The sequence below is a fragment of the Mesoplodon bidens genome (genome assembly GCF_964165515.1).
Source record: "Mesoplodon bidens genome assembly, chromosome: 1".
NCBI classification, from domain to species: Eukaryota; Metazoa; Chordata; class Mammalia; order Artiodactyla; family Ziphiidae; genus Mesoplodon; species Mesoplodon bidens.
The window spans coordinates 51,303,445-51,591,802 of NC_138176.1; the positions used below are offsets into that span (position 1 = coordinate 51,303,445).

General features: G+C 44.2%; 5 protein-coding genes across 13 annotated transcripts; 1 reads left to right on the top strand and 4 right to left on the bottom strand.

Moving 5' to 3' along the window:
- The first annotated feature begins 267 nt into the window (after positions 1–267).
- MMRN2 (multimerin 2) lies at positions 268–20,600 on the top strand. The gene is made up of 7 exons (XM_081223645.1): positions 268–470; positions 9,281–9,409; positions 9,497–9,603; positions 9,703–9,783; positions 10,526–10,690; positions 10,856–12,637; positions 15,519–20,600. Exons 1-7 carry the CDS (start codon positions 313–315, stop codon positions 15,902–15,904), a joined length of 2,808 nt encoding a protein of 935 aa, XP_081079771.1. The 5' UTR covers positions 268–312; the 3' UTR covers positions 15,905–20,600.
- A 4,273-nt stretch (positions 20,601–24,873) lies between these two features.
- On the bottom strand, positions 24,874–57,402 carry BMPR1A (bone morphogenetic protein receptor type 1A). Its single transcript, XM_081253628.1, has 11 exons — positions 57,187–57,402; positions 52,285–52,447; positions 49,629–49,731; positions 43,641–43,737; positions 43,375–43,477; positions 38,978–39,122; positions 34,684–34,876; positions 32,006–32,303; positions 30,208–30,383; positions 29,054–29,184; positions 24,874–28,966 (listed from the first exon to the last, which is right to left on the bottom strand). The coding sequence occupies exons 1-11, from the start codon at positions 57,251–57,253 to the stop codon at positions 28,841–28,843; spliced, it is 1,602 nt and encodes a 533-aa protein (XP_081109754.1). The 5' UTR covers positions 57,254–57,402; the 3' UTR covers positions 24,874–28,840.
- Positions 57,281–165,815, bottom strand: LOC308627459 (uncharacterized protein). 2 transcript variants are annotated; one of them, XM_081253642.1, is made up of 3 exons: positions 164,562–165,815; positions 85,130–85,244; positions 57,281–57,405 (listed from the first exon to the last, which is right to left on the bottom strand). In XM_081253642.1, exons 1-2 carry the CDS (start codon positions 165,243–165,245, stop codon positions 85,143–85,145), a joined length of 786 nt encoding a protein of 261 aa, XP_081109768.1. In that variant the 5' UTR covers positions 165,246–165,815; the 3' UTR covers positions 57,281–57,405; positions 85,130–85,142. The 2 variants fall into 2 exon arrangements, 1 of the variants encoding a protein (XP_081109768.1); XR_014017407.1 differs by lacking the exon at positions 57,281–57,405 and adding an exon at positions 110,374–110,441 and having other exon boundaries at positions 85,160–85,244.
- A 15,870-nt stretch (positions 165,816–181,685) lies between these two features.
- LDB3 (LIM domain binding 3) lies at positions 181,686–241,793 on the bottom strand. Of its 8 annotated transcripts, XM_081245920.1 has the most exons (14): positions 241,680–241,793; positions 231,941–232,092; positions 231,383–231,458; positions 225,820–225,842; positions 224,529–224,732; positions 219,792–219,961; positions 219,260–219,296; positions 206,800–206,982; positions 203,524–203,666; positions 197,442–197,856; positions 196,072–196,252; positions 195,336–195,456; positions 190,045–190,160; positions 181,686–184,670 (listed from the first exon to the last, which is right to left on the bottom strand). In XM_081245920.1, the coding sequence occupies exons 1-14, from the start codon at positions 241,770–241,772 to the stop codon at positions 184,581–184,583; spliced, it is 2,004 nt and encodes a 667-aa protein (XP_081102046.1). In that variant the 5' UTR covers positions 241,773–241,793; the 3' UTR covers positions 181,686–184,580. The 8 variants fall into 8 exon arrangements, with proteins under 8 accessions (XP_081102046.1, XP_081102041.1, XP_081102045.1 ...); XM_081245915.1 differs by lacking the exon at positions 206,800–206,982; XM_081245919.1 differs by lacking the exons at positions 224,529–224,732; positions 225,820–225,842 and adding an exon at positions 229,657–230,024.
- Positions 241,794–244,595: 2,802 nt separating this feature from the next.
- On the bottom strand, positions 244,596–254,474 carry OPN4 (opsin 4; the record flags this gene model as incomplete). The annotated part of the gene is made up of 10 exons (XM_081249100.1): positions 244,596–244,634; positions 246,425–246,568; positions 247,716–247,896; positions 248,756–248,863; positions 249,811–249,975; positions 250,418–250,589; positions 251,246–251,449; positions 251,771–251,904; positions 252,971–253,116; positions 254,331–254,474. 10 exons carry the CDS (start codon positions 254,472–254,474, stop codon positions 244,596–244,598), a joined length of 1,437 nt encoding a protein of 478 aa, XP_081105226.1.
- Between the last annotated feature and the right edge of the window lie 33,884 nt (positions 254,475–288,358).

The following is a 288,358-nucleotide window of genomic DNA, read 5'->3' on the forward strand; positions in this document are numbered from 1 at the left end:
TTCTCCTGATTCCCATGGGGACATGCGTGGTGGGGCCACATCCCCCCGTGTCTCCCACACCCCCAGTGTCCCGGACCCGAGTCCTCCCGGGGCACACAGGAACCGGCCTGTGTTGTTGGCTGCCCCTGTGGGGACCAGGCTGAGGGTGAGGGGGGCCGGACGAGACTCACCGGGTGGGCCGGCCCAGGCCACTTCCTCTCTTTGTTGTCCCCGTGCTTTTTTTTTCCTTCTGAGACTTAACTTGAAGACAACGTCACCAGCGCTGGCAGTTTCTGGAGTCACCCACAGAGGCTGAGTCTGCCCCAAGCCAAGATGATCCTGACACTGCTGCTCGGCGTCGGGGGGCCCCTGGGCTGGGGGCTGCTGGGGGCCTGGGCCCAGGTCCCCAGTACCAGGTTCTCCGATCCGCACAGCCCCAGGCCGCCTGGGGTCTGGAGGGCAGAGGCTGAGGACAGGGACCCCGTCGGACGGTAAGGAGGGCCTGGACCTGGGGGAGGAAGTGGTACAGGATCTGAGTCCCAGCTCAGCCAAAGCAGGGACTCTCTGGACTTCAGTTACCCATACGTGAAATGGGCTCATACTATCTACCTGCTGGACCAGCCGTGAGGCTGAATGAGGTGCTAGGTGGCAGGCTCCCCTTTAGGAGGCCACCCCCAGCCAGCCTGAACTGGGTACCCCAGGGCCCAGCCTAAGGACCACAGGAAGTTCCCCGCCTACCCATGGCAGGGAATGGGCCTGGAGGTTGGACAGGGCGGGAGCACTCTATGCCATTGACCACCAGGGTGCTGAGGGGCTGGGGTTCTGGAAGTTTCTAGCTGACCTGGGAGTGGCTCCTATTCTTCGAAGTAAGTCAGTTCTGAAAGCTGAGCCCAGTTGAGGCTGGCCCGGCCTAAGCCATAGAAGACAGATGCTCCTGGGGACTGGATTTGGATCTGAGTGCCCAGGGGGACTGGCACGGGCCCTCATCCTGGCCCTAACAGCGCCCTAACAGTCGAGCAGTGAGCAGACAGGGTGCCCTGCTCTATTTCAAGGACAAAAAGGAGGCTGTGGCATCCAGCGAGCTCTGCTTCAGCAGCCCTCTGGAAATGGGCGGAACGGTGTTATGACTAGACCAGGACACACTTTTCCAGTCTTTTTATGTGTCCAGGGCCAGGGATCCTCCTGCTGATAAGGTGCTGAGAATGTGGGTCCCTCCTCAGGGTGCCCCTCAGTCAGAGCAGCAGGTGCCATTTATCGGACCCATCTCTGGGCTAGGCATCTTGCCAAGTGTTATCTCAATCCTCCTTACAGCCCCAGTTACAGAGGAGCCTGGGGCTCAGAGACGTTAAGCAGCTGGCTAAGGTCACACAGCTGAGGAGAGCTAGAACCAGGATCTGAGTCTGACTCTAGAGATCATACTCCGGTCCCAGTCCCATGGGTGCCTATTCCCCCCTCTCCCTCTCCCCCCCCGCCCCGCCCAAACCAGACTTGGTTGAGGGCATCTATAAGGATTTGGAGGGTGAGAGTGGCCAATTTACACTCACCCAGAGTCTCCCGTCTGGCTGGCCGAGATTCACCGTCACGTGGGCCTGGCCCACACCTTCCTGGGACAGTTCTCATACGGCTCTGACACTTCAAGGTGAATGTGTTTGTCAGACACTTGCCCGAAAGCAGATCTGACCAGGGAGAGGCAGGAGGGTGAGAGCAAGCGAGTGTGCACTGCCGCTAGGTGATGGAGGGGCGAGCCATGTGGGAGGAGAGGGGAGAAGTTGGGCCTGGAGAGACCCCCTTTCCTGCGCCATTCCCAGTTCTGCTCAGAGCTGGGAGGCGCACATGGCTCTTGGTGGGGGAACCCAGTCACCCAGCTCTGATTTCAGGACCAAGGATCCAGCCTTCCCTCCCCAAAGCCCCCAGCTCCAAGCCCCTGTCTCTGGGTGGCCAGCCTCCCTCTGATGAAAGGGAGTATGAGGGGCCCAAGCGGCTAGGCAGGAGGTAGGAGATGCTTCTCTTTCACCCCCACTCCCACCCCGGGGCTGTGGGGAGGGACTGCGTTCCATTAGCCCCAGGGAGGGTGGGTCTCCGGACTGCTCAAGGCCTGAGGGGGTCACTCAGCCATGGCCTGGTGGTCTCAGTGTGTGCAGGTGTGTGCGCAAGGGTACCCTGGCCCGGGAACGCCCGGGCAGGAGTCCCAAGCCCTGGTCCCAGGAACCTCCAGGGGGTCCCAGCAGGCCTGATGGTCTCCTGCCTACAACCCAGAAGCTGCAGGCCCCACAGGTCAAGCCCAGGTTGTCGAGGCCTCCGGAGGGGCTGGTGAGAAAGGAAGGAAGCACCGCGTGGCTTCCTTAGGCTGATTGCTTCCCGTGTTCCTGCGAGGGGAGAGGCGGAAACGCAGCCCCAGCCCTGCTCCTGCTATGGGGAAGGGGAGGCGAACAGGCTCTCCACAGTTAAGCAGGGGTGCCACACCACCCATGCCACCCGCCACGAGCCTGGCAGGCCCGCCCCCCTGGCTGCCAGAGCCAGGGCCCTGCCCTGCATTTGCCCCTCATATCTGTATCCAGGACCTAGGGGCCAGGGTAGGCCCTGGACACAGACCCAGATAAGATGCTTTGTGGACTTCCCTGGTGGCGCAGTGTCTAAGACTCTGCGCTCCCAACGTAGGGCGCCCGGGTTCGATCCCTGGTCAGGGAACTAGATCCCACATGCATGCCGCAGCTAAGAGTTCGTGTGCCGCAACTAAGGAGCCTAGGAGCCCCACCTAAGACCCGGCACAACCAAATAAATAAATTTAAAAGAAAAAAAAAGACGCTTTGAAAGGAGAAGCTCGAACAAAACAACGTGGTGCCGGATGCCAGGTCTCAGGATGGAAGAGGGACATGGTTGGTGCTTCCTAGGTCACCCAGGAGCCCATGGGGCTGGGCCCAGTGAGCCAGCAACGTGGGTATTTGGACTTTGTGGGGAAGAGGCTCTTTCTTTGATCCCAGGCTTTCGTGGGGGTGGGGAGAGCAGGAGGTTAGGACGTAGGTTCCTCAGACGCATGAGCGCTTCCCAGGCAGGGCTGAGCCTGCTGAGGGGACTGAGCCAAGACCCAGGCAAGGTGCCCCATCTCCACATTGTTGTGACAGTAGTGCAAGGTTGCCCCTGTTCTCTCCACTTTACATGCTGTGAGGCTCAGAGGTGTGGGGTCGCCACCAGGGGCCACACAGCTCCTAAGTGATGGGTCAGGCCCGCATTGGCTGGGCTGCAAATCCCAGGTGTCCTCAGTTCTGTCTCCCCTAAGAGGGGTGGGAGTGTAGGAGCCGCTCCTCCCAGCAGCCCAGCTGGCCCCGGTCACCAGCATCAGTGTCTCCACAAGGAGCATTTGCAACTTTTGCAGCTGGGAGCTTGTGGCCCAGAGGAGTCGCGCATGTCTCTGGAGGTCACACAGGAGCAGAGTGGAGCCCAGACCGCTGGTCTCCGGGCCACGGCTGTACCTCCTGCACCTGTATCTGTTCTCCAAGGCACAGGGCCCTGAGCACTAACAGGGAAGAGCCCCACTGGCCTGAGCTATGCTCAGGGATGGACACCAAGTGGGCCTTGGGCTCCTCTGTGGCTCAGAGACCAAGCCCGGCAAACTTCTCCCATGGAGTCATCACAGTCACAGCCGCATCCAGGACCTCAGAGAGCCAGCATGCTAAGAACACAACTTCCTTCCACAGAAAGACTTAAAGGGCAGTCGGAGGTACGTTTTACTGGCTGGTTAAGAGGCACTTAAGTGTCCCAGTGGGCCATAGCAGCAGCACATTTATAATTCAGGAGGCTCAGGCTAACAGCCCTTTCCCTGCCGGAGGCTTTCTCTGCCCTCCTTATAGCCTTCCCCCACGGAGGGGCTGGGAGTGGGAGTCTTCTCCACATTTCCAGGACTGGAGGAAGGGGCTTGCTCAAGGTCACCCTGAGTCCAGGGACAGGGAAGGGAGGAGAGCCCAGGCCTCCCAGCTCCTGTTAGAAGCTCCAAGGGGGGCAGCAGACTCTTTCCTGCCTGGGGCAGGAGGGCATCAGAGGCCATGTCGGAGGCCCAGGACAGGCCCAAAGCAGGCTGGAGACCCTCACACTCATTTCTAGGCTGGCACCTGCCTCTCAGTAGACCACTGGGAGATGAGAGTGCCAAGAGGGCCAGGGCCCAAGGCCAGGAGGCAGTGAGAACAATGGGGCACTTCAGCGAGCTGGGCCGGGGGCTCAGTGGACCAGCGAGAAACTGCCAAGAGCCGGAGGAAACCAAAGCAAAGGTCAGGAATGTTCCCAGGGCTTCTGGGCCAGCAGCCTGTACTGTGCCAAGGGAGGGGAGCGTGGGCAGGGAGAACAGCGGCTGCTGGAGCCTGAGGTTTGGGCAGGTCAGGAGAGAAAGTTCCCGGGCAGGAAGGGTGGGCGGCACCGCTTCCAGTTCTAGGAACCCGAGATGGAAAGTCCCGGTCACTCCCTGCAGGCTGGCCCAGATCTGGTGCTCCCAGGGTACAGGCCTCCTGGACCCTCTGCAGCCGTTCAGAGGGCACCCGAGGAGCAGAACTTTGTTTACAGTGGGTGTTTCTCAGCCTTGCACTATTAACATTGCCAAATACACCTGGGGCGAATCCCCTCTCCTCCCAACACACGCCCCGTTGAGAACAACTGGTTTACAGAAATACTTCTCTCTAGGTCTGAGCATGTTCCAGGAATTTCCATGGAGCCCAGGGCGAGGTGCGGGCTGCAGTCGCTGATCCTTGAAACAGCCTGTGCAGGTGGCCACCTTGCCCCCTGGCCCTAACCTCTGGGCCCAGCACTTTCACAGTCCCCTGTTTCTGTGTTGAGTGCACATCCTTTGCTTCCATCCTGATTTTCACATGTCCCTTTTACCATTTATTAGTCCCTCAGGGATGTACGGGTCTCTTCCGGGTCTCTGTTCCCACTGACTGGCTTGACAAATCTTGTGCCAACGTCCCACTGTTCTCTGGATTGATTTGTTTTTTTTGGCCGCACCCGCACAGCTTGTGGGATCTTAGATCCCGGACCAGGGATTGAACCCGCACCCTTGGCATCGAAAGAGCAGAGTCTTAACCACTGGACCACCGGGGAATTCACGTCCCACTGTTTTCATTCCTTGGCATTAGAGTCAGTCATAACAGTTAGATGAGGAACTCCTCACTCGTTGTCTTCCAAAATGTTCTTACCTGTTCATCTGCATTTTCTCTTCCAGATGGAAATTATTTTATTTTTAAGTTTCGTTTTTATTAGTTATACACACACATAAGCAGGGCTTAGAAAACTCTGGCATGGTGGGTCAAATCTGGCTCCCCACCTGTTTTGTAAATAAAGTTTTATTAGAACGCAGCCATGCCCATTATTTACATCCTGTCAGTATCGGCTTTCCTGCTACAATGGCCAAATTGAGTAGATGTAACAGAGTCTGTATTCCTGGAAAGCCTATGCATCCTTTTTCCTCCCTGCACATTTTTGGTTTTCCCTGAAATAAACAATTGTCTTCGTTTTTTGTTTTAGTTTTTTTCCTTTTGCTTAGTTTTCTGTGTCTTTGTCACCATTCAATTCCAAACTCTCAGCCAGTTGTCCACATCTGCTCTCCACCTTCATTCCTGTCAGGTGTTTGAGCACCTGTGTCTTCTTGGAGATGCCTCTCTCAGAGCCTCCAGCCATGCTCCAGGCTGGACCATTCCTCACTCGCCCCCTGCCTGTCATTGTTCTGGGGTCTCCCTTTACCTCGTTTCTGTGCTGGAACTCTGGTTTCCTGATGCCATGATTTCCTGTTTCTTGGTGTTCTCTCTTGTTTTGGTGGAGCATTTCTGGCACAGTGGTCCTCAATCCTGGGCTGTGCCTTAGAATGACCCAGAGAGCTTTAAAATGCAGAAGACCAGGCCTTATTCCCAGAGAATCTCCTTTAAGTGGCCTGGGGTGGGGCCTGTAGGCTCTTTTTTTTTTTTTTTTTTTGCGGTACGCGGGCCTCTCACTGTTGTGGCCTCTCCCGTTGCGGAGCACAGGCTCTGGACGCGCAGGCTCAGCGGCCATGGCTCACGGGCCCAGCCGCTCCACGGCACGTGGAATCTTCCCGGACCGGGGCACGAACCCGTGTCCCCTGCATCGGCAGGCGGACTCTCAACCACTGCGCCACCAGGGAAGCCCCAAGGCTCATATTTTTAAAGTGCGACAGGACGCTTCTGATGTGAAGGTTTGATGGCAAGGTTGCAAACCACTGCTCTAGTAGCTCCGTGATGAGGGTCCTGGGGAGGGGAATGCTTTGAAATCAATCTGGCTTGTTGAAAATGTCTTAATTTTTTGCTCCTTAAATTGATAGTTAGGCTGGGTATAGGATTCTAAATTGGAAATAATTTTCCTTCAGTATTTTGAAGGTGATTCTCCACTATGTTTTAGTGTCTGGTACTGCTGTTGAGAGGTTCAAGGCTATTCTATTTACTGGTGTGTGCGTGTGTGCGCGTGTGTGTGTGTGCGTGTGTGTGTGTGCGTGTGTGTGTGTGTGTGTGGTGGGGAGGGGCTTGATTTTTTTCTCTGGAAAGTGTAGAATCATTCTCATTCCCAGAGTTCCAAAATTTCACAACCACGTGCTTTGCTGTGCATTTATTTTCATTGTATTGTGGGTAACTGGTGGGCCCTTTGAATCTGAAATTCCACGTCCTTCTCTTCTGGACTATTCATTTGGTTGTTTTCATCAGTGATTCCCTCCCTCTGTTCTCTCTTTCTGGAACTCCTGTTGTTTGGATGTTGGATTCCCAACACTGATCCTCTATTTTTCTGATCTTTTCTGTCCTATTTTCCATCTCTGTTTGCTCCTTTTAGGGAGATTTCTTTAACTTTACCCTTTAACTTTTCTATTAAATGTCTTTCGCATTTCTACCATCATAGTTTTAATTTCCAAGGGTTCTGTTTTGTTCTCTCAGTGTCCTGCCCCCATTTTTAAAGTGGCTTCCTTTTCTTGTTTCTGGAATGCAGGAAGTTCTCTTATCAGTCTGGGAATATTAATGCAAATTTTGGGGGAAAGGGCTTCCCTGGTGGCGCAGTGGTTGAGAGTCCGCCTGCCGATGCAGGGGACACGGGTTCGTGCCCCAGTCCGGGAAGATCCCACATGCCGTGGAGTGGCTAGGCCCGTGAGCCATGGCCGCTGAGCCTGCGCGTCCGGAGCCTGTGCTCCGCAACGGGAGAGATCACAACAGTGAGAGGCCCGTGTACCGCAAAAAAACCCAAAAAACAAAAAACTGGGGGGAAAGTTCTTTTCTCCCTGCACAGTCTTGGTTTTCCTCAAGTTGATTTTCTTACATTTGCTCGTTGTGACCTCCCACTTTTGTAAGAGATTTTCCTCAGGGGTCATTCTTGGATGTCTGCCCGCTTAAGAGTAGAGAGGCTGGGAAGCTGATTGGAAGCTGGGTGGATGGGTGATCTGTTTTGTTATAGGATGTTCTGCTGGGCTAGTTCATTGGGGGGAACCCCTGGCGTCAGTGTCTTTAAGACTTTCCCCTCCAGTGGGGTCATTTTTCTGAGAAGCTTTTTCAGTCTGCTGCCAAGAGGGTAAAGGCCAGCTGCCAGGCTTCTGGGAGCCAAGTGGGAAGGCAGGCTGCGTGGTCTCAGCACTCAAAATAGATAGAGTCACTCAATCCCCCTCAACTCACCCCACTGCCGTCCCCAGCAGTATCCCTGTGTGATGGTACCTGGTGGGCCTGGGGCAGAGATCAGCTCCAGAGAATTAAATCGCAGCCTGAGAACCACTCAATCACCAAGGGCCCTGAACATCACCTCCCAACATCTCACAAATGTGGTCCTTTCTCCCGAAATCCACCACCATGGTCCAGTCAGTCCATACTGCCATTATCTCCCACCTAGACCCCTGACACCACCACCTACATCTTGCCCCCTCCCATCCTTTCTGTACCCAGGAACCAGGGTGGCTCTTTCATGTCACCTCCCTGCTTAAGCTCCTCCACGGCTCCCCATGCCTTCAGGATGGAACCCTGTCCTCAGGGGGCACTCAAGGCCTCCATGGTCTGGCTTCTCCTTACCCCCATCGCCTCTCCTTGGCAGCCCTTTCCATGCTCCCAGCCTCCGCAACTCAGTGGGGCCACATCCCTCTGTCACAGCTCCCGGTGCTTCACCTCATTCCCTCCACGTAAGACGCAGCCTAATCATCCCTTCCTCCCCAAAGTCTCCCCAGGTCCTAGCACCTATCACGCCATCTGAGATCACCCACTCTCCCTTGGGACCCTGAAGAGAAGGTGTGAGCCTCCACATGGGCACTGAGCCGGAGCCCAGCACCCGCTCTCACCAGGTGCTCCATCGAACTGAGCCATGGAGGTCATTACCACGTGCAAGGCTGGAGTGGGGAAGGGCCCTCTGACCTCTTGCTGAGTGCATCAGCTCTGCCACCAGATCGGTGAGCTGGGGCTCTGCCAGCAGTGAGCAGCCCTCCACCCTGGATGCAAGGCAGCACACGTTGGTGGAGGACACAGGAGGCAGGGTGACCTCCCGGGTGTTCAGGATGCCGAGTGTGACCCCCACACCACTCGTTACAACTTCAGTGTGGGTGGCCTTTTCCACAGAAGGAACTGCTCGGCCTGGCTGCCTTCCCCTACAACTGTTTGAAAGTCCATTTCCACAATGGCCATAATGGGGCACGACCAGAGCAGGCGCCCTCCCCGCAGCCTGGTCTCCGGTGAGGAAGGATGTGGGTGGTAATGGGAATGGGGCAGGCTGCCAGGGCCGCCAGAGCGGGCAGCACAGCAGTGTTCACTGGGCACTTGGGAAGAGCCAGGCACTTGATACTCCTTTGCCCACTTGGAGGAGAGTATTATGATCTCCATCGCGTAGATGGGAAACGAAAACTCCCTAAGTGCCTCACTCAAGGTCACACAACCAGAAAATGTGAAGGATTCGAACCCAGGACTCTCCAGCCCCGGCAGTGCCATGCTGCCTCCCTGGCACCAGGAGAAACAGAGAGATCCCTTCCTGACTCTGGTAGTAACTCTGTGATTGGTTGGGGGGGCTCCTGAGCCTCTCTGTGCTGACCCGGGAGTGAGGGGTGCTTCCTGGAAGGCCATGGAGCAGGTGCCCTTGCAGGCGGGGTCGGTGGAGCCTTTGCTCTGGAGCAGAGGAATGAATAACGCTGAGCACTCCCTTCTCAGGCTAATGGATTCCAGAATCCCCCAGACTGGGGAGGCAGAGAGGCGGGGGCGGGGAAGGGGGGGCACTCGGCACTGGCTCCCTGCTGACCTCTAGGAAGTGGGGGGCCTGGGTGTGGCTCAGCAGCCCTCTCTTCTGGCTTGTTTTTTTCCAGTAACTGGTGTCCCTACCAGAAGTCCAGGCTGGTCACCTTCGTAGCTGCTTGCAAAACAGAGAAATTCCTCGTCCACTCGCAGCAGCCATGTCCACAAGGGGTTCCGGACTGCCAGAAAGTGAAAGTCATGTGAGTCGGGGTACAGCAGGGTGGGCTATTCGTCCAGGCCCTGTGCCGGCTCACCCTAGAGTCGCTGAGCCAGCCGTCTTCCCGCAGGTACCGCGTGGCCCACAAGCCGGTGTACCAGGTCAAGCAGAAGGTGCTGGCCTCCGTGGCGTGGAGGTGCTGCCCGGGCTTTGTGGGACCCGACTGCCAGCACCACGGTAGGGTTCCCTGTGATCCCCCTTCCCCCTTGACCTCTGACCCCAGAGGTCATGTAGCCCCTCTGACCTCTGGAGTCAACATCTGATGCTTCTCTGCAGATCCCAGGGCGATCCCTGAGCCTGAAGATCCAGGTGATAGCCTCCAGGAGCCTTGGGATGGGCCAGTTGACTTTGAACCTGGTATGCTGCTTTCCTGGAAGGCACAGGAGGGACAGGCGGGAAAAAAGAACCCATGTGCCCAGGGCTCTTCTCCTCTGATTGGGCAGTGCCATTTCAGGGAAGCTATGTCCCCAGAATCAGCAGGGGTCCCTCTGTGGCCCTGTGCCACCCTGCCCCCACACCAAGGCAGCCAGGTTCCAGGGCCCTCAGTGACTTGCCTGCTGGCCAAGCACATGCACCCTTTCCCTTGACCCCATTTTCTGGGAAGGACAGCTTCATCCGGCACCCTCCTTGCCCCCTGAACTGCATAAGCTCCCATGTCCTGGGAGAAGCCTCCCCACAGCCCCCCTAACCAAGGCCAGGAAGTCATGCTGTCCCTGGTGATGATCAGCACAGCAGAACCACCAAGTGACACCATCTGTGAGGCTTTCAAGGCAGGGCCATAGTTGGGATGGGGAATAAGTTTCATCATGTGGTGAACTCCTATCTATTGACAAGGGCTGACTAGAATGATGTCGAGAAGCCGTGCCCCTGTGACTGAGGAGGAGTGTGCCACGGTGGATTAGTCATGTCTGCTGTGGGTTTAGCGGGCAGGGTGAGGGCTCACCTGCCGTGCATTTGCCCTTCTGGAGCTAAAGGCTTCTAAGCTCCTGCTCAGAGGACATCAGGACACAGCTCCCTGTTTCAATCCCCAAATTTCCTCTGCACCTCATGTTCTGCCCAGGCCTGGGAAGTTAGACACTTCTGTCTCATGTGTGTTCAGGCCACCGGGATGCAGAGATCATCAACATGGTGGAACAGCAGGAACGCCGGCTGGGAGATCTCCAGAATGACATTCACCAGGCGGCAGACAGCCTCCCAGGCCTATGGAAGGCCCTGGCAAGCAACCTCACAGTGGCAATAACTGAGGCAAATCAGACAGAGCTTGGTGAGTGACAGGTTCCATGGGCTGAGGAAGAGCCCAGTCACATCCTAGGGGATGAGTGGGAGGGGAAGCAGGAAGGCCCATACCTCAGAGCCCCTCCCCTCAGTCGCCCCCTGGGGAGGCTGTCTGCCCCTGAAGGGCTTGTGTAAACACGTGCATCTGTTGTAGAGTTTCCCGGCAGAGCCTTGGAGCAAGTGCTACTGCTCCACATCAACACCTTCCTGCAAGGACATCTCAGCCCCATGTGGAGAAGCTTCAACCAAAGCCTGCACAGCCTCTCCCAGGTCATAAGAAACTTATCTCTTGATGTGGAGGCCAACCGACAGGCCCTCAAGAGGGTCCAGGAGAGCTCTGTGGCCAGAGCTGACTTCCAGGATCTTGGTGCCAAATTTGAGACCAAGGTCCAGGAGAACACCCAGAGGGTGGGCCAGCTACGGCAGGATGTGGAGGGCCACCTGCATGCCCAGCACCTGTCCCTGCACCGGTCCCTCTTGGAGGTCCAGGCTGATGTGAACACCAAGTTGAAGAAGCTCCTTAAGGCCCAGGAGTCCCCGGGGGTCAATGGCAGCCTGGTCCTTGTGGCAGCAGGGGCAGCAGCGAGGCCGGAACCAGAGAGCCTGCAGGCCAGGCTGGGTCAGCTGCAGAGGAACCTCTCTGCACTGCATGTGACCACGGCCCACAGGGAAGAGGAGTTACAGAGCACCCTCGCAGACATGAAGGCCACCCTGGCCCAGCACGTGGATGAGATCAAGGAGCTGTATTTGGAATCCGATGACACCTACGAACAGATCAGCAAGGTAGAGCGGCAGGTGCAGGAGCTTCAGGTGAACCACACAGCGCTGCGCGAGCTGCGGGTGATCCTGATGGAGAAGTCACTGATCATGGAGGAGAACAAGGAGGACATGGAGCGGCAGCTCCTGGAGCTCAACCTCACCCTCCAGCACCTGCAGGGCGGCCACGCGGACCTCATCAAGTACGTCAAGGACTGCAACTGCCAGAAACTCTACTTTGACCTGGATGTCATCCGGGAGGGCCAGCGGGACACCACGCGTGCCCTGGAAGAGACCCAGGTGAGCCTGGACGAGCGGCGCCAACGGGACGGCTCCTCTCTGCAGGCCCTGAGCAGCACGGTGGCCACCCTGTCGCTGGCGGTGGAGGCGCACCAGGCGGCGGCCGAGCGGGCGCGGGCCGACGCGGCACGGCTCCGGAGTCAGCTGCGCACGCTGGGCAGCGAGGTGAGTGCGCTGCGGGCCGCTGAGGCCGAGATGCGACGCGAGATCCGCCGGCTGCACGGCTCCTTCGCGGCCCTGCTGGAGGACGCGCTGCGGCACGAGGCTGTGCTGGCCGCCCTCTTCGGGGAGGAGGTGATGGAAGACATGTCCGAGGAGGCGCCCGGCCCGCTGCCCCTGCGCTACGAGCAGATCCGCACCGCCCTGCTGGATGCGGCCAGCGGGCTGCAGGAGCAGGCCCTCGGTTGGGACGCGCTGGCCGCCCGGGTGACAGCCCTGGAACGGGCCTCGGGGACCAGCGGGCAGGCCGAGCGCCTGGAGCCCAATCGGGACGCGTCGCCAGAGGCGGCTGGCGGGCCGGATCTGGCTGGGCTAGCGAGGGAGCTCCAGCGCCTGAGGTCCCACATGGAGAGCGTGGGCCGGTGCTGCGAGGCTTCCTGGGCCTCCTCCTTCAACAGCTCCCTCGAGGGCCTTCGCGGGGAGCTCTCCACCACCGAGCGCGGCTTGCAGCAGCACCAGCGCCTCTTCCACAGTCTCTTTGGGAACTTTCAAGAACTCTTGGTAGCCAACGTCAGCCTGGACCTGGGGAAGCTGCAGGCCGTACTGAGCAGGAAAGGGAAGAAGCAGCAGAAAGGTCTGGAAGCTCTCAGGAGGAGGGAACAGAAGCAAGTGGAGTCTTTGGAGGATGCGCATGTCAAAGGGCCGGTGCTCTGGGACGCAGGTGAGTTGCCCAGCCTGGGAAGGAGGCTGGGGGAGTCTAAGACTGTGCTCTCTGCCAACAGCGCTTCTGCCTCAGAGGGGGCCGTGGTGAAAGAGAGCAGGATGACCGTCAGTCACCACTACTCAGGACTGGCTTTGCCCTTAACCCGCCTTCTATTTAGGACAAGGGAGGGGCCCCTTAAGCCACCTGGAGTATTAGGAGGTAGAAGTCACATGACTGAACTGTCAGTGAGCAGGCAGAGCCCCACCACGGAGATGCTTGAGGCTCATATATACACCAGTGGTTGCCTGCCACTCTTAACTGTAGAGCAGGGAGGGGGGATGCCTCTCTTTCCTCCATAACGACACCCTCAAATCCCTCCAGCTCAGCTCTTTGCCCGACCCCGCTTCACCCCCCATGTTTCTTTAAGCTTTCCCCTGTATCCAAGTGAGTGTGTGGATAGGGGCCGGTGTCCTCTGCCATGGGCAGCACCCCAAAAGAGGTGAATATAGGGGAAAGCCTCGGGCCCCCAAAGGAGCTCATTCTGCTAACATAGTGGACCCATGCTGCTGCTCTGAGCCAGGCCCCCCCACCCACAATGCCTTTCTTGGGCTTTGCCATGTTGAATTATCACAACAGCTCAATGATGCGTTATCACTGCTGCCATCTTACCTGAAACAGGGTTAGTCAGGCAACTGTCCTGCTCACACATCTAGTAAGCGGCATAGAGGAACCCAGTCTGCCTGTCTCTAGGGAGCTGGCTCTTCGCCTGTGAAAGGCCCTTGACTGGCCCCTGCAGGGCCCTGGGAAGCTGCCTCTGAGGCTGAAGGGATGAGCAGCTAGCCTTCCCAGCCCCTCCCTGAGTATGGCCCTGGAAAGTGGACCCCTACACTCTGTGCCTCAAGTGACTCTACCCTGCCAGAGAGGCTGGCCTTGGAGCTACAGCCGCCTCCTCACGCAGACCTGGGGCTAAGTACAAGGCCGCCATCTGGGCCGTCTATATCCTCGTGTAGCCTGGCATGTGGGCAGTCCGAGGCATTGCTGAGGATCCCACCGCAAGCCTGCCCTGCTCCCACTCACTCCTCACTATGGCCCTGCAGGCCAATGTCTCCCTGGGAGCAGTGGACATAGCACAGGCTCTAGCACCACTTATGTGTCTCAGTTTCTTCCTCTGTAAAATGGAGAACCACTACCTTTATCAAAGGGTTGTCAGGAAGACTAGCAGATACATTTACCAAAAACCTAGCACAAGCCTTAACATTTAGTAGATACCAGTCAATGTTTTCCCATTTCTCCAGCATTTTCAGGGCTGAGGCTGTATCTACCTACACTCTTACATCTTTTTCTCCCTTGTGAGTGGTGCAAGGCCTCAACTGCCTGATAGTTTAGGTATCTGGGTTTACCACTGCAATATTTTGTTGCTTAAAAAATTTTTTTTCCTTAAAAGTAAAAATCCCCCCTTATTTGTCTTATGGGAAGGCCAAAGGGCTCGACTCCGTGCCCTGCAGGGAAGACCACTCTCAGTCCGCCTGCTGGCAAATCAGTGAAGCACAACCCTTCCACCAAGGAGCACGTCGGGCCACTGGCTGACCGGGCGCTCCACAGAGGGCGCGCTAGGCCGGCCTTGCTTCGGTGGGGTGAGCGCGCCACCTCCTGGGTGCTGGGGTAACTGCAGAGCCAGTCTTTCTCACACAGATGGGAAAGCTATTCTGAACTAATTCTCAGAAAATCTTCCAGAACTAGAGAAAAGCAAAATTTTGTCATTTACGAGGATGCTGTTGGACCGGGAGCCAAAGAGTGGGGGCTCTAGTTCTGGGACCTAGGTCACTAACTGCTATGCAAATTGCTCCTCTTTTAGGCCTTGGTTTCATCCCCTGAGAAGTGGGGAGCTTGGTCTCAACAGAGAGGGGTGTGTGTGTGGGGGGCACAGAGAGCCCACAGCTTGAGGGAGCAACAAGGGAGCATGTGAGGAACATGGCCTCATCAGTGCCGAGGCCAGGGTCGTGGCCGGAGCCCAGCAGGACTCAGCCTTCCCATCCCATCTCCTGGCCAGGCAGCCCGGCTGGCTCCTTCCTCTACACTGAGCGGCTTCTCTCGCTCCAGGCCTGTGCATGGGCCTGGCGGGCCGCTCGCCTGTGTTCTCTGTTTCATCCTCCTTAGATTGGCTAAAGTGCTTCAAGTGGGAAGAGCACCAGAAGTCAGGAGATCCACAGCTCCCAGCTTGGTCATGTGTGTCGTCTGGGGCAAGCTTTCCCTTTCTGGGCCTGTTTCCCCCTCTGTAATCCCGGGGCTCTGAGCAACATTTTGAAAACATTAAAATGACCAGCTTGAAAAGACCTTTCTTCCCTGGTCCCACCTGCTTTTTCCTTCTCTCTCTAGGGTCCTGTGCTAAACATCCAGTAGCAGCTACCCTTCATTCCTTAATTATCTCACCAGGGTTAGCATTACTACTTTGCAGATAGGTAATATTTTCTCTCTTTCCCCTGGTATCTCAAGGTCCCTAGCAGGTGGCAGGAATCTGGGAGTCAGAGACCTGGGTTCCAGTCCCAGCCTGCCACTGATAAGCCATCTAGCCTTAGATGCCAGTTAACCATGCAAGACTCAAAGTCTCCTCAACCAGGGCACTTATCTCTCAAGGATGTTGGAAAGAAGGATCAAACAAGAAAGTGCTTTGTTAAAATGTACACCGGTAGAGACAACAGACTTGTATTTTCCTTTCTCTCAACTAATGAAATACTGAGAATTGGCCAGTTAGCTCCCAAGATACATTGCTATTAGGAATATCTGGGTTATCTAGAAATGGGACCTATTTCTAATGTTAAGAAGGCGAGGAAGGCAGGTATAATTCTCCACCCGAGGGAGTGAGGGGCTGAGTCACTAACACTTTCCTCCTGCATTCCAGGCTCCCCTGTGGCCTTCTACGCCAGCTTTTCAGCAGCGACAGATGCTCTGCAGACAGTGAAGTTCAACACTACTTACATCAACATCGGCAGCAGCTACTTCCCTGAGCACGGCTATTTTCGAGCCTCTGAGCGTGGGGTCTACCTTTTTGCAGTGAGCATTGAATTCGGCCCAGGGCCAGGCACCGGGCAGCTGGTGTTTGGAGGTCACCGTCGGACCCCTGTCTATACCACTGAGGAGCAGAGGGGTGGGAGCCCAGCAACGGCCTTTGCCATGGCTGAGCTGCAAAAGGGTGAGAGAGTATGGTTTGAGCTAACCCAGGGATCAATAATGAAGAGAAGCCCTCCAGGCACTGCATTCGGGGGCTTCCTGATATTCAAGACCTGAGTACCAGGCACAGCTCTGACCAGACATTGTGGACTTATCCAGCTCACTCTGGCCTGGGGATCAGGCCAGGGTTGGTCTGGAGACCATGCAGTTGGTCTAGCTCTTCCCTGGAAACCTTCTGCAAAGACAACGTGGTATTTGTGGCCTCCCTCTAGATGCACTGGGTCTGGCTGTTTCTTAATGATGAGAAGGACTGGAATGCTTCTCTCCGGGCAGGACTTGGTCCGGGTACATGTGAACCTTGGGTTGGCGTGCCTTCCGAGGCAGCATGGCTTGGATTCCAGCTGTTGGCCGTACCCTGTGTTCTATAGCTTCTTTGGTGTTTTGCTCCTCCTGTGGTTGGAAACTTCCATATAACACTTTAAACCTTTCTCCTGCTTTCTCTTCTCCTTCATCTTAAGCTAGAAAATCATTCTTTCCTAGAAAGAATATGTTTAAATGGAAGTGACATTTTGGACAATACTGGAAGCCAGTCTCCACCCACTGCGGGGCAGTAGGAGAAAACCAACCTGTTTTGGTATCTGTCAGTCAAAAATGGAGACAAAGACCTGGTTGAGCTAACCAAGGGAAACAAACTTAGTATCTTTTCCTTAGTTTCAGTCCTTCCTTGAATTTATCTGTAACTTTACTTCTTTTTCTCCTTGCCTCATGCAGGGTAAAGGCCAAGACATGCCAAACACGAACTAAAATGTGTATAGCCTTCACCTGTTTTGCTTCCTCCAATAGCTTATGACCACCGTAGTTCTTATTAGCATTTCTAACCAGGAAGGGAGCTGAGGGAAGAGAAGGAAGACTGTAAAAATCTCCCTCAACAATGATCAACTTTGGAATAAAGTGAAGTCCTTCAGATCTCTGCCTGGTTTGCAGAGCAAACCAGGATGCCGAGCAAAAGGATTTGGTAAAGTAGGTAGAAATTTGGGACAAAATAAAACTATTTGATATGTGATTTTCATTACTCCAGGCCACATGTGACTTCACAATTCCAGTTAATCCTACATAAAACACTCAGAGGCTTCCACAGTATCCACAAGAATACTGGATTAGACAGTACAGCTTAGAGTGTGGTTATTCCTACAATATCAATATGTGGTTTTCAAAAAATTACAGGTCCTGACACAAACAGGCTTGAGAAAGCAGTCATCTACTTGTCAGGAAACATTTTTATTTTGGTAGTAGGTATTCAGTATTTGTTGAATATACCTCTCTCCATAAGAAAATCAGATTGGTCTGGGTGACGAAAAAAGACAGAGTTGGTTGTCAGGGTTCCCAGCCCTTCTCATTGTTTCCCTGGGCTCATGGATTCAAAGAATTGTCCCTTAGAATTTATTTACCACTAAGCTTGGTGTGCTTGAGGTGCTAAAATATTCGTGTTAAAAGTAACAATGTGCCAGGCCACTCTGCCACTGACGGTTTGACCTTGGGGTAAATCATGACCTCTCTTGGACGTCTCCATCTGTAGTATGAGGTGGTTAGTCTAACAGCTCTAAGTATCCTGGTATTTTATTTCCTTGACCACAGGTTTGGCTCTTGCCTACCTGCCCTTCCCTCTGGCCAGGGCCTCCTGCCCAGTACAGCTCAGCTACAAGACCAATCCTGACCCAAGGCATGATGTATCTGGGCCACTCCTGACCAAAGGCTGGAAAGCCAGTACCAGGTCACCCTTGCTGCTAGAAAGACAATGCTGTGTCTTCTTTCTGCTCAGTCCTGCTATTACTGGTCAGGCTGTGCTGATGACTAAATGGAAACATGCGGGTAATACAGTCTTATCATTTAAGACTTTCATTTGGAATTTACTGCATATAATAAGCAGAGTAAATTGATCTCCTCTATAAGGGGCACATGTCTTGCAACCCTCATATGGCTGGTGCTATTCAATAGGGAGGTTATAAATGGAAGTGCTAACTGGTAAACTGTCCAGCAGCATGGATAAGTCACTCCAGAATTTTCTGGGGTGAGAACTAGAGAGACAACGGTTCTTTTAAATAGGGTGCTTTCAATGCAAATTTCACAAAAGCTTAATATCAAGTTTAAGTGTAAATTTTCTGTTTAAACACTTCAATAACTAGGACCCCAGATTAACAAGAATTCTGAAGTTCATTTGATAGATCTCTTATCTCCATTAATATCTCTGGGTGGAGAATCTGTTTGAGTGCCCCCCCGAGTAGACCCCCCCCCCGTTACCCAGGCATCCAGAACAAGACAATGTTCTTGTGGCATCCAGAACAAGACAATGACTGAACACAGAGTGGTATCAGACTTTCCCAAACCCAATGGAAAAAACTACACACAAAAATACTCCAAAATATCATTGAAAAACAAGAAAGAGTACCATAAGCAGGTCAGGAAATTTTAGTAATTCCTGGAAAATAGGAAGTAGAAGGGAGCAAGTAGAAAATGAAACAGCAATAGGAAATCGTAACTCAAAACATCTGAGAGATGGGAGTGATTTCAGGGGAGCCCCAAACTCAAACTCAGCCCCTAACACACCCAGAGGGGTCCGTGGAGGAGAGGCAGTCAAGGCAGTGGGCAGTCAGTCCCAGCTGCCCCTCGTCTGAGCTAAGCAGCCGGCAGCAGTGGCCTCTGTTTTGAGCTAGAGCAGTGCCCGTCAATCCCAAGCTCTCAGTTACAGGGCGGCTACTGACACTTGGAGGTAAGAACCTCCCACACCCAGAAGACACATGTAACCTTATCACAATCAAGACTCCAAGGAGTGCATCTAGAGCTGTGCCTCCACAAACTAGTACATGTCAAAATAACTCCTTATTTCAGAAACACCGTGAAGAGGATATATGGTCTATAAAAAATGCTTCTCAAAACTCCCCTTTCCCCTCATACTCTGAAGCTCCTCTGGTCTCCCATGATGTTTCTCTCGAAAACATCACAAACTCCTCTCCCAGCTCTAGCCTGAGCACCATTCCTCTATCCTCCTTCATCAAGAAAATTCCCCCAAACCTGGCCCACCAATGACAAAACTCTCTTCTGGGGAAGGGGAAAGGTAAACAAGCAGAGTGAGGAAAGCCTGAGTCCTCTTGAGTGGGTAAGAAGAGAGGAAAGGATGACTTAGTTGTGCTCTAGCAGCTAGTCCCATCACTCCTTGATAAAAACAGGAAGCTGAGGAACACAGAATTGGGGTGAGCAGGGGTTGACGAATACACAGATGAGCAACTACCCCAAACTGCTAAACATTTGTGGAAAACTAGTCTCATGGACAAGAGGTTCCAAACTGAACAAACTGAAAACTTTGGAATATGTAAATCTCTAGAAACAATACAGGAAACTGGAAATGTAAATTGATTTATTTGCCACCCAGATCCTGGTTTCCAAATATCACCCTTCCTAAAAGGAACCAAAGTGCCTTGGAGAAATGGCTGACTCAATGGCAGGGGCAAGGAAAGTACCAGATGAGCTTGGAACATCTTCACGTGCCCCAAAGTAAGAAGTGCTCAAAAATGATGGGCACGTGTCAAAAGGACTCAGGCGCCACCTTGATGAACTCCCAGTAGCCAAGTCTAGGTCAATTTGAGCATCAAAACAAAAAATGACCTGATAGACTATAACTTATTGAATAAGAGTCCATACTGATAATAAAAAATAAATGAGAACAGAAGACTTATTCCTTGTAGCAGAATGCCAATTAATAAATGTAAATGTAATAATGGAATCAGAAAATCACCACTTTGTAACCACTGATTCAGGTAGAAGTTATCAATGGATGCTAAAACACAGGCTCAAAGTATCTCTCGTAACATACTAATTAGAAAGGGAAAACAGTAACTTCACAGTAGGGAAACTAGGTGAGTATCACTGTAAACAAACAATCGACAATGACACCATCAGTAATGAGACACACTGATGCTGTGGCCTCCTGGTGGGATGCCCTGAGGACACAAACATCATGTCCACAAAATCACTGGCCTTTACTCTAGAAAATGTTGGTATCGAGAGACAAAGCTGGAGAACTGTTTCAGATTTAAGGAGAATAAGGAGACAGGACACCTAAATGCAATGCAAGATTCTAGGCAGACTCTGGACCAGGAAAATGTGCTCAAGGACTTTACTGGAACAACTAGCAAAACCTGAATAAGGTCTGCAGACTATGGATGGTATTGCTGATAATTGTTATGGTATGTTAACTTTCCTGATTTTGAAAATTGTACATAATTGGTCATGTTAATTACCTGAAGTATTCAGGGATAAAGAGGCATGAGCTCTGTAATTTACTCCAACTAGTTCAGAAAAAGTATGTGTATGTGTTTGTACACAGACATTCCAAGACGAGCCTTTGTAATTCTTGAATACTCACAGAATGACAAAGCAATTGTGACAAAATGTAAGTTTATGAATCTGGATGAAGGGTAAATGGCATTCTTTATACTATTTTTGCAACTTTTCTGGAAGTTTGAAATTTTTTCAAAATACAAATAAAGTTGAAATAAAACCTGGTTGTTGAAATAAAAACACTCAGTAGGTGGGCTGAAAAGCACAAGGCAGGACGGAACAAACATATGAAAGACATGTTAAGAAATATGGAAGCAACATCCACGGGACCTAATATTTGTCTAACAGCGGTTCTAGAAAGAGGAAAGTAAAAAGGGAAGGGAAGAGAGTAGAGAAGTGATGGAAGAAAAGTTCCCAGATTTAAGGAAAGATTAAAACGACCCAATTAGTACTAAGTAACAGAATGAATGTATCCAGACATGGCAAAACTTCAAAACATCAAAACCAAAATTTAAATTCTAGGTTTCTTGAATGAAAAAAATAAGTTAAACTAAAAAGGACTGAATTAGACACATATCAGACTTCTTACTGGCCACAGGGATGCTGGAAGATCACAGAGTAGAATCTTCAGTTAGATTCTCTCTTCAACCTAACTACTAGCCAAGTATGAAGACAGAATCAAATAATAAAAATTACAGTGCTCAATTGAAACGCTTTTCCCAACAGTGTTGGTCTTTTTTTTTTTTTTTTGCCAGAGCCTTTCCATTCTTTCTTTTAGTGTTTTTCAACACTTATTTGGACTTTAGTCATACAGGAGAGCAATAGAGAACAGAGCAGCAGCAGTGCTTCAACCTGATTCTAAAGTTGCTTTCAAAAGACTCCTCCCCTAAAAAAAAACGCCCAAGTTCTTTCTTTGTCTAGCTTAAAACTACTTTCAATATAAGAATTTCATATTGAATTCTAAACAATGGTAACATTTCAGGTTCCCTGGATAAAATCTAGGCCATGACGTTTTTCACAGAACTAGAACAACAAATTTCACAATTTGTATGGAAACACAAAAGACCCCGAATAGCCAAAGCAATCTTGAGAAAGAAAAACAGAGCTGGAGGAATCAGGCTCCCAGACTTCAGACTATACTACAAAACTACAGTAATCAAGACAGTATGGTACTGGCACAAAAACAGAAATATAGATCAATGGAACAGGATAGAAAGCCCAGAGATAAACCCACACACATATGTCACCTTATCTTTGATAAAGGAGGCAAGAATATACAATGGAGAAAAGACAGGCTCTTCAATAAGTGGTGCTGAGAAAACTGGACAGTTACATGTTAAAGAATGAAATTAGAACACTCCCTAACACCACACACAAAAATAAACTCAAAATGGATTAAAGATCTAAATGTAAGGCCAGACACTATCAAACTCTTAGAGGAAAACACAGGCAGAACACTCTATGACATAAATCACAGCAAGATCCTTTTTGACCCACTTCCTAGAGAAATGGAAATAAAAACAAAAATAAATGGGACCTAATGAAACTTAAAACCTTTTGCACAGCAAAGGAAACCATAACCAAGACACAAAGACAACCCTCAGAATGGGAGAAAATATTTGCAAACGAAGCAACTGACAAAGGATTAATCTCCAAAACATACAAGCAGCTCATGCAGCTCAACATCAAAAAAAAAAAAAAAAAAAAAACCCAATCCAAAAATGGGCAGAAGACCCAAATAGACATTTCTCCAGAGAAGATATACAGATTGCCAACAAACACATGAAAGGATGCTCAACATCACTAATCATCAGAGAAATGCAAATCAAAACTACAATGAGGTATCACTTCACACTGGTCAGAATGGTCATCATAAAAATCTACAAACAATTAATGCTGGAGAGGGTGTGGAGAAAAGGGAACCCTCTTGCACTGTTGGTGGGAATATAAATTGATACAGCCACTATGGAGAACAGTATGAAGGTTCCTTAAAAAACTAAAAATAGAACTACCATATGACCCAGCAATCCCACTACTGGGCATATACTCTGAGAAAACCATAATTCAAAATGAGTCATGTACCACAATGTTCATTGCAGCTCTATTTACAATAGCCAGGACATGGAAGCAACCTAAGTGTCCATCAACAGATGAATGGATAAAGAAGATGTGGCACATATATACAATGGAATATTATGCAGCCATAAAAAAGAACGAAATTGAGTTATTTGTAGTGAGGTGGATGGACCTAGAGTCTGTCATACAGACTGAAGTAAGTCAGAAAGAGAAAAACAAATACCATATGCTAACACATATATATGGAATCTAAAAAAAAAAAAAGGTTCTGAAAAACCTAGGGGCAGGACAGGAATAAAGATGCAGACGTAGAGAATGGACTTGAGGACACGGGGAGGGGGAAGGGTAAACTGGGACGAAGTGAGGGAGTGGCATGGACATATATACACTACCAAATGTAAAATAGATAGCTAGTGGGCAGCAGCAGCATAGCACAGGGAAATCAGCTCCGCGCTCTGTGACCACCTAGAGGGGTGGGATAGGGAGGGTGGAAGGGAGGGAGATGCAAGAGGGAGGGGATATGGGGATATTTGTATACGTATAGCTGATTCACTTTGTTATACAGCAGCAACTAACACAATAATGTAAAGCAATAATACTCCAATAAAGATGTTAAAAAAAAAAATCTAGGCCATGAGTAGTGAAGTGGGTGCAGGGAGCACTGGGGTATCTGGAATCACTCTGAATTTCATTCTGAGCAAGTAACTGGACAAAGACCAGAAAGATAAAGTTCAGAGGTGTAACAGGTAGACCACATATATTGCATCTAAAAAAGAGAACAATTCAGTAACAATTCAATAACCTTTCAGCCCTAGTCTCTGCTTTTATCTGAAATATTTTTTCATGTACCTCCTTTGCACTTGAACTAAGTTTCCTTTTACTGATTCCCAGCTTCAGGGTGACTTGCCCATTTGCTCTTACCCTGAGCTCACAGTGTTTAATTCCCCATGACTAGAACAGTGCCAGTGCCATTAGGTGGCCTCTGCCTACACTCCTGGCCAGCCACCTGCAGTGGACTGTGTCCACTTAGGCTGTACTGCTCTAGGGCCGAAGCCAGGCTTTCTTAGGAGTATGCATCCAACTGAAGTATGAAGTGCAAGAAATGGTCCATGCATTAGCAACAAGCAGATAAATATTTCTCCAAGAGAATGAAGACTGAATGACTGAATTAGCATCTGCTTAAAATTACCTACAAGGATTAGACTATTCTGGAAGAACAGTATCTCATTTCTTAATGTCTACTCTATTAATGCTACTAATAATGTTAAAGAAACCTTGGAAATAGTCACTCTTCCAACTAAACAGGGAGAGTAACATTATGCTGAGAAGGAAGAATTAATATATTTACCCAGTTTTTGAGTCAGCTTTTTATAGATGGAAAAAAAGCTAGGAATTATCTGATAGGCCCAAGAAATCCCTGAGTCTTCTTTATCAAGCTGCACAAGAGTACAGGCTATTGTTTCAAGAAACTGTCTTACAGTGACACTAAATGAGGATTCCAGTAAGGAATCTGTAATAGGCTATCTCCAAACTTTTTTTTTTGGGTGGGGGTGGGTGGGGAGACATCAACTAGTAACAAATCTTTTAAAAGGATTTAACATGTTCATATGCCTACAAAAAGGCATCACAAGGCACACTGAGTGAATTTACACACAACTGAAAACAGCTCTGACAGGTGGTGAGGACGATATTGCTACAGAACAGAAGGAAAGCTACCTTTACTTCCCTGAAGTTTAAGCTTTTAAAACAGCATTTGTTGCAGCAGGAACACCATAAGGCCAGATAAATGGATTACACTACTCTAATTAAAAGAAGCTAGTTACAGGCAAGAAATCAGGCACTCTATTAGCAGAAAAAGAAAAAACTTGGAAGAAATTACCTGGCCAGGTAGTGAGATGAGCACTCTCTTACACTGCTGTTAGGAGTGTAAATGAGAAACCCTTCTTGGCAGCAAGATTGCAATATTTATCAAGAATCTCAGGTTTTTTTTTTTCATCTTAAAGAATCTTTAAAAAGTTCATATCCACTGGTTCCATTTTTAGGAGTGTAATCTAAGAAAATAAATATATGAAGATTTATGTACAAGGATGTTTAATATATTGGTTATATTTTCCCAATGAAAATAACCCAAATATTCAACAGGGAATTATAAAAATAAATTGTTCCATCTACTTAGTGGAATGCTATGTAGTCAATTTTTTAAAAAATGTTTTCAATGGATATATAATGACATACTATATCTTAACATTGTAAAAAAAATATGTAGCAGCAAAAAAAGATCAAAAAGAAACATTCAACTGTAAATAGTTGTACTATCTGGCAACAGGATTTTGAATGATTTCATTTGCTTCTTTATTCTCTCCTATGTTTTCCAAAATTTCTGCAATGAGTACATATTTTTAGAATTAGAAAAAATGTTTTGTTCTTTTTTTTTAAAGGGAAATAACCCTTGGCTATAATAGGCTTATATAACTATTATAACTTCTCTATCTTCACAAAGGAAAGAGTGTGTGGCCACTTACCTGCCCTGTGTCCACACTGGGTTTCTGGTGGCTGAAATGCACATCTCAGGGACATCTGTATGTACACTTATTTGTTATAAAATTTCACTGGATAGGTGACTTCTGACACACAATATAGTCCAAGCAGAGTATCACAAAACACATCACTAAAGCATACTAAAATAAGGTTATTTACTTAAAAATGATACACTGGATGTAATCTATATATAGAACAAAGCAAATAATGGTAAACTTAATAAGGCACCTTTTAAACCAGATGCTGTACAAAATACATTTAGTGTGTTACATATCAAAGATGAATCTATATTTCTGGTGTTTTACAAATGCATAATAAAACTGCTTGTTTTTAACCTTCTTTCAGCGTATATGTACAACTTTCCTAATTAAGCTATAATGATACTTTCATTTTATACAATATATACTACATTTTAGTTTTTAAATGGGCAAGGACAAGAGTCACTAAAAGGGCTTAAATAATTCCATTGAAAGCATAGTACAGAGCACAAGCTAAAATTACAATATATTTAATCTTTTGCAAAAGCAGTATTCACATACCTTCTTTATAGGATGATTACACATAGCTTCATGTGATGCTGCCCTAGATTTAATCTGCTCTTTATGAATGTATCAGCTCTCTGCAGTTTTCACTGTGACCCTCATAATAGCACTGAGGCAAGAAGATGAACTGCTACACTGCTATTTTAACATCTGACCCAAGCAAATAATAAATATTACCACTTTTAAACAGTACAAGAGCTGCAACAGTCTTAAAAAAAATCAATTCGTATTTCTGCTGTTGAAATTATTTTAGATATTCAGAAACATTTCAAAACGTGTATGAAAAGAAAAATAAATAATTTAATTTATACAATCTTGCCTGGAATAAATTATTCAATATCAAATTTGATCTTGGGCCAACTTAGAGATGCATGATTCTTTAAACACTGTATTGCATTTTTGTTCTAAACAGAAGCAAAGCATCTGGGGAAAAAAGGTACTGAATATTTTTTAGAGTGAATAAATAAAAAATCTGGCACATTCTAGGAAAACATAATTTTCAAAAACTACAGGTCACTTTCTAAGCTCAAAAACACTCCTGGAATTGGAAAGGCAACACAAAATGTTGATTGAAATATCTTTTGTGAAAACATTTCCAGAGAAACCAGATTTGAATTTTATGCTTCAGAAACTTGTCCAATAAGAAAGCACAGGGAAAGCTTAGAATAGACACACTGAAGCCAATTCCTAGCATGCATGCCTTTAATTCTAAAGATATTGATATTTACCAGTATAAAGGGAATTCATAAGGAGAATTTTCTTTGAGGGAGGATTAACTTCTGTTATATTCAGGTAGTTTTGGTTTTTTGTTTGTTTTGATATTTCAGTTATTTAAAGGGATGACAGACAGAAGCTACACATTTTTAAGATGCTAAGTTGTAAGCAGGACCAAATAATGGCTTCCAGGGTTTTACAAATTATTATTTATGGTAGTATGTAATACTTCCTCTTTTACTCTTTAAATATGAACTTAGAAATTTAAGAGTAAGAATAAAAGGAGAGAAAAAATAGATTTCATGCAATTTTTTTTCGACTTTAGGATTTCAAAAATGGAATCGTTCATTTTGCTTTTTTTTTTTTTTTTTTTTTTTGCGGTATGCGGTCTTCTCACTGTTGTGGCCTCTCCCGTTGCGGAGCACAGGCTCCGAATGCGCAGGCTCAGCGGCCATGGCTCACGGGCCTAGCCGCTCCGCGGCATGTGGGATCTTCCCGGACCAGGGCACGAAACCGTGTCCCCTGCATCAGCAGGTGGACTCTCAACCACTGCGCCACCAGGGAAGCCCGAATCATTTGCTTTTAAAAGAACGTGTAATATTAGAAAATATTTTTATTGAACAAGTTTCTTGACATCACTTTTAATAGATCAATTTAATTAAAAAATCATAATGCTCTTGTACTTATATATTACCTGCAATTGTCTGCTTCCACATACTATTTTAACATTTCTAAGAATAGAATTTGCCTTTCCTTACATTTTTTTATTAAGATGACAAATTATTTTCAAGATTTATAGTTTATCAAATAAAAAATAAATCAAGGTTAACCTTACACTAAGTAGATTAGAGCCCATAAGTATTCTTAAATCACTTGGAAATTTAGATTAAAATACCTGTACTTCTCAGTACAGAGATGGGGAAAACATTCTCAAACAGGAAGTTATTGGGTACTATAAATATCAATATATAAATTTACTTATCTTGATGAACACTTCAAGCTTGAGTTATGTAAGATGAAAATTATTAAACTTGGTCAAAACTGTTAAAGCAAGTCTCAAATTTGTGATTGATGTATAGACAAATATGTAAGCATTTCATCCTTTAAATGTCAGTCACATTTATGGCAATGGATGGATACATCCTCTGATTCCTCCCCTTTAAAGATTTTTTTAACTATGTTGCGATATAATCACATTTATTTTATGCTATATTCAAGAAAACTGTCTCACTTCATGCACCCATGAGTTGTTTCTTCAGAATAAGACATTAATATTTAAAAGGCATTACAGAAGTATAGTAAGTTTAAGTAGATCAGAATTACTCCTTGGGGAAACAAGGCATCCATAAAATATGTAGCATTTTATTGAATAACAGCTATATGGTATAGATATAGGTACTGACTAGATATTGAACTTTTTGCCTGATTCTTCACTGTCTTCACAAACTTACGGAACAGAAATCATAAAACCAAAAATCTCAAATGATTTAAATGTCTAAAACAGTTGTTGACAAATGTATATTAACTCTGAGACAGAAATCTCTAATTGGAGGATCCTTTCATAAAGGAGAATTGAGATGATGGCATCTTAATGAAAGTCTATACCTATGGTTAGTTCTTGATATTTAAACAAAGTCCTAGACTTGATATACTACTTTGAATTAATTCTGAAAATTTACATGTAGTTCTACTTTACAACTTTTTTTTTCTGAAGATCTTTTAATTTTTCTCCCTTAAGGATGGTATATGAGGTACACATGAGCTGGTTTCTATAGTATGAATGTATGTACATACATAAAATATGGTTGTAAAGGAGCAGGTGTTTTGCAAGTAAAGCATATTACACACAAAATATAAATAACTTCCCTTTTAAAAGTTACTGAGAATAAAGAATACAGAACATGGTTATAGGCACTTAAATTGCTATCAAATGCAGTAATTAGTATTCACTTCAATAAGAAGTGTTTTCTTTAGAAGGTTCATGGCATTGGAAGTTCCAACTTTGGATAGGATGCTTTTCATGACAAAAATAATAATTACAAAAAAAAAAGTTTGTGGTGGGAGGAAAACAGTCCAAATTTACACACACTTTAAACTCCTTTTGGCCTTTATATCAACTTTAATGTTAAAAAATAAAGTTGGTGGAGAAGCTAGCTCACTTGCAAGGTAAATGGCTTTTATGTGATTGGCAAATCTTGGTCAGATAATGCATTTTTAAAGCACAAAACCAACAGCCACCAATATCTTCCTGTGCATTCATAAATTATTTTCTTCTAATTCAAATGGCAGCAGAGGAATTCTGGTATGCATGTACTTACACAGACACATACACACACACCATTATCAAGGCATGACAAACTATCATAAACTAAGCAGTATCCCAAACAGATCATGATCCATAGGCTGTTTACAAAGGTAGAATACAAATAGATTAAATTTTCTCAGGTAGAAGGTAAAAGTGTATATTTCTCCATCTCTGCTGAATTCATTTATCTTCTTAAGGCTTTCACAGAAAGCACCATTTTATGAACAGGTAATTCAGCACCCAGAGTTTGACTGGAGACATTAATCAGGATTGAAGTCTTGATGCAGTTCATAAAAACCCAATAAAAAAAAGGCATCAAAAACCACATTTATAATAAAGCTGTCCATATATAAAGAATGAAGTGTTTAGAAGTTCCCAGCTTGTATTCTACAGAGTACTGAAAGGTTTAATATTAGCAGCCTGTGAAGGTGTAGTGAGGAAAGAGTCTGAGAACCAAGTTAACATCCTTATTCTAATTCCACCCGTTCCTTGGGTGAAAACAGTTCTTGCAGTCTAGAATTTCTCCTCATGATTATTTGTCTGTCAAATCTTTACATCTTGAGATTCAACCATCTTGGCAAGTGTCTTCTTGATTCTCAGAGCTGTAAGTCTGGAGGCTGGATTGTGAGCCCAGCATTCTGACATTAGCTTCAAAACTGCTCGTAGACACTGAAAGGTAAAGAGAATGTAGTGAGTAGGTAAATATCGTTGGCAACACTCAGCAATTACTTCCTAAGGGGACTGAATTCCACTTACTTCATCACTGTTCCATCGATTAGACACAATTGGCCGCAAACGTTTGACACACACAACCTCACGCATATCTTCATATGATGGATCATTGGGTACCATGTTATAGTATGGCAATTGGTACTCTTCTACAATTCCTGTAGTGAGTTAGAAAGTATAGTTGGCACAAAAATGGTGGCTGGACAAAATACATCAATCCATTCAGTACCTCCTACTGAACTATGGAACTGAAACAAATCCCTCCATAAAGAAGAAAAGATTACAGAGTGGATGATTCACTTTTAATAGTAAATGTATGTTCTCTTTTTTTTTATGTCTAATTATTTTCTCTATCCCCACCATAGCTGTCCATATTGGACATACCAATATCCCTTAAAATAAGCAAGGTGAACCACTCACTTACCCTAAATTTTCAGTCTAATTATTTATGTACACAATTGTTTCTACTAATGAATGAGGCTTTAATTTTTTTTATTATTTTTTTTTCTGCAGTAGAAAGACAACATATATGCAGAAAAGAGTTAATAAAGCAGACCTGAAACTGCTATTCTTAAAAGGCCTGCTTGCAAGACTGGCGCTTGACTGGTGTCTGAGAACTTGCCTGGTAAACAGCTCCCTACACTCATAAAACTAATGAAAAGGTAAGTCACTGTGTCTAGACTGTTTGTGCCAACAATATGGTTTATGCTGGACACCTGGCTTTCTTTCTAGGAGTTTGGAATTTTGATACATACTAGGCAGAGGATGCCCACGTGACCAGCCTCCAAAAAAATCTTTGGGTACTAAATCTCTAATGAACTTCCTTGGATGACAATATTTTACACATTATCACAATTCATTGCTGGAGTAACTTAAGCAAACCCCAAGCGACTCCACTGGGAAAAGACTTTTGGAAGCTTGTACCTGATTTCCTCTAAACTTTCTGCCCCATGCACCTTTTCCCCTTTGCTAATTTTGATGTGCAGCCTTTCAGTGTAACCAATTTTAGCTGTGAAGACAACTGTATGTTGAGTCCTGGGAGTCCTAATGAAATCAGAGAACTGGGGAGGGGTCTTGGGGATCCCTGACACACACGACATCTAAATTATACAACTGGAGCTGTTATTTTTTGAATTATGAGTATACAAACATAACCAGAAACATGCTACCTAAACTCCTACCTCCTGTGATACAACGACGAGCCATTTCCCAAATAATCAGGCCAAAGCTATAGATGTCAGCCATTATGTAGGGCTGGAAATGGTTTTTATTCAGGCTTTCATCTAGCACTTCTGGAGCCATGTAGCGTTTGGTACCCACCCTAGTATTCAAAGGTACATCAACTTCATTTGTATCACTGAAACAGAAGACAGACAATGTCCAGGTTGAGGGCCAAGAACAAAATCGCTTCTCATCTATTTTTGTCGCATATTGTAAAAGTCAGGGTCTCTCTCTGTATATATATAACAAAATAAAATAAAGATCTATCTATCTATCTAATATGTCTACATTCCCTTATCAGAAATCCTTGGGGTCAGATGTACTTTGAAATTCAGCATCTTTCAGATTTAAAAAGGTAATATACCCTTTAAATATATGCTTTATATTATATAAATCTCCAGCAGGGTCTGCAGCAGTACTCAATCAAAATCATTAGTAAGTACACAGTGAAAGACTAAGTATGAATATTGATACTAAGCTGGATAAAGACAGTAAATACCTCACATCAGTTCAAGTTTTGTCACCAAACAAGTTTTGTGCCTTTCTAAGAAAGAGAACAATACTGAATATTAAAAAAGTGGTACATAATTATATCCCAGAACAAGTGAATGTGAAAATTAATTGAGAGGAATCATTTGCTTTTATCATTCTCATGTGAGCCTTTGTGATTTAGGATGACATTTTATTTCTTTATGGGTCCAACCAACTTAGCTCTATTGTGAGTAATGTTTACATAATCATATTGAAATGATGTTTATTGTTTTTTTCAATTTTTGGAGTAAATTTTAGAGTTAGAAGACATGAGTGATTTGTTTTTAGGTCCCCAGATCTATTAGATTCTGAAAACTACTCTGAGGCAGAGATTAATATAATGTATTTTATATTTTCTTAAATTAGCATCTGATGAATATTTGAGCCAATAAATACTCCACTGATAAAAACAACAGGTTAGAATACTGTAAAATGATGGAAGAAGATTAAAATTTTTTCATGTTTGCTTTATTATGGACTAGTACTTCTATTTTATGGCCTGAAATGAGTTCTGAAATGTGAAATGGCTGCTGTATTCCAGAATTATAACATTAAAACAATTTAAATGGTTTTCTAAAAATCTGATATTCTCATTGTTTAAAAATATTGACAATATCAAGTAGTGATGAAGAAATGGCATACTTATATCTTGTTTATGGGAGTGTAAACTGATGCACGCTTTCTAAAGGGATAACCTACAACATACTATTAATATAACTTAATATGTACATACTCTCTGTCTAGCCCCTTCTCTAGCAATCCATCATGAAGAAATACTTGCACAAGTATTCAAGGATATTATATATGGATAAAATACAATATTCATTAAAGCATTTTAAAAATAATAGAGATAAACTGGAGGCAACTTTAATGCTCATCACTTCGGTCACAGATGAAATAAATTATAGTACAGCTATAAAATGGAAAACTTTCCTTAACACTGTTAAAAAGAATGAAGTAGATCTATATATACTGAAACGAAGGATGTCTAAGACAATAAAAAGTAGGAAATCAAGAATTATGTAGAGTAGGATGTAATTTTTGTTAAAAACAGAAAACACAATGACAACAAAACACGAAGACAAAAACCCCCCAAAACCCAATTTATATAATTATATAAGCACAAATACATGTTTGGAGATCCACTGTCCTGAATACAAATACAAACAGGTAAGTATCTTTAGGAGATTGAAATAATTTCAAAACTATAGGTAAAGAACCACTCACCTGTTGAATTTAACAGCAAGGCCCAGGTCAGCAATACAGCAACTTCCATTTTTCTTGATGAGGATGTTTTTGCTCTTTAGGTCGCGATGAGCAATTGCAGGCTTTCCTTGAGTGCCATAAATTTCTGTGTGGAGATGGCACAGACCACAGGCAGCTGAATAAGCCAACTTAAGCAGGGCTCTGGTGTCTAGTGTAGCACATTTCAGGAAATCATAGAGAGATCCATTTTCATGGTAATCGGTAATCAAATAGAGCTGAGTCCAGGAACCTGTACCTTTAATATCTGCTGCTATAAAACCTGTTCAATTAATGAATTTAAAAGGTTAGTTATCAGATGTGGCTAGGAAGAATAATGAATGCTCATTTAGGGTACTGAGAATAACTTAGGTATAATTTACAGGTAATAAAAATTTAACTCGTCTGATAAAATCTCTTGAATATGTTACCAAAAATTTTTTTCTGTCATTTACATATAAAAGTCTATACTTTTGTAATTAATTTAAAGTAATCTTAATGATAATCATAAAAATGATAATAATATGACTAAGAAAAAGATCACATATATAATAACCTAGGGAAATGTTATTAATCTACATGATTCTGTAAGTATGAAGAACTATAAAGAAGGAATGTGGAAAAGGCTCTTCATTTCAAACTGAAAAGTGGACCCATTAAAATAATAAAGTTAGGGCTTCCCTGGTGGTGCACTGGTTAAGAATCTGCCTGCCAATTCAGGGGGCATGGGTTCAATCCCTGGTCCGGGAAGATCCCACATGCCTCGGAGCATCTAAGCCCGTGCACCGTAACTACTGAGCCCACGCTCTAGAGCCGGCGAGCCACAACTACTGAAGCCCACGCACCACACGTACTGAAGCCCGTGTGCCTAGAGCCCGTGCTCTGCAACAAGAGAAGCCACTGCAGTGAGAAGCCCGCACACTGCAATGAAGAGTAGCCCCCGCTCGCCGCAACTAGAGAAAGCCCGCGTGCAGCAACGAAGACCCAACACAGCCAAAAATAAATAAAATTAAAAAAAATAATAATAAAGTTAAATATGTTCAACTAAGAGTTCGCTCCTAACTAAGCCAACTCCCACTTGCCCATCAATGCCTAATCACATTTTCCTTTTCAGCCTGGCTCACTGACAAGCAAGTTCACAATACTGGCCTCCTTTCTTTCTCCTTTCTCTTCTCCTCTCTCTCTTCAGAAAAAGGTGAGTGCCGAGTTGAATAATGTCCCTCCCCCATTCATGTCCACCTGGTACCTATAAATATGACTTTATTTGGAAACAAGGTCTTTGTAGATATAATCAAGTTCAGATGAGGTGATACTAGGTTAGAGTGGGCCCTAAATCAATGACTGGTATCCTTATAGGAAGAGGGAAATATGGACACAGACACACAGGAGGAAGGCCATGTGCCAAAAAAGACAGAGATAGGAGTGTGGTCTCCCAAGCCAAGGAATGCCGAAGATAGCTGGCAATCACCAGAATCTGGAAGAGGCAAGGAAGGGTCCTCTCCTAAAGCCTTCAGAGAGCATGACCCTGTCAACACCTTGATTTTAAACTTCTGGCCTCCATAACTCTGAGAGAATTAAGTTTCTGTTGTTTTAAGCCACCTAGTTTGTGGTACTCTGTTACGAACAGTGCTAGGAAATGAATATAATTAGTATAGGAAACTATACTCTTAGCAACATGTTATGCACTCTCTAAATTAAAGGGCAAGGAAATAGTACCTGAATAGAAAGTCAGGGAAGGTAGATGAGTTTATGCACCCTACTGATCAGATCATACCTAGGTTATTTCACTACTGTGTAAATGGGGGTGAGGAGAGAGACCTACTAAGCATAGAACATAATAAATGAAGCTACATCTTATGAGGGAGGGGGGTGATTTAATTTGCAACAGGCAAAGGTACATATAGTTCAAGTTACCCTAGAAAATTGCTTAAATTACCTTAAAAGACTTGTTTTTTGTTACTATATGACTAAGTCCAATAAACTATATTACTTCCACTTCGAAACTCACTGCTATTTCTCCTCAGCTGGGTAGTAAATATAGACACACCTTGTTTAACTGAGCTTCACAGATACTGTGTTTTTAGCAAATTGAAAGTCTGTGGCAACTCCTGCCACAAGTCTATAGGAGCCGTTTTTCAAACAGCATTTGCTCACTTCATGTGCCACATTTTGGTAATTCTCACAAACCTTCAAACTTTTTCATTATTATTGTATTTGTTATGGTGATCTGTGATCAGTGGTCTTTGATGTTACTATTGTAATTGTTTGGCATTTTTTAGCAGTAAAGTATTTTTAAATTAAGGTATGTACATTGTTTACTAGACATAATGCTACTGCACACTTAATAGACTACAGTACAGCATAAACATAACTTTTATATGCACTTGGAAACCAAAATATTTGTGGGACTTGCTTTATTGTGATATTTGCTTTATTGCAGTGGTCTGGAACCCAACCCCAAAATATCTGAGCCATGTCTGGAAAGTGGTTGGTTGCCATCCAGGACTGGGTTGTATTTAAACTGTATATTCCACTAGATTTCCTTTAGCCAAATGCACACAACTGAACTCACAAATGTTTTCAAAGCCCATGTGCCAGGCTTCCACCGGCATCCCACTAACCTTGAAGAATATGGAACTGACTAAAATCAAACATGTACTCACCGAGTATGTTTTCATGGCGCATTAGCACAGTTTGATAGATTTCCGTTTCTCGAAACCAGCTAGCTTCTTCAGTGGTAAAAAACACTTTGACTGCCACTTTCTCACCACGCCATTTACCCATCCACACTTCTCCATATCGGCCTTTACCAACTTGCCGAACCATCTGAATCTGTTTGGCAATAGTTCGCTGAACCTTCATAGTAAAAAGTAAAATGAGAAGAACATATTAAGATTGAGAAAGTGGTTTAATAGGCCATCCCATCAAAAAGGATGGTACATACAACCAACAAACTCGAAGATTAACATATATACAGTCAGCCTCCATATCCATTCCGCATCCTTGGATGTGGAAGACCGACTGTATGGGACCTGAGCATCTGTACATTTTTGTATCTGCAAGGGGTCCTGCAACCAACCCCTGAGGTCGATCCTGAGGGAGGACTGTACTGTATTCAAAAGGAGATGAAACAATGTACAATATATTCTAAAATCACAAAATAACAAGTTAGTCAATGTGGCAGATTGTTTGCAAAAATGGACTATATAATTCCCCTCCCAGTACACACACCCTTGGGTAGTCTCCTCCAGACTCTGGGCTTGGCTTCATGTCTTGCTTTGGGCAAAAGAACAACAGCAATTGTAAAGCAAGTGAAAAGTCTTTGTGCACCGGGGCTTGCCCTTTCTTGCCATTCTAGGGCACCCTGTGACCAAAATGAGCAAAACCATACCAACTGTTGGTCATGTACATAAACTATACCATTTGGCTCTAGCTGAGCAAATTCAGAAAAAGAACTGCCCAGAAGACCCACAGAATCATGAAAAGTAACAAATGTTTGTTGTTTCAAGCCACTAAGCTTTGGGGTGGTTTATCATGTAGCAAAATCTAAATGACAGTTAAAAATACTCAACTCAGTCTGTAAGACCCTACATGATCTGGTCCCTGCCTAACTCTCCTGCCTGATCATTGACTTTAATCCCCTACCCTCACCCCTCTTATTTACCTTGTTTCAATTTTTAGAATTCACTCAAGCTCATTCCTGTCTCAATCTTTTTGCATGTGCAGTTCCCTTTACTTTTTCAGAAGCATTAGCAGCCATTCTAAATTAAAAAAACAACACTAAGGTCCCGGTTGGAAATGTAGTTAAAATGGGCTAGATTTTATGAGCATCTAAACTGACTTACTTTATGTATCACTTATTACAAATTCCTTTTGTGATTTCATTTTAGAAAGCCAGAATTATTGAGGTCTAATTTACATATACTAAAATGCACTCTTTTCGAGAACTGTGTTTTGACAAATGTATACAGTTATGTAACCACCAACATCACAGTTAAGATACAGAACATTTCTATAACCCAGAAAAGTTCCCTTTAGCGCTTGAAAGTCAATCACCTCCCCACCTACCTTGAGTCCCTGGCATGACTGATCTCTTTTCTTTCCCTACAGTTTTGAACATGACATAAATGGAAACATACAATAGGTAGCCTCTGTATCTAGCTTCTTTCATTCAGCATAAAATACTTTGAAATTTACCTGTGTTGCTATTGCATGGATCAGTAGTTTGTTCCATTTTACTGACAAGCAGTATTCTACTCAATGAATGTACCACAATCTGTTTATCCATTTACCAACTGATGGACTTTTGGGTTGTTTACAATTTGTTATGAATAAAGCTGCTATGAACATTCACAGTCAGTCTTTGTATGGACATGTTTGCATATTCCTTCCGTAAACAATTAGCAGGACTGCTTCACTGTATAAAAAGTATATGCTTAACGTTTTAGTCAACTATAAACCTGTTTCCCAAAGTAGCTGTATTCTGCATTTCAATCAGCAATATATGAGATTTCCAGTTAATTTTATTTATTTATTTATTTGTTTGTTTGTTTATGGCTGTGTTGGGTCTTTGTCGCTGCACGCGGGCTTTTCTCTAGTTGCGGTGAGTGCGGGTTACTCTTCGTTGTGGCTTGCGGGCTTCTCTTGCTGCGGATCACGGGCTCTAGGTGTGCGGCCTTCAGTAGTTGTGGCTTGCGGGCTCTACAGCGCAGGCTTAGTAGCTGCAGTGCACGGGCTTAGGTGCTCCGAAGCATGTGGGATCTTCCCGGACCAGGGCTCGAACCCGTGTCCTCTGCATCGGCAGGCGGATTCTTAACCACTGTGCCACCAGGGAAGCCCTGATTTATATTCTTTTCCACACTTAATATTCTCAGTTTTTGTCATACTAGTGAACATGTAGTATCTCACTGTGTTTAATCTGCATTTCCCTGATGATGCTGAGCATCTTTTCATGTGCTTATCTGCCATTCTTATATCTTCTCTGGGCAAGTGTCTGTTCAAATCGTTTGTCCATTTTTTAAAAATTGGGTTGTCTCATAACTGAGTTGTAAAAATTCTTCATATATTCTGCAACACAAATTCTTTATCAAAACTCCTTTGCCAGTCTGTGACTTGTTTTTTCACTTTCTTAACAGTGTCTTCTGAATAGGAAAAGTTTTAAATTTTAAGAAAGACCAATTTATCATTTTTTAAAGTGACTCTTGCCTTTTGTGTCCTAAGAAATCTTTACTCAAGGTCACAATAATTTTCTAAAACATTTTCTTTTAAAGGTTTTATACTTTAGTTTTTACATTTAGGTCTATGATCCATTTCAAGGTAATTTTGTATATGGAGTGAGATAAGGGTCAAGATTGACCTTTTGGCAAATGGATGCCCAATTTTTCCTGCACCATTTGTTGAATGGACTCTTTTCCCCACTGAATTACCCTGGCATCCTAATCAATTGATCACACATGTGTGCGTCCATTTCTAGACTGTATTCTGTTCCACTGATGTACATACCTATCCTTATGCCAGGATCACATAGTGTTGACTACTGTAGCTGTACAATAAGCCCAGAAATCAGGTAGTGAATCCTCTTTATTCTTCTTCTTCAAAATTGTTTTGGCTCTTCTAGGTCCTCTGCATTTCCAAATAACTGTTAGAATAAGCTCATCAATTTCTACAAAAGTTTGCTCTGATTTTGATTTGGATTGAATTGAAACTATAAATCAATTTTAGGATAATTGAAATCTTAATACTGAGTCTTCTGATTCAAAAACAGGTTAAAAACCTTAACGCTTATTAAGGGTTTTGTTCATTTCTTTTGGCAATGTTTTCTGATTTTTTTTTTTTTTGCGGTACGCAGGCTTCTCACTGCTGTGCCCTCTACCGCTGCGGAGCACAGCTCCAGACGTGCAGGCTCAACGGCCATGGCTTCACGGGCCTAGCTGCTCCGTGGCATGTGGGATCTTCCCGGCCCAGGGCACGAACCCGTGTCCCCTACATCGGCAGGCGGACTCTCAACCACTGCGCCACCAGGGAAGCCCCATGTTTTCTGATTTTAAGTGTACAGGTCTTACATAAATTTTAAGTTTATTCCAAAATATGTCATGTTTTTGATGCTATTTTAAATGATAGTGCTTTTAAAATTTTAATCCCTAATTGTTTATAGCCAGTGTACATAAATTCAATGATTTTTGTACAATGACCTTGATAAACTCACTTATTGGTTGTTGTAGCTTTATGTTATCATCTTTGAGATTTTCTATGTAGACAATCATGTTGTCCACACTGTCCTTTCCAATTCAATTACAGAATTACCTGATTCAATGAATTTTATAATTAGAGATCAATGTATTTACTTTAAACAAACCAACTAAACACAGAATTTAAAATCTATCTAGATATCTAGTATTTATTATAAGGGTCCCCTTGACCCCTAAGTCTGAATATTTCTCTATATATAATTCTCTTAGAATTATTTACAACTCACTTTAACATCATTTTTATGAATTGTGTTTCGGTAACATAGTATTATATTGAGGGAAGTATCCTCTCTATGAAGATGATCTGTGGGAGTAACTTCCTTTTGATTTCAGAATCTGAAATAGTTATACTTCTCCCAACCAAGCAGTTTAACCTTACAGATGCAAGGTATTTTACACCTGATTCCTCAAGTTGGCTGTTAAAAACCTGTGAGCTAATGTTAACACTTACATAGCACTTCATGACCACATTTTCTCTCTTAACCTTGCTTGTGACTCTACCTTACTTGTCTATTCAATTTTTCTTATTTCATATTTCTTATTTTAACTAATTTCATCTTGCATTACTGTAACCATCTTTCTAAATAAGAAGGGAAAAAAGTGTGTCTAGTAAAGTCCCATAATATGTAATTATTAAGCTGTCTACCATCATATGACAACACATTCTGTATTAATAAACCATTCATGTTTATATGACATTTCAGCTTACCAATAAGGGTAGTCCAGATCCACTACCAGAACTTTGTGACTGGTCAATAAGGTCTTTTAATGATTCCCCAACTGGAATAAATGCTTCATCCTGTTCCAAGTCACGATTGTAACGGCGTCTGCTTGAGATGCTCTTGCAATAATGTCTTTTAAAAAAGCAGAAAATAATCTACATTAACATTCTAAAACTATAAAATTCTAAGGTAAGAAAAATCTTGAGGTTGTTGACACTATCATCCTTCCTTCATCACATGGGTTCATATCCAAATTAGTCTTATCATAGAAAAATATATCCTCTGTTAAAATAATGTCCAGAAATGGAGTTTATGAGGTAGAGAGCTATATACTATCTTAAAACAGAAAGACGTCCATGGTACATTGGCAAGTGAAAAAAACAGATCAAAAAACAGCAATGTAAAGTATGATCCTAGCTATAAACGTTTTAAAATTCTATGTATCTATACTTGTCTAAAAGGATCAGAAATATATCAAGTTGTATATAATAGTTATTGCTGGGAACGTAGGAATATTTACTTTCTACTTTACATATGTATTTTCATCTGAATTTGTAAGCATGTAGCTTTGCATCAAAATGAACAATAAATATACTTCCATTTTAAAAAAGAGTTTATGGAAAAGGAATCAAACAAGTTCTCTTAATTCATTCTAATATTTTCAAAGGCTTTTTTAAAAATTTCAAATTATGAAATGTTTCAAACATGTAGGAAGGTAGAGATTAATTTATTTGGCACCCATGTGTAAACCATTTAAATTTAATAAATATTGACATTATGCTGTTTATTCTAGATATATTTTAAATAAATAAACATTAAAATATTTGCAGCTGCAGCCATTTCCCTCATAATTCCATTTCCCTCATTTACTCCTAAGAGACAAACACTATCCTGAAGGTGGTTATATCCTTCCTATCTATGTATTTATACCTTTACCATAAAAGTATATACTCATAAACAGCATCGTTCCTCTGGACACAAATGGCGTATGTTGTATTAATATTTTACATCATGCTTTAAAAAACTCCTTATGTATTACAAATTTACCCATGTTGATACATGTTAAAAAAACAATAGCTCATTTTTATTGATGTTGAGTGTGTGTCAGGCAGTGTTTTATGACTTACTTCATCTTTATTAAACTCCTAAGAGGTAAGTACTATTGTTTCCATTTTACAAAAGAGAAAACCATGTCCCAGAGGCTCATCATTTGTCCCAAGTCAGACAGCTGGCTAATTATTCTCCAATACTGAGGCAAGACCCTTCTGAGTACTATAACCAAAACCCCATGAATTATGAGGTTTTCAAGTCACATAGCTGGCGGGAACAGATACTATCCCCAGTCTTGTGTGAGCACTGAATACTGTTTGCTTCAATCTTTTGTGTGTGTGTGTGTGTGTGGTACGCGGGCCTCTCACTGTTGTAGCCTCTCCCATTGCGGAGCACAGGCTCCGGACGCGCAGGCTCAGCGGCCATGGCTCACGGGCCCAGCCGCTCCGCGGCATGTGGCATCTTCCCAGACCGGGGCACGAACCCGTGTCCCCTGCATCGGCAGGCGGACTCTCAACCACTGCGCCACCAGGGAAGCCCCCCTTCAATCTTTTCAGCCGCTCTTTCCCAGCCTTAGGTGGTTTCCTCACTTGAACACACTGATCAAGATTCAGCTGAATATTCTATGGGAACGTTCTGAAGATGTCTGGAGTTCTTTCTCTGTGAAACTCTCCTTTCCAGTACTCTGTACCTATGAACTATAGCTGCTGCTCTCTCCCCAGACTCTCAGCTGTATCTCCTCGATTCAGTGTCTGCTGAGCTACACCTGAGTTCTTCCTGTGTCCCGCAGCCAGAAACTCTCTTCAGGGAGTAAGCTGGGCAATCACAAGACTCACCTCGTTTGTTTCCTGTTTCTCAGGGATCAGTGCCCTTCCCTGGCTGATTGGCAGCTATTAGTATGTGATTGGGGCTTACTGATTACAGGTTTCACTGTAAGACAATCTGCTTGGGCCATTTCACTGGACTTACTAGAGACAGAATACTCAGGTCTTTTTTCTTGGGCTAGATGGATTTTCCCCAAGAACAATCTTCTTATATGTTATCTAGAGGGAACATGCTTGGTTAGCAGGGTTCTGGAGGGTGGGGGGGGCCCACAAATTAGTATGTAAATATTCACTTTACCTCCTTATTTTTATTATAATACCTCACCCTCAACAATGGGATACCACAGCTGAGAACATTTTTGTTCTTTTCAGAGACTACACTTCTAACCTTCTGTTAGAGAGATGGTGGAAAGTCACATCATTATTCAGAAAGAGTAGGGATCTCAACATCTGTGGTACTTGGCATCCAAAATGGCCCACAAAATTTCTCAACTCCTGGTATGCCTGTCCTTGTTTACCTCCCTTCCCTAAAGCAGGGCTGATCTCTGTGACCAACAGAATATGGCAGAAGTGATGGTGTCACTTCTGCGTCTAGATCATAAACAGCACTGCAGCTTCCACCTTGGTCTCCTGGATCACTCACTCTGGGGGGTGTGGGGGGAGCCAGGCTTCATGCTGTGAGGAAGCTCATGCAGGCAGCTCAGTAGAGAGGCTCACATCAGAGGAACTAAGGTCTCCTGCCAACTTGTGAGCCTCGGAAGCGAGCTATCTTGGAAGGGTATCTACCAGCTCCACTCAAGCCTCCAGGTAAGTGCAGCCTCTGCTGACATCTGAGCCACCCAGTCAAGTCACTCCTGAAGTCCTGACCCACAGAAACAATGAGAGATAATAACTGCTGTTTCAAGCCACTAAGTTTGGGAGTGATTTCTTAATGCAGTATTGCACAACTAATATAGCATCTGACTTTCTAAAAACAGACTTTCAAGCAATCCTCTTGGTTTTACTGACCTCCTCAACTTCACTACCATAGATAACTGCTACTGCCAATTGAGCTTCTTGGGGAATTTTACAGTATAAACTGGTTGCTGTTTGTCTATCTCATTTTCTAGCCTGGGATTCAGATTTCTTAGGTCTACAATGTCACTACTCATCCATGAGCTTCACAGGTTCCACAGCTTTTTGCTGTTATCTTGTCTCCTTGTCCTAGTTGGACAAGAAAGTTAAAAACTCTTTATTGCTGTTTTAGTGGGGCACAACAAAAGTAAGTATGCTCAATCTACTTCTCTATCTAAAAAGTCTATAATCAAACATTTGAATCTTTGCCAGTATAATGGGTAAAAAATCTCAGTATGATTCTAATTTATGTTTTTCATATTATGAGTATTCTTAAGTCATCTTTTTATTTTTCTTTTGAGAGCCATATGTATTTCTCTTTAGGTAAAACATATGCTCATTTTTGGGGGCCTAATTTCCCACTGAGTTGATTTTTTTCTTTTTGATTTATAGAAGCTCTTTATATTTGAGAAATCAGCTCTTTGTAATATAAGCTACGGATATTTTTCAATGTTGGTCTGTCTTCTGACCATTTATGGTGGTTTCTACCACATAGTAAAGTTTTATTTTTATGTAGTTGACACCATCAATCTTTTCTTTTTTAATTTTAAGGTTTTTGTTTTTTGGTTTTTTTGCTTGTAAGTTTTGTGTCAGACTCAGATTATTTAAAAAAATTCTTCCAAGGTTTGTTCTAGTATTTTAATCAATTCAGTTTATATATATATATATATATATATATATATATATATAGAGAGAGAGAGAGAGAGAGAGAGAGAGAGAGAGAGAGAGAGAGAGAGAGAAAGGGAGAGCGAGCACCCCAATCTGGCTAAAATTTATTTCAGTGTACGGAATTGATTCAACTTCATTTTCTTCCATATAGCTATTCACTCCCAAATCCATTTACTGAATAAGCCAACTTTTCCTCAGTGATCTGAAACGTTACCTTTATCATATACTAACTTTCTTTATATACTTGGGTCTACTTATGGGTCTAGTAACAAATTCCACTGATCTCTGTTTATTCATATGCCAGTAAGATAATATTTTATTATTGAAGTTTATGCCCTCCTCTTATTGCTCTTCTGAAATCATGACTAAATGCAAACAATTCTGAACTGCCAAATAACTAAAGAATGATAATACATACAGTTGATTTCTTGGGACAGGTTTTTAAATTTAGATATAAGAAAGTTCAATATTCTATAAATAAGAAAATCTTAGGTACTCATGAACGTAACAAGAAGTATAATGTTGTGTCCAATTAATTGATTAGTAGTAAGGTCCTCTGTTCCCTTAAGAAAACTATAATATAGTTAATTAAAGGAGATAACCAGAAAATACAAGTTAATGGTTCCTGAAATACATTCAGTGTCAATGGTTTCTGCCTACTGGCTTTAAGAACAACTGTTTATATCGAATATTCAACAAAATATTTTGCATCAAAGTAATTATCTTACTTGTAACAAAAGCAGCTGGAGAAGATGATCATAGCAATTATGCAGACAGCCATAGAAATGAGCAGAGCTAGCCATCGAATGTTGTTGCCATCGAAAAATGGACCTGATAATGGAAGTAAACAATGAAAAAGACATATTATCTTTTGATCACATCTTAAAAGGAAAAAATAACTTGTAGTGTTGAACTGTAGAAAGCTTGCTTATTGTTAAAACTAGCGAAAATATTTTACTGAGAATCATGATTGCACGTTTCTCTGCTAACCTACCTATAACAACAGGGGGCAGTGTAGGTTGTAAATACTGGTTACATAAGTTGGTCCGACAACATTCTATTGTCCGGCGTAGCTGGGCTTTTGGTGAATCCTAAAGGAAGAAAATTAGAAATAATTTGATACATGAAACTGATAATTAATTTTAAAAATATTCATAAAATACAGTTTCTAATTCAGTGAGTGAAAAGGACCTGCTAAGTTTGTGTGAAAGTGATTATTGAAAAATTTAAATCTATGGTGAAATAGTGTTGTAAAGGCTCTAAGATGTTTTTTCTTAAGGAGAATGTATGTATGTGGATGGTGTGTTAGAACACTAGACTATAACTTAATTACAGATAAACAAAAGTTTATATATATTTTTCACCCAAAATTTGGCATATCTTAAGATATGACTATTCATTTGTTTTTAGTAAAAAAGTATTTAAAATCATGAGATCTTTTCCTAAAAAACATGGGTAATACATTTTATTACAGTGATAAACTAGCAGGGTAAATATGATCTCGTAGTAGTATTGAGACTTAGTTGGATGAGACTTAAGATCTGACTAAAAAGTGGAGCGTGTCCTAGGCCAAAGAAATGACAGGTTAGAAAAGGCAGTCAAGTAGGCAGAAGATACAGTTGATTCTGCCTATAACAACTATGTCGAAACTAATGAACCTGATACGGAAGCAAGTTGAAGTGTATATGTGGTGAGGATAAGGGCAAAATATAGAAACAATATTTCTGAGAGTTTCTGGGAGACCACCAACCAGATATGTGTCCCTAATACATCAGAAAATGAGCACAGGGAAAGACTATAGTCATGGGAACAGATACCAAAAATTATATGTGAAGTTTTATTTGATTAAAAGTACAGTATTTGAGAAGTTCTTAACTTGAATGCTGACATTTCAGCACCACCTGGAAGAAGTGCCATGCTAGACCAAAACAGTAACAGAAAGGAATTGTCTGTCATCATAGAAGTAGCAAGAATATAAGCAGAAATCAACCTTCTTATTCTAAAATATCAGATGGGCAGAAAGGAGAAACCCTGATATAATCAGGTATTCCTTTAAAAATGTGAAAATGAGATTCCATAGGGAAATCTATATGGGATTCTATAAGGGACTTGAGATTATATAAGAGAAGATAAGACGGGTCAGGAGTACTTGGAAACCTCCAAAAGCACAAGTTTTACATTTTAACTGAATTTTTAACTTTCTAACAATTTTTTTTACTTTTAAATGATCATAAAAAGAAAGAGAAAAGAGAGACATGTCAGAAGTTACACAGGTGACTCTGAAAAAAATATCCCAGATCTAGAGAAAACTTACATGAAGGATGGAATGAACAGTATACAACTAAAGATGAATAAAAGAAGTGTGAAGCATCCAAGAATAGTCCCAGTATGGCTAAAGTTCAAAATGAGCTCAGCCTTGCAGGACAGGAAATGTAAAGAAAAATCAGGAAGGGGTTTTTGGCAGTGCTCGAAGAAAGACCACCAAGCAATGGATGTAGTATTGCTGACAAAATACTAGGTAATGGAGGACAAAGAAAATGAACACTTCCTTAACTCTCGTTTTGTTTCAGTCTTCTCTATCAAGGATGATTGCAGGAATGAAGAAGGCAGACCAAACGCTAGTAAGTGGGATTGGTATCCCAGAAGTATGCAGAGACCCTACAATGTTTTTGTGTTCTGTCTGAATTCCCATCTTCTCAGCTAGGTGAATTACATCACAGGAAGTTGAGAGCACTTGGGAGAAGGCTGAAAGTGGTATGATTTAAAGATTTTAGAAACAAGGAGTGCTGTAAACTAGATAGCTAAATGTAATATTAAGTTTAAAAGGGAAAGAAAGACTTTGCCAACAACAGATTGGGGGCAGCACAGTATTATGGAAACAACAAGGATTTTGGAATCAAATAGCTTAAATCATAGCTTTGCCATTTATTAACTTTGTGACCCTGAGCAATGAACTTACTTCTCTCTGGGCTTTAGTTTCCTCTGCTATAAGATGGAGGATAAAAAATACCTGCCTAATAGGGTAACTGGGAGAAAATGAGGTAAAATATACCAAGCACTTAGCATATTAAATGCAAATAGTAAATGTTCAATAAATTAATTCTTCTTCCTCTAGTGAATGTGACACAGATCCCAGTTGATATTCTAGAATAAGTCACAAATGCTTGTAATCTCCTGGAAGACTCAATGTGGCTTCACTGAGAACAAGCAACATGAAACTCACATCTTTCTTATGTAGGTTAACTATATATCTGGGTAGGCAAAAGTTACGTGTGTATAGATTATGAAGTTGGGTGACACAAGCTTTCCGGTTCCTGCACTCCCCACTCCCATGTTCCACCCAAGTCCATTTGTATCTCTGGATTTAGGTGGGCAATAAAAATCCTTGTGGGGAAAAAACTCACTTGGCATTCACAAAATAGGAGATTCTAACTTATTTAGTGAGCTTGAATGGGGGGCTGCAGATGAGGCGGAGTGGTATACAATAAAGGAACTGAAACCAAATTACAAGAAATGGCAGTGCGGTTTCTGAGAAATAATTCATCCCACTGGAAGAAACAGAATAAGCCAGATTTACCTACAGAGACTGGATTGTGTGAGGGAAAATCAAGGTCTGGGTGAAGCATGGTGATTATCACTTGAACTTGTTTTGATTCAAACCTGACAGTATATGAAAGCACTGGGAGGAAAAAGCTTAGGTGCCAGGTAAATTAAGAGTGAGATATAGCAAGATACACAGAAAGTGAGATAAGTGGTGGTCAACATGTTTTGTCTGTGTAACCCCTAAATGAATTCTGAAAAACAGTGTATCCCCTCATATATTTTTAGACTGACACCTAAAATTTTTCATCATAAATAGCTACAAAGAATGTATTGATAATTACTTGCATATTGCACATATTTTAAAATAAAATTAAAATAACTCAAATCTATTCAGTAGAATCTAAATAATGTAGCAATTCAATACCCGTTATCGTTATTTAAAAAAATAAATGGTCAAAATGCTTCTTTAACAATTGAAAATTTTATAGTGTTCCTTTTGCTCCTTGAGCTCCTATTCCGTTTCCACATTTTCCACAATAATTATGTCCTAATGTTCATGGAGAGGGGGAAGGGTAAGCTGGGATGAAGTGAGAGAGTGGCATGGACATATATACACTACCAAATGTAAAACAGATCGCTAGTGGGAAGCAGCCGCATAGCACAGGGAGATCAGCTCGGTGCTTTGTGACCACCTAGAGGGGTGGGATAGGGAGGGTAGGAGGGAGACACAAGAGGGAGGAGATATGGGGATATATGTATCTGTAGAAACGAACACAACATTGTAAAGTAATAATACTCCAATAAAGATGTTAAAAAAAATTGTCCTAATGTAATATGTATCTTGATAAATAATTCTCTACATGAAAAATAAACATATATAATCTATTTTATTTCCTGTGATAGTATGTCTTTAAGCCAAAAAATTATTTTGGTTTGATTTATCATCACAATTATTATTAGTATAAAATTAATCAAAACTGTATATATAATCTTTATTAAAATACTAATATAAAAAGAAAATTTTATTGGAGAGGTATGACATGAATGACACTTTTTAAAAAACTACTTCATAAATTCATGGATAATTACTTATTGCTAGAATGAGAAAGTTTGGCATTAACTTTAATCCTATTTTTATCTTTTCCTTTTTTGGGGTCAGTACTAAGATTCTTTGTTCACATAAACAAAAAGATGATAATGGAAGGAACTAGTTATGCCATTGTCCCCTAATTCTTTAGAGACCTTCCAATCGTATGCTAAAACTCTTATAATGATCCTATTAGGAAAAATTATTTTACATGATCTAGCAAATTGGTTGAAAGCAAAAAATGAAAAACTACCAGATACGCAAATATATCTGCTATCCCCAAGTTCCCCACACTGATACTTAGATTTCGAATTATAACACTGTTTGGAAACTTGAGTATTTACATTCCAGGCCACTAATCTGGAAACTGTGACAAGGATGATTGTGAAAAGGAAGGAAGGAAAAGAGAAATTGCTTAAGAAGCTCTGGTCTCAGGCAGATCAATATTAAGCAATAGGACCTGTGGAAGTTCATGATAGGTAAACCGATCCCCTTAAAACTATCCATGTGCTTATGCGATCCTTGTGTAATGTAGTCTGTGTGCACCCAGGTATATGCGTAACCCAGTTTAAAGCCTGCTTGGTTACATCATCAATATGGTAAAAGCTAACATTTACTAAGTCCTTACTATGTGCCAGTTGTGCTAAACTCTTTGCATATATGCTACCTCTCATTTGACCCTTACAAGAACTCCTTTGCTGATGAGAAAACAACTTAAGAGAGTAAAGCTCCCTGCTCAAAGTTCCACAGCTAGCAAGAGGCAGCATGTCCATCTGAACACAGACTGTCAAGCTTAACAACTAAATTACATTGATAAATTCATTTGGGACACATCTAGTTGAGGGGGCCTGCGAGACACTGGTTACTACTGTCAAGCTCAGTGCTTTAACCACAGAGAGGTCTTTCTTCAACATTTTAAAGTGATTAAACAGTGTACTGTTTGTGCGGTTGATAAATATGCAAATAGCATAAAACTGGAAGAGACAAACAAATCAGCATCCCCCAAATCCTGACAAATTAGAGCAAAGGATTAATTTTAATACAATGAAATTTAACTTAGACAAGTATGTGACAATTGTGTAACAAAACTCATTCCATTCCCACCTACTTGTTTGTGTCAAGAAACCAACAGCACCAATAAAGAATGGAAGAGATAAGGATGAGCAGTAGCATGAGTGAAAGACATGGGGATTTCAGCTGACAGAAAACTCCATATATTTCAAGAATATGGTATGACAATCAAACCTCTAACATGAGATTTGGCTGCATTTAGGAAAAGGGAAAGGAGTTACTAATTCTTGGGGGTTTTTTTTCTTCTTTTTTTCTGGCCAGACCACAGTCAATTCTGCATCTTACACTGAGAAACTGAAGAGTGAGTAACTCTAAAGCTGATGATTATAAGGAGCCGTTGAAGTCATTCTGAACTACTATTTTCATTGGGCAAAGACTATAGGGTATGGGGAGTAAAGCAGTACAAAAAGAAATTTCTTCACATAGTAAAGGGCTACCATATTAAAAAGGGATTCAATTTGTTCTCTATCGTCCAAGGAAGTACAAAGGAAGAGAGACTTGCAGTCATTCAGAGGAAAAGCTTTCTAAGGATAAGGTCAGGTCATTACTACAGATGAAAAAGGTGGGCTTGGGAGGTAATGAGCCCGTCACTAGATGTGTAGCAAACAGAAAACAGATGGGATGCAATATGTGCAAGCGTGTGTGTGTGTGTGTGTGTGTTCGCATGCGTGCATGTGTGGTTTCTATCAATCCTGAGAATTTCTCATTAATTGGAATAATTTTCTAAAATAGCTGAGGCTTAAATTTGTTAACAAACAGCTCTCTCTGGAGCTATTTTCAAAAACATTGGAAGGATCCCCTGGGGCAAAATTACTATACAGGATTTTGAAGAGATTAGGTTTATAACCCAAAGCCATCAGTATGTTCATAAACTATTACTGATCCTCTGATTCCTTTGCTGTGCTGTTAAAGTAACTCCACTGAGATCTCCTTACAAGGACTTAGGGTCTCTAAGTTGTCTCAGAGAGATATAAAGGTTATTTACCTGTCACCTTAAAGTCCTTCCAGTCAATTTTATAATCCAGAAATAAGTGCGACAGTATCATTTTTTACAGGCTTGACAATTTAAAAAAAGATGATTTAAAACTTTTTTCAAAGTAAAATAGTCTGTAATTTCATTTGGCACAATCATACAACCTGAAGCAAGGGCTAAGCTTCCTCCAATATATTTGCTTCCAGAACACACAGCAATGAGCAGACCAGGCACACTTCTCCTTGGGGAATCAGCTTTTCCTGTGGCCGCTCCCTTTTTTATTTCATAGGCCTCAAATTAGGTCTTACCTTGCACTGAAAATCAGATCCTTCATATTTCATACACCCTGAAGCCAGTGTGGTTTCTCCCTGGTCATCTTCTTCTATGATGGCAAAGCAATGCCCATTAGTTCTAAAAGAAAAAAAGCCAAAAAACCAAAAACCAACTTCACATTGGAAAGTACTAGTTAAATCTCAGTATGAATGTGACCAGTTACTGATGGCTTTTAGTTCTGAATTAGAATTACATTCACGTTTGACTTACTGGCAAAACAGTATGCGTTTTAAGGCAAATGAAAATTGTCACATCTGAACTAAAACCTAAAGGTCTAATAAAAATCCTGTGTCAGGTAGAAAGGATTTTCTATTAAACAAGTCCCACCAAATATGAAATACTATGTAACTTCTCTTTGCTAATCATAGTCATGTGATCACAGAAAGATGATTTATACAACTTTATAAAGTAAATAATCTTAACGTTTAAAAATATACTTAAAAATAACTTTGTCTCTTTTCATCCATAAGATTTTCAGTACTCCCATACTGTACATAATAATAAATAAAAACAAACTTTCCTGTGAAACATAAAAATAGATTCAATGACAAAGAAAAGTATATTTGGGAAGACCAGACTAACTAAGATCCTGAGAGGCACTTTTAATTTAACATGATAGGAAAAAAGGGAGAACTTTTGAATAGCTGAATTTTCAAGAAATTTATATAAATGGATTTGTATTTAATAAAATGTTATCGGGACCTCCCTGGTGGCGCAGTGGTTAAGAATCCGCCTGCCAGGGCAGGGGACATGGGTTCGAACCCTGGTCCGGGAAGATCCCACATGCTGCGGAGCAACTAAGCCTGTGCACCACAACTACTGAAGCCCGCGCGCCTAGAGCCCGCGTTCCGCAACAAGTGAAACCACCGTAATGAGAAACCTGTGCACCACAACAAAGAGTAGCCCCCGCTCGCCACAACTAGAGAGAGAAAGCCCGCACGTAGCAACGAAGACCCAATGCAACCAAAAATAAATAAATAAAAATAAAATAAAATAAAATAAAAAATTGGAAAACCCTAGAGGGGAGTATCTTTAAAAAAAAAAAAGTTATCATTTTAGTACTAGTATGCCAGAATTTTCTCCTAATATATTCATTAGGCTTTCATGGGTACGAAGAAACATCTAAAAGATTTTTTTGTGTCCCTCCTTACTGTTCATATCAGTTAAGTATACTGCTTACAGTTAAAAGAATATTGCAGAATTATTCATTTTCTGAAATGAGAAAAATGTTAAGTGTGAGGTGAAATTCTGTTAAAATTGATGATTCCCAGTTTTACTCTGGGTTACTAAGCCTCTAACAAATAGCCCACACAGATCAAGCAAGAACTACAGACAAGAAGTCTGGCAAGAAGTCTCTTGGTGACATAGGGAACACTCCCCTAACAACAGATCACCCAGTCTGCCACAGTAAAGTCAACCACCACCAGCACAAACAACAAATCTAAGACATGGTGAACGATCATATAATTTCAGTGTTTTATACGTATACGTTTTGGCTTTATATCTGGTCACATTCAAAGAGCATAAAATTATTAGGAAAGTGCAAAACAAATCAATAATTATTGATTATTACACCTTTATAACAGGGAGACAACTGACTGATAAGATTGAGTCGTTCAGGGAATTTTTTTGGCTAGTAAGTCAATTCTTCAATGTCCCCCAAGAATACGGAATATAATTACATGATCATATATAAATATTAATTAGTTAACATGAAATTAAGTAGAAAAATTAAAGTGGTTATATAAATCAGATTTGGATTTGGGAGTTCACATAAGAAAATAACACAAAATTAATTAAATATCATAATATCATTCTTATAGACCTGCAAAATATTTCAAAATATTTCAATTTTTAAATTTATTTATTTATTTAATAGGAAGGTTTTTTTAAAAAAATAACTATTTATTTATTTGTTCTTATTTATTTATTTATGGCTGCACTGGGTCTTTGTTGCTGTGCGCAGGCTATCTCTAGTTGCGGCGAGTGGGGGCTACTCTTTGTTGCATTGCGCGGGCTTCTCATTACGGTGGCTTCTCTTGTTGTGGAGCATGGGCTCTAAGCACGCGAGCTTCAGTAGTTGTGGCACGTGGGTTCAGTAGTTGTGGCTCGGGGGCTCTAGAGCACAGGCTCAGTAGTTGTGGCGCACGGGCTTAGTTGCTCCGTGGCATGTGGGATCTTCCCGGACCAGGGATCGAACCTGTGTCCCCTGCATTGGCAGGCGGATTCTCAACCACTGCACCACCAGGGAAGCCCCTATTTCAACCAATTTAGAATTACAAGGTTTTAGGTGAATTTTCAAGGTTTCTTTTTGGTAATCTCTAAGTTTTCTACAATGAATATCAATCACTTTATGATAAAAAGATCACTAAATAAACCCAAAATGCTAGACAAATACCAGATTCCTTTTAACTCTTTAAAACCTATATTACAATGTTACTCTAAGGAAATAACCATCAATCACTTAATAGTAATAAATGTTCCTATATAAAAAACAAGGAGCTTTTGGCCCTTTGGAAAAACCATATAAAGTTAAAGAAAAAAAATTCAGACAAAGTAAACAATTCTTAAAACAGTACTAAGTGCAACCCTATTCTCGTAACTTTAAGAAGAACTGCATAAAATACTTACATGCATGTGTTGTTAATAGCATCATCTGGGCAGTGTCCTGAGCAATAGCACTTTAAAAAAGGCAAGGTATCCTCTGGTGCTAAGGTTACTCCATTTTCTGACTTTTTCTGGTCGGAGTCTGATTTCATCCCGGTACCATGGAGCATACTGTCTAGATTCTGCCCTGCATTCAAACATGAAGTTGTAAATAAACCATTCGGAAAAGCTAATTATTTGATTCCAATTTTCAGTGAGAAGTTTCTAAGCTTTCTTATTGTATTAATTGCAGCTGTGTGTTTTAATTAAAAATAAATTTCATTTATATGATTAACATTTATTAACAGCCTAAAATGCACAGAAAAACTATCCCAGGTATTGTGGGATATATGGAGATTATGTCACAATTTTTGCACTAGTGAAAGACAAACAAGAGTGGCACAAGGTAGAATATGGTCATAACTTGTAAGAAAGGTACAAAATCTAAAGCAGTTTCAGAGAAGAGCAAGATTATTTCCAATCATTAAAAAATATGTACAGCTGATTCACTTTGTTATACAGCAGAAATAACACACCATTGTAAAGCAGTTATACTCCAATAAGGAGGTTTAAAAAAAAAAAGGCAAATTACAGTTCTTTTTTTAGACTTTCTGGTTCAAAACTTGTGACTAGTTTAAAAAAAGTAAAGTCCTTTATTTGTACCTCTATGTGGAAGTGAAATTACTAAGCATCTTGCTCTGGATTTTAATTGCTTAAGGGAATTATGAGAGCATGGGGACTAATCATATCATCTGGTGCCTTTTATCTCAAGGTCATTGGTTCAAATCCAGACTATGCTGCCAGAAAATGAAGGTCACTGGAGGGCAGTAGTTAGCGCACGGAAACAGAACTGTGTTCTTGCATTAGAGTCTCGTAGCCTCAAATGACAGATACTGTCATATTTGGTACTGATTCTTTCAGGCTGAAAGCAGAACAGAACTAAAACAACGTTTTAGTAATTCCTTTCTCCCTCTGAATCAGTTGAAATCAGCTAGGCTACTCCTTGTAGAGTTGATCTTCATGGAATGAAATGTAGAGCTAAAACAGGTATATAATATTAAGAGAACTGTGTATGTATTTCATTATAGATGTTAAATAAGTGGTTCACAGCATAATGTGAACTTGACTTAAAATTTAGCCGTACTAGTGAGATGAACTTGAAAAAAGAAAAAGTAACACATACACACACATTGATAACAGGAAAAGAATGTGCTGCTAAATAAATTTTAGTGATTCCATGCCATAAATTTCAATAATGTTCACTTAATCCTATAAATTGCTACAAAATGTAGACTTCATTTATGTTAAGAACATCAACAAAAAAAAGGGGGTGGGGAAGAGTTTCAGGAAGGGAAGAAATCCACTGGGCTAGAAATGAGGAAATCTAGATTCTGGTCTACTATGTTCCTCCACCGTTTATCTAGCTGGATGATCATGGACAAGCCATGTCATTTCAAGCCTCATTTACTCAATAAGACTATAGGACTAAAGCATATCTGAGGTCTCTTAACCAGTTTTAAAATGATATTACAACAACAGCAGGAAGCAACAATTTAACTACGGGGACCAAATGGCAAATAATATATTTATGCACGCAATTAGTTTTTTCAAAAATCTAATGATACATTGAAAAAGCAGTATAGTGTGGCAGAAATAACACTGAAATAACAGTGAGAAGTCAAGGGTTCAAGTCCTGAATACCTCCATTGATAAGTTAGTCTCTGAACCTCAGGTCTCTATCTATAAAAAATGATGATAATAATTTCTGCCCAGTTCAAGAGATTATATATAGATCAAATGAATGTACAATAAAGGGCTTAAATATAAAAGTGTATAAATGAAGATATTACTAATAACAAAGATCATACTAAAAGATCACCAATACCTGGAAAATTCAAAGTTACAGATGGTTAATACACATAACTTCCTAGAACACTGTTTGAATTTAAGAGATAGAAATATTTTAATTATGATAATTTGCATCTGAGGTTTATATTATCTCAAGTATTAATTAACAAAACACTGATTAGAGGCCAACTACGTGCAGGCAAGTTACGTCTGAACGTTGGAAACTGATGTGGTCCTTGAGAAACTTGGAAGGAGACAAAGGTGTATGTGTGTGGAGGGGATAAGCACATAAATAAACACAATTCAAAGAGTGATATAATACAAAGGTGCTATGTAAACAAAGGAAGGAGCCAATAACACAAACTCACCCTAGGGCGTCAAAAGCAAAGAAACCTGAGCTATACCTTAAAGTTGTAAAATTTCACTGAATAGAGGCATGGATACAAAGAAAAATAGCTAGCAACAGCCTCTCTGTACTCTCTCCCTAGATGACAGCACTTATTCCCATGGTTTAAATAAATCTCTTCATTGATGGTTCCTAGATTTATCCCTTCAGCCTTGACTTGCTTAAGTAACTCAAAACTAACTCGTCTAAAATGGAATGCTTGACTTTTTTCCTCAAACCTTGTCCTCCCCAGGTCTTTGGCTCACCTTCCAAGATATATCTCACTTTTTCTCATTTTGGTCTAGTTCCTGCTATTACCCGGGCCCATCATATCATGTCACTTCCAAGATAAGACACTGATCTCCCTACTTCTGTTTTTGCCCCCTCCAACCCATTTCCCACATAGCAGCCAGAGTTATCTTATAAACCTAAATCTGATCCTGTCATTCCCTGCTTAATACCAATTAATGGCTTCATATACACTCAGAATAAAATCCAACCTCCTTCACCAGGCCTACTGAAGCCCTGCAGGATTTGGACCCTGTGGACCTCTCTCTCCCATCATGTCCAAACATGCAGCCCTGTGTCAGTTCCTAGAACACGCCAATCTCTTTCTACACACAAGTCCTGTGTTTACAAAGCATAAAATTATGAGTCCTGGTGTGGGCTGGAGCTATAGGTTATATATATAACACCACTCTAGCAATCCATAGTAATCTCTAAGAAATAACTTTTTTTTTTGGCTGCTCTTCGCGGCATGTGGAATTTCCCGACCAAAGATTGAACCTGTGCCCCCTGCAGTGGAAGCAGGGAGTCTTAACCACTGGACCACTGGGCAAGTCTGAAATACCATTTTTTCTACATTGGTTTTAGTTCTTTTCCTTAAGAGCAAATATTTTTATCTTATTATTTGAAGGGAACTATCAAACTAATCTTCTTTGAAAGGAAATGTAACAAATTTTGCTTATATTTCAGAGAAATATAACGCTTACTAAGATTTTTCACTTATGCCTGGTAACTAATTACCAATTTATTTCATCTAACAAAGGTTTATTGGGACTTCCCAGGCGGTCAGCTGGTTAAGACTCTGCGCTTCCACTGCAGGGGGCACAGGTTCGATCCTTGGTTGGGGAACTAGGATCCCACATGCTGTGCAGTGTGGGGAAAAAAAAAAAGTTTATTATATAACAACTTAGGATGGGGAATGAGAATTTTGTATCATATTGTCTCTGTGTGATCTATATAGATTAAAAAAAATTTAATACTAAATACTGATTACCTGGGAGTAAGGTAGCAAATACAAATGTTACTATTAATTTAACTCATCTTCAAAACTGACAGCTTTGGTTGACACTGATCAACAAGGCATCTAACAAAAGACGTTAAAATAAAGATGTTTTATTAAATAATGTGGTGTTTCACACAAAAAAGTAGCTTTTGCAAGAGTGCTTTTATATTCTCAGCATGGGTACTAAATAAGGGTACTAAACCTAAGACAAAATACAAAGAAGCTACAGATTTCATTATTCTGTTCACTCAAATGAAAATGTCAAAAGATTTATGCTGTTAATCGTAATTCTTATTAGCAGATTTTAATCATCACTGTGAACAAAACATTATGAAGAACAATCTGTGAAGATATAAACTTAAGAGAACGGAGATGTTCAGTAAGTTCTATATAAAATCATTTTGCCAAATACCACTATCTCTTCAGTTTAAAACACTGTCCTAATTAAACCATACAGGGAAAAGCTCATATGCAAATATACAGTCCATCTGATCCTAAGAGTCATCAAAATAACTTCCTGTTTGGGAGTTCTAAGTTGTGAATGCACAATGTAAAATTACAATATTAGTCATAAATAAAACTTTGAGTACTCTGAAGAAATTTTAATATTTGGCACACAGAAATTCCATTTATGTTTCTCAACTCTTTTAACAACAATAAAATGTATTTTAAAAATTGACATTTATTCCTTACCGTATTTTAAAGGGGAGAGGAATTTTAAAACTAAGTCTTCAAGGCGAAAGAGAGGCATGGACGTGTATACACTACCAAACGTAAGGTAGATAGATAGTGGGAAGCAGCCGCAGAGCACAGGGAGATCAGCTCGGTGCTTTGTGACCGCCTGGAGGGGTGGGATGGGGAGGGTGGGAGGGAGGGAGATGCATGAGGGAAGGGATGTGGGAACAGATGTATATGTATGACTGATTCACTTTGTTATAAAGCAGAAACTAATTAAAAAAATAAATAAATAAACTTTAAAAAAAAAAAACAAAAAAAAAAAACTAAGTCTTGAGTACCTATTACCCTTAGGCACTAGGTCACCTACTTTATTTTATATTTTATCTCATTTAATCCTCATAAGACCTGGTGTTGTACATCATAATGCCTATGTTACAGATAATACACAAAGTTCAAAGAGACTGAGATTTTATACAGACTTGAAAATGTTTCTATCATAGTCAAGTTCAAAAATTGTTTGGCATGTGTTTGTTCTTTGCCTCTATACTTAAAAGCTATTGGCATACTGGGCCTAACTGTTCAAAACGGGACATGAGTTGAAAAAGCGGTCCTAAGAATGAGTGTTTTTTATATATAGAAATACATTACTAAAAAAGAGATAAGATTGTTTACATGAACACTGATTTACCTTGAACATGAGAAATGATGAACAGATAGGCTCCCAATAATCTGATGTAAATATACAGCTGAGTCATTGTTCAATTTTAACGTTCCCTGTACACTGTCACCTTTAATAACTAGTCTTGTTATGTCACTAATTTAAAAGACTTTCATTCAATGAGATTTCCTTGTAAAAGGTCTCAATCACTTGACAATGACTCCAACTTCCACTGCTTTCTCCTGACTCCTGAAAGATAAAAATATTAAGAAGGAAATGAATATAACTGAATTCTGGCAAGTTTTCAAAAACTAGGAGAGGAAAAACAAATGCCCAAACATACCTTTAAACAATGAAATACACTTTTAAAGATTAATGTTATCATTGATAAAAAAAAAGGCACTATAATTTAAAAGCTTAAGTAATTTATTAATAGGTTGCCACCTCTCCTGACCTTAGATTAACCATATGTAAAATAAGATAAGAACACTAATAATCTTAACAGTGTTTTCTGGCTGCTCTAAAGTAATTATTTTATTGCTATTAAGAAAATTTCTAAATTATTAAGAATAAAACAGGAAGAGCTGAATTTAGAACACTAAGCTAGGACTTCCCTGGTGGCGCAGTGGTTAAGCATCTGCCTGACAATGCAGGGGACACGGGTTCGAGCCCTGGTCCTGGAAGAGGCCACATGCCACAGAGCAACTAAGCCCGTGCGCCACAACTACTGAGCCTGCACTCTAGAGCCCGCGAGGCACAACTACTGAGTCCACATGCCACAACTACTGAAGCCCATGTGCCTAGAGCCTGTGCTCCTCAACGAGAGAAGCAACCACAATGAGAAGCCCCGCACCACAATGAAGAGTAGCCCCTGCTTGCTGCAACTAGAGGAAGCCCGAGCACAGCAACAGACCCAAAAAAAAACCAGCCAAAAATAATTTAAAAAGTAAATTAATTAATTAAAAAATAAAACACTAAGCTACTCATCAAAAATTTTCAATCCTAGTAGATGTGATAAATAAAAACACCTTGAATCTTTCTAATAAATAATGTATTCTATAGATAGAAGAGAAGGCCTACCTAGAAAAACATTTAAATATGCAGCATGTTTCCTCATTAAAGCAAAAACATTAGAAATGTATCTTAAATAAAATTATTTACCTAAAATACTACAAATCTGAATTCATTAGGATAAAACTGAGCTTTTCATATGGATGACATGAAACATAACCTCTCCAATTAAGGTTTGGCAATTATAAGACAGTTAAAGAGTTAACAGAAAAAAAGGTTAGTTTGTGTAAAGATGAATATGATTCTGTTTCTTCTCTCATCCTGTTGGTTCAGGCAACTGACTTTACTGACTTCAGCCTAAATTATTCCTCACTGAAAATGATATTATTTATTTGTAACACAATTATCCTGGCATGATTTCTACCATAAATAACTCAAGCTTTCTATGCTAACTAAGAATTTTTCACTTTAATTAGCTCTCCAAAGGCACTTAGAGTATTGAGGAAATAAGGTTTACAGTGAGATGTCATTTATATTGTACATTTTATATATGGCTTATTCTAAAATCTCTAATTTCTCTACTATGAAATTAATTTGCTTTCCATCTACATAATGTTGAGAGAGTAAGATGTAAAGTCTAAAATTATTACAGAATAACATCTGTAATATGATTTAACAGTATTTGAGAAAACTCACTTCTTGAAATTATGGGATTGTGACTCTAGGGATACTTGTTCCAGGTTTCAAATTCAAAAGAAGTTTCCAGTATATTTCCAACACTGAACTCTCTCCTTATTTCTATTTGCCTATTAAATATCTTTACTAGGATTACATCCCACCTGTCCAAATCAAACTCACTAACTTTCCTTCTCATTCCTCTAGACCTGCCTCCTCCTCCTCCATTTGCTATCAGAGGAGGGTGGTGCCATCTCTCCAGTCAGCCATGCCCAAAACCCTGGCATCATTTCTGCCTCTCTTCCTAGCTCTCACTCTCTCTCCATACCTTCATTCATTTATTCATTCACTCACTTATTCACCAACAGTGTTTTCTGAGTATGTATTACACATCAATGCAAGGGGCTAGAAATAAAAATATGAGTATGACAGATTCTACTTCAAGGGCCTCATATTCTTGGTCAGGAAACTGACTGCTATGACTGGTTCCATCTTTCAGTGTCACTGCTTCTTCATCAGTTTATTGAAGCTAGTATGTGGTCTTGTCTCATTACAGGTACAATGAAGGCATCCTGCAGTGCAGTCGATGAGACCCTAAGCACCCGCCACACTCACAGTCCCTTTCAGAGGAAAGGGATCATGTGTGGTTTCTTCTACACAAACACCTGCGACTCTACCACTCTCAGCACAAGTTTAAATCCTGGATCTGCCTTAAATAAGTAACTTCACCTCTCTGGATGAGTTTCCTCATCTGTAAAACTGGAATTATATTAACTCACAATTATTTTGAGAACTACATGAGGTAATAGCTAACATATATTCACCTGTATGTGGCAGACCATTACAATGCTTTGAATATATTAATATTAATTTACAGAATCATCACAACCACCTTGTAAGATAGGCACAATTTATTATTTTAATTTTACAGATGAGGAAACTAAGGCAAGTGGAGTTTAAGGAATTTATCAAAGATCACACAGCTGGTAAATGTCAGGGCCATAATTCTAATCAAGAAGATCTGAGGGGCTTCCCTGGTGGCGCAGTGGTTGAGAGTCCGCCTGCCGATGCAGGGGACACGGGTTCGTGCCCCGGTCCGGGAAGATCCCACATGCTGCGGAGCAGCTGGGCCCGTGAGCCATGGCCGCTGAGCCTGCGCGTCTGGAGCCTGTGCTCCGCAACGGGAGAGGCCACAACAGTGAGAGGCCCCCGTAACGCAAAAAAAAAAAAAAAAAAAAAAAAAAAGAAGATCTGATTCTCGAGCGCATGGGTTAACTGCTACCCTATGCTGCCTTGCTGGATATTTTACATACATTACATAATGTAAACTATACGTTATGAAGTATTTAGAAAAGCCTGGTACAGAGTAGGTACTTAATAAAAGTTTCCTCCTCTCACACATGTTTATAACATACTTGCCAACCTGGCACAGGAAGTAACAGGTGCTATCCACGACAATCCCATCTGCAAGACATTTTTATACACTAAAAACCCTGCAACAACTTGTATGGAGAACAGCTATCAGCCAAGAGAAGGCTAAAGGTAAAATGGCTTCAAGTGCCTCATTTGTAATCTAACAATGGAAGCCCCTAATCTTTAAAAGAAAAATGTTAGGTTTTAGCTGACTACAAGCTCAATAAGCATCAGTGCTTATGACAATTCTAAGACATGAAGGCAATCGAATCAAGCATTGATAGAAACACACTGCCATAATCAAAGAGGGTAACCATCTTACTTTATCCCACCTGGTCAGGCCTCAAATACTTTAGAGAAGAATGACAAGAATGCAAAGGATAGAGAAATGACTACACTTGAGATACAACTAAAAGGACCAGGGATCTTTGCTCACAGAGTATCAAAGGAATAAAGCGTGAATGTACCTCTGTCAAGGACACGACAGGCATGATGCAAACAAGACTAGACCAATTAAATGACTTATCAGATTCCTTCCAGCTCTGAATTCCTGAGTGAATAGTGCTCTCGCTATTGAATGTTAATTTATTTCCCAAATATTTATTAAGTGCCTATTATATACGTGATTCTGTATGAGACACTGAGAATATAGTGAGAGAGCAAAACAGACTGAGCCTTCATGGAGTTCACAGTCAAATAAGACAATTAAGATATTTAGACACCAAACAAGACAATACAAATGATACGTGATCACAACTTGAGGTGAGTGCAAGAGAGAAAAGTGCCAGGTCCTCGAGGGACATGGGGAGTGACCTAATCTAATCCAGATAGAGAGGTCAAGGGAAGCATTGTAGAAAAGTGACATTTAAGATGTAATCTGAAGAATAAAAGAGTTATTTAGTCAGGTAAAGAAATGAGGTTGGGGAGGGGGCTTGTTCTAGGCATAAGGAACAGCCTGCACAAAGATTTTGAGGCAGAGAAGAGCAAAGGAGAACACAGTGTTTCTGAAATGTTGAGAACAAGGGTTAATGTAGTGGAAGATGAGGTTGAAGAGACAGAAAAGTCAAGGATCAGGTCAGGCAAGTTCATATGAAGGATTTGGGATTTAAATGTAAGTGGGATGGGAAGGCAATTATCTGGTTTCTCTGTAATGAACTGGAGGGGACAAAAGCAGAAACAAACAGACCATTAAGAAGGATATTTGTAGCAGTTTAGGAGAGGGACAATGGTGGTTAAGCTTAGGGTGGTGGTGGTACAGTGGATGGAGTCAAGATATATTTCACAAACAGATTCCGTAGGCCTTGGTAATGGATTAAATGTGGGGGGTAAGGGAGAGTGAGGGGTCAAAAAAGATCCCTACATTTCTGGCATGAGCAATTACTGAAAATGGGGACAAATAGATTTTGAAAGAAGTGGGGAGAAGAGATCAATGGTTCAATTTTAGACATTTGAAATTACTCAAAGGGAATGTCTAATGAGCATTTGGTTCTGAAACTTAAAGGAAACTTTTGAGACTGAAGATATAAATCTGTTATGTCAACAGCATAGAGATATTTAAAGCTGCGGTTCTGTATGAGATGGCCTTCTAGAATGAAAAGAGAAGAAGGCACCAGAATACCAATGTTCATTTAGATTTAGATTAATAAAATTAATCTAAATTAATAAAATTCAGATTAATAAAAGCATTAACATCATATATATTTACTGATAAAAATAAGTTCATCATTTTTCACTGATTCACTGATTAAAATAAAGTTCATGGTCCAGGATCCATCACGTACAATATTAATATAGTGTACATTACCACAGCTGGAATATAAACTAATATTCATAAGTGACATTTTTCACAGTTAAAAAAACCCCACCAATCTACCAAAAGACCATTATGGTGATCTAAAATATGTCCACAAATGCTCTGACACTATCTTCAAAAGGTAAAGCCTAATTTCCTCCCTTGAATTCCCACTGGACTTAATGACTCACTTCTAACAAAATAAAATAAGGTGGAAACAACAGTTTGTCTTCTGAAACTAGATCATAAAAGGCACTTCAGATTCCTCCTTGCTCACTCTTAGGGAAGCTAGCTGCCATGTCAATAAGGACACCCAGGCAGCCTAATGGAGAGGCCCATGTGGCAAAGAACTGAGGCCTCCTGCCAACAGCCATGTGAGTGAGCCACCTTGGCCGTGGATCCATCGGTGTCAGGGAAGCTTTCCAGTAACTGTAGCTTCACAGACATCTTAACCACAATTTATGAGACTTTAAACTAGAACCATCCAACTATGCCTCTGGTGGACTCCTGATGGTCAGAATGAGATGATAAATGCTGGATGTTTTAAGCTGCTAAGTTTTTTGGTAATCTGTTGGGCAGCAGTAGATAACATTCATTGCTATAATACAGTCAATTCCAAGAAATTTGCTGAAATAATAAAGGCCTAATCACTATAAGTTATTGCACAGTCAACCAAAAGACAGAAGTCTGGAAGGCATAGTCAGGTCAGAGTATAACAATACAAGTATAACATAAATAGGGAATTCCCTGGCAGTCCAGTGGTTAGGACTCCACGCTTTCACTGCCGAGGGCCCGGGTTCAATCCCTAGTAGGGGAACTAAGATCCTGCAAGCTGCGTGGTGTGGCCAAAAAAAAAAAAAAAGTATAACATAAATAGTCACAATGCCCAAAGAACTAACTGGATAATACAACTAACATCTTTCTTTCAAAGGAGTAACCAGAGTATATTCTTTGTTTTTAAATTACCTCAATAAGTAAGGCTCATTTTTTTGTGGGGGAAAAACTGTCCCTAGTTCCACACTATACACTGTTACATTTGCCCTTTTAAACTATGGATTCCATAACGATGACATCACTTTTGTGTTCTAGGTAAAGGCACTTTTCATATAATATCCTGGCAAATTTAAGAAAGTAAATTGTGATGTCAGTCTATTGGTTTCAAAAATCAGCTCCAGTATTTATTTACTATGTAATTTTGGGGAAGTTATGTAAGCTATCTAGGTCTTGGTTTCCTTAGCCACAAAATGGGGACAGTATTACTAACCTAAATGAGTTAGTGCCTTGCATCTCGGTATTAAGCACTCAATAAATAATAGATGTTAGTTGTTATTGTTGTAACTGTTGTTATTCATAACAGAAATACTGATGATTTCCCCTTTATTTGTCCTAGCATATTAACTATTTCTAAAATCATGACATAGCAAAAATAGTAACCTTATTTTGCAATCATTCCTGAAACTGAGTATTTTATAATTCTAACATCTGAAAATAAAAAAATATTTTTAAATTCCTAGAATAATTCATTGGAATTTTTATATGAAAATTAAAAATATCTGATCATGCAATGTTAAGAATATAAGGAAATGCAGACATTTGAAATGCCACATGATCAAAAATTTTAAATGATTCTCATGTTTAAAAGCTATTATTAAATAGTCCAAAAAGGCATCTAAATACATTTACTTTCCTTTGCTATATACACAGGTTGGTGGCTTCTTTTTCAGGAAAATAAGACTACAACAACATTACTCAATAAAATATAAATTATTTTTAAATAAAAAAATTTAAAGCTTTGCAAACAGCAAGAACGCTAAACCAATAGTTCAATCGGGATTTTAAAAAAACAAAACAAAACAGGAAAAGGCTGAAGTCAGCTGAAAAAACAGACTAAAGTCATTCTTTCCTCTTCCCGTTAAGCCCCCCACCCTTAATTTTTACTTTCTAGTAGTGAGGTTTGGGAATTTTCAACAAGCTGGCTAACTGCCAACTCTATAAAGTAGTAAGGAGAAAACTCTCCCTTCCAGGGGTCCCTCCCCCTAGGCAGCTCCAGGCGCCTGGTCTGACAAGCTTTCTGAGGACTAGACTCACTGCAGACTTTCTGGCTCCACAGCCATTGTTTGCACGGCTGCTTTGCTCCTGATCCAGAGCTTGGATTAGCATAAGAATATTGTCTTTTCCCTTAACAAGCAACTCATCCATCCCCTCCCCATTTCTAACCTCCAACCCCATCAATTCCTAAACTAATATATACACATACAAATGGAGCAACACTAGTCAGGTTATTTTTATATCAGTGTAAAAAACAGTCACCCAAATCTAAACATAAACCCTTAAAAAATAACATGCTTAAATAAATAGTTATGAGTGTATCTGTGGTAATACACAGGAATCTCACCAAAAAGCCTGCCTTGGAGTCCATGCTGTGAGAACTTGTGATGGGTGAGACATTCATAATGAGAACTTTTGTAAAGTCTGAAAAAGGAGCTAAGAGAACCAACCATCTAGCTAAATTCTGACCTACAGTAGGGATGGGGAAGTTCCACTTTATAAAGACATTTCTAACTGTGATGTCTTCATCCACCCTGAGGTCACTAATTTCATCATCACACTTGAAATTACCTTCTGACTGGACCTTCCTTTCCCCAATGCTCAATTATTTATTCAAAGCAAATTTAACAACATTTAACCTTTGTATTTCTGCTCAATTGTCCTCTCTTCATTCAAAACCTTTCACTTTCCTTCTGTGCCAAGAAACTGTTCTCCCCAACACAAGTAAAATTCTTCGAGGAACAGAGAGGTAAGACAAACTAGCATGGCATTATTATAGTTGATGCACTTAGATGTTTTATATCCCTCAGTGGGGGTCTCAATATTAGATGCACAATAAATGCTTCTTGGTTTATGAACTATTTTAAAAAACATGAGATAATCTATTTTTAAAACACCATTCAACTTTGTACTACAAATTCACTAACCTAGTTTCTCCAAAGCTTTTTTGTTTGTTTGATCTTATTAAACAAAAAAACCTCACAAATAATTAGAACTAGATTATGCTATATACCAATCTTTGGTACATCAGCGCTCAGAAGAAATTCTTAATGCCAGCAGTTAATTGAGGGGGTCTGGGTGTTATTCTTCTGTCTCTCCTCTGGAATAGATAGCACAAATGACAAAAAAACAGGTCAAGTGAATCAGTAGTCGCAGAAATGCCTAGGAGGGAACAGAATTTGGTCATCCCTATAGGTTTATTATGAGTAATGGTAAACAATACTGTCTTTGTTTCTGCATAATATTTTTATAGAGATAAAATCAGGATAATGTGGTTAGTGAATAGTTCAGGGTCTAGCATAATACAGATCTAGGTCTTTTGTGCCAATTAAATGAGAGAAAATCATATATAGTGTTTAGTGGCAACTTTATGTGAGCACATCACCATCTTAATAATTTGCCAGTTAGTTTTACATGCCTTATACCATACGTATATGACCCTTACAGTAAGTAAAATTATTCCTACTTTTACAGAGAAGAGACAGGTTCAGGAAGCTAAAGTGACCTGCTGAACTCTATACACTAGTAACTTGAAGGAAAAACTAAAACCCAGGTCTTTTATTCCCAAGTGCAGTGTTTTATCCAGTAAGTACATGAGCAAGTACATCAAAAGGGAAATAGGAAGTTATTCTTCATTGAGCCACGTAAGATTTTATTTCATCCTCACAACTCTGCAAGGAAAAAGTGAAGCTCAGCAAAGTTAAGAAATTTGCTCAAGTTCACACAACCAATAAGTAGCAAGTCTGCTGCTGAGAAAGCTCAAATTCCATTCACTATTGCATAGTCAGGAGAGACAGGTAATGAGAAAAAAATGGAAACTACTGTGCCCCTTATTACACTATTGCTTTTCAGCAAAAACAAAGCAATAACAAGGCCCACCCCCCCGCCCCCAAATAAAACCTAACCATTCTGCTTTGTGATGCTGACCTGGGATACCACTAACAAGTCTTTTACCAGCTGTCCTTGATAGGTTCTGCCAAAAGGGGAACTAGAGAAGGCTGGAGGGAAGAAGGGACTTTCATCTTCCTGACTTTGTTTGTTGTTCCTGTCAGAGTTATCTGAACAACAGCCTTTGCCATAGCAGCAGCAGTAGATTCCATTTCCAGCTTCCTTCCACACTCCCAGAACCAGCCTCTTGGCCCCTGTTCAGACCCAACCATGCCTACACCTCAGGGTCTGAGTGCCAATGCCTCAAGACCCCAGAGCAGGTCCTCGGGAGCCGGCAGTAGCTGGGCTCTGAGCTCCCCCCACAGAGGACTGGGTCAGGGCTCCACAGGGGCACTCTTTCTCCGAGCTTCTAGGTTCTGAAACCTCAGCCTCTTACGGGTGGTATTTGCTTCCCACAATTAGTATTTCAGTTTAATCCGTGTTCCTTTAGCTTTTTCAATCCTCCAATACCTGTGTAGTCAACTCCCTACACCAAATTCTCTCTGTTAAAATAACCAGTGTGGTTTCAGCTTTCCTGACTGGGCCCTGATTGATACAAATACTTTCAGAAAACAGATCTCAGAGGGTAACTGACTGACTATATCCACACATACCACATACACATTTTTTAATATATTCACTTCACCAAAGAGGTCTAACATTTCCTAAGTGCTTACAAAGTGTGTTTTAGTATATATTCAAAGAGTATTCTAAGATATCCTGACTTTAGGAATGAATTCTTCTAGACTCAGTACCTATTTCACTTTTCTCACCACAAATAATTTTAACTTATCAAAGTTAGAAATTTGTTCAAGATTGGTTGGTCTTTCTGTTCTAACCTATGTGACCCAAGTCAAAATGCTTGAAAGAGTACCAAAATTTGGCTATCAAAACATTTCTCTTTTCCTTAGCAATACTACATTTAATCAAAAACTTTTGGAATTAACTCAGTAAATCCCTGTGGCCAAAAAATTAATTCAAATGCTAAATCAATTTTTAAGGAGAATATATCTAACTTCTAGAACTGGGGGGAAAAAGTCAAAGCAGAACTTCGAGAATAACAAAAAACAAACCCATTTTTCACTCAGGAAACCAAATCAAAGTATATTTGTATTTATGTCCTCAATATGAAACACCCTTTCAAAAAGAGTCACAAGTTTTTGCAAGTTTGTACCTCCCTAAGAAGATATGGAAATATACAGGTGATTTTTCGGTTGAAACAATGACTGGGGTAGGACAGGACACAGAGTGACCAAGGCCCAAAATGGAAAATGCAATGCAATGTGCAACGACAATCCCTCAAAACAAAGAACTGTCTCAACCAAATGCCAGTAGGGCTCTTCTTGTGGAGAAACAACTATTCTTGACTAGAACAACCTATCAGATTCCATTTTTTTTTGGCCACGCCACAAGGCTTGCGGGATCTTAGTTCCCTGACCAGGGATCGAACCTGGACCCTCGGCAGTGAAAGCGCAGAGCCTTAACTGCTGGACTGCCAGGGAATTTCCTCTTAGGTTCTAGATATTCAAAAAGCAATAGTTTTAGGCCTCTTAGAAGAAAAATTATCTTAATCAAACTAATGTTTGAATGCAACTTTACTTTTACTTTACTTTTTTTCCTTCTTATTTGACCACTTTACAAAAGGAATCATATTCATGCTGTGTTAACCACAGTGCTTGTACAATGCAGAAGTAATTTAAAAATCAACCATTTTTCTCCACTTTTTTTTCTCTATCTACAACTTTAAAAAATTCATTGTACACAGGTTTCCCTGAAGCACCAGAAGTAGAGGCTCTGTCCTAGGCCAAGCCAATCAGCATATTCTATCTCCTATGCCACAATGAAAAGTTCAGGGGTGAGCCGTACTAACATGGTCTAAGGACTTCAGCTGGCCCTGCAGAGATAAAGTCACTCTTTCCGATTGAACATGAATAAGAAAATAGCAGCTGCTGGCAGCTATGCTGGGACCAGAAGGGGAACCAGAGGCAGAGCTGGGAGAGTAAAAGAAGCCAGATCCTTGGAGCTATCAATGAGCTGCTCAAACAACCCTGCCTGACACCCGAATTACTTAAGGACTTTTCAGTTAACAGCCAATAAATTCTCTTTATTTTTTAGGTCAGAGAGAGACAATTTTTCTGATATAACCAAAGATTAAAGGAAAAGCTACACTTGAGTATTCTGGGTTAGATCAGCATAAAATTAGTACTTCTGAGTAATGTCAAATATCTCAGAAAAAGATACTCAATAACACATATGCAAAAAAAAAAAGACTGGTACAAGATAGAATTACTTTTAAGATAGCTCAAATAGTATAAAAATTTACTTAATAATGTAATCAGCGGCTATATATTTTATCATTCCTGGTCTTTCTCCTCTTACCCCTTAAATCTGCTAGACGCTCGGTCTTTCTCACCATAACTTACAGCCTCTCTACTTCTAGTTTCCCAGGCCAAAAGTCTTGGAGTCATTCTTGGCAACTCCCTTCTTCCCTCTCATACTCCACAGGCTATGGGTCAGCAAATCCTGTTGGTTCTACCTTCAAAATATATCCAGAACCTATGCACTTCTCACCACATCCATTACTATCTCTCTGGTCCAAGTCACTAACTAAACTTTTGCCTGGATTACTGAAAAAGCCTCCAAGAACTGGACTCTTTGCTTCTACCCTTATCCACATACAATATATTCTCAACACAGCAGCCAAAGTGGTGATGAAAAGCATATTAGATCACATCACTCTCCTTTTCAAAACCCTCCAGTGGTTCCCCAACTCACTCAGAGTAAAAGCTGAAGTCTACCATGGCCAACAAGACTCCAACTCCTCTACCTCAGCAGCATGGGCCTCCCGGTTCCTCAAACATTTCAGGGATGGCCCTGCTGCAGGACCTTTACATGTGCAAGTTCCTCTGCCTATAACATTCCTCCCCAAGACATCTATCTGCATGACTTGCTTACCGGACCTCTTCCAAGTGCTTACTCAGTATCCCTTTTTTATTTAGTGTTCCCGCTCATCCTATTTAAAACTGTAATCCCACCCACATCCCTGGCACTCCCATCTTCCATCCCTGATATTTTTTTTTTCTTTAGCACTTGTCACCTGTAATTTTATATATAATTTACTATTTGTTTTGTTTATTGCCTGCCACCTGCTCCAGAATGTATGCTCCGTAAGGGCAGGTGTATAAGTCTACTTTTTCACTCTGTATTTGTAGCACCTAGGATGGTGCTTGGCACATATTTGGAACTAAATAAATATGTGCTGAGGGAATGATTGAGTATAGAAGAAGGAATTAAAACGTTATGCCAATTCCTTTTACTTTCACATACAAATGAGACTTTCCCATAAGGGCTAGGCTATGGATAAACTATTCCATTTCCTTATCTCAACACAACTGAAATGATACAAAAGCCACATTACTTCCTTTTGCTCACTTTAAGCCCTGACTTGTGTCAAGATCCAGTAAAAAAAAACCTTTTTTCCACTGTTTTCACTGGATATACTCAAGTTTGAGTATATGTAAGTAAATTAAAAGGTCTTGAGTATGTCTTGAGACTCAATGTCTTGAGTATATTTGAGTAAATTAAAAGGTCTTTAAGAAAGACATGTATCAGTAAACATTATTTCCCAAGATCTAAAATATTGCTTAAGGCAAACAATGGCTTGGGTTATATTCTGACAGTACCACATAGTTACAGCAAGTTAAATAATTGTGGAAATAACCACAGACGAAAAGAAAATACAGCCCTTTGGTACAAACAATGTGGTCTGACAAAGGGAACTTCAAAGCACTATCTAAACTCAACTGCAATCTTTCAATTAAGTAAAGGTTCAAAGGTAATATTTATATGTAAATTGTAAGTAACCAAAGGCCCTGAATAAGACCAGAGGGTGTTAAAATCAGATTGTTAACAGTTCTGCCCTGACAAGCATGAACCACAAACTATAGGAAACTAAACCCTGCAAACCTGTAGGTCTGAGAAACAACACTCAAGGTTACAAATTCGGGCTTATTAATGTGAAGAGCTTGGAAATCCAGAAAGAATTTTCCCCGTTTTAGATGAAACATCTCCATTTTATTTTCTTTACTCTGTCAGAACATGTCTTAGGTTAAAATGTGCTGGTTTAGAGTGTTTTCATGAAGAAATTCTGTGACAGACTTGACATTAACTTGTCCCTTTTAGTATCTTTCTTTCAGCTCCTAGTTTAAATACTTATCAACTTATATTTTTATTAAAGAAAGGATTGCTAAGTAACACAGTCTTACAGTCAGGAGACCTAGGATTCAGTTGCAAATTCTGCCTAATTGGCTAACTGATCTTGGCCCACTCACTTCCTTCTCCAGGCCTTAGTTTCCTCATCTGTAAAATAAATAATACCATGAAGACTTCTACCTCTCATATCCTATGAGTCTATGAACTACACTCACTGAATATAGTGCCTCAAAGACTTCACCTAATTATATAGGTACTGAGTAAAGCAGGGCAAATACCACTGAAGCGCCACCCTTTCCCTGGTTCTGAGGGAACCACTATTCTGATTATGGTATTTAACACTCATGTCTTTACATGCTTTTATACTATATGGGGTATATATCCCAAATAATATTGCTTTGCATACTGTTAAATTTGCTATAGACGTATAAAAATTGTATCATTCTATATGGGTTTTTTTTTTCTTTTTTTTTTTTTGCGGTACGCACGCCTCTCACTGTTGTGGCCTCTCCCGCTGCGGAGCACAGGCTCCGGACGCGCAGGCTCAGTGGCCATGGCTCACGGGCCCAGCTGCTCCGCGGCATGTGGGATCTTCCCGGACCGGGGCACGAACCCGTGTCCCCTGCATCGGCAGGCAGACTCTCAACCACTGCGCCGCCAGGGAAGCCCTGTATATTTTTATAATTTGCTTATTTTTCACTCAACGTTGTGAGTGATTTCCATCATAGATACATATAGTTCCTTTTAATTCATTTTCATTGTTATGTAGTATTCCATTTTATGATTATTTTATAGCTGTATTTATCCATTCTTATGTTGACAGACATTTTAGGTTGTTCCTAGGTTTTGGTATTATAAGCAATGCTGCAATAAATAAACTTGAATAGATGCTTTTGTTATTGTTGTTTGGGTAAATAATTCTGAAGGATAGATTTCTAGAAGTGGGATTCTGGGTCTAATGGTACTTTTGGTAGATATTTTGGTAACCCCTCTGGGACTGTACCATTTTGTACTTCCAAGTGTACAACACTGATACAAGGACAATTTTAAAATACTGCTGAAGGATACAGAATAAACTTTAACACATGGAAAAACATACCACATTATGTACAGAAAACTTCAAGATCATGTATATCAATTGTTCCTAAATTAATTATAAATTTAATGATATTCTTTATCACATCACATTATAGTTCCCTTCTATTCTTCATTTGCTAATAAGTTTTCATTATAAATGGGGTTGAATTACATCACGTGCTTTTACTCTATTGATATAATCACAGTGGCTTCCTCCTTCAATGTGTTAATGTATAAATTAATTAGTAATAATCCATATTAAGAGCTCTCTTTGTTTTTAAGATTTTTTTTTATGTGGACCATTTTTAAAGTCTTTATTGAATTTGTTACAATATTGCTTCTGTTTTATGTTTTGGTTTTTTGGCTGCAAGGCATGTGGGATCTTAGCTCCCCAACCAGAGATCGAACCCGCATCCCCTGCATTGGAAGGCAAAATCTTACCCACTGGACCGCCAGGGAAGTCCTTGAGAGCTCTATCTGTGGTAGTTTTAAAATATGTCCACAAATTCTTTCATATTCCTCTTTTCAAGAGGTGGAACCTCATTACTTTGAGAGTGGGCCGGACTGAGAGATTCCCTCCTAACAAACAGAATAAAGTTAAAGTGACAAAGTATGACTTCTGAGACTACGTCTTGAAAGGTAATGCAGCTTTCTCCTTGCTCTCTTCCTTGGATATTTATTCTGGGGAAACCCAGCTGCCATGGTGTTAGGATATTCAAGGAATCTGTGGAGAGGCTCATACAGTGAGGAACAGAGGCCTCCTGCCAACGGCCATGAGAATGTGTCATCTTGGAAGCGGATTCTCCTCCAGTCAAGTTTTTAAATGAATGTAGCCCCTGTTGACAAAACTACAATCTCACAAAATATCCTGAATCAAAACCACCCAGTAAATTGCTCCTGAATTCCTGTAAGTTAAGCTTTCATTATTTCAAGTCCCTACGTTTTGGGATGAATTGTTATGCAGCAACAATAACTAACACATTAACATCCTTGGATTTCTGGGATAAATTCTGTTTTGTCATCGTTAAATAAATATTTTGTCTGGTCTCTGTGCCTGGTTCCTGGGTAACAGAAGTGTCTTTGTTATTCACAAGCCTCATGGATCACACCTGAGTTTATGCTAATGAATGACTCAGGATGGGGGATGGTCACCAAAATGACCAGTGATGTGATTAGAAGAGGGCTGGGGCTTGGAGCCAGCCCAGCCTCCAGGGAGTATGGATAGGGAGGGCAGAAGATTGAGTTCAGTCACAGTGGCCAATTATTCAATCATGCCTACATAATGAAACTCCAGTAAGAACTGCACACCATGTCTCAGATAAGCTTCCTAGGACAACACACCCCAATTCCAGGGGAAGAGGGAATGGAAGCTCCACATTTGGAAGCCTCCTTGACCTCACCCTGTGTGTCTCTTTCATTTGGCTGGTCCCAATCTGTATCCTTTATATTGATAAAACTATCATCATAAGTATACCACTTGGACTTCCCTGGTGGCACAGTGGTTAAGAATCCATCTGCCAATGCAGGGGACATGGGTTCAAGCCCTGGTCCAGGAAGATCCCACATGCCTTGGAGCAACTAAGCCCGTGCGCCACAACTACTGAGCCTGAGCTCTAGAGCCCACGAGCCACAACTACTGAGCCCGCGTGCCACAACTACTGAGCCCGCGCCTACAGCCCATGCTCCACAACAAGAGAAGCCATGGCAACGAGAAGCCCGCGCACTGCAAAAGAGAGTAGCTCCTGCTCACGACAGCTAGAGAAAGCCTGCACGCAGCTTTCTCTAGAAAGACCCAACGCAGCCAAAAATAAATAAAGAAAATAAATAAATTTATTTTAAAAAATAAGTCTACCACTTTCTTAAATTCTGTGAGTCATATAAATGAATTGTCAAATGTGGGGGGTGGTCACGGGAATCCTCCTGGATTTGTAGCCAGTTAGTCAGAAGTGTGAGTAGCCTGGGGACCTCCAAACTTGTAACTGGCATCTCAAGTGAGGGCAGTCTTGTTGGGGACTGTGCCCTTAAAACTGTGGAGTCTGACACTAACAGTGGGTAGGCAGTGTCAGAACTGTATTGCAGTACTGTAGACATGATCACGTTTAAATACACCACTGAATTTGTTTTGCTAACAATTTTGTTAGGTTTTACATCTATGTTCATAAGAAAGACTGACCTATAATTTTTTTCTCATATTATCCACGTCTGGTTTCAGTATCAAGGTTATACTACTCACACAGAATAAGCTGAGGAACTTTCCTTATTTTGCTAATCTCTCAAACAGTCTTTGTATATCTGGACATATCTACCACTTGAATAGTTTGACGGAACTCACCTTTAAAATCATCTGAGCCAAGGGCTTATCTGTGAGTATATGGGAGGAGGCAGATCTTTCACTACAAATTGAAGTTCTCTAATAATTACAGAAATATCTAGGTTTTTTATTTCACCTTAATCAATTTTATTATCACGTTTTAAAAATTGTTGTTTTATTTAAATTGTAAAATGTAGGAGTTCCCTGGTGGCACAGTGGTTAAGAATCCTCCTGCCAATGCAGGGGACACGGGTTCAAGCCCTGGTCTGGGGAGATGCCACATGCCACGGAGCAACTAAGCCCGTGCGCCACAACTACTGAGCCTGTGCTCTAGAGCTTGCGAGCCACAACTACTGAGCCCGCATGCTGCAACTACTGAAGCCCGCATGCCTAGAGCCCATGCTCTGCAAGAAGAGAAGCCACTGCAATGAGAAGCCCGTGCACCGCAACAAAGAGTAGCCCCCGCTCACCACAACTAGAGAAAGGCTGCGCTCAGCAACAAAGACCCAATGCAGCCATAAATAAATAAATTTTAAAAAAAAGTATAGGCATAAACTTATTCAAGGTCTCTTATTTTTTAAAAAATCTCTGCTATATCTGAAGTTATGTCCTCCTTTCCATTCCCAATACTACTTGTGCTTTCTGGGTTTTTCTTGATCAGTTATTCAAATGGTTTGTCTATTTTATCAGCCTTTGCAAGAAACCAACTTTTGGTTATGTTAACTCTCTCCATTGTATCTTAACAAAACAAAACAAAACAAAACAAAACAAACTTTTCCAATTAGTCCCAATTCCATCACTTATTAACTAGAAGTGTAGATAAGTTTTTCTCTGTGCCTCAGTTTTCTCATCTGTAAAGTGGGAATAATAAGAGCACCTACCTCACAGGGTTGTTGCAAAGATTAAATGAGATAATCCTTGTAAAGCACATGGAACAGTGCTTGGTACATATAAAAAGTGCTCTACAAGTGTCAGCTTTTATTTTTATCACCTATTTTACTTCACTTGAATTTATTCTGTTGTTCTTTTCCTAATTTAAATTAGGTGTTTATCTTATTAATATTTTTAATCTTTTAATATGAGTATGTAAGGCTTCAACATGTCACACAAATTTATTAAGTCTTAATTTTCTTTATTGTTTAGTTCTAGGTGTTTTCTGACTTGCATTATCATTTTATTTTTTTAATTATTATTATTTTTTTTGCGGTACGCGGGCCTCTCACTGCTGTGGCCTCTCCCGTTGCGGAGCACAGGCTCCGGACGCGCAGGCTCAGCAGCCATGGCTCACGGGCCCAGCTGCTCCACAGCATGTGGGATCTTCCCGGACCGGGGCACGAACCCGTGTCCCCTGCATCAGCAGGCAGACTCTCAACCACTGCGCCACCAGGGAAGCCCTATCATTTTATTTTTGACCTGTGGGATTTACGGAGGTAGGTTTTAAAATTTCCAAATGTGTGCCTGTATATACTGTTTGCTACTCAGTTTTAACTTAAGTGTATGTTGACAAAAAGTATGGCTGATAAGATCATTTGAACTGTATAAGAACTTGCTGTACAGCCTAGTACATGATCACTTTTAATAAAATGCTAACTTCTAAACCAAACCTAACTTCTAAAACTAAATGACCTTGTCATGCTCTCTGCTTAAAAAAATCTATAAATATTCTCATTTCATAGGATGGAATTACCAAGACATAAGAAGAATTGTTATGATCTGGCCTCCACCAGGCTTTCTAACACCATCTTCCCATTCACTCCTCATGATTCAACTACACTGAAATCACTGAAGCCTCTATATTTACAGGCATCTCTTTTTTTTTTTTTTTTTGGTAGTACGCAGGCCTCTCACTGTTGTGGCCTCTCCCGCTGCGGAGCACAGGCTCCGGACGCGCAGGCTCAGCGGCCATGGCTCATGGGCCCAGCCGCTCCGCGGCATGTGGGATCTTCCCGGACCGGGGCACGAACCCGTGTCCCCTGCATCGGCAGGCAGACTCTCAACCACTGCGCCACCAGGGAAGCCCCAGGCATCTCTTTTAGACTCCCATCCTTTGCACATCCTTTTTGTTCTTCCCTTTGTTTCTCACCAAGTTAACTACAGTTCACTCTTCAGACTCGATCTATGCATCATCTGTGTAAGCAATCCCTGACCCCTACATAGCAGGCTGAGTGAGCCGGCCCATCTCTGTACTTCTAGTGTACCCAGAACATGAACCATAGCTGCGCCTTAGCTCTTGACTAACACTCATTCATAAAGTATTTATTAATTACTTGATATGTGCATCACACTTACACAACAGTCAATGAAACAGACGTGATCCCTCCTCTCATAACGCTTATTTAGTCAGGTGATTTTTTTGACTTATCTTGCGGCACTTGTAATCTCTATTTTCTAGCATGTTACTAAGCAAAACAATAAATGTTCAATAGGTGAATGAAATGAATAAAAATAATATTAATATCTTAAGGGAAACATAACTGGGGAGTTAAATCAACTATAAAATCACATAATAAACTCTAATAGTTCTTTGTAAGTATACTAACATCTACAAATGTATCTCCAAACCTTACAGTTATAGCCAGCTACTACTAACCCAACAATCCAAGTACTAGCTCAATAACTTTGCTCCCCAAATCACCACCCCTCTGGTGATTTCTAGATGTTAGAGAAAAGAAATTTAGATCCAAGTCATGAAACAGGGAACCTAAGTATATGCAAAAGCCCTTTCCCCCCAGATATTTCTGCCTTATTTCATATTTTGAATTATCTTTGCTCTAAGTTTATTAGCTTTTTCTTATAATACTGTTTTTTATACTATGAAGTAAGAACTCTAACATGTTATACATACTTGACATGTACTAACTCATTTAATCCTCACACTAACTTTATGAGGCAAGTATTCTCATTATGCATAATTTTATAAAAATAAATCCCCCAAATCAATAACCTGTAAAGGTCGGTGAGGTGCAAATGGGGTGGAGGGGCGTGTGGTAAGGAGGGCAGTGGGGTAAGGGTAGTGAAGAGGGCTTTAGGCTTCGGTGCATACTGTCAAAATTGTATGCAAGAACTTATTCAGGCCTCATTTATGTAGTCCTTTTAAAATTAAAAAAAATTGTTCTGCAAAGAGACAATTAAGCCTCCTCTAGCCCTTAACCCACAAAAAAATGGACGGGAGGGAGGAAAGGAGGGAGGAAAGGAAGAAAGGACGAAAAGGTAGGAAGTAGATGAGCTCAGAAGTTAAACGAGAATTTCTATCTGAGACACCCAGAAAGAAACTCTTGAAAATATAAGATAGCAGAACAGGAGAGAAGTATTAGGATGGAGGATAAAGACAGGAATTGAAATGTCCATATATATTATGAAAAGGTGCTACTGGAAATCTTGTGGCATGCTCTTCCTACAGTACCATATGCAGTTGCAATAACACAAACCACCACCGGAATCTAAAAGCATCCAAATAAGTAAGCAAGGAGAATATCCACCAAACTTAAATTAAGAAAAGAATAAAGATATCTGAGTTATGAGGAGGCAGTCTGAATTGAAGAGAATGGGAATAGACTTTCTCTGTCTCCCTTTCAGGAGCAGCACAATAACCAAACAGCCTGAGGGCAAGGCCTGTAGGATGTTTCTGAGACCATGAGTTCTAGGTTTCTCTACAGAAGGCAGTAGGTGTGGGAATACATTTTCAATGGAGTCCAAGGAGAGACCAATAGGAAAGATGAAGCTCATCTTCAAGCCTGGTGCTATAACTGCGTTACTGCAATGCTGGACCCTCAAAAGGCTGCTCCATCTAACAGATCTCAGCAGACGTAGAAGCAACTCTCATCTGCCACACTGCTAACAGATCTTGCAGTCGGGAGTGCCTGGAAGCACTGAGGACTGCTCGCAGAGCTTCAAGAAATGGGCAACAATTTGTTGGCCCCTTTGTTATCAGTCCACAGGACAGAAACAACTCTGACTTTCGTGCCTATTGTTTGCCACTGAATAATAGATGCCTATAGCCAGAACTAAATGAGTGCTTAGGGAACCCAAGCCCCGGAATGGGCATAAAAAAATACAATTCATTTAAAGGGAATTCAGCAAACGGAGGGAAGGCTAAGCTGAAAATCAGAACAGCAGCTTCTAGTTAAACGGAACTATTAGAAAAGATTGGGTGACAGTGAATATCCAAGACACCAAGATGGTGTTAGTTGTACCAGTGGAGAAGAAACTCATGGATGTCAAAATAAAGGCTCTGCCAAACTGGATACGATTGCAAGATTTCACCCCCAAAGGCACCATCAGAGCGTTTCGAAGAGGTTACTACCAGTATGACAACAAGTATGTCAATATAAACAAAGGGAGCACCCTTGGGGTTTCTATGGTGCTGGAAGCTGATGTGCTTTTCAACTACTGCATTTCTTACAAGGAACTCAAACATGAACAGCTACGCAAGAACCGCTGATGAGGGCCCCGCGTGAAGGGTGCTCTCTGCAGTCCTTACCATGACCATCTTTGCCCTGCACCTCTCTCTGAAGAACTTGATCTTTGCTGAATCCTATTACACCCTAACTGAGAATTAATGCCCAATGAAAGATGACTGGTACATTTTAAAAAGTTTTTTTAATTAAAAAAAAGAAGAGGGCTTCCCTGGTGGCGCAGTGGTTGAGAGTCTGCCTGCCGATGCAGGAGACATGGGTTCGTGTCCCGGTCCGGGAAGATCCCACATGCCGCGAAGCGGCTGGGCCCGTGAGCCATGGCCGCTGGGCCTGCGCGTCCGGAGCCTGTGCTCGGCAATGGGAGAGGCCACAACAGTGAGAGGCCCACGTACCGAAAAAAAAAAAAAAAAAAAAAAAAGAAGAGACTAGGTGACTCAGAAGGCTGCCAGTTTTGATTAGGATCTAGAGGAGAAGAGGATCTCAGCAGATCAAGCTCTGGTGCAAGCTGCCCTGATGCTCAGATGCAAAGGTATTAGAGACATCTGTGGTAAACGGACGCCATGTCAATTCTCTGGCAAGTTCCAGTAGGAGAGTTGCAGCACAGCCCTCTAGATTTTCTGAAGCAAGCACATAACTTCTACAACACTGCATGAAAAGTGTAGCTCCTGGCATGATATTGGGCCCTAGCAGAGTTCCCAACCATGAAACATTAAGGTTTAGTGACCAGAGCTACCCATCATGATCCACCAAGTCACAAGGTTAGGCGCAGCAGCAATCCACTGTGTGATGTAATAGGGCCTAGGCAGGTCCAGAAGGCACTAGTAAACTACAAGAGGTGGCCTAGAACTTCATGTCACCTACCTCTACCATATTGGTATCTTTACTTCTGCTCACACCAATGACTTTATGGTAGGTTACTGGTGGCCAATGACAAAAAAAACAAAAAAACAAAAACACCTGGGGCCTGGTTAACAGAAACAAATAAAAAATGGATTACTACTGCTCTACAGCCCTATTTGGATGGCTCTGAAAGACAATGATGAGGTAGAAATTCTCTCAGTGGGTACGGTGCAGGGAGAAGTGACCAGACAAGGGAAAACATGGACTCCTGGGGAGTGGCAAATGGTATGGCTGACTGGTTAGGGGATAGAAGGGGCAAAACTGGAAAATAAGACAAAGAATTTGGAGAAGAGGCATGTCGATGGTTCTGTGGGAGTCAGCACAAAGTGCCAATCTTTTATGTCTTATGTTAATGCCCACCACAAAGCACCAAGAGGGAAGGTGCATTTAACTGCATCCCAACTACAGATGGAGTGACTTGTCAGTGGACATCAGCCAGCTTCTGCTCTCGACCACCTCAATGCTTAAGCAATAGGGCTGTGAATGGAGGAGCCCTAGTGACAGAAAGGAAGGCTTTACAAAGGCCCAGCAGCATGGTTTCCTTCTCGTGAAGGTGACTTAGTTACTGCTGCTGTGGAATGCCAACTAACACATGCAGGTGCAGAACTGACGCTGACTCCAGATGTGGGTTTGCCTTTCCCGCCCACAATATACCCCATGGACAGCACCACTATCCCACAGATTACAGGATCAATTACGGCCTCAGGACCAGCTGCAATAGAGGGACTACAGCATGTTCCCCTAACCCTCCTGTTTTAGAGACTGCTTTGAGCAATTACAACCAGCCACCACTCTGAAGGGTCAGTGACAGAGTGGACTTAACAGAACACGAGGTAATCTGCGTAATAAAAGGGATGGCAGACACTTGCAGTGCTCAGCCTACCTTTCCTCATTACAGCTGCAGTGGACAGATCTATGCACTGTCCAACAGCATCTGACATCAAGTGTGAGCCAAGGCACTGCTCTGTTTTGTTCCTCAGAGCTTCCTCCAAACCCAAAGACGACTGCTCAGCAGTATATAGGCACAACTACACAAGTGCTAGAGTTGGAGCTCCAGGAGCCACCCTCAATTAACAAAAGATGAAAGTCAGTGGATAAATGTCCCAAGTTCCTGTCCATCCTTTGGTGGAACAATGCTGAGGTGCATTCAGAAGGTACCCAAGGAAATTGAATCCCAGTTGCTCACAGTGATAACTAGCTCATGAACAAATTTTATGTAACTTTACTTTCTTCTCTCTCTCACTTTTCCCATTCTCTCATTTCTGCTTCTTTAGATCATCTCCCAAATAAACTACCCAAGCCATAAGTCCCTTTCTCAGGCTCTACTTTCAAAGAAACCCAAACTAAGATGTGGTGCAGTTAGAACTCAAACTGAAGCAACTTTGCTCCACTGCCTGTGCTTTTAAGAAGAGTGTGTTGCCTCTAAGTAGAAAAATGTAGTGCAGTACATTATGGGAAACTAAACATAAGTTAGAAGCAACAAGTAAGAATGTACACAGCAACATGAAGAGATATAACTTTCTGATGCTAAAGAAAATAGTGAGGAAAAAAAAGGGCAGAATATCTGTAGCAAAGCCTAATTAAGTCAATTAAACACATACACACCAACAACACTTTGTTTTATAAAGATACATTCATTCAAAGATATAGAGCAAACAAATTAGAATGGTTTCCTATGGCGGAAGGAAAAGAAAATGGGAGTGGAAGTCAAGAATAAAGAAGACAAAATAAAATATATCAACTCAAGGGCCTCATAGAGAACAAAGAGAGTAATTTTACTGCCATAAATTGAAGGTATGATTAACTCTAATTTCTGAACCAGAATTCAAAACAGAGAGAAAATAAAGGTGAACATAATTGTCACTATGTTAAATATTACTTGTCACGAATAGGTTATCAAAATAAATATATAACTGGAAAAGTTTACAGATTCATCTGTGTGCCACCTAAAATCATTCTGAATACTACCAGTGATACACACTCAACACTTTGGGAAACACTGTTGTGACTATTCTGAGATAAGAATGATAGAGGAGGGCTTCCCTGGTGGCGCAGTGGTTGAGAGTCAGCCTGCTGATGCAGGGGACAGAGGTTCATGCCCCGATCCAGGAAGATCCCACATGCCGCGGAGTGGCTGGGCCCGTGAGCCATGGCCGCTGAGCCTGCGCGTCCGGAGCCTGTGCTCCGCAGCGGGAGAGGCCACAACAGTGAGACGCCCGAGTACGGCAAAAAAAAAAAAAAAAAAAAGAATGATAGAGGAGATCTTAAAATATATATATATATATATATATATATATTTATACACACACGTACATACACAATATATATAGTACAAGTATTAATTAATTTGAGAGCTTAACCAAATTTATGTTAGAGAGGAAATAACTTGAAAATATAGTTTAATCGTAAAGCCTTTTCTTAATGTGATGTTTCCTTCCTCAATAATGTTTTCCAATTTTACACAATGCGTAATTACAAAACAAATAGTGACTACTTTATTTTCAACAGTGTTGAAATATTTCTGAATATGGCAAAGCCCTAAATCAATCATCAATTAAGAGTTGAAAAGAACTTTAATAAAAGCATTAAAAGTAGTTAGTTTTATATTATAAGGTAATATTACCTCACTATAAGGTATTTCTCTAAGGACATTATCATACTAATGTTTATTTGTTAAAGTGGAACCATCAAATTCTGCTTAATGAGCGTCTTCACAGGTCTCCATTCATTTAGCAAAAATTCTATTAAATGAGATACCATCTTTCAGTAAGTGTCAGAATTATACCTGTAGAAATACTTTAAACATTCTTAAATTTTACTACATCTTATATAGCATTTAAAATAATAACGAAAGAGATAAATATGAGAATAGTATTTATTTCTCTAAAAACTACGCTTCTAAAGAGACAGTACTTTGCTTTTTTCACAATACCTCCTTTTCAGTATGCTAAGGCTTGAAAAACAATGTGCAAAAATATCTGTTGTATGTAAACAAATGAGGAGACCAACAATACAGGAGAACATCAATTTTAGTGTTTCTTTAAACTTAGAAAACTCGGATTTAACTAGATTTGAAGAATTACTTATGTTTGCTATTAACAATGCCCAATATTATCCCTGCTCCCCAGATAAAAAATGTGGGCATCATCATTTCAACATCTAGTCACAAATCAGTGTCCCTTCTTCCTTCACAACATACCTTACTCCATTTAGTCCTTCTTTTCTATTTCCACTATCACCACTCTGACTGAATTCTGATTACCTCATGCCTAACTACTCCTACAGCCTTCCAAGCTCCCTGACTCCTCACTCCATTTCTCTAATGATGTTTGTTCATACATCACTGCTAGAATAATTCCCCTAAAATATAGTTTTCTCTATGTCATACTTCCTACCCTCTCCAAGACCTCTTCTACACTCCTATGGAAATATTCATTTTCTATCAATCAGCTTTTCCAGAAACATCTTTTAATTCTTTCTTTACCTACCAAATTCTACTCATCTTTCAAAGCCCAGATCAAATAACCTCTTCTATGTTCTATCTGTACTTCTCAGTGCTACAGAACTCTGACTGGAAGTAATAAATGACTCCTTTGACATTTATCACTTTCACCTGGCGATGCTGGTTATCATTACTTGTATTACTTATATACATACTTTACTGATATGACTATAAGCAGAGGTTGGGGACCATGTTCTTTATTTTCTGATTCCTCCTTTGTGACTTGTTGTTACATAATTTAAGAGGGACCCAAAAAAGTAATATTCTGAAGGACAAAAATAAGTGCTCTGGGGCCTTAAACTAGATAAAGAGGGAAAAACACACGCCTAGAGAAAAAATAATATGAGCAGAAGGGAGAAAAACACAGGACAATTTCAAATCATCGGCTGAAGAGTATCATACATGCAAGGGGTATAGAAGAAGAAAATTAAACATTTGCTAAATAATCAATGCTTAAAGTTTTTCATAATTTCAGGTAAGCTGATCCCTACCTTAATCAAGATTCTCATTATTTCTTGCTTGCAACAATTAAGAGTATCCTAATTGTCTCTCTGCTTTTGGTATCTCCCCCTTCCAAACTATCATTCACATCACTGTTATGTTAATTGTAACAAAACACGATTATGATCCAAAATACCTCTGTTAAAATTTTTCAAAGACTGCCATCTACTCACAAAATGAAGTCTAAACTCCTTATCATGGCATCCAGAGTTCTTCACAAACAAGCTCTCTTCCAGCCTTGTCCCTCAAACCCTCTCTCACGTCCTGAATTCAAACCATACAAAATGATTTCTTCTGTCTTTTGCACATTCTATACATTTCAAGTTTCCCCTGCTTACACTGGGCTCTATGCATGAAATTCTACTGCCTCCAAATTACACTCAGCAATCTTCTACTTATCCTTTAAGACTCTACTCAAATGCCATTCCCTATGTGAAGCCTCCCTGACAGTTCTCGCCTCTAACAATGTTGGTGGAGCCTTTCTAGATGATACCAATACACTTTTCCAATTTCATATAGCACTTTTCAAGTTGCACTCGCATTAACTCTTTGTATACTCATCTCTAAACGGATTATTCTTTGAGAGTAAAGTAAGGAACTCATTTTACCGAATGTTGCATATTCTCGGCACCTAACACAGTGCCTGCAGTAGAGTAGGTGTTTAATAAGTGCTTAAAGGGAGAAAGAAATGGATGGATGCAGGGAAAGCTGTCACTCACTTAATGCTACACTGTTGAGAGACTTTATTACTAGAGGAGTTTGTTCTTACTTTGGTAGGCTAACAAAGAGTTACTGACAGTACATGCAGAATTACCTTTGAGAAAATTTAAGCTGGTAGCAACACACAGATGGAAAAGAGAGTGAGGAGAGGCACAAAGTGGGAAAAGTCCTGCAATATTTCAGGTGAAATGTGATATAAGGACTTAAACTTGGATGATGACGAGGGGATTAGAAAAGAGATGATGAAAACATTCATGATATATTATAGAGGTAAAACTGATAGGACTGATCTCTTACTAAGAGTAGGAAGGAAAAGATGAAGAACCAGATTTGGCACTGAGACTTTGAGCGTGGGTGACAAAAAGGTCCAGTAATAGAAGTGGGAACACTGAGTGTGAAGCAAGCAGTTGAAAATATGTGTCAAAGCTTAGAAAAGTGTCACAGCAGAGATATGAGGTTGAGAGAGATCATTTTAGAGGTAATTGCTGAAATCAAGAGATTAGGAAAGACATAAAAAAGAAAAACAAGAATTTCAAATATAAAACCTTAGGGACGGTCATTATTTAATCACAGGAGGACAACTATTCTTTAATTAAAGAAATAATAGGAGGAGAAAAAAAATTTTGAAGGAGTAATTAAAGAAGTAGAACTAGAAGAGCACAGGGTCACAGAAGCTAACAGCATTTCATGAAAGGAAAAATGGCAACTACTACAGTGATTAAAGAGTATGAAACCTAAAAAAAGACAATTAGAAAGTCATGAATATTTCTCAAAAGAACAAATAGACCAGCTTGGAAGGGACAGAAGGATGATGAATGAATGCTCTAAGGAAGTAGAACCTACTGTTTAAAGAGGAAAAAGTAGAGACCACTTCACAAAGGTGTATGTTCCGGTTTTTATTTTTTAAAGTACAGATCCCTGAAGGATTAAACCTTTTACCTGATAATCTGTGTCTCCATGGATTTGAAAATAATGAACTTGATTTCTCTGTATGTATTGTCTTAGAATGGCTTCTTCTCCCCTGTCCCTGATGTTACTGCAGTTCCCACTTCTTTGAATAAATTCTACCTCCAAAGATATATTATTCAAAGTAACAATTTTATCCTAAATTCTAAATATGTGAAAGTTTCAGAATAATGTAAACATTCATTTTAATATAATCTTCCATTCTAACCTGTTTTGTCATCATCAGAGGTAAGAAATTATTACATACATCATTTAATGCTTATTTTCTACAATTAAAGTTGTATTAGTAATAAATACTTTTTACTCGTGAAGAGGTTCAACATTTATAAGGAGAGAAAAATATGTTATAACTATTGATACTTATGAACTCATAAGGAAGGTGATTAAAGAATAAAGAAGCTAACATAAAGCTGCAGTGGTAATACAGAAGGACTATTTTCAATTGTTAAGAAATGAGAATTTTCATATTATTCTAATTATTTTCTTAAAAGTCTTTTTCTTACCTCAGAGATGTGGCTAGATAAAACTGTACTTCCAATTTTCTCCAAACAGCTTTGACCTATGCTTCCATCTCATGAATTCCAAGACAGTATTAAACTGATGCATATTTTCATAAATCTGTTTAGAAAAAAGGAACATATTCAAGACTGAAAGAATGTTTATTTGTCAGAATAACACATATAGAAGAAATACCAAAATTTTATCATGTATAAAACTATACATTTTCAATGTAAAGTCAACGAAAACTTCTACAGTACTTTAGAAATCTATCACTTTATAAACTTCTCCCCAAAGAAGTTTCACATTTTGAGTATTTTCAACTTTACAACATAGTAGTTCTGCAGAAAACATTACTCACATGTAAAATTTCTGTATCGGCCTAAGCTTTTGAAAAAAAAAAATCACATCTCAAAGATAACAGCCAGAAGCAGCACTAAAATTTACAATTCTACAATATTCAGATTCCCACCTGAACAAAAATTGGACCACCCAGCCAGTATTTCACTTTCTATCACAAAGTCTCAGTAAGCAGTTTAAATTTCAAACTTCAGCCTAGAACAGTAGGAATTGTGAGGGTCAGGAATTAATTGCACTGCTTGGTCTAAGTCCATGGCATAGGTTTCAACTGTGTTACTACTGCCATTAGTACCCTACTGCTTTAAGAGACAACGTTCATAAATCTAAACGAGGAAAAACATTAAAAATTTTAATTTACTGAAAGGCAGGTGTGCTGTTTACTTAGAGATCATAAAAATAATTTCATTGAATGTATCTTTTAACTGAAATGTCAAATAGTACAGTATTCTGTTTCATATTTTAAAAAGAAAAATTTTAAGCTGTGTGAATATTATGTCCCACTGCAAGGTCAAAATGCCTTTGTCTTCAAGCCCATTTCGAAGTATCACTTGTGTCACACTGAGGTTTAGTAGTCTTGGCAATAATGACTAAATTCATGTAAACTAGGGCAACCTGAAACGGTCTAGCATATCAGATAGCCTTTCTTAAGGACAAGAGTCTCCACTCAGCAGACAGGCTGCCATAGGGCCATGCTAAATCTTTCATGGTCCAACTAAAGACAGACTGACCCTGAAAGCAATTAGTAATGCTTTGTCTGCATTTAGAAGCCTTTTAACAGTCTTCTCAATGCACTAGTTACCTACAACTTCACTAGACCCCTGACATTTTTCAGGGTATTCATATGACTATAAAACTCTTAGACCATCACTCAGAGAAATCAGGGAGAGCAGTAATGGAGACCTGGTATTTAGGTGTTTTTTTTTTCTCTGAGATGATCATAGTCTTAAAATTTTACCTTATACTAATCAAAAAATAAATGCGTTGTGTTTCCACTTTAGAAATGGCATAAAGATTTTCCTCCAAAGCCATTCTTTGCCAATAACTCCATTCTTCCCTAAGGGTGTATGGAAGAGAGGGGAGGCAATCACTACATTAAACAAAGCTCAGATTAACCTAGTCTCATAAAGTTTTAAATAGTCCATCAAAGTGACTATGTTTAAAAATATATGGCCCTCATTCATACTTACCTGGTGGCACAGTGGTTAAGAATCCGCCTGCCAATGCAGGGGACATGGGTTTGAGCCCTGGTCCGGGAAGATCCCCACATGCTGCGGAGCAACTATGCCCATGCGCCACAACTACTGAGCCTGCGCTCTAGAGCCCACGAGTCACAACTACTGAGTCCATGCTCCACAGCTACTGAAGCCCGCGTTCCTACAGCCCATGCTCTGCAAGAAGAGATGCCAACTGCAATGAGAAGTCCACGCACTGCAACGAAGAATAGCCTCCAATCGCCACAGCTAGAAAAAGCCCGTGCGCAGCAATGAAGACCCAACACAGCCAAAAATAAATAAATTTATTTTAAAAATATATATGGCCTGATTCTAATTCTACCAGATATTTACAATGGATCAAATAATAAATAAAATTAGCATGTAAACCACTTATCAACCATTGTTTATTATAGCACTATTTATTACAACACTACTTCCTTGGTGTGAAAAAAAAGTTACAAGCTTTAGGCTAAATCTAAAGTTAATTTTTTAAAAAAGGAAAAGACATAATCACAAAGAATCTTCAAATATACCATCTGCAAAGTCCAAGACCCTGAATTATCTATCCTCTCTCAATTCTGTCTTATGTACAAATACATGACAAATAATAAACTTCAGAAAACCTTTTCTAAGGATTGAATTTAAGACTGGCTAAGGAAAACCAAGTAAGATTTGACTTCATTACTAAGAGGAAAATAAAAGGCAATCAAAGGACAGGATGTGCTTCACGATACAGGTCTGCAAGTCACTTTTTACATACTAGAAATTGTGTGAGTCAAAGTAAACCATTTTCTAACCTCTGCAACTACAGTCCTTTAAGCAGAGATCTATAAATATATACAGGCACAGAAATAGGATTTACATAGGCAAAATGCCTGCAACAACTTTAATCACTCAATTTATAAGGTAATTTGCCACAGGCTTTTAGCACTATAAACTGTGTTTAACAGTGACAAGGGATCCAGTCAGAACCAAACACTAAACAATTGTAAGGATTAATATTTTCACCAAAGATTTTGTGCCTGAAATTTTCAAGCTTCTTAGTTCTAGAAAACATATTAAGGAAAGGTAATTCTTTTAAAAACACATTAGAGCTTCTTAATGACTCATAATAAATGAAAAGCGAATCTTTCTGGATATATTCTAGTACTTTGTAATTCAGAGCGAACATTGGAATTTCCTCAAAGTTAATAAGTATTTGCAAACATGGGAAAAGTTCATTTTAATCCCATATTGCCTTTACAAAAATCTTTTTTTGCCATAAAAATGTACACATCCCTCTCGGTTTTCAAAATTATTAAAGTGGTTAAATCTTAAAGCACTGGGATACTTTAAAGATCACTAACCATACAGAATCCATCAGTGACAAACATCAATTGTGGATATTTTAGTTATCTTTGAGGTGTTAGACATTACCTATTAACTCCTATATTAGTAAGATTTGCAAAAAGAACTAGTATAAATATGCTTTTGATAAATACTCAGTCTAAGACAAAATTTAAGATTGCTTTTCTATTTGTACCAGATGTCAAAAAGTAGATTTCTTAGTATTCACAAAATCAGCAATATTGATTGTACATTTTTCCTTCCACCACTCCAAATCCCCTCTTTCTTCATTTCTCCTCTCTTAGCATTCATAAAAAGCACCCCACATACTGTATAAGTACTGCTGTAAACATCATAGCTGCAATTATGGAACCATTTTTAAAAATAGCAAATTACAAAATAATCATTTTACAAAACATTTCAGTTGGGCTCTTAAACTAAAGGTATTACTATTAAAACTTTCAGTACATTAGCTAAAACCCTCAAACATTATGCTTCAGAAAAACATAATACAGTTTTAGCTGTAACTCAAATGAACAGTATAATTTAGATTAGTTTATCATGCATTTCTATAATAAAGGATGTAATCCACTTAATACAGAAAGGGGGGGTCAAACTTATAAACAAGTTATATTCTAAATGTTCCAAAAGTTCATTTATAAATTGAATATAAGCTTGATTTTGAAACTCAAGATGCCTTTTCTCATAAAACTGAAGATATAAACAGTGGCATTAAACCCAAAATACAAATGAACTTTAGTGTATAATATTCTATGATAGCACTCTTCCGCTTAAGCATATTTCCGTATCAAACTGTAACTTCCTTATTCATTGCTATATCCTAGAACTTAGCACAGCTAATGACACAGAGTAGGATTTCAACAAATACTAGCTGATCTGAAGTACTGAATAGCAAAAACTCAGTGATGTAAAACTTAGTTGTCTAGAGAACAGAGAAACAAAAGGCATGGGGAAAAAAGCTTCTTCCAAAAGAGATATGACAAAAGGATGCCTAACACCAGGGTTAGAAAGCTCTAGTCTAAGCCAATAGTGTCAATTTCCATCCCCCCTGCCAATGAGAGGGTTATCAATAAGCATCTGATGCAGTTCTGGCCTAGAAGACAAGACACTAAGTTTGCTGGGGAGCTTCTGGGAAAGGTTTTCCCAGGCTGATGAAAAAAAGACACCCAGGTGAAAACATGTACTTTTTGCAGGTAACTTTGGGTTTGAATTGTTAAGCAGAACAACGGCAGCCATCTTAGGACCATGAGGAAAGAAACTGCCTAAGAGGACAACCCAACAGAAAAAGAATGGCAGGCAGTGTTAAAAGATGGAAAAAACCTGGGTGGTCCTTGGTGATGCTGCTATGCTTGAATGAAGTAATCCTAGAATCATTTTACTAACTTGGATCTTTTTATTATAGTATATTCAACCCTTTTATTATTTATGTAATTTTCAATTACCAAAAGTAACCCAGTGGATACAGCCATTTAGGAATAGATACACTATTTCAATGAATTCAACTGTTATTTATACAGTGGTAACTCTCTTAAATTTATACCTTAATCCAGATCCTTTTTTTGAACTAGATACTATTTCCAAACTATATTATAATATATACTATATACTATACAAACTATATACTATAATACAGCTGTATTAAATATTTATTCCAGCGACACATCAAGAGAACAGAATATAACAGCCATCATCTACCAGCACAAAAACTGTTTATGCATATTCACTTTTCTGGCTAATAACAGCACCGGCTACCTGTCAAAGGTTAAAATCTTTGGGTCACTAGTCCCACATCCCACTGCTTTATTTACTATATTGGGTAGTTATTAATTGCTGCCTGTTCTAACTCTGATACGTCTTTGAAATCTGTCTCTCTCAACTCTATACACATCTAGTGCAGCCTCCCATCTCTTGTGGAACACACCTCCATTCTTGCCTCTGCACTGCACTCATGTTTCTAAAATACAACTGTGCATCATGAAAAGATTATAAACATCATAAATCATTAGGAAACACAAATTAAAAAACTATAATGAGAGGGCTTCCCTGGTGGTACAGTGGTTGAGAGTCCACCTGCTGATGCAGGGGACGCAGGTTCATGCCCCGGTCCAGGAAGATCCCACATGCCGCGGGGCGGCTGGGCCCGTGAGCCATGGCTGCTGAGCCTGCGCGTCCGGAGCCTGTGCTCCACAACGGAAGGGGCCACGGCAGTGAGAGGCCCGCGTACGGCAAAAAAAAAAAAAAAAAAAAAACCCTATAATGAGATACCACTACAGAATGGCCATCATCAAAAAGACAGACAACACCAAATGTTGGTAAGGATGTGGAGAAACTGGAATTCCCACACATTGCTGTAAAATGATGCAGCCACTTTGGACAACAGTTTGGCAATTTCTTTAGAAGTTAAATATAAACATAAACTCACCAAAATTCCAAAATTCCCTCCATAGGAACCTACCCAAGAGAGATGAAAATATGTGTCTATATAAAGACTTATATTCAGGGACTTCCCTGGCGGTCCAGTGGTTAAGACTCCACACTTCCAATGCAGGGGGCATGGGTTTGATCCCTGGTGGGGGAACTAAGATCCCACATGTTGCCCGGAGCGGCCACCCACCACCCACCAAAAAAAAAAAGATTTACATACAAATGTTCTCAGCAGCATTACTCAATGGCAAAGAACTGGAAACAATCCAAGCATCCATCAGGTGATGAATGGATAAACAAAGGGTAGTATCATCAAACAATGGAATATTATCAGATAATAAAAAGGAACAAAATACTGATACGTGTTATAACATGAATGCACCTCAACAATATGCTAAATAAAAGAAGCCAAATGCAAAATACTACATGTATGATTCCATGTATATGAAATACTCAGAAAAGGCAAATTGAAAGAGAGAGAAAGCAAAGCAGTGGTTGCCTAGAGCAAGGGGTAGAAGTGGGAAATTTGGGGCGGTGATGAAATGTTCTGAAATATTCATAGCACAACCCTAAAAATTTATTAGAAATAATAAAAATACAAGTGCATTTAAAAATTTTTCAGTGATTTCCAATTATGTACAAAATGAAGTCCAAATTCTTTAGGAAGACATTCACAGAATGCTATAATCTGCTTTCAATCTATTTAACCTGCTTTATCTTCTACTACAATCTCTGCCAAAAAGCCTCTTGCTGGCCATATTAAACTATTTGCTGTTCCTAAACATGCCAGGCTATTTAATGCTTCTACCTTTCTTCAAACTTGCTATTCTAATTCAAAAATCAAAATGTTCTTATCTTTATCTTTTGTCAAGTGAAGTTCCATTTGTCCTCACAAAGATCCATCTCAAATAACTCCTCCTCTGTTGAACCTTCCTCACTCCTTATGTAGCTACTTGTTCCACAGGAGTCTGGTAATAACACATTATAGCACTTTTCATACTGAATTACAGTTGTCTATTTATAGGTATATCTTCTTTATTAAGACAACCCCTGAGTACAGCTGTGTCCCCTATGCTTTAATAAGTACAGTCCAGTGACTAGCACGCAGGAGGTAATCTATATATTTTTGAATAAGTGACTGATGAAGAGTGACAGGGAAGAGAAAAGTCCAAAAGTAGGTAAAATGAGCTCTGTATCACAAAGATAGTTGTATAAGGATGGTTATTGTCAATGTTATTTAAGAAAGAAAAACAGAAGTCACCCAATGTCACCTAAATGTTTTTCAGTGTAGTATCAGTTAAATAGCCACACTGAACACTCTATGGTCATTAAAAAGAATGAAATACATCTTATCTGTCTGTACTGACTTGGAAAGATATCCCAAATACTCTTAAGTTTAAAGATGCAGATGTAGAGAATGGATTAGAGGACACGGGGCAGGGGGGAAGGGGAAGCTGGGACCAAGTGAGAGAGTAGCATTGACATATATACGCTACCAAATGTAAAATGGATGGCTAGTGGGAAGCTGCTGCATAGCACAGGGAGATCAGCTAGATGCTTTGTGATGACCCAGAGGGGTGGGATAGGGAGGGTGGGAGGGAGGCGATATGGAGATATATGTATACGTATAGCTGATTCACTTTGTTTGTTGTACAGCAGAAACTAATACAACATTGTAAAGCGATTATACTCCAATAAAGATATTTAAAAAAACATAAAATACTCACTTCTCCACTATTAAAAAGGAAACTACACACACATATATAGTAGTATGTGCATGCACACGTGCATGCAATAAATGTGAGGAAGGTAAGGGGCTGAAAGGGTACACACCAACTGTTCTGAGTACAGGCAAAAAAGTGGAAACAACCTAAATGTCTATCAGTTCATGGATAGAGAAACAAAAGGTGGAATATCCAGCCAATGGAGTATTATTCAGACATAAAAAGAACCAATTCAGATATAACAGGGATGAACCTTGAAAATATTTTAAGTGAAAGAAAGAAGCCAGACATAAAAGACCACATATTATATGACTCCATTTATATGAAATTCCAGAATATGCAAGTCCATAGAAACAGAAAATATATTAATGGCTGCCTGGGATTGGGGGTAGAGGGTGGGACTGGAGAAAAACACCAAAAGGATGATCCCTAAAAGAAAAAAAGTGGATAAATCGGACATCATCAAAATTTTAAATGTTTGCTCTGCAAAAAACCCTGTTAAGAAGATGAAGACACAGGTACAGACTGGGAAAATATATTTGCAATCCATATATACGACAAAGGACTCATCTAGAATACATAAAGAAATCTCAAAACTCAACATTAAAAAAATTCACCTAGAAAATGGGCAAAGAATATGAAGAAGTTTTTCACTGAATAAGATACTTGGATAGCACATGAAAAGATATGGCGAACAACACTAGCCATCGGGGAAATGCAAATTAAGAATATGCTGAGATATTACTACACACCTAATTGAACAGCTAAAATAAAAAACAGTGACAATACCAAGTGCTGACAAGAATGTGAAGAAAATGGATCTTTCATACATTGCTGTTGAGACTATAAAATGGCATAGCCACTTGGAAAATGGTTTGAAAGTTTCTTTACAAACTAAGTATACACTCACATGTAACCAACTGCACTCCTGGGCACCTGTCCCGAAGAAACAAACATGAATGTTCACAGCAGCCTTATTTTTAATAGCCCAAACCTGGAAAAAATAGAATGCCCTTCAAAAGATGAATGGTTAAACAAACTATGGTACATGCATACCATGGAATCCTACTCAGCAATAAAAAAGAATAACTGAGTCATACAACTTGGATGCATCTCAAAGGATTAGGCTGAGTGAAAAAAGGTCATGTACTGTATGATTCCATTTATAAAACATTCTCGAAATGACAAAATCAGAGATGAAAAAGATTAATGGTTGCCAAAGGGGGCAAGTGTGTGGGTAGCTTAAGGGAGATCTTTGTGGGGACAGAACCCATGTCTTGATGCTGCAGTGGTTACACACATCTACCACCACAGTGTTTAAATGGGTCAGAACTATATATACAAAATGTACCAGTGTGAACTTCTGGATTATATTGTACTACATGTATGAAGTAACCACTGGGGGAAGGTGAAGGATACAAGGGCTTCACCTTACTATTATTTTTTCAATTTCCTATGAATCTATAATTATTTCAAAATTTAAAATGTAAAAAACTCTACCTTCTAAAAATCTTTTTACCTCTGCTTTAGATTTGGAATAGCAAAATAACTGTTCAAAGATTATTTAAGATACATTATTTTTTTCAAATCAGCTAGACAACTTCAATTCTGCAGTGGTTTCCAGTACCCTGTGGGAATGAGGAATCCCCATAACAGAAGTCTAAAGAAACCAGCAATTCCTAGACCAAATTCTGGGTCTTCAGTCCCCTCTGTACCCCTCACCCTCTGGTTCTGGGAAAAAGCAGTTACTCCTAGGTGATGTCAGATCTGTTTTAGGGGTAGCAAATGTAGCAAGTTTTATATAACCACCTACAGCAGAACGAACCCCCAAATAATCATCTCCCCGTATGCTTTTTCAATTTATTCTTCTGACAATGGAGCATAAAAACCACTACTATATTTTCATTTTAATTTTCTCTATAATTTATTAAGGTAATATTCACAGTAAAAGACATTTAAATGATTTGATACATCTTCTTTTCCTTTCCAAATATATCTAGTTCAGTCAGTAGAGAAATATATATCACCCATTTTTTTCCTGTAGTTTTGAGAAATTATCCATAGATCATTTGTTTTATTAGCTGATAGGTAAACACACCATACTACATATAAATAATAAAATTTCTGCTATTAGGAATCATCAGGAATTTATTCTAGAGTGCTAAAGGTTCACCAGTTCTTCTAAAATGTGCATTGCTGCACCTTCTCAAATGAAGAATAAAGATTATTTAGAATTAACATTATGAATACCAATTACAGAGTTATGCTAAAACATAGTGAAATTATCAGGGACTATTAATACATAGTGCTGTTGGCCCCAGTTCTAAATGGTCCCAAGAGTGCTATGTTTATTTAGATTAAGTCCCCTACATACGAATGAGTTCCGTTCCGAGAGAGCGTTAAGTCCAATTTGTTCGTAAGTCCAACAAAGTTAGCCTAGGTACCCAACTAACACAATTGGCTATACAGTATACTGTAATAAGTTTATAATACTTTTCAGACAAATAATACATACAAAACAAGCACAAAAAAATAAAGAAAACATTTTTAATCTTTCAGTACCTTGAAAAGTACAGTAGTACAGTACAACAGCTGGCATACAAGGGCACGTTTGCATCCTTGAAAGTTTGCAACTTGAAAATTCGCATGTAGGGGACTTACTGTACTCATTTACTTGCTTGTCTGCTTATTTGTTTTAGTCTGCATCCCCATTTTTTCTTGTTAACTTTTCTTCCCCTTGCTAACAGCTACCTAGAATGCATGTTTGCTCATAATATCAGTACCCTCTCCCCACTTTTCATTTACATCATCCCTGTACTAGCTTAATATAGCTCTATGTTTTGACGTCTATAAAAATAAAAAGGCTGGGGCTTCCCTGGTGGCGCAGTGGTTGAATCTGCCTGCCAGTGCAGGGGACACGGGTTCGAGCCCTGGTCTGGGAAGATCCCACATGCCACGGAGCAACTAGGCCCATGAGCCACAACTACTGAGCCTGCGCGTCTGGAGCTTGTGCTCCGCAACAAGAGAGGCCGCAACAGTGAGAGGCCCGCGCACCATGATTAAGAGTGGCCCCCGCTCGCCGCAACCAGAGAAAGCCCACACACAGAAACAAAGACCTAACACAGCCAAAAATAAAAATAAACAAATACAATTTTATAAATAAATAAATAAAAAGGATGCACATGACAGCCTGAGACTGAGGGTATAAAAAGTGAACACATCGGGCTTCCCTGGTGGCGCAGTGGTTGAGAGTCCGCCTGCCGATGCAGGGGACACGGGTTCGTGCCCCGGTCTGGGAAGATCCCACATGCCGCAGAGCGGCTGGGCCCGTGAGCCATGGCTGCTGAGCCTGCGCATCCGGAGCCTGTGCTCTGCAAGGGGAGAGGCCACAACAGTGAGAGGCCCGCCTACCGAAAAAAAAAAAAAAAAGTGAACACATCTTCTATTATGATCAAATAATGTTTATGCTGTGATATTATAACAATTTTTATAAGACCACTTCAAGGAGAGCGGACAGATGAGACACCTGAATGAGACAACCAAGGAAAAAAACAAAGATGGGTGGAGCTGAGAATTATAAACACACCTCAAATCCCTACTCAACATTTCTAACAAGATGCTAAGTTCAAAATACATGAAACAGACCCATTATTTTGTTTTTCCATCTTCTCACAAACCTGTTTCTCTTTAATTCCTTATTTGGCTTAATGTACAACTGTTTACAAGAAGGTTTTTTTTGCTACTACCTAGTAAAGTTGACATTTTACATACCCAAAGACCCCAAAATTCTAGCTCAAGGTATATAATCTGGGGAACCTATTGCACATATCTACCAGAAAGCATGTACAAGAATATTTACAGCAGCATTTTCTTAACAGCAAACACTAGAGGAAACCCAAGTGTCCAACAACAGTAAATTGGATAAACTGTAGTATATTCATATAATGGAATTACCACATAGTAGTATAAATGAATGTATCTCAGATAAGTGTGTCAACATGAATGAAATCTCGAAACAATAATATTGAACAACAACAAGTCTAGGGCTTTCCTGGTGGCGCAGTGGTTAAGAATCTGCCTGCCAATGCAGGGGACACGGGTTCGAGCTCTGGTCCGGGAAGATCCCACATGCTGTGGAGCAACTAAGCCCGTGCACCACAACTACTGAGCCTGTGGCTCTAGAGCCTGCGAGCCACAACTCCTGAGAGCCCACGTGCCACAGCTACTGAAGCCTGCGTGCTCCGCAACAAGAGAAGCCACCACAATGAGAAGCCTGCACACCGCAATGAAGAGTAGCTCCTGCTCGCTGCAACTAGAGAAAAGCCCGAGCGCAGCAACAAAGACCCAACACAGCCAAAATAAATAAATAAATAAAATTAAATAATAAAATAAATAAATTAAAAAAAACAAAAAACGAAGGCTGGAGAGAGACAGAGCCGGGGGTGGGGGGGAAACCAAAAAAACCCAACAAGTCCAAGAAGAATACATATATACAGTATGACTCCATTCACACAAAACTCAAAAATAGTAAACACTAGGAAAATGTATGTTAAAGGAAAAAATACAGAAGTGGAAAAACTTAAGGAAAAGTAACAGAATAACATTTAATAATTTAGGATGATGGTTTCTTCTGGGAACGAAGAAGCCATTGTCCTAAGGCCTGGAAAGCTTCTAAGATGCCATTACATTTATTGAGATAGGAGGTTGGGACAGATATATTCATTTATTATTAAAACTTTGTAAAATGTACATCTACATCATATGTACCCTTGTATACAGGATAGATTTTAGAATAAAAATTTTAGTTTAATCTGAAGTAAGTATTGTTAAATGTTAGTATTTTTAAAGTCTGGGTATCAGGTACACAAATGTCTATTATATCACTTCCTATATTTTGGAATCTATCATAAGTTAATTAAAGAAATTAAGACATAAGCATTACAAAATTATATTTTGAAATTTAAGGGGCTTCCCTGGTGGCGCAGTGGTTGGGAGTCCGCCTGCCGATGCAGGGGTCGCGGGTTTGTGCCCCGTTCCGGGAGGATCCCACATGCCGTGGAGCGGCTGGGCCCGTGAGCCGTGGCCGCTGGGCCTGCGCGTCCGGAGCCTGTGCTCCTCAACGGGAGAGGCCACGGCAGTGAGAGGCCCACGTACCGCCAAAAAAAAACCCCCCCCCAAAAAAAACAAAAAAACAAAAAAAAGAAATTTAAGGACATGATTTGACAAACTTTAGAAGCAATAAAACAAATACTAAATACTAGATCCAAACAAATACTATTATAAAATGAAAAAGAAAAAGAAAAAAAATTACTTCATCTCCTGAGATAATGCAACAGAAAATATACAACACTACCTATATATTATTCATTCCAAAAATTTTTATCTTTAGTCATGAAATACAAAAATGCAAACAGTAAATGTACGGTATCCTATTAAAAAAAAACTAGATGAGATTTCATAAAAGATCATGAGGGTAAGGGTGAGGGGTGGTGGAAACAGTGGCTATTGCAGCTTACTTTCAAATGGCTCAGAAAAAAAAAGTGTGGGTATTTTTACAAAGAGAGGGAGAGCAGCTGAGGCAAAATGTTAGCAAGTGAACTGGTAAATATAGCTGAAATGGGTATTTACTATCTGTTCAAATATTATACCAATTTAAAAGTTTTTAAGTTGAAAAAGTTGGGGAAAAAGAGGTACTTTATCCGTTATGAGTTATAATTTTACACATAGCTTTTAGTAAACAATGTCAGTATGACAGAGATTATTAAAATCAAATATTGACAGATCTACAAGGAAGTCCCACAGATCTTTCCTCCATAAGCAAATTTTTAAATTTATTTCCTATAAATTATAAATTGTAAGTTGTTCAACAGGATGAAAAATACATTTATCTTAACAGGTTGAGAATTACAGCTGTGCTTCAGAAACAGAGTATCATAATCAATTTAAAGGCATATGGGCTTAAAAAAACTGTTTAGCAAGTCAACTGTACTATAACATAAAAGACTTTTAAAAAATTTTTTATAATTAATTTATTTTTATTATTAATTTATTTATTTTTGGCTACGTTGGGTCTTCCTTGCTGTGCGCGGGCTTTCTCTAGTTGCGGCAAGCAGGGGCTACTCTTTGTTGCGGTGCGTGGGCTTCTCATTGCGGTCGCTTCTCTTGTTGCACAACATGGGCTCTAAGTGCTTGAGCTTCAGTAGTTGTGGCACATGGGCTTAGTTGCTCCTCAGCATGTGGGATCTTCCTGGACCAGGGCTCGAACTTGTGTCCCCTGCATTGGCAGGCAGATTCTTAACCACTGTGCCGCCAGGGAAGTCCCTACAAAGATTTTATTTGATACTGCCTAAATACATATAGCAATACCAATATATTAGAACACAGTACTTTTAAAATGTCCTACTTAGCAAATAGAAGAATGTTTTAAAGTTTCTTTCTCAGAACAGATTTACTTCCTAATGATGCATACCCATATTTTTCAGGATTGCTAAGGCAAGGCAGTAAGGATGGAATGAATTTCTTTAAACATGGGTAGTTTCCATAAAAAAAAAATTATACATCATTAAAATGGATAACCATCCTATTACCTAAGGATGTACTGATGGTCAGAATTTAATCCAGTTAACCTGTGTTCAATGTTTGGCTTTCTTATTATTTATTAAAAACTAAAAACTACCTTCATTAAATATTCAATTGTCATTTATCCAAACATGCACATCAATGAAACGAAACAACATTCTAGAAATTATAAAAAATACAATTTTCAATTAAGAGCACCCATATAAAATTCATCACTTGTACAGGCACATGCAAACTAATCATTTCCGACATGAGTGGGAAATGGACTACAGATATTTCCTCCAAAAGGACAGTGTTGCTACGTGTTCACAGATAGGTAAACACATAGGGAAGAAAGTTTTAGGTGGGAAGGCTGCATTTAAGTTCTCATTTCTATGTGATGAGAGGCAGGTAGTTAATTACTGAACAACACTGTCTTTTAAATCAGTGAGTCACATGCCTAAGGGAGAGGCTTGTAAGCAGGATGAGCAACAACCAGGGCAATCAAGTAAGATTTCAAAGAGAAGCAACATCAGGTTTTGAAGAGTTGCAGACAGACAATGAGAAGCAACTACCCCAATATAATGCACATAATACAACAGCCTGACTATGGACTACCCACCTTCTTCAAAACACACCTGTACTTTAGGGACTAAGTTTGTGAAGCTAGATATGTTTGAATTTCAGAGAACAGCTCTATAGCAATAAGCAAGTGAGGTTGAAAGAGAGAGAAAAAAGATTACTGGGTAATACTCCTGAGGGCACTACAGTAAATTTTAAAACATTTTAGACATAGTTCCCTGCTGGCAAGCAACATTTAATCAACTTGAGGAGTCAAGCCATAATATATTAAAGCTTAAACAACAGCACCAGATGACAATACATATACTGTTGTACCACCACACACGACAATTAATTGAGAAGTAAAGACTTGCTTCACAGGTGGAGAGATCACTGTGGGCTGGCTTTAAAGTGGCCCTTCTAAAGACCGGCAGGGTTTGACAGTATGCAAGGAGGGAGGGGTACAGGTTCAGATGGGCATTTTACTGGGAGGGCTGGGGTGTTGGGGGCTGGGAGGGTGCACTGTGCCTGGCTACTGTCCCACCTGGGGCCCAGATTCTAGAGTGGTGGAACATAATAATCAATGCATGGTCTGAACCAGATGATAAATTCCCAGCCACCCTGAAGCCCATGTCCATAGCAGATATCAATACTTCTGTTAGTTCTCCTTACAATCAAGCATCAAAGATTTCACAGTCCTTCTTAATATAGAACTCCCAAAAGCCAAGATGACAAGATGTTTGAAATCCACCTACCATTCTTTTAAGGAGGAGAGAATAAAGAGAAGAACACAGGGTTAAGAGCATGGGCTTTGTAGCCAGATTGAGTACCAAGGTTAGAATCCTGGCTCCACCACTAACCTGTTGTAATACTTTGGACCAAGTTGCTTAACCTCCTTGGTACCCAATCTATAAAGCAGGGAGAATAACTGCATGTATCTGAAGGGTGAGGATCAAAGGAGTTAATGCAGGTATAGCACTTAGAACAGTGCCAGGCAAATATAAGTACCTTCTAAGTGTAAGCTACTATTACTGTTTTCTATCAACAGGAAATCAACTTTATTCTCAGAGAGTAATGAGAGTTTTATATGAGGGAAAATAATATAAAATGTATAAAAATGTTGCTTAGGTACAGAAAACATTCTGAATCATTGATAGAAACAACATTCAGTACTTAACAATGCCTAATAGCATCAAATACTTGCTAGTTGATTTAAGAACAAAAATGCAACATCAAACATATCATTCTCTATATTTACTGAACATTTACTATATGCCAGTTACTGTACTAAATTCTATACATTTATTATCTTGTTTAATCTTTAAAATAAACTTTTGAGGCAGGTACCTCTACTAATTCCATATTATAAGAAAACTGAGGCTCAGAGTGGTTGAGTAACCTGACCAAAGTCACACAGTTAATATATGAAGTAGGGCTGGGATTTAACCCAGGTCAGTCAGACTCCAGAAGCTGTACTTTTAATCTAAACTATGCTTTCTCTTTCCAAATCCTGAACCAACAGGCTTTGATATAACACGAGATAAATATAAAATACTATTTTAAAATAATAAAATTATGGGAGGGTGATAGCTAAAGGGTATGAAGGTTTCATTTTTTAATTTTTTAATTGAAGTATAGTTGTACAATATTATACAAGTTACAGTAGTGATTCACAATTTTTTTTTTTTGATTCGCAATTTTAAAATGAAGGTTTCATTCTGAGGTAATGAAACTGTTCTAAAATTGACTACGGTGATTCTGCACATATCTGTGAATATGTACATGAACTGTACACTTTAAATGGGTTAATTGTATGTTATGTGAATTGTAGCTCAATAAAGCTGTTTTAAAATATTCTTAATGGACTTCCCTGGTGGTGCAGTGATAAAGAATCCGCCTGCCAATGCAGAGGACACAGGTTCAAGCCCTGGTCCATGCCACGGAGCAACTAAGCCCGTGTGCCACAACTACTGAGCCTAAGCTCTAGAGTCCACGAGCCACAACTACTGAGCCCGCGTGCCACAACTACTAAAGCCCATGTGCCTAGAGCCCATGCTCTGCAAGAAGAGAAGCGACCATAATGAGAAGCATGCGCACCGCAATGAAGGGTAGCCCCTGCTCGCTGCCAAATAGAGAAAGCCTGCACACAGCAATGAAGACCCAATGCAGCCAAAAATAAATAAATAAAATAAATAAATTTATTAAAAAAAATATTCTTAGTAAAATTAGGGTAGATGGTAATTAGGGTTTTATCCACACACAAACTGATACAGATTAAGAGAGGTCTGAATTTATTTAGGACAGAAAAATAATTATTTTCAGAACTGAAAGATTTATAATCAATAAGAAAAAAATTAAATATATACCTATACTTAAATTAAATAATGAATGAAATACCTGTGGGTAACCATGATGTAACAGTGATCCCCTTCTAAACAAGCCCAACATTTTGACGAGAGGGAAAATAACACATTCTTCACATAGATACTCACTTTTAGCAAGGGGTGCAGTACAAAATGTAGGCAATAACATGAAGTTTTTGAAAAATGTAATGAAGCTAATGATCTCTTATACCACCCTCGAGTATAAATGAGGATAACCTCTATAGAGGGCAGTTTAGCAACATGCGTCATGTACCCACTAGCCCAGCAATTTTAGTTAACAGAGATTTTTATATTTCACTAATAAAAATCTACCAAAAAAATCATGACATTCCTTTAGCTATATGAATGGTCCTGCAACATTCTTAATGATAGCAAAAGAAATAAAACAGAAATAATCTAAACAAACTATAGTAAATTCACATACTGTTATCATGATAGTTAACATTTATTAAGTGCCAAGAATTATTTTTTATGTACTATCTCATTTATTACTTACAGCAACCCTAGGAATTAGATAAGAATTAGATAAGAATGCCATCTTCATTTTCCAGATGAGGAAACTAAAACCCAGAGTAGCAATTCGCTCAAAGTCACACAGCTAGTGAGTATTTGGAGCCAGGATTTCTACCTGGGCAGTTTCAACACTGCCAATTTGTGTGGCTACTATATTGTACTACAGAAGAATAAGGACTTGGAAATATACTCACAATATACTAAAACAGAAAAAAATCAGATATCAAAACAACAGGCATAGTATGGTCCTTCTTTTGTTTAATGCATTAAAAAAAAAAAAGATGAAACAGATACGGCCCCAAATTTAACAGTGGGTATCTCTGAGAGGTGACATTACAGTGGATTATGACCTTTCTTATATTTTTCTGTATTTTCCATATTTTGTAATGCAAGGTAAATTTTTTAAAGTGAGGTTCTTAAAAAAAAGTAAAAAGATAATGACAATTTCAAATACTGCAGAAAGCACAAGTAATTAAAAAACATGGAAGAAGCTGTTAAATTTGCTAAATGGGTTGCTGACGAATTCAAGGGAAGTGGTAGAGGCAAAATGGCAATGGCAAGGAAGAAGTATGTTTAAAAAGTGACAGAAGTGGGGCTTCCCGGGTGGCACAGTGGTTGAGAGTCTGCCTGCCAATGCAGGGGACACGGGTTCATGCCCCGGTCCGGGAAGATCCCACATGCTACGGAGTGGCTAGGCCCATGAGCCATGGCTGCTGAGCCTGCGCGTCCGGAGCCCGTGCTCCACAACGGGAGAGGCCACAACAGTGAGAGGCCTGCGTACCGCAAAAAAAAAAAAGTGACAGGAGCCGTTCAGGTATAGACTACCATTTTGAGAAGTTCAAAGATGAGAAGAAGAATGGTATATAGCCTCAAGGTAATAACAGTGTCAAACGAAGGTTTTGCTGGTTTATTTTCAATTTCAAGGAAATTTGATCAGGGTTGTAATCTAACTGGAAATAGCCTGTCAAGGATTCATGTCAAAATAGACAAAGAGCGGGAGGTCTCAACGAAGACAAGGATTTAGCCTTAGAAAAGGGAAAACTTCTTGCGAGACAGGAGAGAGAGAAGAGGAAAACACATAAAAAGAGATCTTTGAGATGAGGAGAAGAAATTTACAGAACTTTATATTTGGTACCTTCAAACTTCTCTAAGAAGGAGAATGAAGTCATCTTCAATAACTGAAAGGGTGGGGATTAGGCACAGGGAGAGATGTACGGAGTAGTGGGAAAAAATGTTGGAAAGGAATTGGATTTACCAATTAGCCAGAACTAACAGAAACCATCTACCTAATTATCACATGACCATAAAAGAAAGTACTGAAGGAAGGTAGGAAAATCATTTCTTTTTCACAGTTAGCATGCACGTTAAACTGCACCATTCAAAACCAGGAGAATCTGGGGTATACCTAGAGACAACACCCTATTATTAATCTCTAGGATAACAACCACTATAATTATCTATGAAGTTGATGTTATAAAGTGCCATCACTTTTAGGAGATGACATGTATTGTCAAAGGAAGCACCAGAGTTCAAGCATAAATTTCTAATTTGACAATAAGAAGGTAGCTTTCTAGGAAAAATCAAGTTGCAAAGATCTGAAACTTGGTATAACTGAAAAGTTTTCCCAAGACAAGTAAAGTGTACATATACACAGACCTTTCTGAAGCAGCTTAAAAAAAAAATAAGTAGCAATCAAGCTCTTCATTTTATGCGAGGATGGAATAAAAGAAAATCTATGAGGTAGGGACTCTTTTCATACAATGAATATTTAGTGAGTGCTAACTATGTGTCACATGAACGATTCTAGCCTAGGGATATAGCAATGAACAAAAAGAACTAAAAAGGTCCTGCCTTCTTGGAAATTACATTCTGTTTTACTGTCTGTGTCTTATGAGGTTAAGTAATTTCTCTTTGCAGCCACATCTAGTAGGTGGCAGAGACAGGATTCAAATTCAGATATGTTACATCACAAGAACATGTTCTTGCACTCAGGTATGATTCCAGCATATATAAACCACTGCTTAACATAGGAAAAAAAAATAACTTCTACATTTATCTATACTCTTCAATAATAACACTTATTTTAAGAAGAATTTCGAACACTGTACCATTTTGCTTGTACTACTTCTCTCACGATAGGCACACTTTTCCTTCCATCAACTTGTAAATTTTAAAATAAAGGAAAGCTGAGCTAGCTGAAAGTAATAAGAAGATCTTCTCACCTGCTCCCTTAAATTACTAACCGAAGAACTATTCATGCTTCAGCACACTTCTTAAAATATATTGGGGGAATGAGGGGTAGGGGAATATTAGAGATGAGCCTCATCACAAAGAGTATGTGCTAATCTTTTCCTTTTATTTGTATTATCATTATCTGCATTATCTTAATATGCAAACAACTCACTGCTACTATTATTCTCTTTCCCTTAAGGAGCTGCTTTCCTATTAGAAATTTCCAGCAAATACCTGGTGATCCTTGGGTACTGTTCATGTAACAGTGAAGCACAGGAACTCTGATTGGACAACGCTGTGGGTATAGGAGGGCTTGTAAACTAGTGGGCTTCACTGTAGGGTAACTGGGCAATCACCTGCCTGTGCAGATATGGAGACCCTCGAATGTCAGGCTCTGCTGCTCTTTTCCCTGCAGTCAGTTTCTTAGAACAGTCCTCCAGTCTCCTAGATGGAGTATACACTTCTGACTGCCACTGCTCTGCAAACAAGTGGGAAAAGTAATATGGGACAAAAAGTAAGGGTACATCTTCTGATCCAGTAAGTAGACTTTTGCTTAACTCTCATTTACAGTGTTTTCCTATTCTGTATTCTCTCCAAATCTAGGGTCTCACTGGTTTAGTTTCTCGAAACACTCAAACATCCAACTTCTGCCAGGACTACTGAATTTGTCCAGGTCGGGTTCAGCACTGTCCAAGATAAATATAATACTGCAAATGCGACTACATGTGTTAATTTAAAATTTTCTAGTGCCCCCATGAAAAAAACTAGAGAAAAAGCTGAAATTAATAGATTTTGTTTCACCCAATGGATCCAAAATGTTATTTAAATATAATAAATATAAAAATTATTAATAAGATATTTTCTTTTCTTTTTTCATAGTTAAATTTCCAAACCTGGTATGTACATTACAATTAAAGCACATCTCAGTTAGGGCTAGCCACATGTTAAGTGCTCAGTAGCCACTGAATAACTCCAAGATTTCAGTGGCTCAGCACAACAAAAGTCTACTTCTGTCTCATGTAAAATGTCCAACATAACAAGCAGGATCTGTTTCACAGTCATCCAAGGACCCAGGCTGACTATCTTGTTCTTGTATCAAATGAAACATATGGCTAGGTACTTCCAGATAAAGAAAAAGACCAGCAACTCTTCATGGACTTTTCACTATGTCAACACAGAAATAACACACACCTCCCTTCAAAGTCCACTGACCAGAATCAGTCACATGATACCACCTAACTTCAAGGAAACAAAGGAATTAAATGTTCCCATATGCCTGGAATGAAAGGAGAACTGAATGCGGAAGAACACTAAGAAGTCATTACCACAGGCAGGCACCTGGCTGTGAGGACAAGTGTTAGAAGATGATATAAGCCCTAGATCCCAGGGTATAACTGTTTCTTATAAAGATTTTTCAACCTGTTTTCAAAGTGCCTTTGATGAACTTCTTAGCAGACTACACATGGCTGAGGAAAGACCTTCTGAGCTTGAGGATATGTCAGGGAAAAATCTCCAAAATTGAAAAGCAAACCAAAACACCACCAAAAAAGAACAGAATATCAAAGATCTGTGGAACAACTAGAAAAGATGTAACATATGCATAACAAGAAGGAGAAGTAATACAAAAAGGAGAAGAAAAAGAAAAAGAGAAAGGAAAAGGAAACATACTTGAAACACTGACTGAAAATTTCTCCAAATTAATGTTAGACACCAAACCACAGATCCAGGAAGTTCAGAGAACACCAAGCAGGATAAATGACCAAAAAACTACACCTATATAGATCATTTTCAAACTACAGAAAGTAGAAGATTAAGAAAAAATCTTGAAAGAAAATAGAGGGAAAAAACACCTTACCTGTAGAGGGGCAAAGATAAGAATTACATCTGACTTCTCTTCAGAAACCATGCAAGCAAGAAGAGAGTGCAATGAAATATTTAAAGTGTCAAGAGAAAAAAAAAAAACCAACCTAGAATTCTGTACCCTTACACGGACTATTCATCAAGACAGACCACATTATGGTGGTATATAAAATATACCTTAACAAATTTAAAACAATAGAAATCATACAGTATCTCCTCTCAGACCATCACGGAATTAAATTAGAATCAAAAATAGAAAGATAGTTGAAAAATCTCAAAATACTTAGAGATTAAACAATGCACTTCTAAAGGAAATGGGCCAAAGAATAATTTTCAAGAGACATTTAAGAATAATTTGAACCAAATGAAAATGAAAGCATAAATTTTCAAAATCAATGGGATGCAGTGAAAGCAGTGCTTAGAGGGAAATTTACAGCATTGAATGCATGTATTAGAAAAGAAGAGAGATCTAAAATCAATAAGGTTAAGGTGCCATCTAAAGAAACTAGGAAAAGAAGGGCAAATTAAATCCAAGGTAAGCAGATGAAAAGTAATAAAAATGAGAGCAGAAAATAATAAAACTGAAAACAGGAAATCAATAGAGAAAAATCAATGACACCGAAAGTTCTTTGAAAAGGTTCTTTGCAAAGATTCTTTGAAAAGATAAATAAAATTGATAAAAAGAAAAATGACACAAATTACTAATATCAGAAATGAAAGAGGAGACACCACTACAGATCCCATGGTCATTAAAAGGTTAATCAAGGAATACCATGAGCTCTATGCCAACAAATTAGATAACTTAGATGAAATGGCCCTATTCCTTGAAAGACACAATTTGCCAAAACTCACACATGAATAAACAGACTATCCAAATAGGTCTACATTTTTAGAAAAATTGAATAATTAATAATCTTCCAAACCAGAAAGCACCAGGCCCAGATGGGTTCTCTAGTGAATTCTAGCAAACACTTAAGAAGATATTATAACAATTCTCTATAATCTTATTCAGAAGATAGAAACAAAGGGAATACTTCCTAACTCATTCTACGAGGCCAGCATTACCCTAATACCCAAACCAGATAAAGACATTACAAGAAAACTAGAGACCAATCTCTCATCAACATATATACAAAAATCCTGAACAGAATATTAGCACATCAGGAATTCCCTGGTGGTCCAGTGGTCAGGACTCAGTGCGCTCACTGCTGGGGCACAGGTTCAATCCCTGGCCGGGGAACTAAGATCCTGCAAGCTGTGCAGTGTGGCCAAAAAAAAAAAAAAAAAAAGAATATTAGCACATCAAATCCAACAATGTATAAAAAGAATTTATACCATGACCAACTGGCATTTAATCCAGGTACGCAAGGCTGGTTCAACATTCAAGAAATCAACTAACTCAATCCATCACATCAGAAGACTAAAGAAGAAAAACCACATGATACTATCATTAGATGCACAAAAAGCATTTGAGATTATTTTACACTCATTCACGATTAAAAGAAAAATCTCAGCAAACTAGGGATAGAGGGGAATTTCCTCAATTTGAAGAACACCTACCAAAAACCTATAGCTAACATCACATTTAATAGTGAGACACTCAAAGCTTTCCCACTAAGATCAGGAACAAGGCAACATATCCCTTCTTACCACTCCTTTTCAAATCACACTGGAAATCCAAGCTAATGGAATAAGACAAGAAAAATAAATAAACAGTATAAAGATGGAAAAGAAAGAACTGTCTTCGTTCACAGATGATGTGATCATCTATATAGAAAATCTACATGAATCAACGACAAAAAAATCTCCTAGAATTAATAATCAATTACAGCAAAGTTGCAAGATACAAGGTTAATATACAAAAGTCAATTGCTCTCCTATATGCCAGTAATACACTTGTGGAATTTGAAATTAAAAACATATCATTTGGGCTTCCCTGGTGGCGCAGTGGTTGAGAGTCCGCCTGCTGATGCAGGGGACGCGGGTTCGTGCCCCGGTCCGGGAAGATCCCACATGCTGCGGAGCTGCTAGGCCCGTGAGCCATGGCCACTGAGCCTGCGCGTCCGGAGCCTGTGCTCCGCTAAGGGAGAGGCCACAACAGTGAGAGGCCCGCGTACCGCAAAAAAAAACAAAAAAACAAAAAAACATATCATTTACATCAGCACCCCCAAAATGAAATACTTAGGTATAAATCTAATAAAATACATGTAAGATCTATATGAGGAAAACTACAAAACTAATGAAAAAAGTCAAAGAACTAATAAATGGAAAGACAGTCCATGTTAATGAATAGGAAGACTCAATACTGTCAAGGTATCAGTTCTTCTCTATTATCTATTAAGTCAATACAATCCCAGCCAACATCATGTCACTAAGGAATTATAAATTAAAACAACAATCAGGTAAATGTTACCACACATTTATTAAAATGGTCAAAATCTAAAGCACTGACAACATAAAATGCTGATAAGGATACAGAGCAAAGGGACCCTCATTCATTGCTGATGGGAATGCAAAATGACATAGCCACACTGGAAGAATTTGGCAGTTTCTTACAAAAACTAAACATACTATTAGCATACAATCCAGAAATCCTGCTACTTGGTATCCCAAATGAGGTGAAAACTTGTGTCCACACAAAAACCTGCACAAAGATGTTTAAAAGAACTTTATTCATAACTGTCAAAACTTGGAAGCAATCAAGATGTCCTTCAGTAGGTAAATGCATAAATAAGCTGTGGTATATCCAGACAGTGGACTATTATTCATTGATTAATATAATTCATCAACACATTTTAAACATTTTAACAACTGTGAAATCAGAATGTCTTAAAATTGATATAATATCATTGTTTAATAGGCATCATTTTTCTTTCTTAATGGATCTTTTCACATTTTAACAACTGTAAAATCAATATACGTCTTAAGATTAATATCACATCATTGTTTAATAGGTATCATTTATTTTCTTTCTTAATGGTACACAGAATAACAGTACATCAGTGCCTAGGAATTACACAGATATATATTTTAGGGTTGATGTAATACATTCCAGAATGTATACCTCAACTTCAGAAAGAACTGGACGAGTTTGCTAGTACTAACAACCAAATATTTCTCACATATATATATAAAACTTGTCAGGTTCATACTGTTATTAATACAATGTAAGTACTAGCAAAACCTGGCTTTTTATTAACTACTGTTCTTTCTACCATAATTACTAATTTTTTGCCAATTCTCTTTTTATCTTTTTGGTAACATCTCCAGTCCTGCAAAATCTTCCTGATCTGGCTTTACAGAGGCAACTGTAAAATTAACTCAAAGAACCGAACGAATTCTCCACTCTAGAAATATCCTTTTAAAATAAAACTCATCGGGACTTTCCTGGTGATGCAGTGCTTAAAATCCGCCTGTCAATGCAGGGGACACGGGTTTGAGCTCTGGTCTGGGAAGATCCCACATGCCATGGAGTAACTAAGCCCGTGCGCCACAACTACTGAGCCTGTGTTCCAGAGCCCGCGAGCCACAACTAGTGAAGTCCACGCACCTAGAGCCTGTGCTCCACAACAAGAGAAGCCACCACAATGAGAAGTCTGCGCACCGCAACAAAGAGTAGCCCCCGCTCACTGCAACAAGAGAGAGCCTGCATGCAGCAATGAAGACCCAATGCAGCCAAAAATAAATAAATAAAAATAAAACTCATCCAATTCTGTTCATTCCTATTCCACTAGTTAATAAAAGATTGCTGTTGCAAATTATAAATTTCTGTGGACAGTGCCACCAACTGACAGAAGGGTTCAAGAAAAATCTGGCAAAACTCCAGGAACTACAATGTACTTCACCCACTCATAAGGAAATACACACTTTGCTTTCTTTACCATCACAATTTGCAACTAGAAAAATGTAGTGATACAATCCTTGAAGGAACATCAACATTTTTTCAGCCCAATTCTAACAAAATAAAATGCAAATGACTAGTGAGAAATAATTATATCTGCATTAACCCACAGAATATAGAAGACCCTTTTTTTGTTTGTCTGTTTCATTGGTGAAATACCAGTAAACTTACTTTGGCTTATGGTTGTTCAACTGAAGTGCAAATGAATTTGTGAATGGGCACATTCAAGGATCAAGTATCTAAAAGTAAACAAATCAATATTATCCACAATGAGAAACAGTTTTTAAAAATTATAATCAGTATCTTGATAGGGGTATGGATTACAAAGGTGTATGCATTTTCCAAAACTGATTGAACTGTATACATAAGATCTGCACACTTCACTTTATATATATGTTTACATATATATATATATTATACTTCAATTTTTAAAACTTAATAAATTAAAACATGGAATGGGGAAAAGCAAAAAAAAAAAAATCCTGTGGGGTTGGATGAAAATTGACGGTGTTAGTATAAACTAAAATTATTTTTTTAAAATAATATAATAAAAAATATAGTTCCTAACTCTGTTCACTGGAAGGGACTGGAAGCAATGACACCAGTATTAATGAGAATACCTAATGCCCAGATCTTGGTTTCTATATATTATTTCTCCACTAAGAGAAACCTGGCCTCCTTAGAGACATGACTGATTCTGGCCCATACATAGGGCACAAAAGATCCAACATGAGCCTGGAACATCACTGTGTCAGAAAATGATAGGGCCACACCCAAAGGACATCAGAGCCAGGATGAAGGGACTCCAACTATCAGAACCTGGGACAATATGAACATCAAAAAACATAACGGTTGTAAATGAATGGATAAAGAGGATGTGGTATATATATATATATACCACACACACACACTGGAATACCACTCAGTCATAAAAAAGAACAAAATTTTGCCATGTGCAGCAACATGACTTGGAGGGCATTACGCTAAGTGAAATAAGTCAGACAGAGAAGGACAAATACTGTATGATACCACTTTTTTGTGGAATCTAAAAAAAGTACAACAAACTAGTGAATATGACAAAAAAGAAGCAGACTCACAGAGAGAGAACAAACCAGTGGTTACCAGTGGGCGGAGGGGAGGCAATATAGGAGTGGGAGAGTGGGAGGTACAAACTACTGGGTGTAAGATAAACTCAAGGATGTATTGTACAACACAGGAAATATAGTCAATATTTTGTTATAACTGTAAATGGAAAAGTAACCTTTTAAAATTGTGTAAAATTTTTTTAAAAATTAAATACAAATAACAACAACAAAAAATAAGGGTTGTAATGGATTATAACCCACTGGATAAAGTAGAAGTCCATCAGTCCATATTGATGATAGCTAGATAGATGAAGAGAATAAATAAAGACGTAAGACAGTAAGATATTCAAGTATCTCCCCACAGTTTGTTTATTAGTTGTAAAGGGGGAAACAGTGACTATACAATGAAGAAACTGGACAACACCCTAGCCAGGTGATCAAAACCAACATTACTAATGACAAGTAAGGTCAGACGTATCATGCTTCTGAATGTGATAGCCTGAGAAAGGACACATCATCATTTATGTAGAATTCTGGCCAGAGATGCATCACCTAAATCTAACAATGAGAAAATGTCAGATAACTCCAAATTGAGGAATACTGTATAAAATAACTGGCCTATATTCTTTTTTTTAAAATTTCTAGCACTATTTTATTTATTTATTTTTAATTTATTTATTTTATTCATGTTTGGCTGTGTTGGGTCTTCATTGCTGCGCGTGGGCTTTCTCTAGTTGCAGCAAGTGGGGGCTACCCTTCACTGCGGTGCGCAGGCTTCTCATTGCGGTGGCTTCTCTTGTTGTGGAGCACGGGCTCTAGGCGTGCAGGCTTCAGTAGTTGTGGCATGCAGGCTCAACAGCTGTGACTTGCGGGCTCTAGAGCGCAGGCTCAGCAGTTGTGGCATACAGGCCTAGCTGCTCCACAGCATGTGGGATCCTCCCAGACCAGGGATCGAACCCGTGTCCCCTGCACTGACAGGCGGATTCTCAATCACTGTGCCACCAGGGAAGCCCATGGCCTATATTCTTTTTTTTTTTTTTTTGCAGTACGCGGGCCTCTCACTGTTGCGGCCTCTCCCGTTGCGGAGCACAGGCTCCGGACGCACAGGCTCAGCGGCCATGGCTCATGGGCCCAGCCGCTCCGCGGCATGCGGGATCTTTCCGGACCGGGGCACGAACCCGTGTCCCCTGCATCGGCAGGCGGACTCTCAACCACTGCGCCACCAGGGAAGCCCCATGGCCTATATTCTTAAAACATGTTACTGTCATGAAAGACAAAGGACAGCTAAGGAACTTTTCCAGATTAAAGAGACATAACAACTAAAAACAGTATGTGATCCCAGACTAAATCCTCTGCTGGGGGGAGGCGGAGTCTAAAAAAGACTTGAGATAGTTGAGATAACAGACAAAAGTGTAATAGGTTAAAGTACTGTATCAATGTTAAATTTCCTGAATTTGATAACCTAAGTGTGATTACATATGAGAATACCCTTGTTTTTAGAAAACAGAACCTGAAATAGTAAGGGTAAAACACATACAACTTAATTCTCTCAAAGAGTTCATCAAAAATAAATTGTGTACGTGTAGATTAGGTAAAGGAAAGAAGTAGAGACCCAGAGAACGATGCAAATGTGGAAAAATGTTAAAAATAGATGAATCACAGATAAAGAGTATATGGGAGTTTTACTGTGCTATTTTTTTAAGGTTTTATTTTTTAAATACATCTTTATTGGAGTATAACTGCTTCACGATGCTTTTAGTTTCTGCTGTACAACAAAGTGAATCAGCCATATGCATACATATATCCCCTCCCTCTTGCATCTCCCTCCCACCCTCCCTATCCCACCCCTATAGGTGGTCACAAATCACGGAGCTGATCTCCCTGTGCTATGCTGCTGCTTCCCACTAGCTATCTGTTTTACATTTGGTAGTGTATATATGTCGATGCTACTCTCACTTTGCCCCAGCTTTGCCCTCCACCCCATGTCCTCAAGTCCATTCTCTATGTCTGTGTCTTTATTCCTGCCCTGCCGCTAGGTTCATCAGTATCATTTTTTTTTTTAGATTCTATATAGCCAGGACATGGAAGCAACCTAAATGTCCATCGACAGATGAATGGATACTATGCTATTCTTGCATCTTTTCTAAGTATGAAGTAATTTCAAAATAAAAAGTAAAAATAAAAACATAAATGAATTAAGTTCATGTGTTGTAGTCTTAACCTCCAGTACCTCAGAATGTGACCTTGATTTGAAGATATTGTCTTTACAGAGGTCATCATATTAAAATGAGATCATTAGAGTGGGCCCTAATCCAATATGGCTGGTGTCCTTATAAAAGGGGGAAATTTGTATAAAGACATGTGAAGAGAGACAGGGAGAAGATGGCCATCTACAGCCCAATGAATGCTTGAGGCTATGAGAAGTTAGGAAAGAAGACTGTAACAGATCCTTCCCTAGCACCCTTAGAGGGAGCATGGCTCAGGCAACAACCTGATTTTGGATGTTTAGCCTCCAGAGCTGGGAGAAAATAATTTTCTGCTATCCTAAGCAGAAACAAACAAAAGAATTAAAATAGTCAAACAAACAAAACACACCTACAGGACATTATGCTAAAATAAATCAAATAATTTTTACAGACATCTGAGATATACTTTCACCAAATAAAGATGTTTAAAAAGCACAGATATTTTTAATTACTACTATTCACCAAATAAAGAAGAAATCATCAAACACCAATCTTGCACTGTAAAGAAAATCATGTGATATAAAGAACCAAAAAAAAAAAAAAGAACTAACCAAACTCAATGCACTATCCTATTGATATAAGTGCTTTTAATGTAAACTAAATCCCATATGAGAATAAGTATACTAAAACTGATTTAACAGGTATCATTATTTAAAGACATATTTTTAAAAAATCTCCCATTAGAATCAACTAAAAAATTATTAAAACTAAAAGAAGAGTTAAACATGTGAAGTTTATTAAATATACACATTTTTCATATATTAACAAAAGTTTACAAAATATAATGAAAAAATAATCTCACTCACAACAGCACCTAAAAATAAACTAAAAATTTTACTGAAAATCAAAGAAGATTAATAAAAGAAGGCGTACCACTTTATGAGTTAGAAAACTGTATACTGTAAAGACATCAGTTCTATCCAAATCTATCAACAAATGTTAACAGGGTTTTGAATGGAATCAGACAAAAAGGACTCTAAAGACATTTGGTAAAATAAACTTTGGAGTATCCTAAACTTTTGGAAAAGTAACAAAGAAGTATCTGCCTTACCATGTATTAAACTATACTGGAAGCTACATCAATATAAACAATGTGTTCTACTGTCAAGAGACACATTATAAGAGGAGGCCCAAAGTAGATCCATATATATATAAGAATGTAATATAAGCAGCATCTCAAATAAATAAAGGGTGTTGAATGTGCTGACCATTTGAGGAAAAACTGAATTGGATCCTTACCTCATGCAACAAAATTAATTCCAGATAAATAAAAGGTTAAGATGTAAAATGTGAAACTATAAAAGAACTTGAAAATACTATTACAATGGGGAAGTAATTTCTAAATTTGACATTAAAAGCAGAAACCATGTGAAGAAAATGGCTGGTGTAAATTGTTATTAAAGACAACACCGAATATATTTTTTTGTTTTATGTAGCAACCTTAATAAACCTATAACATTATTACATTTATTATTATGCTTTTAGAGTTGTGGCTAGGGCAGTAACATCAGAGTATGTTATTCTACCCACCTGCTTTCATTTTAAAGAGAACAATTTTCTACTTTGATTTGACAATTGGCTTTTCCTGTAATGCTTAGGAGTTATTTGAGTAACAAAAAGTACTTAACTCCTATTTTTTCACACTTCTGTGTTTGTTATCTTTAGTTGGAATTTTTTAAAAATCTAAGATTTGGGTAACTTCCCATAATTTGACACCAAGTTATTAAAATGTTATAAGTTTTTTAAATTGACTGAAGTTAATATTCCAGGTGAAGAAATAACAAGTACCTACAAGGACTTTTTTTTCGGCTTCAGACCCACTGGATCTGAGTGCTACTTGCACCTCAACTTACGTTATAAGCAAATGTTTGCTCTGCAGGGGGAAAAAATGCTTATTTAAATGTGATATTTCATGTCAAATTCCTAGATTCTTCTCCCTTCCCTTTACATCACAGTCATTCAAACATGTGCATTTGCAATACAGAGGCAAGAAGTATTCATAATGGAGTTCAGATTCTTTAACGTGATTATTTTTACTTTCGAAATCCTCTTTTTTGTCCTTTCATAAATTAGCCTAAAGTGCAGGATAAAAGGTATAAAACCTGAGTTATGATACAGAATTTACACAGGACTTCAGGGCTTAGGTGTAAAGGCTTAAACCAGCAAGAGTCCATTCCTCAGCCCTGACTTAGCATGTTCCTCAGCCACCATTTGGACTTGGCTGAAGAAAGACGTGGAAGGCAACAGATTATTACAGCAGATAAGAGTTCCATTGTGTCAAATACCACTGAGCAGCTGACAATGAAGATAGAAAATGTGGCACATGGAAGCCATCAATGACACTGACAAGAATGGTTTTTGAGACATTACTCATGGCAAACAGGTAGATCGATGATAGGAGCAGGTTAAATAGTCAAGGGAAGGTGAGGGAGAGAAGGTACTGCAAGTAAACAACTCCCCGATGCATGTGGTTACTAAGCAAGAGGCTGGAAGATGACTGTTTTCTTACGAAGTCTATACTAGAGATTATTTGCTGATGGAAATAAACCAACGAAGAGGCAAAGACTAGAGAAAGAGAGGAGAAATAATCAAAATTCTCAGATATCAAAACCAAATAGAGCTAACGAGGTGATATTTATCTCTGTGCTTACATCAACCTCAGCAGAAATAATTTAGCATTTTTTGTAGAAGCTGCCCGGTAAATTTTGTGGTCATATTTTTTTAAGTTTTTTGGAAAAGATTTATTTACTATTTATTTTATTTTTATTTACTAAGACTATGTTGGGTCTTAGTTGCGGCATGCCGGATCTTTGTTGAGGCATGCAGGATCTTTCGTTGTGGCGTGCGGGCTTCTCTACAGTTGTGGCATGCGGGTTTTTCTCTCTCTAGTTGTGGCACACAGGCTCCAGGGCACGTGGGTTCTGCAGTTTGCAGCACGCAAGCTCTCTAGTTGAGGCATGTAAGATCAGTAGTTGTGGTGTGCTGGCTTAGTTGCCCTGCGGCATGTGGGACTTAGTTCCCTGACCAGCGATCGAACCCGAGTCCCCTGCATTGTAAGGCAGATTCTTTACCACTGGACCACCAGGGAAGTCCCTCTTGCTCATATTTTCAACACTTAAGCAATATTTCCATATAAACTCATGTCTCCAAATTATTGGTGCTAAAACATACTAATTTCTTTGCTCTCTAAACACTCTAAGTAACTCAACATATGTAAGAGATTTTATGCCCAGGAAATTTCTCTTAATAATATGAGTTTTTTCCTTCATAGCAGCTTCACTAATTTTATTTTATTCTAATTTTTTAAAAAATCCCTGTTGATGTTTGAGTTCATGTTCTAGTAAAAGTTTTTCATTACACATATTTTCCACACATCATATTAATCACAGTTCCTACTATGATTTTTTAAGTCCTAAACTGTGACCTTTGACAGATATATGTAAAAATGTTCTTTATTTTCACAAAGAATTAGAAGCTTTCCTATTTTTCTTAAAACACAAACGGCTCTATTTTAGGTTTCCCTTTTTTGATAGAGTCAAAAAAAGCACTGTCACTTTAGGATTGGGGAGACAACACAGAGTGCCAGATTATAGCATCCTCTACTTAGCTCCACTGATGGTTGCAATTGGGGAACGTAGGTCCTATGCTGCCATATTCCAGTTTTTCAAAATAAGCCAGAGAGCTGGATTTTCTTTTTGGGAAATCTCCCAACTTTTAATTGTTTGTAACTAATTAAAGAAATACAGTGTAAGCCAAATATAGCATGCCCGCAGGCCAAATCCAGCTGAGAAGCCACCAGTTCACAACTTCAAGGTTAAAGAATCATAGTAGGTCTGCTTATTTTTCTTTCACATTTTTCTTGTTTTTAGGTCATTCTTCCCTCCAAAAAGGGATATCACAAGTTTTTCTATAATATACCCATTCAGAGATTCAAAGCAAGGTTAAATAAGCTCCACCATCACCAAGTGTCATTTAACATCTTTTTAAAAGTAATATACCAAATTTGCATTTTGATACTAGTTTACAATGAGAAAGAAATTCATCTTTAAATTTTCAGTTGCTTTTGTGAAGGGCAGTTTTCTTACACCTACAAGATACTTAACATTTATAGCACACCTAATTAACATTTATAGCACACCTACAGTGTGCAAGGGACACTACTAAACACTCACATTTGGGTATTTCATTAAAGCCTAATTTACCTTGTGAAGTAGATTTTTTTTTTTTTTGGCGGTACGTGGGCCTCTCACTGTTGTGGCCTCTCCCATTGCAGAGCACAGGCTCCAGACGCGCAGGCTCAGCGGCCATGGCTCACGGGCCCAGCCGCTCCGCGGCATGTGGAATCTTCCCAGACCGGGCATGAACCCGTGTCCCCTGCATCGGCAGGCGGACTCTCAACCACTGCGCCACCAGGGAAGCCCGTGAAGTAGATTTTATTATCTCATTTTAGAGACAACTTGCAACAGTTCACAAACTTCTCAGTTTTTGTTTCTCAGCACTCAGAATCCAGCAGAAATAGTTGGTTAGGCTTGTTTTTTGACAGGTATCATCAATCAAGAATAATTACAACCATCTTAAATCACAGTAACAAAAATGCAAAGCAAAAGTATTGAAGGATGATATCCTTTGAAAATACAGCTAAACCTTAATTTCAACTCCTAATAAATTCTTCACTTTCATTGATCTTACAATCATTGAAATAGCCAGTTATTTTCAAGACAAGTAAAACTGAAGTCAGCTCTGCTTTTTGGTTAATATGTTTCTTTCCAGGGTCTCTAAAAAGACTAAAAGTTTTATAGAATCAAAGCTTTTTTCATTAATTAAAGAGGACTAAAAAAAAAAGAACACTGGCTGCTGCCACAAAGAAGTTACTGAACATGTGTGGTGGGCAAGGCACTGTGCTCAGCCCAGTAACACATGGAACCAAGTAAGGTTCCCTCCTCACATAGAGCCTTACAGTTTCTAAGAATGGAAACAGAACAGAACCTTTAAAAATGTTCATACAGGGCTTCCCTGGTGGCGCAGTGGTTGAGAGTCCGCCTGCCGATGCAGGGGATGCGGGTTCGTGCCCCGGTCCAGGAAGATCCCACATGTCGCGGAGCGGCTGGGCCCGTGAGCCCTGGCCGCTGAGCCTGCGCGTCCGGAGCCTGTGCTCCGCAGCGGGAGAGGCCACAGCAGTAAGAGGCCCGCGTGCCGCAAAAAAAAAAAAAAAAAAGTTCATACAAATTATAATTTAATTACAATGATGATAAGTGCCAAAAAAGAAATGTAAAACAAGGTATTATGATAGCTTTGACAAGTGTAAGTTTAAGTAAAAAGACATTACTGGGCAAAATCTCAATATAATAAGGGGGATAAAAAGACAACTGCTCTGTTACAGTGAAGTGGCTCCTTTAAAAATATTACAGTCTGGGCCCAGAAGGACCAGGGGCTCCCCTGGGTCCCCAGCTCCCCCAGGAGAGAGAAGGGTCATGCTGAGAGCACTCTGGGACCCAAGGCCACCTGCAGGTTTGGCTCAACTTCACAGCAGCCAGGCTCTGGACACCCTCAACCACAGCAGAACATCTGCCTGTGCTTTCTTCCCTAAAGTCATTTTGATTCCTCTTTTTAGTTTAGCTCCTGTTACTTAATTGATACTGCAAAAGTTCTTATTAAAGTTTGATATAGTATTATAATTGTAAAATAGTGTTTTTTTTTAATTAAAAAATTGTTTAATATAATTCATATGAATACATAGCTCCAGGTCATGAGACCCTCTAGAAATACATAGGTCTTTTATTAAATTTTAATAAAGAATTGCTATTTACTACAGCTATCAGTGAAATTTGACATGGTAGAAATGTTTAAACAATGAAACCAATTTGTATGCTAATAGCTGTTACTATAAATGTATATATAAATTTACCTGAATAAATTTCTTTTTGGCCATGGCAAAAAAAAAAAAATTACAGTCTGAAGGCTTACATTAAAATGCTATTAGCACATAATTCTATTTATATTTCATATATGCTAGTGTTAAGTTTCTATGTGTAAGTCTTCATTTTGATGTTTTTAAAGCCATTCTTTTCCCTACAAGACACACACACATAACCTCAATATTTAAAAAGTAAAACCCTTATCAGGATTTAATTCCAAAGCTCAATGAACAAAAAATAATTAATACATTATGTATTTATAAAAATTAAAAACAGACAAAACCAATAACATTTATCAAATAATATGGAGAAAATGGTTAAAATGCTTTTATTGATAATGTGTTAAACAATATTAAGTTTTGAAGTATGGATATTGTAATAAATATGTCAATTACTTGGTTTTTGCAAAGATATAAAAATAACATGGGGCTGGGCTTCCCTGGTGGTGCAGTGGTTGAGAATCTGCCTGCCAATGCAGGGGACACGGGTTCGAGCCCTGGTCTGGGAGGATCCCACATGCCGTGGAGCGACTGGGCCCGTGAGCCACAACTACTGAGCCTGCGTGTCTGGAGCCTGTGCTCCGCAACAGGAGAGGCCACGACGGTGAGAGGCCCGCGCAGCGCGATGAAGAGTGGCCCCCGCTCGCCACAACTAGAGAAAGCCCTCGCACAGAAACGAAGACCCAACGCAGCCAAATAAATAAATAAATTTAAAAAAAAAAAAAAACAAAACATGGGTTAGGAAGCTACAAAAGTAAAGCACTAAAATGGGGCACAGGGCTTCCCTGGTGGCACGGTGGTCTGCCTGCTAATGGAGGGGAAGTGGGTTCGAGCCCTGGTCTGGGAGGATCCCACATGGCGCTGAGCGACTAGGCCCGTGAGCCACAATTGCTGAGCCTGTGCGTCTGGAGCCTGTGCTCCGCAACAAGAGAGGCCGCGACAGTGAGAGGCCTGCGCACCGCGATGAAGAGTGGCCCCCGCTTGCCGCAGCTGGAGAAAGCCCTCGCGCAGAAGCGAAGACCCAACACAGCCAAAAATAAATATTAAAAAAAATAAAAAATTAAATGGGGCACAGTTTTCTAGTAAAAAATTGGCACCATAGGAATAAATACAAAAATTTTTTAAATATGCTTAAGAAAATGTGTCCAGGGACTTCCCTGGTGGTCCAGTGGTTAAGAATCTGCCTTTCAATGCAGGGGACATGGGTTTGATCCCTGGTCAGGGAACTAAGATTCCACATGCTGGAGGGCAACTAAGCCTGCATGCTGCAATGAAGAGTCCATGCGCTGCAATGAAAGATCCCGCAGGCGCAACAAAGATCCCGTGTGCCGCAACTAAGACTTGACGCAACCAAATTAATTAAATAATTTTTTAAAAAAAGAAAATGTGTCCAAAATGTCTCAACTCTCACTAGCAATTAATGATTTTTATGTCAAAATAACAAATAGCAAATGTACAAAGTGTTCAAATACAATAAAAGATTCAAAACTCAAAAATATGAGATTTATTTCCATTCTACATCCAGTTTTTTAAATATATAAATATATTCACTTAATGATTTAAATTACAAGATCCTACAGCAGCATACTCTATATTCTCACAGGTTACTTTCAAACATCTTCCCTGCTTCATGCAGTCATAGATTCTTAAGCAATGTAGGGAACCACATGTCAATTGTTTTGGAACATGTTCTATTCTTGAACACATGGAAGTTTAGAAGAAAAACCCATGATGGTGCTTGACATGCCATGCAGCTCAAAGAACGAAAAATTCACAAATCCTAATAGACTCAGCTTTTCTCGCCCTTTCCAAAAACCATCTTTAAAAGGAAGAGGGAACCAAAGTATCAGTCATCTAATCACCTCATATTTATTAAGAATCTAATATGTTGGGGCTTCCCTGGTGGCGCAGTGGTTGAGAGTCTGCCTGCCGATGCAGGGGACACGGGTTCGTGCCCCGGTCCGGGAGGATCCCACATGCCGCGGAGCGGCTGGGCCCGTGAGCCATGGCCGCTGAGCCTGCGCGTCTGGAGCCTGTGCTCCGCAACGGAGAGGCCACAACAGTGAGAAGCCCACGTACCGCAAAAAAAAAAAAAAAAAAAAAAAGAATCTAATATGTTTAAGGTTCCCAATATGCATGATAGGAGCCAAAGACAAAAGACGTGACTAAACTTCCAGCACAGCATAATTGTTCACTTTCCTCGTGTAAGTAGGTCAATACGTACCTTACCAGCTATTTTTAAGATTAACAATAATGGCACAGCATACCGTAGAAACACAAATGGTAGCTAGTATAATTATTTTAAATCAGAGACAGAGGACAAATACTTAGAAAGAAAAATAGTACAAACTGTCATTAAAAGCCCTACAGAAGCACAGAAAAGGAAGAAATGATCAAGAGCTCAGATGAAATTAAGGCTTCACAGAAAAGGTAAGATTTAGGTTGAGCCTACTGAGAAGGCTTGGATTTATTAGATAAGAAGAGAAGGAGGGGATTAACAGAGAAGCAAAGATAAGACTACAGAATTAGGGCTACAGAATATAAAGCCAATCTGACATCTTATTATTGAGCAAAAATATGTAAACAAATTATAACTTAATCATGAGCTAGAGAGAACAAAACCTGTATGATCAGTATACAATAAACATCAAGTCCCAATGCCCAGCCACAACTTTTTATCAGCTGTATCTTTCCTCTTTTGGAAAAAGTGTGAGGGGACAATAGTCTTGTTTAGAAAATATGACACCTACTCTCAAAATACTAAAAAGATTGGTATAAATGGGACTATTATTTCTATGGCATAATCTGATTACTAATAATAGTGACTTTTTTCTGAAGAGTATTAAGCAGATCGATGCACGTTATTAATACTTAAAATGACCGAGATATGGGGAAAAAATCAATACTTTTTAATGGACTGATAATGTTTAACAGAGGTATAATTAGTTTACAAATAATGCTTACGTTTCTTAAACCCTCAGAAATGGGACCAGTTACATATAAACATATACTTATGAAATATATTCAAATTTTAATAACCAAATTTTTTGAGTGATTCCTTAAAAGTTAAAAAAAAGTTTATATATATTCTAACTAAAACTTAGAACTCGAAAAATTATAACATAAAACAGTCAAATTAACATTCAGAATATGACACTGGGAATTTTATGACAGTTTTTATGTGAAAAATCTTTTTGAAGTCTTCATTTATCTAAGAGCAGCAAGGAAATAGAACAAAAGAAATATTGTAACTGCTTTCAGGACTTTTTCCCATCACATTTGTGAAATATAAGAACAGTCTAATTCATGCCACTTCATGCCAGGAAGGTTATTTTTTTTCTCAAAATAAAATGTAAAATACTTTTTAACTCAATATTAATTTGAGTTAAATTTGTGTTTAACTGCAATATTAAAATATAATTTGTAGGCCTCTCAAAAAATAACCATTTTTTAAATACCTTTGACTAGACAAAGAAATAATCTTCAGGCTCACCTGGAAGCTAAACTATATAAAAGTAAAGACTGTAAAAGAAAAAACTAAGTAGCAATTTTTACAAATATTTAAGTTAAAATAGTTCTCTTTTGGGGGCCCCGCCAGGGAAAATGTCTAAGTCTCTGGCTCCCTAAGTGGGGGCGGGATTGAAGATACTGTGGCAAATGCATATTCTAGCCTCACCACTGTGGCTCCAAACTTCAAGTGCAGTGGTAGGCTCTGGAACAAAGAATGTGTAACCTGATCTCTTTTCCTTCTCTCCTCCTTCACAGCAACATTTAGAAAGTAATTTAACCTCTCAAAATGGCATCTTTGTGCTGCTTAGGGGAAAAACATCCATTCACTATTACAGTGTAAGGGAAAAAATAAGAAATCAAATCACTTTTTAAAAATGTTTTTTGCTTAATATACAGTGATATTTTTGTATCAAATATCGAGTACAAAGATAACCCAATTATAAATGAAGACTTCATTTTTATTACTTGAATGTCTACTACCCAAGATTAACAAATGCAGCTCAGGTTTTAAGAACAATTAGTTTTATTAATACAAGGTGGAGTTAGTATTTATTTTGCTTCTATAACAAAGGCAGTAATTAGCTCCTAAGAAGATTTGAAGAGAAAATTATTTTAAATTAATACAAATAATCTAGATAAATTTGAGTTTTAAATCTTAGTGACTAAAAAAAAATGCAGGTTATGTACTTTTAATTCTCATATTATCTTTTCATTTATCATTATTTTAAAAAAGGAGACAAGTCTGAAAATATGGGAAAGAACAATAAAAAATTTGCTACCCAGGGATCAAAGAATATTAATATACTGGGAATGTTTAATAACATTCCCACCATTGAGAAAAAATTTTTTAAGGTATTCTAAAATTAATACCACAGAAATTTTATATAATTTTTACACATTTCAAAGCAATTCTATAGTCATGAGTTATTTGACCCTCGCAACAACCTTGTGAGTTAGGAGATCACAAATTTGCTTAGTTGAGACAGTCACAAAAAAATTGGTAGGTAGAAATCTCCTGACTCCAGGCTATAGCCCTAAACTGTTATTTGTATTTCAATATATACTAGTAATAAGCACTATTATGCACCTTTTACCAGAGAGGAAACAGGTTCAAAAGCGAATAACTTGCCTACGGTCACAACTCCAAAGTCTTACCACTTAACCACTACTGTAGTCCTCACGCTTATCAAAATAAATAGATAAAATTAAGTTTAATGTTATATAACTGACTAAAAACCAACTGTGGTAGCAGAACAGTGGTCCCCTCAAAGACATACACATCCTAATCCCTGGAACATATGAATGTTAGCTTGCATGACAAAAGGGATTTTGCAGATGTGATTAAGGGTACAAATCTTGAGATGGGGAGGTTATCCTGTTGGGCTCAACCTAATCACGAGTCCCTAAAAGCAGAGAACTCTTCCCAGCTGTGGTGAGAGAGAGAGAGAAGACAAAGGGTCAGAGGGATGAGACCTTGTTGGCTTTGAAGATGATGAGAAAGGAGGCTACAAGCCAAGGATACTGGTTGGCCTATAGAAGCTGAAAAAGACAAAGAATCAGATTCTCCCCTAGAGCCTCCAGAAAGGAACACAGTCCAGCAGACAGCTTGATTTTAGTCTGGTGACACCTGTGTTGGACTTCTGACCTACAAAAGTGTAAGATAATAACTTTTTCTGTTTAAAACAGTAAGTCTGTGGTAATTTATTACAGGAGCAATCGAAAACCAACTGTACTGTAAAATACCAATTGTACTGTATAATTGACATACAGACTGAATGTTCATGTCCCTCCAAAATTCATATGTTAAATCCTAATGCCCAATGTGATGATATTTGGAGGTAGAGCCTTTGGGAGGTAATTAGGTTATAAGGGTGGAGCCCTCATGAATGGAATTAGAGCCCTTATAAAAGGGAACCCAGAGACTTCCCTTGATCCTTCTGCCATGTGAGGATACAGAGAAAAGATGGCCTTCTATGAACCGGGAATTGGACTCTCATCAGACACTGAATCTGTCAGCAGCTTGATCTTGGACTTCTCAGCCTCTGGACTGTGAGAAATGTCTGTTGCTTATAAGCCACCCAGTTTTATGGTATTGTGTAATAGCAGCCCGAATGGACTAAGACAATTGACTATTTTGTATTTTAAATTAACTGAACACTATTTTACAATACCAAAAGACATTCTGTCAGTGAGTAAATATGTAATCAGAAATCCTGCCCACCCTGTGTAGATGAAATAAAAATACAGGTACCCATCACTATACAACTGAATGTGATTTGGTTGCCAATGACATTCTGGCCCAATGCTATCTATACCTTTTAATTTTCCTTCCTCCTTCCCTCACAAGTTAAATGTAAATACTAAACTCTGAAATCCCAAAACACAGATCCAACTAACTTTCCTTTGCTTTGTCCACTTCAGCATGCGTACACACGTACAGAAGTCAAGAAAATGATCAAAAGGCACAGAGTAATTGGGGAAAAGACTGTAGTGACAACCAAAAAAGAATGGGATCAATTTATTAAGCACAGGTGGCAGAAGAGTTTTCAGAAAGGAACAAGGCAGTGAGCTACTGAACAGAGTAGGGAGTTGAATACAGTTCAAAGAATATCTGACAATGAACAGTGCTAAATATAGTAATAAATAAGTTAGTCCTTGACTTAGGTGCTTTTATTATCCCATTGTACAGGTGGGAAAACAGAGCATAGAATATTATATATAGATTAGCAAAGTCACACTGCTAGTAAGTGGCAAAGACAGGATTCAAACGCAAATAAGTGGGGCTTCAGAGCTGGTGCATTTAACTAGTGAATTATGTTGCTCTCCAGAGCATAAGCTTCTCATCTAACCCCTTATGCAAAACAGGAATAACTTCTACCTCAAAGATTTGTGGAAGATTAAAGTGATAACATGTATAAAGCACTTTGAAAAATACTTGGTATGTAGTAACTGTCAAATAAATGTTAGTGACTAGTGCTAAGTGCCAGGTGCTGTGCTAAACATTTTCCTTACCTGATCTTTTTTTTTAAATAAATTCATTTATTTTTGGCTGCATGGGATCTTTGTCGCTGAGTGCGGGCTTTCTCTAGTTGCAGCGAGAGGGGGCTACTCTTTGTTGCCATGTGCAGGCTTCTCATTGCGGTGGCTTCTCTTGTTGCGGAGCACAGGCTCTAGGCACGTGGGCTTCAGTAGTTGTGGCTCGCGGAGCTCTAGAGCACAGGCTCAGTAGTCGTGGCACACAGGCTTAGTTGCTCCATGGCATGTGGGATCTTCCCGGACCAGGGCTCAAACCCGAGTCCCCTGAATTGGCAGGTGGATTCTTAACCACTACGCCACCAGGGAAGCCCTACCTGGTCTTATTTAATCTTCACAACAGCCCAGGAAGCTGCATCATTGTTTTTGGTTATGGGAAGACTGCTTAGAGAGATTAAGGTTACACAACCAGTAAGCGACAGGGACGTTTCGAACTTGGGACTTACCTAACATACAAAATCTAAGCATTTGAGCACTGGCCTTCAATTACTAGTTAATAGTTTTTTTGGCTTGTGTGTCCCCAAATATAACTCTAAAAACCTACAAAATCCCTCACACATTTTAAAGTTGACATCTAAAATCTTTCACAAGTCAGATAACTGCAAAGAATATGATTTCTGGCATATTGTAAATACCGACATTTTACATAAATCTGTGACATCACTCTTAAATCTGTTCAACAGAATCCAAACACCAGTGTGATCTGACACCCGGTATGATCTACTTGAAAATAAAATTTTCACATCATTTTTTTCCCCTCCTTGAACTCATATTATCTTATTACATTCACCCTGCATATAATAATTTTTATACTTGAAAGTCTATTATTAATCACTCATACGTATCTGCAGTTTGAATGGAAATTTCTTTAAAATTTCCTTTGATCATAAATAATCCTCTAAGAGTTTTACAAATTATTTGAGATTCAATTACCATTACTATTAGCATACATAATTGATTTAAATAAAAAACATTACAGATGTGATAGTAATTAACAGCATTAAAAGCAAAAATTTTACTGGAAATGTATCTGTTAATGGGCTGGATGGGGCTTTTTTTTCAATTAGTTCATCTGTTCGTATAATTATTGCTAAAATGAGATGATTGAGTGTATCCCTACTTCTCTGTTTTTGATTTTTTTTTTTTAAGAAGGTACTGAGAAATTTTGTTCATATTAATAGGTGACTGGAATGGAAGGAATTTTACCAGTAGAGTCACACAATTTTTTAGATTCGCACAAATTTACAAAATTCCTTCCTAGTGATTTACTGAAAAATGCTATTGTCATTTACCACCAAAAATATTTTTAATGACTTAGCAGCTAACAAATTGATTATTTTTGGATATTGAAATTGAAAAATCCTTCAAATTTGTTCAAAGCAAAAAACTGGAAACCATTAAAGAATTTGTTCCCCAAAGATTAAAGCTACTTGCTTTCACAATACTAACACCAACATCTGGAAACTGCCACTTTAGGAGTCCCTGAAGTTTTGCTTCGTTTTTGGAGATATAATTCACATATCATAAAATTTACTCTTTTAAAGCATACAATTCAGTAGTTATCAGCATATTCACAAAACTGTAAAAGCATCACCACTATCTAATTCCAGAACACTTCATCACCCTAAAAAAGAACCTTGTAACCATTAGCAATCACATGCAACTCCCCCCTGCCCCAACCTTGTCCACTTTCTCTATGTATTTGCCTATTCTGGATTTTCATATAAATGGAAGCATACAATATGTGGTCCTTTATGACTGCCTTCTTTCACGTAGCATCATGTTTTCAAGGTTAATCCATGTTGTATGCAGCATGAGTATTTCACTTCTTTTCAAGGGTGAATATTCCATTGTATAGGTAAACCACATTTTATCTATTTATCAGGTAATGGACATTTGGGTTATTTCCACTTCTTGGCTATTATGAATAATGCTGCAATGAACTTTCATATACAAGTTTCTGAGTTAACATATTTTTAATTCTTTTGGTATATACCTAGGAGTAGAATTACTGGATCATATAGTAACTCTATTTAACTTTTTGAGGAACTGTTAAACTATTTTTCAAAGCAGCTGAATCACTTTACATTCTCACAGCAGCCTATAAAGGTTCCCATTTCTCCATATGCTTACCAATACTTGTTTTTATCTGTCTTTTTGATTACAGCCATCCTAGTGGGTGTGAAGTGGTATCTCACTGTGGATTTGATTTGCCTTTCTCTGATGACTAATGCTATTGAGCATCTATTTATTTTCTCACCTATCTTATTGGCCACTTCTACATCTTCTTTGGAGAAATGTCTGTTCAAATCCTTTGCCCATTATTAAATTGAGTTTTTTGTTGTTGTTAGTTACAAATGTTCTTTATGTATCCTGGACACAAGTCAATTATCAGACATGATTTGCATATGAATCTCCCATCCTGTGGGTTGTTTTCTCAACTCTCTTGAAAGTGTCCTTTGAGGTACACCAGTTTTTTTAATTTTGATGAAGTCCAATTTCTCTGTTTTTTCCTTTGATGTCGTATCTAACAAATCACTGCCTAATCCAAAGCCACAAAATTTACACCTATGTTTTCTTCTAAGAGTTTCATACTTTTAGCTCTTACATTTAGGTCTTTACTTTGAGTTATTTTTGTATATGGTATGAGGTAGGGGTCCAACTTCATTCTTTTACAGTTGGATATCCAGTTGCCCCAGCACCACTGTTTTGGTGTCTTGGAATTGTCTTTTATTCCCTGAGGTATTTCCACCACAGAGCAAATGCATCATGGAAAAAGTAGCAACAGGAGAAGAGTTATGCCATTATTTTGTAAAATGGAAAAGGGGAATGGTAGAAAGGATGTGGGAAAGAAGAAACCACTTGAAAGACTGATTCACAGGAAGGTCAATTTTAGGAAAGAGCACATGTGGAAGTTTAGGGTCTATAAATTAATGCACTTGAAATTACCCATGTGCGTGGGTACTTCAAGGAGTTTGTGTCCCCATCCTATGCCCAAGACCAACATTTAAATACTGCTCTAGGGCTTCCCTGGTGGCACAGTGGTTGAGAGTCCGCCTGCTGATGCAGGGGACACGGGTTTGTGCCCCGGTCCGGGAAGATCCCACATGTCGCGGAGCGGCTAGGCCCGTGAGCCATGGCCGCTGAGCCTGCGCGTCCGGAGCCTGTGCTCCGCAACAGGAGAGGCCACAACAGTGAGAGGCCCGTGTACCGCAAAAAAATTAATTAATTAATTAATTAATTAATTAAATACTGCTCTATACTACTGTCTCCTAAACTCCAGGGGGAAAGGTATCACTTGTGAATAACTTTTTATATTTTCATGGTGTGAATAATAAAATGAGACAGGGCTTAGGATGAAGCTAGTGATACAAGGAGGCCTACAGGTTTTTCACCCTATACCACTCAGCCAAATAGAAAACTTCATTTCCATTCTCCATTTTACATGAAACATATCTGGTTCAATGTATGCATTAATGGGACAGAAATCATTTTTAAGTTTTATTTTATTAGCAACAGAGTAATAACGGGACTTCCCTGGCGGTCCAGTGGTTAAGACTCTGCCTTCCAATGCAGGAGGCGTGGGTTCAATCCCTGGTTGGGGAACTAAGGTCCCACATGCTGTGGGGTGCAGCCAAAAACTTTAAAAAAAGAAAGAAAAAAAAGAGTAATAACAACAAAACAGCACTAAGAAATTCTGCCTTGAGCCCACTAGTTTACTCACCTTATGCCTACGCTCCCTTGAAACAAACCCTAGCTAGACCAGGGATATAGGATGCCATCACTGAATAGAAATTTTAAGGTCAAACCCTTAGCCCCATGGTACACTACTATGTGTAGTAAAATTATTTTCCCCTGAGATTGATCTATTTTATGATACTGGCAAAACAGATGTGCTATCTATTTCCTCTTATCACATAACTGCCAATTTAATAGATGTGTAGTGTATGTAACCTTGGGGTTATTTCATTTCTCATGCCTTTAATTGGGATTAAATATAGACAGCGTTTTCAAGAGTATAAAATCTATAATGCAAATACTGGATGGCAATCTGTAATTTTTTTAATATAAATTTATTTATTTATTTATTTTTGGCTGCGTTGGTGCACACGGGCTTTCTCTAGTTGCAGCAAGAGGGGGCTACTCTTCGTTGTGGGGCGTGGACTTCTCATTGCGGTGGCTTCTCTTGTTGTGGAGCACGGGCTTCAGTAGTTGCAGCACATGGGCTCAGTAGTTGTGGCATGCGGGCTCAGTAGTTGTGGCTCGCGGGCCCTAGAGCACCGGCTCAGTAGTTGTGGCGCACAGGCTTAGTTGCTCCACGGCATATGGGATCTTCCCAGACCAGGGATCAAACCCATGTCCCTTGAACTGGCAGGCGGATTCTTAACCACTGCACCACCAGGGAAGTTCCGGCAATTTGTAATTTTTAAGCCTGATATTCACAGAGTGATAAAGATAACATTTCAATCATATAAAAACTGATTATTCAATAAAGAGTGTTGAGAAACTGACTAGCCATCTGGCTTTAAAAAGAGATTTGAGCCCTTCATCACTCCTTAGAAGAAAATAGTTTTGTTTTTGTTTTGTATTTTAATATTATTCTCAGATAAGGGGAGGCCATCTAAGCCTGACACATTAAACTACTAAGTAAAAGAATGATAAGTTCCTGTTAGGAAAACTTACATTTCTCATTGCCTGTTAGACATCCAAGAGAAGTATAAATTTGCATTTCTGATTAGGGGTTCACGCTGGAGATTAAAAGTTGAGCATCATCAACACACAGATGGTTTCAAAGCCTCGAGGACAGATAAGCTCAAAAAGGGAATGAGAATGGCTAAAAAAGAGGTGCAAGGACTGAGCCCTGGAGGCACTCCATGACAAAAAAGACTGAGATGGAAACTAAGAAGAGTATGCAGTCTTGAAAGCCAAGTGAAGAAAGTATTTCCAGGAGGAGAGAATAAATTACCACCTGTGTCAAATACTGTTAACAGGCCAGATAATTCAAGGATGACAAAGGAAAAGTCATGGTTAACCTTCACAAGAGCAGTTTAGGCAGGGTGCTGGGAAGGAAAGCCTAATTAGAGCAGGCGGACACCTATGATATTGGGATGAGAAAAACTGGAAGCAAAGTATAGACACTTCCTCTAAAAAAAGGGGGGGGGAGAATTGAGCAACAGTTAGAGGGGAAAGTAGAGTCAAGAGACTTTACACTGCTGTTGTTTAAGATGAGATAAGAAAGAGTAGAGTGGTGTGCTGATGAGAATGATCCTGCATCATGTAAGAGAGAAGGGATGGAATTAGAGCACAGTGGAGGTTGTGGTACTTCCTAGAAGGATGGTCAGTTATTAAATAATAATAGAGAGAAGTCAGAATACATGAGCACTGATGAAGACAGATGGATAGATGTAGTAGCAGGAGCTTTATGAATGTTTTCTTGTATGGCATCTATTTCTCAGTGAGATGAAAAGCAAAGTTGTATACTGAGAGTAAAGAATGTGGAAGGTAGTGTTAGAGGTTTGAGGAAGAGAAGTTTAAATGATCACCTAGATCAGACCAGGTCAGGGAGGTAAATGGATTAGGAACTACTGCTCAGCGACATTAAGGGCTCGGCTGACCTTACTGATCATTAACTGGAAGACCAACAGCAAAGTTAATTCTCCAGCCACTTCCAGCTGCAAAAGTGCAAGTGTACAATCAAAGCACCCAAATGAGAAGCAAACCTTGATAAAACTGAAGGGAGAAACAGACAGTAACACAACAGTAGTGGGAAATTTCACTATCCTGCTTTCAACAATGGGTAGAACAACCAGACAGAAGATCAATAAGAAAACAGAGAATTTTGAAAACACTATGGACCAACTGTATCTAACAGACATATACAGAACACTCAATGCAACAGGAGCAGAATGCACATACTTCTCAAGCACACATGGAACATTCTCCAGGACAGATCACATGTTAGGCCACAAAACGAGTCTTGACAAAGTTAAGAATACTGAAATCATACCAAGTATCTTTTCTAACCACAATGAAATGAAACTAGAAATCAATACTAGGAAAACTGGAAAAATCACAAATATGTGGAAATTAAACAATACACTCTTGAACAACCAATGGGTCAAAGAAGAACTCACAGGGGAAACTAGAAAGTATCTTGTGACAAATGTAAACAAAAACATACCATACCAAAACTTATATGATACAGCAAAAGCAGTTCTAAGAGGGAATTTTACAGCACTACATGCCTCTAATTAAAAAAAAAGAGAGATTTCAAATTAAAAATCTAAGTTTATACCTCAGAGAACTAGGAAAATAAGAAAATAAAGTTATAATAAAAAAACTAATAAAGATTACAGCAGAAATAAAATAGATAACAGAATAACAAATAAAAAATGAATGAAATGAAGCATTTGTTTTCTGAAAAGATCAACAAAATTTACAAACCCTTAGCTAGACTAACTAAAAAGAAGAGAGAATTCTCAAATAACTAAAATCAGAAATGAAAGAGGAGACATTACAACTGATGCCACAGCAATAGAAAGGATTTAAGAAACTACTATGAATAATTACACAACAACAATTTGGATAACCAGGAAGAAATGGATAAATTTCTAGAAACATACATGCTACCAAGACTGAACCATGAAGGAAAAGAAAACCCAAACAGACCTATAACTAGTAAGGAGATTGAATCAGTAATCAAAATCTCCCAACAAAACCAACAACCTGATTAAAAAATAAGGAGACCTGAATAGATGTTTTTCCAAAGAAGATATACAGATGGCCAACAGGCACATGAAAAGATGCTCAACATCACTAACCATCAGAGAAATGCAAATCAAAATCACAATGACATATCACCTCACACCTGTCTATATCAAAAAGTCTGCAAACAACAAATGTTGGCAAGGATGTGGAGAAAAGGGAACCCTTGTATAAACTGTTGGTGGGAATGTAAATTGGTGCAGCCACTATGAAAAACAGTATGCAGGTTCCTCAAAAAAGCTAAACACAGAACTACCATATGATCCAGCAATTCAACTCCTGCGTATATATCTGAAGAAAACAAAAACATAATTTTTGGTTTGTTTTGTTTTGTTTCTTTTTGGCTGCATTGGGTCTTCGTTGCTGTGTATGGGCTTTCTCTAGTTGTGGCAAGCAGGAGCTATTCTTCATTGCAGTGCACAGGCTTCTCATTGCGGTGGCTTCTCTTGTTGCGGAGCACAGGCTCTAGGTGCATGGGCTTCAGTAGTTGTGGCTCGCAGGCTCTAGAGTGCAGGCTCAGTAGTTGTGGTGCATGGGCTTAGCTGCTCTGCGGCATGTGGGATCTTCCCGGACCAGGGCTTGAACCTGTGTCCCCTGCATTGGCAGGCAGAGTCTTAACCACTGCCTTAGTAGGGAAGTCCCTAAAAACCTAACTAAAAAAGATACATGTACCTTAATCCTTATAGCAACATTATTTACAACAGCCAAGATACAGAAGCAACCTAAGTGTCTGTCAAAAGATGAATGGATAAAGAAGTGGTATATATATACATATATACAATGGAATATTACTAAGCAATAAAAAAGAATGAAATTCTGTCATTTGCAACAACATGGATGGACCTAGAGGGTATTATGCTTAGTGAAATAAGTCACACAGAAAAACACGAATACTGTATGATATCACTTATATGTGGAATCTAAAAAATAAAATGAATAGATAAAGCAAAACACAAATAGACTCACAGATATAGAAAACAGACTAGTGGTTACCAGTGGGGAGAAGATAGTGTAGAAGGGCAAGATAGGGGTAGGGGATTAAGAGGTACAAACTACTGTGTATAAAATAAATAAGCTACAAGGATATATTGTACAGCACAGGAAATATAGCCATTATTTTATACTAACTTTAAAGGGTGTCTAATCTATAAAAATAATGACTCACTATGTTGTACACCTGAAACAAATATAATATTGTAAATCAACTATACTTCAATTTTTAAAAATCTCCTAACAAAAGCCCAGGAGCAAATGGTCTCAGTGGAGAATTTTACCAAACATTTAAAGAACAATTAATGCCAATCCTTCTCAAAGTCTTCCAAAAAACTGAAGAGGAGGAACACTTCAAAACTCATCTTATGAGCCCAGCATTACCCTGATACCAAAGCCAGAAAAAGATACTACTGGAAAAGAAAACTACAGACCAATACCACTAATGAATACAGATGGAAAATCCTCAAAAAAAAACAGTAGGAAACCAAATTCAACACAGCACAGTTAAAGTGTAATACACCATGACCAAGTATAATTCAAGGATTATTCAACATGAGAAAATTAATAAATGAGACACATCACATTAACACAACTTAGAAAAAAACCCACATGATTATCTCAGCAGGTGCAGAAAAAGCATCTGACAGAATTCCACAAACTTTCATGATAAAAACACTTAAACTAGGAATAGAAGGAAATTATTTCAACATAATAAAGATCATATAGTTGACCCTTGAACAATGTGGGTTTGAACTGCACAGGTCCACTTATACTTTATTTTTGTTAATAAATATGTACTGCAGTACTACATAATCCTACATAATCCTCAGATGCAGAACCACTAACTTATTAACACTGTTGAAATATCCATACTGCCCAAAACGATCTACAGATTCAATGCAATCCTTATGAAAATCCTAATGGCACTTTTTGCATGTATAGGAAAGGCCTTTTTAAAATTCATACAGAATCTCAAGGACGCCTAATATTCAAAACAATCTTGAGAAAGAAGAACAAAGCTAGAGAACCACGCTTCCTGATTTCAAAACATATTACGTAGAGCTACAGTAATAAAAACCATGGTGCTGCCATACATTCAGATCAAATATAAAGACAAATGTACAGATCAATGGAGCAGAACTGATATCCTAGAAATAAACCCTTGCATATATGATCAAATGATCTTCAACAAGGTTGCCAACACTGCACAATGAGAAAGGACAGCCTCTTAAATACTGCTAGGAAAACTGGATATCCACATGCAATAGAATGAAGAAGGATCCTTATCTTACACAGTATACAAAAATTAACTCAAAATGGTTTAAGAAGTTAAACATAAGACCTGAAACAATAAAACTCTAGAAGAAAATATAGGGGAAAACCTTCATGACATTCTAATGAACAATGACTTCTTGAATATGACTTCAAAAGCACAAGCAACAAAAACTCAAACCTATAGCCAGGCTCACCAAGAAGAAAAGAGAAAACACCCAAAATATGCAATAAGAAATGAAAGAGGAGGGACTTTCCTGGTGGGGCAGTGGATAAGAATCCGCCTGCCAATGCAGGGGACACGGGTTCGATCCCTGGTCCGGAGAGATCCCACATACTGTGGAGCAACTAAGTCCGTGCACCACAACTACTGAGCCTGTGCTCTAGAGCCTGCAAGCCACAACTACTGAAGCCCGAGTGCCACAACTACTGAAACCCGTGCACCTAGAGTCTATGCTCTGCAAAAAAAGAAGCGACCGCAATGAGAAACCTGCACACCTCAACGAAGAGTAGCCCCTGCTAGCCACAACTAGAGAAAGCTCGCATGCAGCAACAAAGACCAAACTCAGCTAAAAAAATAAAAATTAAATTAAATCTTAAAAAAAAAGAGGAGAAGTAACAACCAATACCACAAAAAGACAAAAAATCATAATACTATGATTTAACTATGATATAACTATATGCCAACAAATTGGACAACCTAGAAGAAACAGATGCATTTCTAGAAACATACAGCCTGCCAATACTGAGTCAAGAAGAAACAGATTATTTGACCAATCACTAGAAGTGAATTAGAATCTGTAATTAAAAAAAACTCCCTGTAAACAAAAATTCAGAATCAGATGGCCTCAATGGGGAATTCTACCAAATACACAAAGAACTTATACCCATCCTTCTCAAACTATACCAAAAAATTGAAGAGGAGGGAACACTCCCAAGTTCATTCTATGAAGCCACCATCACCCTGATACCAAAACCAGACAAATACACTACAAAAAAAAAAAAAATTACAGGCCAGTATCTTTGATGAATGTAGATGCAGAACTCCTCAGCAAAATATTAGCAAACCAAATCCAACAGTACATAAAAAGGATCATACACCATGATCAAGCTGGATTCATTCCACGGTTGCCAAGGATAGTTCAACATACACAAATCAATTAATGTGATACAACAGATCAACAAGAGACAAAAACCACATGATCATCTCAATAGGCACAGAAAAAGAATCTGACAAAATTCAACATCCATTTATGATAAACATTCTCACCAAAGCAGGTACAGAGGGAACATATCTCAACATAATAAAAGCCATTTATGACAAACCCACAGCCAATATAATACTCAAAGGTGAAAAGCTGAAAGCCTTCATGCTAAATTCAGGAACAAGACAAGGATGTTCACTCTCACCACTTCTATTCAACATAGATTCGAAGTCCTAGCCACAGCAATCACACAAGAAAAAGAAATTAAAGTTATCCAAAATTGGAAGGGAAGAGGTAAAACTGTCACTATTTGCAGATGACATGATACTCTATATAGAGAACCTTATAGCCTCAACACAAAAACTACTACAACTAATAAATGAATTCAGCAAGGTAGCAGGATACAAGTCTCATATACAGAAATCTGTTGCATTTCTTTACACTAACCATGATATGTCAGAAAGATAAAGTAAAAAAAAAAAAATTCCATTTAAAATCGCATTAAATTTCCATTTAAAATCGCATTTAAGACCTATACAGGGGAAACTATAAAACACTGATTTAGGAAATTGAAGATGATTCAAAGAAATGGAAAGATATCCCATTCTCTTAGACTGGAAGAGTTAAAATGTCCATACTACCCAAAGCAATCTACAGATTTAATGCAATCCCTATGAAAATACCCATGACATTTTTCATGGAACTAGAACAAAAAATCCTAAAATGTATATGGAACCACAAAAGACTCAGAATTGCCAAAGCTATCCTGAACAAGAAGAACAAAGCTGGAGGCATAACCCTTCCAGACTTCAGACAATACCACAAAGCTACAATAATCAAAACAGCATGGTACTGGCACAAAAACAGACATATAGATCAATGGAACAGAACAGAAAGCCCAGAAATAAACCCACACACCTATGGTCAATCTACAACAATGGATGCAAGAATATAAAACGGAGAAAAGACCGTCTCTTCAACAAGTTGTGTTGGGTAAGCTGGACAGCTACATGTAAATCAATGAAATTAAAACACTCCCTCACAGCGTATACAAAAATAAACTCAAAATGGTTTCAAGACCTAAATATAAGAGAGGACACCATAAAACTCCTAGAAGAGAACATAGGGAAAACATTCCTGGCCATAAACTGTAGCAACATTTTCTTAGATCAGTCTCCCAAGGCAAAAGAAATAAAAGCAAAAATAAACAAGTAGGACCTAATCAAATTTAAAAGCTTTTGCACAGCAAAGGAAACCATCAACAAAATGAAAAAAACCTATGGAACGAGAGAAAATATTTGCAAACGACGTGACCGAGAAGGGATTATTCTCCAAAATATACAAACAGCTCATAAAACTCAATATCAAAAAAAAAACCCAATCAAAAAATGGGCAGAAGACCTAAACAGACATTTCTCCAAAGAAGACATACAGATGGCCAACAGGCACATGAAAAAAATGCTCAACATTGCTAATCATCAGAGAAATGCAAATCAAAACCACAATGAGGTATCACCTCACACCAGTCAGAATGGCTATCATCAAAAAGTCTACAAATAATAAATACTAGAGAGAGTGTGGAGAAAAGGGAACCTTCTTATACTATTAGTGGGAACGTAAATTGGTGCAGCCACTGTGGAAAACAGTACGGAAGCTCCTCAAAAAATTAAAAATAGAACTATTGTATGATCCAGCTATCCCACTTCTGGGTATATATTCAAAAGAATTGAAAAGAGGATCTTGAAGAGATACTTGCACAACCATGTTCATTACAGCATTATTCACAATAGCCAAGAAGTGGATGCAACCAGAATGTCTATCAACAGATGAGTGGATAAAGAAAATGTGGTATATAAACACAATGGAATATTATTCAACCTTTGAAAATAAGGAAATCCTGCCATATGTTACAAACATGAATGAACCATGAGGACATTATGTTAAGTTAAATAAGCCAATCACAAAAAGACAAATACTACATGATTTCAGTGACATGTGGTATCTAAAGTAATCAAATTCATAGAAGCAGAAAGCAGAATGATGGTTGCCAGGGCTGGGGTAAGGGGGAAACAGGACGTTGTTGTTCACTGGGTAAAGTTTCTGCAGGGCAAGATGAAAAAGTTCTAGTATAACAATGTACACATAATTAACAATACTGTACTGTACACTTAAAGATAGTTAAGGGGGTAAATATATGTTGTTTTTTTTTACAACAATAACAAACAATAACAACAAAAGTGAAGAGTAGGCACAACTGGATTTATCTAGCAGTGGAGTTTCTCAACTAAGCAATGTAGCAAGTGAGGGCAAGGGTGTTGAGAGTATTTGCAACTGAACAATTGTGACTGACCATAGAATTTAAAATGAATAAGGAGAAGGGATGGAACATAAGGGGGGCTGCAGTAAGAAACGATTAAAAGCTAAAAGGGTCAATGGTCCCGGTGAGGTAAAAGGATAGTTTAGGGCTTCCCTGGTGGCGCAGTGGTTGAGAGTCCGCCTGCCGATGCAGGGGATGTGGGTTCGTGCCCCGGTCCAGGAAGATCCCACGTGCCGCGGAGCGGCTGGGCCCGTGAGCCATGGCCGCTGAGCCTGCGCGTACGGGAGAGGCCACGACAGTGAGAGGCCCACATACGGCAAAAAAAAAAAAAAAAAAAAAGGATAGTTTATACTAGAAGGCATGAGCTGAAAAGGTGAGAAGTGAAAATCAGAGAGTACAATACTTGAAAATGAAACTATGGAGGGGAGTATAATTATAAGCACATTATTATTGAATAACAGATCTGAGCTATGACCACAGGTGGCTGAAGTAGAGTGGAAGACACTGGAAGAGGTCAAGAAACCAAGAGACCAGGAAGGTAGTGGAAGAATACCCACCTAGATGTTGAGATCCTCAAGAATTAGAATAAAGTAGTGCTGGAGACAGTGAGCTACATAAGATAAAAGCTTCACAGAATAAGGGGCAATAAGTGGGGAGTAAGCCAAGGTTCAATGGAAAACTGCAAGGAGCAGCAGTAGCTGGTATTTTCTGATGAGATGATTCAAAACCATCTCTTTTGTTTGACGTTAAGTAAGACTGGAGGGAGAGTGGTGTAGAAGTTGCAAAGAGGGGCAAGGAGGATAACCCATCTCCAGGCCCAAAGGAGAGGTGGTGTGGAAGAGAAACTTCCAACACTTTAGTGGGCTGCAAAAAAATCAGTGTCCTCCAGTGTGAATCAAGTTTCAGTTGCTAGCATTCTTAGTCAGAGGCCCATGACCTCAAAAAATTCAGGAGGTCCATGAACTTAGATGAGAAAAAATTACATCTTTAGTTTCACTAACCCCTAACTGAAATTTAAATGTAATTATTTAATTATGAGAGTAGGCAAAGCCCACAGTAGTGTTAGCAGTACCTGTAACTTTGTTACCAAAAGAATCATAGTCTCATCAAATTACACTGTCACAGATAACTCAGAGTATTATTTATGTTCATCGTTATTTAAAAATTAGAGCAGTTATTAAAACCCATCTCTGGGTTATTTAATGAGTTAATAAAAGAAAATACATATTATTACATCTTAAAATTTTTTAATTACTTTAATAGTGGTATTTCAATATAATTGGTTTCCTTTGTAATCCAATGTATTTTATTTTACACACATTTAAAAACATTAGTTTGTCCAAAAAACATAAGAATGCTTGACAGCAAGAAGATGAATAGAAAGGTCAGAAAAAGAGGCACCATGAAAAGGCTTCAGGGATTGGAGAGCAGCAGGAAAAAAGGGTCTGCCAAAGAGATTATGCAGAGCCTTAGAGAATAAAGGTCAATGTGAGGTTAAAAACAATGAGGGAGAAACAGAAAATGTTTCATGAAAAACGCAAGCTGCAACACAAAATGCATGATACCACCTGTACAAAACACAAGAAATGGAAATATATGTTTGTAAATGGAGAGGAAATTTTAGGATACATAAAGTAGCAACAGCGGTTACCAATGAAAAGTAAACTGAGAAAGGGGCAGAGCAGAAAGAGAGAAGTAAAGAGGAAACTTCACTTTTTTGTATTGTTTGAATTATTTACTATGAGCATGTATTACACTAAAAACAAAACTAGTTGCTTTTAGGGGAATCCCTTTTCTGCTTTCCTTACTAGTTTCTTTGGTATTCTTGCAGGACACTAGTAGGAGGCTAGGCCTCCAGGCTCTCCAGGGAACTCAGTGATACATTCTTCGAGGGAAAGTTGTCCAGAAACATTTTTTAAAGCAAGGTGAGACGGGCATCATAGGGAATAGTTTTAGCTATTTGGGGCTGTCATGAAACAATCAGACTTGTGTTAGCCCTTCAAACATTTGACTTCTGTGCTGAAGCAAGCAGGAAATTGGAAGCTTCATCTCCTGCAGCTCTCTCTTCATGATTCAAAGCATTCTGGGACAGGTAACTGCCAAGCAGCCTGGGACTAACAGGTACTTCTTATCAAACAAAGCAAACACTGACAGCACTTTCAAGTTGAACTGCTATTGCTGGTATATAAGGAGCCTGACTTTTTTGTTCATCATGTGTACAGGAACCTTACTGAACTCATTTATTCGTTTTCCAACTTTATCAATTGATTCTCTTGGTTTTTCTAGGTAGATTATATGCTCTGCAAAGGGCATATGAAGAATACAAGTTTTGACTTTCCCTTTCAAATATTTACAGGCATACCTTTGTTTCATTGCAGTGTGTTTTTTACAAATTAAAGGTTTGTGGCAGCCTTGTGTCAAGTAAGTCTATTGATGCCATTTTTCCAACAGTATTTTTGCTCACTTCATGGCTCTGTATCACATTTTGGTAACTCTCACAAAATGACAAACGTTTTCATTATTATTATATTTGTTATGGTGATCTGTGACCTCTGATGTTACCACCGTACGTGTTTGGGGGCACCATGGACCACGCCCACGTAAGACAGCAAATTTAATCGATAAATGTTGTGTGTGTTCTGACTGCTCCACCAACCAGCCATTCCCCCACATCTCTCTCTCTCTCTCTCCTTGGGCCTCCCTATTTCCTGAGACACAACAATACTGAAATTAGGCCAATTAAATACCCTACAGTGGCCTCTAAGTGTTCAAGTGAAAGAAAGGTCACACGTCTCTCACTTTAAATCAAAAGCTAGAAATGATTAAGCTTAGTGAGGGAGGCATGTCGAAAGCCAAGACAGGCCAAAAACTAGGCCTCTTGCACCAAACAGTTAGCCAAGTTGTGCATGCAAAGGAAACGTTCTTGAAGGAAATTAAAAGCGCTGCTCCAGTGAACACATAAATGGTAAGAAAGCAAAACAGCTTTATTGCTGATATGGAGAAACTTTTAGTGGTCTGAACCGAAGATCAAAGCAGTCACAACATCCCCTTAAGCCAAAGCCTAATCCAGAGCAAGGTCCTAACTCTCTTCAATTCTCGGAAGGCTGAGAGAGATGAGGAAGTTACAGAAAAAAGTTTGAAGCTAACAAAGGCTGGTTCATGAGGTTTAAGGAAAGAAGCCATCTCCATAACATAAAAGTACAAGGTGAAACAGCAAGTGCTGATGAAGAAGCTGCAGTAAATTAGCCAGGAGATCTAGCTAACATAATTAATAAAAGTGACTAAACAACAGATCTTCAATGTATGTAGATGAGACAGCTTTTTTTTTTTTTTTTTTTTTTTTTTGGCCACACCTCATGGCCTATGGGATCTTAGTTCCCCGACCAGGGATGGAACCCGTGCCCCTTGCACTGGAAGCACAGAGTCTTAACCACTGGACCACCAGCAAAGTCCCGAAACAGCCTTATCTTGGAAGAAGATGCCATCTAGGACTTTCATAACTAAAGAGGAGAAATCCATGCCTGACTTCAAAGCTTCAAAGCACAGACTGACTCTCTTATTAGAGGCTAATGCAGCTGGTGACTTTAAGTTGAAGCCAATGCTCATGTACCATCCCGAAAATCCTAGGGCCTTAAGAATTATGCTAAATCTACTCTGCCTGTGCTCTCTAAATGAAACAACAAAGCCGGGGTGACAGCACATCTGTTTACAACGTGGTCTACTGAATACTGTAAGCCCGATGTTGAGACCTACAGCTCAGAAAAAAAGACTCCTTTTAAATATTACTGCTCACTGAAAATATCTGCAGATGATGCAACAGACAGGGGCTTAATCTCCAAAATATACAAACAGCTCACAACTCAACAAAAAACCAAACAACCCAATTGAAAAATGGGCAGAAGACCTTAACAGACATTTCTCCAAAGAAGACATACAGATGGCCAGTAGGCACATGAAAAGATGCTCAACATCACTAATCATTAGAGAAATGCAAATCCAAACCACAGTGAGATACCACCTCACACCAGTCAGAATGGCCATCACTAAAAAGTCTACAAATAAATGCTGGAGAGGGTATGGAGAAAAGGGAACCCTCCTACACTGCTGGTGGGAATGTAAGAAGATCCATGCACCCCTATGTTCATAGCAGCACTATTCACAATAGCCAAAACATGGAAACAACCTAAATGTCCATCAACAGATGAATGGATAAAGAAGATGTGGTACATATAGACAATGAAATATTACACAGCCATTAAAAAAGAACAAAATAATGCTGTTTGCAGCAACAAAGATGCAACTAGAGATCATCGTCTAAGTGAAGTCAAGTCAGAAAGAGAAAGACAAATACCATATGATATCACTTATATGTGGTATCTAAAATATGGCACAAATGAACCTATCTACAAAACAGAAACAGACTCACAAAGAGAACAGACTTGTGGTTGCCAAGGGAGAAAGGGATGGGAGAGGGAAGGACTGAGAATTTAGGACTAGCAGATGTAAACTATTATATATAGAATGGATAAACAACAAGGTCCTACTGTATAGCACAGGGAACTATATTCAATATCCTGTGATAAACCATAATGGAAAAGAATATTAAAAAAACACCTCTATGTGTATAACTGGGTCACTTTGCTGTACAGTAGAGATTGGCACAACACTGTAAAGCAACTAGACTTCAATAAAAAAATAAAAGTAAAAAAATAAAAAGTAAAAAAACAAAATATTACTGCTCATTGACAGTGCACCTGGTTACCCAAGAGCTCTGATGGAGATGTACAATGAGATTAGTGTTGTTTTCATGCCTGCTAACACAACATCCATTATGCAGCCCATGGATCAAGGAGTCATTTCTTAAGCAGACTTGTTTTCTTAAGCAGACTTGCCCAGAGTCTGCCACCTTTTGATTTTACTCATTGAGTTGTTTTGGTTTTCATTAACTTATAATTTTATATTTATTAATTGCTTCATTCTAATTTATTTTATTGTTTTAAACCAGTGTGAATTGCATATCTTGTTCATTCAGGGTTTTTTTGAATTTTAACTTATTTTTTACACAGCAGGTTCTTATTAGTCATCCATTTTATACACATCAGTGTATACCTGTCAATCCCAATCTCCCAATTCATCACACCACCACCGCTTCCCCCGCCACTTTCGCCCCTTGGTGTCCATACATTTGTTCTCTACATCTGTGTTTCAATTTCTGTCCTGCAAACCAGTTCATCTGTACCATTTTTCTAGGTTCCACATATATGCGTTAATATACAATATTTGTTTTTCTTTCTGACTTACTTCACTCTGTATGACAGTCTATGGATCCATCCATGCCTCTACAAATGACTCAATTTCATTCCTTTTTATGGCTGAGTAATATTCCATTGTATATATGTACCACATCTTCTTTATCCATTCATCTGTCAATGGGCGTTTAGGTTGCTTCCATGTCCTGGCTATTGTAAATAGCGCTGCAAAGAACACTGGGGTACATCTGTCTTTCTGAATTATGGTTTTCTCTGGGTATACTGCCCAGTAGTGGGACTGCTGGGTCATATGGTAATTCTATTTTTAGTTTTTTAAGGAACCTCCATACTTTTCTCCATAGTGGCTGTATCAATTTACATTCCCACCAATATTGCAAGAGGGTTCCCTTTTCTCCACACCCTCTCCAGCATTTGTTGTCTGTAGATTTTCTGATGATGCCCATTCTAACTGGTGTGAGGTGATACCTCATTGTAGTTTTGATCTGCATGATGTTCAGCAGCTTTTCATGTGCTTCTTGGCCATCTGTATGTCTCCTTTGGAGAAATGTCTATTTAGCTCTTCTGCTCATTTTTGGATTGGGTTGTTATTTTAATACTGAGCTGCATGAGCTGTTTATATATTTTGAAGATTAATACTTTGTCCGTTGATTCATTTGCAAATAATTTCTCCCATTCTGAGAGTTTGTCTTCTCGTCTTGTTTGTAGTTTGCTTTGCAAAAGCTCTGATGGTTCATTAGGTCCCATTTGTTTATTTTTGTTTTTATTTCCATTACTCTAGGAGGTGGATCAAAAAAGATCTTGCTGTGATTTATGTCAAAGAGTGTTCTTCCTATGTTTTCCTCTAAGAGTTTTATAGTGTCTGGTCTTACATTTAGGTCTCTAATCCATTTTGAGTTTATTTTTGTGTATGGTGTTAGGGAGTGTTCTAATTTCATTCTTTTGCATGTAGCTGTCCAGTTTTCCCAGCACCACTTACTGAAGAGACTGTCTTTTCTCCATTGTATATCCTTGCCTCCTTTGTCATAGACTAGTTGACCATAGGTCCATGGGTTTATCACTGGGCTTTCTATTCTGTTCCATTGATCTATATTTCTGTTTTTGTGCCAGTACCATATTGTCTTGATTACTGCAGCTCTGTAGTATAGTCTGAAGTCAGGGAGTCTGTTTCCTCCAGATCTGTGTTTTTCCCTCAAGACCGCTTTGGCTATTTGGGGTCTTCTGTGTCTCCATACAAATTTTAAGATTTCTTGTTCTAGTTCCATAAAAACTGCCATTGGTAATTTGATAGGGATTGTATTGAACCTGTAGATTACTTTGGGTAGTATACTCATTTTCACCATATTGATTCTTCCAATCCAAGAACATGGTATATCTCTCCATCTGTTGGTATCATCTTTAATTTCTTGCATCAGTGTCTTATAGTTTTCTGCATACAGGTCTTTTGTCTCCCTAGGTAGGTTTATTCCTAGGTACTTTATTCATTTTGCTGCAGTGGTAAATGGGAGTGTTTCCGTAATTTCTCTTTCAGATTTTTCATCATTAGTGTATAGGAATGCAAGAGATTTCTGTGCATTAATTTTGTATTCTGCAACTTTACCAAATTCATTGATTGGCTCTCGTAGTTTTCTGGTGGCATCTTTAGGATTCTCTATGTATAGTATCATGTCATCTGCAAACAGTGACAGCTTTACTTCTTCTTTTCCAATTTGAATTTCTTTTATTTCTTTTTCTTCTCTGATTGCTGTGGCTAAAAATTCCAAAACCATGTTGAATAATAGTGGTGACAGTGGACATCCTTGTCTTGTTCCTCATCTTAGAGGAAATGCTTTCAGTTTTTCACCATTGAGAATGATGTTTGCCGTGGGTTTGTCATATATGGCCTTTATTATGTTGAGGTAGGTTCCCTCTATGCCCACCTTCTGGAGAGTTATCATAAATGGGTGTTGAATTTTGTCAAAAGCTTTTTATGCATCTATTGAGAAGATCATATGGTTTTTCTTCTTCAGTTTGTTAATATGGTGTATCACATTGACTGATTTGCGTATACTGAAGAAGCCTTGCATCCCTGGCATAAATCCCAATTGGTCATGGTGTATGATCCTTTTAATGTGTTGTTGGATTCTGTTTGCTAGTATTTTGTTGAGGATTTTTGCATCTATATTCATCAGTGATATTGGTCTGTAATTTTCTTTTTTTGTACCATCTTTGCCTGGTTTTGGTATCAGGGTGATGGTGGCCTCATAGAATGAGTTTGGGAGTGTTCCTTCCTCTGCAATTTTTTGGAAGAGTTTGAGAAGGACAGGTGTTAGCTCTTCTCTAAATGTTTGATAGAATTCACCTGTGAAGCCATCTGGTCCTGGACTTTTGTTTGTTGGAAGCTTTTTAATCACGGTTTCCATTTCATTACTTGTGATTAGTCTGTTCATATTTCTATTTCTTCCTGGTTCAGTCTTGGAAGGTTATACCTTTCTAAGAATTTGTCCATTTCTTCCAGGTTGTCCATTTTATTGGCATACAGTTGCATGTAGTAGTCTCTTAGGATGCTTTGTATTTCTGCAGTGCCTGTTGTAACATCTTTTTCATTTCTAATTTTATTGATTTTGAGTCCTCTCCCTCTTTTTCTTGATGAGTCTAGCTAATGGTTTGTCAATTTTGTGTATCTTCTCAAAGAACCAGCTTTTAGTTTTACTGATCTTTGCTACTGTCTTCTTTGTTTCTATTTCATTTATTTCTGCTCTGATTGTTATGATTTCTTTCCTTCTACTAACTTTGGGTTTTGTTTGTTCTTCTTTCTCTAGTACCTTTAGGTGTGAGGTTAGGTTGTTTATTTGAGATGTTTGTTGTCCCTTGAGGTAGGATTGTATTGCTATAAACTTCCCTCTTAGAACTGATTTTGCTGCATTCCATAGGTTTTGGATCATCGTGTTTTCACTGTCATTTGTCTCTAGGTATTTTTTGATTTCCTCTTTGACTTCTTCAGTGATCTCTTGGTTATTTAGTAACGTATTGTTTAGCCTCCATTTGTTTGTGCTTTTTACGTTTTTGTCCCTGTAATTCATTTCTAATCTCATGGCCTTGTGGTCAGAAAATGATATGATTTCAATTTTCTTAAATTTACTGAGGCTTGATTTCTGACCCAAGATGTGATCCTGGAGACTGTTCCATGTGCACTTGAGTAGAAAGTGTAATCTGCTGTTTTTGGATGGAATGTCCTATAAATATCAACTAAATCTATCTGGTCTAATGTGTCATTTAAAGCTTGTGTTTCCTTATCAATTTTCTGTCTGGATGATCTGTCCATTGGTTTAAGTGAGGTGTTAAAGTCCCCCACTGTTATTGTGTTACTGTTGATTTCCTCTTTTACAGCCGTTAGCAGCTGCCTTATGTATTGAGGTGCTCCTATGTTGGGTGCATATGTAATTGTTATATCTTCTTCTTGGATTGATCCCTTGATCATTATGTAGTGTCCTTCTTTGTCTCTTGTAACATTCTTTATTTTAAAGTCTATTTTATCTGATATGAGTATTGCTACTCCAGCTTTCTTTTGATCTCCATTTGCATGGAATATCTTTTTCCATCCCCTCACTTTCAGTCTGTATGTGTCCCTAGGTCTGAAGTGGGTCTCTTTTAGACAGCATATATATGGGTCTTGATTTTGTATCCATTCAGTGAGCCTGTGTCTTTTGGTTGGAGCACTTAATCCATTCACGTTTAAGGTAATTGTCAATATGTATGTTCCTATGACCGTTTTCTTAATTCTTTTGTGTTTGTTTTTGTAGGTCCTTTTCTTCTCTTGTGTTTCCCACTTAGAGAAGTTCCTTTAGCATTTGTTGTAGAGCTGGTTTAGTGGTGCTGAATTCTCTTAGCTTTTGCTTGTCTGTAAAGCTTTTGATTTCTCCATCGAATCTGAATGAGATCCTTGCCGGGTAGAGTAAGCTTGGTTGTAGGTTCTTCTTTTTCATCACTTTCAATATGTCATGCCACTCCCTTCTGGCTTGTAGAGTTTTTGCTGAGAAATCAGCTGTTAACTTTATGGGAGTTCCCTTGTATGTTATTTGTTGTTTCACCCTTGCTGCTTTCAATAACTTTTCTTTGTCTTTAATTTTTGCCAATTTGATTACTATGTGTCTTGGCATGTTTCTCTTTGGGTTTATCTTGTATGGGACTCTCTGCGCCTCCTGGACTTGGGTGGCTATTTCCTTTCCCATGTTAGGGAAGTTTTCGATTGTAATCTCTTCAAATATTTTCTCAGGCCCTTTCTCTCTTTTCTCCTCTGGGACCCCTATAATGCAAATGTTGTTGCGTTTAATGTTGTCCCAGAGGTCTCTTAGGCTGTCTTCTTTTCATTCTTTTTTCATTATTCTGTTCCACAGCAGTGAATTCCACCATTCTGTCTTCCAGGTCACTTATCCATTCTTCTGCCTCAGTTATTCTGCTATTGATTCCTTCTAGTTTATTTTTCATTTCAGTTATTGTATTCTTCATCTGTTTGTTTGTTCTTTAATTCTTCTAGGTCTTTGTTAAACATTTCTTGCACCTTCTCCATCTCTGTCTCCATTCTTTTTCCGAGGTCCTGGATCATCTTCACTATCATTATTTTAAATTCTTTTTCTGGAAGGTTGCCTATCTCCACTTCATTTAGTTGTTTTTCTGGGGTTTTATCTTGTTCCCTCATCTGGTACATAGCTCTCCACCTTTTCATCTTGTCTATCTTTCTGTGAATGTGGTTTTTGTTCCACAGGCTGCAGGATTGTGGTCCTTCTTGCTTCTGCTGTCTGCTCTCTGGTGGATGAGGCTATCTAAGAGGCTTGTGCAAGTTTCCTGATGGGAGGGACTGGTGATGGGTAGAGCTGGCTGTTGATCTGGTGGGCAGAGCTCAGTAAAACTTTAATCCACTTGTCTGCTGATAGGTGAGGCTGGGTTCCCTCCCTGTTGGTTGCTTGGCCTGAGGTGACCCAACACTGGAGCCTACCCAGCTTCTTTGGTGGGGCTAATGGCAGACTCTGGGAGGGCTCACACCAAGGAGTACTTCCCAGAACTTCTGCTGCCAGTGTCCTTGTCCTCATGGTGAGACACAGCCACCCCAAGCCTCTACAGGAGACCCTCCAACACTAGCAGGTAGGTCTGGTTCAGTCTCCTACAAGGTCACTTCTCCTTCCCCTGGGTCCCGACGCACACACTACTTTGTGTGTGCCCTGCAAGCGTAGAGTCTCTGCTTCCCCCATTCCTGTTGAAGTCCTGCAATCAAATCCCACTAGCCTTCAAAGTCTGGTTCTCTAGGAATTCCTCCTCCCGTTGCCGGACCCCCAGGTTGGGAAGCCTGACATGGGGCTCAGAACCTTCACTCCAGTGGGTGGACTTCTGTGGTATAAGTGTTCTCCAGTTTGAGTCACCCACCCAGTAGTTATGGGGTTTGATTTTATTGTGATTGCGCCCCTCCTACCGTCTCATTGTGGCTTCTCCTTTGTCTTTGGATGTGGGGTATCTTTTTTGGTGAGTTCCAGTGTCTTCCTGTCAATGACTGTTCAGCAGTTAGTTGTGATTCCAGTGTTCTCGCAAGAGGGAGTGAGAGCACGTCCTTCTACTCCACCATCTTGAACCAATACACCTTGTTCAATCCGTTTAAATCTTTCTTATTTACTAATTAATATTTAATTGCCATGAATTTCCCATAAAGTTTCACATTGGCTACACTGGTATTACAGTGTGGTCTCACTGTAATTTACTTCTAAATTGTGTACTTCAGTTATGATTGTCCCTTTACGCTATTTAAAAGTTATGTCTCTTCCCCTTGCCAAGAATGTAGGTGTTTTTGTTTTAGATTTATGTTTTTGTTTGTTCTGTATGTTTTTGTTTTGGGGGGGAGGTAAAGCATCCTCTTGCTATACATTTCTATAGGTACCGTGGTCAGAAAATATAACCTGTCTGTTTTTTCCTTTCTGAAAATCTACTGATTTTCTTTGTGGAACAAAAGATGCTCACTTTTGGGGACTATTCCATGCGTTGCAAAAGCATATATATTCTCAAGAAATCTATGTGTAGGGGGCTCCCCTGGTGGCGCAGTGGTTAAGAATCCACCTGCCAATGCAGGGGACATGGGTTCAAGCCCTGGTCCAGGAAGATCCCACATGCCTTGGAGCAACTAAGCCCCTGTGCCACAACTACTGAGCCCTCGTGCCACAACTACTGAAGGCTGCGTACCCTAGAGCCTGTGCTCCGCAACAAAGAGAAGCCTCTGCAATGAGAAGGCTGCGCACCACAACAAAGAGTAGTCCCCCCCTCACCGCAACTAGAGAAAGCCCACATGCAGCAACGAAGACCCAACACAGCCAAAAGTAAATTAATTAATTAATTATTTATTTATTTAAAAAATGAACCTATGTGTAGGAACTACAGCCAGTCTTCATTAAGGATCTAGAACTGAGAAACGGAAAGCCACTGAATACCAATAGTTATTTTTTTTTCCCACAAAGCCACTGAATACCAATAGTTATTTTTTCTCCCCAAATAAGGTACACAACACCTTATTTCTTCAATGCATTTGATTCATTCTTCTCTCTACAGATAAGTTTCTGATTGCTTAGGTATTTGAATCCCACCACCCTGACTAGGAGCAAACCCACTGTGTCTAATGGCCTGAACATTCCAGTCACCGGTGGCCCGAAAGCAAACTCCTAGGCAAAACAATCCAACTGGCCCCACTTGAATTAGAGGTCCATCTTCAGTCTACTCAACTATGGCCAGGAAAAGCAAGGTCGTTATTGTAAAGACTTTTTAAAGCTCACCCATAGCCAGGTCTCCTCTACTTCCAGGGACATGGAAGAACTACACTTCTTTACCCCCTTGCAGTTAGGTAAGGCCAAATGACTAGTTCCTACTACTAAAGTTACATACATAATTGCTGGTTACAAGATCTTCCAATGTTCTCCTTCCTTCCATAGCAACCGAGAAAGCCATGTGTTCCAGAGGAACAGCTACAAGATGGTAGAGCCTCTGACAGGCTTTCTCTCAACTGCTTACTTGACCCAAGCTGAATATGGAATGAGAAATGAACTTTTCACTCTGTCAAGCCACTGAAATTTGAGAATTTTTTTCCTTAATGTGGCATAATTTAGCCTATTCTGATTAATACTGTCCTATTAACCAATACCTCCGAAAGCTGCAAGGAGGTCAAATTCTCTTTATATTCTCTATTTATAATAAAATTGACATCACCAGTACAAATGAAATTTATGGGACAGAGTCTTTCTTTTCTATAGTCTCCAAATTTTTCTAAAAATAGCATATATATTTTTTCACAATCAGAGAAAAATACTTTAAAGAGCTAATAAAAGTTTCAATGGAATTAGCACTTTGGAACTAGAAACTTAGCCATTATCTCGTCTAGTCCTGATCACTTCCATTCTACAGAACAGAGAACTGAGACCTAAAGCATGTCCTGAATGAGACTATCCAATAGTCAATACTGGACTAAGGATAACCACTCAGGCCTCTGGATTGTTTAAGTCAGTTAAGATAACACATTTTAAGATTTATTCTCTTATCTTTTAAAAATGTACTTTCTACAATTTTCCATGGGTCTTTTCCCCCGCTTTATTCTAATTTTTACATATCTCACCACATTCGCAACCTAAATAAGGTTAGGTCCCCTACTAACCACTCTCCTAGTACTCTACACTTTTCTTTCCTAGCACCAATACTGCACTGTCATGACATAACTGGGTGGGTTTGTCGTTTTTTGTTGGTTTTTTTTTGCAGCACGCGGGCCTCTCACCGCTGTGGCCTCTCCCATTGCGGAGCACAGGCTCTGGACGCACAGGCCCAGCGGCCATGGCTCGTGGGTCCAGCCGCTCCGCAGCATGTGGGACCCTCCCAGACCGGGGCACTAACCCATGTCCCCTGCATCGGCAGGCAGACTCTCAACCACTGCGCCACCAGGGAAGCCCGGTTTGTGTTTTTTTAATCTGGTCTCCCCCACTAGAGCATAAGCTCTATGAGAGCAGAACTCAGGGCTATTTTTATTCACTATTGTATAATCAAGTCTGAACAGTCTCTAGTCTGTAACAGGTGCTCATTACATACTTATCAAGTTGAATTATACTTTCCAAGTCTTAAAGACTTAGAAATAATTACCAACACTAAACTGATCATCTCAGAATTCTTGTCTCTGCTTCCTCAAAAAGACTGTTTCTTTCTCCTTAGAAAAGTTAAGGGCTCTATGCAAGTGCCAAGAAAATAGGAGGTTTTCATAAAGGGTACTTAAGCCTCCTAGAAATCAAGTAAATTAGGAATCAAGCTTTGCAAGGGAGATGGAGTTCAAATGTACTAATAGGAAAACAAAGTACACCTATTTTGGTCAATCACACCTTTCCTCCTGTCTTATTAAAAAGGGAATTCGATGTAAAACATGAAACTAAAATTCCCCCACAATCCATCCAATCAAACTTGAGAAAGGGGCTTCCCTGGTGGCGCAGTGGTTGAGAATCTGCCTGCCAATGCAGGGGACACGGGTTCGAGCCCTGGTCTGGGAGGATCCCACATGCCGCGGAGCAGCTGGCCCCGTGAGCCACAATTACTGAGCCTGCGCGTCTGGAGCCTGTGCTCCGCAACGGGAGAGGCTGCGATGGTGAAAGGCCCGCGCGCCGCGATGAGGAGTGGCCCCCACTTGCCGCAGCTGGAGAGAGCCCTCGTACAGAAACGAAGACGCAACATAGCCATAAATAAATAAAAAAAAAAAAAAAAAAAAAACTTGAGAAAGAGGAAATCCCAATCATTTTAATTTCTTGGGACACTTAAATCATTTATTTTTAGGCTTTCTACTTTTCTAACATATATTTTTAAAGCTATAACATTTCCTCTAAGTATAGAATTAACTGTATCCCAAATTTTGATATGACATGTATTTTCATTATTCTTGAATCCCAAATAATTCCTAATTCTTTTGTAACTTATTTGATCCATGTGTGGTTATTTAGAAGTGCACTGTTTAATTTCAAAGATTTTCTCATTATCTTTTGTTATTGGTTTCTAACTTAATTCCATTATCGTCAGAGGACATTGTGAATGATTTCAATCCTTTGATATTTGTTGAGGCTTGCTTTAATGACCCAGCTAATGGGTCACACTCTATCCTTATTGGGTGGGATGTTCACTATATATTGTGTTTTTTGGTTGCATCACCTGACCTTCCGTATCTTTACTAATGTTCTGTCTGCCAGTTTGATCAGCAGTCAGTGTGGTCATGGTCCCTGACCTAAAATTTTAGGTAACGTACACAGTGCTTACAATGGGTCAGATAGAGTTCTAAGATATAAAATGTATTTATATTATATATATGTGTTATATATACATGACATATATATATATATCATGTATATATAAACTTACAACCACTCCATGAGGTAGGAGCCATTATTCCCATTTTACAGATGAGGAAACAGACACAGAGATGTTACTCAATTTACCAAAACTGCTGATGGCCCAGCTAGGAAGAAGCTGAGCTGGGATTTAAACCCAACCAGAGTCCATGCTCTTAACTACTATATATTTATAACACATGATCCTAGGATAAAATGTTTTCCCTCAAGTAGAAAAAATTTTTACTGAAACAGTACCCCCCCCAAATGGTTAAGAACTATTTTTTGATTATAAATGCTTAAGATGTGAATTTTAAAAGGATACAAATATTGCATCCTCAGTATCAGGGCAAACTACACAAAAAATATGAGTAGAAAAAGAAGACCGAAAATAATTATACTGAATGTCAACAATGGTTGTTACAAGACGCTGGGGATGTGTTTCCTTTTTGTTCTACTTTTCCATGTTTTCTGAGTCCTGAATATGTATCATCCCTATAGTAAGTAAAAACTAAAGAGCATTCTATAACCACTGACTTAACTGACAGTGTTCTGCCTTAATTTTCAAGAGGTAAAAAATGTTAGCAAGACAATGAATCACCAGAGATAATGGATACTAAAAAGTGCTTTGTAAACTATAAAGCTATTCAAATGTTAGTAATTTAAGCATCCTAAAACCAAATAAAAGCTTTTTTATGTCTTTCCCTTTTTAAATTTCAACTGTTTTATTCATTTTTTATTTTTTTAGTTTTTCTAGTTTTTGGCTGCACCACGCTGGTATGTAGGATCTTAGCTCCCTGACCAGGGATCGAACCCACACCTCCTGCACTGGAAGGCAGTCTTAACCACTGGACTACCAGGGAAGTCCCTCAACTGTTTTTAAATGCCTGATTATTTTAAAACTTAAATGTTTTGTCTAAACAAATTCATAAGAGCTGATTTTTGAAGGGCAGAACATTAAAGTACCACACATCCCTGAATACTAACAAAAATGAAAGCAACCAACAAATTTACAACAGATTACACTCTTTTACTATCACTGAAAATCCCCTGATCTGTAATCTAATAAAATGTTGATTCAGTGCTGAAGATTTAAATAGGAAACCCACATTTAACCCCCAAAGTGATCTGTTACTTTGGAAAAGAATTTTTATAACTCCTTAAGAAAAGGGAATAATTCGTTTAAAGATGACTTGAAACACACTGTAACATTAAAACTGTCCATATCATAAATAGTTGTAAGAATATCAGCTCAGTCTATTTAGGATATGCTTCTCTTTCAAAGTTTCTTCTGCTATTTCTGCGACAGAACCTATGAACAAAGAACGCACAGCTGCCTCGCAGATGTATAATTTCAGTGTTTAGATTCCATTCTTTCTAGCTTCATTCTGCAAGAGATTTTGGATTTTCTATTTCCATATGGTTTTTGACCTTCCTCAGTTTAGGTTCCACCTCCCCACATCTTACTCTATTTTAGTCCATTATCATAGAAAAACACTTCAAATTTGAAACATCTTAATTTTTTTAAAGCTTAAAATTTGCACAGCTGAAAAGAGGAGAATATACACGAAAAAAAGATGAACAGATAACTAGAACAAGACAGCCAAATTTCCAAAACTTTCTATTTCTATTTAGATAACCCCCCACCCCATCCCCTTAATTCTAAGTTTCTTATATTTCAGGTTCAGACATACAAGTTTTGTATGCACAGAATTTCAGCTTTACTCACCTAATTTCATCAAATTCTTAAGTTATGGCAGAAACATTAAGCAGTCAGATTTTTTTTCAACTGACACTGTGTATACCAAAATGTTTACAGATGTCACCTTTGAGTAGCACGAATATGACAGATTTTTACTTTCTTCTCGGGGCTTTTCTGTGTTTTAAATTTGTTCAGTGAGCACCACTTCTGTAATAAGGAGGCAAAAAAGGCTTTTGTTTTGTTTTAAAGAGAAACCTGCGAGGAAAAGGATTCTTTTTAAATGTCTACATGCCATAACCACTTATGTTTTAAAATTTTTTATGGAACAACATAAGCAATTTACTAATATTCCAGAGGACAGTCTCAGCATCATTAACAGGTAAAAATCAGGTTTCATTTCTCAACCTATTTTACTCCCAAAACTGCCCCCTAGATGAGCTTATTCACTTTCATTTTCAATTGATGTGGCAGTATTTTTAAATTTTTTTCTTCCTGTTCTCTCACAGGATAGATTTTAAATGTATTCTAAGAAACAATACAAATAACATAATTATGTTTTACAAATATCTACCCAATTTCAACTACTTTAAGAGTAAAAGCCATGGTAAAACTGTGAAAAAGGCTTGTCTGTGTGATCATCATCAACAATTAAACTTATATATGTCTCAGAAATGAGATATACAACACTAATTTTATTTATTTATTTATTGCTGCGTTGGGTCTTCCTTGCTGCGCACAGGCTTTCTCTAGTTGCGGCGAGTGGCAGCTACTCTTTGTTGCGGTGCTCAGTCTTCTCATCGCCGTGGCTTCTCTTGCTGTGGAGCACGGGCTCTAGGCGCACGGGCTTCAGCAGTTGCGGTGCGCAGGCTCAGTAGTTGTGGCTCGCAGGCTCTAGAGCGCAGGCTCAGTAGCTGTGGCACATGGGCTTAGTTGCTCTGCAGCATGTGGGATCTTCCTGGACCAGGGCTCGAACCCGTGTCCCCTGCATTGGCAGGCGGATCCTTAACCACTGCAACACCAGGGAAGTCCCAGAACACTCATTTTTAAAAATACTTATGAGAAGGGTTCTGGATGTTTAAAAACTGTATTCCACTGACCTTTTAATATCTTTTTTTCTACAATGCACAGGAAACATTAGGAAAGTCAAAGAATGCCAGTCAAAAAGTTACCCATGAAAAGTTTCTAACAAATCTTAAATATTAAAAAGAGGGGCTTCCCTGGTGGCACAGTGGTTAAGAATCCACCTGTCAATGCAGGGGACAAGGCATATTACTGAAATGTAGACAATAAAAGTTATCTGTTATCAAGTGACCATATTTTGTTGATTTGGTGTATATTTAAGATACTTCTGGATACTGCTGAAATATTTTTATTTCATGACATTTTTAAATGATTTTTTGAAAAATATGTAAGTTTAACAACCTCACCAAAATTTAACAGCCTTTACTTTAACATTTCCCATCAGGAGCTCCTTTCAGCTAGAAATCTAAAATATTCTTAGTTAAATAAAAATTTAAGACATTCAAGATCTTATATTCCTAAAATATATTACAAAATTTTTAATTTCGAATAAGAAAACTACCTAAAAATTTCAATATACACAAAACAGTATGACAACCACGCAAGTCTCCTCCAGATTTAACTTCAAAATTGAGAGCCTGTAACATTGCAGATAATTTACCTAAAGGCTATGCTCAAAAGAGGAGATAAGAAAGCTGAGCATGGAAGAATACCACTGGTCATACGCTATTCCCTTCATTACCTGAAATGACTGCCAGGACAGGAAGAGTGACTTTTCAGCCAAAAGTCAGAAATCCAGTGCTGTCATCAGGACCAAAAGCATTGTAAGACCTGCAATTTCAGTGACTAACTGCTCTACATTAAAGTCATGGAATTTTCTTTCTTTTTTTCTTTAAGCATAAAATAACCTTAAAGTTTATCAAGTCCTTTCACTTTTTAAGATAAGGAAACAGAGATCAGATAGAGTTAATGTAGTATCCAAGACTGCACAGTTAGCTTAGTGGTAGTACCAGTACTAGATGTTAGTTTATAAAAAATTAGAAGCCAATACTTAAGTGTTCTGCTGCTTCTTTAAAATTTTTCATATTTCCCAAATTATCCACAGTAGGTGTACTGCTTTTATAATTTTTTAAATTTATTTGTTTATTTATTTTTGGCTGTGTTGGGTCTTCGTTATTGTGCGCAGGCCTTCTCTAGTTGCGGCGAGTGGGGGCTACTCTTCGTTGTGGTGCGCAGGCTTCTCATTGTGGTGGCTTCTCTTGTTGTGGAGCACGGGCTCTAGGCACGCAGGCTTCAGTAGTTGTGGCGCACGGGCTCGGTAGTTGTGGCTCATGGGCTCTAGAGCACAGGCTCAGTAGTTGTGGTGCATGGGCTTAGTTGCTCCGCGGCATGTGGGATCTTCCTGGACCAGGGCTCAAACGTGTCTTCCCTGCATTGGCAGGCGGATTCTTAACCACAGTGCCACCAGCGAAGTCTTGCTTTTATAATTTTTTTTTTTTTTTTTTTGTGGTACGTGGGCCTCCCACTGCCACGGCCTCTCCCGTTGCGGAGCACAGGCTCCGGACGCGCAGGTTCAGCAGCCATGGCTCATGGGCCCAGCCGCTCCGCGGCATGCGGGATCTTCCCGGCCCGGGGCACGAACCTGTGTCCCCTGCATCGGCAGGCGGACTCTCAACCACTGCGCCACCAGGGAAGCCCTATAATTTTTAAAAGAGCAAACAATGTTTGCTTTAAAAACTACTGAATACTTCCGGGAGCCCTCTCCCCCTCCTTTCTGGTCCAAGGTCTCACTCTATAGGCCACTTTCTCAGGAAGGCTTTCCAAAGCACCTGCACCCTAAACAGACCAGGTTCCCTTATTACACACTATTATAAGCTCCCTGTACTTCCGTTTTGTATATCTTAATATAACTATAACTAGATAATTATTTGTGAAATTATTTAATGTCTATCTTCTCTACCTAGGTCTTAAATTGCTGTTTCTCAGGGCTGTTCTAGGCTCTCTGCTGTTATATACCAGGAGTTCCTGAAATGAGGTCCATAACATAACCATGAAATTATACGCTTGTTACATTTGTGTATTTTTCTTCAGATATTCAAAAAATGACCTTTAAAAGGGTTAAGAACCAAAAGTAGTAGATTTATGTTGTGTACCTACCCAGAGCCATCCTTTCTTTGGGGAAACAACCACTTGCCCATCGCACATGGTTCCAAGAAGGCTATTAGTCCCTGACTGCTCCAGTGGGCATATAAGCCAGTTCTGGCCAATGATGGTACCCCAGACTCCATGTAGACCCGAAAACAATCTCTCCATGAGACAGAATACATGCACCTGGAAAAGAAGTGCTTTTTCCCTCTCTTGAATCCATAGCAATAAGGCCCATTATAAGCCTAGAGTTACCAGTGGTCCTCTCTGCCAGATGAGGCCAAAAAAGAGGTAAGCAGAGAAGAGAGACCCCCGATTACATCATCTGAACACTTAGATCCAGCCATACCTACTTCCAGTCTTTTCAAAAACGTGAGGGGCGGGGTAGGAGGGGAGCCTTTTTCCCCTTTAAGCTGTGAGTTAGGTTTGTCACTTGCAAGCATAAGTCACCTGAGAGAGCCACCCAATTCCCACTGTTGAAATATACAACTTATATGGTAATCACTCCCAAATGTCTACCTCCAGCCCAAATCGCTGTCAAACTCCAGACCAATATATGCAAGCAACTGCCAAGTAGAACTCTCGACCTGGTGTTTCAGAGGATCAAAACTAAACTGTTTTCCTCCAGAAGCCAGCTCTCCCTCCACTTTTTTCATCTCAGCCAACAACACACATCTACCCTACCAGGTTTCCGATCTAGAAACCTGTGAGTCATTCTTGACAATCCCACTCCTCCTCTCTCCCCCAGCTAATTACCAAGTCCTGTCCATTCTACACCATAATTACCTGCCACTATCCTAGTCTGAGCCAGGATGGAACAGCTTTCCTACAAGTTTCAGTGTCTTCAGTCTTTTCTTCAAACTGATTCTCCGCTACGTAACTAATCTCACAAAACTGCAAATTTGACTATTTTATCCCCGCACTTGACATACCACTATCCTCCTTAAGTGAACACCCAATTATATACAGACAGAGCAACAACCAAGCTCCACAGTTTCAGATGTTATTAGTGGTATAAAAAATGTATACAGTAAGAAAAGGTTCATCAGAAACATAAAAGTATAGAAGAGTAACAATGTCCATAATATCAGGGTAGCTCAAATTCACCAGTTTTTAATAAAAGATACTCAAGAATATCTTTCCTTATCTAGTTCGTGCCTATTCATTAGTTCTATATTTAACTGCCCTTATGAACTTGGTTTAGGGACCCCCGCCGAGTCCACAAGATGGATTCCACTAATCATCTGATCTCCTTAAGACCCTACGCTAGTGCTTTCTTCAAAAAACATTACTGCGGATCTTTGAGCATGTCATTTTGTTTCTATCTATCTATCTATCTATCTATCTATTTATTTATTTATTTATGGCTGTGTTGGGTCTTCGTTTCTGTGCACGGGCTTTCTCTAGTTGCGGTGAGCAGGGGCCACTCTTCATCGTGGTGCGCAGGCCTCTCACTGTCGCGGCCTCTCTTGTTGCGGAGCACAGGCTCCAGACGCACAGGCTCAGTAGTTGTGGCTCACGGGCTTTGTTGCTCTGTGGCACGTGGGATCTTCCCAGACCAGGGCTCGAACCCATGTCCCCTGCATTGGCAGGCAGACTCTCAACCACTGTGCCACCAGGGAAGCCCCTATCAATATTTTTTTAGAACTGATAGCCTTTAAAATATTGGCTATACAGCACTATTTACAACAGCCAAGACATGGAAACAACCTAAATACCAATCTACAGATGAATGGATCAGAAGATGTGGTACATATATACAATGGAATGTTACTCAGCCATAAAATCGAACGAAATAATGCCACTTGCAGCAACATGGACAGACCTAGAAATTGTCATACTAAGTGAAGTAAATAAGACACAGAAAGATAAATATCAAAGATATTTGATATATCAAATATCATATCATTTATATGTGGAATCTAAAGTATGACACAAATGAACTTATCTACAAAACAGAAACAGACTCACAGATATAGAGAACAGACTTCTTGTTGCCAAGGGGAGGGCGATGAGGGAGGGAAGTACTGGGAGTTTGGGATTAGCAGATGCAAACTATTATATATAGGATGGATAAACAACAAGGTCCTAGTGTATAGCACAGGGAACTATATTCAATATCCTGAATCAACTTTGCTATCCAGCAGAAATTAATACAACATTGTAAATCAACTACACTTCAATAAAATTTATTAAAAGTTGGCTATAAGGACTTCCCTGGTGGCGCAGCAGTTAAGAATCTGCCTGCCAGCTGATTCACTTTGTTATAAAGCAGAAACTAACACACCATTGTAAAGCAATTATACTCCAATAAAGATGTTAAGAAAAAAAAAAAAAAGAATCCTGTCAATGCAGGGGACACAGGTTCAATCCCTGGTCCGGGAAGATCCCACGTGCTGCGGAGCAACTAAGCCCGTGTACCACAACTACTGAGCCTGCACTCTAGAGCCCGCGCACCACAACTACTGAAGCCTGCGTGCCTAGAGCCTGTGCTCCGCAACAAGAGAAGCCACCACAACGAGAAGCCCATGCGCAGCAATGAAGACCCGATGCAGCCAAAAATAAATAAATATATATATAAATTTATTTATTTATTTTAAAAAAGAGAAAATCCCTTTCTTCAGAAGGGGTTCCATCCAGAATTAGAAAATGGGGAAGACTTCAAAAAGAGATGGAATTTGAAATGGAGCTTGACGGAGGCAGGACTCATACATACGACAATTAACTATTTACGCAGTCCCAGTAGAGAGAGAGTTATAAGCAACAGCAGAAGAAGGGTGGAAAGAACTTGTGCAGGAAGCAAAAAGAGTGGAAGATAAGAATCTGGCAAATCTGAGGCAAATCCCAAGGAAACAATTTCATTTAATAGAAGACACTGGAAACTTCTGAGTGGGGAAGTGACAAGAATGGGATTCAAGATTAATTTATGCAGAAATGCGTAAGTTAACCTGGATAAAGGTGGAAGTAAAGGCAAGAAGATCATAACATTAGGCCAGGTGGGATGAGAACCTGATTCAGCTAGCAGGAAAAAAAAAAAAAAGATTGAAGAGGGAAAATTGTCAAATATACAAATATATACACAGGGCATAATACTGTATACAAGTATATCGAATCAAAGAAATTTAAAGAAAAAAGAATTATGTGAAAACCAAATAACATTAGATTTGAAAACTCAATAAATAAATTTCTGGAAAAAATACTAAACACTAAAATTCACACAAGAAATAGAAAATTTACACAGATCAGCAGCTATTAAATAAACTGAAATGGTACTCAAATTCCTCTCCAGGAAAAAATATATATATTATAAGCCTGAATGCTCTTACAGGTGAGTTCTGCCAAACTCTCAAGTAAAAGATAATCCCAGGGGCTTCCCTGGTGGCGCAGTGGTTGAGAGTCCACCTGCCGATGCAGGGGACACGTCCCGGTCCGGGAAGATCCTACATGCCGCAGAGCGGCTAGGCCCGCGAGCCATGGACGCTGAGCCTGCGCGTCCGGAGCCTGTGCTCTGCAACGGGAGAGGCCACAACAGTGAGAGGCCCGCGTAACGCCAGGAAAAAAAAAAAAAGATAATCCCAGTCTAAACTGTTCCTGAAAAGAGAAAAAAAAGAAGGAAAGTGGCCCAACTCATTTTGTAATCTATTATAACCTTGTTACCAACATGTATTAAGAACTGTACCAGAGTTGGCATGAACAGAGAGAAGAGTGACAATACCATGAAAGCAGAACCAATAGATGTTGGCTACAGACAACACGTGATGGGATGGGGAAAGGACTAGGTTTGGGATAACATCAACAAAAATAAGGAACACCAGGGAAACAAGTTTGGTAAGAAGGACGAGTTCACTTTGAACCTGAATAATCAGGTAGAGGTACGCATAAAACAATTTGAAAAACCAGAATTCAAGGGCAGAAGGGAAATAAAGAATAGAGATTTGAGAATTATTCAGACAGAAGGGTCTGAAACAATGTCAAAGGACCAGAGATATATGAAAAATGATCTGAAAAGTGAAACTTGGAGAACACTTACATTAATGAGGAAGAAGGAAGAACAGAAAGTGAAAAGGGGCAAAGAGTAACGAGGTCAGTATAATGTCACAGAAGCCCTGTTTTCATCTAGTTAATTCATACTCATCCTTCAGAACTGTCACAGGGTTCCAATGTAACATTTTTAAGAAGGCCTTCTGAGATTCCTCCAACATACACCAGCACCAGGTCAGGCCCCCATTTTAAGCTCTTATAAATACTCTGCATTTTATCTATACAATTATATTTAATTATAGACTTCATTCTTCAATATACGTCTCCCTCAGTAGACTTTAAGCTCCATGAAGGCAAGGCGCCATATCTGTTGTTGCCTCCTACTGACTCGTGTGTTACGTTAGAATACAGTAAGTATTCGTTGAATGAACTGGACAGGTGAATGATGGACAAGGAAAGGTATTTCAAGAACGATGGGTCGATGTTAAATGTTACAAAAAGCTCAAGCTGACTTAGAAAGGGGGCTTTAAAAGTGTTTATTAGGTTACAGGTGACCTTTGTGAAGGTGAAATCCAGATAATAAGGGGTTAAGAAGTGAATCGATCACCAGGAAGTAAAGGCAGGAAAAGTAAACTACTCTTGGCAATGTCTAGAGTTGGGATTATGAAGGTGTGAATTTTCATTTTACTTCATTTTGCTCTATTTTTCTTAACGAACATGTATCACTTTTATAAGGACATAATTTCTTTTTATTGTTAATATGATTTGAAAAGGAAAGGCAGCAACAAGACAGGTTTGGGGAGTAGCAGAATCAAGGGAAGGTTTCTGTAAACTGAAGAAATATTAAGCACATTCGTACTTGTAAGAACTCTAAGACAAAAGAGTAACTTATACTCCATTGAGTAGGAAAGAAGAGAAAAATGAAATAAGGTGTTAACCAGGAGGAAGGACAAAAAATATTCTTCCACTAAGATGGAAGGAAAGAAGATGATAAAAGGAATCCAGTAAATTCTGGAAGGAGCTCCCATTGGATGCCTCAATGTTTTCAGGAAAGGATGTGAAGTGAAGAAAGCAGAAAAAGTTTGAAATAAGTTCTATGGAGAATGTGCGGGCGGGCGCGCGGAGGCGGGGGGGGGGGCGGGGGGGTGCAAAACAGGAGTGGAACACTGATTCTGTTAAGAGGTCATTCTAAATTTCAACTGGCCTTTTGTAAACTGCAACCCATTTCTAGCTCAGGACTGCCCGTATTTTAGCTTTAATTTTAAATATTTAAATAAAATTCTAGTTAAGAAACTTTCTATTTCAACAACTGAAAAGTTATAAGCATTGATACATTCTACTTTAATTCAGACTTGAACTCCTCTTTTGAAATAAATACAATAAAGAAGTTGTTTTCAACTCAAGCAACAAATGAGCGATCATTTCAAGTATGAGTTTACTGAAAAGCGCTCCTAAACGTCAGTGTCTGCAGAGAAAGGCTTTTTGTAGTTGCTGTTGTTTAACTCTTCGCATGCCTCACTTTAACAGATCCTGAATAATAGAGAAAATCTTGGGTTCAAATCCCAGCTCATTTAGACAAGTTATACAACCTCTTTGCGTCTCGGTTTCCTCTTCTAAAAAATGAGGAATATACTAACCAGGATTATCATAGGGATTAAATGACGTAACACAGGTGAACGTGCCAAGTTCGTACTATGTACTCAGAACAGTTTGCTAACCGTCTGAAAGACAAAACCTGCAGCACTTTGACCAAATTAAAACATCCGAGAGCCTGAAAGAGCACAAGTCACAAAACGCCAGATCCTAGCACACAGCACATTATTTTTCTTCCCTGACGCAAGCTATTTTTTTTTTCTCGCCAAACCTTTCCACTAGGAGTCTGGAAAGAGAAAAAAAGGGTTACATTCAATCCAACAGAAAGTTTTCACAAACTGAAGTGCAGAATCACAACAGACATGGCAGCGGAGGCAGCGCAGGACAACAGGTGAACCTCCGAGAAACCTGGCACCTTCCCGCGGGCAAGTTTTGCGGGAGGGCTGGCAGTTCCTCCTGGCTCTACCGCCTCACGAAACAGACATTCGTTTTCTCTCTTTTTTTTTTTTTTTTTTTTTGCAGAAACGTAATGGACAAATCGCGAATATCACCCTCGCAGCTCCCGGGCGGGGAGGTGAGCGCCTTTCCCATTTAAGGATTCAAGAACCGTCCTTGGTGGCGGCTTTCGCCCACACCGCCTCCCCAAACTCGGCCTGAAACCCGGGGGTGGGGAACAAAGAGGGGCCCAGAGGCGGGGACGTCGCGGGGGGCGGCCAGGGGGCCCGGGTCTCCGGCAGGGCCAGGCCCGGGGCGGCAGGGCCCAGTCGGCCGCGGCCTGACACAGTCGGGGCAGCGGGGACCCTGCGGAGCGGCCAGGCCCGGCGGCCCCCAGCTCGGGCCTCCCTCGAGCTCCCGGATCCCCCCGAAACTTCGCCCCGAGCCCGCGCCAGCCTCCCTGCCGCGGCCGGCCTCTTCCGACGCGCACACGCACTCTCCGGACGAGCCAACTCACCCGAACCCTGGGGAACTCATCCTGCAGCCCTCGGCGCGGAGCGGGGTGGGCGCGGCGAGCCGCCGGGGCAAGGCGGGGGCCCGGCTCGGCCTCCGCCCTGGGCGTGCAGCGGCCCCAGCCCGGTCGCCCCTCGCGCGGCCGTACGATTCTCGTCTGGCGCGGACGGACGCGGCGCAGCCCGAACCTTCCTGCCCGCCCTCCTCCCTCCTCCTTTGCCGAGCGCCAGCAGGCGGATTCCAATCTCGGCAGCCTTCGCCGCCGCCGCCGCCGCCGCCGCCGCCGCCGACACTCGCCTAGGAGGGAGGAGTGCGGGGGGGCCGGCACGGGAGCGGGGTCTGGGGGGAGGGGCAGGCCTCCGCGAGACTGGTTGCAGCGCGCGCGCACTGGGAGGGCGCCCGCCCCGCCCGGCCGGGGACGCGAGAAGAGCCGAGCGCGCGACGGAAGTGCCCGAAGGGTCTGAGGTGCTCGGCGCCCCACTGCCGGGAAGGAAGGCTGGCAGCCGGCAAGGGGGCGCCGGGCTGCCGTAGGGGAGGAGGGGTTCTCCTCCGCGCGGCCCCGTCGGCCCCTCCTCACCGAGACGCCCCATTGCCGCTGTGGCGGGGCTGGCCAGTGTCCGGAAGCCGTGTCGAGCAGACGCAGTGCTCGCGCCGCACACGACTCAGCGCCGTGGAACGGCGCGGACATCGCAGCCCCTTGCTGCGCGCTGGCCGGGCCCCCCGGCACTGCCAGTGTTCCGGGGTTCCTTCGTGTGGACCCCTCCCCCCGACAAACTCTTAACTCAACAAAAACTCTGACACGTGAGGGCAGGTCAGCGCTTGCGGAATAAGCCTGATCGCTGAGAATTCACACGCCACGGCGGGGAACTGCCCGATCGTGGTAGTAGTGGTTGCGACAAAGAAAAGAATAATGTAGCCACAGTACAACCATTATTCACCCACAGCTCCCCGGCTTCTCTTTCTGGGCTCTTTGCCAGCATGCCGAGGCGCAGGTAGGGAGGTGGAGGTGGACAGGCTCCGAGTGAGCTGCAGGGGAAAGGAGCATTTCCGCGTCGGTCCTGGAGCTCCGAGGCCTGGCCCTCCCGCGGACCCTGTGATGGAGCCCGTGAATTCCAAAGGCATAAGATGAGGAGCGGCGTTAACCCAACAGAACTGAAGTCAGCGGACTATAAATATTGCTCCCTTCTCTACCTTTGGCTCACTCTAGGGACCTCGGATACACTCCAGAGTCTCATTCCCTCCATTTGGAAAACATAAATAATTGTCACTACCTCTTTTCTTCCATTTGTCCTCATTCTTTGGAAAATGTCGTTAAAAGTAGTCAATGTCCTGGATGTGAAGAAAGAGTCTAGGTCCCTTTTTAACAACCAAATGTGACCTTGATCTCTTTGGTAAGTCTTTCAACGAATGTATGGTGTTAAATTAAGTCTCTTTACAAAAGATACTCTTTTTTAAAGTTACCTTTATAAAATCACTTTTTAAACTGTGGGTAAAAAGAGGCAAGGAAAAGAATGTGCCAGGCCCTGATGTTTGTGTTTTACACACATTCTCCCTTGAGAGACGTTTAGATTCCAGGCCTTTAGATTCCATTTATATTCTTCTTTAAATGGCTAAATTCCCTTACATTCTTGTTTAACGGGTTTTTTTGTCCATCGTTTATTCTGTCCCCCTTTTATACATCCACCTTTGCCCTTAATTCCTCAGATACCTTCCGTAATTCCAAGTTATTTTTCAATTCTATTTATTCTTTAATTTTTTTCCTGAACTCTATACCTGTCTCAGGTTTGAGAGTTATGGATCTTGCTATGCAGGATGAATGTATGATACATGAGTTTCCCTGCATCTCCTAAAATTTGTCACTTTTTCAAGTTTTCTACATAGGACACTGCTTTGATATCAAGGGAAATGGTGGACCTTTTGCTCGAGGAGATTCAGACTGATTGACCAAAGAACTCATTGATGTAAGCTGAGCAATGTGTCATGGCAGATAAAACTATGACAAGTGTGTTAATATACCCTCTAGAGCCTAGTTCAATTTTCAGACATACGAATCAGTCTATAAAATAGACAACCTCAGGTTGGTAGTTTAGTACATCAAGTTTCCAAAATGTACAAATCTGTGTTGCCTAGGTTGTGTCATATGCCACTGTAGAAATAAGAGCAAAACTGAAGCATCAAATTTTAAGTCATGACATCTTTGCTTCTCTACAAAAGGATCTCCTTTTCAAGTTTTCGGAAATTTTACTAGACATCCTTTTGCTCTCCTTGGATAAGGCCCACCTTAGTGCCCAGGCTGAAATCCTTAGCTTTATCACAGCGGGCAACCTACCTACTGACAACTGAGCAGGGCATAGTGTTTTCTCTGGTTCCTGGCATGTGTATGCACGCTGGCCTGTTTCTCTGGTTTGCCTGCCCACTAAATGAACAAGAGCAGCCAGGAAGCCCAAGGAGACATCTGGACACGTATAGTCTGGCCCCCAAACTCAAAGGCAACACCTCAAGGTCCAAATTCAACATTCTCTAATGTGATGGTTTTCCTTTAAGTAGGTTAATAGAATGCTCTGGAAATGGGCCTTTTTTCTCTGCATAGTCTGTTTGAGGTACAGGTCTCAAGAGTGGTAGTTGCATGCCCAAATCACATAGCATTAGTTTGGAATGCAAAATCACCCCTCTCCTACAGTTCTCAGGACCTCAAGGACACTTTCCCTGATCACCTGTCTTAAATTAGCACCCCAACACAGCCAATTTTATTTTCTTTATACCACTTTTTACTATATGAATTTACCTTGTTCATTTAGTTATTTGTTTATGGTCTGAGTTTCTCTGACCCTCTAGAATGTAAACTCCATGAGAGCAAAGACCTTGTCAATCTTGTTCTCAACTGTTTCCTCAGAGCCTAGTTCCTCGCACATATCTAGTGCTCAAGGTTTGTTAAATGAATGAGTGAGATAAGGATAGAATTTCCCGGGCTTCCCTGGTGGCGCAGAGGATGAGAGTCCACCTGCCGATGCAGGGGACACGGGTTCGTGCCCCGGTCTGGGAAGATCCCACATGCCGCGGAGCGGCTAGGCCCGTGAGCCATGGCCGCTGAGCCTGAGTGTCCAGAGCCTGTGCTCCGCAAAGGGAGAGGCCACAACAGTGAGAGGCCCGCGTACAGCAAAAAAAAAAAAAAAAGAAAGGATAGAATTTCCTCTAAGCATTTCTGAACCTTGTCATCAAGACCCAGGTATTTATTTATTTATTTATTCATTTATTTATTTTCTATTTTCTTTTAGCCGTGCCACGTCGCTTGCAGGATCCTAGTTCCCTGACCAGGGATCAAACCCGGGTCCCCGGGTGGGGATGCATGGAGCCCTAACCATTGGACTGCCAGGGAATCCCAAGACCAAGTTTTAGAGGGTGGCTTGCACTATGTTGAAAAGGTGAGGATGAATCAGGGAAGCTATGGGTTGTACCATCTTCAGTGAAAAGGAGACATCTGCTTTCAGGGAAGGCATTAGTTCCATAGGTTCATCCAAGTTAATCCATCCAAAGTCATTTTCCTGCTGTAAAGACTTTATGAGGCAAAGGCAGCACTAAGTCATCGTGGGTATGGAGATAAATTAGAGTCCACTAAGGAGGGAATAGTGAAGGGATGCCCTTGGCAGAGTGATGCTTTAGGTTGGTTTCAAACCCAATATTAATGGACAAGAGTGCTGTGAAGAGTAGAGGAAACAGCTACATTTTTCAGCATGGACACTACTACATCATTTTATTGGTTAATAATACCCTGTCATGGTTTAGAAGGACCAAGCCAAAACAGAAATTGTGTTTGAGAAAAAAGATGGTTATATATAAATATAACTCAGTGCACAAGATAGAGAAAAGTTTAAAGATCTGAATTTGTTTTTTCTTTGTAATGGTATAATACTTGATTTCCCATTCTATTTTCACTTATAAATAACTGGCTCCTTTTCCCATTTCCATTTTCACTTCTCCTTGTTTCAAAGGACTTGTTTCCTGTGATTAAAAGATGGTTTAGTGAGGCTCTTGCTACAAAGTAGTCACCACTTGGTCCTGCCTAGTCCATGGTCTCTGAAGACCTCTCCCTGCTATCGGTACACCTTTTACCACAGAGCTCAATCCTCTCCTGGCCCTGTGACAGGAAGACTTCCCAGAGCTCCAGTCCCAAGCCCAGGACTCAGCCTCCTTCTGCTACCTACTTGGGGAGCCTTAACCTTGGCCCCCTTATAAGCACTGACTTATAGCCCTTTTCTTGCTCTTGAAGCCATGGCCTTTTAGCCTGTGTGGAACTTGATTTTCTCTGCCTGTTGTCTGGACTTTGCTCTCTGGAGTCTGCCCCAGCCCTACAACACAGATTCTTCTGTGCACTGATAGCAATGCTTGTTTGCCTTCAGCTTTTTTCCTAGATTCTCTGAGTCCGTATTATATCCATCTATCAGGCCTCCTTTCCCCCATTACCTCAAGATGGACATCCTGATGCCTGCTGCTCTCCTGGACTACCACCTGTTGTTTGCTTACTGCTTTCTGGCTATCAGGTACTGCCTAGAGGGCTGGAGTTCCTCCCACCCAACACCTGGAGCTGGGGCCTCCCTACCCCAGCTCCACTCAGCCCATGGTAAAACTGTCCTTCCCTGTCCTGTAGCAGTTCACCTCCCTGCCTTTCCTGAGAGCAGTGGGTTTATAACCTATTACACTTTATCTTTTAACCGGATATAAATAAAGACAGATAGAAAGTATATGTATGTATATATATATATATATATATATATATATATATGTATATATATATATATATATATATATATAGTTGGTTTTTGTTTTTGTCTGGTTAAAAAATGAAGTGTAATAAGTGCTTGTAATATGTATATATGTGTATGCGTATATATGTATATATATGTATATTTATATTACACGTATGTACATGTATAACCCATATCTGACTCTACTTACTACTCCTAAACACTGATTCTACTCAAGAATTCCTTTGGCACTAGTAGTCCAGAAATCCCAGCATCTGGAGCTGAGTATGATTACCTTGTGAATGACCAGTCAAAGAAAGACAAGGTGTCATGATAAAGATTCAAGCTGAGATAACTGGGGAGATAACAATCCTGGATCAGGAATGCTATGTCATTAACAGCCAACTGTATCAACTGTACACGCTGTACATGGTTATCCAAATGTATTCCTAGGTGTAGTGTGGTGCTACCAATGTGCATAGGCATACTAGTTTACCATCACATATGTTGGGGTACCTATCCTTGTGTGGGACACAAAATTCTAGGGGACAGAAACTGTCTTTTTCTCACTCCATTGTCTCCCTAGGATCTAGCACGCTGCCTGGCACACCAGTAGGTGTTCAATAAGTACTGAATGAATGAATGACTAAGTGTACTAGGCATTATAGTAGACTCCTGTCCCCTAAAAGCTTAAAATGTAGTAAAATAAGATGTGTACATAATTCCTTTATTTGATGTTTGTTTCTGAGTCAGGATTTATTGCCATTAAGATAGCTGCTAATTCATTTTGTTCTCTACTGATAGTTTGCCCTCACTCGTTTCTTCTATTTTTATCAACAAAGGCAGGGTTGGTTTTTTGGCTTTTGTTTTTAATATTTTTGAGGCTGAGTGTTAAAGCATTTACCTTGAGGGAATGAGAGTCTAAGAAATGCTGTAATGATAGCAAAGAACTATCACTGACTATCACTTTTTTTTTTCTCTTTTGGCCACACCATGAGGCTTCATACCAGGGATCAAACCTGGGACCACAGCAGTGAAAGCCCAGAATCCTAACCACTAGGCCACCAGGGAGCTCCCTATCACTGACTTTAAATTTACCAACTCTTCAACAAACAGTGCTTGAGTTCTGAAGTTCCATGTGCTCTTTAAAAAACAACTTCCTCAGTTCTCTCATGGGGAAACATAATCAAATATCCAATCAGTAATCAGTAGCTGTCAGTGTTTCTTTTAAAATATAGGTTTTACATTTGGTTTGCTACCCACCTTAAAATCTGTCTTCCTCGCTGTATACCTGAATTATACCAGCTATCCTAATTGGTCATTCCCTCTTTCAACTGATCTTGCTCAGTTTTTCCAGACTTCACTTAATGAAATGCCACTGTCATCGAAATCTGAGAACCACTGCTGTATGGCAGTGTTCTGTTAGACTAGTCACTCCACTTCCTGCAGAATGGGCCACATTCATTCTCCTTTTAATGCCATTCTCCTGCCTGCAATGCCCAGGTACCACCTCTTGCAGGAAGTCATCTCTGACGGCTCCATCCTAAACCCCTTAGGCTTTTCTCTCTATGGTCTATATCACTGATGTTTTTGCATAGTTTAGCTGTTCCTATGTCTTTCTCCCAAATATGATTTCATACCTTTATTCACTTACATATGAATAGGGGCTTTCTAGCCTCCCAGCCTGGGGAAGGACAGTGTAGAGGGTATCAAAATACACAAGGTATCAAAATAGCAGCCCCAGGCTGGAGCCTACCATTGTAATAGTCAAAATTCTTGCCTCTTAGTTTTCAAGGTCCAATTGGAGGTGGAGGGGTGGTCACATACTTCTCAATGCATCTGCTGTGCTGCTCTGTCCCTCAAGGTCAAAGAGGGTACTCCTGTTCCTCCTTCCTTTCTACCCTCCCCTGCCCCGATTGTTAGCACAGTTGCTGTAGTCACTGCACTGAGCATCTCGGGCGGCTACATTGCAAGACTCCAAGGGGTGCCATCCTGCTTTTTGTGAAAGATGCTCCCTGGAGTTGTGCGGTGCACAACTTGCACCTGGCCCCACTGAACACCATGAAAGAGGCACTCCAATTGCAGGCAGGGAGCCTAGTCCCTAGCTTGCTTAAAGAACCAGCTTTTAAAAATTATTATTAACATTATATATCTATATGTAACATTATATATTACATAGATATAGATATAACACTGCATTTTATTATATAACATTATATACCTTTCAGGGCATTTGGGGGAAATGAAAGTGGCAAGATGAATATTTTTTAGAATTAAGTCAATTAGAATCTCATATAAGATGTGTAATTAATCAAAATGTTCATTTATTTGATCAATGTAAATGCTCAATAACAAAACTTATTCTGTTGTTATACTTGCAATAATGCATCATGCTAATCAAATTTTATATATATACCAGATTTCATCAAAACTAAGATACCATTAATTATAAGCACTGTTATTTTATGTACAACTAGGAAAGAAAAGCACTGCCAATTAAACTATGTTACATCATTAATTGTAAAACATCCTAATTTCAGAGGTGATAAAATGTCAAAAAATGTGCATCTAAGAATTGATGAAATACAGTGTGTATTAATGCATCTAAAAGGCAAAACAACACCATGCAGTCCAGTAGTTTGAAACGTTAGGTTTCTGGGTTTTTTTTTTTTTTTTTTTTTTTTTTTTTTTTTTTTTTTCTTTTTGCGGTATGCGGGCCTCTCACTGTTGTGGCCTCTCCCGTTGCGGAGCACAGGCTCCGGACGCGCAGGCCCAGAGGCCATGGCTCACGGGCCCAGCCGCTCCGCGGCATATGGGATCCTCCCAGACCGGGGCACGAACCCGTATCCCCTGCATCGGCAGGCGGACTCTCAACCACTGCGCCACCAGGGAGGCCCGGTTTCTGGGTTTTTGACATGTAACTTATTTGTTTATTATGCATGATTCTCGAATAGCCACACTATGAATGTTAACCACAAGAGCAGAGACAGTACAGTTCAACTGCATATAGACACATAAATCAAAAGTGAATAAGGGCTTCCCTGGTGGCGCAGTGGTTGAGAGTCCGCCTGCCGATGCAGGGGACACGGGTTCGTGCCCCGGTCCGGGAAGATCACACATGCCGCGGTGCAGCTGGGCCTGTGAGCCATGGCCGCTGAGCCTGCGCGTCCGGAGCCTGTGCTCCACAACAGGAGAGGCCACAACAGTGAGAGGCCTGTGTACCGCAAAAAAAAAAAAAAAAAAGAGCCTTCCTGAAATTTTGGGGCCTCCCTGGTGGCGCAGTGGTTGAGAGTCCGCCTGCCGATGCAGGGGATACGGGTTCGTGCCCCGGTCTGGGAGGATCCCATATGCCGCGGAGCGGCTGGGCCCGTGAGCCATGGCCGCTGGGCCTGCGCATCCGGAGCCTGTGCTCCGCAACGGGAGAGGCCACAACAGTGAGAGGCCCGCATACCGCAAAAAAAAAAAAAAAAAAAAAAGTGAATAACTTATGATTCAGTCACATAAAGTTTAGAAGAAATACTAGCATCAAGTCACATGCTTGGATTACATTACAAATAAAAAATTAACTTTCGGACAGCTGTTTATACTGAAAACGTGCAATGACAAGAGGAATGGACATGTTTTTATCTTTGGAAAAAGTCAAACTAAACAATCAGAAAAATCTCAGCGGTGCAGTAGAATGACTTTACATTTATTCTGGAAGTTGAACAATAGTGCTTGCTGCTTATGGGGCCATCAGGAAAAGCCAGCTGTGGATTTCTTTCTAGTACAATTAATTGCTTCCGCTGTATATAAAATCGAAAGAATCGGGTGCTTTAGTGCGGAAAAAGGATATCCTGCTACACTGCTCCTATTTCCTCACAAAAGCTATTATTGAGCCTTTTGCCATTAATTCACAAGCATTGGATTATCCTGTGATGAAAGAGACCAAGTGGCTTTTCATTTTTATAGTCTCTTATCTCCTATTTATTTGGCACCTCTCTGGAGATACCAGCTCTTCTCCCAAGACTGGTTAATTGCTAGGATGTTAGAAGGTAGCTAATGACTGACTTCCTTTTCTGAGACTAATTGTGAGCCCATCTCTATACTTTTTCTTGGAGTGGCCTTTCTCACTGCCGAGAAAAATTCCGAGTTCTGTTATTACTTGGAATGACAGAGGCATTTTCAGTGCCAGCTTTCAATCCCTGCCCACCGTTTACTTTGAGACCAGCAAGTGACTCTTTTATAAATCCTCTGTATAGACCTGCACTGTCCGGTATGCAATAGCCACTTGCCATGTGTGGCTATGTAAATTCTGAATTAGTTAAAATGAAATTAAAATTTTAAATTCAGTTTCTCAGTCTCGGCTCACTAAGTGCTCAACAGCCACATGAGGTTAGTGGCTACCATATGCGAAGGGTGCAGAGATAGAACGTGTCCATTTTCACAGAAGGTTCTATTGGACAGTGTTGCTATAAACTGTGACCTGCTCTGTTCAGGCCTCCTGAACAGTATCTGAGCCCATCTCCTGAATTGATATTTCTTTGCTCACCATTCAAGACAAGTGGTAGAAAGGCTACTTTCAGGATCATCTGTACAGTTTGTTACTTGAGAAGTTTCTCTGAACATGTAGAGTACCAGAAATAGGGGGGTTGCTGTTCAACAGGTATAAGGTTACAGTTATGTAAGATGTGTTCTTACCACAATAAAATAAATAGATATATATGTATATTTCTTAACGGTAGAAAACTGACCAAAATGTTAATAGTGTTTGTGGCATCTCCAGGTAGTGGCACCATGATTACTTTTTTCTTCTTCCTATTTATATGTGTTTTGGGGGGGGTTTATTCAATAAGCACATATTCCTTTCTTAATTAGTAAAAATCACATTTAAGATACTTAAACCCATTCATTTTTTTTGTCACCAGTTTCAAACTAAGGTGGTTTTATCCAGCCCCTGCCTTTAAAGAGAAGAAGTAGTCATTTTGAGCAACTGTTTCTTTAAAAATTAAACTCAGCCAACAGCGTTTAGTTGCGAGATCTGTATTCCCTTCTATCCTAGCATGAAAAGCATCAGAGAACCTGCCCTAGAATCTTGCCAAATAGAATCACAGAACATCCCTCTGGAAGAGATGGTTCACGATCACTAGCAATTGTCTCACGATCACTAGCAATTGTCTCACCCAGGCATTTCTTGGGCATTTTGCCAGGATCCATGCATTTCTAGACTATAGTTCAGAGTCTCAGAATCAAGGCCCAACAGGTTAAGGAGGCTCATGGAGCTGAGGAGAGCTCTATTTTTACCACTGAAAAGAGAACCATAAAAAAGAAATCCTTGTTTCCTAAAAGTTCAGGCATGATCATACAGGTTTAATTAAGAACAGCAAGCTGTTTACAGCAAATTATAAACTGCATAAAGCAGACCTCAGTGAACACTCCCAAAGGATGTCCCACGAACCCTTACTTCTCCAAGTCCAGATTCAGCAGATCTGGCTTGGTGAGGTAGGGTGCCGCAATGCCAGCCAGAGGAGTATCCCAAAAGTCCCCTTCCAGAACTTTCCATGACCAAAGGAGAGGGTCAAGAGATCATGGAAAGCCTCTGTTTTTCTTCCCTTTTGTCCTTGAAACTTGAAGCCAATCCACAATTTCCTTGACTGCTACTGCACCCGCCAAGTAGAGAGACACTTCAGATACAAGCTAAGCAACGTTATATGGTGGGAAGAACACCAACTTTGGAGTCAGAATTCTGGCTGAACTTCCTAATTTTTGACCTTGGGCAGTTTGTCACCCTCTCTGAATCCCAGTTTCCTCATCTATAAAATGAGACTAAATAATACCAATCTAATGAGGCAGATGTGAGAATTAACTGAGTATTTGGAAAACAGTTGGCACAGAATCCACACTCAATTAATTTCACTTACCTTTCCTTTTCGTTCTAGGAAGTGATTGGTCCATTGGTGTTCTATTGAAGGGGAAGGAAAACAAACTGTAAAACTCTTAATGAGCCTTACTTCAAACACAGCCCAGTGCCGTTCAGTAATTAGTATATGAGTTCTGCTTCAGCTTGGGCTGGGCTCCAGTTCTTCGTTCCAGCCTTGGCTCAGGAATTTCCTTCTCTAGAAAGCCTTTGCTGCCCACTCCCAAGCTGATTAAGTGTCCCTCCCGAGTAGTCCCGTGGCCCCCCAAGCTTGTTTCTGTCCTATCATTTACCTTGCATTCTACTTCTCAAACAAGGGTACCCAGAATTGGGCATGGAGTGTGGAATGTTATAAGGCATCTTCTCCACAGCATCAATTTTATCTAATAATAAATAAAACAAAGGGCATATATATATATTTTTTTACATTAAAAACTTTTTTTAGTTGAAGTATAGTTGATTTGCAGTGTTACAGGTGTAGAGCAAAGTGATTCAGTTATATGTATTTATATTCTTTTTCAGATTCTTTTCCATTATAGGTTATTAGAAGATATTGAATATAGTTCCCTGTACTATACAGTAGGTCCTTGAAGAATTTTCTTAATAAGATGTTTTGGTTTTTTTAATAGAATTAGTTCATGAAAAAAGGAACACAGAACCCAGCTAAGCGATAACAAGGATGGCATCCTTTTGTCATTTTGGTTCTAAATCTCTCCAATCTAATGCCTAACTGTAGATGGAGCCCTCATGATCATTATTACTCAGATAACCTTTAAAATGTATTTTGGAGAGGTTTAAGTAGGATCAAACAGTGAAGTTCATAGTTTAAAAAATACACTGTTTTAAAAAGAAAGCAAATCTCAGAACAGTATATATAGTATGATTCCAATTAAGTAAACACAAAGTGTGTGTGCAGTTTGTGTGAGGGTATATACAAGAATAGGTCTGTGTTTCCCAGATTTCAGAAAACAACACTGTGCTGTATCCACACAGAACTAATGTTTCCCAGATTTTAGACACTGCATAACACCGTTTTTTTTTCTTGGCCATGCGTCGTGGCTTGTGGGATTTGAGGGATCTGCGGGATCTTAATTCCCCCACCAGGGATCAAACTTGGTCCCCCTGTAGTGGAAGCACAGAGTCCTAACCACTGGACTGCCAGGGAATTCCCTGCATACAAACTTTGCCCGTATTCATCCAGAACTGCTTGATGAACAGCTTTGACATTTTTTTCAAAAGTCTTATAGGAAAAATAAAATGTATTCTTCTCCCAAAAATGAAGTCCTTCACTTATAGTCGAATATTTATTTCATCTCTTTGCAACTGGCAGGCATTAGAAGGCATCATCTGGCCTGCCTTACCACAGGCTCCAAGGGCCTCCGTGCTCTCTCCCTCCTCTCCTGCTGCCCTCTCCTCACCTCTGCTCTCAAGCCCCATGCCTTCACTGTGCCCAAACTGTACCCTGAAAGCCTCCGCATTTCTCTTACCCTCCACTTCAAATTTTGGTGTGGTTGGTTTCTGCTCAACATTCAGACCTCAGCCCAAATGTCACCTCCTCATCAGGGTCTTCACTGACCACCCGACCAAAAGTAGCTTACTCCAGCCCCCAACACATCGCTCTGTTTTATGTTCCCATAGCACTCACTAACTTATAGTGTATTGAGTATATACTACTTGTTTATTCCTTGTCTCTTCCCTTTAGAGGGTAAGCTTTATGAAAGCAGGAACCTTGTCTGTATTGTCATCTTCCATCCCTACAACAAAGCCTAGCCATTTAGTGAGTGTTTGTGGAACGAAAAGTTATACTTCTGTAATATTATTCAATGCTAAAAAGAAATGAGCTATCAAGCCATGGAAAACTATGGAGAAGAATGAAATGTATATTGCTAAGTCAAAGAAGCTAATCTGAAAAGGCTACATACTGTAGGATCCCTACTATATGACATTTTGGAAAAGGAAAAACTATGGAGACAGTAAAAAGATCTGTGGTTGTCAGGGATTAAGGGGGAGGGAGAGATGAGTAAGTGGAGCACAGTGAATTCTTAAGCAACTTTATATGATATTATAATCGTGGATACATGCCATAATACATTGTTCAAATCCACAGAATGTGCAACACCAAGAGTGAACCCTAATATAAACTACTGACTCTGGGTGATAAGATGTGTCAATGTAGGTTCACTGATTATAACAAATGCACCACTCTGGTGGGGTATGTTAATAATGCGGAAAGCCATGCATGTGCGGGGACAGGGGGTATATGGGAAATCTGTTTACCTTCTGCTCAGTTTTGCTATGAACCTAAAACTGCTCTAAAAATAAAGTCTATTAAAAAAAAAGGAATATTGCCCAAGTTGTTGATGGTTTAACTAAGTGTAAGTGGAACGTTGAGAAAAATTATTTGACATTAGGATTGTCCTGGGAAAGTCAGAGCTCAGGAAAGCCTAAACCAAAATTTTAGGCAATGTTTCCCAAATTGGAGTTCCATATTCTGTTCTCAAATAAGTTAAACAGGTTTCTTTATTGAGGGACTCAGCACCCACACAGCTCCCATGTGTGTTGTGAATCTCTAGGGTGAATAGCATATGCAGCTATTTCCTAACATTTGATCCAGAACCCATTCTTCATGCCATGTTATCATTCACGAGCTTAAGTCCAGCTGAATGCCAGTGCCACTGGGCAGAGCCACTTTAAATAGTCAAAATATTTCTCCTCAGAACTAACCCAAAATAATTTAGTCATTTACCTAAATTATTAGATACATAATTTGGCTGATTCCATTCCATGAGAACAATGTTTTCTGTCTATTTTATTCACTATCACGTTCTCAGTGTCCAGAGCAGTGCCTGGCACACATTCGGTGTTCAATAAATATTTTTTGAAAGAATGAATGAATAAGCAAATGAATAAACATTTTTTATTATTTAAGTTTCAGGTGTACAGCATTATGATTCAACACCTGTACACACTACAAAGTGATCAATTTCACAAGTCTAGTTGCCATCCATCACCATACAGTTGACCCCCTTCACTTCTTTCACCCAGCCCCCCAATCCCCTTCCCCTCTGGTAACCACTCATCTGTTCTCTGTGTCTGTGAGTTTATTTTCTTTGTTCATTTGGTTTTTTTTTATATTCCACATATGAGTGAAATCATATGGTATTTGTCTTTCTCTGTCTAGCTTATTTCACTTAGCATATATCTTCAAGTTCCATCTATGCTGTTACAAATTGCAGGATTTCATTCTTTTTTATGGCTGAGAGTATTCCATTGTGTGTGTGTATATATACAAACACACACATATATATGTGCATATATATCACATCTTCTTTATCCATTCATCCATTGATGGACACTTGGGACACTTAGATTGTTTCTATAGTTTGGCTATTATAAATAATGCTGCTCTGGCACTATTTACAATAGCCAAGACACAGAAATAACCTAAATGTCCATTGACAAATGAATGGATAAAGAAGATATGGTATATATATATATATATATATATATATATATATATATATATATATACACAATGGAATATTACTCAGCCATAGAAAAGAATGAAATAATGCCATTTGCAGCAACATGGATGGACCTACAGATTATCATACTAAGTGAAGTAAGTCAGAAAGAGAAAGACAAACACTGTATGATATCACTTATATGTGGAATCTAAAATGCAACACAAATGAACATATCTACGAAACAGACACAGACTCACAGATATAAGGAACAGACTTGTGGTTGCCAAGGGGGAGGAGGGGTGGGAGAGGGAAGGATTGGGAGTTTGGGATTAGCAGGTGCAAACTATTGTGTATAGGATGGATAAACAAGGTCCTACTGTATAGCACAGGGAACGATATTCAATATCCTGTGATAAACCATAATGAAAAAGAATATGAAAAAGAACATATATCTATGTGTGTGTGTGTGTGTGTATAAAATAACTGAATCACTTTGCTATACACCAGAAACACAACATTGTAAATCAACGGCACTTCAATAAAATTTTTTTTAAAAGCTGCAGTAGGGGCTTCCCTGGTGGCACAGTGGTTAAGAATCCTCCTGCCAATGCAGGGGACACGGGTTCAATCCCTGGTCCAGGAAGATCCCACATACCACGGAGCAACTAAGCCCGTGCGCCACAACTACTGAGCCTGAGCTCTAGAGCCCACGGGCCACGACTACTGAGCCTGCGTGCCACAGTTACTGAAGCCTGCGTGCCTAGAGCCCATGCTCCACAACAAGAGAAGCCACCACAATGAGAAGCCCACGCACCGCAACAAAGAGGGGCCCCCATCACCGCAACTAGAGAAAGCCCGCGCACAGTAATGAAGACGCAACGCAGCCAAAAATAAATTAAAAAAAAAAAGCTGCAGTAATGAAAAAATAATGCTGCTGTGAACATAGGTGTGCATATATCTTTTCGAATTAGTGTCTGTGTTCTTTGGATACATACTCAGAAGTAGAAGAGCTGGTTCATATGGTGGTTCTATTTTTAATTTTTTGAGGAATCTCCATACTGTTTTCCACAGTGGCTGCACCAATTTACAGTCCTACCAATGGTGTACACGGGTTTCCTTTTTTCCACATTCTTGCCAGCATGTTATCTCCTGTCTTTCCCATAATGGCCCTTCTCACAAGTGTGAGGTGATACCTCATTGTGTTTTTTTTTTTTTTTTTTTTTTCTTTTTGCGGTATGCGGGCCTCCCACTGTTGTGGCCTCTCCCGTTGCGGAGCACAGGCTCCGGATGCGCAGGCCCAGCGGCCATGGCTCACGGGCCCAGCCGCTCCGCGGCATATGGGATCCTCCCAGACCGGGGCACGAACCCGTATCCCCTGCATCGGCAGGCGGACTCTCAACCACTGCGCCACCAGGGAGGCCCCTCATTGTGGTTTTGAGTTGTATTTTCTTAATAATTAGTGATGAATATCTTTTCATGTGTCTGTTGGCCAGCCATACGTCTTCTTTGGAAAAATATCTATTCAGATCCTCTGCCCATTTTTTAAACGGGTTGTCTGGCTTCTTATTGTTGAGTTGTATGAGTTCTTTATGCATTTTGGATATTAACCCCTTATGGGACATACAGTTTGCCAAGTATGGCCTTTATTATGTTGAGGTATCTTCCTTCTATACCCACTTTGTTGACAATTTTTCTTATAAATGGATGTTGAATTTTGTCAAATGCTTTTTCTGCATCTATTGAGAGGATCACATGATTTTTAGCCTTCCTTTTATCAATGGATTTATCATGTTGATTGATTTGTGGATGTGGTAACATCCTTGTATCCCTCAAATAAATCCACTTGATTGTGGTGTATGATCCTTTTAATGTGTTGTTGGATTTGTTTTGCTAATATTTTGTTGAGGATTTTTGCATCTATGTTCATCAAAGATATTGGCCTATAATTTTCTTTTTCTGTGGTGTCCTTGTCTGGTTTTGGTACCAGGGTAATGCTGGCTTTGTAAAGTATTGAACAAGCAATTTTTATTTGGTCCACAGTTCCTCGGTGAAGAGGGCAGAAATTTTGGTACCAGGTAATTATACCAAATTCTGATTCACATGGTTCATACTTCTGGGATATTTGTGGAATATTTATTCTTGCTGCTGGTTTTCCCAATGTACTTTTTCTGGATGGACAAGTTGAAGGCATTAAGAAAATCAAGCAGGAGTGAGGAGTTCTGAGCCCACTCTATTGGTGATAATAACAAGGAACATTTGCATTGCAATTTTCTTCCAAAAGTTATTACATTTGGTTCTCAAAACAAAATGCAGGTGTTATTACCTTCATTTTCAGGTAGATATGCAGGCTTAGAGAGACTCTTCTGATATCACTCAGGTGGTATTAGATTAGCCTTGATCTAGCCTTTATAAGACACTGGTCTTATCATGTCAAAGTCTATGTTTATTTCATGGCACCTAGCTGCCTCCCTAGCTGGTTGTGTATATGCCGGGAAGCCACTTCCCCTTTCTGGGCCTCGGTTCGTACATCTGGAAAATGCCCAGGTGATCTCTTAGGTTCCAACTTTAAGTTCTGTGACAATGAGCCTTTTTTTCTCCATCATCTCTTTGAAAAATTGCTATAGCTTTACAAAGACTAAAATAATAAGATTTTATTTCTCTGATTAGGGTACTAAAAATCAAATAAATTATGAAAAATATCCCTTTCTTTTAAAGTAATGCCTAGAAATAGAATACCTTGAAAAAGAATGAATTGGTTGTGTTAAACATAGTACCCTCCGAGGGGTCTTCATTATTTTAAAAAAATGCCGTGAGAGGATTTTACTCTAGCTTATTTCAAGACAAAAGATATGGAAGAAAATATAGCAACTTTTCTAGAAATCAAGTCATTTAGAACAGAAAAAAACAAATCTGAACTAGCTAAATAAATCTAAAGTAGCTAAATAAATAAATCTTTCCAAAAGGAAAAGGCCAAGCCTGGTCTTCAGGTTATTATTTACTTGGTAAATTCATTTTGTATGCAAAACATTTGTATTATCCGCATATCCTTGTCTGTTTAAACAAGACGATTAAACTGCTGTTGGGCCACATAGCCAAAAGAGCAAGTGAGTTATATGTTTCTTCTCCTTAGGGCATTTTGTTTTGTCTCAAACTTTTATTTGCAGCCATATAGAAATAACCTACTTTTGGTTGTCACATGAAGAAACTTTACACAGAAAAATCTGTATTTGCACATCTGTTTTAGGGTTTTATTTTGCTAAAAAGAATTCACACAGGCCAAAAAAAAAAAAAAAAACATGCAAAATATTTTTGTGCACACTTCTAACACACTATATTCCACTTCTGAAATGTTAAAAATTTTAAAAAATATCCTAAAGCAAGAGTACTTGGGTTGAAAAGTTAACATTATAAAAGCTAGATTCCTAACACAAACACTGCAGATATAAGTCACTCAGTTGCAAAAAGTTAATGTTTATAAATGTTAAATAAATGTCAACAATGAGGAGACAAGAACTGTAGATCCAAAGTGTACTCCCCACCATGAACTATTAAAAATTCTGTTTGGTGTTGTAGGGATATCCACGATGTTAACTTGAAATAGACACAACCTTAACCCAACACTACGCCAAACTTACAAACATCGAGGGAACCATATTCAGACTACCTCCTTTTCCTGCTACCTTTAAAATGTTTGTTGCTGTTGTTGATTTTGTGTTTTGGTAAATAAAAGAGTCCCTCAGAATCTGCACTAGCTCTGAAATGCAGAAAAACCGATGCAATAAATGACTATGATGAAGTTCTCCTTTGAGATTTTACTTTTCTTTTTCATGATCATACACGTTTTAATGGGCACACTTGTGTGTGTGTATATGTAAAATCTTTTAAACGATATTTTTGGAAACAACTCTAGGGAAATTTTTTCCCTTTCCTCGAGACCAGTCCCTGATAATTTAAACGTTGTGGGGGCTTTTGTTTTTGTTTTTTAAGAGAAAACCTGCCTAGAGCCTTTCTGTACAGTCAGCAACCTCCTTGTTCCTGTGTATTTGAACTTTCCAAAAATAAAAGAATGCTTGTTTGCAACTCTTGAAAAATCTCCAGGCACTCCCTGCAGATTTTACTCTGCCTGGTGCTTTATATTGACTTTTTCCCTGCACCAGAAGTAAAGAAGGGTCCTGTGGTAGGAGCACGCTTATGTCCCTCCTGGTGCTCCCTGGGGGATGTTGGTGACCTCACCCTTGGAAAAAAAACCTCGGGCCTTTTGTTAGAGACACATCTAGCTGCTTCCTTCTCCCTCAGGTAGAAAGGCAGTCCCCTGGAAGCCTCAGTTCTCACAAGAAAAAGTATTCTAATGCATTCTCATAAAACATTTCAAACATGCAAAGAGAAAATCCAAAACAGGAGTGAGGAGAGAGTAGCAGTGATTTGGAAGAGAGCCTAAATATTGTGCTCAAGTGAGAAACATCCACTCAAACCACCTGCTTCAAGGCCATGTTCAATGAGCATAATAACAGCGCTTCCTAAAAGGGAAAGAGACTATACCACTTCCAACCTCAAAAACTAAGCTTCTCTCTTTATCACCAAACAGCTTTAAAATGCTTACTTAACTCAAACTATCACTAATACTTTAAGGAAGTTTGAAGACCCAAGTCTATTTCAATAAATGCTTAAATAATTGCTAGATCAACTCAGCTCATACTTTTTCAAAATATTGGCCAAAATGGCAAACGTGTATATATCATATATCATCTTTCCCTTCCAGCAGTCAACACAATTGTATATAATCAGTGTACTGCGTTTAAAGGAAGATACGAGAAGGATGGAGCAGCTCTGAAGTGGGAGGTCCTGCCAGCTCGTGCGTTCTTACTGAGGTTGGCAGAAAGGAAGGTCCCTCTTCCCCACCCAGAGTTTGGGCATGTTCTCAGCCTCTTCTGCCATCCTGTTTCAGACACTGTCTCTCTCTTCTTTTCCACAGGTCACTAAGCCTGTTGGGGGGAGGGGTGCTGAGGAAGACTTCAGCAGTGAGCAGTCATAGTATTGGGAATGAAACATGCACAAGACTAGACGTTCATGCTAATGAACCTCGTAAAGTCAAACAGAGGCCAAACACAGCCCAGAGTCGTTTTAAAATCTCCTCTCACAAACAGCAAAGCAAAACTGGAAAAACCCAATTCCACCTTCCCACCACAACTCAAAAAGAAGCTAAGCTTTCTGGGGACATTGGATGTTTCAGACTGAAAGAGGGTAGCTGAAGAGCCCTTCTTTCTTCAGCTGTCTGTGGTGCAAGCCCGACCCTTTCCTAAAGCCCTGTCGATTGCCCAGAGGCTCCCAGAAGACATCCGGCCGATGTCTGGGCTCCCTTGAGAATGTTCAAGCCTGTGCAAGGTCTGAAGTCTGATGCGCAGAGGTAGCTCCATGACGGGAGTAATGGAATAACACTTCCTTTTTTGGTGAGGAAAGCCCAATCGGTCTTAGCTAACAAGCACTCAGCTATGGCTCTAAAAATACCCTGCAGCGAGGGCTGTTTGGCACTTCATTTTGTTTGCTGGAGAAGCTCTAAAGAACTCCGCAGAATGCTTCAGATTCTCCATAACTGCTCTGAGCTCTGTCCCTGCTCTGGTGACCTCAGGGAAGTGTATCGCGTGGGGAAAGCTACTTTTTCTTTTTCACTTTTGAGTTCTTGGAATTCTGTCCTCAGTGTTTGGAGTACAATTCCAGTCTTGGATTAATTCCTAGCTTGGTTCAGGAATCTTCATTTGGCTTCGAGTCTGAACTATGCAAATGCACAATCTGTGTGCAGAAGAAAGGACTAAAATTATACTTCAAAAGGGCTCAGTCACTTCCTGTCTTCTCCCTTTTCCCCCCAAAAAGAAACATCAGCCTCCTTGAATCCTTCGTTGCCAGCAGACACCCTGGGCTCCCTACACGTTGATGGCGTGTGCATGCTTCTTGCACAAGGGTTTGTCCTTCTTGGAGTAGAACGGCTGCCCCTCCAGATTCACGTGGCAGACCTGGGACAGAGAACAGATAGGCATGAGACAGCCCATGAGGCAGGGGGACACAAACAAAAGATCTCAGCCACCCCTTTAAGACAAAGTGCTGTCACAGGCAGACGGGAGAAAAGGCAACAGCCTGCCTCTCCCTACCACGGGTGCTTGACAGCTAAAGCAGTATAGATGCGTTGAGCTATCTAAAAGTCAAGACTTCCCAAGAGGAACACGGAATAAACTCAAGTTAAATTAAATTAAATTAATGGAATACGGAACATATACACAATAAGGTGATCAACTGATGCTATCCAAAATTTATAAGGAACCAATACAAATTCATAAGTCAATATCCACAGAAGTGATTAACACCTAAAGAAATATAAAATGTCAGAAAAATGATCCTCACTGATAATTAAAGGAAAAATTAATTAAAACCTCCATGAGATAGCACTAGACACCTGTTAATCTAGCAAAATACATAAAACGAAGAGCCTCAATATCTTGTCACCTTTAACCTTATATGACTGGAGCCAGAAAATGAAAAAAAAAAGTAATCAGTCAAAAGTCAGCAATGCCAAAAGGGGATCAGGCCTACTTGTCACTGCTAGGGACACATGGATCAGCCCAGCCTTCTGCAGGGGATGTGGAAACACTGAAGAGAAGCCATGAAGATGTGCCTGCCCTGTGCCCCAGTAACACCACTCCGGAGAATTTCATCTTGCAGCAACTATTGCACAGAACAGGAAAGCAACATATGCTCAACTACAAGCTGAAAAACTACTAAGATTTCTCTCAATGGGGAGATGATTAAGTTAATTTTTATGGTGCATTTTTCCAATGACAGGCCACCACGAAAAAATTAATCAAATATGGCAAAGTATATGCAGGAAAACACTGACTGAAAAAAAAAAGAGGCAAAATTGTATATCCCCATGATGACAACATATGAGTGCAGTTTGAAGATGCTGACAAAACAAAAAGAAGGGAGATCAGTAATATTTGTTGAGACTACTGTGGGTCAAGTACGATGCCAGACACTCTGTATACATGGTCTCATTTTTTTTTTTAATCTTATTTTATGTTTGACTGTGTTGGGTCTCCGTTGCTGCATGCGGGCTTTCTCTAGTTGCAGTGAGCAGGGGCTACTCTTCGTTGTGGTGCATGGGCTTCTCATGGCGGTGGCTTCCTTTTGTTGCAGAGCATGGGCTCTAGGTGCACGAGCTTCTGTAGTTGTAGCATGCGGGCTCAGTAGTTGTGGCAAGCGGGCTCTATAGCACAGGCTTAGTAGTTGTGGCACACAGGTCCAGTCACCCCGCAGCAGGTGGAACCTCCCCGGACCAGGGATCGAACCCATGTCCCTTGCACTGGCAGGCGGATCCTTAACCGCTGCGCCGCCAGGGAGGTCCCTACATGGTCTCATTTAATTCCCACAAAAACTTTATGAGATAGGTATGACTATTCCCCATTTCACAATTGAAAGCTGAGGCTCAAAGAGCCCAAGTGTCTTGCTCAAGTCACAGACCTAGTAAGTTGTAGAACCTGGGCATCCATATTCAGGTCTGCGAGACTCCAGTTCTAAGCTCATTCTCCCCACACCTCATAGCAGAGAGGGGCTATGTTTACTTGAAATTGTTCCCGGTTTACGGACTTGTATCGAGGTAGTTCACTAAGCTTGCTGGACTACCAGTATGAGGTCTGGTCCTGGGTGGGCAATCTGGCAATTGCCAGTCAGCTGGGAAGTCACATAGGCTGGGACAGGCCCTAGCCTCAGAGAGGGCACTGAAGATCCCTAATGGGGAGCAGAATTGGGGACCACATCTAGGACATTGACATGAGAGGAAGTGCAGGTGGAATTCCCAGGTACAGGTAGGCATGAGGATACAGAAATCACCCTTCCGAGATGAGCTTGGGCCAATGAGCATGTGTCCACTCCAAGAAAGCTGGAAAGAAAAGTGGCATCATGGTGGTCCCAACTGTGAGGCCCTGATGGCCCAGTTGAGGATGTTATACCTGAGATCACACAGGGCTGCTAATGGGCTCTGGAAGCCAATGACCTGAGAAAGTGTCTCAGAACATCCCAGGTAGATGCAGTGATACTGAGTGTAACCAGGCTCCTGTGGTGGCCTCAAGCTGTGGTGACAACTTGGAGACAAGTCTAAGATGGTGGCACCCAAGATCCAACTGGTGAGGATGGGTTTTGGGAGAGATAGAAAGGCAGCTCTGGAATGAGTTGGCAAGGAGCTGCTGGTCGACAGCCGGGGCTCTGGCTAGGAGACCCTGCCTGGTCTGAGACAGTGCTGGTTGCTTGTGAAAACTCTGGATGAGTCAGGCTGGAGAGGGTGTTGGGAGACTGAAGACCAAGGAGTGAGGAAAGGTCAGAGCCTCAGAGGTGGCTCACTGATAAGATGAGACTGAGGGCAAGAACTGTCATAGAGAGGTCGTACTCAGTGCCTTGGGCCAGGAGCCTGCAGGTGGGATGCAAGGGGGCTCCATGGTGGAGGAGGCCTCCAACCTACCCATCACAGCGGCACAGCAGGGATGGTCCAACCCCCAGGCTCTGTGGTCAAGTGGCAGCAGAGCCTGGCTGGGAAGGAGTGGTGGCCATAGAGTGCTGACGACAGAGTGGAAGGCGATGAAATGGGCCAGCTGCAGAGGCCCCTCGACTGCCCACAGAAGTTACACCACAGCACGTCCCTTCCTGGTACCCACACCAACTAGATACCGACTAGACTCAAAGGAGAAGAAGGGCCAGTAAGACATCTTTCCCCAACTAAGATAGGACTCACATCCTTTCCATCAGAACTCAGGTGCCAAAGCCAGACAGGAGGTAAACCCTCACCCTGACCCACACTGTCCTTCTCAGCCTTCATTTTATATGCTTGGGACTTTAGAGATGTTGTTTTGTTCTGTTCATTAATTGCTCATATATGTCAGCTTTGTTTTCCTTTCAAGATTCTAAATTCCTTGAAGGTAGAGACTTGTTCTGGGAGACTTTTGTATTCCCAAAACTCAACTGAATTAGTCTGAAGTATGTGCTCCCCTGAGATCTAACTGATGGGGAAACAGCATGTCAGCTGGAAGAGCTAGTCCTGATCTTCCTTTCTTACTAGTTTTTTTTTTTTTTTAAGTTACAGGAAAATATATGCTCATTAAAAGTGATTTGGAAATACAAAGTGATGGAAAAAGGACCAAAGGGAAAAAAAAACTGAAAGTTTTCCAATCAAAATATTGGTTTCCAAAAATCAAACCATATTCCACTTTGATATAGCTTCATGGGGCAGTGAGTGCTATTCAGGGCTAGTTTGGGGGAAGGCGTAATGATTCTTTGTGCTGATTCTCCAGAGGACGGGATCTGACTGGTTTCTTTGGGCAGACCCTCTGGGCAGTGCTGTGGGTCTTTCACACCTGACTGGAACTTATCTGTAATCTCAGCCTGAACAACCCCAGGCTTTACCGCTTCTTCTTGTCTCTCTCTGGGACTTGTGCCATCATGACTCAGCCAAACACGGCAAGCTTGAGGGAGCAGACCCATGCTCACCTTTGCATGATTCCCTCTCCATGTGACACAGACCTCTCATCAGCCTGCCTTTGGAGAACAGGCCTCTACGCCTCTGTCTTCCCTGGACCTCCTCCAAGTCTCTTAGATCTTTCTAGAAGTTGGGTAACCAGATTTGCAGGCAGCATCTTAGGATCAGACAAGCCATGGCTTGAAGGTAAGGGTCAGAAAGCCCTGTACGGTGCCTCGCTGAGCTGTGGCTCTTCAGGGGACAACCCCAAAGCCGGTATATTTATATTGTTGTCCCTTTTTAGAGGGGAGGTCCTGATATAGTTTAAGGACCTCCAGGGTTCCTTATTAAGGACCTTAGGGTTCTCTAGGCAATTAGAGAATCTGTTCAAAGGGCTGGAAAAAGTGTTATGGATTGAACTGTGCTGCCCTAAATTCACATGTTAAAGTCCCAACCCCGAGCACCTCCAGCCTATCCAGCACAGGGACATAGCAGTGACCTTATTTGGAAATAGGGTCTTTGCAGACTTAATTAAGACTGAGGTTAAGATGACGTCATATGGAGTACGGTAGGCCCTTAATCCAATATGACTAGTGTCCTTATAAGAAGGGAAGAGACACAGAGACAGACACCTGCAGAGAGGAGAGTGTCATGTGAAGACACAGACACACAGAGGGAAGGCGGCCTTGTGCCAATGGAGGCAGAGATTGCAGTTATGCAGCTACAATTCAAGAAACACCAAGCATGGCTGGCAACCACCAGCAGCTAGGAGAGAGAACAGGTCCCTGCTGACATCTTGAATTTAGACTTCTAGCCCCCAGAACTGTGAGAGAGTAAGCTTCTGTTGTTTAAGCTATTCAAGTGTGGTACTTTGTCATGGCAGCCCTAGCAAACTAATATATGGAGTGAATACAATGCACCCCACAGATGGGAGGGGATATAGAAATGAAGTATAAAAGCTGAAGTGAATTGCAGTAAACTTTATACCTATGGTTGTCCTATGTCATAAGTCTATAATAATTGTTCAAGTTTAAACTATGTAGACCTTTCACACATTCCCCAAATTTCCCTTGAGCAGCTCTGGTTAAAAAAAAAAAAAATAGCAGGAGTAGTACACTGATTTTCCCAAATAAAGTTTAGGCAGTTATAGACTCACATTACGGGGCTTTATCAGGGACGACTGTTTTCGAACTCTAATGCAGACTCTAAATGTCGGCAGGCCCATTGCCCTGTCCCTTTCCCAACCCAAAGCCCTTGGAAGGAAAACGTCAATCTCACGGTAAAAATGACCTGGCTGTTCAGCAGAAATAAACTGCACATGGTTAATACTTAATCTAGGGCTTATCTCCTGGCAACTATATATCGAGAACAGGACCATTTAGGAAAACGAAATGATACTCAGCCCTGATTTCTAAAGGTTCAGTCAAAAGAAAACTTATCTCAGCTTTTCATAGGATTAGTCAATAAGCTCCAATCTGGTGTTCATGGTGAAAATTTAGGGGAAAACCGTTGAATCACGTCATCATATCTTAAACGACCTGTAACCATGGGAAGCCGCCTGCCCCTATTAAATCCCAACATCATTCACTCCTCCCACCTATTGAGAGCATCGCTGTTGAGGAAAGCTGCTAGTTTACCAGATCCTAAGACACTCTTCTGTCCTTAATGAAGTGGAGAGTAACAAAGCCATACTGCTTAATAAATCATTATTAGTAATAAAACTTTGCTCAGCTGTGACATACCAAGGCATCATGGTATTTTCTGGCTTTTAAAAATGACAGAATATTAGAATGCCAGAGTTGAAAGGGATGTAAAGGGTTGGTCATCTGGCCCCACTTGGTCCCTCGTGCCTCTTCTCAGAAAGTCAGAACCCCAAGCAAAAAACATACTGCGCAAATGAAGCAGGTGTCGTGCCAAGTATGCCCCAGGGCTTCGATAAACTTGTCACCGGCCTCCACGGGGAAATCGCAGCCGTGACACTTGGTGCTGAACAGATTGATGTAGTCTGAAATGAAAGGCAGAGAGTAAGGACCAGGCATCCAGGCAGGCTGGGAGGAGTGTCCCAGCCACATCAACCCAATGTCAGAACAACCCCCCAAATCACTGGGCTGGGGGCAGTGGATGAAACCTAATTGGTTACTTGTCATCTTGCAGACAAAATATTCAGTGACATGACTGGTTTTTTCCTTTTCCAATAATTTGCACTGGTGTGGTGCAGATTCAGGCTTAGTCACCACCCCGTGCTGGTTTGATCTTCAAACACTTTCTGGAACTGTCATTAACTTTCTGCAGGGTGATTTTCTCCTCTGCTCTGTCAGGTCTTATGGTCCAAACAGACCAATCCCAAAAAAGAAAAAAAAAAATCCTATTTCCCAGCAGCTCTGCTTATTTTGGACGAGTGAAAGCCTTTAACATTTTTTAGAGTTGTAGCATGTTCTTTGCTTGATCATTCTTCTGTCATTGGGCATCTGTGTTGATAATAAATTTTCACTACTAGAAGCAATACCTGAGCTACTTTGTTGGGACATGTTCCCCTCCCCCAGCCAAAGAGATAATAATACCAAATATTATTTACATAACGCTTTACAGTTTACCAAGCATCCTCACATAGATTGTATTATTTGCTAGTATCTCAATGTCAAGGTCTACGTATTAGGTTTTTTTTGTGTGTGTGTGGTACGCGGGCCTCTCACTGTTGTGGCGTCTCCCGTTGCGGAGCACAGGCTCCGGATTCGCAGGCTCAGCGGCCATGGCTCATGGGCCTAGCTGCTCCACGCATGTGAGATCTTCGCGGACCAGGGCACGAACCCGTGTCCCCTGCATCGGCAGGCAGACTCTCAACCACTGTGCCACCAGGGAAGCCCTATGTATTAGTTTTCTTTGTACTCCCAGCACAGTGCCTGGCACACAAGTCAGTACCCAACACATATGTCAAATGAATGAGTGAATGGATGAATCACTGAATCAATAAATTAATGAATAAGCTTAATCTTGGCGAAATTGTTTTTGTTCTGTTTTGCGGATGAGGCTGGAAGAGGTGAAGGGCCTAGCCAGAGCCACACAGGTGAGACAGCGGGCCAGGCCTGTGCTTCTCAGCCCCAGTTGTCCGGGCCTGGTAGTGGGCAGCACTCCCATTGCACTCACTGTAGAACTCTCCTAGATTCTTCTAGAAGAACCTTGATGCCTTTTACAAAGCCTTCATTCCCCTAGGAGTGTACTTGTCTCTCCACAGCTCTGCCACAGTTGGCTTTTTCTTACAGAGGTTTTCTGCTCAGATCTCCTTGTGGACAGTATGCCTAGTCACTGTCTCAGACCACCTGCTGAGAGTCAACGTGAAGTGGGGGCTATGAACTTAGGTTCTGAAGAAAGAAAGACCTGGGCTCAAATCCCATCTCTATCCAGGAATTGTTCAAATCTGGGGCAAGTCACCTAACTTCTCAGTGCCTCAACTTTCTCATCTATGTAATGGGAATAACTATACTACCTAACTCATGGGGCTGTTATTCAGTTATTTTTTGCCATGGAGCTTTTTAGATAAGTTAAATATCTCTTGCATACTTTTCCAATGTATGGTTTCCCCTTCGGGATTTAATTATAGTTTGTCACGCAAATGCTCTTATATACATCACAGTCCATCAATCTTGTTTCTGACAAAATACTTCATTTCTTCAGTGGGAAAAAATCTGTTGCCTCACCAGAGCTAGGAAAACATCATTCTGCTTCCTTTAGAGAATTATGGCAGGTTTATGGTTCACTCTGTGCTCTGTAGGAACTTACTAGTGTGGGGTGAGAAGCAGGGCTATAGGCTAACCCATCTCCACTCAAGGGCAAGCCCTGCACCCCACTTCTGAATTCTCTCTCATTCTGCCCAGTTGGTCTCCAGATGCCCTGGATTCTCTCCTCCATCTTCATGCCACTGTATGAACTGGATCCTGGGCTTGGAAAACCCTTCTCACTTTGTCTACCTGAATCTCTGCAATCCTTTGGGCTGCCTTCCTTCTGGGAAGACCTCATCCCCATCCCACCCAAGAGAGATGAGACAGCATTCCTGAGGGCTTCTCCTGGGCTTCTCTGCCTCCCCATTCATTCATTCATTCATTCATTCATTCATTCATCTATCTATTCATTATCTCTTAACTGTCCATTTATGTGCCAGCATATCAGGCATTGATAGGTCTGCTTGAGGTTTTTCAGGGCAGAGTCCTCCGCTCTATGCTTAGCGCCCTTCACAGGAACTGGCACACATTTGATGGATAAATGATGAGTGAACAAACAAAGATATGTTTCAGAAAACCTTGTTAAATAGTGATTCCTTCTCCTGTTGTGCAGCCTACGTTTTTTCACAGATTAAGCTCTTTCAATGGCTCAAATTTATTTCTGGAATGTCTAGTCCTGCCTACTGATTAATTTTTTTGCTTTAAACTTGATTTTGTACTATCTGTAAAATTGTCACTTTGTTTTATAATTTGGTATCACAGGTGTGATCCTAGTACATTTTTTAAAATTAATTAATTTATTTATTGGCCGCACCCCACGACCTGTGGGATCTTAGTTCCCCAACGAGGGACTGAAGCCAAGACCCCTGCGTTGGAAGCGCAGAGTCTTAACCACTGGACTGCCAGGGAAATCCCCTAATACATTTTTTTAAAAAGCTGGTATTTTCCTCATTTATTCTACAAAAGGGGAATGTAATTGGTATGAAATAAAGTTTGTGCATGGGCCTTTCCCACCAGGAAAATAATCTAGTTTCTCATTTATGTATTCCTTCCTTTATTTCTCCTATTAGGTCTTTATAATTTTCTTTGGGACTGGAGGGAGAGGGGCAAAGGGGAGTTGTTTAATTGGTATAGAGCTTCATATTTGCAAGATGAAAAAATTCTGGAGATCTGTTTCAGATCAATCAACAGTATGAATATACTTAACACTACTCTACTGTACACTTAAAAATGGTTAGGATGGATACATGTATATGTATGACTGAGTCCCTTTGCTGTGCACCAGAAACTACCACAACATTGTTAATCGGCGATACTCCAATATAAAATAAAAAGTGGGGCTTCCCTGGTGGCGCAGTGGTTGAGAGTCCGCCTGCCGATGCAGGGGACACGGGTTCGTGCCCCGGCCCGGGAAGATCCCACATGCCGCGGAGCGGCTGGGCCCGTGAGCCATGGCCGCTGAGCCTGCGCGTCCGGAGCCTGTTGCTCCACAGCAGGAGAGGCCACAACAGTGAGAGGCCCGCGTACCGCAAAAATAAATTAATTAATTAATTTAAAAAAAAAAAGTGAAAAGCCAAAAAAACCACAAAAAACGGTTAGGATGGTAAATTTTATATGTGTATTTTTTCCCCCACAATAATTAAAAAAAAAAAAGACAAGGTCAGAACCAAACACAGTGTCCCATGGTACAGGGACAGGGGCTGACTCTGATATTTTATCTCTAGGGCAGGTTAACCAACAGGCTTGACTTTACCTCACTATTGGATCATCTAGCTCTCCTTTCTTTACTTTGTTTATAAGAATATCACCCTTTATCACATTCAACAAGCATATTAAATTTCTAACGCTCTAAAATAAAAATTAAATTGTGTTATTTCTTTACTTAAAACATCACAGTGACTCCCATTGCTTAAGGAAGCGGTTTCAAACTGTGCTTCTTGGAGAGCTGTGGGTCTCCCAGAGCCATTACAGAGCTGTGCACCCATTACCTCAGTTAATCCTCACAACAGCCTCTGAGAGTTAAGTGAAGGAAGAAGGAGAGACTCAGAAAGGGCAAGCATCCTGTCCATGGTCACACAGCCTGGAAGTGGCCCCTGCGGGCCTTCAGTCAGGGTCTCTCAGTGTGCCTAAGGCTGAGGCTAAACCTGCTTCCTTGCTGTCTTTTCCTAACAGTAGACCATCCCCTTCCTGGGTCTTCTTAATCAAAACATCATTTTTGAAAATCTTTTTGGGGCGGTGTGCTAGGGAGAGGAGCACCGGTAATAGTGCTAATCTATCATCCTTTCACAAGCCTCACGCATAAATTGTGGCTTATCACACATTATGAAAGTTATAATGCTTTTAGTCGACTAACAATAACAATTTGTATTGGTACCACGGCACTTTTATTAATTACCAATCATCACCATTTCCTCCTAAGAAGGGAAAAGACAGGTGTTATCTTCTCCCTTTTACCGATATGAACTCTGAGGCCAGAATGACTGAGTGACTTATTTAAAGTCATTCAGTGAGCCTCAGAGCTGGAAAGAGAATTCCAGTACCTCAGAACCCAAGAAGTTTCTTTTGTAATTTATTGTCAGGGGAAAAAAAGTTTTATTTTGTTTTCCTTTTCCCCTTGAAGAACTGGAATGTTTTCTCCTTTCTGGTTTTTAAAGTCAACTAACTTACTGTGTTTCTCTTTTTGCTCTCACATTTGCTACCCAGTCAGTGCAGCTCTGCTATTCTTCATAATCAGCATGTTTCCTTTTCCCTCTTCTACTTGGTGCTGCTTTGCTAGTTCTATTGTCTTAATTTTCATGTTTTTGTTACCTTTGTTAGAACCTGCCTCAAATCCTTATCTGAAAGAGGCAGGCTATGAATAAATGAGCGTGTGAATGTGTGAGTGACTGAATGGCTAGTTAGCCAGGATGCCCAACTCTAACAGATGGCTTTGGATTCATAATTTACCATAATTGACTCCAAGTTATAAGATAACATATAGCGTATGGGGAGAACAGAGAAACTCCGAATTCAGACAGGGAGTTGGCTGGACTCTGAAGGAACATCAGAGTCTGGTAAACATCACAGGAGCTGGGAGGGGACCTGCATGTACTTGACGAGTTCCGAAGTTTCTTTGGTTTAATCCTCACCACAACTCTGGGAGGCAGGTGTTGCTCTCCCCCTCTCACAGATGGGGAGAGTGAGGCTCAGAGAAGTTTAGCAACTCAATCAGAGTTACAAAGCCAGCCTGAAACGAAGCCTGGAACAGAACCTAGGACAAAGGCCGGAGCCAAAGCCTTTTCAGACAAGACCTTGTGGTCTTCAAATCAAAATCATCTGAAAGGCTTCCCAAGCGGTCACAAGATGCCGACTTGTGGTCTACATATTTGGTGCAGGGAAAACAGCACAGATTGAATGTGTGTGAAAGGGAACTCCTACCCCTTTCTCCCAGACTGTGGGGCCTCCCCACAGCACAGAGGTCCTACCTTTCTCACAGTAGGGCTCCCCATCTTCCATGTGGAAGAGGCTGTTCCCGAAGGGCTTCTTGCAGGCTGCACAGACAAAGCAGGTGGTGTGCCACGTCTGTCTCAATGCATGCATCACTTCCTGGGGAAAAGAGCCTCAGCTCAGGACGGAAAGGTCCAGGAGGGAGAAGAAGGCAGGCTTAACTTCCACACGAGCCCCGGTCACTGCCGGAGCATCCCATCAGGGAGCAGGGCAGGAGAGGTCAGGAAGCGGGCCTTGGACACACCGAGGAAGGCTAGGGGCGGCAGAGGAGAGGCTCCTACTCGTGCAGCACTTGCTGGGTGCCAGGTTCCGTGTGTGCTTCCATAAGCTGTGATGCTTCACCCTCCCACCCAGCCTGGGAGGGAAGTACTACATGTTACCACCATTTTACCAAAGGGGCATCGAGGGTCAAAGCCACATGCAGGTGCACGGTGAGGTCAGGCTGTGAAGCAGTAACTTGCTTTGCAGAAGCTCTGCCACCACGTCAAGCTGTGTGGCCAGGGATGTGGCCCACGGATCTCTTGCTTCAAGTTCATTTACTCCCTAGTTCATTGGTGGTAAACCAACTCCCTTCTAGGATAGAAATGGAGTTGTTCTTGCTCTGTTAGCACAGCAACTTCTTGGCTTCCAAATAGGACCCCACAACCTTGCGGAGGAGGAGAGATTGGTTGGAAAAGAGACGAGGGTCAGAGGAGAGGAATGCGGCCCACTTACCCCCATGATTTTGGTGTTGCACTTGGCACAGACCGGGGCAAAGAACTGCTCGTAACACCGCTCACAGTAAACGTTGTTCTGCTCCTCCACAAAGCACACGTCTGCCAGGGAGGTCTTGCAGTAGGCACAGTTGAACTCTTCTGGGTGCCAGGAGCGGCCCATGGCTACCAGAAAGGGGCCCCTGGGGAAGCAGAGGATAGTACCTCCTCTAAAGCAGCCCCCAAAGCTTAAGACCAGATATTTGAAAACGCTCAACAATATTCACACTTTGACCCTATGACGCTATAACTTCTGTGACTGCTCTAATGAAATAACAGGAAATTCAGATAAAGCTCCATGCAAAAAGATGTCGTTTCATCACTTGCAACAAACAGAGATGGGGAAGCAATTCGAACATCCACTAGCAGGGGACTGGGTAAGTATATTATGGAATATCCATTAGGTTGACTACTGATGATTGTAGTAAGAAGAGCAATGATGACAGTGCTGATGGCTAGAGCATTTATTAAGTGCTTACTCTGTGCCAGGTACCATTCAAGAAGAAATCTGCATTATTTAACGTGTTTAATTCTCACAACAATCCTATGAAGCAGGTACTATTAGGATACCCATTTTCAGATAAGGAAAGTGAGGTACAGGGATGTTAAGTAAGTTGTTCAAGGCTATAGGGCTAGTATGGTAGACCCAGGACACTAATCTGGCTCCAGATTAGTAGTCAGACAGTGGGACTGAAGAAACGCTTTATGTTTTAATTTTTACTTTTCTGAATTTTCTAATTCTTCTCTAATGAGTATATTTTTTCTAATGATACTTTATTTTTAAATAAAAGTGTATTTTTCATATACACAAGCTCACCCCCCACACACATATGCACACACTATAAACGTACTATACTCAAACAAGTACCACCCATGATCCTTGGCCTCTAAGCATGAAATGACTGTTTTCCTTTTAGTGTGGCAGATGCCCACCAAAGCCCTGAGCAGCACGGGCTTGTCTGTGGACAGACCCAGGAGCACCTCGAAAGGACGGCAAGCTGGGTCAAAACTAGCACTGTCAGCCAGCTTGCAAGAGGCCCAATAAATCTACCATCCAGACCTGCAATTCCCAGAACCCAGCCTTAGCCCAAGGGGGCGGTGCTGGCACAGGCACCATGCTGGGAGCTTCACCCACTCACCTCGTGGAAGCCTCTCAACTCCCCAGGGAGGTGGGTATCACACAGGTATGGAAGCTAAACCTCACAGAGGGTCAGACCAGATGGCAAGCCAGAGGGACCTGAGGCTGTCCTGCATGCGGTCTTCACCCTACATCTGCCTTCCCGCCCCCCTCTCGTCCCAGCACCCCAGCACAGGGGCACAGCTGGCCCTTACCGGATGATGCTGTTGCAGTGGCCACAGAGCGGAGTCCTGCTGCTGGCTGGGAAGCGCTCTGCCCTCTGGACGGTACCCCTGGCAAGGGGGGACACCTGCGGAGCTGGTGGTGGGCTGTACACAGGGGCCCCTCGGGGCAGGCCTTGCTTGCTGACAGTGGTGGTGCTCTTGCCAGGGGCAAACTTCTGAGAGAAGCTGTCGTCTGTCACCCATGGGGGACGGCTGGCAGACTCCGCGGGGCCCCCGCTGTAGGGTGCAGGATTATAGCTTGGGGCTGGCGAGGGGGTATAGGCTGGTGCTGGCGAGGGGGAGTAGGCGGGGGCAGGGGAAGGGGTGTAGGCGGGGGCAGGGGAGGCGGTGTAGGGGCTTGGACTGTAATTGGCCCCTGGGGATGGGCTGTAGGTAGATGCAGGCACTGCAAGCCAAAAATACCCAAAGAAAAATGTGTCAGGAATTCATTTCTCCCAGCTTCCCCCGCCCCCAGCCAGAGAACTGGAAAAAGACAACTTTAATATTAGAGCAGCACAATGCCAGTTTTTACAGGAGACGCTTCCCTGAACTTCTTGATGGCCTCGATTTGAAGCTGCAGCAGGGAGCCAAGGGAGATAAACAGCCGTCGGAGCAGAGCCCTCGGGAGCTTGGACAGGGCTGGGAAGGGACAGGGCTATAAATATCTGCAGCTGTGCGGGGTGCGGCTCTGCCAGGCCTTGGCTGCCAGAGGCCTGCAGGAGACAGGGACGGGGGCAGGGGTGGCTGGGCCAGGCTCATATCTGGATCCCCTGGGCCAGGAAGAGGGTGGGAGTGGGTCAGCTTGGCCTTGACTGGAAGATGCCTTTGTTTGCACTCTGACCAGTGATTTGACATCTGAAATGCCTCAATCACAAGTGTTTGCGGAACCTGGACCTAGTCCAGCCTTTGGGACAAAGCAGGTGATGGGACAGTTAGGTTTTCAGGTTCAGGTTTCAGGTTTAGCTACAATCGTTTTCTTGAAACACAGCTTGGCTTGATTTGTACTGGGGGGAAATTCCATTTTGTTTTGATTTGGGTGGTGGGTCTTGAAGGCAGCATTCAGAGGGAAGCTGGGCAGAGATGCTGGGGTGACAGAGCCTAGGTGTAGCTGCTCCCTCAGCCTGTGGCTGCCTCTGGGGGACACATGCTCCCCCTCATCACTTTGGTGGAAACTGAGAGTATGTCTGAGTAACTGCGTGGAGGTTACCAAGGAAGCCAGGGTGCAGGATGAGGATGCACTGCCCCGCTTCTAGAACTCCCTCCTCCAGCCCACTGAGAGCTGAAAACTCTTTTAGGGTGGCAACACAAAGGAGCATAGCAGCTGCTCACCCAAAGCCCTCCGAGGCCTGGGCCCTCAAAACCCAGGTTTCTAAGTTTTGCTGCCTCCCATTGCAAAGCCAGCCGGGGCAGACCCAGCTGTGTCCGGCACACATGGTCTCACCAGCTTCCCCTCCTAGGGAGGGAGGTTCCAGAAGCCTCACCTCAGCTTACAGCCTGTTCCTCTGGAAAGAGGCCTCATTCCCCCTACCCCAGGAAGTGTGTCGGGGCAGCCTCCCTTCCCATTCCTGAGTCTGGCCTGGTGAATGGACTGTGCTGATAGATGCTGAGGCAGCCCCCATCAGGCTCCAGCCGGGAAAGGAAGGACATTCTCAGGGCTAAAGTTCCCGGCCTGGCCTTTGGTCTCTCCCCACCTGGTTCCCCTCGATTACCTTAGGTGGTCTGTGGCCTGCTGCTCCAACCCCATACCTTCTACTCCCATATGATTGGCCCTTCAGAGGTGGGTGACATGAAAACCCCCGTGCTGGGAATGGATAGGGACCAGGCCTGTGTTATTGAAAGCAGAAGGGCTAAAACCCTCCCCAGCCCTGCCCTAGAGCCATCCTGGGAGTGACGCTGGCTTCCAAAGGTAAAACTTTCTCCATAAGGAAATCTACTTCCCACTTACTAAGAGGGTAGGCTAGGCAACATAACAGGTCATCTGGGTTAATCTCTTTTACAGTTGAGGTCACTGAGGCTCAGACAGAGCTAGTAAGTGGCAGAGTGAATTTCCAAAACCATTCTTTCTATCACCCCAAGCTGCCTCTGTAAAAAACATGAGTCCAAGTTCCAGAAGATTTGCGTGCACCACGTTATGGAGGAGTACTTATCAGCCTGGAGGAGGCTGCATGGTCTGGCATGTAGCACAGCCATCAAGAGCCCTGGGTTCAGGTCCCAGCTCTACAACAACCTGGCTGTGTGTCCTTGGGCAAGTTCCTTAACGTCTCTAGGCCCCAATTTCCTCGTCTAAAAATGGCTATAATAATTCTTAGTACCTCACGGGGTTGTTATAAGGATGATGGGAGATAAGAACTACAAAGGCTTAGCCTTGTACCTGGCACTGTGTATGCGTCATTAAATGTTAGTGAAGATGGTGAGGACAGTGACTGCTGGGTCTCGTGGTCCAGATGCACTGTCAGCTCATCTCACAGCTTGATGGTCACCTGAGGGATCCCAGCCCAGGGAGACTGTGGGATGTAGGCGGTGGGAGATGTGGCACCCCTGAAGTCAGTAACCTGGGACTGAGTCTAATCATCAGTGGTGGTAGGTATGACATCCCTGCCTGCCTCACAGGGTGAGGACCTACTGCAGTGGCATGTTGCATGCACTAGTAAACCTGTGAAGCCCATATTTGAGGTGTTGTTACCCTCCCCAACAAGCTTGCATAGCTCCCAAGTGCCTGGAACAGAGGGTCTCAAAATGCTAGAGCAGCTTCAGCCCTCTGAATAATGGGGTTCTGTGCAAGATCTTATTTCCTTTTTTTTTGTTTTTGTAAAGTTGGGGGGGGGATCTCTGCTAAAAGGGATTAAGAATGAAAGCCCTAAGCCTGTGTTATCCAATACATAGCCCTATGTGGCCATTAAGCACTTGAAATGCAGCTAGTCCAAACTGAAACATGCTATAAATATAAAACACACACCAGGGCTTCCCTGGTGGCGCAGTGGTTGAGAGTCTGCCAGCCGATGCAGGGGACACGGGTTCGTGCCCCGGTCTGGGAAGATCCCACATGCCGCTGAGCGGCTGGGCCCGTGAGCCACGGGCGCTGAGCCTGCGTGTCCGGAGCCTGTGCTCCGCAACGGGAGAGGCCACAACAGTGAGAGGCCCGTGTGCCGCAAAAATAATAATAATAATAATAAAATAAAATAAAATAAAATACACACCAATTCTTAAAGACTTAGTACAAGAAAAGAAAGTAACATATCTCACTAATAATCTTATATTGATCATTCATTGAAATGATATTTTGAATATACTGAGTTACATAAAATATATTAAAATTAATTTCACCTGCTTCCTTTTACTTTTTAAAAAGTGTGGCTACTAGAAAATGTATTGTTATTAGACAGTGCTGTCCTAATCAGAACAACGGTTACCAAATACTGACTGCTTCCACATGCCAGGGCCTTTATGTGCACTATTTCATGTAATACTCGCTGCAATCCAATGAGGCAAATAATATTTTCAAGTCCATTTTACAGAAGAGGAGTTGAGGCTTGGAGAATTTAAGAAATGCCGAGCTGAAACTGGCACTCAGGCAGCAGGTCTCAACTCCAGATTCCCTGCTTAACCATTCCCTAGGCAGCAAAACAAGCTTTAGCACACCCCTTCCAAATCGGGCCCTTGCCCACTTCCAGCTTCCCTCCAGCAACACTAACCCTATTCCCTTTGCCTGGCAGCCATTCTCCTCCCTCCTCGGAAGGCCTTCCAGACTCCATGATCCACCCCCCTTTTCTAAATCCCCACCACACGAAGGTCTCAGCAGGTCAGAGGCACCCGGCATCTGGGCCCGGGTGGGCTGCTTCCTTGCCCAGGACTACACCCTCCCAGAGCGAGGGCCCTTCCCTTCTTCGAGGCGCAGGCCGGGCAGCTTCCCTCAGCCATCAGGTCCCCGGTGAGGAGCAGCTGCTTCCCAGTTCCCTTCCCTCTGCGCCCTTCAGCCTGGCTGGCCCCACCATCCCCGATGTGCCAGGAGAGAGACTTGATATCCCATCTGCGAGCCCTGGGCTGTTGCTATTTCTGCTTGACGGAATAAAGCCCGTCCAAATTAGAAGGTGATATTTCATTTCTAATTGGCAAGTTCAAAAGCCCCTATCGCACTCGTTGGCTCGGGAATGTGTACTTAAACAAGGTGATTTCTGACTCACTCCAGGTCGGGCCCGGCTCCTGCGAGCGCACAGCCCCGGCGGGGGTGGGGGTCGGGGTGGGAGAGGGGGGGTCCTCTGCCCACGGCCCTCTCCCGGGCCCCAGGTGCTCCGGGGAGCGGCCGCCCAGCCTCGGCGTAGGCGATAAGATCTGGGCTGCGAACGCCACCCTGGACCCGGAGGAGTCCTCGCGGGGAGCTGCAGCTCGGACGGCACGCGGGCTCCCCGCTCTCCCCGGGGTCGGCGGAGGAGAGGAGGGGGGGGGCCGGGTCCACGATCCTCGTTTCTCCCCAGACCACCTGCCAGCCTCCCTGGCACCCCACCCTCAGGAGAGGGGGCAGAGGCAGGCCGGCTCAGGCGCGCGCCGCCCGGCTGCCTCCTTCCCTCCGGGCAGGAATGAGTTAACGTCTGCAAGGCCTGGGAACTCCGCGGAGGCCGGCAGCTCCAGGGCTCCAGCACGTCTCGCCCCGCCCCGGGCTCCAGTGCCGGAAGGAGGACGAGACGGGCGCCAGTTGCGGGGGCTGGCGGTGCGCGCCCCCGGAGCCGTGCCGCCCCCTTGCGGGCCTGCAGAGGAGAGCCGGCGGCCGGGGCAGGGGCGCCGAAACCCGGGGCCCGCCCCGGAAGATGCCCAGAAGGACCTGCCTGGGAGCGGAGCCCGCACTCGGGCGGAAATACTTTCCCTGCGCCCCCTCCAGACGCCGCTGCTCCTCCAAACTCCTTATCACCCTCCCTCCTGTGCCCCCCATCTCCGCAGAGCAGCTGCTTCCTCTACCTCCATCCGAGATTTTTCACCACAGCAGCCCGCTGCAAATTGCTTCCTAATCCTGTGGACTTTTAACCTCAGAACTTTGTGTTCTTGCTTCTGAAGAGACAGAGAAAGGCACCTCCTGTGTGCCAAGCACTCTGCTGGGTGCTTCATTTCATCCCCAGAGCACCAGGTGTACATAATATGCCTATTTTTTAAACGAGGAAATACAGGCCTGGGAGATGAAGTACTTTGCCTTAGATATCAGAGCGGAGCCTGGCACCGGCGTCTGATGCTAAAGCCACGTCTACACACTCAGCACTAATGTCAGAGTATATTTTATAAAACAGAGGGCTGACTGTGGCTCCTCTGCCCTACACATCAAGGCAACTCCCCCAAGCAAGGTGCTTGCTGCCTCAGTCCCTGTCTTATCTTCCCTTAAGTTCACTGAGCAGGGGCATGCAGGGGAAGGAGGGGTCTAAGCCAGCCCGAGAACCGCCCTGGAGAGCTCTGGGGAGAGGCCCAACTTTGCCTAGGAAAAGTGAAGACACAGGCTGAGCCCTCGTCCCCGCAGTGTTGAGAATGGGGACCAGAGCGATGGAACAGACAGCCAGTGAGGCCAGCCACCGGGAGACCCTGTGTGGGCCACTCTCCCGCCTGTCACATGTGCTCTCCATGCCTCTAGTTAGCCTGTCCCAGCTGAAGAAACCAAAGACCAGATAGGTGAGCAGTTTGCCCAGCATCACATCATGCAGTAGGTCTGTTCAAAGCCCGTGGCATTTTTGTTACAGCTGCCCATCCTCTGCCTTGAGCCAGATCCAGACTCCTGGAGGAACAAGCCCCTCCACTCTAAACCCTCTCTTCCTCACCTGGGGCCTGGAAATCCCCAGGCAGGAGTGTCCTCTTCCCAAGAGCTGGGAGGCTCCATCCCTGCCTGACACTGGCCACCTGTCTCCCCAGCACCAGAGGCAGCTTCCATAGGATTCTGGCCCACAATTGGAGGAAGGAAGGCTGAAACCTCATTAGCAGCGCCTCTATAACCACCATCCTTCAGGGGGATGTGGCTTTGGAGCTGACCCCTGGAGCCCACGCCCAGCCTAGACAGCCTCCCTTCCCACTCTGCCTCTCACCTTCCCACTCTGCCTCTCACCTGGCTGGTAGACAGAAGGCCGGATGCTGGCAGTGGTGACAACCCGGGGCTTGGGTGCAGGGGCAGCTGGGGCCTCGCTGTATGTATGGGCAGCAGGTGCTGGAGAGGTGGCCACAGCGGGACTGTAGGCAGAGGCCTGGGGCCTGGAACCAAGGGGGTAAGAGTTAACAGCCAGAAGGACAGCCCCACCCGGGCCCTGGGCCTGGAGCCACAGCAGGCTGGCTCCCAGATCTTTAAGGAGCCTCTCGGGAGGAAACCTGACAAAGATGTCCCTGGGGAGCTGCCAGAGGCTGTGAAGGAAAGACCATGGAGGTCTCAGGGGGAGGAAGCTGCTCCTTGGGTGCTGAGTCATGGTGAGTCTGGTTAGAGCAGCAGAGACACCTTGAGAAATACAGCCCATTGCTGGTGCCACCGCCTTAGGAGAGAGGAAGTAGAGGCACCAGCCAGACAGGAGCAGTGAAAACCCTTCACCCCCTGGGTAGACACTGTGGAATGAGGGGGAGCGGGCGGAGGCTGGGGCAGAGGAAGGAGAGAGGGGAGATGGAGATGTTCAGAGCTACCCTACTCCCTCCACCTCCTGACCTTTTGGGGCACCTCACAGCCTCAGACCACCTGGCCTCCTCCCCCTCCCCCTTCCTATTGTTGCTGGAGGGAGCAGCAAAGTCTCAGGTTTCTGGGCAAGAGTGCTCCGGGGAGGTCTCATGGGAGGCCAGGAGACACCCCCCCCACACACACACACACATAGAGGCTCCTCTTCCATACAGGATTCTTGTTGCCCTCCTCCCAGTGGAATAGCTGCCAAGAAGCCTAAAGCAGCCTTTTCCCACTTGTGACCCAGGGACCATGGGACCAAAGAGGTGGAAAAACAAAAAAGTTCCAGTTCATTGCCCTCAGGAAATGCTGTGCTTGGCCTCTCCTCTTAGAGAACTAAAGGCTCCAAGAACTCCTACAACTAAGCAGTCTGTTTAACTTTGTCTGATCCAGTGTTTCCCAATTCCATTAGTCAGTGAACCTCCCCCCTTTTTTTTTTCATTTACAACTAATGAAACCTTATAGAACACGTCCCTGGTCTCTCCCTGCATCTTTCACATCCTAATGGGGATGACATGACCACCCCCAGTGCAAATGGGGCATTGATGGGAGCGCTGGAGAAGTGAGCCCCTTAAAATATACTGACCCCTGCCCACCCATGGCTTCCTGCCTGCCTTCCACCTGTTGCTCATGGGCCAAGGGCCTGCCCATTTCTGCTGGGCAGAGTCACAGGATAAGGGAATACCTTCTTCTCTAGGGCTCTGGGAGTGGGTTGCCCTGAGCTAAGAACCCACCGCCAGGCTCCTAAATAGATTCAGAAGGGTCTGTGGTGATGTCCCAGACAATTGGAGGTAGAATGAGTCTCAGAGAGCCAGTGTCCCAGACCTGGGGGCTTGCCACGCCAAGCTGCCATGTTTCTGGCTGAATGAGGGTACTGACTCCCCTCCCTGGGCTTGCCCTTCTCTGATATACACCTGTTAAGACCAGTGGAGTAGGAGCCTCAATGGAAGAGAAAGAGGCCGTGTCCAAGAGGTGCCCAGCTTCCACTGGAGGATGTTTTCCCAGCATCCCAGGAGCTACAGGTCCTCTGTCAGAGACTGGTGTTGGGGCCGCAAGCAGAGACTTAAGACACCCAGCAAGAATTCTGAGGCCATGTTGGGTGTCCGTTTGTCTCCCATTGGCTCCCTCCAGCTCCATCCCAGCCCGTGTGCAAGGAGGGAAGGTAGCTGGGCCCAGAGCGTGGTCCCCTGGCCCCCTCTGCTTCAGCCTGATGCAGGGAGCCCTCCAGGTCCTTCTCCAACCTCCGTCCAGGCCTCACATCTCTTTGCAAGGCAAAGTAGAGGAAGGGTTTGTCCTGTTGAGGGAGTCCTGAGGGCCCCCAGACACAGAGGCCTGGAGCGGGTAATGGAGCTTGCCCTTGAACAGGGCTGGGGCCCCAGGGATGAGGCTAGACCATCCACGGGGCCGCAGCACCTAAAGCCCCCCCTTCAGACTAGGGAGGCATCTTCTCACTAGACAGCAGGGATATATCTTATCCTCCTCAAGGTTTCTTCTTTGTGCAGGGAGCAAGGCCTGAGGAGATTCTGAAGAGATTACCTGAAGAGATTCCCGTGTGCAGAAGGGAAGCAGCTTGCTAAATGTCCCCAGGAAGCTGGGATATGAGGAGCCCTGGAAGCCTGGGCCAGGTTCACCCTTGACCCTTGAGTTGGGCTGGGGAAAGGCTGGGCTCAGTACCACCTGGGTCACTGTGGAGCCCGGGGGTAGGGGCGCAGCACACAGGCCACTTTGCTGACCCTTCATGGGCCTCAGGCTGCACCAGGGAACTATGCACCCTGACCTAGAGCCGTGTCTTTCCAGCAAAACCCTGGGAGGGGAGTGTGGCGACTGGGAAAGCTGGCTCTGACCCCAAACACCAACTTGGCAGCTCCACACAGCCCAGAAAGAGCTGGGCCTGCCTGGCCTGTTACACTGCCTGGCGGCTCCAGAATGACCTGTCCAGCCCACCCGTTCTGCCTCCCCACACCCTTTTCAACCCCTCCCTCCCCCATCTTGGCTGAGTATCCATGAGGGCAGGCAGGAATGCAGTAACCTGCAATACTTGAGAGCATATTATGTGCTAGGTGTTTTATGTACACTTCTTCTATCTGGACCTTATAAAATACGCATTGCATTCATGTCTTAGCAGATGAGGAAACTGAGGTTCAGAGGAGTTACGTCACTTTCTGAAGGTTAGAGACGGTAAGTGGTAGAGCGGAGATGTAAATCCCAATCCACCAGGTGCCTCTGGAGTTAGCATGCTTCTCCATCAAAAGAAGGCAAGGTAGTTGCTAAATATCTGCCCAAATCTGACCTTCCTTCAGTGGGTTACCGCAGCCTCCTCCACGGAGGCCTCCTTGATTTCCTTTCTTTCTCTGTAATCCGAGCTCCAGGAACACGGACTTTCCACACAGTCTCCCTTTGTTATTTAACTTTGTATGTGTGTGTGTGACTTTCACCTTTCTCCCTAGAGCATGTGCCCCTGGGGCAGGGAGACGCGTCCCAGTGCGCTTCCCTGAAATGCACCTCCAGTTTCCCCTTCACTCTCAGCACCAAGCAGTGCAGAGCCTTGGTGTCCCCAGGGCCCTGGGGTCCTAACCACTTTGGGCCTTTCTGAGGGCCCAACACAGCTGCCAACAGATGGACCCGGGGGAGGCCTTTCCTGCCTCCCTTCCCCACAGTCAGGGCTGGCACCTGTGGGCCAGTTACCTTGGACTGTCCTCAGGGCTTGAGGCAGGGGCTGCGGCAGAGGCGGTGGCAGCATGGGCAGCGGCTGTGGCCAGGGGTGGCGAGGCTGCGCTGGGAGAGGCAACAGCAGGCGGCTGGGCAGAAGCGGGCAGCAGCGGGGTGGTGGCCTGGCTGGTGCACACTGGAGCATGCTCAATAGGGGTGCTGATGAGGCGGACCAAGAAAGACAACACGTCAAGGGCGCCCCTCTGCTGGGGGGCAGTGGCTGCAGGAGAGGCAGGCTGGGCGGAAGGTACCAGCCTTACTGCCAACAGAGCAGGATCTTCTAGAAGTCCTGTCCCCGGGCTCAGGGAAAGAATACCCCCACCCAGGACCCCAAGACGGAAGGGCTCAGACCACAGGGAGGATCACAGTAACATCAAAAATATTTTCAAGCCTAGTGAGATTCCCCTGCCTCCCATTTTTGGGTACTTCCTAATTTGTCTTTCTCAACGTGTGCTATAAAAACAGTGCGGTCAAAAAGTAGTCTAAATTATCAACCAAGGTTTCTCCCCCATCCTGTTTTCCATTCTTTCACCCTTCCTCATTTAGTCAGAAGCATGCTTTGCCTTTGAGAAGGGATGATATAATGAAAAAGCAGAGGTAAGATATTTTGTTGTCAAGGGCTTAAGCTCTGAAGTTGTGACAGCCTGGGCTTTAGGCTGCGAAGCACTCAGGGCACTGATGATACATTTGGAAGATGGGTGAAAGCTACCATGCCAGACAGATCAAGGTCATCTGGACCAGAAAGGGGGCAACGTGGCGTGAGGGATTCAAGAATAGAGGCAGCTGTGCCCGTTTTCTGGGCAAACCCTGGGGAAGTGGCAGGACCCCAGGGTCCCCTATGCCCAGGCCCATGGTGAAGGGGCAGGCAGGCCTGAGGCAGCCCAAAGACCTGTAGGCCATCCTGTGGCCTGGGGGTTGTAGACGGCTTCCCACACACCTGAGAGTGACACGGACGTGGCCCTGAGCGCCTGCACATCTGAAAGTCCCTGTACTTGGGAACATGAGAGGTGACTGCTCTGCCAGTGTGGGCCAGTGTGACCAGATGGATGGAGATACCCCAGCAGATGCCAGCACAGGTAGACCATGATCAAGGACCAGGTGCCCAGACTCCCCACCCCACCCTCCTTGGCATTCTGCAAGCCCCTCTTCCCCAAAGCCACCCCAGACAAGAGGAGCATCAGAGCCTGGGTCGATGAGATTAGATTTCGGCCACCTGTGAAATGAGGGAGGGAATAAAAATTAAATTATAGGAAAGCAAAGAAATGTACATGGGTTGTTGGACTAAGATCTGTACTTGTTACGATGGCGACAGGATACTGCAACTCCTACAGGTGGGAATGATTTTCCTTATGCTATGAAATTCAATTATTGACCTCCTACTATGTGCCAGGCCTATGTCTTTAATCCTCACAAAAACCCTCTGGTGTGGGTATTATCAATTCTTTTTAACAGGTGAGGGGATGGAGACTGAGAGAATTGAATTGCTCGAGCTCCTAGAACTGATCGGTAATGACAGCAGGCTCTGACTGAGGCACGTGGATTTGAAGCCTTACCTAGTACCTCAAGTGGTCCCTCGTACAGGAACAAAGAACCTTCTTCATGCAATCAGTCAAGTAGAATCTTTCCCCAACAAAAGGCTCTATTCTTATTTGAAATAATTAGAATAATCCTCTTCCCTCTCTGAGTGCTTACCATATGCCAGGCCTTGCACAAAACAGCTGTATAAGTGGCACCCCATTACTCCATTTGATCCTTTCAACCTCACTGGGCGATTGGTATCGAGATCCTCATTTTACAGATGAGGAACCTGAGGTCCAGAAAGATTGAATCTCTGCTAAAACATCACATTGCTACCAACTGGCAGAGATAGGCGTGATCGCTAACCACTATACCACTTCTCAGACTTCAATATGCAGGCAAATTGTCTGGGAATCTTGTCAAAATGCAGCTTCTGGCCCAGTAGGTATGGGGTGGGGCTGAGAGTCTACATTTCTGACAAGCTCTCAGGTGATGCTGATGCTGCTGGTCCGTGGACCACACTTTGAGTACCAAGGTACTACAAAGGTCTGTCCCAGGTAGGGATGCCAGCGGGCCATGAGCTGTTTACCAAAGCATCACGACGTGCTTTCCTCCATCCAGTGAAATGTATGATAGAGAAAGGCATGAAATAGCATGAGAGGGTCAGGGAAGAAGAGGGCTGGAGAATAGGCAAGGCTGAGTTGACTGCCTCAGGGGAGGGCACACCATTCTTTTCTGTGACTGCATAGGAAGCATCCAGGGTGGACAAGGGCAGTGGCCATGCCCTGTGCAGCTCCTTCTCAGCTTAGTGGTTCAGAGAGGAAGCCTTGGACAGCCCAGCTCTTAGGCCTATGGTGGTACCCAGCCCTGGCCCTTCCATGAGGCCACTTCCTCACCCTTCATGAAAGAACCTGGCTTCTGGAAGCCATGCCTGTGAAGTGGCTGCCTCAGAGAAACAGTTGCACGTCCTGACACCATACTGCTGAACTGGCTGCTCAGAGCCCCATGGCGTGGACACATACGGCCTGGGAAGGCTCCGCCCGACAGAGGACCCCCCCTCTCCTTTATCTGTTTCTCCCTGACACTGCCACATGCTTCCAGTGGGCTTCTGGGAATTGAGGACAGCAGTGATGAAAATACCCAGGCTGGGGAAAGTATTCTGCAGGGCAAATAGGAAATTGGCTTTGCCTGTCTCCTGTGCTCCAATTCCCTGTCAGACCAGCTTACCTGCAGCTCTCCCCAGGCATAGCTCCACGTGAACCCTGGATTCTGTGGGGGTGAAGTTGGAGCTGGATGTGGCCCTAGGAAAACTCATCATCTACCATAGGGCAGGACCAGGGACATGCACGTGAGCCTGCTGCTCGGGGTTCTGGCTGAGGGGCATCCTATCTAGGACCGCTGTCTGCAGACACCAGGCAACCAGGGCCTAGCAGAGGTAGGAGTGGCACTGAAGAGCATCCTGAAGGATCTTGGGTTCTTTTCCAGGTCAGCTCCTGCCTGAAGTTCCCTGAGCCCCCAGAAACCCCAAGGAGCGGGGTGGGGGGGGGTCTCAGAAAGCAAGCACTGCAGAGAACTTACTAGACCCTGGCTTCAGTCCTAGAGACAGTACCCGTTAGATCACCCCAGCCTGGTCTAGGACTCTATAGCTGCCTCCTGCCTTGGTCATAATTCACCTTAAACATCTAAGCAAAAACCAAACCAACCCAACTATATTAACTGCTGGTGGCTGCATGGGGAGGGTGTGGCCAAAGGAGAAACACAGCCTGGCTCCAGTCCCCTTTTCAGCCCATCCCTCTACCCAGTTGGCATCAGGGTGCAGTGTGCTAACCCTGCGCCCTGCTCTGTTGTGGTAGCCTTTGGCTGATGCTCTTACTGATGACAATGGTACTGTGCATGGAAAGGACAGAGATGGTGTTGATGGTGGTGGTGCTGGGCCTGGGGGTTTGTAGTCCCTGGGCTCAGGCTGGAAATGTTGACGATGGTGGAGGTGCTGTGACTGATGGTTCTGGGCGCCATTACTGGGGTGATGATGGAGAATGGAATATGAACATCTCTGTGGATTGGATGATGATAGAATGCCAGTCAAGTGGTTGGTCTTGAAATTGTTCATGCTGCCACCCGCCTACCTAGCATTCCACCTTGCAGCCTGATGACTATTGCTCAGGGCAGCCCTGACCATGTCACTTTGCAGCAGGGCTGTTGCCCTGCATGACTCCAGGGGCCACACTGGCACTGTAGTCTAGGTGATGACACCCCTCAAGAACTGTGCGGTCCGCAAACGATCCCCACAGGCTGTAGTGTGACTGGTGCCCTGCAGCTTTCACTAGTTCCACATTGTGTTGGAATACAGTCAAAATCCAGAGCCTGGCGTTTCAGTTCCAGACCGCTGCTAACCATAACGTCCTCGGCACGCCCTCCATTCCAGCCAAAATGATTAAGTCAGGGTTCTGGGACACTGACCCAGCACCTCTGCTCTGTCTGCTTAGAGTACCTGTGCAGCCTTCCATAACTGCACATGCCCCACTCCTAACTGTTCCCAAAGATCAAACACACAGACCCCTTCTTCCAGGAAGCCTTCTCTGATCCTCCAGTCGGAGGAGCACTCCCTGTCTCTGGACCTCACACGGTCAGCCTTGCGTTACGGTCAGCCACAATCACATCAGCTTTTTCTGATTCCTTCTGCACCTACAGCAGCTAGGCACAGTGCCTTGACTAATGCCCATGGACACAGAATGCTGAATGAGGACATCTCTCCCATTTACTCCAGAGGGCTTTACACAGAACCCTGGCCTGGGGCCACCCAAGGTGCTGCATGCAGCGGCCTGGGGTCACTGGGGAGGTACCAGGCAGGCTGGAAAGCAAACAAGAGCCTTCCAGGGCTTCAATCAGGTGGATCCAAGAGGGCTCCGACAGGCCGGGGGGATGGGGACAGGGGATGGGGAGGCCACCAGCTCTGATGTATTGGCTCAGGTCCTCTGCCGGCCTTAGGACACCCACTACCTGGGGCCTCTCTCTGTCTGGCAGCCCTTAACCCCCAACCTACCCTTGGCCTCAGAAGTCCTCAATAAAAGGTCAGCTAAATATGAGTGTGCTCCAGGATGCCTAGATGCAGGCAGAAGCACAGCCCCCCACCACCTCCCCAGTTGATCCCCTAGCCAGCCTGCCTCGCCTGGTCTTCGCCTTGGCCTTGGAGCCAGACTTCTAGAGGCAGGAAGAGATGGGAGGCAAAGGTGGAACAGGTTTGTGGGGGGCTTTGGGGAGCATCTCAAGGTGGTAGGCAGGACAGAACAGTCTCCCTGGCCAGCTCTTCTAGACGGGATTGCCAAGATCCCCAGGGTGAGAAAGAGAGCCTGTGCCCAGGCAGCGGGGCTGGGCACGAGGCTGTGGCCCAGTCCAGCCCCAGGGGTGGTGAGGGAGCCCTGAGGGATGGGCCTCAGCACTTGTCATTATTTGCCAAGTGCTGACGATCTCATGTTCTCAGCTTGTGGTTCCCCCAGTCAGGGGTGAGGCTGATGGGCAGACAGGTGGGTGGGGAGGACATAAGCCTGCCAGCCCGGCCCTTCCCAAACGCTCAGGACCAGGACAAGGCCATAGGTGTGTGGAGGCCAGGAGCAAGGGCCTTCCGCTCCTTCCTGCCACCTGAGCAAGACTCCACCAGGCATACCTTCCAGCTCCTCTCCCCTGAGCCGGGGCCCTTAGTTCAGGTGTGTCTCCCTCCTGGACCAGGGCTGAGCATGAGCAGCGCCTTCCTGGGCCAGGGGCTTGTGGCACGCTTTCTGCTGGGGAGGAGGGATGGCTTGGCCTGCTGGCTGTGGCTGGGTGTGGGAGGAGAGGCGGGGGCATTCAGATCCCGCTCCTCTGTCCACGCACACGCTACCCCGAAGGAGGCTAAGGCTGCCCACCAGCCCGCAGCACAGATTCTCACCTGCCGTCCTCTCTGCCTGCGCCCTGCAGCCCTGGGCAGGGCCCTAGGGGCAGGAAAACAGTGGTGGGCAGAGCTCACCAGGTCCCAGCCCCGGCGGGCACTGCCCCTGCACCTCTTCTGTAGGTACCTATCCTCTCCCCGTCTCAGACCTGCCCCCTTTGGTGACATGCACACAGGCACAGCAGGACTGGGGCTGGTTTGGTTCATTTCAAATCCTCTTTATTTCAGAATGAGCATGCTTATATGTACAGGAGAGAGAACTAGGGAGCCAGCACACACAGCACAGAGAGGAGAACACTTGCTCCAATCTCACCACGGCCAGGAAGGGCCTCTCCCTCATCCACCCTGGGGCCTCCTCTTCCTCTACAGGGAGCCCTGTCCTGGGCTGCCTGGGCTCCAGAGGGCACGAAGGAGTGAGAGGGGCCGGGGGATTGGCCTCTTCTCAGGACCCTGATCTATGGGCAGCTTGTTCCAGGATGGCACTAGGCCAGGCTGCCTCTCCCAGGAGCTGAGGTTGGTGGGAAATGGGCCAGTGACAAATTCTGTTTCCCTTGGTTCTGGGGTGTTCTGCCAGCAAACCCCATCATGTTCTCTCTGATCTACAGGAAGGTCCTGTACAGGGGAGCAGAGGCTTGGGCTATGTGGGGGGCGGTGAGGGTTGCACTGAAAGGTGGGGGTAGAGTGGGTGCAGTGCTGCGTGGGGCTGGGCCTCGGCCATCACGCTCTAGGGCGGGCAGAGAGCACAACTGCTGCAGGTGACTAGCGAAGGTGCCCCCCAGCACAGCTATACGTTCTCAAGCATCACCGTGGGGCTCACATGCCAGATCTGTGTGGGGGGAAGGAAGGAGGGGGTCCGGCCTGAGAGGGGTGAGGGGCTCCAGACAGCCTTTTAGCTTTTAACATTAAGGATTTGGGCCGAAAGGCCATGGTGCCAGTTGCGCAATTTGGCAAAACGTGGGCTGTTACGTTCCGTTTCAAACCTTTCCCTGTGGCACAGAGAGAGAAACAGAGAGACGGAGACAGAGAGAGAGAAAGGAAGAAAGAAAGGGGTTAGGGGGTGTGTCCGCCATCACCCTGTCTGAGAGCTGGGGCAGAGGGCATGGGAGGGAGGAAGGGATTCAGCTTGGAGAGGCTTTGCCACCCGGGGGGTACTTTCCAGGGGGTCAGGCAGAGTCGCAAGGACCAGGAGGGAGGGACTGATGTTCCCGACTTGAGTGAGCCATGGAGAAGGGGCCTGGCTAAAGAGCCTGAGGGCAGGCTGGGCAAATGGGGGCGGTCTCTGGGTTCTCCCTGCCCCACGTGGTTAGGGCTGGGCAGGGCTGCTTTGGCTGTGGGCTCTCGGGACTGAACCCCATAGGCAGGTAAGCCTTGCATGGTCTCTGTCCCCTAGCTGGGCATCAAGAAGGAAGAACTCCTGTCCCCGTGATGAGGCTTGGTGAGCAGACCTGCCATCTCCCTGTGCTGCCCCAGTCTCTCCCAACCCTTTTCTGTCCCCAGAGAGAAGCCTTCAAACACCACTGACTGCCCCACCCACCTAGGCCTGAGCATAGCCAGGGACACACGTGCAAACGCATACTCACAAGGCCGCTGGCACACATACTGAGGGCCAGAACTTCCCGCCAGCAGAGCCTCTGGGGCTCAACCCACAGCCTGCTCAGCTGAGGGCATAGGACAAAGCAGGTAAGGAACGGCCAGAAATGGAGAAATGGAGAAGAAAGTGTGCCTGGGAAAGGCCAGGGCTGCAGATGCCAGAATCCTAGATCCTCCAGGCCAGTGGGGCCTCTAACATCCTCCGGAACAGAGGTGCAAATTGGTGGCCCAGGGGCCACATCTAGCCACAAACGCAGTGTGTTTAACCTGGACAGTGCTGAAAACTCATTTTAAATTGCTATATCCAGATGATGGAATACTACTTGGCAATAAAAAGACATGAATGAACCATTGGTACACTCCAAAACGTGGATGAACCCCCAGAGAATTAGGAGGACTGAAAAAGCCCATCCCATAACGTCCCAGGCTGTATGATTCTATTTGCATAACATCCTTGAAATGACAAAATTATAGAAACAGAGAACGGATAACAGGTTAGTGGTTGCTGTGGGTTAAGGACAGGGCGTGTGCAGTAGGGAGGTGGGTGTGGTATGAAAGGGCAACATGGGGGGATCCCGGGGTGATGGAAGTATTCTGCATTCGACTATATCAGTGTCAACACCCTGGTAGGGATATATTGTACTATATAGCGTTTTGCAAGACGCTACCATTGGGGGTAAAGGCTACATAGGATCTCTCTGTATTATTTCTTATAACTACATGCCAATCTGCAATTGTCTCAGGATGAATAGTTTAACAAATGAATTGCCAGTATATAAAAGTCAGGAAGCTCGGCTTTAGGTCTTTAAAAGTCAGAGGATGGGGCAATGCTGGTCTTACATTTCTGTATGGTAACAGTTCTGTGTCCCCACATGTACATCTGGCCACCTTCCCACATCTGTATTACCTGACAGACTCCCCCCTACACCTTAAGTCCCGCATATGGGTCTCTGTGTAAGATCCTGTTTGACAAGAGGGGTCCCCTGCTAACATATTTGAGAACCACAGGTTCAAACTTTCCTAATACCAAGAAGAAGCCAAGGCCCAAACACACCACACGAATAGCCTAAAGCCACACGGAAACTCAGAGGCAGAACCACGGTCTAAGTGCCAGGCATCCCCTGCTACTGCCTTCCTAGGTTGGGAGACGGGGCAATGACGGCAGAAGCCCAGGACCTGCGGCGGAGCCCACCTACCCTTGCAGACAGCACCACAGGCGGCAACAATGGACCAGCCCATAGAGACCACCCAGGACACAGACGCGGCCAGTTTGCCCAGCCAGGCCCAAGCCTTTTTCATCAATGCTCAGTGCCAGGGTCAGGAACAGTCCTAGAGAATCAGTGAGGGTAGTGAGTCTGCTCTGCTTGGAGCTGTTGGGAAATTCACAGCTAGCCAAAGAGAGGAGCAAGAAGAGGAAGGAAGACAAGAGACGGGAAGAGATTGGAGAGTGGGTGAAAGAGAAAGGGAGGGAGGTCCCAGGACACAAACGAGGGCTGCTCAGGTGACACCCAGGGGTGTGCTGGTCTCTCCAGTCGTGAATTTTGAACTTGCTAGGCTGGCAGAACACCAAAGACTAAAAATCCACGAAACTCTCGCTACCAGCCCTGAGCTGCGCCAGCACCAAGAGAGTCTGCCCGTGAGCCGGGACAGAGCTGAGCGTGCACAGGGAAGAAGGAGGACACTGACATGCCCAGGGAGGCTGCAGGGGGAGGAGGGGGAAACCAGTGAGTCCTGGTGCTCTGTTGGAAGTGGGGGTGGGGTGGAGAGCAAACAGAACCTTGGACGGTTGCACATCGGAGAAGGGACTTCAGAGGGTTTTTACATTGTTTGCGGATGCACTATTGTACAACGCAACCCTCACCTTCAACTCCTCTGGGAACTGGTCACTAAAATCAACATTTTCCTTAATGCTTGGGGACCAGGAAGAGATGCGGAGTTCTTTACTGAGGTGAACATTATGTAGACATAGAGACTGAACGTGTAGATAGCGGCACCACAAGGTGGGGGCCAGAAGATGCCTGAGTTACACACTGGGGCCCTCCAGGATGGTTACGCCCAAGCAGTGGGATCCAGGTGCCTTGAAGATTCAAGCCCTGCCTAGGATGAAGCTAGGCTTGCCCGTGTTCCCACCCCTGTCAGGGCTGCCCAATGTGGACCCAACCTTCTGAGCCATCTGGGCCCTGGAACGCCTTACGGAAGTCAGACAGAAGCCGTGGTGACCTCTCTGAGATTAGAGGTTCAGCTTTGGATGGGGCTCTGCTACTTCAGATGAAGGCTAGGAGCCATCTGTACCCATGTTGAACCCGGCAGTAGGCTGGTGTTTAAGCCCACCTGGACAGTTTGCTAAGGTGCTGGGTCTTTCCTGGGAGGTGAGCCAAGTCTGCAGCTGATGCCTGGACTGTTCAGGGCCTCCCCTGCCTCCCTTGTAAAGATAGAGTCCCTGGAGATCAGGCCAGCAGGTGGGCACTAGAGCCTCGGAGGGAAGCTACCTGCTACCAGATACAGAGACAGCGTCACAGTGCCAGGAGCCAGGGCCGGAGAGGAGAGGAGGGGAGGTCAGGGCGGGGCTCTGAGCTGCTCTGGGACGCTGCGGGGGCAGGCCTCGGAGGTGGAGCAGCGACAGGTGAGGGGCAAGTTTGCAGGGTCCTCTAACTTGCAGATTACAACTACCCTCGAGGCCACCAGTGTCCTTCCTGGTACAGAACACCTGGCATCCCTGCCAGCTTTCCCGGCACACAGCAACAGGAAGGAAAAAGCGCCCCCGCAGACGTATAAGCCTGTATAGGCTGCCACAGTGCCCAGGTTGCTGGGCCCTGGGTTTGGCAAACTCAGGCCGTGCCAGAGTGAGCTACCTGGAAGCGGGGTGCAGTGAAGCCTCTCTGGGGAGGTGCAGCCTTTGTGAGAGACCCTCAGATTCCCCACTGCGAGTCAGGCTAAACTGGGAGGGGGAAGGGCAGAGGCCGTGTCTGCCCTCAGCCAACAAGATGGATCTGGGGGTGCAGATTCCAACTTGGAGGGGGGACGGATATCAGTGGGTCTCAGACCCCCAGGGAGCAAGATCTCTAACCAGCCTGGACCCAGGGCAGGGGTAAGTGTGTTCCCTTCTGCTCAGATGGCCACTTGGATGAGTCTGTGACCCCACCCGTGACCAGTGGCCAGTCGCTACTTTGGGCATTAATCACAAACAGAACTGAACCACTGGACCCACTGGACCCCCCACCTCTCACCTCTGGGCCACAGGCTGCTTGGGATTCAGGGAAATAAAAACACCTACCTTCCTCCTGTGGCCATGGAAGGAATGGGCATTTTAGGGGAGGCCATGAAGACAACCTTCCAGAAATTAAAGTCAGGAACAAGGAGAAGGGCAGCAGGCTTAGGCCCCTCCAGTCCTGGGCAGAAGGCTTGCTGGTTGGCTCAGAGCCTACACTGCAGGGCCAGAGACCCCAGAGGGAGGGGCTGACAGTGGCACAGGGCCTTGGCCAGCGGTGGTGGGGGGAGCTGCTTTCTCAGGATGGGGGCCTGAACAGAGGGAGGGAGCAGGCTAGAGTTTCTTCTTGGCGCCCCCTTTCCAGCTCTCCCTCCAGCAGAACCCTGCAGGGGCCGGGGGAGAGGCTCCAAGACCTGCACCAGAGTTTTCTCAAGACCCCCTGCCTTCTTCTTGGATCTGAATGGAGCTAGTGGGCAGTTAGGCCCCAGGGGGAAAGGGCCTACAGGACCAGGCCGAACAAGCCCCAGGAGATGCTTCTGAAAGGAGGGAAGGGGAAGGCCAACGCCAAGGCCTGCGGACCACCCTTGATACTGCCTTTTGTGTTCTCACTCAATAACTTCACAGAGCCTGCAAATATTCCAGGGAAAATACGAAAGACAAAGGTTCCCTGTAATCTACCTCCACCAGTACCCTTCCACCTTCTAAACAGTGTCTGGTTACTGAGATGCGAACTTAGAGTGACGGGCGGGAGAAACATAAAGTAACCAGAAGGACTGAGAGGGGGTGACGGCGGCTGGAAAAAAAGTGCAGGCCCCTGCTGGCTTCCTGATGGAAGGGACCTGGAGATTTTTAAGCGGTTTGCTGTGGGGTATGTACTGTAAAGCCCCTCCATCAAATCCTCAGTAGAGACTACATTGCCCACTGGAGCGTCTCTGTGAGTGGCTCCGAAGAGGAGGTGAGACAAACACAGAAATGGCGCAGGAACAGGGGAGCACGGGATGGGGAGTGCTGACAGCTTAGTCACGCCTCCAATAGCTCCATACTGCCATTTGCACCAAATCAAACACCATCGCATTTCAGGCTTTTTACAGACACACTGCAGGCACCGGCAGGTTAAGAACCACCACTGGAACCGCATGCCACCATTAGCAGGCCAGGGAGGACCACACTTCAGGATTGGTTGCCCCAGCCAAAGGGTTGGAGCAACTTCAGTTGGCAGAAATAGAGGTTCAAAAAGAAAATCCACATCAACTCAAGCTGACCCCGGAGTCCCACTCTCCACACAGTCCTGTGGCCACTACACACTGGTTAGCAAGAACAGAAAGCTTGGCCCAGGGTGGAAAGGCACCTCTGGGCCCCAGCCCCTCACACGGAGGCCACCACAGGATGTGCTGGCCCAAGGCAGACTCTCCCAGGAAGGACATGCAGATGACACATTTGCTTCCAGAAGTGTAAGCACAATCACACTGGGCCTCATGCCTCCCCATGGAAGGCCCTAGTGGGTTCCAATGGGTTCCAGGGCAGTATGCCCCCTTCATGCACAGGGCCATGAGCACCTGACAGGCCAAAGGTGTCAGGCCAGTGGCTGGGGCCTCAGGCCCGCCACCATCGGGGAGACCATACTCAGAGACACCTAGCCCTGCACAAGCCACTCATCACACCCAGGGCTTTGCTTCCTTGCAGCAGCTGTGGTGCTTTGAGCAATTTGTGGAACTGATACCTCAACATGGGTCTAGAGAGTTGAGTCCAAGGGTCAGTCACCCCCGCCCAGCACGGCCCTCTGCGTGCCTGCTTCCCAGTGCCTACCCTTCAGACTCACAGGGGACAGGCCCTGAGATGAGTGGGCAGGCCAGGCAGCCGGCCCGGTGCCTCACAGGGAGAGATGCCCTCATTCTCAACAGCCCAGCGAAGGCCAAAGCAGCCCTGCCCGCTGCCCAGGGACAGAGCCGGGAGAGCCCAGAGTCCTCGTTCGTGCAGCCCGGGCCCAGGGGGTAGAGACTCAGCTCCAGGCACCCACCTCACTGACCCGGGATGCACGCCCCAAGGCAGCATCTGCCGGAGCCCTTCAGGGGTCGGGAATTTCCAAATGCATTAACTTGAGACGTTCCTTCCATGAGCCGTTTGACCTAGGGGCTGCCCTGGGAGGGATGGGATTAGAACGGGCAAGGCCACAGAGCCTGAGTCCAGGCACTTACCTTGACCTTCGCAAAGCTTCTTCATCAGGGTCTTGCACTGTGGGTAGAAGTTGCAGGTCAGGAGGAATCACAGGGAACATCAGGAAGAAAAGCTACTAGAGCTCAGTGGGCACGGAGTCCCCACCCATGATGGGACACTTATTGCTCCCTACCTGTGACCTCTGGAAAGAAAAGACTGTGTGCTGGGCACAGGGCAGGGGGAGAAAGGGGTCATGAGAGGAAGAGGCGCAGGTGGGAGGGAGTAGCCAGAGGCGTGGACTGCAAAGTCCTCTCATCCCAATCCAGAAAGCACCACAGCCAGTCCGCTGCCCACCGCTGGAGTCCAGGAGCCGAGCAGCAGGCTGATGTCACTGTGCCTGCCCCAGGGGCCCAGAAGGGGCGCAGCAGGCTTCTAACTATCTATCAAGGCCAGCTCATCTTCAAGGGTGGGGGGCTCGACTCCCCGGCTTCCGTGGGACTGTGGAGTAGGGCCCAGGACCCTCGCTGGCCCTTCATTGTCGCCCCTTCCTGCCACCCCACAGCCCTCCCTTACTATATTCTGTCCCCGTCATCTGGGCCAGGATGCGGAAGGAGCGAGACTGCAGGCTGGAGGAGCGGCGTGCCCAGTCGTCAGCCTCGTCTTCCGGCTTGTTCTGGTTCTTAATCACAGCCTGATACACGGGAGAGGTGCTGTCTACGGTGAGGTCTTTGACAGGAAGGCTCCTGCAATGCAGAGAGAGGCCATGGGCAAGGGCAAGGCTGGAACCCTGCCCCCGACCTCTGTGCCTCCCTCTGGCGCACCCCCCATGCATGTGGGTAACCCCTATTTGTCTGGATCCACCATGCCCTTCTGAGAGCCTGCAACAAGGGCTTGACCTGGGTCCTCAGTGCTCAGGGTGGTCACAGCGAGACAGTGAATTCTGCTCACGGAGGGTCAGGAGACTCGGACCCTCCTGCCAGTACCCGCCCCCCACCAGGGCTAACTCTAGACACAGGCCTGAAGACACCCGCCCCCAGGAGCTGTATCTCCTTTAAGGAAAGAAGAGGCAGCAGAGGTCTTCTGGAAGTAATTTCAACCTCCCTGAGCAGGTCCTGAGTTTGGGGCTGGGTGAGGACAGCCCATCTGGGGGACTCAGAGGCTTCCTCACGGTCTGTCCCTTGGCCTCCTCAAAGCTTGGGATCCAAACAGGGAGCCACCAATGTCATGACTGCCCTGGAGGAGGACTGTGGGCTCCCACTCTGCAAAGACAGGGAAGCTCGGTGAGGAGGCGGTCGGAGAAACAAGGCAATCAGGCCCCTAAAGCCTGGCATCACCCACGGATAGCGCAGTTTCTCGCCCGAGGGAACTGGGCGGAGAGCTGCAGGGAGGGTCACTAGGCCTCTGCCCCAGGGCAGCACAGCTTTTTGAGGGGGACCTGGTGACCTTCCCTTAGACTCCCAAGGTCTGGCACATGGTAGGTGCTCAAAATGTAGTTGAATGAACAAATCCTAGATCAGAATCAGAAGGGACCCCAGAGCCCCTTGAGTCCAGGGTCTCTCAGCCCAGATCAGACTGCAGGGCAAGATACATTAAAAGCTTTATGGATGACCACTCATCCCAACCAGGGAGGGCTGGGTAATCTAGGCTGCCCAGCCTGCCCTCTCAGGAGTCAGGGTGGGCTCAGGAGAAGCTCACAGCAATAACAGCCTGTCTCCCCAGCCTGTGGACCGGTGGCCCAGTCATCTCCTCTTACACATGCCAAAACTGAGGTCCAGCGAGGCTAGCCGACTAGCTCCAGGTTACGTCATGTAGGGGCCCCACTGAGTTAGAACCCAGGCTTCCCAGCTCCCAGCTCAGCGTCCTTTCCATCAGACCCTCTGCAGTGACAGGGCTCAGGAGGGCCACTTCTGCCCACTGGGGACTTGCACACCCCAGATGCTCCACATCTGGAGACATGGCCCAGCGCAGACACTCCCCCTGTCCAGCATCGCCCTGCCTGCTGCTATGACTGCCTCTACCTGCCCTTGCTCCCTCGAGGGCTGGCTAGCTGGAGAGGGGACCTCCCCAGTGCCCCTGTCTTCTACCCTCTCTGCAAGGAGCTGGATGGAAGAATTGGCCTAGTCTCCCAGGATTGGTCCCCTAAGTCAGCTCAGGGTGGGCTATGAGAGCAGAGGTGGAGAAAGGTGATGGAAGGTGACTGACCAAGGTTGAGTGGAGCTACCCCTACTTTTCTGAAGGCTCTGCCCTGGCCTGGAAAGCTACAGGTCTGTCAGCCTGTGGTTGGGATCAGAGAGGGAAGACCAGGGAGTGGAGGAGAAGCTGGGATCTTGCTGGAGAGGTCATTTCTGGCGTAGGGAGGAGTCTTAGGGGTCCTGAAACAGATGGAAGGCACTGGCTGCCATTTTCCTGGAACATGCCCTTGGGGTGCTCCCTGTTCCTTCCACAGCTCCAAGGGCTCAAGAAAGTGAACCCCAGGAGTGAGTCCCTTGGGAGTCACATTGTTGGCTTCCCTTCCCACAACGCTGTGCAAAGACCAGGGGCTTGCGGTGCTGCCGCAACAGACACTGGGAACCAGACGAAGGAACTGCTGTGCCTTTTGAGAATCTGGGGCTCAGGAAGAATATATACAGAGAGGGGATAGAACAGGCCCTCCAGTTCTGGGACGCTGGATCCGAGGCCACTCTCTGGAGCCACTCCAGCATGAACTTCTTGCCAACCAAAACACTCTATGGTCCCCACAACATCAAGGTCACCGGTAGGCATTTACTCCAGTGTACACTGCCCCCAAGTCTGACTCATCTTTCGCCTCTTATGGGTGGTCCTGACAGGCGCTGGGTCCTCCAGATCCATCTTTCATGAGGATTCTGGGGAATGGCCTCCAACAGACCCCCTTATCATCCTCTCCCCAAATAATGGCCCCGTGTGGATTCTGACATTAAGATCTATGCTGTCCCAGTGTAGACAAGAAAGGCTGGGGGGAGCCCCCGCAAAGCACAGCAAGGAGAACACGGGATACACCCCCAGCCAGTGTGATGTCATTACTCTGATTTCTATGTCCATAGTGACATTATTTGGGGAAAACCCCAAAAGACAAGCACTTGCCTGTAGAGGCCGCGGGGCATGTCATTTACCTTTGAGGTGGGTGTGAGGAAGAACGTGGACAGAACCACTGTCCTCAGGCACATCCCACCAAACCCACACACCATCCCGCAACCAGACAGACGGACGACGGAACAGATACTGTGGGGTCTACTTACGCCAGCGGTGACGCCCTGCCAAGCAGAGGAAAACCCAGCAGTGAGTGCATGTCCATCATGGGAGGGCGGGGGGAGGCGCATACACAAGGGAGCAGGGTTAGGATCAGCAATGAGTTATGGCGGAGTGGGGTGGATAAAGGAGGAAGAGAGAGAGAGACAAAAAGAAAACTGTCAGTGAGGAAGGAATCATGGAAATTAACAGCAGAAACGGAACACCTCGTGGCAGACAAGGGCAGCTTTTACCCACTGGCACCACGACAGCATCAACCCCGCAGGGCTGAGTTAGAAGGAAAAGGAAGAATGTTGCTTCCCAGGCACGCAAGGGAGGGGAAAAGGATGGGAGGGTAGGGGAGAGGAAGGAGAAGCCTAGATTAGATCAACAGTGCATCATGTTAAAAAAATATATAACGGGCGACCTAGAGGTAAAGCCAAATGATTTGTAGTCTTTTCCCAAGGTGCAGAAAACATAAAGTTAGTGAACAGCAGTTCTTCCATTATCTTCCATTGTGCTTCCCTTTGGCCAATGTTACCACTTTTAAGAGCACACCAAGGACACACGTGGCAAACAAACGTTAACAGGATATCCCCGTTAACTCTTTGGCTTAATCGGGCAGCCCTGTCTTCCTGGGTACACATGAGCAACAGTTGTGTTTTTAAACTTGCATGGTCATATTTTCTGCTTTGAACGATGGGATTAAGTAAGTCAACCCTGCCCAGAGAATTCCGCAAAGAACTGCAGACCTGAGCCTGGCGGGTTTGACTCACAACTCCAGGGCAAGCAACCATCCACCCCCTGGTGGCCCGAAGGAAGTACTGCATGCCTGAGAGGGCCAGGCTCCTTTTGACCAGGAGCGCCAGTAAGTCCACACCACGTTCCATCCTTTGGCCTCTGGAACCTGCACTTTATAACCTGCACACTCGTCATGGCCACGAGGATTGGGCTCTACAAAGGCCAAACGCTATAGGAGTTCTCCGGGACTTTTGAACGCCTCTATCCCTCTTACAACATCTGTTTTTCCTAGTTTCGGAAAAAAGGACAACCATCATTTTAAGATTTCTTGCCTTCAGTTGCTGGAGATCCTGACTCAGGGATAAGATGTTACCACAGAGATAATCAGTTCTGAAAGTCAATACTAACAGTATTTCCAAGTAGAATACAGTAAGGGACTCGATGTGTGTGTGTGTGTGTGTGTGTGTGTGTGTGTGTGAAAGGAAGGAAGAGACACACAGACAGAAACAGAAAAAGAGACATAGAGACAGAAAGAGAGACATACACAGTAAGAAAGAGATACAGAGAAGAAACAGAGACTAAGAGAAACAGAGACAGAAAGAAATTCTGAAAGAGGGAGAGAGGTCCACATTAATGTTTGTACTATTACCCGTTTCATCCACAAATGATTTTCAGCCAACTCTTTCCCTACTCAGCCCTCAAGTTCTTCAACCATTGCTAACAAGCAAAGTCAGGAACCAAGGATATCCTAAGTCCCACTGCCCTCAGGCTGGGCTTCCCTGGGGCAAACAGGAGAAGGCGAGTGCTGGGTGCTCCCCGGCTCTGTGGCGGGGCTGACTGCCAACAGCACTGTGGATGGCTGGTCCGGAGGCCCCTTCCCAAACAAGAAACCCACTCATGAATCTGAATTGCCCTCATCATTGGAAGAACACAGCAACCTCCCCCCAAAGAATGGCTTAGTTGTGAGAAGCTGAGGTATCCAGAATGTGACCCCGGTTAACAGGATTCCAGAAGTCTCTTTCTAAACCAGCCCCCTCACGGAGCCTGGGAAAATGCAGAGGCTGTGAAAAGCACATGCTGCATTTCTCCACCCTTCTCCTAAAGCTGACCATGAGATTGATTCTGAAGAGAGAACACCGCGTTCTGGGAGGCCCGGGCGAAGGCTGGCTCTCCTGCAAGGGCTGTACCCTGGGAGGATCAAGACGATGGAGGACAGCTGGTCCCGATGCCCAAAGTCTCCGATGGCGCCCAGCGGCCCGGTGCCCTCCTCGGTGATGACGCGGCGGAGGCGTCGAGCGCCAGTGGAGGAGGGGAGGCGCTTACCCACTGAAATCACTGCCCTGGGCCTGGGCCTGCCCGGCGATGGCGTCCATGATGGCGTCCTGGGAGTACATGCTGATGGGCGTGTTGTACTGCGCGTGGATGATGGTGGCCTTGCCGCCCAGCCCCTTCACCTCGATGGGCTTGTGGGTCGACAGGGCCGAGTCCTTCAGGGCGCTGGGGTTGAAGCGTTCCTGGTAGTCGGCGCTGGGGGTGGGGAGCATGGGGGCAGGGGAGCAAGGGAGGGAGGTAGAAGGAGAGAAGGGGCAACAGGTGGTGTTTGTTACACGGCTCAAGGTGAGGGCTGGTGGTCTAGGGTGTGGAGAGAGACCTCCCTAAGCCTGATCCCAGGAAGGCTACCCAAGTCCCCCCGACCGACGTGGGCGGGCTGGGTCTGGTCGGGAAAATCCTCTCACCCTCCCCAGAGCCCTTTGCGGAATGTTCTTCTTGCCCGTCTCCGCTTTCCCAGATCCCTGGAGGCCCCGGATCAGCCTGAGCTACCGCCCAGGGTCAGCAGGGGGCGCCAGGCATTGAAAGCTCTCTCACCACACCCGCAGGGAAGCAGAAACGGAAGGGGGTGCGGAGTGGCAGTTGGGATTAGGAGACAGGAGCTGGGCCACGCGTGAGAGGCAGCGGCAACCCAAGCGGAGTCCAGAACGCCCAAAGGCAAAAAGCAGCCCCACTGGGCACCCACAGGGATTCTGAGCTTGGTTCCTCCACGAAGGGCCTCATCCTGGGTGGCCCGGGGGCTCTGCTCCTGCAGACTCTTCAGTGCATGTGCTTCTTCCTCGGAGCACGGCTTAGGTGCTCAGCCACGCCCCCCCGCCAAGTCCAACTTGCTGGGCGGCCCACCAGCTTCTATCCATGGGGGCTTTCCCCTTCAACAGGTAAGCGTGCTCCCCAGGCAAAGACAAGGTCAGATACAGCCCTTCTGAGTGGTCCGGCCAGGCTAGAAATGTCTTCAGGCTCTCCGAGAACCGGCGTCAGCACGCACTCCACCCACCGCCCACCGGAGCCAGCCTGCGGTCTAAGCAGCTGCAGCAGCTAATTGGTAACACAATGGTCTGGGGCTTCTGCCGGAGCCCCAGCGCCCCTCCCCACTGCCTCCACTCCATACTCGCAGCTCCACACACATGCAGGCTCACTCAGGGACACAAATGCACCCCCGTTCACGCATGCACATACACGTACACATGCCGCTGACACAGACGCACGCTGCCCAGCCCCCCAGACACGCGGTCGCATGCTGGGATATGCAGGCGAGCACACACACGTGCTTTCCTTTGATACTAACTTGGCTGGAGAGTTGGCTACCACCTGGGGGTGGGGGAGAGAAAAAGCAAAGAAAACAGGGCTATCAGAGTGAGGGTCCTGCCAGAGGGTTTGAGCGTAGGGACCTAGGGATGGTCCTCAGACTGGCCATTGTGGAGGTAGAGGCAGCCCAGACTGGCACTGGGTGAGGAGAATGCAGAGTGAGGAGGGGGAAGAGCTCAGAGTCCCAATCACAGCCTCTCAGTTTGGGTCAGAGATGCCAGCTGCAGCGTAGGTCCACAGTACCTGAAGCTTTGCCAGGGAGAAAGGTTTTTTTGTCCATCTTCATAGGTGCTCATTTACCACGTACATGAATCTCCTACATACACCTTGGCTGTAGACCCCGGCGAGGAAGCTGGAGATGGAGACCAGACTAGCGATGGCTGCTCCAGGAACGGCCAAGGCCCCAGGTGCCTCCTGGCTGGACAGTAGCTCTGGACTTACCCTTGTTTAATGGGGGACAGCTCCAGGATTTCTGTTCCCTGAGCAGGAGTTGCAGTGGTGCTGGGGTTTGTGTGCAGTGGGGTTTCTCACAGCCCCGGGAGCATGCTCTCTTTCCCAGAGGAGAGTCAGGCAGCCCTGGACACTCCTCCCGGGGCACAGTAGTAAGGGGTCTGTGCAGTTCCCAGTAACTGCCCTTAAAGGCCCTGTGTATGGGCAGTGAGGCAGGATGGAGGAGTGAGGAGGCTTGGGAGAAGTGCAGGTCCTTTATTGCAGGAAAACCCCCAGACAAGGCAGCCCAGCTTGGACACTACAAGAGGGACCCCACCCTCACTCTTATCTGAGAGCCAGCCTCCTGGAGTATCATCTCCTTGAGGGAGGCATTGCCTGCATTATGTTTCTTTAAATGCAAATTCCTTGCAGTGGCAGACCCTTGTCAGAAACCTGAGGGGAGAAGAGTGCAGAAAGTGGTGTCCCTTTCCCCACACCCTGCCACTTTCCCATATCTGACCACTCTGGGCTCTGGCTGGGAGAGCCTGGGCCTCAGCTGGCCTGGCCCTGGTCACCCCTCGGCCAGGACCCTGGGGATCCAGACCAAAGTCAGGGAGACCCCCCACCCCCACCCCCGCCAGTCCCAGGCGGCCCAACTCTGTCTCAGGGCTGATAAAATTCCCTCTGTCCTCCCAGGCTCAAAATAGCTGCAAGTGGAGCTATGTTAGGAAAGGGCCATCATAGATCTCCAATTCCTTCTCCATTTTTGGCCAGTGCTGACAACTGCAGGATCAGCTCTTGCCCTGACCAGCCCAGTGCCCCCTGTAGAGGGCAGTGCTGGCCTCAGGGGCTGCCTATGCCCTTCCCTGCCTAGGTAGCCAGCTCCTTCTTTGGCATTGATTCCTGCCCCCTGCTTAGCTTCTGCCTGAGGACCTGGAGGCTGAGATGCCTGCAACAGACATAGCTCAGAGAGGGGCAGCCGGGTCTTGGGGAGAATGAGCCAAAGATGTAAAAACGCCCGCAGACCCTCGCACCAACTGGCCTGAGGGACACTGCCCTTCAGTCCCAGCCCCAGAGAGGACAAGGAGCAGGGGCTGCAGGCCCGGCTGTTCTTTCACCCCCTCTGTTCCTCTCCACTCCTCCCAAGGGCATACAAGCTGCCAAGGGATCACCTTGAAGCTACCCAGAGAGAGAGAGTATGGGAAGGAGCTTCCTTTTGGAGCCAGACAGGACAGAGTTCAAATCCTGACCCTGCCTCTTCCTAGAGCTGTGACTCTGGACAAGTTACCCACCTGTCTTAGCCTCAGTCTCATCATTCATAACACCGAGAGGGTGGTGCCCTCCGCAGACTGAACAGAATCCTGAGTGTAAAGCCCCCGGCATGGGTTAAGTGTGTGATGAACAGACATAGGGAGTAGCATTTGCCAACCCTGTCTCCTGTGAGGTGGTGGCCTCAGCCCTCGGCTAGCCCAGGTCAGAGGCTCTGCCCACCCTGCTGGGACCACAGCATCAGCCGTCACTTTGAATGAAGCACGCACCATATTCCCTCCCTAGCCCATATTCCCTTTGAAGAAACTGTTGGACCCTGCTGCTCTGAGTGTCAAGTAATAATCTAACACTTGTCAGGTTCTGAGCAGCCCTTGTGCCAATGGGAGGGCTTGTCGGGAGTCGGGAGAAACAGGGGTGGGACAGGCAGGTAGGTCCCTGGCTCCATGCAGGGAGAAGTCAGACCGACCTGAGTGCCAGTCCTATCTGCCACTCATTAACTGTGTGACCTTGGGCAAATTACTTGCTCTCTCTGGGTTTCTATTTCCCAGCTATAAAATGAGGGAATGATGCCCCCCCTCTGAAGTTGCTGAGAGAGTTGTGTTAGATAAAGCATATGGACTGTTAACCAGCCCCCAGCCTCGACTGAGGCCTCCGTGAGGGAAGACCTTACCATCACTGCAGGTGGGCCCCATGGAAGTCCAGGTCCACCAGAGCGTGACCTCCCTGCTGGGGGCCAGGCCCAAGGAGAACCAGGAAGAGCTATCAGCCCATCCAAGGCAGGAGAAAGAGTCCATTTCTACTCTGTCTTTTTCTGAGCTTTCTGGCAGAAGCCCCTTGCTGGAAAAAGCCTGGGGGTAGAAAGCTTTGCCATCTTGGTCCAGGGAAGCCAGGGTCCAAGTGTTCACACTGTAGAGCGCCCAGCTTCACTCGGGATCCCAGAAAGAGCTATGGGATCTGGGGGAGCTGGGGATCCCCAGGGGAGCAGTGAACGGGCGGAGCACAGATACCACGTGCGGCTAGGTCAAAGGAAGGGTGTGGGCTTGGATCACACTGACCTGGACTGCAATGCTGACTCATCTGTGTACCTGTTGTGTGAGTCCAGGCAGTGATGGCAGGTAGCACGCAGTGAGTGTGCCAGAACAGAGCTCAGCACTATGCACGTGTTATCTCCGTCAATCCTCCCCATAATCCTGAGATACGGACTGTCTCATGGAAGAGCCCTGAACCCCTAGCCACTGGGCCATATGCCTTGACTCAACCTGCTTTGCCTCCAGCCCAGAGACGATTATACCAATTGCATGGGGCTATGGAAGAAGTTACAATGAGATAACAAACCTTCAAGACTTGGAAGTTAATATGTGCTCTGCTGGGAGGCTCCCTCCCCTCAGCCCCTCCACAATGCCCACCCTGGCTCTGGCTCTAGGTTCTTTTAACTCCTGTGCTCCAAGACTACCATTAGCTAGACCTCGGGGAGCAGAGGGTGGCCTGCTGCTCTCCTGCAGGGCCCCTTTCTCCTCAGGGTCCTGCTCCCTTGCTTCCCCACCCTGGCCAGGGTCAGTCCTGCCACCCCACTCCCCTCACCCTATTGCCCAGTCTCTCTGTACCCAGCTCAGGTGCTCCCTCCTCCAGGCAGCCTTCCCAGACCACTGCCAGACCTAGAGAACTTGCTCTCCCACCTCTCAGGACTCCCAAAGGGGTGGTAACCAGCCTGTCCCTTTGCCCCAGAGTTTCTGGAGGTATTAGGCTTCGTCCTATTTTGGTGGGTGACCTGATATGAAAGTTTTGGGAGTCAGAGTCTCTTGTATTCAGGCCCAGCTTGGCCACTTAGTAGCTGGACAGCTGGACCTTGACTTAACCTTCTCTGAGCCTCAGTTTCCCTCTCTGCAAAATCCGACACATCGCTCCAGCTTGTGTAAAGCAATGATGGGCCCGGCTCATGGCAAATGTCAATAGGATGATTGATTGATTTCACTGCTCTTAGCCTGCACTGCCTCATGGGCTTGGGGCTGGCCAGAATGAGGCCAGTTCCTCGCTCTGACTACCTGACCAGGCCTCTATGAGCACTGAGGACCCAGATGGCCCCTGACCACCAGTGGAGAGCTGTGAGCCCGTTACCTACCCTCCTAGGAGTCCAGCACCTGAGGCCTTCCCTCGGAGGCTCATCTGATACATCTGAGCCATCTCCCTCAGGGTCTCTGCCGAGTACAGGCCAACGGGGTTGTTATACTGCCTTGGCTGGCTCGAACCCCGCGGGGCTTTCGGGCTTAGAGAGTCGAGGGCGCTCTCCAGGCTGACCTTGGCCCCCGGGCTGCCCCATGGAGGGCCAGCATCAGAGGCCTCCATGTGTGAGGAGAAGACGGAGGTCTGAGAGAAGGAGGAGCTAAAGGTCTGCCCGAGCTCCAGGTTGCCTGGGGTGCCCGGGATGGCCCTCGCCTCGGGGTTGGGGCTGGGTGCTGCCAGGCTGCTGTTCGTGTCCAGAGCAGGGTCCTGGCCCAGGGCAGCACCATGCAGGGGAGAGAGAAGAGAGCAGTTAGAGGCCACGCCCATCCCAGCGCTTCTGCGTGAACCTGAAACAGAAGGGTTAGTGCGAGCGCCTAGCAGCCCACCACCCTGGAGCCTGCAGCCCACTGCACCGAGGTCAGGGTAGGGGGATAGAAAAGACACCTGGAAGAGAAGGGTTTTGTCAAAAAGAGTGGGGTGAAGCTCCTGGCCCTGAAGCTGTCATCCACCTGGACAAAATGCAAAGCCCCACACAGAAAGCTAGGCCAAGCCAGCCTGCCTGCAGGGCTGGAGGAGAGGGGGTGTGGTCTCAGGGAATTGTGGGGAGACCCCTCCATCCTACACCTGTTCCCCCTTCCCCTGAACGGGGGCACCTGGTGAGCACAGCTCTGCCTCCTGCTCTGCTGACCCCGCTCTGCAATGCCCCACATGGCCGGTGAGAGGGGGCCTTCTGGGCTGGTGGTGAACAGGCAGAGTAGAGGTGCAGAGGGGAAACTGAGGAAGGAGGGGGGCTGACGTTTGCTTCCCCCAGCCTGCCTCTGCAGCTTCTCCCCAACAGCCCTCTGCCCACTTCCTCAGTCTGTCACCCACCCCAGACCCCCGTCATCTTCTTCTTGTCCCCTCTCCCCACCCTGCCCATCACCCACTCTGCCCCACTGGACAGACAGGGTCAGTATGAGGTCCTGCAAGGAGGGGTGGAGAGTGGCGGGAGTGTGTAGTCCTGTAGGAGCGGTGGGGTAGGCCTCCCATGCTCTGGGTCACTCAGGGTTGAGCTGCTTAGAGGGAGCTGGGAAGGGGCCTGGTAACTGCTGGCTGCACCAGCACTTCTGAGTGTGGTATAGGAGCGTGCAACTGGGAGGAGAAAGGGAAACGGGAGGGAGAGAGCCTGTGACACAGGAGAAACCCTGAGGGCCAGCAGGCCCCCCCATGCCTGGGAGCTCCTCCTGGGGTGATCAGCTCAAACTGGGGCCTCGGCTTTCATGCTATGGTCACCCCCCTCCCTAGTGTCCTCAGGAGGATGAGGGTCAGAGCCTTCTGGACACTTGTCCCCACTTGGCTGGGAGAATGGTCCCTTTCCTGAAAACACCGCTGCCTAAGTGGATTTCCTGTCAGCCCGCCCATGAGGCCCAGGGTGTTGGCTAAGCACCCAGGCAGGCACCCCTCCATGTAGCATTTTATGGGGCTTGAACGCTTCTCCCCGGGGGGTCTGCGCCACCTCCCCGGCATCAGCCGAGGCGGGGCTGGGCTGATCCCCCCACCTTGCCAGGGTCAGGCAGGCAGACCAGGGGCTGCACTCCGGGAACCACGGCCCAGAGTAGAGTCTGCCACCCACAGTCAGCACCTACCTTTTGGTGGGGGATCACAGGCAGAGGGGACTGGATCGGGGGCGCTGACGTGGAGATGAGAATGGGACGCTTTGACCTGGAAAAACCAGAAATGAAGACAGTTGCCATTGGGTCCAGGAGCTCCTGCCTGAGGAGGACTGGAGAGGGGAGAACATCTGGAACCCAGGGAGCCAGGGCAGAGGACCTGGGTGTCCCCCGGGCCTGACGAGCATGGAGAAGTCACGGCTCTGGGGTACTTTGCAGCCACGGGCCTCTGCTAGGTCTCAGGGAGGCTGCCTGTGCACAGAGGAAGCAGGGAAGACCCTGGCTTCCAGGCCCGGCTGCCCACATACCAGCAGCGCCATTATCCACCCTCTCTGAGTCTCCTCTGTAAAGTGAGGCACAGACATGGCAGGTGCTTGATGACTTGGGCCTGTCCTTCTTCTGGTCCAGAGGCTGTCCTCACTTCCCTGTGCGGTCCGGTAGCACAAGGCTGGGTCCATGCTGGACAGCTCCTCTCCCAGGCCCTTGGTGCCCACACCCAACCTCTGCCCCCTGCTCTGGAGAGCTCCCACCTACTTATGCAGCGTGAGACTCAGGTTGTAGCTGGCAGACTTGATCTTGTTCTGGGCCTCCAGGTGGGTCATGGTATCTGTGTTGACGCCGTCAATGGCCACCACAAGGTCACCTGGGCTGAGCTGGGACTGGGCGGCCTTGCTGCCCGGTGTGATCTGAGAGGGTAGCAGATGGGGGGTGAAATAAGAAGGGTGACCTGAGGATGGGCCTGTCCCCAGGGAAGAATCACCAGGGATCATCCAGTAGAGCCTTGCCATTTTGTATTTCATTCACTATGACCACCAAGCCTGCTTCCTTTTCCTGACACAGAGCTACCACATTTCCTGGTGCTTTGTATCTGAGTGCAGCCATGAGACTAGCTCTGAAATCAATGCACACCACTTCCAGGCCTGCCCCTAGCAACCATCTTGCCATCCTTCACTCTCTCTGCTTGTCAGCTGACTGGATGCAGAGGACCCAGAGGAGGACAGCCAAGCCACTAACTGCAAGGGACCTGGATCATGGAGTCACTGCTTGGAGGAGAGATGACTAAGGAGCACCGAATTGGATGTTGCATGAATGAGAAATAAACTTCCACTGTGCTAAGAGAACTGGGGGTTGTTTGTTACACCAATTAGCCTACTATAACATCTGCACCTTGAAAACCCATGGCACACTTTCCAGGCTCCAGAAGAATTCAGCAGCTGCTAAGACTCAGCACCACCGTAGAGATGCTGCCAGGCCAGCAGGCAGGCCAAACGTACCCTCACAAAAGCATCCTAGTGTAAGTGTGTCGTACTCTACTGTGGCAGGTGTGCAGAGAGGGCTGGCAGAGCTGTCAGGCCTGCCTGTGGGAGCAAGGTCAGCTGGGACATGGAGCTCAGTGTTCTGTGGTTGGCTTCATATCTCCCAAAGGGGAGGTGCAGATGTGGAGGCCAGTTCCCAAATCTTGCACTCTAGTGACATTACAGAACTCTAGAGTCTGGGCCCTACCCCCAGTGTGATCACACAGAATGCCATGGATATGCCACTCTACCAAACCCCCATGCAATGTCAGGAAGACCACACCCCCAGGGACATTACCTGGGATGCTGAGATGGCTCAGATTCCACTCCCAGTGACATCATGCACAATGCCAAATTCTGCATGTCCAGCCCCCAGTAATAGCACCCTGAATGCCATGGTGGCCTCCTATGCAGTGACATCCCATGAAATGCAAAATTCTGGAAGGCCTAGTGACAGCACCTAAAATAGCTTGCGGGCCGGCCCCTAGTGACATTACATGGAGTGTGATGAAGCTTCACCCCTAAAGGTGTCTCATGGGATGTCGTGGAGACTTTGGCTGCACCCCCTCCTGACATCACATAGAATGATTTTATAACCTGACCCCCACGACATAAGGTGGAAGCACGCTGTGACATCACATGGGGTGCCGGGCAGGGCTTGCCTCCAGTGACATCATAGGAAAGAGGAGCCCCTGGGAGTCACCCCCTACCGAGCTGTGCCTAGAGGGTGTCCCTTGGCTTTTCCTCCCCAACATGCCCACCAGCCAGTCCTCCTGGCTTCTCTGGGCACATCCCAGTCACCTTCCTGGCTATACCCCAAGGACAAGGCTGGCTCCTAATGCTGGCAGAAGCCATTTTCTGGCCAAGGCTTGGAGACCATCCTAGAAGGAGCCCAAAGAGGTCCTGGGAACCGTCCCATACCCTGGGTGCCAGGCCTCGGTGGGCCTCTGGCCAGATTCTGGGCTCTCAGACCTGGATGGAAACTTCCTGCTGGGCCCCTCAGAGGGAACTCCCACCCTAACCAGAGCCCTGTAGTCACCAGCCTCCAGCCCATTCCCAGACAGGCTCTACAGGGTGGGCCAGGAACCATGTGTGTTAACCCAGTGATTATAGCAAGACCAGGAGAACTCTTGCCAATTGCCGTTGACCCGCCATTTCAGACCCAGGAACTGTGGCACCTTCTTAAACACTGGGCACCTTGTGCCCTGAGCAGCCTCCCCACCGCTCCTGGAATCTGCTGGGATGAGGCCAGGACAATAGATAAACAAATGCCTTGATTGTCAGGAAGCCACATTGTCTGGTTTGCCAAGTCCCGCCTACTCTCCAGGCTCCCGTAGGGGCATCTTGGAAGCGCTCGGGCCATCTCAAAACACATGTCGCCTTTATTCCCAAATCAATGGCCGTACAGAGCCTCTACTAGTGACAAGAGTGTGTTGTTTCCTTTAAGCGGTTAAGCAAAGGGTAAAAAAGGACAACAAAGAAAAGCAAAACACTTTCTAGGCTGAGAGGGGACTCCTGAGGGCAAACTGAGTTGCCCAGCCAGGCCTGTCCTGCAAGAAAATCACCATTCCCTACACCTTCTAGCTTCATGTTCAGGCCTCTGCTCTTCCGGGTATTTTATTATAGACACCTTCAAACACAGTAAGGCAGAACTAATTCTACGGAGAGCACCCGAATACCCACCACCGAGGTTCTACTGTAGCATTTCACTCAACTTGCTGGTCAAGTGTCCATCCCTCTCTCCATCCATCAATCCATATTATGTTTGAAGCATTTCAGAGAAAGTAGCAGACGCCAGTATGCTCCCATTCAGGGTGAATTGCGCAATGTCTCTGCTGTCTTAGTGGACTGCCCACAGGGTTCCCCCACAGCAGGACACCCCCATGCCAGGGCTTCCCAACCCAGGGCTCCCCCAGATGCTTCTCAGCATCCACAGAGAAGGGGGCCATCAGCCTGCAGCAGGGAGCTCCCAGGCAGGGCAGCCACAGACCCCAGACAGAGGGGAGGGCCTCATGCCTGCAGAGGTGATGCCTGCCAGGCAGGACCAGAGCTGTGTCCAGGAGATCATGGGTTAAGTGTGAACAAGGACACCAGAATGACATCCAAGAGAGGCGGGCAAACCACGGGGCCATCTGGAATGCCCTCCCTCCCAAGCTGCCTTGAGGACTTATTTCTCCCTCAGGCATGGGTTAGCTAACATCATGCCTTCCCACAGGGCTCCCACCTTCCCCTTGCCTGGCCCTGGCTGGCTCCCCCTCATCCTCAGGTGTAGACTGAGATGATCCTTTTCCCAGGGAAGAGCCCAGGCTCCCCCAGGCTTGGTGAACAGCCAAAGCCCCTGAGGAATTTGCCACCAAGCTGGCTCCAGCCTGCCCCTGGCGCCTCTCCTCGCACCTGTGTGTGCTCGTCAGGGCTCAGCTGGCCTGACCTTTGGCTGCCCTGAGCAAGGTTCAAGACCCCTCGGGCTGGTGGGGTGGAGGATGCTACAACCCTCTTGTAGGGAGGTACTCTGCTAGTTCTGCCCTAGAGAAGGAGGCAGAGGCCCTAAGGAAGTTGCCCCTCAGCCCTGCCCAAGGGCCGTCGGATCCCTCCCCGCTCTGCAGGAGCAGCCTGCCTGGCAGAAGGCTGCGGCCACCCGTGAACGCTTGCCCCAGAGCCCAGGGCTTGTGAAGAGTGCAGTCCAGGTGTACCTCTTGTCTGACTCCCTAGCCCCCTCCCTCTGCTTTCCTTGTCCCAGAAAAGACCCAAAGCTCCTAAATCCTTGGAGGATTTCTTTTTCTTTAAAGTCTTTCTAGCCCCTTTGGAGCATTTGAAACATTCTTCGTAATGATGGTTTCATTCCCATTTCACTTCTCACCTTTTCTAGTCACCAGCCACCTCTCAACAGGGAACCCAGCCATGGGCAGAGCTCCAGGACCGAGGTCCTGTCTCAGAAGCCCCTAAAGCAGGCTCTAGGTGTTTGGGGGCCACCCTCCTTGCTGGGCCATGGTTTAGGGCACCCCAGAGGGGGCACAGAGATAGCCGGTGCCAGGGAGCAGCTGTGGCCCCCGTGACCTTCGGGTGCCTTGGGGGGAAGCAGGAGAGCCAAGACCATGGACTGTAGTCTGAGCCAGACCTGAGGGTTTCAGTGCCAGCCTCCACGACCTCTGCGTAAAGACAGCAATGATGCCTTTCTCCCGGGATTGTGGAGAGGATTTCATCATTAAATAGGGCATTATACAAAGACAGTGCAGAGCTGAGACAATTTCAGGGAAGCTCCCAACCGAGGAGGTGCAAGTGCTGTCCCTGACCCCTTCCCCTGGGAGGTGCCAGGGGTTGGAGTCTGGGAGGCTGCAGCTCCTGCCTCCAGAGGAAACAAGATCGGGAGCTGGCAGAGGGTGGTGTGCGAAGGGCCAGCCTCCTGTCCCTAGAGGGGCCTGAGCATCAGCTGGAGGGGAGAGAAGTTCTGTCCAGGGTCCCAGGGAAGCAAGGCACCGGCTGGGGCTCAGGCACACCCATGCCCTTGGGTCCTATTTCCCCAGCTCCCTGGTGGCAGAGGGGGTCACTGGGCTCCGCAGAAGGTCCCGGCCATCACTCCTCGTGCATAAAGCCAGACAGGCCCCTGACTTCCTTTCCCTCTAGACCTGCCAGTGTAGGTGCGGCAAGGGATGGGAGCCAAGGGCAGGCAGTGGGTGCTGTGGACTGTGCAGCTTCCAGCATCTCCTCCTGACCTTCCCAGGCTGACATCCCAGGGGATTTCCGGGGAGCCCTAAGTGCATTTTACATGGGGTGATTAAATTACTGTCATGCCATGCTCTGTTCCCTTCCCATCTGGCCTCCCCTGGGGCCTTGCTCCATCCCTCGCCCTCTCACTGGAAGCTTCTGTCTTCCCATAGCCCCTCTCTCCAACCCCACCCTGGCTGATAAAAAAGCCAGTCTTATCTATGCTCAAAAAGCCTCTCTTTACACAGAGGACTTTTAGGGCAGTGAAAATACTCTCTGTGATACTATAATGGTGGATACATGTCATAGCACATTGGTTCAGAACCATGGAACGTACACACCAAGCATGAACGCTAACGTAAACTATGGGCTCTGGGTAATGACGATGTGCCAGTGTGGTTTCATCAGTTATAACAAATGTACGCTCTGGAGGGGGACGTTGGTAATGCCGGAGGCTGTGCATGCATGGGGGCAGGGGGGTTATGAGAAACCCCTTTATCTTCCTCTCAACGTTGCTCTGAACCTAAAACTGCTTTAAAAAAGTTGTCTTGAAAAAAAAAAAGCCTTAGCTGCCCCAGCAGGCTCCTGCCATGTTTCTCTCCCTCTCTTCACCACCAGGCATTTCCAAGAAGTGACCAGCAGGTCTGGCCTCTACAATCTCCCCATCCCTCTCACATCAGCCATCTGACTTTGGCCCCCACCACTCCACACATACCAATGAGTTCCCTGTGCCAAAGCCAGGGGCCACTGGCCCCCTCTCTAGCTGACCACACCCTTCCCTGGCCTTCTGAGTCTCTTTCTTCTCCTCTTGTCCCCCAGTTCTAGGTCCTGGATGGCAAAGTCTGCTTCATGCCACTTAGAATGGTTCCTGGGAAGAGGTGGATCCTGGCTTCAAAGGGATGGAGAAGCTGTGTTTGGGAATGGAAGGGCCCTGGGTGGGGGCCTTTCAATCATGGCTAGCCCCTGGACAAGAGGCAGATTCAGGGAACTGGGGAGGTATCTCCCAGGCAGGACAGCTGCCCCAGCAGGCCCAGCAGACATCACCCAGGAAGCCCTGCCCTCCTCGCACTTGCTGCCGTCTCACAGCATCTTCAGCCCGAGGAGCCCCCGGGGCCTGACAGTGAAGTTGCTCTTGTCCTATGTCTCGGCCCAGGACCTCAGAAGGCGCGCTCCCCAGGACCCAGCCAGCCTCATGCCCACTCACTTCAGGGACCTCCCGGGGCCAGGAACAGCTCTGTGCACCAGGGAGAAGCAGCATGCTGGGAGAGGGCCTGGCCTGGGAACCTCTAAGGATGTATTCCCCAGCGGTGGGCCACTGTCTTGTTATCTTCCCCATTCGTTCATTCGGGAGCCAGCCCTGCAGCAGCCCTCCAGAGGCTTGCCTGACCTTCAGCATGGCTATAAACAGCACTTGCTGTCAGCACTGCTAGGCGCTGCCCAAGAAACAGCACCGTGGCCTCAAAATTCCAGGAATCGCCGGTGCAGCTGCCCCAGAATAATCTCAGCCTGTCCCCCTTCCCCTCTCGGGGACCCTCTGTCCTCTGTGTCGCCACCATAGCCAGGAGAGTCTGACAAATACTGGAACCGAGAACAGCAAAGGGGCAGAGGTGAGCCTGCTGGGCCTGTGGGTAAGGCCGTAAGGAGTGGAGGCCTTGGAGCAGAAAAGCAGGACCCCCCGGGCCCAGGCTCAGTTCCACCACTCCCCCATCCTCGCAAGCAGCCCATGTGGAAAAATAGGTGTATTTTCATAAGTGCACATTAGAAAGAACTCTCACGTGTACTTTTACCAATGTACCATCCCCATTTTACAGATGAGAAAGCGGAGGCTGAGCAAGTGAACTGACTTTTCTAAGGTGACACAGCTGTGAGTAGCAGAGCCAAACAAAAGCATATGTCGCCAATATAAAGTCAAGGGTTGCAACTCGTGCGCCAAGAGGCAAGGCCCCAGACCGTGGCCCTGGCCTCAGGCCTAGCTGCCCCGACAGGGGTGGGGGCTGGGCCTTTGGAACTGTGTCCTCTTTGGCTGCTCCCACCCCTTCCCCACTTCCTGGAGGGCTGGCTGGGATTGAGGGAGGGTGGGGATGGGAGGGCAGCTCATGTTACAGGCCCAGCCACACCTGTCCAGGATAAATAAAGGCATTTCCCCTCCACCCTCCGAGTCTCCCTCCTGAACCCATTTCTCTGTGGGTCCTCAGGCTGAGACCCACCGACGGGAGGACTTGAGGGGCTGTTACTGCCCCAAGGTTGATTCTGTGGGGCTGGTGGGCAGGGTGGGGTGGGTACAGGGGCTACCACCCAGGCTGCACGTGGCCAGCCTTCCTACAGGAGGAGCTGCAGCACACAGGGGACGGCCCCATGCAGTGCTTTTCTACTAGCCCCTAGCCAGAGGGTGAGGAAGCAGGCATGGGATTACCAAGGTCACAGGAGCTCATGAGCAAGTTGGAGCCTCAGTTTGCCCGGCTCTGAAGTGAGATGCCAATCCCAGACCTGCCTGCCTGACCACCTGCCTCAGGGTTACAGTGCGTGTGCCCAGGGGTGCCGGCCCCTGCTGAGAACGAGCCGGCCCCGCCTTTGCTAGTCCCCCACCACAATACGCCACTACTGCCCTGTCGCAAAGACTCGGGCCAGGACATCTACTGGCCCTCTGTGGGAAGCAGGTCAGGGCTGCAGTGGAAATAGGATTCTTCCAGAGAGCTCTGGCCCTGCATCCCCTTAGGGGAGAAGTTCCTGGTGCAGAAGGACCTTGATTGCTCCAGCAGGAAATACCACAGCCCTGTTGGGAGGGCAGGGCTAGTGTCCCGAGGCCTGCCTGGCCAGCAACGCTGAGCCTGGGACGCCCGAGCCCAGGGTATCAGCAGCACACCAGAGGACTTATCAAGAGGCTCCAAGCCCTGGGAAGGCCACAGCACCCAGTCCAGCTGGTTCCATGGCCTCAGTGATTTGGGGGCACGCCCCTGAAGGGAATTGAGAGACCCATCCCCTGATGCCCTGCCTGAGCTGCGGGTTCTATTTTTTTTTTTTTTTTTTTTTTTCTGTACGCGGACCTCTCACTGCTGTGGCCTCTCCCGTTGCACAGAACAGGCTCCGGACGCGCAGGCTCAGCGTCCATGGCTCACGGGCCCAGCCGCTCCTTGGCATGTGTGATCTTCCCGGACCGGGGCACAAACCCGTGTCCCCTGCATCGGCAGGCGGACTCTCAACCACTGCGCCACCAGGGAAGCCCATGCGGGTTCTATTTTTAAAAGTGCCCCCTAGTCGTTGGCTCTAGTACATCCTAATACACCCCCTGCCTACAGTGAGGACATTCTTCCTGCTGTCTAGCTTAAGGCCTCTGTGCTGCAATTTAAGCCCTGGGCTGGCTGGGGCCAGGTGGCGCATAGACCCCAGATGAAGTCATCGGCTATCCTGGGTGCCACTGAGCCAGGAGGCTAATTTCCACCAGCAGGGATGGGGCTGGAAGCAGCAGGTGGAGGCCTTGAGGATAGTGGGGCTGGGGGAGATCTAGGCTCAGTCCCAGGCATGGGAAGCTGGTGGACCCATGAGAGTGACGGTGGAGGGTCCTGCCTTGTACAGGAAGGAGACCTGTAACCAAGGGTGTGGGGAGCTGTGCAGGGTCCTGAGGGCAGAGGGGGTGTGTCTGCTGGGGCTCAAATGCCCCTGTGTCACCATATCATCAGACTGAGTGTGTAAGTCTCTGGGTGCCCTTCTAATATGGGACCCTGGGGTCTCCAGGGCAGTGGGTCTGGAGACTCAGGTTGGAATAAGCCTGACCTCCAGCAGGATGGCGGCCAAGGCCTTCTCCCTGGACTAGAGCCAGGCCAGCACCCCAGAAGAGTTGTGAGGCTGTTGTGAGGCTATGGCTGTCGTGAGGCTCCCATAATACCCCTGCGTGGGGCTTTCTGTCTTAGGGTCCCCCCAAGTGTCTACATTTGGTTGCACAGCCAAGACTGTGCCTCCAGTGGGGACACTGGCTCCCTGCCCCCTCTGCCAAGCACCTTTCAGGCCTTCCTTGGCTGCCCACCTCAGTGCCTCCCCACCACCCTCCCCGTCCCACCCTTAGGCCCAAGGCAAGTCTCCGTGCCCTGGAGAAGAACCTGTCTCCCTGTCTCCAGGTGAGCAGTGACCCAGACACCCCTGCCCATCCATCACCCTCCAGTGACAGCCTGGGGCCTCAGCCTGCCCCCTTGTGCCCACACCAGCACTGCTGGGGCTCAGTCTCAGCGTACCCCACCAGGCAGGGGTTGTCTTTGCCCTGGCACCTTTCACAGTCCACCCTGAGCCTTGGGGCCTTCAGCACCCCTCTGCTGGACTTCCCTTTACTTGATAAGTGTTGCCTGAGCACCTACTATGTCCTAGGTACTGGTCTAGATGCCAGGGACACAGCAGTGTTTAAAACAAAGTCCCTTCTCACAGACCGCTTCCTCTCAAGCAGATCTAGCTTCTTGCTTCTCTGGACTTCAGTGTCTCTAGCTGGGCAATAGAGTTACTCAGACAACCTCCAAAGATCTGTGACATTCCCATCAGGCAGTGCCATTCCCTGATCACAGACACTGCAGAACACACAGGCCATTTCCCCAGGTGAGCATGGCGAACCAGACTTGAGACAGGCAGGCAGAGCAGCTGTAGGTGAATGGCTAGGGCCTCCAGCAAGCGAGGAAGGCCCAGCTCCACGAAGCCAGCCAGGGTGAGGTCCCACAGCAGCCCCAGGAAGGCGGGGGTAGAAGGGGGCTGTTGTCTCAGGTCTGGGATGGAGTGGATGCAGGAGACCGGTTACCAGCCCAGCCCAGCTCCGAGCCCTGATAGCAGGGCAGCCAGCGTCAGCAGTCTGTACATCTAACCATCTGCCCGCCTGTCACCTGACCTCTCCATGCTAGGAGTGCTCTTTCCCCAAAGCAGCTGCCCACTTCCAGGCTTGGGGGGTACCCTGAGCCCACCCTCCCAGAGAAAGGCTTAGGAAGGTCCTGTACTTTCTGTCCACCTGCCTGCCTGGCCCGCAAACTTGGCATTTCTTTCTGTGCTCAAAACACCAGCCGCTTGCCCATGTTTCATACTCATAATAGGCCAGCCAACGAGGGTGGGCAACAGCTGTGGCCAAGACCAGGGGCCTGTGGCCGGCAGTACCCAGTTGGGTCCAGTCCCACCCCCAGACCAGGAAAGTGTGCTCTGCTTTCCAAGAGCCTCAGGGAGGACAGACAGATGGACGAATGGACACACACACCCTCCTTTGAGCATGCCCCGCCCCTGGGGATTCTAGGCTGTGGGCCGTGCACACTCACCCGGGATATGGTGAGTGGCATGTTGAAGTCCTTGCCCCCCTGCAGACGGAAGCCCCAGGGCCCAGGCCCGGTCAGGGTCACGCTGTAAGACATGCCGGTGCTGACAGCGGCAGCCTCTGCGGATGAAGGGAGAAGAGTAGAGTGAGAGGACCCTCACACACCCTGCCTCCCCTGCCCGTACCTCGGCGCCTGCCCCCGACCCCCCAGCCTTGCCTGCTCCGTCCCCTTCTGCCTGGCCGGGCTGTGTGCAGCTCCTGAGAGGCTCCTAAGAATAGCTGGGAACGAATGCCATCGACACTGATATCTGCCCTCTGCTGCGCCCATAAATGGACTGTAACCCTACACTGTGCCCGCCCGCCCTCGGCCTCCCAGCCGGTCCACTGTGACTCACAAGGCTAATATAGCCCGTGGGGAGGGGTGTCCGGCACCCAGCACCCCCCAGGGGGCAGGAGAGGGGCCTGGCCAGGTTAGTGATAATGCTCTGTCCCCCTGTTCTCCTCTCCTTGCTCCCTCCACCCTCTGGAGAGCCCAGACTGCCCAGCTGCCCTCTCTGCCTGGCTGTACCCACCCCCTTGCCCAGAAGACCGTGGCTGAGCTCCCTTGGCTTGGGGCTTTGTGACTTGGGTCTTTGCTGCCCTGTGTTCCCTGGTGAGGACCCTAAAGTTGCCCCTTATCCTCATGGTGGCCCAAGATAAGGGACAACTTCAGGCCCCAGGGTTGTCCAACCATAAAAACAATCATCATAATAGCAGCAGCTCTGGGCATGGCCAAGCTCAGCTCTGGACCCTTCACGCCATTATGTCCTCAGATCCTGAGAGGCTGCCACTTGTCCCGCTCAGAGAGGTTAAGTAACTTCCCCAAGGCCACACAGGTAGTAGACCCAAGCCATACTGGAGTCTGAGCTCATTCCTATGAGGACTCGTGCCAGATAACAGGCTGCCGGTGGTGGCAGGCACCTCCTGATACCCAAAGCTGGCGGTGGGGGCCCCCTGCCTGCACCCTCAGCGCAGGGTCTGAAAGCAGGTCTGGGGCAGGCCCCCACCCTCCAGACCCTCTGGAGCCTAGCAGTTATTCCTGGCTCTCCTGTCTCATTTGTGCTCTGAAAACTTGACAGCAGCATGGAAAGCTCCAGCTGCCAGTGTTGCATGCCAGGCCCCCGTGCCCTTTGCACCGGACTGGCAGGGGACAGGGAGGAGAGGAGGCCATTTGCTCAGCTGCTGGGACAAGGGGCCAGAAGGGGCCGGGAGGGGAAAATGTGTGTGTTGTGGTCAGTCCATAGCCCAGAGACAGTATGTTCTGGATGGGGGCCTAGGCCCCTCGGGACTCCTGCCAGTGTGGTCTTGGAGCCAAGATACCTCCAGAAGCCCTTTCTCAGAAGAGACCTCAGGCTCTGTGTGGTCTGGAGGTAGATCAAGGCCCACCCTGCTCAGGAAACTGAGGCCCAGGGAAGGCAACTGGGCCCTCTGTTCTCCGCCCTCCTGGAGGTCTCTGGCCTGAGCTGGGCCCTGAGGACTCAGTGCTGGCCTGGGTGTGAGAAATTTCCCAGCTGCCAACACCCCCCACCTCAAACTCTGGGCCTAGCACATCCAACATGCATGACAAGAAGGAGTCCCCACTTCACAGGGGCGTTTGCTAACTTGCCCAAGGTCACAGAAATATCAAGTGGAAAAGCCAGGGAGGGACCTGTGTTCTTTCCCCCACTTCACCACCTCCTCTGCCCTGTGTCATGCAGCCCAGTTGTCCTGCCTGCCTAGGTCTGGCCCAGGAGGCCAGCAGCTCATGGCCAGCACCCTGACCTCCCGCATCCCATCCTCTGCCCCTCCCCCAGGCCCCATCCCATCCATCCCGACTCCAGCTTTATCTCCTCTCCAGGGGAGGAGGGTGTTTGTCCTGCCAGGCTGGTGAGGATCCAGCAGCAGTGCATGACCAGTGTGGGGAAAGGAAGGAGCTGATCCTGCACAGGGATGGGGAACCCTGGGCTAGGCCGTACCTGGAGCTGCAGGCTCTTTCTCTGGACTCAAGCACCGCCTGATGCCTTATGCTGCCTCCGGGGAAAGGGAGGGGTAGCAAGAAGGATGCTCTTAAAGGGGAAGGCCAGCCTCCCTCCATCTGCCTCCCCTGGGAGATCCAAAGCCAGCCAGAGAGCAGCTGGTACTCACAAGCCGGGCGTAAGCTGCTTCCCAGTAACAGCAGCTCATCGGGGAGTAGGGATGGGGGCAAGCCTGGTCTTTGCCCCTCCTCCACTCTGCTCCCTGCAGTTTGAGATGGGGTTTTAGGAGTGAAAATCACGAGGTCAGGGACAGAGGCAGAGGAGGAAGAGAGGCTGCTGTCGGCATCAGAGGCCAGGCCTTGGGTCTCTCTCCCACGGTGGCACCAATAGGTAGAGACTGTGCTTGTCGGAGACCTTCTCCGCTTTTTATTTTTCTACATCCTGCCAGAGCCACACACCCTGGGATGAATTAGACCACTGATTTGAAACAAACCACAGGTGCAGTGTGTGCGGTGTGCATGCAAATATGTACACACAGGAGAGTGTGCCCCCAAATGCACATGTGCAGAAGAGGGTGGGCCATGGTGGAAATAGCACTCTGGGGGGAAAGCCAGAGGTGAGTAACGGGTTCCAGCGAGTGAAGGTCTGTGTTCCGGGCCGCAGGAGGGCCTGGGTGCCCACTCTTCAGGCTGAGCCTGGGGTGCAGGCTCTTGAGCTGAGAAGTGGGTGCAGACCACTTTGCAGAGCAGGAGTTTTGCAGTACAGGGCCGCGAATCCAGCACAGCTTGGGTGACAGGGCCACTTCCAAAGCCCGCAGGCCCACAGGGTAATCCTGGGTCTGTGTGTGTGTGTGAGGGGGAGGTGAAGGGGTTTCACATGTCCCAGAAGACATGGGCATGTCCCAGAAAGACAAACTGATGGGCACCCTACATCCGGGGGTCCAGGCTGGGGAGCAGCCCTTTGGTCTGAAAGCAAACAGCAGACATTTGTTTAGCTCAAGGAGTATCCCATTGGGAGTAGTCTCCCAGGGACCCTCTGTGTTTAGGGGCACCACGTGACAGAGGGGGGTTGTATGGCCGTCCCTCTGGGATGTCCCCAGGCTCTCGGACTCCTGGGGTCGGGACTGAGCTCTCCTCACCCCCACCATCCGATCCTCCCCTTCGCTGCAGTCCTCTTCCACATGTTTCCACATGTCTCCTCTCTCCCTGCAGTCTTAAATGCCTCATTCCTTGCCTGTCCTACCGACTTCCTCCCATCTTCTCTCTGCCAGCCCATTCCACTCAACCTGTCCTTCCGCAGCCACTGCGGGGAGGCCCAGCTAATCTGCTAAGTTGACCAAGCCCCTCAGTGCCCCGCGAAGCCCTCCAAGGGCTCCCTGTCCCCCAGGCTCGTGACTGGAGACCCCTCACAACAGCACCTAGTGGGCCTCCCCTTGGCTCCTACCACCTCCTGCCCCCTTCCCTCCTACATCCCCACCACCAGCTCCCAGAGCCCCTTGACTGCTCCTGGGGTCACAGACAGACATTCTGTTCCGGGACACCCTGCTATGTTTGTACAGGCTGTTTCCTCAGCCTGAACCGCCCAGTCCCCGCTCCTCGGCCCCATCCTGCCTGGCAATCCCTGCTTTACCTCCACCTTTCCTGGGAGCCCTCGGGGACTTGCCTCTGCTTTCAGCACCCTGTGTGCTGATACCTCATTGGCAGTGCTTATCACACGCGTTAGGTGACTGCTGATGTGCTGTGCCTCTCTGCCCAGCGCCCCACCCCAGCCCAGTATTCTCTTCAGGAGAGGCACAGTGCCTTTCATCATTGTCCAGCCAGCCTGGGGGACGCTGCTGGCCTCTGCCCTGACCTCTGTGGTCATGAACAGTTCCCGGGCTCAGGGTTGGGGCACCTGGGGAGTGGTACTCCCCGGGGTGGGAACGCTGGAAGAGGCAGGGGTCCCACAACTGCAGGGAGCAGCCCAGGGCTCCCCTCTCTGGGACAGGCAGGGGAGCGCCTCTGGCCTTCGTCTCGCTGCCTGAGACAGCCCGGGAGCTGGGGGTGTGGTGTGGGTGTGAGTGGAGGGGCAGGGTGGGGAGCTGTCAGCTGAGGGGCAAGGCAGCCTCAGGACCTGTGCGCACGGCGTTTCCAGCGTTCCAGAATATGGCCTTCTCTAATCACCATCAACATTCCGTTCCATAGGCACTTGGGCAGACAGCTGGCCTTCTTTTAATAGCCACAAGTATTCTGGGCGATACCCTAATCTCAGGGCATTCACAGTGAGCACATACACCGATTACAGCCCCACACCCCCAGGTATACCCAGTTTCCAAACACAGAGAGGTACGTGCTACCCACACTTGGTCACATGCACAGCTTAGAGCAGACACATTAGGGCACACTCAATCCCATGCCCCACAGTGCCACAGGGACAGAATGCGTGTGCCAGGCACATGGTCACACGCATTTACATACATGACGTACACTCATCATAGTACGGTAGAGCCGCCACCACCTGCTATGTACATGCACAGTCAAGGTCACACAAACACACACAGACACTCTCAGGCACAGTCACACTCAGGCCTGCTTAGAACATCTTGGAGTCACGGAGACACCCAGGACCCCCAGGTGAGCAAGGGAAAGCTGGGAGGTGCAGGGAGGGGGTGATTCCCAGAGGGCATTGGGTCTGCTCCCCTCTCCTGGCCGCTCCCTGGGCTACTTGCTCCTTATCCCCTCCCTTTTATAGATTGGCAGGTGCCAGGCCCAGTTACCTTTCCGGGAGCCTCTGCTTCCTGTCCCTGGGACTTGGGAGGGGCCTTGGCTTCCACATCCTCAGGGCCCTGACCGCAGGGGGACCATCCACTCACTTGCTGGGAAGTCCCCCAAGCCACTGTTGCCTCCGTGTCTGTCCAGCCCTGGGGGAGTGGGAGAGTCCCTGTGAGGTGAGGGGGACGTTCTGCATCCCTGCTTCTGCCCCCTCCCTGACCAGGCCTTTCTCCATCCTCTCTACACTTACTCACTGGGGTGAAGCCCACAATACTGTTGGCAGGGTTGCTGGTCACCAAACCCTTGCAAACTGTGCGTGCATGTGCTGGGATGTGTGTGTATGTGTGTGTGTGCTTGTGTGCTTTCTTGAGCATGTAGGATGGGTATGTCTTCATGAGGATCTAGGCCCTCTTAATGGATAAGATTCACTCCTTGATGTTTACTACATTAGTTCAGGGATGGGTCCTCTGACAGCTCCTCCCTCAGCCCCTCAACTGAGACCCTCAGGGATGGGGGCAGTGGGAGGAGGTCATGGAAGCACTTGGTGAGGCCCAGAGTGGGCCCTGTAGGCACAATGATGGAGGAGCTGGGGACAGGGGCTCAGGTCACAGGGAACTCTCCTGGTGACATCAGGGGGCATCAGAGCTTCAGGCCCCAAGTAGGGGCTGGCAGACTGGTAGCTCCCATGGCTGACCACAGCGGTAGGGTCAGCATCCATGGGCACCCTATCTAGTCTTAGATGTAGACGTGATGATTTTCCCTTTCAGAGGAGGACACGGAGGCTCAGAGAGGGTGAGTGACCTGCACAAACTCACACAGTAAGGACTTGAACTCAGGCTTGAACACAGGTCCCCCGACTCCAGAGCCAGTGCTCCTTCCACTGTATCCTGCGAGCTCCAGGAGGAGGTTGCTTAATGCTGAGGATGAAGGGTCCTGAGCTAGCTCCTGCTTGTCTCTCTTGAGGCCCATCTAGGGTCAGAAATGCTAGGCTTTTCAATCTGAGGCTCTAAGGCCCTGGGATAGTGCTGGCATGGAAAAGAGGCGGCCTGGAGTTGGAAGACCCATGTTTAGTCCTGGCCCTGCTGCTGGGTGACCTTGGGCCAACATGTTGCCTCTCTGACCCCAGTGCCCCTGTCTGGCAGGGACGATGGTATGTGGGAAGGCCATGGGGGGGTGGTGGTGAGGTGCTCTTCCTGCCAGTGTCCCAGGTTCCTGAGGGTCCCTGAGTCTCAGAGGCAGCCCCGCCCAGAGGAAAGGATGGCGAGGTGCCAGTCAGCGAGGGCCCAGCCTCCTTACCACCTCGCTCTCAGAGCCCAGGGACACCTGGCGCCTCCGTCCAGAGATCCAGCTGAGGTCCGAGGCCTGGCTGCTCAGTGTGGAGCGGTGGGTGAAGCGGTAGCTGGTGTACAGGCCAGTGCGCTGACCTGACACGCCCAGCAGCACCCCGAGGCAGGGCAGGTGCTGGGCGATGGCCATTCTGCAAGGACAGCACATCGGGTTAGGGGGATGGACAGACAGACTTGAGGAGATGGGGGTGGATGGACAGACTGATACTGGGCTAATGGGAGTGGACAAAGGGCCACTGGGGAATTGGGGACATAAAGACATTGGGGTTATGAGGATGGGCAGACAGACACTGAGTCCATGGGCATGGAGGGAGAGCCTTAGGGTGGCACGTTCAGCCAAATGCTTGCTTTCAGTTCTCGAGTGGCTGACCTAAGCCGCATTTCTGCAAATGGGGACCAAGAAGGCTCCTGAGCCGCCTCTGAGCTGGATGGGCTAAGGCCTACAGCTGGCCTCAGCAGGGTGCTGAGTTACTGACACCACCAGGCAAAAGGAAGCACTGAAGGCCCCCTCGTGGAAGAGGCCAGCTGTGCTGGGATTCTATCAGCAGAGAGCACTCTGGGTCAGAACAAGCCCCAGGCCTCTGCCAGGGCCCCTGAAGTGCAGTGGAGCTCTCCCTGCTGTGATCTCTCCAGGCTGCCACTGTCTGGGGGCCTCTCTTTGTAGCAAGCAGCACTGCTGATCAGCCATCCTGGCTGCCTTTTGGCCTCAGCTCTGAAAATCCCAGTTAGTATTGGACACTGCCCAGGGAACTCTGATGTCCCTCCAAGCTGAGCCTCCTAGGAAGCTGGGACAGCAGAGAGGGTCACACCAGCTCCAGATCCCAACCAGTGTCACTGGCTGCTCTCAGCTGCTAGCGTTCCCCACCCGATGCATGTACACAAGGGACAGGAAAGATGGCTGGCCTCTGCCCCCATTTATAGGCCCAGGCCCTCTATGCCCATGAGGGTGGGACTGGGGATCTGGGGCTGGGTTCTGGCAGAGGGCCACACCTGTACTTGGGATGGGTGATGGCATAAATGATGGGGTTGTAGATGGCAGAGGCCTTGGCGATGACAGCTGGCACCGAGTTCATGTAGGGCGTCAGGACATGTGCGTACCTAGGACAGAGAAGCTGTGGTCCCTCTGCCAGCTGGCCCTCCCTGGGGACTCCACAACCCACCAGCCCTCTCAGGAACCTTCTTCATAGGCCAACCAAGCCCTGCCAGGGCACAGCCCAGCCTGGTCCAAACCAGTATGACCAAGTCATCCCTGGGGGAGGGACTGAAATGCCAGGAAGAATCCTGATCTGAGGGGAGTGGGAACCCAGGGAGCAGTTGAGGGAAGGGCACTGAGAAGATGTGCCAGGTTGGGGGTTTCGCCAGGTCCCACTGTCCCTTGGAGCCTGTGCTGCTGGCAGTAAACCCTCCCCACCCCCAATGACTCTGGCCCTCTGCCCAGCTCTCCCCATGCCCTGCCGAACCCTGATGCCTGCTGTGCCCCTGGCTCCTTGAGAGTAACTGCGCAGGAGAGCCCCAGAGGGGACCAGGCCGTTCCTGCACCAGGAGAAGGTCTCATACCCAAGCACCTGCAAGGATTCATAGTTCTCACTGTCTCAAAGTGCTCCTGAAGTCTGGCCTGCCTCCATGCTGCTGCAGATATCAAAGTCCGCAGACTCTAGCCACAAAGGACTAGAGGGCGGGAGGTGAGTAGCACCCTGGCTGTGTGCCCACAGTCTGGATGAAGAGGAAACCACAACCTCAGGGAAAGTTGCATATTCCCAAGGGATCTGGCAGGACCTGGCAGCCCTTGCAGGCCCTCAAACCAAACCCAGTGTGGCCCAGAACTCCCCCAGCATGTCTCCTAGTGCCTCCAGGAATGAGACAGGCCCGGCTCCCGTGGGGCATCTCATAGCAGGGGGAGAATAAGCCTGTGAGGCTGGACCTAGGGTGTGAGGACGGCTGGCTTGGGCTTGGGCTTGGGCTGGGGAGGGAGAGGCTGCCCCAGGGTCCCCTTACCCTTCTCCCACCCTTCCAGCCGCTGCCCCAGCCCCTTAGCCACTGCTCACCCAGCAAAGCCCATCAGGGCCACAGTGGAGTAGGGGGCCCAGGAGAGCACGAAGAGAAGGATGACCAACAGCTCGATCTTGGCCATTTTCCACTCATTCTGCAGACGCTGCCGTTGCCAGGGGCACTCACCACCACCCTCGCTGGCCCCGAAAGTCTGGAGAGCTCTAGGAAGCATGCAGAATGTGGGTCTGACCCCACTCGGGTTGCAGTGAGTGCCAGGGTCATGGCTACTGTCAGGGAGCCTTCTTGGACCCGGCCCTCCCTTCCAGTGCAGGCAACCCTGACTCCCAGAAAGTTCCCCAATATATCCAGCCTGAGCTGCCTCCCTGTGCTTCTACCTCTCGTGTCTTCTCTTTCCCCCACACCCCCTGACCAAGGCTGAAGGCCCACACTTCAGAAGACCGTGTCTCCTGAGACTTTTCTAAGCACCCAGGTTGTACTGGCCTTTCGGCACCCCATCCCATAAGCACATGTACTGAGCTGGTCTTTGCCCATCTGGGGCTGGGAGTGCCCTGGGGTGTGGGTACAGATGTGAGTCACGGGCAGCCCTGGCCAAGGGGCACAGCCCCCCTCCCATGGAGGCCCTCCTTCATGCCCAGCTCTTACTGGCCCGTCTCCCGGATGGCCTTGAAGATGAAGATGTAGCAGTAGATGATGACAAGCAGGGGGAGGAAGAACACAAAGCAGAAGAGCAGCATGGTGTAGGCGCGGACCGATGGCATGAAGCTCACGTAGTCCCAAGAGCAAGAGGTCAGCAGCCCCTCGGGCACATAGGCACCTGGGAACCAGGGGCAGGTGCTCAGCCTTCAGGGCAGCGCCGACTCAGGCTCCTCATCCAGCAGGGGCTTTGGATGTGGGGTCTGAGCTTCTCAAACATTGGCCCCGGCCCCAGCCCTGCCCAGTGGAGTGAGGAAGCCGGGGCACGTGGAGGGGAGCTTTCCAAGCTGGTTCTAGCAGGAGACAGCTGGCAAAGTCCACTGCTGCCCAATCTTGCCAGTTTGGAAGAGAGACCTCACCATAGCCCCAGGGTCTTACTCCCCCAAGACTTCAGTCAGCTTCCTGGTCCTGCCTCAGAAGGGTGGGTGCCTTGCTGCTAACCCTCCTACCTGCTGAGGCCTCACACCCCAACTCCTGCCTGTCTGACTCATTGCAAACTCAGCATCAGATGCACCTGTCACTTCCCGCCAGCCAGGAATCACGTGGTCTTCCCCTCTGTATTTGGGGAGGGGAGCCCAGGTTATCCTCTGATTGTTGATGGTACAGCCTCAGTTCCCCCTGCTGCTAGTCATGCCCCCTTCATGTCCATTTGCTCTGAGACTTAAGCAGTCCCTCGGCCCCTCCTGCCAGCTGGTCAACCCAAGTCCACCTACCTGCCCCTTGAATGTACCCCTCCCAGCCTATCTTCCCTTCCCCTGATTCCCTGAGCCCACTTACTCCAGCCAAAGAAAGGCGGCAGACTCCAAGCCAGGGCATAGAGCCAGACGCCCAGCAGGACAAGCGCCGCCCGCCTCTTGGACGCCATCCCGACGGTGGCCAGTGGGCGTGTGATCACCAGGTAGCGGTCCAGGGCGATGGCCGTCAGGGTAATCATGGAGGTGATGCCAAAGACAGCCCCACAGAAGGCATAGAACTCACAGCCTGTGGGCACAGCTCCCTGACCTCAGTCCTTGGCAGGGAGCCCGTCAGATACCCCAGGGGAAGGAGGGTCTGTGGATTGCGTGTACTCAGCTCCTACGTTTGCCTCTCAAGGAAAGCAGGCCTAGTTCCTCTCCACCCCGCCTACATGCATCTGACAGAGGCTCACGGAAACCTCTCGCTAACTCATGAGACTGAGGGGGACTAACCACTCTTTGCCCAGGAAGAGCACATCGCCTTCTCATCTGGGCCACCCTCCACTGTGGACATCCCCTGTCCCAACCCTCCTCCTCCCTCCAGCAAGAGGGAGTCCCAAGTGTCTACCTGCCTCTCCAAAGAGCCACTGCTTATAGACGCTGCTGACGAAGAAGACGGGGGCCTGGGTGAAGGACATGAGGAAGTCGCTGACCGCGAGGTTGATGATGAACATGTTGGCAGGCGTCCTGAGCCCTCTGCTCCTGTGAGGGGTCAGAAACTGTCAGGAGTGGGGAGCTTCCCTCAAACACACGTGCACACACATGTATGCTTGCACACTGGCATGAGCTGCTGGCCCACAGGCCCATCCCGCTGCCCAGCGAGTACCAGCCAAACAGCTCTGGAGCCTGGCATTGTGGGCTAAGAAGTGAGACCCCTCAAGGCAGCAAGTCATGCCTCTCCTGTCCCCCTTCTCCCAGTGTTCCCGCAGCCCTCACCTTCGGGGCTGGCAAAGGGGAGAGGAGTTGACGATGGTGCCCACAGGCCAGGTGCTTTCACAAACCTCGTCTCCCGTAATCATCCATCTTCACACCTACCCCCTCACCCCATTTCATTTCGCAGATAAGAACACGGAGGCTCCCACCCGTGAAGTGGTTTGCGGTCACAAGACTCAGGAAGTGGCACAGCCAGGATTCACTCATTTGCTGGACACCGCACATATAACAGCTTACTTAATCATCACATTGACTCTAGGAAGTAAATCTCAACTTCAATTTGCAGACAAGAGAAGTGGACTCAAAGAAGTAACCTGCTCAAGTCGTTTCAGCTAATAGGTGGTAGAGCCAGGAGTTCACTTCTCCACGTGCCTGTCTCAGCCATTCAGGCGGCGAGTGGGGCAGGTAGGGAAGGAAGCCAAGGGTGGTGGCCAGGGCTGGTTGCTGAAGGGCTTGAGGACTCAGGACCCTGGTACCAGGGCTGCTCTTTGAGGCAGAGGGAGGGTGCCCACGGGCACAGGTGATGGTGGAGGTGAGCCGAGAGCAGGGCAGAATAGGCAGAGACGTGGGCGTCATAGGGACACATACCCTACACAGACGGTGTGCCTGGGGCCCAATTAAATGTGCCATTCAAGCTGCCCTGGATTACATTTGGGCCCCTTTCCTGGGTTTGAAGATGGAGGCCTGAGCCTGAGACCATTGGCCCTGGCCTCCCCACCCAGACTCAACAGCGCCCTGGCAGAGCTGGCACCAGAATTTCCACCCTGTGTTCTGCCCTGTCTCTGCATGGCTGGCTGCCCTCAGTGCCCAGGCCCCCATCCTGCCAACCAGGTACCTGCAGAAGGTATAGATGACCGTCAGATTTCCCAGCATCCCTGTGAGCCCCACCAGCAGGATCACCGTGCCCAGGGTGTAGTGGGCGTAGTCTGGAACGTCGACCGTGGGAAAGGGGACCCAGGCAGCAGCCTGAGCCCTGGCTGTCTGTGAAGAGACAGAGAAACAAGGGCATCACATGACTCCATCACCTTCAAATAGTCCTGAGAAGAAGAGTTAGGGTTCCCAATGGGGCAGGTAAAAAACTGCCGCAGGGGGGCAGGCTCAGAGTGGCAAAGCCATTTGCCCACACAGCTAACAAGTGGCTGAGCTGGAATGGAAACACAGGTCTCCTAAAGTTGAGCCCAAGTTCCTATACCATGGCCCAGATGCAAAAGTCTTCTAGAAGTGTGCTCAGATCACCTTTGGAGGCTGGTAGGACAGACAGACACATGTTTGGCAAGCAGGGACATGGCTGGAGTGACTTTATCTTTCCTTGGGGAGAAGGCAGAGCCATCTCCTGGGTGCGTTCCTGTCCTCTGTATGGGCCCCATCCCAAGTGCCCGAGACAGCCAGCAATGGTATTCCAGTCCCCGTTCACTCTGGGGAGGTAGAGTGGGGTGGAGACCCTCTTCTTAGGAGTCCCACACCCTTCCCAGCTTCAAAGAAGGAGGTTGTATTCTTCAACTATACAACTGGGTAGGGCTGACTTTGACACCTGGTGTGAGAGTGAGAAAAAGAATTGTCTCTTAAAAAGAAAATTCAGGCCTCCTAGGTCACTGTAGGGAGGTCATGATCCTATGAGGCCAGTACAAGAGGCTTTAAAGACTCCTCCCATCCCAGCTCCTTGCCAGGGAAGGGAGTGGTTTAATTTCTGTCCTGCCCTGGCTCCTGTAGCTACTGGAGCCTTTCCATCCTGTCCAGAACCTAGGCCAGCATCCCACAGTCTTGAGGGTGCCCTCATCCCTCCCCAGTTAATGGTGGGGTTGCTGGGGTATGGCCCTGGGCCCCGGCTAGGATGATGGAAGCAGCAGAAGGCACTAAATACCTCACTCTGGGCTGGGACAAATCCAGAGGCCCAGGGCAGCCTTCCTCTCTGGAAGGCTCTGGGGGGCATCCTACTACCCTCAGAAAGAAATGGACGTGCCATTCCAGCCCTTTGTCCCACAGGGCTGGTTTTTGTTCCTTGGATGCTCTCCACAAGGAAGGAAAACATGCCACACTCCCCTCTATTGGTCTCTTCGCGTAGGACAGGCTCAAAGAAGTTCAGTAACATGCCCAAGGTCCCACAGCAGAGCTGTGGAACCTTGTCAAAGCCCCTGTGTGCCCCTAGGAAGAGCACCAGGGAGCGGGAGGGAGGCACACGCTCACCCCAGGCTTACCGTGGGGCTGATGGGTGGAGGGTGGTCCAGGCTGGAGGTGCTGCTCCAGGAGCTGTCCCACCTGCTGTGGGAAGCTGTGGTGGCTATGCCGTTGGATTCCTGGGCCGGGTCCAGTGGGGCTCTTGTCCCCGAAGGAGAGTTCATCCTGATGTGGGGTGGCCCTTCTCAAGCCCACAGAGAAGTCAAGGGCACGGGAAGCTCAGGATATTAGCTGTGCCCAGCCTCCCAACGTTCCTCCATCCTCAGCACCCCTTCGCGGTCCACCGGCTGCCTGCTCCTGTGTCCGGCGTAGACCCAGCCTGGAGCTGTTCTTGGGGCTGGTGGCTGCTCTGTGTCCAGTGAAGCACAAAGGAGAGAGTGTCACAGTTATGGCGAGTCACAGTCACAGGGTCTGTCCCCACCTTTAAGTAGTGGAGCTGGGAGTGTACGTGCCCAATCACTTGGCACCTCGGCTCCCTCAGGCAGGTCCCTGATGATGGCGGCACGCGTGTGTGAATGTGTGGGCGAGTGAGTGTGTGCGTGTGTGTGTGTGTGTGAGTATGAGAGTGTGTGTCCATGTGAATGTGTGTGTATGTGTATATTTCAGAAGAGATTGCCAGTCTCCGGCCCTTGCACTTTGTCCTCCCCTCTGGCCAGGCTCTCTTTCTTCCCTGAACTCATCAAGAACAGCCTCTGCCGCCCCCAAGACCCCCTGCTTCCAGGGCTCTGTGGAGCCTAGACTCAGCCTTTCCACGGGGTACCCTCCCCTCGTGTCTGCCCACAGAGCCATCACACCTTCACAACCATCCCATCCAGAACCAAGGCTGGTCCCCCCATGTCACAGATGCAGAAGCTAAGAGGATACACCAGGATATAGCACAATCAGGGGGGAGATCAGATCACGAGGCATCTTTTGTTTGTTGGTTTTTGATCATAAACTTTTTTTTTTTTTACATCTTTATTGGAGTATAATTGCTTTACAATGGTGTGTTAGTTTCTGCTTTATAACAAAGTGAATCAGTTACACATATACATATGTTCCCATATCTCTTCCCTCTTGCGTCTCCCTCCCTCCCACCCTCCCCATCCCACCCCTCTAGGTGGTCACAAAGCACCGAGCTGATCTCCTTGTGCCATGTGGCTGCTTCCCACTAGCTATCTATTTTACATTTGGTAGTGTATATATGTCCATGCCACTCTCTCACTTTGTCCCAGCTTACCCTTCCCCCTCCCCATATCCTCAAGTCCATTGTCTAGTAGGTCTGTGTCTTTGATCATAAACTTTTTAATGAAATAGAAAGTTTGAAAAAAAAAGAAAAAAAAACCCACAAAGCTGGTAGAGACCTGGGAGCTCACCCAGGCCTGCAGGCCTGGCGTGAGCTGAGTGAGTATCAGAGAGGTGGAGGGGACCCCCAGGCCACGCCTACCTCTTAGGGGAGGACAGCAGGAGGAGGGTGGGATTCCAGGGGCTGGGGCTGCACAGCAGGGTGTCACAGAGAGAGGGCGCTCACAGGTGGGAGCGGGAGGCTGAGTGGGGACGCGACTGCTGGCAGAAGTGCCACAGTGAGCAGAAAGCGGGTTATGAACGCCCACCACTCTCCCGATCTCCTGTCCTTCTCAGGTGCCTTGCAATGGCCAAACCTACCTGGAAGCCAGAGGTAGGGGGGCTTGAGAGATGTGGTTCCCTCTGACAGAGCAGAGCAGGGAAGGGTTACGGAGCCCACATGCGTCGTTCCTCCACACCACCCCCACCTGCCACTGTTGCCAGTAGACAGTGTGGGTCCTCTCCACTCCCACTACTGGCCAGGAGGTCAGCCCTCCCACTTCACTTGTGGATGTCCTTGCTCTTTAATTTTCTCACCCCACCCCAGGGGCTGCTCATGGAGAAATGTCCTATGCCCTGGGTGGGCAGTGGTGCCAGCTGTCTGCCTGGCCAGTCTCCATAGCTCTCCTGGACCAGCCCGAGCCACCCTTCTGCTCAGCCTGGCCTAGGAGTTTATAGGTGATCACACCCATTCCCCCCACCATCCCACTCGCCATGCCAGGGAGATCCGAAGATGTCCAGTGTGCCTTGTGGTACTCGGAGCCCTCGCCCACAGCTCTGCACTGACTCACTGTCTGCTCTTCACGCTTTGCTGGCGTGGCTGGAGTTGGGAAAAGCTTTCCAGGTCCCTCACCCACAGGGGAGTACTAGGGGCACAGGAAGGGAGAGGGCTGAAAGCTGCCCTGGGGTGACGTAGAAGGCCTGGGCATTTGCACAGTGAGGGGGCTAGGGAGGCAGGTGTATGATGTTTGATGTTAGATCAGTGGGCCCTCAGCAGACATGTAACCACACTTGTTGAGGGACTGTGATCAACCAGCATCATGACACTGTCCACAGACCCCCAATGCCGACTTTACATACATGTTCCCTGAGCCCCAGAATTCCTGTCCTTTGCAGAGAAGTTGTGAAAGTCCTTGTAAGAAAAGCCCCTGGGCCCTGCATTTCTGTCGTCTGGTGGTAGCACCCAGCATCTGGGGAGGGAGGCAGATATTCCTGCCCTCCAGCATGACCTAGCAGGCAGCACAGTAATGCCATTCCCATCCTGTCCACTCTTGGGGATCAATTTCCTCAACCTGGGGCTGGCCAGGGCTATCTGGTTACCCAGAGACTCCTGGGAAACTCCCTGGAGCTGTTGCCAGGGGAATATTAAATGTCTCAGTGAATGTGTTCCTGTAGGCCCCTGGCCAGCAGCTCACCTGGACCCTCCCTCACCTGGATCCTGCTGGGTTCTAGGCAAACCCTCTCAGGATAGGGCCCTTCCTTCTTCCTGTGGCCTGAGGGAGGGACCATAAAAGCAGAAACTGAGAAAATCCTTGCTTTTCTGCTGCCTTACATGGTATAGCAGCAGGTGTAGCTCTGCCCTTTTACCTGCCCTGGGCTTAGAAGTGCCATCCATTCCCTCTCCAACCAAGTGCACGCGTGCCCATCGGGAGCCAGCCAATTGACCAGTGGTCCTGTTAATGTCTCTGTGGCCAGCCTCTCTCTCTGTTGCTCTTTCCACCCTTACTCCCCTTCTGGGGTGCTCCCACTGAGTTCTCTCCTATGCAGCCTACGCTAGCCAAAGGGGGACAGGCAGGGGGAGAGTCATGGGGCAGAGTCTACATAGCACTGTGGCACTGTATTCTGTGGCAGGCTCCTGGGCTGGACACCACTTGGTGCTCACACTCCTGGCCTAGGGTCCTGACCCAGGCACTTAGAGCTGTCCCCTATGCCATTCCTACTGGTCCATGTGTGTCGTTTCAGCGAGTCCAGCCTGGTGGTCTTCAACTTCATACCCATCCAAGTGCCATGCATTCATCAAACAACTACAGCAGTGTGCCATGCCCTGGGCTGGCATCCATCACAGAGGCTGTCCCGGGCGAGCTTGCTATGTAATAGTCACCCCTCAGAAAGTGGCCTCTTCCTCCCGCCCTTAGCTGGAGGCTTCTGTTGAGGGGCTCAGGGCCAGTTAATAGGTGTGAGAGAGGACTTAGAAAACAAAAAGTCAAGGAAAACATGAGTAAGGCCAAAAGAATAAACTTTTAAGCAGAGAACTGATGACACACCCTAGAGGGGCATGTTGGTGTAAAAAAACCCATGAAGTGGGTGGTCTTGTATTTCACATACCTTGGGCACACTCAGCAGCCCATCAAAAGCAAGAATTTGCTACTGGACTTAAAAAATGAAATGTAGGGCTTCCCTGGTGGCGCAGTGGTTGAGAGTCCGCCTGCCGATGCAGGGGACGTGGGTTTGTGCCCCGGTCTGGGAGGATCCCACATGCCGCGGAGCGCCTAGGCCCGTGAGCCATGGCCGCTGAGCCTGCGCGTCCGGAGCCTGTGCTCGGCAACGGGAGAGGCCACAGCAGTGAGAGGCCCGCGTACTGCAAAAAAAAATAATTAATTAATTAAATTTAATTTAATTTAATATTCTAGCTGATCTTAGCCATGTTCCTTAGCAGTTTCCCATGAAGTGGAGCATTTGTCTGAGGGAGAGAGGAAGGGAGGAAGGTACCCACTTTGATTTATGACATCCTAGAGCAATTTCTTTTTTTTTTTTTAATTAAATTTATTTATTTATTTATTTATTTGTGGTACGCAGGCCTCTTACTGTTGTGGCCTCTCCTGTTGTGGATCACAGGCTCTGGACGTGCAGGCCCAGCGGCCACGGCCCATGGGCCCAGCCGCTCCGCGGCATGTGGGATCTTCCCAGACCGGGGCACGAACCCGTGTCCCCTGCATCGGCAGGCAGACTCTCAACCACTGCGCCACCAGGGAGGCCCCCTAGAGCAATTTCTGACTGCTCAGAGAGCACAGGTATAGAAGATACATAGGGCAGAATGGAAATCTACATGAAACACAAAGATGTTCTTAGTGAAGAACAATTCTGGCATATAATGTGTGTCTGGGTCTGTTCCCAGTGACCCCCCACAAGCCCTCGTTTATCTGAGCATGGCATGAGTGGCACTGGGAGATTTCTGAACGAAAACCTTGCAGTGGAATTGTCTTTGTCTTTTGATGCGACTATAGGCATGTCAGCTTTGCCGGCAGAATCCCAAAGCTGTAAACACTGTGAATTCCCTCTCACACCAGCCCAGCGCTGTCCCTATCTGCCGTGAGGGTCTGAGAAGTGACAAAGAACATCTCTGAGACTTAGTTTCCGCACCCATAGATTGAGGTACTAAAACTGTATCATTCGTAAGAAAGTGCGTAGAGCACACTAGCGTGCCTCCCCGAGGCTCGCGGGGGCTGCCTTGCCTGGGGGGGGCAAATTCTGTACAGCACTAATGTCTGCATCATCACCAGAGGACACTGGGGTCAGCCCGGCCTGCACCACCGTGTGGAACCACGTGACCTTGGCTGACTCTTGCCCTCTGAGCCTCCTTTCTTACCTATAAAATGGAGATCGCGAGCTTCCCTGGTGGCGCAGTGGTTGAGAGTCCGCCTGCCGATGCAGGGGACATGGGTTCATGCCCCGGTCCGCGAAGATCCCACATGCCACGGAGCGGCTGGGCCCGTGAGCCACGGCCGCTGAGCCTATGCGTCCGGAGCCTGTGCTCCGCAACGGGAGAGGCCACAACAGTGAGAGGCCCTCGTACGGCAAAAAAAAAAAAGAAGCACACATATGACTCCATCACAAATTTATTATTTAATATTTTAGTAACAGTATTTCACTGTAATTGGTTTCTTTTGTAATTCTGTGCATTTTATTTCATGCATTGGAAACATTCTGGGGAACTCCCTGGCGGTCCAGTGGTTAGGATTCGGTGCTTTCACTGCCATGGCCCGGGTTCCTTCCCCAGTCCTGGAACTAAGATCTTGCAAGCCATGAGGCATGGCCAAAAATAAATTCTGGAAGAGGGCTCCTTTTAAGGCTGCACAGAACCCCAAAGGGGTCCCTGGCCCAGTGAAGTAGACGTGGAGTAGAAGATGAGGCGGGGGGGATTCAGAGACCAGGAGACGGGAGCCATAATTCTGGGGGTGGAAGTGGCCTCCCTTGGGTCACTCCCCCACAAGGGCTGCCTGGGAGTCTTAAGAACTAGCCATTCTTCTGGGAGACTTGCTCTGTGCCAGGCCCAGTTGTTTAGCTTTGCCTGGGTCCCCTGAGCCAGCCGGAGTCTGACAAGAACCTCCTGGCCTTGAGCCCCCATTATCCATCCCAACCCCTGAGCCCTGGCACCTGGCTGCAGGGCCTGCCTTCCCCTTTCCTCCGTTAAACTGCGGTCCTTGCAGCCAGCAGAGCTGACGAACACTGTGAGGGTGCAGAGTCTGCAGGAAGCCTGGGCCACCCAGAGCCTCGGGGTGTGCCAGTTGCCCCAAGACGGAGTCTGAGCAGGTGAGCTGCACTCAGGGCAGCGCCTCACTGGAGAGACAGGAGCTGCCGGGCCTTCCAGGGAGGGCTGGACAGTGCATGGATCTGGAGACAGAGGCCAAGAGGTGGGAACCAGGTGCAGGGCTGACTTCCAGTGCCTGGGGCTCCCCCATCCCTTGCCATTTGACACAAAAGAGGCTTCCACTCTTGGCATGGACATATATACACTACCAAATGTAAAATGGATGGCTAGTGGGAAGCAGCCGCATAGCACAGGGAGATCAGCTCGGTGCTCTGTGACCACCTAGAGGGGTGGGAAAGGGAGGGTGGGAGGGAGATGCAAGAGAGAGGAGACATGTGGACATATGTATATGTATAGCTGATTCACTTTGTTATACAGCAGAAACGAACACACCACTGTAAAGCAATTATACTCCAATAAAGATGTTAAAAAAAATAAAATAAAATTGGAGAATTTTAAACCTTGAAAAAGAAAGAGGCTCCCACTCACACCCCATAGCTTGGACCCTCCAGCCAGGCCTGCACCTTTGCTCTTTTCACTCCAAGAGGCTGTCATCTCCACCACGAGCCTCAGCCTTTTCCTGATCATCTAAAAGCTTCTCGGCATCCTAGTTCTAAGAGCAAAACCTTCACACCTTCTCCCACAGGACTGTGAAGGCTGTGATTTCACACCAGTGTGAAGGGCAGCTGCTCCCAACACCCTGCCCAGGAGTTCTTGCTCCAGGACTCGGCATCTGCAGCAGTGGGCAGGGGTGAGTAACAAGTGATGGGATTAAAGAGTGAGAGCTCATGGCCTCCTCCCACCACCCCCGCCCCTCCCCTGCCCCCATGAATCCCCGAGAACGGGCCAGGGCAAGGGAATTCCTAGACTTGTTTTGTAGTTTTTATTTGTGTGATCTAATCAATACCAGCACTTCCTTTAGAACTGAAATCATACTAAAAAAACAAAAAAATGAAATCTTACTGAAAGGCTTACACAAAAATAGTGCCCAGTCCAGTCGCTTCTACTACCCTGTTCTACTTCCTGGAAGCAACCATTTTCAACCCTTTAGTATTTTTTTTTTTTTGCTGTTATTGATCTCCATATTAATAAATAAAAGACTTACGTGCTGAATCTTGTTCAGAAGGATGGGGAAACATTACTTGGATTTTATAGAACCCTGAGCATAAAAACCTAAAGGTTTTTTAAGCACACCCATCCTCTCCCCGCCCCGACTCCCTCCTCAAGCCCCAGGTCTAATTAAAAAGCACCATCAGGGGCTTCCCTGGTGGCGCAGTGGTTGAGAATCTGCCTGCCAATGCAGGAGACACGGGTTCAAGCCCTGGTCTAGGAAGATCCCACATGCCACGGAGCAACTGGGCCCATGAGCCACAATTACTGAGCCTGCGCGTCTGGAGCCTGTGCTCTGCAACAAGAGAGGCCACGATAGTGAGAGGCCCATGCACCGCGATGAAGAATGGCCCCCGCTTGCCACAACTAGAGAAAGCCCTCGCACAGAAACAAAGACCCAACACAGCCATAAATAAATAAAATAAATTAATTAAAAAAAAAAAAGAAAGCACCATCAGAGCTTCAGACCCCTCCCCCAAACAGACAAGCCCTGAATTAGCGTTTCTTCGTGTTCAGTTTTCTGACCTTTAGACCTGTTGCACAGAAATGATGTTTCCCCTTGAGAAAGAATCCAGGCATGGGGATCCCTGAGTATATTGTTTTCAAACTCACGGAAGAAAGTTGAGCTGCATTTCTCTCCATCACAGGTTTTGCTACCCCTGCCTCTGGTTAGTGTCCCTGGAGAGGCCGGAATCCAGGGGGCCTGGGTGTGAGGCTTCGGATACCTCTGAGCCCCCTGGCATAGGCAAAGCTCCATCGTGGGTTCAGCACCTGCTGAGGACACAAAGACAGATGTTTGCAGGAGGTGGGACAGGGCTAGGCCTTGAGGAGGCACTGGCACCAGGAGTGACACCGGGAGTGACAAAGCCTCCCCTTGGAACAGGGCCTCATGCACCCCTGAGAAGGGTGGAGACACCCATCTGAGCACGTATGTGCCTCACCGAAGGCCACATCAGCAGGAGTATATCCCATCCAGGACAGCTCCCTGCCTCCCCCTCTGCCCTGCTCTTGCACCTGACCTCCCATCCTGTGCTCAGAGCTGGCTCCCAACCAGACCATGCACCAGTGCTGTTTGATTGGGGCTGACCTGAGAGAGGCCCAGGAAAGACTTCCTGCCTGTGCCCCTCCAGCTTTACAAGGTGAGGGACTGTGGCTGGAGCTCTGCAGGCCCTGACTGCACCCTGCCAGCCACTAGGACCTGCTCCCTGCCCATTTGCACAGAGCCCCAGGGGCAGGGACATTCTTCTTGGCCAGCTCTCGAGGGCCTACCCAGACGACCCTATTGCCACTTTTGATTTGAAATTTTTGGTACTTCAGATTCAAGAACACTGAAATATCAGGGTGGAAAGGGCTCAACCAGACCTGGGAGTAGGGTCAGCAGAATGGCAGTCAAAGGTGCCACTTCAGGCAAAGTCCTAGACTCTGCCTGATTCTTCTGGGAATTCTGGTGTGTAAATTACCTTTGAGAGTTGACCCAGACTCGAGGCAAGGAAGTTTAGTGTTCCTTCACTAGCAGTTCTTGGCTACAGGCTACACTGGAGGGACATAAACTCTCAAGCACTCCCAGCTCACTCCAGAGCCCCAGGGACGAGGAAACCCAGATGCCAGTCCTTAGAAGGGGTGGGTTCACAGGACTGGTGAATGCGGGCCACAGGACCTGGGCAGAGCACCAAAAATTTCTGCTACATTGAGCAAGTAATTGGAACGAAATTCTCCAAAAGACAACTGGTGCTCAGTGAAGCACAGGATCCTAGAGTGGGAAGGAGGGCCAGAGATCAGTACAGGTAGACTCCCAGCTTCTGCTCCACCCTCTCTGGAGGAGAGTCCCTTCCTCTCGAAGGTTTAACATTCCAGATTTGTCATCTTCTCTTGAGTCCACCAGAGTATCCTGTCCTTCAGCCTGTGTGGTCGAACTAAACCATAAGCTGCTGGAAGAGTCTTTGACCAGTGTCTTCTCAGACGACTACCACGACCCAAGTACTCACCTCGCCAGCTTCCCTGCCCATCCACTCTAGTCGACTTTCAGGAAAGACATTATCTGGCATGCAGACTTCCTATAAATCTAGCCACTGCTCCCTTTCTCCATGCTCACAGGTTTTAGAACTGACCAGCAACAAGTGTAAAGGCTTCTAGAATTTGCTTTTCCTGTTTCCTATATAATGGGAAATTTGTCCCCCTCGTCTCCCTTGGCGCCTCCCACCAAAGGCTCTGGGGGAAGGACTGTACCTGTTGTGTTCACCGAGGTCTCTCCTGGTGCCCAGAAAACAGGAGGAGGTGCTAAGTGCCTGTGTGTTGAGCAGAACTGATGTCACAGGGCGATTTTTGTAAAACAAAGTGAGAAGAATGAGCTTTGCCTCAGCCTCGATTCCCTGGAAAAGTCTGAGGCAAAAGTTTAGATGTTAACACGTCTTGGGGGGAGTGAATCCCAGGGAAGCAGGAGTGAGGCAGGCAAAGAGGGAGGGAAGGCATGACTGAGTTGGCCACAGCGCTGTGATAAGCACAGCAATCACTCAGCTGTGTAAGCCATCTTCCGAAGGGCTATAGGAACCACCACGACGCCAAAAAGTCTGCCTCGGGGTTGTGGGGAGAATTGACCCATGAACTCCCATCCCCTGGTTGCTGTGTTTACTGGGTGGCCTTGCCAGGAGTCCAGCCCTGCACTTGTGTGTGCTGCCCCCTGCGGCCCCAGCAGGTGTTGGAAGAGCTGTATCCCAAGGCCATGGTGGTGCACCTTCAACACCGGCTACAGTTTGTAGGGTAATCCAGGCAGTAGGCAGGAGCCAGTGGCACTCCCCACCTGCTGTCCTGTAGCCCGCAACTCTGCAGGCTGCCTGGAAGGCCAATAAGCATGCAGAGGTGCCAAGTGGGCCTTCAGCTGCTTGTGTCTCTCTGGGGACAAGCTTCAGGACAGGAGGAAGAGACATGCAGCATGAATTGGGGGGAGAGGTGTGCTGCAGGCTCAGGTGGCTGGACAGGGGGGCACTAGGTAGACACAGCCTGTACCACAGGGCTGTGCCCAGCTCAGGAAGCTCCCTCCAATGAGGACCCAAGCATTCCCTGTGCCTCAGGGATGTGGGTGTGTCAGGCTGCAGCCAACACTGACCAACACCTGCGATTAATATTTTGTTTGCTAGTCTCCCTCTCGTGGAGCTACAAGCTTACTAGGTTTATTGTCTACCTTCCAAGTTGTTGTAGGTGATGGTTTTGTCAAATGTACCCATGTAAAATAGCTTCCAAAATCATCTTCCTTGTCCCATTAATCAATGTCACAAAAGTCAGATTTTGTAAAGACACCCTCAGTCTTTCAGCATCAGTTTTTGTATCAATCAAAGTATGCTAGATTATGTCAAAATCTGAATGACATAAAATAATGAAAGTTTATTTATTTACTTTTTTTAAAGATATTTTTGATGTGGACCATTTTAAAAGTCTTTATTAAATGTGTTACAATATTACTTCTGTCTTTTTTTTTTTTTTTTGCGGTACGCGGGCCTCTCACTGTTGTGGCCTCTCCCATTGCAGAGCACAGGCTCCGGATGCACAGGCTCAGCAGCCATGGCTCACGGGCTCAGCCGCTCCGTGGCATGTGGGATCTTCCCGGACTGGGGCACGAACCCGTATCCCCTGCATCGGCAGGCAGATTCTCAAGCACTGCGCCACCAGGGGGGGAGCCCCTGCTTCTGTCTTATATTTTGGTTTTTTGGCTGCGAGGCAGGTGGGATCTTAGCTTCCCAACCAGGGATTGAACCCACACCCCCGCACTGGAAGGCAAAGTCTTAACCACTGGACCTCCAGGGAAGTCCCTACGAAGGTTTATTTCTTGTTCATGCTGTATATCTATTGCCAGTGGCTAGGTCCTCTTCACTTTACACCTTCTCACTCTAGGATATAGGCTGATGGAGCAGTCATGATCTTGAATGTTGCCAGACTCAAAAGCAGAGGGATTGTTCTAGAGGGTGACAAATCAGCAATTAGATGTTCTGTCCCTGAAGTGACGCACATCTGCTCAGAGCAGATTGGCCAGAACTAGTCATGTAGTACCCCACCCAACCACAAGGTGGCCGGGGAGCGCAAACCACCAGGACCCCCGAAGGTGGAGAGCAGGAAATATTTGGTCAACAGCATAATTCAGCTTCAGATGAACTGTATAATTGAATGTACTCTGGGTCTGGGAAAGAGAGGCCCAATTTTACTCGAGTTGCAGCCCCTCATGAGCCCATTTCCAGACTTAAGAGGCCCCTGACCAGCTTTAACAGCACAAGCACATACTATGCACTTTTCCCTAGTCTTCCACTGAGGAACCTGTGGTGATTTTGCCAGGTAACTCTACCAGGTAAAGAGGAACCGCCCCCCCAAACTTTCAGTTACAACTGATCCTGAGATAAAACCATTTCCTTGATACGTAGACCACCAGCTTGCTCCACCACTCAGGGCTTTAAGAGCATCAGAGGATAACTGAAATTTTGGCTAGAGGCAACAGCAGGCCCTATGAAGCAGCAATCATCAGGGTCATTTCCCTAGTTTCTGAATGGTCAGATGGTCTGATTGCCATGGAACTGCTCCCTGACTTAAAGAGTAGGTCTATTGTAACAGGAAAAGCCAAGTAGAAGCCTCTGGAGCATCCCTCTTGGCCACAGAGGAAACATAAAGGAAGTTAACTCCTGCTTCCTAAGGCCTGAGGTGGTTGAGACTGTGTTTGCCTTGTCTCCTGCACTTGAGCGATTGCTACCAGCTGGCATGAAGGGTGTGTGCAGCTAGGGGAAGTGAATCGGTGAGAACCCAGCAGAGACTCAGATAAAAGGGGACAGGGCTGGTGGTATCCAAGGATGGCCAATAACTAGGGACCACATCCAGAGCATATTCAGAGTTCTTTGTGTGGAGGAAGTGAGACACCTGATCAAGGGCAGTGGAAGGAGAAGTAACTTCACAAAATAAAAAAATGTAGAGGAACAAGGGGAGGCAGTCTTCTTAGGAAATGAGTCTGTCCTTCTGTAACTGGAAAAGCACCTTATACAACCCAATGCATGACAACTCTTCATCAAAATACCTCAATTTTCCAATTTTTGTTCATCATGAATATATAAAACTTTTGAAATATAGAGGAAATAGTTACGTCTGCATTCATCTAGTTTATTTAGTTACTCATGTTTTAAACCATATTTTAAAGTGATACTTCAATCTATAAATGTTTCTTTGTTCCATTCCACATTTTGTGAAACAACCCAGTGTCTTTATCACCCGAGAGCCTCCTGTTGAGTCATCCAACAGGTTTCTTGAAAAAGTCATTTCTTGAGAACAGAAAACCAAAAAGCCTGAGAATTCCAGCTCCCCACTTACCATCAAAAAGGTCTCAAGGAAATAAGTTTTCAGATGGTGCACTTATTGTAGGTGGAAATGGGGACCCACTTGAATACTCTATGGAGGTGTGAGACTGGTGTAACACCAAGGGAACACCCAAAGCACTGTCTACTAAAGGGTGGGAAAAGCAAATGACCCTGGGACTTGTGACATGGTCACAGCAGGTTAGGTTACGAACAAAGGATCTAAAAGGTTCCTTAGATTTAAAAAAAAGGAGGGGGAACTTTGATAGATTAAAGGAAATATAAGTCATGTCAACAGAATGCAGTGTGTGACTCAAACCAACATTTGGAGACAATCAGGGAAATTTTATCCGTGACTGGATATTAGACGTTTTTAAGAAATGATTATTTGCTTTAAAGATGAAGTAATGGAATGGTGTTTATGTTAAAAGAGTCTTTTTATTTTTGGCCGTGCCACGTGGCTTGTGGGAATCTTAGTTCCCTGACCAGGAATCGAACCCGGCCCTCGGCAGTGAAAGTGTGGAGTCCTAACCACTGGACCACCAGGGAATTCCTGAGTGCTTTACTTAAAGATACATAATATCTGGAATTTACTTTAAAATAACCCAGGAGCAGAGGTTGGGGAGGAGACAGAGAGGAAGTGTGTGTGTGTGTGTGTGTGTGTGTGTGTGTGTTGAAGGGGAAAGTAAAGAGGAAACAAGATTAGCCACAATTGATAATTGGTTGCTGAATACTTGGGGGATAATTACACTATTCTCTTTGCTTTTAAGTATGACATCCTCCAGGGACTCCACTTTCTGGATCTCCTGCTGGTGCTTCCTGTTGGCCGAACCCAACTGGAAGTTAGAGGGCCAGGGCACTTGTGATGCAGTGCATTTGGATCTGCTTCCGAGAAACAGAGCAAGGTGAAGTGTCAGAGATCCATCTGGGGAGGCAAATTGAAGGATATTCAGCAAAATTCTGTTGGGTAGCATTTTAGAAGTTTATAACAATGTTGAAATTGTGCATGGAATGTAACCGCACTTCTTTATACAAGGCAGGACTTCCCTGGGAAAAGAGGAGATGAGGGATCAATAACACCTGACCGACCCAGAGACCTTGCAGGCTCAGGTGCTGAGTTCCAGTAATTCTCCCAGTTGATTCAGTCCTGGAGTCACTTGGCTCATGGTTCGAAGTCCTGAAAAGAATGAGTCCTTCCATTGGACAGCCAAGCCTGGGCTGGTGAAGAATAGAAATCCTGACTTCCAGGCCCACATGGCAGACACAAAATCACGTGCTCACCAAACTGATTTGTTTTTCTCCTGGGCACACAGTAAAGAAAGCTATGCTTTCCAAGCCCCTGGCATCAAGATGTCTAATTCTGGCCAACCAAATGTGGGTAGACGTGATGTGTGCCTTTTCCAGGGCTGGCCCTTAAACTTCTCATGCAACCCTCCATGTTCCCCCATTACACATCAGCTGGCCAGATGCAGGAGAAGAGTTCAAGAGCCCTGGGCACCATTGAGTCACTGGATGCAGAGACCCTGGCTCCCTGTCTGCTTGCAGGAAAGTCACCCACCCGGACACCTCTGGCATGAATCAGAAAGAGACCTTTGCTGGGTTGAGACTGAGTTTTGGAGGTTGTTTTTACAGTGGCTATCATACCCAGACAATCACAGCCACCAAAACTGCACACAGTTAGAGAGAAGCAATTTTACAAAAGAAAACCAGGAAGCTATATATATATTTAAAAAGAGAGAAACGAAGTATTGGTCATGTCTTTTTTTTTGTGGTACGCGGGCCTCTCACTGTTGTGGCCTCTCCCGTTGTGGAGCACAGGCTCCGGACGCGCAAGCTCAGCGACCATGGCTCACGGGTCCAGCCGCTCCGTGGCATGTGGGACCTTCCCGGACCGGGGCACGAACCCGCGTCCCCTACATCGGCAGGCGGGCTCTCAACCACTGCGCCACCAGGGAAGCCCTGGTCATGTCTTTTACCATACAGTAGATAAAATGATCAATATTTCTTTTTCGCCTTCTGGATTTATTGACATGCTTAGCTACCAAGATTATAAAAATATTTTTCTATCTATTTTTAAGGAGTCTGTGTGGTAGGCAGCCTCTGAAATGATCCCTGTGATCCCTGCCCCTAGTATTCACACCATGGCATAGTCCCTCCTTCAGTATATCCTAACTTATTCATAAGGAAACTGAGGACCAGGGAGGGGCGTGGCATGTCCAAGGATACACAATGATAAAGGTCACAGCCAGGACTAGGATGAAGGTCTTCCCGCATCTCCACTGCTCACTATGGCCAAAGTCAAAGACTGACTGTTCCCATGCATTTGGCAGGTGCAGCAGCTTTTGAGTTCCTGCCATATGCCATGCCAGCCCTGTGAGGATGCAATGGATTAGACCTGGTCCTTGTCTCCAGGCAGTGAAACTGACTGAGGAATAGTAGCACCAACTAAACAGGCACAACACTTGCACATACTTTACCTGTAAGGACTCATTTATTCCTTACAATCCAGCAGGGCTGGTACTATTATTATTCTCCATTTTGTAGATAAACAAACTGAAGCCAGTGAAATTATGTAACTTGCTTGTAGTCTCACAACAGATAATGGGCAAAGCGGGGATGTGAATCTAGGCTGAATAAGCTAGATTCTTGTGGTTGCATGCATACGAGGGGCAAAGGAAGAAGGTGGTGTCTGAGCTGAGCCTGAAAGTGCATTTTGGTAGAGTGGGAAGGGAGGAGGGACAGCAGGAAGGGAAGAACAACGTTAGCCTCAGGCAGATACAGCAACCTAGAGCTGAGTCTCTGTGCCCAAGGATCCCAAAGGCACTGGGCCTGCTTCTCTGACATTCCACCCCCATTTTAACCTTGGCTGTGGAGCGCTGGAGGGCCCTGACGAGAAGGTGACCCATTGATCACCTTCAACTCCTGCAGTAACCGGCCTCCACCAGCAGGGGGTGGAGCGGAAGAGCCCTTGTCCGGCATCCTCAGTACAGCCAGACCGCCACTGGGTGGCGTTGCGGCTCCTCAAGAAAGGTAAAGGCCCGCCGGGATACTAGCCACAAAAAGAAATGGGAGCAATGCTGGGCCCTCCTGTGCTGGGCACCGGGGTAACAAGAGGGACAAGAAATAGTTCCTGCCTTCCAGGAGCCCATGGTGAGACAGAGAGACACACGGATAACTAATTAACTGTTCTGACGAGTGGTTCCAACTGAAGGGCCCGAGGGAGGAGGAGGTGTTTGAATGCTGATACAGGATTCCTTGTAGGCCATGCTGGGACAGGATGGCTGTGATGGTGCTGGCTCCCACGGCACAGTGTGCAGACGTGGCGTAAGGGCAGAGGATTCTGCAGGGCGCTTAGGAGGGCAGCTGGTGGCGGGAGGCCTCCGTCAGCACCGGTGCGCCTCTGTGCACAGGAGCCTCAGTGCCACAACCCCGTACGCCCCTCCCCGCCGCGGGGTGCTCTTTACCTCCGTGAAGCACTTAATTCAGGGACATGGAGAGGCCCCTGGTGTTAGGACGACTAGAAAATGCTGGAAACCCCTGGAAGGGATGGAAGACTAGCGGCCTCCTGTCCTCTCGCTTCCTGGCCCTCCTGGAGCTCAGCCTCCAGTCCCAGCTCTGGTGTCACCTTGCTGCAGGACCTGGGCCCAGACGCTGCAGCTCTTGGGGCTCAGTGACTGCATCTGTAAAAGGGGTCTTTCATGTGCACAAATATGTTGAAAATGCAAAATGTTAGTCAGAAGCCACAGGGTGGGGGAAAATAAGTCAAATAGCAGCAAAACAGCCCATGCGGTCTCCTGCTGACCTGAAGGTGCTCCCCTTCTTTTGGGAGGTGGGGCAGCTGGGGGCAGCAGACTCCCTGTGCTCACGTCAGGCCTGGCCAGGGCCCACTGGAAAACCAGAATATGTCTTTGTCTTTGGAGCACAGTTCATCTCCACAGAGTCTGTAAAATTTGATAGGCCTAGCTTTGCAGCAGGGAAATAAATGGTTTAATATCTGCTAGATATATTTTCATCAAGTTTTTAAAGATGGAACAAAGATTCTCTGTTTTAAAATTTTCTATTCAGAAATTAATGCATCGTGATGTTGAAACCCACATTCCAAAGGCTGAACTAAAATCGACTTCCTAAGAGAAACACAAGTGAAGATGGACTGGCAGAGGTTAGTGGTTGGAGACTTCAAACCCGTGCATCGCAGGTGGTCAGCGCTGGGGTCGGCGGGCTCTTACCACACACACCCATCACTTGAAGGGGCCGCCTGTTTTTGCCCCCAATCCTACCACAGGCACAGGAGGGACAGGGTGGGTCGGAGTCTGCAGGCCAGGACCCGGTGTATCATTTCGAGCAGATACTCTGTGCCTCTTTTTGTCATTTACAAGTGCCGCTGGTGAGAGGTGATAAGGGTGCTTGGAGGTGCCCAGGGTTTTCCAGGGAGGGGGCTCTTCCTCACACTCCTCTCCACCAGTTTCCAGCCCCAGAGCCAGACTTGCCCACCCCAGCTGGGAGCCCAGGTCACCTTTTAGAGACTCCAGAAGAGGCACAGGGGGCTTTGCTGCAAGCAACATGTGCATAGGGCTGCACAACCTTTTCATTTAAATAGTGTATTACAGATCAATACAAATTGCAGTTTTCCAAAGTTGCTTTTAATTACACATTTCTGTTGTTCTGCAAAGCAACAGAAAATTTATATATTGTAACTATCTATTTGAGTAATGAGGGGAGGGGAGGAGGATGGCCTGAGGGGAGCTGATGGGGATTAAGGGAGATAAAGCCCTCTGGTCTTGCCCTCTCCTCTGCCTTTGCCTGTTTGCTCCTAAACATTTACCTTTTAATGTTACAAAGAGTCATGCAGCAAGAAGGTCAAGAAATGCACTTGGCCCAGGCTTTGTGGTACCACACTCTGTAGTCAGATTGTATGTAATTTCATTCCCAAATTGATGAGGAGCTTTCAGGTCAGACCTGACTAGGTGCAGGAATGCTTCAGCACAGAAGCTGGCCTTGGAGGAGGGGCAAATGAGTTTCCAGAGGCATGATGCAACCCCCCGGCACAGATTTTGTTTTCTGCAACTGTGGGTTCCAGGAGAGGATTTGGGGAAGCTGGGAATTTATCCTATTCCTCACCTCTTCTGCAGAATGCTTCTAATCCCTTTATGGGATATCCTGGCACCACTGAGCTCTTTTTATAAATTTTAGATATGTAGATTTAAGCAAGTGATGTTGTGTCTGGTCATTTCATCAGTAAGAGCTTACTGTTGACTTTGTCAGTATCTTGGTGGTGTATTATCCTTAATACATAAAGAGCTCATATAAATCAAATAAAACATGAGAACCCCAATTGAAACATGGGCAAAAGGGATGAAAAATACAATTCACAAAAGGTTAAAAATTCCCAGTTTTAGATGAAACTGGCCCTCATTTTCTATGACTAGGCGTGTAATTTTATACAGTCTTTCAATTGAGAATAGTTTAAAAATTGTTGAATGTGTATACTCTTTTTTTTTTTAATCAGTTAATTTATTTATTTATGTTTTTGGCTGTGTTGGGTCTTCGTTGCTGCACGCAGGCTTTCTCTAGTTGTGGCGAGCGGGGCCTACTCTTCGTTGCGGCATGTGGGCTTCTCATTGTGGTGGCTTCTCTTGTCGCAGAGCACGGGCTCTAGGCACGTGGGTTTCAGTAGTTGTGACACGTGGGCTCAGTAGTTGTGGCTTGCAGGCTCTAGAGCACAGGCTCAGTAGTTGTGGTGCATGGGCTTAGTTGCTCCGCGGCATGTGGGATCTTCCCGGACCAGGGCTCGAACCCGTGTCCCCTGCATTGGCAGGCAGATTCTTAACCACTGTGCCACCAGTGAAGTCCCAATGTGTATACTCTTTGATCAAGCAGCTCCAATTCTAGAAATTCATCCTGTGGAAACCCCTGCCCAACTAAGCAGAGACAGATATACAAGGATTTTCCTTGTAGTACTATTTTCTTTATAGGCAAATTGGAAAAATCATAAAAGTCCATCAAGAGTAGATTGGTTAAAAAAATAAAAGAGTATATTGGTTAAACTATGGTATAAGCACACAATGGAATACCGTATAACTATTAAAAAGGATACAGTAGATCCATACCTGTTTTTCTTTCTTTCTTTCTTTCTTTTTAAATTTTTGGCTGTGTTGGGTCTTTGTTGCTGCACACGGGCTTTCTCTTGTTGCGGCGAGCAGGGGCTACTCTTCATTGTGGTGTGCGGGCTTCTCATTGCAGTGGCTTCTCTTGTTGAGGAGCATAGGCTCTAGGCGCTGGCTTCAGTAGTTACAGCACACGGGCTCAGTAGTTGTGGTGCACGGGCTTAGTTGCTCCATGGCATGTGGGATCTTTCCAGACCAGGGCTCGAACCCATGTCCCCTGCATTGGCAGGCAGATTCTTAACTACTGTGCCACCAGGGAAGCCCAGATCCATACCTCTTAATGTATGCCAATAGATCTTCAATATATTGTCAAGTAAAAAAAAAAGCTGATTAAAAACTAGTATGTTCCTGTGAGTTCTTCTATGTAAAAATAGAAATCTATATATACATAGAAAATCTGGAAAGTTATAGAGCACATTAAACTTTTGCAAGTAGCTAGCTTTGGGAAGGATTTAAAATTTCCTATTTCTACTCTTTTGGATGAAAAAAAAACCTTTTGTAGTATTTCTTAGTATTATGGTCAGTAAAAATAATAGAGTTTCCATCTGGGGAGAAAACAAATATTCCAACACTTTAATCCCTATATCTTTGGATGTTTCATGAGTTATCTGCCTGTTGTGAATGGGTTTGATATGATTTCAAACCCACTTGTTTATGACTGAAGTGAAGTTGTTTTAATCTACTTGTTTATGGCAAAGACCAAAAAAAAGTTGTTTTTAGAGGTAAAATTGTTTTGATATAAGAATGAAGTAAGTAGTGTCAGGAAGTCATCATCTGGTCTGTTGTCACTGGTAAGCACTCAGTAGCTCAGCTGCTGAGGGACCCCACTGGGAGCTTATTGATAAGAATATGTGAAGAACTGACCCAGGCATACCCCAGAGATGGTATTGCAGGTTCAGTTCCAGACCACTGCAATAAAGCGAGTCATACTTTTTTTTTTGGTTTCCCAGTGCATATGAAAGTTATGTTTACGCTAAACTGTAGTCTATTAAGTGTGCAATAGCATTATATCTTAAAAATGTACATTCCTTAACTTAAAAATACTCTGTTGCTAAAAAATTCTAATCATCATTTGACAACAAAAGGTTGCCACAAAACTTCAATTTGTGAAAAAATGCAATAAAGTGGAATGCAATAAAATGAGGTATGCCTGTAAATACGGAGTGTTTGTGGGGCTATCTGAGCGTCTGGGCAGGCAGCCCTTTGCTGAACTAAATAGTCTGGGGGACTGTTAGACATTAGCTCCTGTTAGATAAGGGTGAGTCTTTTACTGGCAGTAGGGAAAGCCTCTCAGCAGCTCCTCCAAGGAGGCCATCTTGCCCATCAACAACAGTGCCTTCGTTCCCTAGCAATGTGCTCTAGCAACAAGGGACTTTGACTTTTGTGCTGGCAGCTGGACATCAGCTAGTAGTTGGCTAAGGCATCTGTCCCCTCCCAGCTTGTATAAAGGTTCACCTCATGCTGAATTTGGACTTTATTCCTTTCCTCTCCCCTTGCCTGGAACAATAGTGTGATTAACCTGTCAGTGGTTTGGGGTATGTTATTTCGTTATTGGCTTATTAAGAGACATTATCCTGTATGCTCTTAGCTTGTGAAATTCCCACAGTGAACCTGCGTTAAATAAATTGCTGTGCACAAATTTTGCCAAAACAAAACACTGCCCCTCACCAGGTCAGGGAGGAGGTCAGTCAGTTCACCTCAGTCTTACAGGTGGGCCCCTTGAACCCCCAGGAGTATAGGGAGCTTGGCCAGGATCACACAGTCAGAAGTGAGTGCTCACTTCTCTTCAACTAGATGTTTCACAAGGAACTTTTTGTTTTTCTTTTTCTGAGAGCCAGCCCCTTTGCCCTGAGGATCTTCCGGCAGTCACCTTGGTATTCTGTATTTTCCTGTAGCAGAGGCTACCTTACCTGTACCCTCTTAACTTTATCATTTCATTGTATGCTGGCCTGACTTCTGAATGCTGGCATGTGCACCTAATTGCCTGAGACCATTCTCTAGAGCCCACTCTGCCTTCAAAAACAGTCCAGAAGTAACAGAGGGTTCATCCCTCCTGGTGGCAGCCCTCTACTTAATCATAGGCAGGAGTTGGGGTATAAACACCCCAGTTCCCTCAGTCCTCAGCTGGCAGAACACTGAGCCAGCTGTTCTACACTGACTTCCAGAGTTCCATACCAGACTGACTTCCTGTTGCCCACAACGGTAATTTGCTTGATAACATAGTATATTGATTTCCTTCCCTAACTTACTTTCCCACACCCTTAATGGGGTTTCCAGGGAGCCCTTCCCAAATAAATTACTTTCATTTAAATCCTTATGTCAGAATCTGCTCCTGGGTCTACTCAAACTAAGATGCTCCACTTTGCTAGCAAGTAGGAAATGGGAATCAGCCAGGATGGAGGAGCCAAGGGGTTTGAGGGCAATAATCACTCCTTGATGCCAAGTTAGGGCTCTGGAATAACCTAGAAAAAGGAGAATACCAAAATTCCCTCACAGATCCAGTGTGCTAGGACAGGGTTTGGCCAGCTTTTTCTGTAAAGGGCCAGTAATGAAATATTTTAGTCTTTGTGGACTATATGGTCTATGTTGCAGTTGCCCAGCCCTGCCACTGTGGTATGAAAGCAGTCATAAATTATACAGCAAGAAATGGGTACGGCTGTGTTCCAATAACACTTTATTTGCAAAAAGGCAGCAGGCCAGATTTGGCCCACAGGCTGAGTTTCCTGACCCTTGCTCCAGGACAACAAAGAGAGGCTGGGCAATCAGCTGGCCAGAATAGGGCGCTGGGTGGGAGGTGAGACCTGTTCCTGCCTTGGACTCTATGAATCCAGCAGCAGGGCTCTCTGCCTGAGAGTCCCATGGCTATGCTGCCACGTCAGGAAATACTCCTACAGCTCTGTCGACAGTGGGGTACTCAGTGTCTTACTTTCCAAGCTCAGGATAAGCTTTCTGCTTCACTTTTATGCTAATAGGTCACTTTTCCTAATGGGAAGAGTCCTGCCCACTAGAAAAAAAAACCCAGCCCCCCCACCAGAAGGAAAAGCAGCTTAATATTTTAAAAGGCATATAAAATGGTAAATTCAACTGATGTTTCAAATAAGACAGGGAATACAAAACTTGGTTGCACATAATTTACGGAGCAAGAAATGGAGTCTTCTGTTGGAAGCTAAAGACATAATATTGATAGATGACTGTGAGAAAGGTCTTGTTTATGGTACTGAAAAGTACAGAACCAAGTTCACCAAAAGGGAGTTGATCCAAAGATGGGTGATGGCATTAATAAGAAAACTGTTCTAAATAATACAGGTCTCCTGCTCTGATGAATTACATTCTGGAAAACTTGCAAATAAGCTAATAAAACTAGTTGGTTACCATTTCCAGTTTCCAAAAAAGAATTCTCCATAGTGAACTTCCTGCAGACCCAAGGTCATATTGTAGACTGAGTTTTTGGAGAGGTTGGTTTGTGAGCTGACCTAAAAGGCAGTGAACCCCAGAATGAAGAAGAGACAGTATCAGGCTAACTTCATTTGCTCTTTTGATGGTGTTACTCTGCTGGTGTGTCAGAAAGTGCAGAAGACAGAGGATGTGGTAGAAACATATTTTGATATATTAATCGTTGTGCTTTTCCCTTTTTAATTCCTAGTGCCTTGTGGCCCTCCCCAGACCAATCAGCCAGGCCCGTCTTCCAATCCTGTCTCAATAGAGGTCAATTACTTCAAATGGGCATAGGTATCAAAGAACTCTTTGAGTTCTAAAATAGACTTTTAGAATTTGTGACAAAGACACCACTTTGATAGAAAGGGTTTTAGAATTCCCAAAGCTTTCCATTGCCTTGGATGTCAAAAATAAAGCCCAAAAGAACTCAGGGCATCTAACTTATGCCATAAATAACTGTTTTGGGGAACTGTAGGTAAAATGACAAATTAACCCCACTTCACATATCTGAGATAAAATTTCCACTTCCCTGGGGACAGGCAGGACAAATATGACCTGGCAAAGAGATTAGAAGTGTTCAAGCCAAGGTTACAGGGACATGAATTGCATGGAAAACAAGATTAGAATCAGCGTGAAGAAATGGCCTAGAATGCCTTCCTAGACTTGGAGCGGGGACATCCTTTTTAATTTCAAAGTTCTTCAAAATTCAGAAGTCATAGACTAAAATTCAGTCAATTCGATTACATAAAATCTAGACATTTCTGCATGGAAAAAAAATTAATAACAAAACGAAAACTCTAGAAACAAATTGTCAAAAAAAATGACAGGCTTTCACTTCAGGCTGTAATGGAATAAAAAGGACTAGATTTAGCATTCTGCCAAAAGACAAATTAAACAAAAAACTGGACAGAATATGTGAAATTGACCTCAGACATCAAATAACAGGCAACACACACTGTGATACTATTTTTTTTAAATTTATCTATTTTATTTACTTATTTTTGGCTGCATTGGGTCTTCATTGCTGTGCCCTGGCTTTCTCTAGTTGTGGTAAGTGGCAGCTACTCTTGTTGCAGTGCGTGGGTTTCTCATTGTGGTGGCTTCTCTTGTTGTGGAGCACAGGCTCCAGGCGCGCAGGCTTCAGTAGTTGTGGCACATGGGCTCAGTAGCTGTGGCTCGCAGGCTCTAGAGCACAGCCTCAGTAATTGTGGCACATGGCTTAGTTGCTCTGTGGCATGTGAGATCCTCCTGGATCAGGGCTCGAACCCGTGTCCCCTGCATTGACAAGCAGATTCTTAACCACTGCGCCACCAGAGATGTCCCACAGCTGTGATACTTGAGAGAAAGGAAACAAATGAGTTGAGCCCTATGATCGCCACAGCTTTCTGCCTGGAGGTGTATTTCAAACTATAGAGTAAGGAAGAGGAGTCCAAACATAGTCCAACAATCTTGCTTAGATGAAGAGCCAGAGTTCAGGATTATCTGAGGTGGCTGGAAATTGCAGGGCAGAGTTCAGAGAGGAGTGGATTATGTAGAAAAAGAATTCCAGAAATCTCCATAGATACTTCCATGAATCCTTGCTGAATACTAACATGTGAATGTATGGGATAAAATTTCATGAGGCTGGATGGAGACCAACTGGAAAGCTATGAGCTGAATGGTTCCCCAAACTCACAAAAAAATGGAACACATTTGAGTTCTGACCAGCCTGAATAGAGAGATCTAATTGATCACTTGGGGCCCTAAGTGGGCCATGCCTTAGTAAAAAGGCTCAACTATCCCTAGAATATAGGCCTCTCTAAACACACTTTAATTACACTGTAGAGGAGCCTCAAAAGGATCAAGCTGTTCTCATTGACTATGAGAACAAAGCCCAATATCCCATAGAGGTAGAAAACAAAAATAAGACACACAACAATGTAAAACAATGGTTAAGGTCCAAATTTACTAGACATGGAAGAAGCCAGAAAATGTGATCTATAACTAGGAGAAAAATCAGTCAATACAAATAGACTCAATGATAGATTTGATAGAACTAGCAAATAAGAATATTAAAACAGCTATTATAGCTATTTCATGTATTTAAAAAAAACATGAACATAATAAGGAGAGGAAGCATGAACACAATAAAGACAGAGATGAAAGATAGGGAAAAAAGAACAAAATGAAACTCCAGAGGTGAAAAACAATACCTATGATGGGGCTTCCCTGGTGGCGCAGTGGTTGAGAGTCCGCCTGCCGATGCAGGGGACACGGGTTCGTGCCCCGGTCTGGGAAGATCCCACATGCCGCGGAGCGGCTGGGCCCGTGAGCCATGGCCGCTGAGCCTGCGCTCCGCAACGGGAGAGGCCACAACAGTAAGAGGCCCGCGTACTGGAAAAAACAAAAAACAAAAAAAACCCAATACCTTTGATGAAAAAAAAAAATCACTGGATGGGATTAAAAGCATGTTAAACAATGAAGAAAACAATCAGTAAACCTGAAGATACAGGAATAGATTCTATTCAGAATGAAACGACGAGAGAAAAAGAAAGACTTAAAAAAGTGAACAGAGTCTAGTGACTTGTAGGACAGTATCCACTGGTCTGACATAGTTCTAATTGGAAACCCAGAAAGAAAGGAGAGATAATAATACAGAAAAAAATATTTGAAGAAATAGTGGTCAAAATGTTTTCCATAGATGATAAATACTATCCAAAAACATCAACAAACATGAAACAGGATGACTACACACACGCACATCACCACCAGCACCAGCACCAGAATCAAGACATGTTATAATCAAATAGCTGAAAGCCAAAATATTATTAACAGAAAATCTTGAAATTAGCCAGAGGAAAAAAGAAACAAAGGGATAAAGATAAAAATTAATGAAAACTTTTCAGAAACTATGTTAAGTCATAAGGCCATGGTACATTTTTAATGTGCTAAAAAAATGGAATACATATGTATCAAATATTGTTTACAAAAGAAGATAAAATAAAAATCTTTCAGACAACAATAACAAAAGCTGAGTAAATCTGTCACCAGTCGTCCTGTACCACAAGAAATATTAAAGGAAGTTCTTTGGATGTGAGGAAAATGAAACACATGGAAACCTTGATCTATAGACAGGAAGGAATGGCACCATAAATGGTTGGGGGTCATGACAAATGCAGAAGTAAAATGTGCGAAAGTGGGTGGAAGAAGGAAAATGGAAGTGTGCTGTTGTAAGATTCTTACAATTTACATTAGGTTATATAGTATTATTTGAAGGTAGACTGTGAAAAGTTAAAGGTGTATATTGTATGTGTCACAGCAACCACTAAAACTAATAAAACAAAGAGGTAGAGCTAGTAAGCCAATAGAAGATGTAAAATGGAAGCATAAAAAATTAATCAAGGGAATTCCCTGGCAGTCCAGTGGTTAGGACTCTGCACTTTCACTGCCAAGGGCCTGGGTTCAATCCCTGGTTTGGGAACTAAGATCCTGCAAGCCACATGCATGGCAAAAGAAAAAGAAAATCCAAAATAAGCAGTAAAAAAAGAAAGAACAGTGGGCACAAGTAGAAAACAAATAGAAGATAGTAGACTTAAACCCAATCATAACAATAAGTACAATAAATGTACATAGTCTAATACTTTACAATGTGCTGTATACAAGAAACCCACTTTAAACATAAAGACACAGACAAAATAAAGTAAAAGAATGTAGAAAGATATACTATGGAGGCACCAATCATAAGAAAGCTAGAATGGCTAAATTAATATCACACAAAGAATATTACAAGGAATAAAGAGGGACATTACAAAGACATAAAAATACTAAATACGTACATACCCAATAACAAAGTTTCAAAATACATGAAAAAATAAACAGAAAAGCTAAAATAAATGAATAAATCGACAATTATATTTGGAAATACAAACATGCCTCTTTCGGTCATTGATTCAATAAATAGGAAGAAAATCAGTAAGAATGTAGAAAACCTAAAAACATTATCAACAGCTTAATTTAAATTCATAGAACACTCTACTCAATATATAATTTTCACGTGCACATTTATTAAAATATACCAAATGCCATAAAACAAGCCTCAATAATATTAAAAGGATTGAAATTACACAAATACAAAATGAAGCAAAATGAGCAAAAGAAAGACTGAAAAAAGTGAATAGCACTCAATGAGCTATGTGACAATATCAAGTAGTCTAACATTTGTATGAATGAGATTAAATTAAGAATTAGTAGTTGAATTGAATTAAAAGAGAAATCAGTATTAGAAATGAATCTAGAAAAATCTCCAAATATTTGGAGGTTAAACAACACTTCTAAATAACCATTAATCAAAGAGAAAATCACAAAATACATTGAACTGATTGAAAATGAAGACACGTTTCAAAATTTGTGGGATGAAGCTAAAGCAGTGCTTACAGGGAATATTATAACTTCAAATGTTTATATTTAAAAAGAAGAAAGGGGGGCTTCCCTGGTGGCGCAGTGGTTGAGAGTCCGCCTGCCGATGCAGGGGACGCGGGTTCGTGCCCCGGTCCGGGAAGGTCCCACATGCCGCGGAGCGGCTAGGCCCGTGAGCCATGGCCACTGAGCCTGTGCGTCCGGAGCCTGTGCTCCGCAACGGGAGAGGCCACAACAGTGAGAGGCCCGCGTACCGCAAAAAAAAAAAAAAAGAAGAAAGGGGCTTCCCTGGTGTCACAGTGGTTAAGAATCCGCCTGCCAATGCAGGAGACATGGGTTCGAGCCCTGGTCTAGGAAGATCCCACATGCAACTAAGCCCATGCACAACTACTGAGCCTGCACTCTAGAGCCGGTGAACCACAACTACTGAGCCTGTGTGCCACAACTACTGAAGCCCGTGTGCCTAGAACCCTTGCTCCGCAACAAGAGAAGCCACCACAATGAGAAGCCCGTGCACCACAACGAAAAGTAGCCCCACTTGTCGCAACTAGAGAAGGCCTGCACACAGCAACAAAGACCCACCGCAGCCAATAAATAAATAAATAAATAAATAAATAAGAAAGGTCTAACATCAAAAATCCAATTTAGTACATTAAGAAGCTAGGAAAACAACAAATTAAACAACAAATTAAATCTAAAATAAGTACATGAAAGGAAAAAATAAAGATAAGGGGCTAATATCCAAAATATATAAAGAACTCATACAACTCAACAGCAAAAAAAAAAAAAAAGATTCAAACAATCCAATTACAAAATAGAGGAACAGAACAGATATGTTTCCAAAGAAGACATGCAAATGGCCAACAGGTACATGAAAAAGTGCTTGACATCAGCAACCATCAGAAAGGCAAATCAAAACAATGAAAGGGACTACCCTGGCAGTCCAGTGGTTAAGACTCTGCGCTTCCAATGCAGGGGGCGTAGGTTCAATCCCTGGTCAGGGAATTAAGATCCCACATGCCACATGGTGCGGCCAAAAATAAAAAAATAAAAAACCACACTGAGATATTACTTCACACTTGGTAGAATGGCTGTCATCAAAAACACAAGAGATAGCAAGTGTTGGAGGATGTGGAGTAAAGGAAACACTTGTGTGCTGTTGATGGCAATATAAATTGGTACATCCAAACAGTATGCTGGTTTCTCAAAATATTAAATATAGGACTACCATATGATTCAGCAATTCTACTTCTGGGTATATATCTAAAGGAAACGAAAACAGAATCTTGAAGAGATATCTGCATTCCCATGTTTTTTTTTTTTTTTTTTTGAAAATTTAAAACATTTTTATTCTCAAACAAATATGAAAGGCTCTTTTCCTTAAAATGTAAGGAAAGGAATATAAAGTAAATTTTTAATCTTATTGTTCAGATAACTATTCCATAATAACAACTATACATTAACTTCCAAATGTCTTGCCCTCCCCCTACCATGTAATAACCACATTTAATTAAAGTTGTTGTCATTTATTTATGTATTTTTTATTTTTTGCTTTATAACAAATTTAATCAGTTATACATATACATATGTTCCCATATCCCCTCCCTTTTGCGTCTCCCTCCCACCCTCCCTATCCCACCCCTCCAGGCAGTCACAAAGCACCGAGCTGATCTCCCTGTGCTATGTGGCTGCTTCCCACTAGCTATCTACCTTACGTTTGGTAGTGTATATATGTCCATGCCGCTCTTTCACTTTGTCACAGCTTACCCTTCCCCCTCCCCATATCCTCAAGTCCATTCTCTAGTAGGTCTGTGTCTGTATTCCTGTCTTACCCCTATGTTCTTCATGACATTTTTTTTTCTTAAATTCCATATATATGTGTCAGCATACAGTATTTGTCTTTCTCTTTCTGACTTACTTCACTCTGTATGACAGACTCTAGGTCCATCCACCTCATTACAAATAGCTCAATTTCATTTCTTTTTATGGCTGAGTAATATTCCATTGTATATATGTGCCACATCTTCTTTACCCATTCATCCGATGATGGACACTTAGGTTGTTTCCATCTCCGGGCTATTGTGAATACAGCTGCAGTGAACATTTTGGTACATGTCTCTTTTTGAATTATGGTTTTCTCAGGGTATATGCCCAGTAGTGGGATTGCTGGGTCATATGGTAGTTCTATTTGTAGTTTTTTTTTTTTTTTTCTTTTTGCGGTATGCGGGCCTCTCACTGTTGTGGCCTCTCCCGTTGCGGAGCACAGGCTCCGGATGCGCAGGCCCAGCGGCCATGGCTCACGGGCCCAGCCGCTCCGCGGCATATGGGCTCCTCCCAGACCAGGGCACGAACCCGTATCCCCTGCATCGGCAGGCGGACTCTCAACCACTGCGCCACCAGGGAGGCCCCTATTTGTAGTTTTTTAAGGAACCTCCATACCGTTCTCCATAGTGGCTGTACCAATTCACATTCCCACCAGCAGTGCAAGAGTGTTCCTTTTTTTCCACACCCTCTCCAGCATTTATTGTTTGTAGATTTTTTGATGATGGCCATTCTGACTGGTGTGAGATGATATCTCATTGTAGTTTTGATTTGCATTTCTCTAATGAGTAAAGATGTTGAGCATCCTTTCATGTGTTTGTTGGCAGTCTGTATATCTTCTGTGGAGAAATGTCTATTTAGGTCTTCTGCCCATTTTTGGATTGGGTTGTTTGTTTTTTTGTTATTGAGCTGCATGAGCTGCTTATAAATTTTGGAGATTAATCCTTTGTCAGTTGCTTCATTTACAAATATTTTCTCCCATTCTGAGGGTTGTCTTTTCATCTTGTTTATGGTTTCCTTTGCTGTGCAAAAGCTTTTAAGTTTCATTAGGTCCCATGTGTTTATTTTTGTTTTTATTTCCATTTCTCTAGGAGGTGGGTCAAAAAGGATCTTGCTGTGATTTATGTCATAGAGTGTTCTGCCTATGTTTTCCTCTAAGAGTTTGATAGTGTCTGGCCTTACATTTAGGTCTTTAATCCATTTTGAGCTTATTTTTGTGTATGGTGTTAGGGAGTGATCTAATCTCATACTTTTACATGTCCCTATCCAGTCTTCCCAGCACCACTTATTGAAGAGACTGTCCTTTCTCCACTGTACATTCCTGCCTCCTTTATCAAAGATAAGGTGACCATATGTCCGTGGGTTTATCTCTGGGCTTTCTATCCTGTTCCAGTGATCTATCTTTCTGTTTTTGTGCCAGTACCATACTGTCTTGATTACTGTAGCTTTGTAGTATAGTCTGAAGTCAGGGAGCCTGATTCCTCCAGCTCCATTTTTCGGTCTCAATATTGCTTTGGCTATTCGGGGTCTTTTGTGTTTCCATACAAATTGTGAAATTTTTTGCTCTAGTTCTGTGAAAAATGCCAGGGGTAGTTTGATAGGGATTGCATTGAATCTGTAGATTGCTTTGGGTAGTAGAGTCATTTTCACAATGTTGATTCTTCCAATCCAAGAACATGGTACATCTCTCCATCTATTTGTATCATCTTTAATTTCTTTCATCAGTGTCTTATAATTTTCTGCATACAGGTCTTTTGTCTCCTTAGGTAGGTTTATTCCTAGATATTTTATTCTTTTTGTTGCAATGGTAAATGGGAGTGTTTCCTTGATTTCACTTTCAGATTTTTCATCTTTAGTATATAGGAATGCCAGAGATTTCTGTGCATTAATTTTGTATCCTGCTACTTTACCAAATTCATTGATTAGCTCTAGTAGTTTTCTGGTAGCATCTTTAGGATTCTCTATGTATAGTATCATGTCATCTGCAAACAGTGACAGCTTTACTTCTTCTTTTCCGATTTGGATTCCTTTTATTTCCTTTTCTTCTCTGATTGCTGTGGCTAAAACTTCCAAAACTATGTTGAATAAGAGTGGTGAGAGTGGGCAACCTTGTCTTGTTCCTGATCTTAGTGGAAATGGTTTCAGTTTTTCACCATTGAGGACGATGCTGGCTGTGGGTTTGTCATATATGGCCTTTATTATGTTGAGGCAAGTTCCCTCTATGCCTACTTTCTGCAGGGTTTTTATCATAAATGGGTGTTGAATTTTGTCGAAAGCTTTCTCTGCATCTATTGAGATGATCATATGGTTTTTCTCCTTCAATTTGTTAATAAGGTGTATCACGTTGATTGATTTGCGTATATTGAAGAATCCTTGCATTCCTGGAATAAACCCCACTTGATCATGGTGTATGATCCTTTTAATGTGCTGTTGGATTCTGTTTGCTAGTATTTTGTTGAGGATTTTTGCATCTATGTTCATCAGTGATATTGGCCTGTAGTTTTCTTTCTTTGTCACATCCTTGTCTGGTTTTGGTATCAAGGTGATGGTGGCCTCGTAGAATGAGTTTGGGAGTGTTCCTCCCTCTGCTATATTTTGGAAGAGTTTCAGAAGGATAGGTGTTAGCTCTTCTCTAAATGCTTGATAGAATTCGCCTGTGAAGCCATCTGGTCCTGGGCTTTTGTTTGTTGGAAGATTTTTTATCACAGTTTCAATTTCAGTGCTTGTGATTGGTCTGTTCATATTTTCTATTTCTTCCTGATTCAGTCTTGGCAGGTTGTGCATTTCTAAGAATTTGTCCATTTCTTCCAGGTTGTCCATTTTATTGGCATAGAGTTGCTTGTAGTAATCTCTCATGATCTTTTGTATTTCTGCAGTGTCAGTTGTTACTTCTCCTTTTTCATTTCTAATTCTATTGATTTGAGTCTTCTCCCTTTTTTTCTTGATGAGTCTGGCTAATGGTTTATCAATTTTGTTTATCTTCTCAAAGAACCAGCTTTTAGTTTTATTGATCTTAGCTATCATTTCCTTCATTTCTTTTTCATTTATTTCTGATCTGATTTTTATGATTTCTTTCCTTCTGCTAACTTTGGGATGTTTTTGTTCTTCTTTCTCTAATTGCTTTAGGTGCAAGGTTAGGTTGTTTATTCGAGATGTTTCCTGTTTCTTAAGGTGGGATTGTATTGCTATAAACTTCCCTCTTAGAACTGCTTTTGCTGCATCCCATAGGTTTTGGGTCGTCGTGTCTCCATTGTCATTTGTTTCTAGGTATTTTTTAATTTCCCCTTTGATTTCTTCAGTGATCACTTCGTTATTAAGTAGTGTATTGTTTAGCCTCCATGTGTTTGTATTTTTTACAGATCTTTTCCTGTAATTGATATCTAGTCTCATAGCATTGTGGTCGGAAAAGATACTTGATACAATTTCAATTTTCTTAAATTTACCAAGGCTTGATTTGTGACCCAAGATATGATCTATCCTGGAGAATGTTCCATGAGCACTTGAGAAAAATGTGTATTCGGTTGTTTTTGGATGGAATGTCCTATAAATATCAATTAAGTCCATCTTGTTTAATGTATCATTTAAAGCTTGTGTTTCCTTATTTATTTTCATTTTGGATGATCTGTCCATTGGTGAAAGTGGGGTGTTAAAGTCCCCTACTATGATTGTGTTACTGTTGATTTCTCCTTTTATGGCTGTTAGTATTTGCCTTATGTATTGAGGTGCTCCTATGTTGGGTGCATAAATATTTACAATTGTTATATCTTCTTCTTGGATCGATCCCTTGATCATTATGTAGTGTCCTTCTTTGTCTCTTCTAGTAGTCTTTATTTTAAAGTCTATTTTGTGTGATATGAGAATTGCTACTCCAGCTTTCTTTTGGTTTCCATTTGCATGGAATATCTTTTTCCATCCCCTTACTTTCAGTCTGTATGTGTCTCTAGGTCTGAAGTGGGTCTCCTGTAGACAGCATATATATGGGTCTTGTTTTTGTATCCATTCAGCCAATCTGTGTCTTTTGGTGGGAGCATTTAGTCCATTTACATTTAAGGTAATTATCGATATGTATGTTCCTATTCCCATTTTCTTAATTGTTTTGGGTTCGTTATTGTAGGTCTTTTCCTTCTGTTGTGTTTCTTGCCTAGAGAAGTTCCTTTAGCATTTGTTGTAAAGCTGGTTTGGTGGTGCTGAACTCTCTCAGCTTTTGCTTGTCTGTAAACGTTTTAATTTCTCCATCAAATCTGAATGAGATCCCTGCTGGGTAGAGTAATCTTGGTTGCAGGTTTTTCTCCTTCATCACTTTAATTATGTCCTGCCACTCCCTTCTGGCTTGTAGAGTTTCTGCTGAGAGATCAGCTGTTATCCTGATGGGGATTCCCTTGTGTGTTATTTGTTGTTTTTGCCTTGCTGCTTTTAATATGATTTCTTTGTGTTTAATTTTTGACAGTTTGATTAATATGTGTCTTGGCATATTTCTCCTTGGATTTATTCTGTATGGGACTCTCTGTGTCTCCTGGACTTGATTAACTATTTCCTTTCCCATATTAGGGAAGTTTTCAACTATAATCTCTTCAAATATTTTCTCAGTCCCTTTCTTTTTCTCTTCTTCTTCTGGAACCCCTATAATTCGAATGTTGGTGCGTTTAATGTTGTCCCAGAGGTCTCTGAGACTGTCCTCTGTTCTTTTCATTCTTTTTTCTTTATTTTGCTCTGCAGCAGTTATTTCCACTATTTTATCTTCCACCTCACTTATCCGTTCTTCTGCCTCAGTTATTCTGCTATTGATCCCATCTAGAGTATTTTTCATTTCATTTATTGTGTTTTTAATCGATGCTTGATTCATCTTTAGTTCTTCTAGGTCCTTGTTAACTGTTTCTTGCATTTTGTCTATTCTATTTCCAAGATTTTGGATCTGCGAAATAGAATCTTGGATCATCTTTACCATCATTATTCTGAATTCTTTTTCAGGTAGACTGCCTATTACCTCTTCATTTGTTAGGTCTGGTGGGTTTTTATCTTGCTCCTTCTCCTGCTGTGTGTTTTTCTGTCTTCTCATTTTGCTTATGTTACTGTGTTTGGGGTCTCCTTTTTGCAGGCTGCAGGTTCGTAGTTCCCGTTGTTTTTGGTGTCTGTCCCCAGTGGCTAAGGTTGGTTTAGTGGGTTGTGTAGGCTTCCTGGTGGAGGGGACTAGTGCCTGTGTTCTGGTGGGTGAGGCTGGATCTTGTCTTTCTGGTGGGCAGGTCCACATCTGGTGGTGTGTTTTGGGGTGTCTGCGGACTTTTTATGATTTTAGGCCACCTCTCTGCTAATGGGTGGCGTTGTGTTCCTGTCTTGCTAGTTGTTTGGCATAGGGTGTCCAGCACTGTAGCTTGCTGGTCGTTGAGTGAAGCTGGGTGCTGCTGTTGAGATGGAGATCTCTGGAAGATTTTTGCCGTTTGATATTATGTGGAGCTGGGAGGTCTCTTGTGGACCAGTGTCCTGAAGTTGGCTCTCCCACCTCAGAGGCACAGCACTGACTCCTGGCTCCTCAATTTGGGATGATTTGTTGTCTATTCATGTATTCCACAGATGCAGGGTACATCAAGTTGATTGTGGAGCTTTAATCCGCTGCTTCTGAGGCTGCTGGGAGAGGTTTCCCTTTCTCTTCTTTGTTCTCACAGCTCCTGGGTCTCAGCTTTGGATTTGGCCCCGCCTCTGCGTGTAGGTCGCCGGAGGGCGTCTGTTCTTCGCTCAGACAGGACAGGGTTAAAGGAGCAGCCTCTTCGGGGACTCTGGCTCACTCAGGCCGGGCGGGAGGGAGGGGCACGGAGTGCGGGGCGAGCCTGCAGCGGCAGAGGTCGGCGTGACGCTGCACCAGCCCGAGGCGCGCCGTGCGTTCTCCCAGGTAAGCCGCCCCTGGATCCCGGGACCCCGGCAGTGGCGGGCTGCACAGGCTCCCGGAAGGGCGGTGT

What these genes read in the sequence shown, in the direction of transcription:
- MMRN2 (XM_081223645.1), top strand. Translation starts at nt 313, where the DNA reads ATGATCCTGACACTGCTGCTCGGCGTCGGGGGGCCCCTGGGCTGGGGG. An exon ending in GACAGGGACCCCGTCGGACG is followed by an intron (nt 471 to 9,280) that starts GTAAGGAGGGCC and finishes GTTTTTTTCCAG; the next exon opens with TAACTGGTGTCCCTACCAGA. An exon ending in GGCAAATCAGACAGAGCTTG is followed by an intron (nt 10,691 to 10,855) that starts GTGAGTGACAGG and finishes CATCTGTTGTAG; the next exon opens with AGTTTCCCGGCAGAGCCTTG.
- BMPR1A (XM_081253628.1), bottom strand. Translation starts at nt 57,253, where the DNA reads ATGACTCAGCTGTATATTTACATCAGATTATTGGGAGCCTATCTGTTC. An exon ending in GCGCCATGAAAACATACTCG is followed by an intron (nt 32,304 to 34,683) that starts GTGAGTACATGT and finishes TTAATTGAACAG; the next exon opens with GTTTTATAGCAGCAGATATT. An exon ending in TCGTCGTTGTATCACAGGAG is followed by an intron (nt 29,185 to 30,207) that starts GTAGGAGTTTAG and finishes AACTCACTACAG; the next exon opens with GAATTGTAGAAGAGTACCAA.
- LOC308627459 (XM_081253642.1), bottom strand. Translation starts at nt 165,245, where the DNA reads ATGTCCGCGCCGTTCCACGGCGCTGAGTCGTGTGCGGCGCGAGCACTG. An exon ending in ATGAGTTCCCCAGGGTTCGG is followed by an intron (nt 85,245 to 164,561) that starts GTGAGTTGGCTC and finishes TTTTCTAAACAG; the next exon opens with ATTTATGAAAATATGCATCA.
- LDB3 (XM_081245918.1), bottom strand. Translation starts at nt 241,772, where the DNA reads ATGTCTTACAGCGTGACCCTGACCGGGCCTGGGCCCTGGGGCTTCCGT. An exon ending in GCCTTCTGTCTACCAGCCAG is followed by an intron (nt 197,857 to 203,523) that starts GTGAGAGGCAGA and finishes TTTGGCTTGCAG; the next exon opens with TGCCTGCATCTACCTACAGC. An exon ending in GCAACACCAAAATCATGGGG is followed by an intron (nt 195,457 to 196,071) that starts GTAAGTGGGCCG and finishes TCTTTTCCCCAG; the next exon opens with GAAGTGATGCATGCATTGAG.